This window comes from Maylandia zebra, linkage group LG8 (assembly GCF_041146795.1).
Source record: "Maylandia zebra isolate NMK-2024a linkage group LG8, Mzebra_GT3a, whole genome shotgun sequence".
Taxonomy (NCBI): Eukaryota; Metazoa; Chordata; class Actinopteri; order Cichliformes; family Cichlidae; genus Maylandia; species Maylandia zebra.
In genome coordinates, this window is record NC_135174.1 from 24,742,425 (window position 1) to 24,997,755 (window position 255,331).

Genomic DNA, 255,331 nt, shown 5'->3' on the forward strand with positions numbered 1-255,331 from the left:
CAGAGCAGCAGTTTGATTTATAACCCTCGTGCTTCTTTGTAATGGCAGTAAATTATCAAAAGTGGTCAAAACTGATGCACATTGTTAAATACCGAACTGTTGACATCAGAATGGCCTGATAACAAGGGGAAGGTGTCCCACTATGAGTTCACACAGGAGTTTCATCCATTATCCTCACATCCCACTTATTGATACAATATATTTCTATTGGCTCCAGTCTGTAAGGATGGTATCAGCCACACAGCTGACATAATAGCTCACAGTGGAAACAGTTATTGTAAGAGAAAGTTTTAATATAGATGTTTATTATTTAGGCTCATAAACATCTGGAAAAAAAATTAATCCAGATTTTCAAACTGTACATTTGTTTTTCTCGTGTATGAACCTGCAAAGTATGCTCAAGTTTATTTCTGAAATCAGATAAATGGATTACAAACACACAAGAATACTGAAATACAATAAGTTTAACACCTCTGATTTAAATATTTTATTGGTGAACAGAGCTGAGATTTTAAGGTTTTTTTTTTTTTTCTTTTCTTTTCTTTTCATTAAATTCAACCAAACACCTGCAGTCCTGTTTTCAGGCTATGTTTAACTCCTCTGTGTTTATATCAGCACTCTCCGAAGTGCTGATGCAAACGTATTATGTCACCAGAAGGTCTTAATGTGCAGATTTTTCACATTCTGGCAAAACCCAAAACTACTTCAGCTCTCAGTTCCTTATTTTTATAATGCTCAACAGATTATGCTCCAAAACTTTTAAGTGAGAGGAATCATGCGCTCATGGGTCCGTGCTGGGGAGAAGAAACCGTCGTGCGCTCCGTTCATCAGCGCTGCCGCGGTTCTTTTCTTCTCTCTGCCACAAAATAATAGTAATCGAGTCTCACTCTGGGAAATGCGCTCAGGAGCGACCAGCGGTGTGGGAACGGGACGTGATTCCGGTACCGAAGTGTCAAAGGTCTGATTTTACCTGCAGCGACTCCTCCGGTTTCACTGCAGGACGCCACACTGCGCCAGCAACAGCCGCCTTGCAGCCCCGCGCTGGAAGGAGAAGAATTGCGTTCTCAGTGTAAGACTTGAAAGAAGACACTGTTTTATTTTTCTATTTTCTTGGATTCTGTGGAAATATTTCTGTTCCCGTGCAAGGTAACGCACCACCTGTATTCTGTTGCCTTCCATGAGCCTGGAGGTGGCTCCTGCATTAAGTTAAGACTCGGAAAAAGTTGCCTGTCTGGCTGCAGTTTCGGGAGGGGTTTGATGATTATTTGGCGCTGTTTGGTGTCTTCATTGGTTGTGAGTTTGCTATATTTGCTCCCTTACTTGAAATTAAACGGACAAGTTTGGTATCTTCCAGATTTTAAGATGAGGGCAGTTAAGCTATTCTTTAGAATCACTTGATTTTATGCTCTTCTTATTTGGACTGGGGTGAAACCTTCACAGTTTTCTGTGGCTGGGTACTGCGTACTTCCGCGCCAATCAAAAAAAATAAATAAATGAAAAGCTTTTTGATAAGAGAGGCTTTGGATTTGTTCCAGAAATACACTGTAATTGAGCCAGACAGATTTATGGCTTCACAAAAGCTTATTAAATATGTTTATGAGGAAGCATGTGGTTGTTTGTGTGCATACATAAGCTGTGACAAATTATTTCATTGCAAATGTTATGCAATAGTAACGCAGGGAAAGCGTATGTGAACATCACAACAGGGCCGTTTCTACACCTGCGAGGTGAAACTCCCATGTGGCACGTAGCTGTAATGTCCAGTGTGGACACTGCAACCTTCTCAAAACCCCCACTACGCTTCCTCTTGCAGAGACAGAGTTGTATTTTTAGCTCATGTCTTCATAGCAGATGGGCAAGATCCTGTGATGCTGTGGATGCTCCTACCCAGCCGTTTCCATTAATCCATGCTGCCAAAATCAGAGGTCCAGGACTATGCATACAGCCTGGCTCCATGCAGGCAAAGCGGCGTCAAAAACCCGGAGGCTGGTGTTCCTGTTAGAGGCTGCCAACAATGCACCTGCAGATCTTATGTAACAGCTGGACTTACACAATGGAGGCCAAGCAGTAGGATCAGTGCAACTTCCAACATGGGTTGGGACCTCAGGGGGCATTTTTAAACATTTTTAAATTTTATTTTCACAATTTTAGTTCATATTTAAATTTAAAAATACAAAGTTGTAGTTTCTGTTCTGCATTCTTCCCTAACCTTCTTACTTGTGACCTGACATATCTGGTGTAAATACATATGTGTGTTTTTTCATATGCACAAAATGGAAATTTTATGGAGAGATCTGTTGGCTTCTTCTCCAGGAGTGTGTTTGTGTGTCTTGTATCAGATGTTCTTGGATGCAGAAGGTGTCGGTTTTGAGTTACTTTCACCAAGTAAGACCATGTGACTGCCTGGCCGGGGCTCTGTATTTTCCACAGTATTCAAAAGGTGAAATAAGGTTAAAGATAAGTAAAGATTTTTTCTAAAAAACATGATCTAATTTATTCAGCTACCTGATGCAGTGTATTTGTCTTTAAAATATTGTTTGTCTTTGAAATATTATTTAGTGAGATGGTTCAAACATTGGCAGCCCCTCATATAGATGTCTGTTTTTTAAGGTCTCTGTTGGTGTTATGGTTATGATAATAGCTCCCCCTGGTCCCACACAAGCTGGATGGAATATTCTCCATATCACTTCCACATGTAATCTACTCAGATTTCCGCTCACTGAGTGCAAAGGCCAAATGGGTCAGTTTGAGACCACAGAAATCTGTTTAGAAAGTTGTATCAGACCAGAGGACAATTTTACAGGAAGAGAGCTTTCATACCACCACCAATGCTGAGAATTCCCTCTTCACAATGCATGAATTGCGCCTCTATCTCTGGATTTTTTTGTGATATTTCCTTTGTGGCGTCAAAATGATGTCTCACAGTTTTTCTTATTTCATTTTCATGTGTTGCTGTAAGGTGAGGTGATATGAAATGTCTAAATTTGCCTTATCACCTTATGATAAAAAAAAAAAATCCATCAGAAAGTTTCTATATCCACAATCAGATAGAATCATGCAGTGCCATCAATAAGATTTTGAGTAATCCTGCGTGACAAAAATAAATAAATTAATACATACAAAAATAAAATACACAAACGAATCATCCGTAATGATGGAAATAACTGTAACTCTTTTTAAAACAAGCTTGCTTCAGTGGTGATCTCCTGCTGTCACAGCTGCGATGGCAGGCTGTGTGGAGTGTGGAAATTAGGACCCAAGATGCAGGCACAGCCTCTGATGTGAGTGAGCATTATTTTGACAGTGACGGTACAAATAGCAGTGATGATGGCAAGTGCAGAACCTAAACTGGAAAAAACTAACAAAAGCAAACTTGAACCCTTTAAATGGCAACACATGGAGACAGGGCAAAACACAAACAAACCATCAAAAAGCAGGTAAAAACACAGGGCTTATATACACACAGAAACAATCAGGGAATGAGAAAAAGGAGGGAGAAACAGCTGGGGTAATTAGACAAGAGCACAGAGAACACTAGACACTGGGAATAATCACAAACAACCCAAAATAAACAAAACCACAGAATATTAATCAACTTAAAACATAAACACGGAATCCACAGACTCCAGACCGTGACATCTGCGTTAGCTCTAAGGCTGACTTTCCCCACTTGAAATCTCATATTCTATTAGTATCATGATGTTTTGAAGTCGTCACCCTCCAGGAGCTCAAACATTTATGTAAGCAGTCGCTGTAGTCAGCCAGAAGCACATTATTAGGCAGTTTTCTTTAATGAAAGTCTGGATTAAAAATCTATAGCTATTCAAGATCTCTGTCTAAATAAATAAATGAATCTGGGTAAATTCCCAGATGATTAAATATGCAACTATTTTGCTGGTAATAACTGAAATGAGTAAAGAAAATGAACAGCCTATTTATGCAAAATAATTCATAACTTTATTGGGGGGTTATATTGGTTGGGTCTGATTATTATTTTTTTTTTTTTTGGGGGGGGGGGGGGGGGGGGGGGGTCCATAACCCCCCTACACCCCCTGGAAATTACGCCCCTGCTATGATTTGTCTGTTGGTATCCATGCACTTTGGTTTGGTTTGAGCATTGCGAGAGCCACTTTAGATGTGGTATTTGGGCCAATTTGCACTTGTTTCTGCCTTTTCTACATCAACTTGTATTGGAAATAACTTCTTGTAAAGGAAAAGTAAAAATCTTGGTACCGGTTGATGATTACAAATATAAACTTATTTAATGCTACAGTCACACAAGGGAAAATAGACTGTAGACCTTAGCATGGCTAAAAGTACTGTGACCATGTGCATTGAACTTGTGATCTAATTTCATCTGAAAGAGTTACTTTGTAGACAGGGACCAGATTTGATACCACTCTCGTCTATGTAGCCAGTGCATTAACCAGGTGGCAATCAGTTAAGTCTACCATTGCAAAGAGATGCAGTGCAGACAAGTTGTGCTCATTGGCACAGACTGACTAAGATTCATTGAGCTATATGTTGGCAAGCTGTCTTTACAAATTAGATGGCAGTTATTTGCCAATCTGCCCAGAGTGATTGCATTTAGTCCAAGTCGAGTTGTGATTGTTTGGAAACAGGCTGGCTTCCAGTAAGCAACCTGTGATTGAAAGAAGTCACCTAGAGGTTGAGGGTGTAGCATGCTTAGACCCATTACTGAAGAATAAAGACTGAACAATATAGGAGGCATTTATCTCTGAGTAATGCTGTTGCACTTTTTCCCCTTTGTAGTGCTTCTTAAACATTTCTATACCTTGCATCCCCCCTGAAATCTATGCCTATGGTAGTAGCATACAGTAACACCACAGGGAGAAGCAACAGGTGCAGTTTCTGTTAGTGTGGCTTCCTGTGAGAGTATGAAATATATGGGTAATTGGTGGATGACAATGTGAGAGCAAACTACAGTGTTGTAAGTTGACCCCGTGAGAAAAAAGGGAACAGGAGGATGGCAAATGCCAAAGGATGTGTGAATAAAGGTCCTTGTTTGCTCTGTGGTGCTGTCATTTATAATTACACAGCACTCAATTATGTGCATTGAAGGGACTGAGATGTCTGCTGTGTGACCACAAGATTTGTCTTTGAACTCCAAGCTGCTGTCATGCTTGTTTGATGTGACATTTTTTTCCCCTCAAGATCTCATTGCTCTTCTGATTATGTTAGCAACTTGAGGATTTGGTGTTTGATTAACCCTCTCAAGGCAGGCATTGCCGATTTGGAAGTTAAAAACTAACAACCTGATTACCCCACATACATATTTTATGAGTTTTTTTTACTCAGAAGTACCACTGCAGGACTTGGTTGTGCATTAGCAACAAAAGGTTTAATTTGAGCCTGAGAGGGTTAATGGTGGTTAAATGAAATGTATTTACTGTCTCTGAGTATACAGCACACTCTGTATCACCATCTGAACTCAACCTGCCCTTGTGATAAAAGCCAAAAGCCAGCTGAGTTGGTTTCCAGAGGCGAATATTGGCAATTGCATTCCCCAGCCATATAATGTAACGAAGAGGTATCTACATTACCCCGTCTATATCCTCAGCTGGAATGTCTCAGGTCACACGGTGTCCACTGACATGCAAGGTGATATATATATTACTGTCGGGGAAGGCTTCTGAAATCCGACATTCCCTCCTCTGTTTCCAACTGTGTCTGACAGCATGGAGGCATGGCCGTGATGATGTGTCTTAAGTTTTACTCTCAAGATAAAACCAGTGGAGGAAAGGACCTTTCAAGAACTATACTTAATGAAATAATAAAGAACTTATAAAGTATGATAAATATTAATGCAACTATATTTTAAAGGCGAGATTGTACTTTATATTCTATTGGATTAATTTTATTTCTTTCTTCTTCTTCTTCCTTTTTTTTTTTTTTTTTTTTTTTACAAATACCATACTAGGTTTTTACTCTGGTCAATTTTAATAGCTAATACTTTCAAGAATGCATTTCAATAAATCCCCTTTTACTCTCCACTCTTTTTTTTTTTTTTTTTTTTTTGCCTGTCCCGTTTGGCTCTTTTGCCATCAGAATTGTTGTCTAAAGGCAAAGAAAGATGCCCAACGGATTTACTTTACCAAATTGACCATCCCAGCCTTGCCGTAATGGTCCATTTGATTCACCTTTTATTGTTTATTTTATTTTCACTTACTGAATACGGGACAGACTTGACTGGGGGAAAGAAGGGGAGAAAGAAAGAGGGGAAGAGAAACAGCTGAGAAGAGGGACGGGGGAGAAGGGCAAAAAACAAAAACCAACAGAATGAGCAGAAAAAAAAGAAGGAGAAAAAATGCATATATCAATCACCTGGATCACCTGCTGAGAAAGAAAAAAGAAAACAAGCAGAAGAGAACAAGAGTAATAGAATAAACAACATCACAATGATATATGGGAATATGACAGTAAATACTAAATATTAAACATTGTGCAGCACATAAGATCAACAGAACACAGTGTGCTTTGAGGTAGGAGCCAAAAAGGGTGTAGTTTGTGGGTGTGATCACCCGTGTGTACACCTGTGAGCATGGATGCGCTTGTTTTTTTAAAAGGTTCCTTCATGTAATGATCTAAGATAAGATAAGATAGAACTTTATTAATCCCTCGGGTGGGTTCCTCTGGGAAATTCGACTTCCAAAAAAAGCACAGCAACGACCAAAGTTACAGTTACAGAACTGTTATATACACACACACACACACACACACACACGCACACACACACACACACACACACACACACACACACACACACACACACACACACACACACACATATATAAATACAGAGACAAATATAAATAAAATATACAAAGGGGATAAATAGAATAAATAGGAATAAAAAATAAAAATACAAGTGAATTGCACATTTCAAGTATTGAGTCTATTGCACTGTTGACTATTTACAAAAAGTATTGCACAAGGTATTGTACAGTGAGGTGCAGAGGCACTACAGCTTAGTTGTTCCCCCCTCCTTTGTCCTCCTGTTTCCCCTCCCTCTCCCCTCCCTCTCCCCTCCTGCTAGAGGGTGTGGGGGGGCCACAGCCCCGTCCTCCAGGGCATGAAGCAGGTATGGAGGAGATCAAAACTCCAGACATCCAGAGGCCCCCAGAACACAAGAGACCAAGGAAGACCAACAGAGGGGCAGCCGCGCCACTGTCCCAGAAAGAGCTGAGGAGAGTCCCAGATGAGGGCTCACTCAGCAGCCGCGGAGCAGAAGCCAGGGGGAGTTGCAGTGACGCGCCCGTGAGCTCCGCCGGCAGCCAGCCGTGCCTGAGTGACCGAGCCCCAGGCCGAGAGGCCGGGGGCACCCCACCTCCGAAGTGGCCCGAGCGAGCCCCAGGCTCCAGGCCCCGATATGCGGCCGCCAAGGAGTGAGCCGGTGTGTACCTGGACGCCCATCCCCGGACACAAAGAACCACCAACGAACCGATGTCTGAGGGAGTCCGCCACTGGCAGGGGAAGTGGTGGTAGGGGGAGATAGGCCTCCAAACCTTGGAGGGCCTGAGATGTCCCCAGAGAGGTGGCGCCTGACACCCAACCTGACATATAGACACAGAAATACAGACACACACATATACAAACATCCATTCCCACCCTCATGCTCTCATATGCACTTACTCCACACTCAACCAACGTGGAGACAGACATAAAGAGACGCTGTACACATGATCACACTCCCCAAGCGTACTCTACAAACCGGGTCTAGGTACCCTTGCCCCTGGAGGGGGAACTGCACCCAGACCCAGGTGGTATTACCCTTTTCCCTGCGGTGGGGGGAGGCAGACCGCCCCGACTCCGCAGCAGCAGGGAGGCCCCACACTCCAGACCGCAGTCGGACGGCCAACTCCTCCTCCTAGCCCCCCCGCTCCAGCAGGTTGCAGAGAACGGGGGTGAGAGAAGACTCCAAACCTCCCTCCACCCGCTCATTGTAGTGTTGATGCATGTGTGTTCTAAGGTGCATTTAAAACCCAGGAGGGCATGGAGCTACCTGCCAGAGAGCAGCAGGTAAACACATGGTCCCTCCTGCTAGCCCTCAATGTCTACGTGTATTTAAAATTGAGAGGTGGGCAACGACGCCAGGGGTGGGGTGTACACCCTGATGGTACTTTGGATTCCGTGTATTGTGCCCACCCCCAAGATCCTATATGTATGTGTAATGAGAGTGAGAGTAATGTGAATGTCTAAGTTGTGGGATAAAATTGAGGCAGAGGCAGCCAGAAGGGGACGGGGGGGGGGGTAGCCTCCTCTGCACCCTGGTGACATACCCCTACTCCAAGGTCCTGCATGTGTGGGTGGTTGTGGTGGAGCGGGAAGAGGGAGGCAGCTGGAGATGGGGAGGGAAGGAAGGGAGGGGCAGGTGACCCCTCCCTGGGGCCAGCTCCCCCGCTGACCCCAGTAGGCACCCCCATACTCCGCGACCCGCCAGGGAAAGGGGGCCCAGGCCCATCCAGACCGGTGCCCAGTGCAGCAGCGCCTCCCGGCCCCACAGAGCCCGGGACAGTCCACCCAACCCCACCACAGAAAAAACTGCACCCACCCCACCATCCACTCATCTTCCAGACTACATAAGACAATAAACACCCAGGCTGAGATCTTCCTCCACCTCTCCTGTATCTCCCCCTCCTGCAGAGAGAGCTCCCGAGGAGAGGAAAGCTCCTGCAAGATGTGACCATCTCCCCCACCAGTTGAAGAGCCCCCCAGGTGGCTCGATGCACCGGCGGCACCCTGCTCCAGGGGTGGGCCCCCATGCACCCACCCGCCCACAGCCCCGGCAACACACCAACCAGGACCCAAGCCCCCGAGGCCCGGCCCGGGCCCCAGCCCAGAGACGGAGCGCCCCCAGAACCTCACGCCCATCCCGAACCCACCCAGGGGCAGCCAGGCTACCAGGTCAGTAACCCACGTCCGTCAGCACAGACCCTCCCCTAGCCCCGCTGCACGCAGCCGCGAGGAAACAGTCACCTGAGAGCCAACAGAGCCCCTAACCGGACATGACCGCTACCCCGGGTCTTTTTTTTTTTTTTTCAATTAAACCAAAACCTCACAAAACATGTCAATAGTCCAACAACACCAGTTCCCAAAATGTAAGATAGGATAACCTTTATTAGTCCCATACGTGGGAAATTTGTTGTGTCACAGCAGGAAGTGGACAGTGCAAAAGTTATGTAGCAAAAATTAGAATATAATAAGAATAAATACAGTACACAACTGTACAGAATAGAATAAAATAAAATACTATATACAGTAGAATAAAATAGAATAAAATACACAATAGGATAAAAATAGAATACAAATTCTATATTCAACTGAGTAAAAATACAACCATGTTAGAAAAGAGTATTGCACTTAGTGTTATTGCATCTGTGTGGATGTGTGTGTTTGGAGTCTTTGTTGTACAGTCTGACAGCAGTGGGGAGGAAAGACCTGCGAAATCTCTCCGTCCCACACCATGGGTGCTGCAGCCACTGAAGGAGCTGCTCAGTGCTGTCAGAGTTTCCTGCATGGGGTGGGAGATGTTGTCCAACAGGGATGACAGCTTAGCCACCATTCTCCTGTCACTCACCACCTCCACTGGGTCCAGAGGGCATCCTAGAACAGAGCTGGCCCTTCTGATCAGCCTGTTCAGTCTCTTCCTGTCCCCAGCAGAGATGCTGCCACCCCAGCAGACCAAACCGTAAAAGATAGCTGAGGCCACCACAGAGTCATAGAAGGTCTTCAGGAGTGGGCCCTCCACTCCAAACGACCTGAGTCTCCACAGCAGGTACAGCCTGCTCTGCCCTTTTCTGTAGAGGGCTTCTGAATTATGAGTCCATGTGAGGAGCCTTTGTAAAATGTAATGATTTGCAAATCTCAGGAACCAATATTCACAATAGAACATAGGATAAATGTCTCAAATGTTTATATTGAGACATTTTTCTGTTTCATGAAAACAAATTTAATGACAGCAACACATCTCAAAAAAGTTGCAATGGGGGCAACAAAAGACAGGAAAAATAAGTGGTGGTAAAAAGAAGCTGCTGGAGGAACATTTGGCAACTAATTAGGTTAACTGGCAATGGGTCAGTAACATGACTGAGTATAAAATATAGAGAGACTGTTTTTCAGAAGTGAAAATAGACGATGGTCAAGGGTTTTGACAAATCAAAACTTGAAATTCTTTTTGGAAAACATGGATACCATGTCCTCTGGACTAAAGAGCAGAGGAAACATTCGGCTTCTTATCAGCTCTGTATCCTAAAGCCTGCATCTCTGACAGTATGGGGGTGTTTGTGGAACTGGCAGCTTGCACATCTGGAAAGGCACCATCAATTCTGAAAGATATTTTAGAGCAACATACGCAGTCTTCTTCAGGGAAGGCCTTGCATATTTCAGCAAAATAATGTTAAACTCTGTACTGTACCTATTCAAACAGAACAGCTTCCTTGTAGAAAAGTCCAACTACATGTGTATTTTTTAAAGATGTCGTGTTTTCAATTTGCTACACTGAATAAAATGTGAAAAAATTACATTTTACACACTGTCCCAACCATTTCAATATTTGTTTGACTCAAAATGTCTCCAGTATTTTTCAAAACAAAAAAGAAAAAAAGTGTTTCAAATGTCTGTATGGCTTCTGTCTCTAATTAATCATCTCAAGACCTCTTTTACTTATCAGGTTGCCCTCAGAAGGTAACCAAACCTTCTATTAGTAACCACCAATTAAAACATTTGGACAGTTATCAAGACGGCTCCTCGTTCTGGGGCTTATTTTACTGCAGCAACTTTGATGTTAAAGACCTACTGAAAACTAAGTGATTTTAGATTATTACTTTTACTTAAGTACAGGACCTGATTATTTAAAACAGTGAACCAAATGCTTTCTTGGTGCTTATACTCAAAATTAGACAGGATTTTATTTACGGTTTGTAAATGGTTTATTGAGGAGTAAGATATCGAGAATCTCCTTTGGCTGACACAGAATATCGCAGGCTCTTTCAGTGCTGGCTCTTTCCTGTGGGGAAACACACACTGATATTTGCAGTTTAAAAAAATGGTGACGAAACGTATTACTTACCTAACTTATGAGGGAACAACCAACTCATGAAGACTTTTTTTTTTGATACTGAAGGACCTAGCTCTTTTTTTTTTCTTTAAAGGACATTTGCTGGCTTCAGCAGTTATGGAGTGATGTAACGCCATCAGGAAATTTCCCCCATAAGCCACGTAGAAACACATCCAATCTCACGATGTGTATTTTAGGGTCGCGAGCAGCGAGGCCCTTGGGGTCCAAAATGGGGGTTTTGAAACGGGATGATGAGAGAGGAAACTGGCGCTAAGAAGGGGGTGTGAAGGGATTACTGGGTAGGTGCAGATCTGCCCAACTGAAATAGCCTGGTTTTATAGGTGAATGGTCATAAATAAAGGACATGCAGACCAATTTATTGGTATTATTTCAGGGGACCACAGAGTTAGTCTGGTTTGTGTTTTGTTGTGATTAGGAGAAAAGATGGTGATAGGGTAATGAGTTTGATGAGTGATAGGGTAAAGATGGTAATGACTGAATGAAAGAACGAGAGTCTCAAATGCCATGTGGCGGAATAGTGGGTGGGTTTGGTAAGGGTGCAGACGTGGAAGCTTACTGTATATTTGGGGGCCTTGGGTTTAATAGAAGGTAAAGAGAAGAAGCGTGGTAAGATAAGTTGGCATGCTGTCCTGTTTATCGGAGGGATGTAAGGCACAGGGCAAAGACTCAGCCAGGAAGGAATGAGCAGAGTCATCGGGCTTCTGTAACACGACGCTCCGTCTTGATTGCCTGTAGCAGCTGGGCAGCCACCGTATCTGTGCGAGCGTGTGCGTGTCTTCACATGTGTGTGAATGCAGAATTTTATGTTCGAGTGAAGTGGTTCGAGCAAGTATAACTGCACGTTCACGTCTTTGATCAGTGCATCAGTCTGTTTATGCCATCATGTTGACTTATGTATGTGAACTCAAGAACCTTTTTCTTTGTACAGTCTTCGTTGCCTGTTTTGGTGATTTGGTGTTATGTAATTCCTTCTTGTGCAGCCTTATTTAAGAAAATCCAAACTTTTGGTACTTGACTTGTAGACAGTGTGTTTCTTAGATTGTATTAATTATTCTTTTCAGTTTAAGGCTCCAGTTATGCTTTGTTTTCCTCCTTGAAATTAGCATATAACTGTATATTAATATTGTTGTTCTTGGGCAAATTCCTAAGGGGAAATGTTTATTTATTCTGTAGGATGCTGATGTTATTCGTCTTATTCATTAGTCATATAGAGACATATATTTGATTTAATAAATGATCATGTCCAGCACAGTGGGAGCTAACTTTAGCTCCTGCAGACAAAAGTGATCTCCTCTGGCTGCTAAACACATCAAAGGATGTAAGAAAATGCTGCTTGGACCTGATGTGAAGCGCCTGCTAAGGTAATAAGTAATCCGATGTAGACAACTAATGTCACGGTATCTTTAGAGTGGTGGGAAAGTCCAGGACCCTGTCCTAAGTCTGTCTAATCATTTTGCTACCATATGGTCACTTTTAACTGCTTGTGGTGCAGTGGTGGGCGAGGAGGGTGAGGTGAGGGGGCAGTGCTGGGCTGAAGATGTAAAGCAGAAGGTAGAAGGCAGAAATGAGAGATGGTGAGGTGTTTGGACACACATTAGAGCAACTAAGACCTATAATTAATTCTTTGTATTTAGGACATATGTAGAGAAATGCAGGGTGTGTTTACATTTGGCTTCAGATCATCATAGGTTTATGTGCTTTTGCAAAGGTCCAGCCATTTCCTATCTTTGTCAGTAAAATGTACACAGCCTAGATATACCTTTGCTAGTTCTGGGTTGAATCCTCTTTTTGCCTTCAGAACCACCTCAGTTCTTTATGCCATGGATCCAAAGGCATGCTGAAAACCTTTCTCAGTGATTGTGGTCCAAATTGAGGCAACCACATCACACAGTTGTTGCAGATTTGTTGGCTGCTCATGCATGAATGAATCTCCTGTTTCACCATATCCCAAAGGTGCTCTGTTGGATTGAGATCTAGAGACTGAGGACGCTTTTTAGAACTCATTGTCATGTTCAAGAAACTAGTTTGAAATGATTTGAGCTCTGTGACATGGCACACTCTCCTGCTGTAAGTAGGCATCAGAGGGTGGGCAAACAGCTGGGGCAACTGTGGCTAGGGCTCAGGTGGAAGAGTTGTTTATCTACCAATTAGAAGGTTGGTGGATTGATCCCCTCTGATCCCTGAGTTGCATCCATTGGCTTGTGAGTGAGTGAATGTTAGGTAAAAGTGCTTAGGTGTAGATAAAAGCACTGTGTACTAATGGGTGAATGAGGCACGTAATACAAAACTCCTTGAGGTCTTATTCTGAGAAGAAAGCTGCTATATAAGTACCAGTCCATCCATTTACTGTTGCTGTAAAAGATTGGACTTAGACAGCAACAATACTTTAAACAATGCTTTCCTGCCATTGAAGGGCCCAAAGTGGACCAAGAAAATATCCCCCACACTATTACACCACCACCACCACCACCACCAGCCTGAATCATTGATACAAGCCAGGATGGATCCATGCTTTCATGTCCATTGCAGCACAAATCAAGAATGCTTAGACCAGGCATCATATTTCCAGTCTTTTATTATGCAGTTTTTTTGTGTGTGAATTATAGCCTTAAGTTTTCTGTTCTTAGCTGACAGGAGTGCCACCACTGTAGCCCATCTGCTTGAAGGTTTGATATGCTATGTGTTTGGAGGTGGTGTTCTGCATGCCTTGGTTATAATGAGTTATTTGAGTTACATTTGGCACTGAGTGTATCAGCAAATGTACAACAACTCCTAATGTTTACTGGTGTATTTGGTCCATAATTGGTTTGTAAACCATCATTTTGAAGGTTATCGTAAAGTTGCAACAAGTGTTCATAAATCTTTTTTTTAAGGTTATTACATTTATAACATGTATAACATGTTTGTAAAGTAGCAGGCAGAGAAGCAGTTTTATAAATCACAAGACTGTTAAACTACACACTGAGGTTTCAGTCAACCTTTAACCTTTAGTTATTGTTTACATCTGCATCACATTGTGGATCTGATGAGGCTGCTTGAGCTGATTGCAACCATTCAAAACTGCTTTTTAAGTTCCACCTGAATGAGTTTTAGAAGCATCCTTAAAGTGGCTCTCTGCTCAGTGACACTTAAAATAGCACTGCACAAGCTGCACAGAGCAGCCGAGGAGGACAAGAAGTCAGACCCAAGAACCCAAGATGCACAACAGTCAAGACAAACAAGAGTTCACCTGGGCATCTGATGCATATTGTTAGTTAGAAAAGGCAATGTTATACGGGTTATGTAAATTTGTAAAGCTCATGTTTTGATTTGCTTTGTGTTGAAGGTTTTTGTATGTCCTATCTGCATGTGACACCTGGACCTATTTAAAAATCTATGGTTGTTTTATATTCTCTCTGTTCATTCACTGTCCTCCCACCAGCTCCTTCTAGGGAAACCCCGGCAAGGCGGTATCCCTTCGCAATGCAAAGATGGTGCTGCTGCTTCCTCCCCCAGGCACCGATGCGTTTCGCCCCTTTACTCTGGAATCACTGGCGAAGATCAAGAGGCTCGAGGAGGAAAGGAAAAAGGCAGCAGAAGTAAAGGCTGATGACGAGGAACCAGCAACCCCGAATGCTGATCTGGAGGCAGGCAAGGGTCTGCCCATGATCTTTGGGGACCCTCCACCAGAGCTGCTCAACACACCCCTGGAGGACATAGACCCCTTCTATGAAACACAGAAAGTCAGTATGAGCACACATGGAAGAAAAAGCTCTGCTGAAGCACACAAACACATTGCACACTCAGGCTCTAATAAACTCGACTGTATCTTAAAATGTGTCATTGCAGCTCCATGCAGGGTCTCTTAGAGAATTAATTGAAATGTTGTTTTTTGTGCAAAAAATTACAAACTTCATAGATAATTTTGTGTTTTTCAGACATTCATTGTGATCACCAAAGGAAACACGATCTTCAGGTTCAACGCAGAACCGGCGTGCTACATTCTGAGCCCCTTTAGTTTGGTTAGGAGAGGAGCCATCAAAATTCTCATACATTCATATCCTTTTGATTTATTGAGTGTATTTTAGTTTGAATGGTGTGACAGTATTCTTGTACGCTTCCTTAATCCTGACTTAAATTATTTAGCATGTTCATCATGATTACAATTCTATCGAATTGCGTGTTCATGACAATGAGCAACCCACCAGCATGGAGTAAAACTGTTGAGTAAGTAGCTCATCACTGATTATTCACACGTCACACCTCACACAGTAGTTTGGATAATTAATTCTGATTATTTTCTTTGTAGGTATGTCTTTACTGGTATTTATACCTTTGAGGCAACAGTTAAAGTGTTGTCTCGAGGTTTCTGTGTTGGATCTTTTACATTCCTTCGAGATCCATGGAATTGGCTGGATTTCATGGTGATCAGCATGGCGTAAGTATCTGCTTGTGTGTTTATTTAAACTATGTAGATGCATTTGGTAAATAGTTGTTAGTACTTAAATGACAGTAGGAACTCCACCCTTTTTGCTGGTGCAATATAACCACTGAAGGTTATCCAACAAAGACATTTGGTTTTAGTAAAAGATTGACTAAAACCAAATGTTTTTCCATTTGCTTCATTACATCAGAACAGTGTACCTGTCTTATTAGCTGCTAGTGTGGTTCCCTTTTTACACCTCGGCTGTAAAATTCTGATGGGGTATTGTCGTCACCTTGCCGGGAGGGTGGGCAACATAGACACCCAAGTTTGTGAATGTGATAATTCAAGAAGGAAGTCACCTAGGATTTTCAAATTACCACAGGTGTATCTATTAAAAATCGGAAACACACAAACACAGAGTACCGCTGGCCGCTGCCAATGTTTTTGTTTTATTTTTATGTTTTATGATGAGACCTCTGCTTACATCGGGTGGCACGGAAACCATTTCCTTGATATGTTTGTGCCTTTTCCCAGTTACGTCACTGAATTCGTTGACCTCGGCAATGTGTCTGCTCTGAGGACATTTCGTGTGCTTCGAGCCCTTAAAACAATTACTGTGATTCCTGGTATGCGTTCTGTTTTAATATAACACTAATAGTTTAACTCCACTCAGTACACATTATTTTTACTGGTTTTTGAGACTTCCAAATATAGACCACTCATGTATCAATTGTGTTTTGTCAGGTTTGAAAACAATTGTGGCTGCTTTGATCCAGTCAGTGAAGAAAATGGGGGACGTGATGATTCTGACAGTCTTCGCCCTTGCGGTTTTTGCACTCGTTGGTCTTCAGCTTTTTATGGGAAACCTGCGACAGAAATGTGTGCGATGGCCCATCCAAACAAATGACACCATGTTTGAAATCTTTAACGGCACCTCTTCATCCAATAACACAGTGGACTTCAACGACACCATTGGCTTAAATGATACATATACCAACAGCACCTTCAATTTCACTGAATATATTGAAAACTCAGGTATTTTTCATCTAATCTCTAAGTTTTTCATCTGTAATTTTAAATCAATATTGTCCACAGTGGTGTAAAGGTGTAGCTTTTCCAATTTCTTTTTTTGGTTGATTATAGAGAATCACTACTTTCTGGAAGGCAGCCAAGATGCTCTGATTTGTGGAAACAGCTCCGATGCTGGGTGCGTATCACCACAAAGATGCTACAGTGCTAATTTTGTCTTTTATTTGGGGTACTGGAGTTTCAGTCCAGACATGAGCCTTAACTGAAGTTTTAGAAAGGTTGCAAGTGTGATTTGGAGGCTGGGAGTCCAGATGTAGTTGGATAACTTTTCTTCTCTGCTGACAGGAAGTGCCCCGAAGGATACACATGCATGAAGGCTGGGAGGAACCCAAACTTTGGCTACACCAGCTTTGATTCTTTTGGCTGGGCCTTCCTTGCCCTCTTCAGGCTCATGACCCAGGACTACTGGGAGAACCTTTTCCAGCTGGTTGGCTCTTCTTTCATTTGCTTCATTACAGTTTATGCTTTAATTTTAAAAATGTATTGTGAAGAAATTTGTCCTTAGTCCTCGTAGCTTCTTTTCTGTTCTTAAAACAGATCATGAGGGCAGCTGGTAGGACATACATGATGTTCTTTGTAGTCGTTATCTTTCTGGGCTCCTTCTACCTCATCAATCTTATCCTGGCTGTGGTAGCCATGGCTTATGACGAACAGAATCAGGCAACTCGGCAAGAGGCCATCGAAAAAGAGGAGGAGTTCCAGCGACTACTAGAGCAAGTCAAGAATCAAGAGCAGGTAACTTGCACCGGCCTGTTACACTGAAATCAGAATTAGTTCAAAAACTGATTAAAACAAATGGCAAACAAATTTGTGTTCCATTTGCTTGATTTATTATTTTTTCCAAAAACAATCAAAAGCATTTTTGATGCAAGTTTCAAAGACTATTATTGGCAAATAAATCAAACTTATACACAGAGACAGTATTTACAGTGTTGAACCTCCTTCTTTATATGCAGTTCTTTCTGGCACCGGATGCTTTTCAAGGGATGTGATCTAGGGAGACTCTTGGTCATAGATTCAAACTATTATTTACTTTGCCTTGTGACGTGGTGCTTTTTCCTTCCTGAAAAATGCACTGATTAACACTAAATTCCTCCTGGATGACTGGAAGAGATTGGTCTTTGCCTGGATCAAATTCAAAATAAAACTGAATATGCAAAGTGTATAAGACACAAATATGTGCCACAACAACCACTTTTAACCACAACTATTTGGATTTAGTGTCCCAGCAATCCCTGACTCATTGCCAAATTTATATTACTTTACAATAACTTCCCATGCTGTCCACGTGTTCAAACGTTTAGAGTATTATTACAGGTCAAAACTAGTCTCACCTTCAAGCCTTTTAGCCAAAATCCCAGTACTGGTTTTTGCCATCCTATGGCTCATAGTAAAAACTTTGTTTTCTTCTTTTTATTCAGTATTATCCATCCATCCTTCCACCTTCTTCTGCTTAACCGGGGCTGGGTTGCGGGGGCAGCAGCCTAAGCAGAGAAGCCCAGACCTCCCTCTCCCCAGCCACCTCCTCCAGCTTGTCCGGGGGAACACCAAGGCGTTCCCAGGCCAGCCGAGAGATATAATCTCTCCAGTGTTTCCTGGGTCTGCCCCAGGGCCTCCTCCCTGTGGGACATGCCTGGAACTCCTCAACCAGGAGGGCCCAGTAGGCATCCTTGTCAGATGCCCGAACCACCTCAGCTGGCTCCTTTCGATGTGGAAGAGCAGCGGCTTTACTCTGATCTCCTCCCTGAACTTCTCACCTTGAACTTCTCACCCTATTTCAAAGGGAGATGCCATCCACCCTTCGGAGGAAGCCCATTTCTGCCACTTGTATCCGCGATCTTGTTCTTTCGGTCACTACCCACAGTAGTGTAGCTTTTCCAATTTCTTTTTTTGGTTGACCATAGGTGAGAGTAGGGAATCGCTACCTTATCATGGTGTAGGGAGTTTTGTGTTCCAGGGCTCCCAGGGGCTATGTTGTCCAGGGGCTTCTGCCCCCTGGTAGGGTCTCTTATAGCAAATTGGTCCTGGGTGAGGGACCAGACAAAGAGCAATTCAGAAGACCCCTATGAGAAGAACACCTAGGGAACAGTTCACCCTGCTCAGGATAGGGTTACGAGGGCCCCACTCTAGAGCCAGGTCCGGAGAGTTTGCCCGAGGGCAAGCGTCTGGTGGCCATCTTCCTAACCCATCCTGCAGGAAGACCCATCTTTCTGCAGGACCATCTCCTGCAGGAGGCACCGTTGGGGTCGGGTGCATTGTGAGCCGGATGGTGGCCAGGAGCGGTGTCCCTGATGGACCGATCCCTGGCTACCAAGACTAGCAGATGGGACATGGAATGTCACCTATTCAGTACTAAATTATAATAAAGTAATATTTTATACTGTAAAATTACAGCCGAGCCATCTTTTAAAGGGTTTTATAAACTGTCCAATGCAATAACAAAGACTTCTTACTGAATGACTTATCTTCTGCCAATCAGGCTAAGATGCTTGGTAGCCAAGGCACTCTAACCAGCAAGAACTCGCTCAGCCATCACACTGGGTCTGATTTGGCAGATGACGAACAGAGCCTTGACCGTGATGAAATTGTCAAAGATTGCAATGGGAGAATTATTCCACGTCTGATGATCAGAGCGCCTACCATGAACGAGGTAAGTTATAGTTAGTGGTGCCTGTATGAGTGTTTTTAAAAACCTTTGCCTTGTCCATCTGCAATTACATACCTTGACTTATGTGTTTTGAGAAATTCTCAAACTATATTTGTAGCACTTTGGTCAACATTGTTGGATATAAAGTGCGTTTAAATAAAGACTCTATGCTATGCTATGCTATTTTACAGTCTGCCATGGATTATGAATGCAGAGAGAAGTCACTGGGCTCCGTTCACAGCATGCTTCAACTGGATGAACCATGCATGGCAGAGAGAACTGCTAGTGCTCTGACTGTGCTCACTGCAGCTGCCATGGAAGGTACAGCACCAAACACACACAATATTGATATCACACTAACAAAATTAGGATATGTTGTTTAGCTTTGATTAATGTAAGCTGAGGGCACAACAACATAACCTCTATTTCGGGGTAATGTTTTTTTTTTATACTGCGTGGAGAAATCTGGCATCTGGAAGTGTCGGGTGCCACTGGGGGTGAAGAAGAAATACACAAGGCTTAGCATTAGGTGCTCTGGTGTGAGCAATAATTCCTAAGATTATCAAGCAGTTGTTAACATTGTTCATTAATTTATCCAAGGCCGATACAGTGGAGTTGTCTTGAGCTTATCATAACGAGGCTAAATATATTGTGTGTAGCAGAGATTCCTGTCAAACATGGTGTTAAGCTAGATCTATTTCAGCACAGCTATAACCTGAAGCAACAAGACTTGGACTTTAGGTTGAAAGTTTAGGTTTAAGTGAGGTTTAATATTACCTTTTGTTTTCTGCCTCTTTCTCTAGAGTTGGAGGAGGCTCAGAGGCCATGCCCACCTGGCTGGTACAAATTTGCTGACCTTTTCCTGAAGTGGGACTGCTGTACCCCCTGGGTGGTCTTTAAAAAGCGAGTATACTTTGTTGTGATGGACCCTTTTGTTGACCTGGCTATCACTATCTGCATTGTGCTCAACACCCTCTTCATGGCCATGGAGCACTACCCCATGACCCCGGAGTTTGACTATATGCTGTCAGTGGGGAATCTGGTATGTGCTGCCTAACATTTTAAAATACTTTAAAGACATTGCTCAGATTTAAGGGGTGAAAAAAACATTTATCTTTTTTTAAAAGGTTTTTACAGGTATTTTCACAGCAGAAATGGTCTTCAAGCTTATTGCTATGGATCCCTACTACTACTTTCAAGTTGGCTGGAACATATTCGACAGCATCATTGTTACACTCAGTCTGGTGGAGTTGGGGCTGGCAAATGTTCAGGGTCTGTCAGTCCTCAGATCATTCCGTCTGGTGAGACACACTGATTAAATTTCTTTGCATCAGTTTAACACAGTGGAATTACCTGCTCTGCTATTACTAAATGTTTTTATTTATTTTTGTCCCATGTTTGGTGACAGCTTCGAGTTTTCAAACTGGCAAAGTCCTGGCCCACTCTCAACATGCTCATCAAGATCATCGGTAACTCAGTAGGGGCTTTAGGAAACCTGACTTTGGTGCTGGCCATCATCGTCTTCATTTTTGCCGTCGTGGGCATGCAGCTCTTTGGCAAGAACTACAACGACTGCGTGTGCAAGATCTCCTTGGACTGTGAATTGCCGCGCTGGCACATGAACGACTTCTTCCACTCATTTCTTATCGTGTTTCGCATCCTGTGTGGGGAGTGGATCGAGACTATGTGGGACTGCATGGAGGTTGCCGGAACTGGGATGTGTTTAGTTGTCTTCATGTTGGTCATGGTCATTGGAAACCTAGTGGTGAGTCCAACAACTGCATGCTATCTTCAGACTGAAGATTGAAGAAAGAAAGTCTTAGTTATTTCAGTGATCCATCTAGGAGATTGTGAAGTAAATATTTGAGTATGTTAAGGAAAAACTTGTGAAACTTTTTTTTGTTGGAGCTGGAGGAAAGAACTGTTTATGCGGATCAGCCAAAAGATTAAAACAACCTCTCTTATACCGTGCATGCCCCAGTCGTGCAGCCAAGAAAATTTTGACCCATCAGTGCAGGATCACCTGACCTCCTCACCCCTGTGGTTCGAGACTTCAGATCCTCTGTGTTCTGTGGGTTGTTGCATAGTATCCATGGATCAGGCTTGTTATGGCACCTCTCACGGGTGTTTTGAGATTTTTCATGTTCCTCAAGCTGCTCCTGAGCAGTTTTTGTTGTTTGATTGGACTCATTGCCCAACTGGGGATCTAGATGAATGACATGTGTCAGAGTGACATTTATTTCCCAGGAGATTGTTTCAGTCCAACATATACAATTTAACAGAACAGCCTTTGAACTGATTGAGAGTGATGAGGCTTCAGGGTTTGTAATGCTTTCTGAAGAATTCTGAGTGTCTGTAGCATGAAAACGCTGCCCCCTGACCTTTTTATCTTGGCCTCACGAAACAAGGCCATACAGACCATCACTGTCAGACATCATTTCAGCATCATATTTAATGACTAGAGCCAAATCCATTTCCTATCAGGTTATTCATAGAAATGAAAAGGAAATGGCTCATCATCAAGGTTTGAAGTATTGTGTTAGGCACGCTGTGCCAAAATTGTTGAGGCTTCTTGGATCTTAAAGTTACTTACCCACTGTTAAACCTGAGCATGCTTACTTAACACATGAATGTACACTTTTTTCTCTAATAATGAGGCAAATAATATACTTACAAGGTTCATGGGAGGGGGTTTCTATTTAAATCTAATGACTTAAGCTACCAAACAGTGGTTTTGACCTTGAGTATGCGCTAAGATCCGGCTCAAGTAAGCATGCTGCCACTGATGGAACAAACGCGGACAGCTGAGCGAGCACAGCTCAGGTGGCAGTGCGTCTGGGTGTAAAAGAGAAGTCATTTGATAGCAGATTGAACTCTAATCGATGTAGAGGTAATCATATTGAGCCATCAACACCACAGCATATGGAGCAGAGAAGATTTAAAGGGGACTTATTATGTTTTTATTTATTTTATGTCATACATTACTGTTAGAATGGTGGATGATCATTCTGTGTGAGATGGGCAGCCAATTAGAATAAACTTGGCTCAGAGGGAGGGGCTTATTTTGAACTGAGAATCACGCAGAGTATTTTCTTTAGTTGAATGAGCATGAAATCACCACTAGCTTTTATGCATCGTTTTTATTAAACAAATGATAATATAACATCAGCTCAAGCTGCTGGCTGTGCCTTCAGATAAAACCAAAAGTAATGAGTTTTAAATGTTTAGATTTTTTTTTTTAATTTTAATCTATTTTGCAGCAAGAAATTGACTGGGTACATTTCCTATAGGCCACACTGTTCCTCTAAGACAAGGAAGAAATGTCTCACTTCATCAGGTTACCGGAACTGTACAAAGCTAATGGAATTAGCTGACAAATCACCTGAATTATATTCCAGGAGACTAGGAACATGACCCTGAAAAACACTATAACCTCTACCACAGTTATTTTTTCCACTCATCAAAGATCATCAAATCCATTTCCGATCTTTCATTGTCGCGTTTGGTTTTTGTGCAGCTCATATTGTCCATCAGCTTTATTTTCTTATTGACATCTCTGACACTGGAATAAACGAGATGAGCATTCCCACTAGTCCATGTAACCATGATCTCCTGCTAAACCTGGGAAATAGAAGCCGCGAAATCAAATAACATGTTTGAGTAACTAAAGATAGCTGCATCTGAGACAGGAGGCAGACAACATAATATTTACTGATGTGACGTCACAGGAACAATATGGTATATGATGTCTGCTTGAGCTATTCCAAACTTGTGTTTGGTTCAGCAAAGTTAGTACAGTTTTACTCACTAATCACTGGATATAAACTTGATCACTGTTTTGCAGTCGAGTAATGATTCCTAATTCTCACTTCTTTAGGCATCACTTTGACTGTCAAATATTTATTTTCACTAAACAAAATGAACAATAAGAAGCTGTTAATTACCTTCATTACTCTTTGAACTCAGGTGCTGAACCTCTTTTTGGCCTTACTGCTCAGCTCGTTCAGTGGAGACAACCTTTCTGCAGGAGAAGATGACGGAGAGATGAACAATCTCCAGATTGCCATCGGCAGGATCACACGGTTCATCGACTGGTTTAAAGCGTTCATCATTCAAACTATCTTGCGGACTCTTGGCAGAAAGCCCAAGGAGCCTGACGAGGGCCCTGCTGATGACGTCGACCCTAAAACGGAAGGAATTGAAATGAACCATTTGGACACCAGTCAGACTTTCAAACTGGCAGATGGGATATCAGATTGCCTAGTTGAAGGCCGGCCTTCTGGATTTATTGTGGATGGAGAGTTTAGTCTTAGTGTGCCAATTGCCCAGGGAGAGTCAGACTTTGAAAATCTGGGAGAGGACGATGAGGATGATGAAGATGAAACCAGTGATTCCAATGATGATAATCACTCTGAGAGTTTAGATGAGGGACATAGCCAGCAGAATACCGTAAGAAAACTTCTTATCCAAAGTCTTATACAGTTCATTTCAAATAATTGCCATCTTGTGATCTATTATTCATCTCAAAATAAGATTTTAACAGCTCTTGACCACCAACGATAAATTGTATTGGTTAATTCATTCATTCATTCATTCATTCACGAGTCCAACTTGACTTTTTTGTTTTCAAATTTGCAGCTAAAATTCAATTAATCAGGAAATATATATCCAGCATAAGTAAAATTCGACTTTGGTTAACAAACTGGCAACATAGCTTAAACATGTATTGGAACTTTGTATTAGGAAATTTACCAAACATTAAAATAAATCCTAACTATCATCAGAATATATATATTTTTGTAACTGTTGGAAATAAGGCAGCAAAGAAAATAATTATTCTCAAAATAAATAATACCGGATGTTGTTCCTGACGTAACCTCAAAGGGATTTGTCTGTGCTCCCAGGATCCCCATAATGTATTTTTGGGACAATAAACTTGTGTGCTGGATGTTTCTCAAACTCCTATGAACGCTTAATAAAGTTTGTTTTCTGTTCGTCTGCTGTTTCAGGAAAATGTGAAAGATCAAATTAGTATCCCAGGAAATATCAAAGTGAGTTAACAGTATTTTCATCTGTGTGATTGCATAAGGCATTTGCATCTGAACTTTAACTGTGATTCTTGTCTAGCTGATGGGTGCTCGGAATAGTGAAGATTCTTCAGTATGCAGCACAGCAGACTATCGACCACCTGAGCCTGAACCGGAAATAGAAGAGCCAGAGCCACTGGAGCCAGAGGCGTGCTTCACTGACAGTATGAACAACAATTTTATTAAATAAGCAAAACTAAAAAGTCACAGAAGTCTTTTTCAGTAGCCATTCTGTAATCTGACATTATGAGGTAATCGCAAACCTTTCCACTTTTCTCAGACTGTGTGAGGCGCTGGCCATGTCTGATGGTGGACATCACCCAAGACAAAGGCAAAAAATGGTGGAACCTCCGCAAGACCTGCTTTACTATTGTGGAGCATGATTGGTTTGAAACCTTCATAATCTTTATGATCCTCCTCAGCAGTGGAGCTCTTGTGAGTGTTGTCATAACAGCAACAAATTTAGAAACGATGACCTTTTTATGATAGCGTTAAGACACTGATCCTGTCATGACACATATCTAGGTAGATAATGTTTTCTTTTGGCAGGCTTTTGAAGATATATACATAGAAAAGCGCCGAACGATCAAGATAATTCTGGAGTATGCTGACAAGATTTTCACCTACATATTTGTCATCGAGATGCTCCTTAAATGGGTTGCATATGGCTTCAAGACCTATTTCACCAATGCCTGGTGTTGGCTAGACTTTTTCATTGTAGATGTAAGTTTCACTGCTTGCCTGTATGTGATAATACATCTCCTATGCCAGAAAGGTTTTGTGATAGCACTTGAATGGGAAATGTTTTGATTCTGCTACAGATTTCCCTGATTAGTTTAGTTGCCAACTGGATGGGCTACTCTGACCTTGGGCCAATCAAATCCCTCAGAACCCTCAGAGCACTAAGGCCTCTTCGCGCACTATCAAGATTTGAAGGGATGAGGGTAAGTTATTGGCTGCTAATGCTTGTTTCATATGGAATTTGTAATACTTAATGTTAACATTATAATATTTTGAATGGTTAACACTGATTTAGAAGATGCAAACCTGTCATGTTTGATGCAGTCTTGTACTAATTTGCCTGGCTTTGTCCAACTGTGTTTGTTGAATGCATGCTTAAACCACAGCTGCTGTAACAGAGGTGACTGAGGTGAGTTTCCCGGAGTCAGTTGACTAACTAATCAATGCATTCACTTAAGTAAGATTATTGTTGTAGCCCTGTGCAAAAGTCTTGAACCACCACTCATTTCTTTCTTTTCTTTTTTCCTTTCCAAGGAGTCAGACATTCTTGTTATTTTAAAGTGTTTTTGAGCAAGTTTTCCTTTGTTTCTGAAGATCTTTCAAAGCTTTTCTTTGGACATTAGCTGCTTTTTCACTCATTTTCAGTCAGGTTCTTGTACCCGACCTTATCTTTCCTTTTATTTTTGTTTATTTGTTTGTTAAGTCACCTAAGATTGACCTATAAATCATTCAAGTATAAAAGATGTATCCAACTCAAAGGATCAGTATTGTGTGTCAGCAAATAACAGTTTAGCCAAGAACCAATTTGAATTGTATCTTTAAGCACTTTGTTTCTAGCAGCCTGTTGCAAAAGCACATAATGTTCTCTTTTCTTTAGCTGAGTCTATAAAACATGACATGCAGTCTGGGATCATTTTGGTAGAGAACGAAACAAAAGTCAAGAAGCCTGGAGAACTAGACCAGAGGACTCCTTTTAGGAAACAGAATAAAACTTGCCTAAGAAAGCTCAGACTACAATATAGAAAATAGGTGGCAATGCCAAATATTGACTTGAAATCTTGTTAGGGTTCTAAAAACTCTGTTTGTGACTTACATACTGTGCTCTCATGAATATTTGCACCTTTCAATAAATTGCTCCACCTATTTCCCATCTTGCTAACAAATTATAGAGAAATGTGGGGTGCTTTTGCACAGTACTTCAGGTCTTACAGCTGAATAAATTATTGAATAAATCTGAATATCTATTGCAAAGTTCTAAACAGAGTCTTGTCTTGTGGGGCAGGTGGTGGTAAACGCTCTCGTTGGAGCAATTCCCTCCATCTTCAACGTGCTACTGGTGTGTCTGATTTTTTGGCTCATCTTCAGCATCATGGGAGTTAATTTGTTTGCTGGGAAGTTCTACCGCTGCATCAACACCACATCGGAGGAGCTTTTCCCCATCACTGAAGTCAATAACCGGAGCGACTGCATGGCCATCAAAGAAGCGACACAGGAGGCCCGCTGGGTCAACATGAAAGTCAACTATGACAATGTTGGACAAGGCTACCTGTCCCTACTTCAAGTGGTGAGGTGTTTTGTTTGAGTTAAAGAAAATTAGTAGTCATATTTACTGATACATATTTTAAATAAATGTTTTCACTGACTGCAGGCAACTTTTAAAGGTTGGATGGACATCATGTATGCTGCTGTCGACTCAAGAGAGGTAATGATTTTGTGTCTTTGAAGTTCTGGTGAGCTGCATAAAGGAATCCTCATCTGGGGCAATAAATTGCGACTATGAGTCCAATTACAATTATTTCCTTAGAAGAGCATGTATGCATTGCAATCCGACATTATAAAATATCCGATGAATCAAATGAAGAAAATCTTCCAACCTGTAACTGAGCAAATGATGATGATTAGGCATTTATTCACCTGTATTTTTTCTACTTAGGTGGAAGAGCAACCATCCTACGAAATCAACCTCTACATGTACATGTACTTTGTCATATTCATTATCTTTGGCTCTTTCTTCACACTTAACCTCTTCATTGGGGTCATTATTGATAACTTTAGTCAGCAAAAGAAAAAGATAAGTATAAGACTTTGTTCATCTGAAATAGTGCCTGTGCAAAAGCATTGAGTGTTTTCTTTCCTATTTTCAAGTGTACAATTTTATAACTTTAAACCACATAGACTTGTGACATTATTTAAATTCCTATAATTACGTTTGAATTCTGCTTTTTCCGCACTTTGGAGATGAAGACATCTTTATGACTGATGAACAGAAAAAGTACTATGAAGCCATGAAGAAACTTGGTTCCAAGAAGCCACAGAAGCCAATTCCTCGTCCAACGGTAAGACATTATGATTATTTTAGTTTTCTGTATTAGCAATGCTTTATGTTGATCAGTCCAAGACTGGAAAACTTGCATGTATGAATGACATCATCAGAAGTAATGATGCTTCACGTTGGCATGCATAACGTGGCTATGTTCACCTTTTCTGCACACTACTTGTGTTAACAGGCCAAATGACTTTCCTGGATTTGTATTTCTGTTCCTCACTGCTCTCGATTTGCTTCCTCTCCTTTACAGAACCTAATCCAGGGCATAGTGTTTGACTTCATCAGTCAGCAATTCTTTGACATCTTCATTATGGTCCTCATTTGCCTCAATATGGTGTCCATGATGGTGGAAACAGATGACCAAAGTGCAGAGAAAGAGGATTTCCTCTTTAAGTTAAACGTGGCTTTCATTGTGGTCTTCACTGGAGAGTGTGTGTTGAAGGTCTTTGCCCTGCGGCAGTACTACTTCACCAATGGATGGAACATTTTTGATTTTGTCGTGGTCATCTTGTCAATAGCTGGTGGGTAATTAATGAATTAAAAGTACAGCTGTGAATTGCTAATTTGGTCCAGCAGATATATTGATACATTGTTGCTTTTCTGTGTGTTTTCTTTCAGGTACAATGCTCTCAGACCTAATTGAGAAGTACTTTGTGTCACCAACTCTTTTCAGGGTGATCAGACTGGCCAGGATAGGCAGGATTCTACGTCTTATTAAAGGAGCTAAGGGCATTCGGACGCTTCTATTTGCCCTGATGATGTCCCTACCTGCTCTATTCAATATTGGTCTCCTGCTCTTCCTCAATATGTTCATCTTCTCTATATTTGGGATGTCAAATTTTGCCTATGTCAAAAAGGAGGCTGGGATTGATGATATATTTAATTTTGAAACATTTGGAGGAAGCATTATCTGCTTGTTCCAGATTACAACATCTGCAGGCTGGGATGGACTTCTACTTCCAATGCTGAACCGGGAGCCTCCAGACTGTGATCCAGACTTTGAGCATCCTGGCACGAATGTAAAGGGCAACTGTGGAAGCCCTGGCATGGGCATGGTGTTCTTCTGCAGTTACATCATCATCTCATTCTTGGTGGTGGTCAACATGTATATTGCGATCATCTTAGAGAACTTCAATGTGGCTCAGGAGGAAAGCAGCGATCCACTCAGTGAGGACGACTTTGAGATGTTCAATGAGACATGGGAGAAATTTGACGTTGATGGAACTCAGTTTATTGAGTATAGCCAGCTCTCAGATTTTTGTGATACCTTGCAGGAGCCACTGAAGGTTGCCAAACCCAACCTGTTCCAGCTGATCGAAATGGATCTCCCCTTGGTTGCTGGAGATAAGATCCACTACTTGGATGTGTTGATGGCTGTCACTCAGTTGATCTTGGGAAACACAGTGGAGATGGAAGCAATACGGAATAGCACTGAGGAAAAATTTAAGGATAGCAAAGACACCTTTGCACCAGTTATCACAACGGTGCGCCACAAAGAAGAGCAGAGGGCCGCTGTGGTTATTCAGAGGGCTTACCGCAGCCATCTTCTGAGGCGCTGCTTATGCCATGCAGCTTTTATGCATCGATCTAAGAAGATGGGGAGAAAGAAAGAAGGTGACGATCCACCAGAAAAAAAAGGGTTGATTGCACGAAGGTTAGGGGTTCTCTATGGGAGTAATGCAGAGCTTGCTGAGGAAATGGAGCAAGCAGCTTTAGAAACTTTGGCAAGACAACAGCCCTCTAATCCTGAGGCAATGTCACATTACAGAGAGGCACGGTGCTGTCCAGAAACCCCCGTGCAAAATATTGTCGTTGTTCCTGTAGAAGTCACTAATGAGGTTTTATTGCATTCTGCCCCCAACCAACACCTCTTGACTCTACAAGAAAACCTGACAGAGTCAGTTGTATAGTAAACTGCACAATATAATTATTTGTCTCTTCCCTCTATTCTTTTTTTTTTTTTTTTTAACAGTGATGGAAACTGTTCTTGTTAATGTATAAGTGTTGCTGATATGCTTTTTAACTCTAGATACAGAAGAGTCTAACTGATGTTTCGAATGCAGTTTTTATCCCTAAACTTAAGAATCTATTCCTCTTTTTTTTCATGCTACATTTAATTTTCTTGGGTATTGAAAGTGAAACTGAAGTGTGTACTGCCAAGCAGGTTCAAAATAACAGGGTTTTTGTGTGCAAAAGTGCGCGTTAACTGCCTTGACAAAACCTACAGGTTCAGTTTTAAGGTTCAGTTCAGTTTTAATGAGTTCAGTTGGTGGTGGTGGTTCACAAGTTAACAGAGAAAGTTGGTAACCAACTTTCTCTGTTAACCCCAGTTTTCTGTTTCAGGCTCAGGGAAATTTGATGCTTTCTTCTACACAAAATAAACAAATTGCCTTGCATCAGTAGGGAGGAAAAGGAGGCAAAATCAAACAAAAATAAAAAAAATATGATGAGAAGAACACACCAGAAAACTGCTAATGTTGTAAATCCACATGAATATATGTGTTTTACCATTCTCGTCAGTTACACATAGGAGGTCTGAAACTTCAAACTATATTTCATCATGATATTGATGAACGATAATGATGGAATAAACATGAAATCGTACATATACATTTCATGCATCATCAAATTAACGTGTGCTAATTCTCGTGGCAATGCGAAGCTTGGAGTTTGCGCTGTTGCAATTAGACTGGGGTATTACGCTAATAATAGTCTGTGGCTCAGCTGGTATTAAAATAATATTCTCTCAGCTCAGAATCATATTTCATTAAAAGAACTTTTGAAAACACAACACTTACAGCTAATTATACCTAACCTATCCGGGTTAAAAGAGGTTTTAGTGACACTAAAATCTCTGGTTTAAGTCTGAACATACCTTGTCGTACACCCCTCAATGTTTCCTTCATAGAAACATAAAACTTAACAAAATTAGTCAAGGAAAATTGTGATTTAATGCACAATTCAAAAATAATGAAACAGTAAGATATGATTTCTTTCAGTTTAACAGAAATACAAGATCTAATATTTATTTTAACCTTTTTTATCCAATAAAAATATGCTAGACTTTACTGTAGGCTGAAACATTATTGTGGACTAGAATCTGTTTTATGGTAAATTTCTAGTGGGAAGAAAACAAACAAACAAACAAACAAAAAAAACAAAGAAAAACAAAGGCAAAACCTAAATTGAGATAAGCTAACAATAGCTGATTCACATGAACGTGAATCAGAACAGATGGATTGCAAAAACTATGATGAAAAACATGAACATAAACCAAAGCTTGAAAATAATCCTGTGACTTGAAGTCCATGATGCTAGACAAACAGATAACCCGACACTGAACAGAGAACGACAGAGGACCTAAATACACAGGATAATGATAATGAGGGAAGTGAAAACACCTGGGGATAATGAGCTGACACAATTGAATCTGAATGCAACAGGGGAAGTACAACTAAACACACTGAACATGGAACACCAGACCCTTCAAAGTAAAACAGGAAACAACAGAACGTAGACAAGACAAGACAAGCTTGACAACGTGAACACAAAGACATTACAAATGACAGACTTCACAGGGGACAGGATAAGACTCATATCAGGAGACATAGACGAAACATAAACTAAAACTCAACTAAGACAAATTAATAATACTGGAACAAGTATTATCTCAATATATAAGAAGCAAAGGAAATACAAAATAAAACAAAAAAATCATAATTCATGTTATCAAAAGGTAAAGAGTATAAAAGACTAATATTAGTGTTTTATTATTAATTAGGTACCAGATGACTTTCTATGGGGAATCTGTTTTGTACACAGGTAAATAAATTGCTATAAAATAGAGTCTCTGGATCTCATTGTCCCTCTCTTTCTGTGAAACTACTTATTAGTTAACAATGGGGTTAACTAAACCCACATGGTGTGGCTAATATAGTTAGCATCTGTTCCTAACAGGCTCATTCAGGCAGGCCCAGTTTATATTGCACTATTTATGTCCCTCCAAGTCAAATAAGAGCAGTTCACTGCACTCCACTGAATGATTTCAAAGGTTATTTCCCACTTACATACTGTATGCATGTTTATATTTATATTTTTTGGTCCCTTCAGATATCAGATGTTCTCAAAACCTAAATCAGCCATGTTTGGCCATTTCATAGCTGGATTTCCCTTTCAGCATTCAGGTTTGAACGCTGTCTGTAAACTTACAATGTGATGTTTTTATGTTAATGTGGCTGTATTAGAGAACTGCTAAGCACATACTTACTCGCTGTGCATTAAAAGGAAGTTTCGTCTCAGGTTAGATCACAAGATGCAAGGCACACACATTGAATGGTTGAATAAAAAAAAAAAAACATGTGCCACTTTCCAAAATGTAGTTAATCAGATCTTTTTACAAATTTACAAGAAAACCTGCAGTGGATCTAGTCATATAAACATGTTAATTCTCTTGCTTTTGTCTAAGTCTTAATAGAAATTATGATGTCTTACTTTAAATATATGGTACTGTGTAAAACTTGCAGGCAGTTTTAAAAGTAATTTCATATAAACATATTTTTTTTAAATTTAGCAATAAACTTCATTTAAAGTGCAGTAAACACAGAAAGAAATCAAATAAAATCACTCTTTGTGAATATAATTTATTTCGAGAACGGTACCACTCCTCTTTGGTACTTCGTCATGCAGTATTATTATTATTATTATTATTATTATTATTATTATTATTATTATTATTTCATTTTAATTTGCACAGGTAGGTTGTCCCAAGCATCCTAAAGACTTTCCTTGACTGTTTTGTGGATTTATTTTTTCTCTTCATGCAGTTCTCGACTCACAAAATGATGTTGATATCTGATCAGATGCCCCTTTACATTCTGCACAGTACTGTATATACATGAATAACATATGCACTTTTACAGTTTTCTAGCTTGTTTTTTTTAACAATAAGCAATAACATGTCTATTTTCATTGAGTTTGACACTGTTCCAATTTCATCTTTGGAGAAGGTACATAAATTATGAATGTTTCCTCCACAAGGGGTCTCTCTTGTCATATCCTGCTGCTACAGCATGGCAGTTTTTCCTGTCAGGAGACTGTAACGTGACCATCCGAACTCCTATGTGAGACTGAGACACCGCTGCACCACTCAGCTATAGTGTCCTCTCATGGGACAGTCATATTCACAAGACAGTGTCCTCTTTTTGTTTACATTTCTACTGGAGGAAAAGACACATGGGGAGCTTTGCTGGTACAACCTACAATCACCTACAATGTTGCTTGTACATACTTTTTTCTTTTTTTCTTCTGAAATGTACATTTATATCATTTTGTTATTTTAAAACTATGTTGTTAGAATAAAACAGTTATTGTAAAGAAAAGTAGGCTGTGCGATCACTTGTCAGTTACTACTTTGTCTTGTCTGTGAAATTGCATTGATGCACTGTAGCCCTCTGCTGGTGGAGAGGTTGACAGCAACACTAAAAACTGAAGATGGAAAACAACCAAGAGAACATAATGTAGTGACTTTTTACTCTTTAAAAAAGCCACTATAGTCAGACTTTTTAATGAACTATGCTTTACATTAATCTCTATGTCTATGAGTGTCCATCTTTTTGCATAATTATAAGAAATGTAGGTTAATGAGTAAGAAAAAGCACATTAAAAAAGCCTCATCACTAAGGAGCAACACTTCGAGAGCTCTACTTTAACCTCCTCAAAAACAACTTACAACTGTTAAACATGTGCAGTGTGTTTTTTTTGTTTTTTTTTTACAGTCAAACCATTTTTATTAACAGGGGATTAATTGAGGCCTTAACTTAATAGCAGGTTCTATGTTGAAAAATATGCATTCACTGACTTTTTCAAGCATGAGTGTCAGTAGATTAAAAAGCACCCTGTTTCTGTCATGGAGTGGGACGATGGGATTTTTGATTTATTTGCATTTTATGTCATTTCATTCTGCATCACCCAGCTAGAGATCACCTCTGCAAATGCATGTTTCTAGTGACTGTTTTCTTGCCACCTGGTTTTCAATGCTACTCTTTTTTTGGTTTTTTTCTTCAGGCCCTAATGTCTAGTAAACCAAATTGGTTGAGGTTGGCAACATTTTTTTAACAAGTAGGATTAATCCAGAATTTTTACATCAAATAATTAGAAAACTGTAAATAGATCTGTCACAATTAAGAGCCAAACACCAAATGACATTTAATTTTGTAGATTTTGTGCTTGCATTTTACTTTTGATTGATTAAATAAATCAGCTTTGCAAACAATTGCAGCCACCATTTCTTATAAAAATGTAAAGGTTCGACATCCTAAACATTGCAAATCTTTTTGGAAATATTTCTTTTCTTTTAGGAGAGGTACAGCATTTCTAGTTATTACATATTTCTTGAAAGAAGCTTTTTATCTCTTCCTTACAGACTGTGATAGGTGATGAAAATCCACACTGTACGCAAAAATCGAGGACTCTGCTGTGCGGAGTTTATCAGCTTTAAAAATTAGGGAAATGAGATCAGCTTGACTGACCTGAAAACTTCACTCTTGACTGCAGCTTTATGTTGCATAACAAGATTGAGAGTCCACAGCAAAGCTAAAAGCTCTTTGGGGGATGTACCGAGCCACATAATGGCATTGTATGTTGTGTTCGTACAATTCTCATTCTCAAATATATTTATTATTTATAGGTTTATATTTTTCTTAGTTTGTTTATTTATTTTACTGTATATTCCATTTTTTATTTTCAGTTCACTTTAGTTTCAGTTAGTTTCCAGAGCTGATTTGGTCGTTTCAGTTTAGTTTTTTATTAGTTTCAGTCTTAGTTTTAGTTTTATACCATTATAACATGGGTGGCATTCAGAAGTTTAGAACATTTATTGCTATGCACATCATTTTAATATCATTTAGCCAAGCACTCATTTAGCCAAACACTCCCAAAACACGCCTGTGTTAAAGCTTCCTGATGCTTGTCGGGTTGACAAATTTGTGTGTAGTAAGAAGGACTAAAATGAACAAAGACTGAGATGATCAGGTGTTTTGAGCTGAGTTTAATTCAACAGTACCTTTATTTTTTTGTTCTTTTTCATAAGTTCATAACTTATAAAAGAGTAAACAATCCTCCAACTCTTACCCATTAGTTGAGCTTGTGTGACTCGAGGCACAGAGAGGGGACTGGCATGGCCTTTATTGGCAGAAGTTTGTGTGTCTTTGCAATTCAATCCCCCCAAAACAACAACATTGTGTTTTTTAAAATCTCCATCTAGTTTTAAGAACCACCACTGCATGTATTAGTGCAACTAACCAAACCATCCTGTAACAAATGACAGTCACACAGACGGTTTTCTGTCTAACACCACTGGGTATTTATGCCCAAAAGGAGGCTTTGGTTTACAATTAGACTTTAGGCTAACTAAAGTCTAAAAAAGCCTGCTATTTTCACTTGAACTCACAAAATTTGGCAAGTTAGATGTGAGTCAACGTTCATTCATAATTAAAAATTCAGACATTAGACAAACTACTTATAAAATACCTGATTTTTGCAAGACAGACAGCAGAAACAGATTAAACATGAGGAGAATGCTATAATACTACAAGCCTGGTTAGAATGATGAGCATATAAAAGTTCCCTGTAATCGGTTAAATATAAATGATTACAGGTAGTTAGTTACTGATACCTGATAGTCATTTCTTCACACTTTTCTGCTATACAAAATTATGAACTACTATCTTATGGCAGCTATTTCAAATAAATGTAATGAAGGCTAAATGAGCATATCATAGCTACCATGCTTTTGTAATGTGTCACTAATTTCTCTGGTCATATATACTTTTATTTCTCTGGTGCTAATTTATTATACAAAATAACTACCAAAAGGCAATGATAGCTACTTTAATAGCCATTATTTCCCTTTCGGACAAATTTGGATTTGTCACTTGATTTGTCACCTCTTGCCACTGATTTTCAGAGCATTTCTGAGGAAGCTTTGGCAAATTGTGTATATATGGATCAACTTAAGGGCCAGGTTTATCTCTCAGGCCCTGTTTCAGGTAATTGGTAGGGTTTTTTTCTGTTATTTTTCATACATAACTTTCAGTTACTGCTAATTTACCACAGATATATATTGCTATATATCGCCACTTCTTCTTCTGTCCTTCACTTTTCCAGTTACCTCATTTCTTTAAGGATACACTGCACACCATGCCAAAATATGCTAGCTTTCTGGTAAAAGCTCTCTATAAATTGGGGTTTTCGTTCTGAAGAGACCATTTAAAATTGGTTCTTTGCCAATTTGCTTGTGAACTAGTTCATCAATTTCAATAGGTGCCATTTTTATGCTGGAATGATTCATAGTTGAGTGTTGAGTGGTTTAAAAACTGTAGAAACTTTAGTCCAAGCCTGGAGAATTGTTGCTAAAGACCACTGCTAAAGACATATTTGACTCATTGGAAACAAAACAAACAAACAAATAAAAAGGGTTGAAAAGTCTCAACGACTTTTGCAGAGTATAGTATCTTCTTTTGCATACTGTGTCTTGTAAATGGTCTTTTTAAAAAGGAATTACATGTTTAAAAACGATCTGCTTTGGTTTCTTGACCATAAAAGCTTTCTATAGAAATCTAAGTTATCTAAAACCATCATCTTGGCATCAATATTGAAACTATGATATTATATTGGCTGTAGTATCACTAATCATAACCTTAATGTTTAGCTTAATAATGCTGTTTCATCTGTCCCTAAAAATGGAACATTTAATCACACGGGTTACCGACAGTAAAAGTGTGGGCTGTTATTTTGGTTCAACGATAGAGCCCTCTTCCTCTTATTTGCCTGCCTGCATGGTGACAGAAGACAGACTGCACACCCACTGATGTGGATACTTCATCTTCGTTCACAACACTTTTAGACCTGCAGAGAAACTCAGATACAGCCGTGGAGTCAGCATCTGAAGCGTATTTCTCTTCTTTTTGAGGACATCATGCGCTGGATGTTAGCTGGATGGTGGGGGCTTGTTTTAATCAGTCTGTCAGGTAAATGGAAACTTTTGGAATATAATCAACACGGTTTTGTGACTGAAAAATGAAACCAATACAGGAAAAATACCAGTTTGAGTGCTACATATATTAACTCACAGTGCCAGTACACCAAAATAATTCAGTAAAGTACAGTACTGGTAATTTATAACACCTCACGCAGTCTTTTTAATTGTATTTTTTATAACTGTTAAACCACAACTACACTGCGTACTAGTGTTTTGCATGTTATTTTTGACTCTGCAGCACCATTACTTCCTGCCCATCTGGGGAAAAGAGGAAGTTTTCTTCTGAAACAAAGACTATAAGATTATTGTCATGTTGATGAATTGAAGTCCTTTATAATTTTATAGTAAATAAATATCACACCTGCACCTCCAAGTTATTCAGTTCCTAGTTTCCATTGCTTTATTTTACATATAACTTGTAATCTAATTTAAAGAATGAATATAGAAATAGCAAATAAAAGAAAAAAGCATCTGATATTTATGTGTTGTAAACATTAAAAACAAACAAATATGATATCCTCATACATGCATGTATACATGTCTTGGGCCATAAATAAGAATTATTTTCAATATCAGTGGATGATAAGGCTTTTATTTACATTAATTGATTTATCATTACTCCATAGTATTAGAGAAAATAGTGCAATTTATCATTTCATTGGCATTACCATTTCAAAAAGGAAATTCATTATTCACTTTGTTTTCTAAACTTTGTGGATTACTATAGGTTATCAATTAAACTTTAGCTTATCTGCAATGATTGCTTTTGTAGCAACATTCATAAAATCTTCCTATTTTTGATGCTTGTGGTTTGTGTAATTTATACTGTAGGTTAGATGAAACCTGGAAATCTGGCAACATCTTTTTATTATGTTTTTTAGACTGAATAAACTGAATAATGGAGACAAAGAATAATGTCTCTTACAACAATGGCACTTTTCTCCACCATGTGTACCATTTGGTTCCATCATCATCTTGAAGTTTGTCTCTTTTTATGTAGTAATTTTTCATAATTAGTGTTACAGGGCATTTATCTTTTGTTTCCACATGCATTAGCCTCTTGTATGGAAGCCCGTTTCCGCCACTAAATAAAAACAAAACAGCTAGTATCCATAACTCGAAATTTCGAGTTATTTTCTCGAAATTTCGAGTTAATAACTCGAAATTTCAAGAAATATAACTCACATTTTTGAGTTACTTTTCTCAAAATTTTGAGTTAGCTCTGCCAATAAAAAATATACGTGAATGAGGTCGCTTTCTTGTTACCCGGAAGCATATGGCGCAGAGGAACGCGCACTCAAAAACGGATCCCAACAAATTGGCGCTTTCGCGAGTACGTTTGCTGATAGTAACACCATGTGATTCAGCTAATAACACAGGGATTTCATCATTTGTGAAGCCAGGCTGAAAACACTCAGCAATCTGTGCATTCACGACTGGATGTAATACCGGTAGCTTAGCTGTAGCATTTGTAGCCTAGGGCTTCAGCTTTCGGGTAACATGGAAATGACGTCATTCACGTAGATTACTGATTGGCAGCGCTAACTTGAAATTTCGAGTTGCTTTTCTCAAAATTTTGAGTTAATAAATCGAAATTTCGAGTTATTGTGTCGAAATTTCGAGAAACTAACTTGAAATTTCGAGAAAATAACTCGAAATTTTGAGAAAATAACTCGAAATTTTGAGAAACTAACTTGAAATTTCGAGAAAATAACTCGAAATTTTGAGAAAATAACTCGAAATTTTGAGAAAATAACTCGAAATTTTGAGTTATGGATCCTTTTTTTTTTTTTAGTGGCGGAAACGGGCTTCCATACTCTTGAGACCTGAGCTCTTGTTTAGTACGCATTTTTAACTTCTCCTAGCTAGCTCCTTCGTGATACAAACTAAGCTTCCTCTTTCAACAGGAAGCCCTTATGATTTCACAGAAAAACATGTCCTCATCCTGGGACAATGGGTTTATTTCACAGGATAAAACAAGAAAGTTAACATTATTTGAAAAAGTACAAAATCTCAGCCCCCCCAGGTGTGGGTTAGGGTTAGGGGTTACCCTGCTGGTGGCTGATGCCCGCAGACGTCAGTGCATTGGTGGTTCTCGGTGTCCGGGGCTGCACTCAGGTATGCACCGACTCAATCTTGGTGGGGCATGGCACCTGTGGCTCAGTTGGGCTCCTTCTGGGGGGGTGGGGGGACCTCGGCCCTCTGGGCCTGGGGCTCGTCCCGCGGCTGGCTGCCGACAGGGCCTGTGGGCATGTCACCGCAGTCTCCTGTAGCTTCTTCACCGTGGCTGCTGGGTGACCCTCAGTCTGGGGCTCTCCTCAGCTCTTTCCAGGAGGATGGCACTGCTGCCCCTCCGGTGGTCCTCCTTGGGCTATCGCGCTCTGGAGGGCCTCTAGATGTTTGGGACCTGGATCTCCTCCATGTCTGCTTCATGCCCTGGGGGACAAGGCTATGGCTCCCCACACCCTCTATCAGATAGTTAAATGGAGAAACCTTTTACATACAAGCGCGCTCACGCAGACAAGTCTGCACACAGGTGTACACATGGGTGCTCATAGACACACTCTATATCTTCCTTTGTTGCTGCCTCAAAGCATACTGTGCATTGACGGTCTTGTGTTCTGCTTGGTAACATTCAACATTTATTATTTACTGTTATTTATAGTTACCAAGGTTGTTGCTGTGGTCTCCCTACTGTGTTGTTCTCTTTTTTTTCTTCCAGCAGGTGAACCAGTGGACTTTTTAAGGTCTTTTCTCACTGTCCTTCTGCCTGTTTTTCTTTCCCCTCTCCTTTTCTTGAACTCTTGTCTTTGTCTTCCCCTTTCCTATCCCCCAGTCATGTCTGTTCTGTTTGTAATAACTTAAAAGTTAAAAATAAATGAAAAAATAATACCAATCAATCTAGTGGGCCAATAATGATCTACTTGATTAAAAAAAAATCTGTTGGGTTTTTGGCCTTCAGACAATAATTCTGATTGCTACAGTGCCGAACGGGACAGGCACAAAAAACCACAAACAAACAAACAAACAAACAAACAAACAAACAAACAAACAAACAAACAAAAAACTAAGAAACATGATTCATTAGAATGAAATATATATGGTGAAGAAAAGTCTTAATGCAATGTCCCTGTATGAGAACACGGGGTCCCAGGAGGTTACGTACATCACTGTTCTCTGTAAAGCAAGCATCTCATAAGTGGCATACACATTATTTATCCTCAACCACAATGACAAAATCCTTTTAATGTATATTTTGTCCATTTGAAATGTGTGATAATTGCTGGTATAACTGTGTCACAGTCTCTTTCAACCTTTCTTTGTCTGCTTAGTTGCTGATAACAAGATACTGCAGATCAAACAGAAACCCCGCTTCTATGGTGTGGCAGTTAAAAGCAATGTGCCCATTTACTGTTCATCCTCACGACAACATAATTCTACTGTGAAGTGGTTCAAGGCCAACAAGATCGGAGACGAGCAAACACCGCTATCGACATTGATAGATGACAACATTCGTTTCCAAATGGCCTATCTTTACATCAACAACATACAAATGAGGCACAGTGGCGTGTACTACTGCAAGATAAATGAAACACAGGGACCCGGAACCGAAGTAAAAGTTTTCAGTAAGTAGCTGGAACAGCATGTCATCAGCAGATCTTTAAAAATACAGTGAACTTTTACCATATTTTTTATTTTTTAAGTATGTACCAACTCACTCATGAAAATGCGCAGCTGACATACATCTTTTCACTGTGCAGGACCCGTTGTGATGGAAAAGGCACTCTACAGGAGCAATCTGAAGGACGGTCTTATTGTGTTCCAGGGTTTTCTTTTAGCTGTGTTCATTGCTGCTCTGTTGCTACGTAAACAAAAACTGGTAAGGCACATGATGAACAAAACTCGAGGCAAATGTGTGCTCCAAAAAAGGATTTTGTGCAGAACTTGCATAACAAATCTTCAGCAAAAAGCAGGGTTTTTTGGATCAAGAATTTTTTTAAAATATGGTTTATTTCAGGAAAACTTAGAGGTTTTTCTTTAGAAGCAGGGAAATGAAATGACAAGGCTGTGGAGAAAAATATATGCATTTACTATGATTAAACTCACAACAGAAAGGCTTTCTAACTGATCATTTCGCATTGCTTAATGTGTATGCAACGTGGTGCACTGAGTAAAATGCTTTGTATCCCAGTGGCAAAGGCAAAAGCTTTACATTGACTTTTCTGTAAACATACTAACAGTCCAAAGTAAAGCAAAAGAAAGGCAGAAAATCATCTAATTAAGAAGACAGTCGATCAACAGTAGCTCAAATATCATAGCTGCTGCCTGATCATTTTCTAAATTGTATCATATTTATAGAACATGCTTTGTTATCTCATCTTGTGATTTGCTCAATAAAATGCACATATAAATGTTGCTGTTGCAAAACAGAAGCTGGCTTTTTGTCAAGATGCTAGCTTAGTTTTTACTTAAAAAGAAGCTAGCTGTTAAGATTTCTGACATGTTGAAATGACAAGTACCCGATTACTAAGGCGCCAGCCAGATACCAATCAGTGCCAATCTAGGTTAGGCATTCCCACTATACTGTAAATGGCTGCATTTCATCCAGGTGCTCATGAGATAGCTATTGAGCTACACAGCTAAAATAACTATTTACACCTGCTTCATATATGTCTGAAATTAAATTAAAACAATACCTATGTCCTTAAATTTTTCTGAAAAGTAAGCCAGTTTTACCTATACAACACTTTTTCAGAATCTGAATTGCCTGAAATCAAAGTTGTCAATGCCATAAAGTGTCTTAGAATGTTTCGACATCCTTAATACACACATGAATCCATTTTACTTTAAATAAAACCTGTAATAAATCTAAAAAAAGATGATCAGTATTGCCAGAGGGAACATGTGCACCCCAAGATATAACTGTTTTTGAGCTAAAGCTCCGTAGGCCTTCATTCATTCTATGTTGTAACCAGCACCTACGAAACTGGAAGTGGAGATAATAGCAGGTTTCAAATAGACGTATTAGATAAGAGGTTCTCTAACATACCAAAAATTACCAAAGGTGTGTTGATATTAATAACTGACAGTGATTTCCACCGATAGTTAAAAAAGAAAATCCATACATTTTATTAAAATAGTTCTTACTCGGTTTAATTCTATATATGAAGTTAAATCTAGTTTTTGAGTTATCACAGTGTTAGCTACAATTATGTTGCCATTTAATAGGTTAATCATTTTCTACAAACATTTATTTAGCTTTTGTCTTTATAACACAGGAAAGCAACTGCAACTGTATTTTTTTTTTAATATAACCTACAACAAAACTCGCTTTAGTGATTTTCACTACAGTTATTTGAGTTGACCGATGCTTACAACACCTACTTCCACATTACTGCAAAAAGACAAATTTTGAAAAAAAAGAAAACAAAACTTTAAATATCATTTTAATTTATTTTATTGTGTGTTATGTGCGATGTGTCTCTAAATAAGATGGTACCCGCTCTTTAACTGCATTCATTCTCCCCACCCACACCCCCATTTCCTTTTTTAACAGTGGGAACGAAGGGACAGCGAATACGAGGAGCCGGAAACAGATCACATCTATGAGGTTTGTCAGCTCTTTGTTTTACAATAAAAAGTGAAAAAAAGAAAGACACTGGCTTTCTTTAAGAAAAAAAATATTACAGTGATGCTTCACTGTGTGGTCTCATTTGTGTAAACATGTCACAGTGAATACACACCACAGCTGTGTGACTTTACATAAAAATGCAGGCGCACAATAGACAGCGAAAAAACAGGAATCGCAATCTCCGTGCACCACTGCGCTCCTAACCACAAATTTACCGTCAGGTTTATTGTTGAATGTATGAATACACATCCTATATTTGAGTTAATAAATAAAGTACATCTAGCTGGCTGAATTTGTATTTCATTTGTTTATTGCATTAATAATAACACATTTGAAGGATTTTTATAGATCTTGTTGCTGCTGTTCTCTTGCACAACAAACAGAACTGTTTGTAAATCAATTATACCAAAAGTGTAGATAGTAGTCTTACTGTGATTGCTTGACTTTTCATATAGTGAAGAGTCATTTAAAGCAACATAGCAAAAACATAGTCATAAATTATAATCTTACTAAGGCTCCAGAATAGTGTACATAAGTGTAAGTTAATAAATAATAATAATAACAATAGCAAGATCAACTTCAATTATCGTACTCAATGCATGAGTCTTTGTGTTTTTTCTTGAGACTTTTTCATCATCAGTGTGAGTTTTCCCCTGAAAATCCTTTTAAAAAAAAGTAAATATATTTTACACAAAAATTGCCAAAAAAAGAGAAAGAAAATAACATAAAATGCTGGATGCAGCATATGTGATACAAATTAAAGCTCATATATGCAAAATAATATTTAAGGTCCATTTAAAAAAAGGTTATTTCATTATTTCATATTTCAGGCTTTACAGGGTTAAGTGGGAGAAATGATAACTTTTATTTTGAGCATGCACGTCTCATGTAAATCAGTCAAACCCACAAATTAACCAAATGAACATGGCTGTAATTCAGAATTTCTAAGTTTTACTAATATCAACACTTTGAGTCACCCTTTTAGGAACTACTAGGAAGGTAAGACTGCACCTGTTTTAAAAGTCAGTGAGCTCACTTTTTCTTGCAGTCCTGTGACTCATACATCACTTAGTTACAATATATTTTATTAAGATTTGAACAACCCTGAATATGTACACTGCACTATAGGACTGTCAGTCGCAATGGCTAAACCTAATAACCTAAACACTGCCAAACTAAGGATTTGAAGTTAAATATGAACAACTATTGGTACAAATTATTAAGTAAAACTAATAAAAAATAAAAGAATACCCAATTACACTTCTTAGTATGCAGACAGCAATTACAGATACATTAATAATATAATTAAGTAAAATTCAAAAATAAATACAAACGAAGTAAAATCCATGAACTCAAATGAAGTAAGGATGTTGGGCTGAGCTCCAATTTGCATTATGAATGAAGAACAGTAGCGTTTGAGGTTCATGCAAACATTGTTATGTTTTGTTACTTTTTCAGTTAATGTCATTCTGCAGTGACATTAAGCAGGAGCCCATTTTTAACTCTGAGTCATGTCTGAAACACCAACTATGCAAATAAAAACTGTAGCTGCCAGTATGCCCAGACATATACAGTAACTATGTAATGGATTTTCAGAATTTTTTTAATCAATCTAGACACATGTATAAGTAAAACAAATTAAGTTAGTAAAACTGACTTATTTCCGTCTTTTAGGGCTTGGCAATCGAGACATGTGGTGGAGGTCTGTATGAGGAACTCTCCGTGTATGCTCAGGCTGAGGGAGCTGAGGCCCCGTGGGAGTGAGACTCACACAAGTACTTTTCACCTGCTAAAGCCTCTGAATAAGGACAGATTATATGTTCTTAATTGCAAGTTGTAAAGTAAGTCCTTAAATAGTTTACTGAGAATGGAGACGTGCATTTTTCTCACAACACAATACATGGTTTGTTTGTAGATGTGCAGCAGCATGCTTGCCCCCCCCCCCCCCCCCCCCCCTTTTTTTTAATGTGATGTTTAGTAACACTGTTTTGAATTAATCTGTTGTCATAAAGTGTAAATAAGCCCTTCTGAAATTTAGACCCAAAAGCTGATATTTCAGCGGATCTTTTTGGTGCTTCTGGTGATGTTTATTTAAACTGTATTGTGTATCAGTTGGTCCTATAAATGTCCAGTCTATCAGTCTCACAGGCTCTGGGTTGTACCCCTGCTCTTGATCAGTGTGAGCTGGGACAGAATTCACGCCCCTTATGACTCCTAACAAAATAAGTCTTAAGTAAGTAGATGGATAATGTCATACTGACTGTGCTAACATGAAATTTTGAAGCCTGAGGGTGGTGCAAAAACAAAGACTAACTTGTGTCAAAGAACAAAAACAACATCTACTTGTTTTTTTTATTTTTCAGTTGTTTGTTAAGATTAAGTGTATACATATGTATTTGGTTTGTTTGACATGAATAAAAACAATAAATACATCTTTCTTTGCTGAAGAAATTTATTTTTTTTCCATAACTAAGGAAAACATTTTTCTTTTTTTAAAATCACCAACATGTTTGATTAAAAAGACAATGGTAAATAGAAATACTGTAAATTAATAAGTAAATAGATAAATAAATAAAAAGAAGCAAATAAATTAACACATCCTTCCTGTAACAGACATGTTTTAGTTGGCAGTGTGCAGAGATGAAACCAGCTGTTCTGCTCTCATGAGATGGGCTTTGGTTTCCTTCCTGATCACCTCCCAGGCTTCAGCACTGTGACCCTACAGACACAACAATATTATCATTAGTAAAATATTCCAGAGGTGTTTAATAAAAGAATTGGTTAAAAAATAAATAAAGACCTACCTTTTTCTTTAGGATATCATCTGAAAGTCTTTTGAAATACATTTTTGTCTTGAAATACAGCTGTGAGTTCTTCTTCTTGTGACTGTGGCTCCCAATCTAAATCAGGAAAAATAGTCATTTAAATATATGTTTTAGCAGTATAATTGATCTCAGTTATCTCAATAGTGGTGTTACTGAAAGTGAACTTACACAGGTGTGAAGCTCTTCAGCCTGTTTGTTGACAATATTGAGCAAGTTCCTCACTGTGCTGTCCTCCCATGATGCAGAGCTGTGATCCTCCTCAAACAGGGCAGCCACCTCCTCCAGAACCTGAACTGTGAAAGCCAGTTTATCCTCAGCCTGGAAGAAGAAGAAGAATCATAGGTTTTTGTAATTCAAAAAACTTGAAAAATGAGAACAAATATCAGAACACTCAGACCTGGGTTTGCATAATAGGAACTTAAAGTTATGACGGTTATGAATTTTAGTTTTTGATTGTATGTCATACCCATGGTAAAATTTGAAAACCTTTACATTATTTTACTTTAAGGAGAAATTAGTCTGGGATTTTATGCGATACAATGAGAAAAGCTGAGGTTGACTTACTGATGCTTTTGATGCCTGGTGGTACAGATGATTAGGGAAGGCCACGGTGTCCTCCACCTCAGTGGTGTTAGTTGAGTTGTTACCCTGGATCACACACAGAACCAGACTTAGAGTTGAAGTGCAGACACTAAGTCTGAATAATTTAATTTAATAAAAATTTGACAAAATTTTAAGCCTATTAAAAGAAACACACTCACCATGGTTTCAAGTAGATTCAGAGTCTCTTCGTTGTGCTGTTTGAATTTATGATCCATCCATTTGCAGCTCAGCGAGGAGCCTGCAGTGAACAGACCAAGAAACAGGCAAGCAAAGAGAATCCTGCTGATCATTTTTTAAGGATGACAATTGTCGTTGTATGAAGCAGACTCAGATATCTCCTGTGCTGATGGAGCTGACATGCCCAGCAGCACTTATAGCAGAGCACACCTGTTTCATTTTCCATATTCACCTCTGTGGCTTTCACCTCAACAAAGGTGGGTTCTGATGTCACACATTTCAGACTTGGTTTCTATGGGAGCAAAAAAATCCCACATTAATTTTTTTGTCCGGTTCAGCTGTTGTATAAAGCAGAATAATGGTCTGCTTTGTTGTGACACATATATTTGCTTTCTAAAGAGGAGCACTTGACCAGGTCATTTTCAAGTGTCTTTCATGACAAAAGTGCATACACAGACACTCACACTCACAGACACACACTGGTTTTCATATTTTAGTGAGGACACCTGATTGTGACATAATGCTTTCCCCAGCTGCTTACCCTAACCCTAACAAACAAAAATGAATGCTTAACTGCAACCCTTAGCCTAAACTTAGCCATAACCTAATTGCAACCCTGACACTAAAACCACATTTTAAACCTCAAAAATGCCTTCAAACTGGTGGGGACGGGCACTTTGTCCCTACAAGTGACTGTTGGTCCCCACAAGTATAGCAGCATGCTAATTTTCTGTCCTTACAAAGATATCTGAACGTACAAGAACACACACTGCAAAGTCGTATATTTGTTTGTGATCCAGCATGTCTGTTTGCTTTATCGTCGACTTTTCCTCCTACCCCCTTCTTTTCTCTCTTTTTCTGTTGTTTTCTTCTTATATTCCTCCGTTTTCTTCTATCTTTCTCCAGTTTGGCCTTCACCCCCGTCTGCTCAAGCATAATATCCATAACAATATGGATAATGAAATACTAACAGTATAATCCACAATGTGCAAAATATCCCCATAAATGCACAAATATAGAATAGTAAAGTGTAAAAGAAAAACATTTAAAAAGTATAGAAACGTTAGTGTTATAGGTATTTTACTGTGAGTATACATATAAATGTTTTTAAAGCCTAAACATTTTACTTATATGTCCTTACTTAAATGCACGTTGCATGGATGAAATTTCCGCAATTCATGATGATTAAAAAACAAACAAACAAACAAAAAATGTTTACATTTACGCACTCTCTCCAGTGTGGTGGTTGTAAGTGTATATTAAAGCTTTTGAATGGAGTCACATTTCACAGTTACTTCTAGTTGTGATTGTGCCATAAAAGGGAAGTTCTTACACGGAGAAAAAAAAAGTGGCTTCGTGACTCTTTGGCCTACAGTGACGCTCATTCATACGAACCAGTCAGCGAAATTTCACCTTGTTTTATCGAGAATATCTGCTTCACCGTGGGAACCAGGTGAAGGGGATTGTCCTTCACGATCAGTGGGGAAATTAGAGCATATTTTCAGCCTTATATAAATCAAAAATGTGCCAATATGTGCTTTTGCTAATGCTTTTGTTATATTCTTCTTCCCTTATTTTGGTCTAACTTGTTTTACAACTTTTTGTTTTATTGCATTTGTCTGTTTTGCCAAAGGACAAGACATGTGAAACAAATTATTAGTGCATGTCTAATCACTAAAAATTCCAACGCAGCGCGGTACTGAATTATAATATGATATCCCCGATGCAACAAGTGTATTTGTAAAATGTATTTCCTCCTATTCCACAATCATCCGTAAGTGGTATTATTGTAACTTGAAATGAAGGGGAAGAGCGCGTAAAGTTACGGGGTTGCCAAATGGTCAGGCGCAAAGTGCGCACAAGTCTTCAACGCTTCGCTGTCTCAGTAACTACAGATACATAAACCTCCTCTGGCATTAACATCAGTATCAATCACATTACGACCCTCCTCATATGCTGGCACTGATACAAGTGTTTGGTGCTGAATTATCGTCACGTTAATTCACATCGTTTGAATGTGTGGTGAGAGGTGAGTCCAGAAGAAGGGGGATGAGGCGGTACTGACCCCGACTGAAATATGACTTGCCCTCCACGAATGCCATAGGGTAAATTAGTGGCATCAAGGAAAATAATCCAAAGGTGTACACGCCAGCGAACTCAATATGTGGGTATAAATGGGGAGAGTTGCTTCATGAAGGGAATATAACATGATTTGCTGCTAAATCTTTGTGCGAATCAGAACAATTTCATACTACATTGGTTACTCGGATGGAAGTAGGTGTTGAACTTGGCCCGCTTAAAGTCAGCTGCCAAAAGAAGAAGTTGAACTCAAATACTTTACTGGAGTACTGTTTTAATGTACGTGTACTTTAAGTACATTTTTATTATTTTTACTTCTTCTCCACTATAAATCATCTTACCTTACCTTATTTTACCTATTGGGGACAATATTTTTGCACTATACTATTCGTGTTAAGGCTTTATTTACTGTTTACTAGTATTCAGAAATATTGATATCCAACCTAAGGAATTAAAATCTCCAGCAACAAAAGTGAACAGGTGAATGAAGCACGCATCATCAGATCGTGCTTTTGCTGTAGCAGCTCCAAAACTGTGAAACGATCTGCCTTTAGAGATTAGACAGGCCTATTCTCTGCCTGTGTTTAAATCACTTCTGAAAACCCATCTCATGGCCTTTGACACCTCGGTTTTTTGTTTTAGTTGATTCTATGATGTTTTATCTTGTTTTTTAAATATAAGGCTGTTTTCATTTTTATGTATTATGTGTTTTATTTTCTCTGTTTTGTTTTATTGTATTGTTCTTAACTGAATTACTGCACAGCACTTTGGTCCTGTGGTGGGTATTTTAAAGTGCTTTGTTGCAAAAAGTTGGATTGAATTTTAAACTATTACTAAGGTATGATTATGCTGTTTTGTTAAGGAAAAGGTCTAACTGTTTCTTTTGTCACATTTTTCAGTTTAAGAATGTGTTTATGTACGTGACCATGCAGATAGACAGTAAGATAGTTAGATAGACAGATCAAGCACTCTTGCGCCCCCTGCTGAAAAGGAAGAACGGGCCTCACACAGTATTATACCGCATTAAAATGATTGATCGTGTTTATTGTTTGTTGCTTAATTTGAAATCAAGTCTAAATTTCACTATACTGTACTTTGTGTCTGTGAGGTATAACTGTACTTAATACATAAACTGACTCAAATTAAAATAGATAACTACATTCTTCCTCAATTTTAATTTTAGAAATAATAATAACAGCAATAAATACCTTTCTGATTCCAAGAGGAGGTGATCCTTTTATGCTATAAAATAATGCAAAAATATCTAATTTTGCTCAATGAACATTTTAAAGAATACAGAACAGACATAACATTTCATTTTCATTTAGATTTATATAAGATATATATATATAATTATTATTATTATTTTAAAATAATATATATGTATGTATCTCTGGTATTTCACAATTATATAGTTACTTAATTTATTTCATTTCCACGGATATTTGTCATGGTTTTGTTTCCCCAGTTGTTCTTTCCATGTAGGCACAGTGTTTTCGGCCTGTTTTTTTTTTTTTTCTGTTGTTCAAATTACCTAATTGCGCCTGTTTGAATAATAACCCTTTATGCAATACGTAAAACTGCAGATCTGCTTGTTCAGTATCCAGTGTGCCGTAAAAGGGAAGAAACTGTGTCGAGAAAGTGAAAGCGTCCTGGTGACTGGGCGCCTGAGCTGTGACGCTCATTCTTACGAATCGGTCAGTGATATTTCGCCTTGTTTTATCAGCGTGTGAACCAGATAACCTGGAGAAGGGGATTGTCCTTCACATTTTTATTAGGAAGATTAGAGTGGACTTTCATCCTAGTAGAAAAACGAAAGTCATGCAATATTATATTCAGCCTAAGACTGATAAGAGAGGGTGTCTTCGCTTAGACTTTTATTGTTCCTCTGCCAAAAATAATATTTAAATAAATAAAAAAAATAAATCTTATAGGCAATGATGGGTGATCATGGCTTGGTGTTTGCAACCTACTTGTATTAGCAGCTAAAATCCCAATAGTCATTATTACCATTTATAGTTTTCAATATCAAATATCAAAGATCAAACATTTCAAATTGCCGCATCGGTCGTGAGCTGTGTCTGTTTTCACTTGCTCCGTGTTATGGCCGGTGTTTGTAGGCTGCTGTTTTACCAGGAGCCCTTTTATTTTATTATATAACTTCTTCCTACTTGAGCCGATATTCTTACTTTTTGTACCCCAGTGATTGTTTCACACGATTTGGGATCTAATTAAATATGTTCGACTCTACCTGAATGCTGCGGTGAAAGCCACAGTTTACGTTCAGGTCCCGCAGGTAGAAAACGAAATATGTTGCTCTACCATAAATGCGGCGTTACAGGTCTGCTCCATCAGAACACCAGGAGACATCCGAGTTTGCTTCATACAAGAGCAGTTAATACGTTTTGAAAATGATGATGAGCAGGATTCTCTTTGCTTGCCTGTTTCTCGGTCTGGTCACTGCAGGCTCCTCGCTGAGCTGCAAATGGATGGATCAAAAAATTCAGACAGCACAACGAAGAAACTCTGAATCTACTTGATACCATGGTGAGTGCGCTCTTTTTAAGAAAACTGTAACAACATTTAGTGGTTTGAACTTGATGTTTGATTATTTTAACACACAAGCTGTGTGTTTCTGGTTGTTATACAGGTTTATAACTCCACCAACACCACTGAAGATGCTGAAGGGGAGGTCACTCTGGCTTTCCCTAATCATCTGTACCGCCAAGCGTCCAAAGCATCAGTAAGTTAATCTTAGCGTTTATTTATAAACTAATTATCTCTTAGTTCACAATGAGAGCACAGAACAATATCTCCTTATACATAAAACAGTCCAAATGGGCCACATGGCGCATATTTCTATGTGTTTTTCTTTAAACGTTAGCCCATAGTATCAATAATCTACAATGTTATGTAAATATTATATTGGTAATTTATGTGAGCCAAACAATATATTTCTGGCTACTGAATGTCTCTCTAATAGAGGAGGGAATTATGGTAATCTGTTCTTCTTCTTCCAGGCTGAGGATAAACTGGCTTTCACAGTTCAGATTCTGGAGGAGGTGGCTGCCCTGTTTGAGGAGGATCACAGCTCTGCATCATGGGAGGACAGCACAGTGAGGAACTTGCTCAATATTGTCAGCAAACAGGCTGAAGAGCTTCACTCCTGTGTAAGTTCACTTTCAGTTAGGTTTTTATTACATTCGAATATGATACTTTACATGACATGACATATTCTTAATTGTCATTTTGCTTGTAATTAAATTAGATTGGGAGCCACAGTCACAAGAAGAAGAACTCACAGCTGTATTTCAGGACAAAAATGTATTTCAAAAGACTTTCAGATGATGTCCTAAAGAAAAAGGTAGGTCTTTATTATTTTTTTAAAACCAATTCTTTAATTAAACACCTCTGGCATATTTTACTAATGTTAATGTTGTTGTGTCTGTAGGATCACAGCGCTGAAGCCTGGGAGGTGATCAGGAAGGAAACCAAAGCCCATCTAATGAGAGCAGAACAGCTGGCTTCATCTCTGCACACTGCCAACTAAAATCTGTCTGTTACATGAAAATGTATTCATTTATCTGCTTGCCTGTTACTTTTTGTATTTATTTATTTATCTATCTATTGACTTCTATTTATCGGTTGACTGCATCAGTATTTTCAGTGCTTACAAACTAAATCTAATATTTTCTATAACTTTTTTTGTCTTGACGTAATAAAAAGAACACTTATTGCAAATGGATATTGTCAATCTTTTGATTCATAGGAAACAAAATAAGAAACAGAAAAATAAGAAATTTAAACTTGTTTGTAATTATTACAAATAAGCGGTTTGGTCAGTTCAGTAAGGTTCAGTAAACAGGAGCATGAAAGCCTTACCTTTAGTCTGGAGCAGTTTATTTGTAGCTATAAATGCTTCACACTGGTTTAAGTCTTCTCTAACTGACTGATCTGTTTCTATTAACACTGATGGTCATTTTGCGTTGTTAGCCCCTCACACCTGTAGTGTTCAGATTTACCTCTTGGTTATATTTTAATGAATTTTATGATGATGATCAGTAGATAATGAAAGCTGACAATTATTTGTCTGTCATTTCTTTACAAAGTTAATCTTATGTTAAATCTCAGGTCTCTCTGTCTCTCTACACTTTGCCATTTTAAATGAAAGTTTATTGATTAATCCTTCTCTCCTGCCAGAGGTGTCACAGACCTTGCTTCAATGCCTCCCTTATGTAATAGGCTCATCCTTGTACAACATTCATCAATCCATCATGGAGCCTATGTCAGCTCTCATAAGGCTAAAGGAGGGACGTACTCTGAACAGGTCGCACAATGACACTCACAATACGACCAACTTTGAATCGCCTGTTGACTTAACCCATGTATACTTGTCTGTTCTGTGGGAAGATGCCACAAGAACAGAAAGAGCATCCAAACCCCACAACAATAAAGGACCCCTGTGACTACGGATTAAAACCTGTGACTGTGTCACTGCAGTCAACAAAACTAAACACATCACAGCACTGTTCTGTTTTATTTGAGTCTTCTGTTTAATTAGACATTTCAAATTTGTTCTTAAAGTTGTATCCTTCCCATTATGCCCTCGTTTAAATTGAACTATCGTGCTTTTCTTAGTTCTGCATTTATATATAAATTTACTATTGCAATGGTCGATGGCTTATTAAATATGTCCAAAGTTTCAGGTATTGTCAGAGTATGTACTTTGAAACAAACATGCATCTTAGGTTTTTCACCTGTCTTGGCTATATATGATGTCAGTGAGATGGGATATATTTAATATGGTCATTTCAGCAAGACAGATAGGAGATTTATGTAGAAGGCTGAGTATCCAATCAGAGGAAAGCTGGCTTCAAAAAGTGGAAAGGGCAAAAATGATTTGGTGCAAATAACATTTTCTTTTCTTCTTAAGAATCAAGAAATGTAAACAAAGCATAGTTTACTATACTCCAGGTCTACTGAGAACATAAACTCTGGTTCTTTAGAAAGACTCCAACAGCTGATATTTTTAAAATGAAACAAAACATTATAAGTAGTAGTAGTTATAATGACTTCTCCAAAAGATTCTTGGATTATACGTGCTTTGCTTTGAAACTTGCTTATCTTGTTTAATGATTTTTATTAATGTTTTCATTTGTAGTTTTCAGTAATCCATCACAGTGACACTGCACAATGTCAGCAGCATAGTGTATGAAGAAATTTGAATCAGGTTTTTTTTCGTCCCCTTTAGCTAAATGTTGTGATATCTTATGATATCAATCTTATGATAAAGTGAGAGGGAAAAAATAGACTAATCTGTTTTTGTAATTTCTATGTTATACGTGCAGATCTGTCTTTGTGAACGATCAAAGAGATTTTTCTTTGGCTCGGCAGGTTTCTGATATTTGATTCTACCTATTAAAAAGCATCATCTGTGAAAATGCAACATCTGTTTACTTCGTTTTGCAGGAAAAAAAACATGTCCACTTTCTTTTTTAAATGGGAAATATTTATTGATTTCAACATATAAAATTATACAGAAAATGTTCTGTTTAATTTAAAGTAAATTCACAAATAAATAAAGACATGCTGTTTAACACTTAGAAATATTCACTTATACAAGCAATGTAAAAATCAGTAAATAAATTAGTAGATAAATAAGTTAAAAAATGACTAAATTAATAAATCCTTCCTGTAACAGACAGATTTTAGTTGGCAGTGTGCAGAGATGAAGCCAGCTGTTCTGCTCTCATTAGATGGGCTTTGGCTTCTTTCCTGATCACCTCCCAGGCTTCAGCACTGTGACCCTACAGAAATACCAATATTAATATTCTTATTGTTATTGAAACAAGTTATTATATCTATTTATCTTAAGGATGATCTAAACCCCAAATTAATGAGAATGATGTGATCTTACCATTTCCTTTAGGATATGATGTGAGAGTCTCTTAAAGTACATGTGCAGCTTTGTGGTTTTCTTCTTGTGACTGTGGCTCCCAATCTAATTTAATTACAAGCAAAACGACAATTAAGAATATGTCATGTCATATAAAGTATTTGAATGTAATAAAAACCTAACTGAAAGTGAACTTACACAGGAGTGAAGCTCTTCAGCCTGTTTGTTGACAATATTGAGAAAGTTCCTCACTGTGCTGTCCTCCCATGATGCAGCGCTGTGATCCTCCTCAAACAGGGCAGCCACCTCCTCCAGAATCTGAACTGTGAAAGCCAGTTTATCCTCAGCCTAGCAGGAGAGTAATCAAATATAATTTACTCACAGGACTGTCTCTGAAAAGAAAATTACGTTTCTAAGTTAAAACTGAAGTTGGCTTACTTTAAAGAGTTGTCTGGGATATTACGGGATTAAATCAGAAAAACAGAGATTTACTTACTGATGATTTGGACACCTGGTGGTACAGGTGATTAGGGAAGGCCACGGTGACCTCCACTTCAGTGATGTTAGTGGAATTATTAGCCTGCATCACACACAGAAGCACATGGAGTGTTTCAGTAAACAGGCACTAAATTTACGCACATTTAAATTTTTTTTTAGCATAAATATTAAAAGACGTGCACTCACCATGGTATCAAGTAGATTCAGAGTCTCTTCGTTGTGCTGTTTGAATTTATGATCCATCCATCTGCAGCTCAACGAGGAGCCTGCAGTGACCAGACCGAGAAACAGGCAAGCAAAGAAAACCCTGCTGATCATTTTCCAAAAGGTATTAACTGCTCTTGTATGAAGCAAACTCAAATGTCTCCTGATGTTCTGATGTAGACCAGTAACGCCGGATTTATAGCAGAAAAAACGGAAAAAGGAAAACACCTGTGGCTTTCATTACATCATGCAGGTAAGTGACACATTTCAGAATTTGTATTTATATTGTAATTTATACATTTCAAACATCCTAAACTATTAATAAAGATTCATTTACTTATAATTACTATTAATTTAGTTATAACGCCTACTGTTAAGAAATGCATTTTATTTATAATCACTGAAATGCTTTACCTTCTCTCTGTTTATATCGAGACCTAACATGTAACAAATCAAATTTTTAAACTTATTGTTGGATACTTGACTTACATATATTTAACACAAAATATATTAAGCATTTAAGCTCATTTATATTTTACTCTATTTATTTAATATTTACTCTGTTTATTTAATAATAAATTATTTCATTGACTTTTATGTAATGATTTTTTTCCCCAAGGAATTCTTTCCATACAGACACGATGTTTTCGGTAGTAATGCGGATTTTCTTCATTTTCGAATTATCTAATTAACTACCTAAACACGTAAAACTGTTAATTACGCAGTACGTGAAGCTGTAGATCTAATTGCACCATATCCACAGTGCCACAAAGTTCCTGTATAAAGAAACTGAAAGTGATTTCGTGACCCAGCGCCTGCGCTATGTCGCGCATTCTGAGTAATATTTAACCTTCTGGGAATTTAGAGTGAGAAGCAGGTAACCTGGAGAAGAGGATTCACCCTTACATTTTAATGTGGCAACCTGAGCAGATTTGAATCCTGATTTTTTTTTTTAAATCACTGTTTAAACTATGAAGGAATGCGACTTTTTTTTAGATTTTTATTCTTCCAAGCCAAAACCCTATACGTCATCACTGCTTGGTGTTGTAATTGACTGTATCTAATTTTACAGAAATAATCTTTTTAGCTTTGTATTGGCAGCTAATTTCCCAATAATACATGTGAGAGTTTAAACAATTCAAATTATGCCATCATGCATGAGTTGTGTTTGTCGTCATGCTTTTTTAAGGTATTTGGTTACCTGTGTTCCTGCTTGAAGCCATTATAATGATGTAAAATAATCTTTATCAATGGTTTTTTTTTTTTTTAGCAAATTCTAAATATTTTTAGATCATTTTATTAAATCACTAGGAGACGTTCAGTTTACTTATATAAAGGCAATTTATACATTTTCAAAAATTCATAAACAGGATTTTCTTTGTTTGTCTGTTTCTCAGTCTCTTTACTGGGGCCTACATGAGCTCTCATAGAGCCACAGACAGGGTATAGGTAGCAAATCTATCACAGGGCAGACAACCATTAACACATGCATTCACAACTATAGCCAATAATTGGCAGTCAGCCTAAAGAATGCATTTCTTTGTGGAAGGAAACCTCAAGCATTGGAAGAACAGAAAAACCCAACACAGAAAGCCCCCAGCCTTTTTGCTGTGACTCAGTAACAATAACCACAACACCACCACGCTGCCCTTTTTAATTTGCTTCTCTTTTTTCATATTTAAATGCAAATTTCTGTCAGATAAAATCACTTCAATAAACCTGGATACAGAATGGTAGGTGTGTGGCAAGAAAAGCCCCCTGCTGCAGAGGGATGCAGGTTTAAAGACTTTCGTTTTGGAGCTTTTATAAACAGGTGCACACTTAAGTGCATCAAATGGACCTCGGAAAATTCTCCAAAAACAAGGCACTGAAGTGTCTTGTATCGCCTTGCAAACTTTAAATACAAAAATGAAATTATACAAATGTCTCTTTTAAGTCAAACTGCCTCTTTCTGTCATCTGTCCTGATATAAAAACAATTTTTATGCCATTTTTACCATCTCCGATCCATCCTGGCTACCTGCAGCAAGTCACATCAAGATGCAGAATACTGTCAGCTTCAACACTGTCTGCATTTTTGATAAACCTGCATAGATTAGCTAAGCTGACAGAATTTAATCTTAACTTTAATTATTGTTGCCAGGCTGGAGTCACTTCCTTTTACCATTTGAGGGACTCACAGTCAAAAGTCTAAAATGCAGTTGCATGCACAAATAACAGTGGATGACCTTATTACATTATACAAACTAGAGGATTATATACAAAACAATAGAAAGACAACATTGGAGAGCAAAGTGCTTGGACGGAGTGCGAAGCAGTTCAGTGTTTAAATATTAAACATGTTAGTTTTACTGTAACGAACAGGTACAAGTGTAATCAAAATATTAAAGTTCTGATAAGATGATAAGCTTCGACTTTTAAGTTCATCAGCTTTTTCGGGTTTACAGTAGTTGGCATTAAGAGTAAAAATGTTGAAACTGAACTGCAAACGAGCATAAAAACTCCTATTTAAAGACCTTGAGTAAATCATTTATTACTTGTAGACTTGACTATGTATTGACATAGTATATTGGAATGAGCAACACTGATATCCCAAGACGCTTCTAGATGCTGGCAGCGTGTGTTTAGAATATAGAAAGAATATCATAAAAATATTTGCTCAGTATAAATTAAAAGAAAAATGAATATGTTGATCAGCATTAATAAATCAAAAATCAACATAGCAATAATACATACATACACAAACAATTTAAAAAAAAAAAATAATAACTATAGATATAAATAGAGAATCGAATAAATTAAAACAGCGTTCATGTCACAGACATGATAACAGACAGATTTTAGTTGGCACTGTGCAGAGATGAAACCAGCTTGTCTGCTCTTACTAGATGGCCTTTGGTTTCATTCCTGATCACCTCCAAGGTTTCAGCACTGTGACCCTACAGACACAACAATATGATCGTAGTTATTATTAACATATTCTGGAATACTTAATACCTAAATATTAATTCTAAGTAAACATAAATCATAAGGTCTAAAAAACTTGGAAAGAAAAGCGTCTGGACTTCTTTAAGTTGCTTGAAGACGTTTCACCTCTCATCCAAGAAGCTTCTTCAGTTCTAGGGTCAATTGGTGGAGAGTCCCAGATTTAAACCCTGTGGGAGTTTACCCCCCAAAAGGGAAAAAAGGACCCCCTAATGATCCACTACCTAATCACATGAGCCAAGGTGTGAAAACGGGTGTAGGTCACAATCAGCCAAGGTTTCAGGGGAGCTCATTGTAAAACCTAGCCCCACCCTATCATGTGATTTCCTAAGGTCAAATGGCCCAGGATGTGAGTGAGCGTTAAGGCGTCTGGGAAGGGATCTCAAAACTGGATTATAGATGGCAGACAGTTGGTGTCGTAAACCACCGCCTCTGTTCAAAGATGGTCACTCACAGTGGACATAGATGCCCTCTTTTACTCCTCTTTCAAACCATCTACATTCCAAAATGTGAACATTGGCAACCTCCACTGGACAAAGGTCTAAAGGACAAAGGTCACTCTTTCGAGGATGCCAGTGTTCACATATAACTGAAGCAGGTGCACGGCCAGAATTTTTTTTTTTTTTTTAGAGGTGGCCGTATGGGGGCCACGAAAAATATATGAGTGGTACACCAAAAACAGAACAGCGTAGGGGCACAGCAGAGGGGAGGGGGTGACGACGGGAAATTGTGAGAGACATACAAAGTGACACAATATGGTTGATAAAAAATGCATATCAAAGAATAAACAAGTTAATGTTTCTACTTATTGTCAAGTGTTGTCCTGTCTTGTGCTCACGTTTATTAAAATTATTACCGACATAGCTACATGGGACAGTCTTACCAAGGGAACCAGCCATGGAATTTTTGAAATTTTTGGCTACTTGATTTAATTCTATCTAAGGCAGGATATTTGTGCTATTGCCCATTTATATATTTACTTAATTTCTTTCATACTAATTTATTTCTGTGATTGTCAGTGATGGTCTTGTTTTCCCAGGAATTCTCTGCGTACAAGCAACGTTTTCGATCTGCACACTGACCAACGCGGTATTTTTCTACTGTCCAAATGAGCGATTTAATTACTTAAACGGAAAATCACCCAATACGTAAAGCTGCAGGTCTAATTGCACAGTAGGTATCTGTTGTGCCAGAAATGGGAAGTTCAAACATAAAGAAACTGAAAGTTAGTGAATGTGCGCGTGCACTGTTGCTATCATTCTTAAGAATCGACCTTTGATATTTCACCTTCTGAGGATTTAGAGTGATGAGTAGGTAACCTAGGAGTTCACCTTTACATTATAATGGGAAAATCTGAGCAGATTTTAACCCTGAAATGGAAACAAAACTTGCGCATTGTTCAAAGTTTACATCAGGGCTGCCCAATCCCGGTCCTCGAGAGCTACTATCCTGCAGCTTTTAGATGCATCCCTACTCCAACACAGCTGAATCAAATGGTTTGATTACCTCTTCAGCATGCCATCGTGTTTGGCAAAGGCCTGATAACAAGCCATTCATTTGATTCGGGTGTGTGGGAACAAGGATGCATCTAAAAGCTGCAGGACGGTAGCTCTCGAGGACCGGGATTGGGCACCCCTGGTTTACATTATAAAGGAATGCGTCTTTGTTTAGAGTCTTATTCTTCGTCTTCCAAGAAAAAAACCTATATGTGTGCATTGCTTGGTGTTTGTAATTTAGCACTCATTTAAGGTATCTAATTTGTCAGAAATTATCTTCTGAGCTTTGTGCTGGAAACTCAGCCCAGTAATACACGTTTTCAATATCGAACATCAAATAACTCAAATTACACCATCAGTTGTGAGTTTTAATTGTGATTTTTTTTTTTTTTTTTAGGTATTCAGTTACACATGTCGATTGCCTGTAACCATTATAATGATGGCAATTAATCCTCAGTGTTTAAATTTTTGTTTGTCCTAACATTTGGGATATTTTATTTCCTTATGATACAAATTAAAATCCGTAATGTTCTCTGCATAGTGAAAGCCGTCATTCACCTTCGGGATTCACACAGCAGGTTATTTTGATTTGATTTGATTTTTATTGATTAGCATTCAAATATCTCAGTGAAAACAGAACAAAGATCTACCACAAAGCAAGAAAGCATGAGACAAGGCTAATCAAAAGGTATTGGCTGAAGCATTTGCTTATTACGCCAACCCTTTTCACAAAATATCTTTTTGCATGCAGCTCGAAGCAAATAATAAAACAAAGCAAAAACCAAACAAACAAACAAACAAACAAACAAACAAACAAACAAACAAACAAACAAACAAACAAACAAACAAACAAACAAACAAACAAACAAACTTTCCACCTTAGATAAGTAACTACATCAAAGCAAAAGAATCAAGAGGGGTTTTTTTTGGGGGGGGGGGGGGGGGGGTTGGAAAAAAATGGAAATGGAAAGCTATAAACGCGGCATTTCAGGTATTCTCCATCAGAACAAGAGGAAGCTCTTGCTTCATGCAAAAGCAATTAATACCTTTTGAAAAAATGATGATGTGGATATTTCCTTTGCTTGCCTGTTTCTCGCTTTGTTCACTGCAGGCTCCTCGTTGAGCTGCAAATGGATGGATCATAAATTCAGACAGCACAACGAAGAGACTCTGAATCTACTTGATACCATGGTGAGTGCACATCTTTTAATATTCAGTCTAAATATTTAAAAGTGTACTGACTGTAATTTAGTTATTTAAACGTAGTGCCTGTTAACTCAAACATGATATGTCTCTGTATGTGATGCAGGCTAATAACTACACTAACACCACTGAAGTGGAGGTCACTGGTCTTCCCTAATCACCTGTACCGCCAGGTGTCCATATCATCAGTAAGTGAACCTCAGCTTTGACTTAATTAATTAATCAACGTATTTATTTATTTTCAGAGACAGTCATGTGAATACATAATCTGTGATTGCTCTCCTTCCAGGCTGAGGATAAACTGGCTTTCACAGTTCAGGTTCTGGAGGAGGTGGCTGCCCTGTTTGAGGAGGATAACAGCTCTGCATCATGGGAGGACAGCACAGTGAGGAACTTTCTCAATATTGTCAACAAACAGGCCGAAGAGCTTCACTCCTGTTTAAGTTCACTTTCAGTAACACCACTACTGAGATAACTGAGATCAATTATACTGCTTACATGGCTAAAACATATATTTAAATGACCATTTTTCCTTATTTAGATTGGGAGCCACAGTCACAAGAAGAAGAACTCACAGCTGTATTTCAAAAGACTTTCAGATGATGTCCTAAAGAAGAAGGTACGTCTTTAATGTTTTGACCAATTCTTTAATTAAACACCTCTGGCATGTTTTAATAGTGATAATGTTGTTGTGTCTGTAGGGTCACAGTGCAGAACCATGGGAGGTGATCAGGAGGTGATCATTAGCCCATCTATTAAGAGCAGAACCGCTGGCTTCATCTCTGCACACTGCCAACTAAAATCTCTGTCACATAAAGAATGTAAAATTTATTGCCTTTATTTATTTATTTATTTATCCATTGATTTTATGTATTAGTTGATTGGATTTGTATCTATTTTCAAATATGACCAACTGAAACTAACATTTTCTATAAATGTTTTGTCTGGAATTCAATAAAAAATAACTCTTATTTCCAATTAAATGTTTTCATTATTTTGATTCTTGGAAAACAAAATAACACAAAAGAATTAAAAATGTGTTTTTAATTTATATAGGTAAGTGTCCTTTGTAAGGAAGAGAGGAACCTGAGAGTCTTACTTCTAGTCTAGAGCAGTTTCTTTGTAGCTTCACACTGGTTTCAGTCTTCTCTGACTGACTGATCCTTTTCTATTGGCACTGATGGTTATTTTGCTTTGTTAGCCCCTCACACCTGTTGTGTACCTCAATTTCAAGAGGTTCACTATATACTCTACCTTTTGGGTATATTTTTAATTAATTTTATGGTGATGATGATGATAATAAAATGAAACCTAACCCATGCATTCCTTTACTGTAAGATGAAATCACAAGCATGGGAAGAACACCAAACCTTACTCAGAAGGACCATAGCTGGCCAGTGGATTCAAATTGGCCATCATTGTTGTGAGTCAACACATCTGCTTTGGATTTTGTTGGTCCAGTCAATAGGCATTATGAATAACTACAGAACCATGCTGCCCTTTTCCCCCCCTTTAAATTAGAATTCAAATTCAAGGTTCAAATCAAATCTGTTCTTCTTATTGTTTTCAAAAGTTGTCTTTTTTTGTTTTGTTTTATGGAATTATTGCTATTGGTTGCTGGAAAGCAAGTGTAAAAAAGAAAAGCCTTGAACTACTTGCAATATGAGAAAATGTGGCTCAATCACTTACAATTCATTGCTAATGACCTTTCCAAAAACATCTTGGAGTGAGGTTTTCCAGTTAAGCAGACAATATTCACAGCCACATCTTTAGCATAAAGGCATTTCTAAAGGCCCAAGTGTACTGTTGCTGCTGTCCTTGCAAACATCACAGAAGGAAGTCATGAAAGGCTCATTATTCCGCATTTCTATTAAGAAGCTACACCGAATGTCTGATGGAGTTTGCTACTACTAAAGTTGGTTCTTGAAGTTACTTCATTCATGCAATTATTCACTTTTTCAATCCCATTTGTCACTGAATTATTAGATTTTCAACCAGACATAATTCAATATAAGGTTACACAATATATATCAGAAAAACAACAACATAAAAATGTATTTTTTTTCATGTAAAAAAGTCAAAGTTATGGTTAATATTTAATAAGCCTTCAATTTATGAAAGCGATGACAAACAGCTTGAAATATCTAAACTATTGCATTTCAACAGTTTGTCTGCATGATTGCAGAGGATCTTCAAAGGCATTAAACCTTCAACATAAATAAAAAAAATTTGGTTAAATGTTGCACAGCATTCATAAAATCTGTATTAAAATAGCTGTGGCTGGGTGTGGTTTGTGGCGCGGCTGCAGGGGAGGCTGACACACATTGGAGCTCATCACGCCTGCCCCGGAAAAAACGTGCTGGCACCTGAGGTTGTTGTGGTGTGTGTGGGGTTGTAGCTGAAAAGCTGCAACTGAGTGTCGTAATAACCAGCAACCAAATAAAACTGTTAAAAGAGTGAACTGTGTAGTCAGGTCCGGGTCCAACTATTTTTGTAGTTTCTGTATTAAAAGAGCAGATCTGTCTTGGTGAATGATCAAATAGATATTTCTACACTAAACACTCACCATGTTTTAGACATTTTTTTCTACTCATTATAAATAACGGCAACACCTTTTTGCTTCCTTTTGCAGCAATCTTCCCAAATCTTCCCATTAAAATGTGAAGGAGAATCCCCTTCTTTGGCTTACCTACTTCTAAAACTACATCCTAGAGAGGCAAATATCACTGATCGATTCCTATGAATGATCGTGACAGTGCAGTTACTCAGTCACTAACTCACTTTCAGTTTCTTCATACAGAAACTTCCTGTTTATGGCTCTATGGATACTATGCTTTTAGACCTCCAGGTTTTTCTATTTTACACGCCTGGTAATTAAGTTGGTGATTTGAACAATAGGAAAATACCACATTGCTTATTGTACATATCAAATCACCTGTACCCCCACAGAGTATGGAAAGAATTCCTATAAAGCCATGCCAAAAAAATAATAATACTGAAATAAATGAAATTTAATAATAAATATATAAATGCCCAATACTACAAATGTTCTGTAATATTAAATCAAGCAGTCAATAATTGTTTTTGATTTGATTGTTTTAATTTGTTTGATGTAAAGTCACCATATAAACACTTTATTTCTTTTATCCAGCTAACAAAATAGTCAGTTATGAGTTGTATTTTTTGTCATGCTTTTTTTTGGTCTTTTCTAGATCTTCAGGTACATATGTTTCTTTTTTATCATTCTGATATTTTACCATGTTCTCCGTTCTTTTGTGTAATTATAGATTTAAAGCCAACATTTAACAATCTGCTCCATCAGAACACTAGGACACCTGAGGGTTTGCTTCATACAAAAGCAGTTTATAGCTTCTGAAAAAGCGATCAGCAGGATTCTCTTTGCTTGCCTGTTTCTCGCTCTGTCCACTGAAGGCTGCTCGCTAAGCTGCAGATGGATGGATCATAAATTCAGACAGAACAATGAAGAAACTCTAATTCTACTTGATACCATGGTGACTGTTTTACTATTGTTGTGTTTTACGTTTCAGTTTTGCTAAAGACTTTTTCAAAAGCCTCTTGGAGTTGTTGTCAGAACAGACTTGTGTGAACCATGCTATGATCATGTCTTTTACTGCTCTATAGAAAAACAAAAAGCTGGAAACGGCCGCAAAGTTGCTGAAACATCACAGTGGGAAATCATGAAAGAAGTTAAAAGCAACCAAAGGGCAAACAGAAAGAAAAGGTTCTATTGATTAAAAGGTCAAAGCAGGTCAAAATTTTCCCCTTTTTGTGCAGCTTTGATAAGAGCCTACAGAAAATGTCTGATGGCATTTACTGGTTCTTGAAGTCACTTGGTTCTCAAGTTTTTTTTTTCACGTTTTCCAGCATGTTTGCTGTTGGATTATTACAGTCTTGACCAGACATAATTTAATGAATAATTATAATAAATAAAAAATTACACACAACGTACTTTAGAAACAAAAAAACAAAGAAGAACCAAAGTTTAATATTTAATAACCCTTCAGAAAGCTTAAATATTAAGTATTAAATAATTATATCAACTGTTAAGTTTAATACATATTTATAATTATGTATATCTGTTAGCCCACACAGAGGAAAAAAAGAATCACTTATCCAAGCAGCTTGTAAATGAAAAAAAAGAAGAATATATTACAAAATTATAAGCTAAATGAAAAAATCCTTCTTGTAAGAATTAGAATAATGTAGATTTTTTTTCTTCAGATCATCATCTGCGAGTTTCTTGAAATGCATTTCTTTCTTCAAACACAGCTGTGTTATTATTCTCTGGCTCTCTTCCTCACCATGCCTTTTATTTTGTAATTTTGTAAAGTCTCAAGGGATGTTAATCTTCCCATGTTGCCACAAGTTTCACATATTCTAGGTAAAAGAAGGTGAAATATCACTGGCCGGTTCCTTTGAATGAATGCTGAATGGCAACAGTTGCAGAACCACAAAGCCACTTTTTATCGCTTCCTTTTTATGTCTCGTGTGGATACTGTGCAGTTTCATTTATTTATGAAGTATTAGTTTTCCACACAAGCAACTGAGTAATCATAAAAAAAATCACATAGGTCAGCGTACAGTAAAGGGTTGTGCCCTAGTGGAAAAGTACCCAGGAATAAGAAAACAATTAACCAAACCAAACCATTAACAATCTGTGGAAATAATTCATGTGTAAATGCACAATACCCAAATTCAGCAGCTAACAAATCATTTTAATTGTATAATAGTCTAAATGTAATAAAGTTGGAATGATATTGTTGTAACACATTATATTTTTTTTTTATACCAAAACACAAGCTATTCCAGTGATAAAATCTGAAACTTTGAATTTATAATAAAAAGCTACTAAAGCTACTCAATGCCATCTAATAAGTTGGATTTTTGTTTAGTTTAAATATTTCAATATTGTGTTTGATGCTTTAAACACTTGATGAGTTTAATGCAGGATAACTGAACCAACACCACTGAAGTGGAGGAAAATATACCCTTCCCCAATCATCTGTACCGTCAGGCGTCCCCAGCTTTTACTTCTAAACCTACTTCTCTTCTTCTTCTTCTTCTTCTTCTTCTTCTTCTTCTTCTTCTTCTTCTTCTTCTTCTTCTTCTTCTTCTTCTTCTTCTTTTAAACAAAATCACTGGATGTAATAAATACATTGACCTTTCCTTTTAAAAATTTCCTGAGCAGTGGTGTAAAAGTATCTGTTAGGTAGTCTGTGATTGTTCTTCCAGGTTGCAGGATTAACTGGATTTCGAATGCAATTCTCGAACTCACAAACTAATTTCTCATCATTGCTTAGCACACAAACTGACACAGGTTAACGTGACCACACAAGCAGAAGTTTAGATCGACTTTATTTTAAATCAGTATATAATAAAAGGAATAAAAAATGAGTTAATTAAAGAAACTAAAAACGACGCTTTAAGTAATATAGGATCATAATGTAGTGGAAACGGTAAATAGACCTAACCTGAAATTTCGAGATCTGCTCCAGTGATCTAGACGAGTGTGATCTGGCATATTGGTGCAATAAGTCCGTCAGATAAAGAAGAGTTACTCTTCTTAAGGGTTACTTAAGTGTTTAAAAATGAGCTACAAAATTCACAAATGCTAATATTTTATTAATTCGTTAATATATGTACCAGTGAATATATGCTCACATTTGCATGACATCAGAACCACCTGCACTGGGGTATTAGTGTTGTTCATTCCAATATACAGTGAATTGCTTAATCAAATCTACAGGCGATAAATTACTCAGGGTCTTCAAAATGAGAGTTTTTATGCTTTTTTATAGTGGTCACAATTCAAGCTAGGCCGTATTTGTCCTGTACCGGTCCAGAAAATTTTGAAAATTGAAATTGTGGGTTTCAGTCAGGGTTACTGATCTCGTGTCTGCCTATACAATAGTAGTGTCTTTATTCATTATTTCTCAATTGAGATGAAAACATGGGCTAATCTTCCGATTAAGACGTGAAGCAGTTTTCCGTAGGTTACCTGGTTCACACAGGGAAGCCACAGGTTCAAGATAAAACAAGGCGAAATGTCACTCATCGGTTCGCGTTACGACACATTCCGCACAGTCATCAAGCCACTTTCAGTTTCTGAAAGTAAGAACTTCCCTTTTATAGCACACATGGACACTGTGCAATAGACCTGGAGCGTTAGGTAAAAGAAGCAACTGAGTAATTCCAACTGTGAAAAAAATACATTGTTCGTTGTTCAAACCGAAAACATTGTGTGCTGTGTGAAAAAAGATGCCGAAAAAAGGAAAAAAAAAAAACAAACAAGTAATGCAAATTGATGAAATGTGCAGTACCAGCTTTTATTATAAATTACACAGATTTAAGTAAGGTGGCCGTTAATGAAATCTCATTGTATTTAATTATTTTTATTTTCGGGGTGTAAACTGGCGCTAAAATCGAGATAAATATTCAAGGAAGACGTAATTTTTTTCATATCACAACTTAACTATTTCAGAAACATGTAGAGGTAGCCTAATGGGGAAAAAATCAGCTGTGAGATGTGTTTCTTGTTTTGTGTTTCACGTATTTAAGTTCATGTATTTATGTTTGGCAGGTAACTCGTAGTGACGTAAATTACTAAATTAACGAGGGTGATACCTTAGCTTGTTTAAAAACGCTGCCTATCCTCCACTGTGGAATATTTTCTTTGATTTGGATACAAATTCTAATCTGAGATTTCCGACATTACAGCCTGTTGTACGTTGAGGCCTCAACCCGCTCACCTGCGGGTTTCCCAGGTATGGAAAATGAAATATGTTCGCTCTGCTATAAATGCAGCGCTGCAGGTCTGCTCCATCAGACATCCGAGAGTTTGCTTCATACAAAGGAAGTTTATACCTTTAAAAAATGATGAACAGGATTCTCTTTGCTTGCCTGTTTCTCGCTCTGTCCACTGAAAGCTCCTCGCTAAGCTGCAGATGGATGGATCATAAATTCAGACAGCACAACGAAGAAACTCTGAATCTAATTGATACCATGGTGAGTGTTTAATGCTTTAATATTAGTTAATTTGTTATTTTTCGTGAAAGAATTATTTCACTTGAGCATCTGATGACTAAAACATTCAATGTGTTTCAGGCTAAAAACTCCACTAACACCACTGAAGTGGAGGTCACTGTGGCCTTCCCTAATCACCTGTACCACCAGGTGTCCAAATCATCAGTAAGTGAACCTCAGCTTTTGCCTATTTATAGAAAAAAACATAATTTTCCCTTAGGACAGATTAATTTTGTCTTTTAAATCCACTCTTATTATTATTGAAGCATTTCTAAAGTGGTCTGTATTTGATCTTCTTCTTCTTCCAGGCTGAGGATAAACTGGCTTTCACAGTTCAGATTCTGGAGGAGGTGGCTGCCCTGTTTGAGGAGGATCACAGCTCTGCATCATGGGAGGACAGCACAGTGAGGAACTTGCTCAATATTGTCAACAAACAGGCTGAAGAGCTTCACTCCTGTGTAAGTTCACTTTCAGTTAGGTTTTTATTACATTCGAATATGATACTTTACATGACATGACATATTCTTAATTGTCATTTTGCTTGTAATTAAATTAGATTGGGAGCCACAGTCACAAGAAGAAAACCACAAAGCTGCACATGTACTTTAAGAGACTCTCACATCATATCCTAAAGGAAATGGTAAGATCACATCATTCTCATTAATTTGGGTTTTAGATCAACCTTAAAGTAAATAGATATAATAACTTGTTTCAATAACAATAAGAATATTAATATTGGTATTTCTGTAGGGTCACAGTGCTGAAGCCTGGGAGGTGATCAGGAAAGAAGCCAAAGCCCATCTAATGAGAGCAGAACAGCTGGCTTCATCTCTGCACACGGCCCAATAAAACCTGTCTCTTGTCATGTCTGTAATGACGGCTGTGTTCATTTAATTGCTTGTCTATTTATTTTATTTATTTATTTATTTATTTAGTTACTTGGTTATTTGTATATTTTTGTTTTGATTGTTTTTCTATGCTGATGAAGATTTAGGAATATTTTTTTATCTTTATAATGAGCAAAATGAAAATTTTGTAAAATATATTTTGCCAAATAAAAGAATCTATCTTCTTACAAAGTGAATTTATTGTTTATATTACTTTTTAATATCAAAATGGTGAACTTGTAAGTTCCTTTAACCAGATTTCGATTGCAATTAAACTAAAAAATGAAAAACAAAACTCCACAGTGCTTGGAAGTTCACGAAAGTGGAATGAAAGTGTTCTTTAATGGGTTAAAAGGAAAGCCCATAATATAAGATGTAACTCTTCTGTCACTTAATCAATAAATTGACACGATTAAGACAGTTATTTCATGATGAAATAAAAAAAAACGTGGGTAATGTTTTTCCAGCCTTTCTGTTTTACATTGATCCAGTTTGGGCCAAATTTTAACTGATGGCCTCACATTTGGAATATTTTGACATAGAGAGGAGTTCATGGTCTCCTCAGGGACTACAAGTTGTTCACGTCTTATGGCTGCAAAACAAGTCCTCTTGTATCTGTGCTAAAATACTTAATTTCAGATGTGGTGCTGTGAAGTTTACTTTTTGTTAAATAATTATAAATACTGTCGTCTAAGCTTCCACTTAAATTATTTTACAACCTGAAAATGACCAAATTATTTATTTATTCTTTTATTTATTTTTAATGCTCGAATATGGAAAAACTTAGAATTGAAGAAGTATGTACCATTTTTCAGTTCTTTTATGCATGATATAGGTATATTTGTATAGGCATTGTGCTCATGTACTGCATCAGTCTAACTTTTACTTTGTGTGGGGTGGCTGAGGCTCAGGTGGTAGAACAGATCAGCTACTGATCGGAAGGTTGGTGGTTCGATCCTTGGCTTCCCCAGTCTGGATGCCTTGGGCAAGTTGCATTCATCGGAGTATGAATGTGTGTGAATGTAGTTTAGGTTGCACTTGAAGTGCTTGTATGAGTGGGTGTGAATGGGTGAATGAGGCATGTTGTATAGAGCGCTTTGAGTACCCCGGGAGAGTAGAAAAGTGCTATATAAGAATCAGTCCATTTACCAGATCAGGGGTGGTACCTCTGAGGTGGCAGTTAGTCGAACCTTGGACAATGCAGTTTACATCCTGATGGTGGAACACTGGACCAGCTCTTTATCCTCTTGAGGATACTTGAGGGTGCATGGGAGTTTGTCCAACCAGTCTACATGGGCTTTGTGGACCCGGAGAAGGCACTCGACCATGTCCGTCAGAGTGTCTTGTGGAAGGTACTTCAGGAGTATGGGCTGTTTGGCCCATTGCTATGGACCACTCAATTCTCATACAACCATTTCAGGAGCTTGGTCCGCATAGCCAGCAATGAGCAATAAGTCAGACTGGTTTCCGGTGGGTGATGGATTCCACCAGGGCCGCCCTTGTCACCGGTTCTGTTCATAATTTGTATTTAGAGAATTTCTAGGTGTAGCCAAGTGGCAGAAGGCTCAGATGTTCTCTGAATCTCAGCTCTGCATTTCGTATATGATGTTGTTCTATTGCCTTCATCGGCTGATGACCTCCAGCTCGCACTGGAATGCTGCACAGCCAAATGTAATGAAGTGAATGAGAATAGCACCTCCAAATCTAAGGCCATGGTGCTCAGCCAGAAAAGGGTGGACTGTCCACTCGTGATCAGGGATGAGTTTGTGCCCCGAGTGGAGGAGTTTAAGTATCTTGGGGCCCTGTTCACGAGTGATGGGAGAAGGGAGAAGGACATTGACAGACAGATCAGTGCTGCGGCTGCTGTACTGGTCCATCAGGGTGAAGAGAGAGCTGAGTGTAAAGGCAAAGCTCTCAGTTTACTCGTCATACTTTATAAACCAAAAGAAACCAAACCAAAGAAAGTCTCTAAAGTGGTCTTGGTGCTCATACTCACTCCACATGAGGTATCAGTACTTCTACTTTCTATGTTGTAAGAGCTTTTGTGAAGAATCAAAACAATCTTTCTATATAAATCTGGACAATGTGTCTAATGTTTGATTGCACTCATTAAAAATAAGTGCATAACCCTTATTCTTAATATTTCAGGAACAGAAAAGTCAACAATTTCAATTTGTGTGATAAGAAAATATTTATTGACTTTAACATATCAAATAATATGTCTAGTTTACTTTATGGAAAATTTTCAGAAATCTAATAAATAAATGAATAAATAATACAAAAATAAATACTAGTGTCAATATTATGAATACAATAAATAAATTAAACCAATTAAGAAATACAAATACATTTTAAAAATTTATCCGAAAGACGAGTTTTAGTGGGCATTTCCCAGAGACTTAACCAGGGATGCGCATTGACTCAGATGGTCTTCTGTAAATATATTTTACAAAATTTTCATTTTGCTCATTATAAAGATAAAAAATATTCCTAAATCTTCATCAGCATAGAAAAACAATCAAAACAAAAATATACAAATAACCAAGTAACTAAATAAATAAATAAATAAATAAATAAATAAAATAAATAGACAAGCAATTAAATTAACACAGCCGTCATTACAGACATGACAAGAGACAGGTTTTATTGGGCCGTGTGCAGAGATGAAGCCAGCTGTTCTGCTCTCATTAGATGGGCTTTGGCTTCTTTCCTGATCGTCTCCCAGGCTTCAGCACTGTAACCCTACAGACAAAACAATATTATCATTATTAAAATACCAGCGGTGTAAAATCTGTCATATTGAAATACAGGTTTAGTAAAAATAATGCAGACTTACATTGGCCTTTAGGATTTCATTTGAGAGACTCGTGAAATGCGTCAGCTGTGTCGTGTTGCTGTGGCTTCCAACCTAAATAACCCACAAGGAAAGAACAAAATATATTTGAATACATCATTCACCACTTTAACTTATTCACATTTGTCAGAGACTGATAAAATATATATAATAGAGACTGAATTCATTGTAAAATTTAAAAAAAAAATGCAATATCATTGTTCATTGTAATGAAAGTGAGCTTACACAGGAGTTAAGCTCTTCAGCCATTTTGTCGACAATACTGAGAAAGTTCTCCACTGTGTTCTTCTCCCATGGTGCAGAACTGCGATCCTTCTCAACCAGGGCAAACAGCTCCTTCAGAATCTGAACTATGAAAGCCAGTTTATCCTCATCCTAGAAGAAGAAGAAGATGAAGATGAAGAAGAAGAGATCACTATAGGAATACTTCTTTAAAACTTCAAGATGAATAGTCAAAGAACAAGAATTCACACAGCTATGAGAAATTTCCCAGGGACCGAAAATCTTTGTTTGCACAGGAACAAATGTTTGAAAATAACATTGTTGTGTTTTGTCTTTGAATTATACATTTTTATGGACAGGAGTTATGACAGAGTCGTGATAAGAGACAACTCCCTTGGCTCTGTGGGAGAGAATCCCTTTGACCCTTTCATAGCTGAACAGTCTATATATAGGTAAAGACAAACTTTTGTGGATTTGCAATCACTCCATTCTTTCATTAAAAAAGAAACAACTTTATGTAAAAAGCTGGGGATGACTTACTGTTGCTTTGGACTTCTGGTGATACAGTTGATTAGGGAAAGCCACTGTGTGCTCAATTTCAGCATCCTTAGTGGTGTTAGTAATCTGCATCACACACAAAACACGCACACACATCATATCCATGGAACTAATCAAACTATTTAAATCAATACCATGTTAAACATTATGCAAAGAAGTGCACTCACCATCATATCAAGGAAACCCAAAGCTCTCTTGTTGTACACATGGAATTGATGTTTTATGTCGTCTCGATCATTTACAATCCATTTGCAACCTAGCAAAGAGCCCGTACTGTACATCCCGAGAAACAGGCAAGCGATGAAAATCCTGCTGATCATTTTTGAAAAATGTAGAAATTTCCTTAGTGTGAAGCAAATTCTCAGGTCTCCTGGTGTTCTGATGGAGCAAACCTCAGGCGCTTCATTTATAGCAAAGCCCAAGGACACACCTATTTCATTTTCTAATCAGCTGGATAATCGTCTCAAAAGTAAAAACATAGCAGATTTATGTCATCCTTTTAAGATTTAATATCTGTTCTTTCATTTATAGAGAGTGCAAGATTTCGTTTTCTAACTCTATCAAGTAGAAACTAGAAAAACGTGAACCAGAAAAAAGATTTGTCATTATTTTTTTTAGCTTGTGTTTGTGTTTTTTTTTTGTTGTTGTTGTTGTTTTATGATAATTGTGTCATATAAAGACAGTGTTGTACAAAAATTGGCTATGATATAACAAAAACTGAGGCAGCAGCACCATGAGATGACGTCAAGTTACCACATAAAAGCATAAAAACACAAATCTCCACCTCTATGTCAATCTCTTAATACTTGCGATTAACATGAAACCTTTAGGCGATTTTAAAGTAAACGTAGAACAACAGTCGTTTAATTAGTTTAATTAGTTTAATTAGTTCAATTAGTTTAAATGTAATTTAATTACTGTCAAGTAAAAGTTTATTTATCCAAAATCTGTTTTTACTTCTTGATTTTAATCTTGGAAAATTGAAGATAGGAGATTTACAGCAATGTTTTTCAGGGAGTCTTTACTTTCTTGGCAGTTTGCAAGACATTAAGGTAGCTAAAATTTAAAAAAAAAAATAGTTTTAGTTTTTTAACCTTCAGCTGGTTTCAAGTAAACCTCGGATAATGGTCGTTTAATATATGTGTATTTTAATTACCGTCATGTAAAAGTATATTCATCTCAATTCTTTCTTACATTATTTTATCTTGGAAAATTGAAGGTTGGAGATTTACAGTAATTATTTTCAGGCAGTAGTATTCACCTTCTTTGCGGGTTGCAAGCAGTAGCGGTTTTTGATATCAGCATCGTGGTGGGGGGCGGATTCACGGGCATCGGCAAATATAAATAAATAAATAAATTGCTCGTACTCATGCTGCCCAGACATCAGCCAGCGCGTATTGGGAATGGCATAGGCACCATCGGTTTTCTATCGCCCATTTGCTGGGAGTAAGGGCGCCCTCCGTTTGCGAGGTGCGCCTGCTTCTTGTGGCACAGGGAGGAGAGGGCGGGGCGGCGGGGGATTCTTTGGCTGGTTGGATAGCATCTAATAATCAACTCGCAAAATAAAACAATAAAAAAACCAACAAACACCAAACACGAGACATCATGATACTGACTTAGAATTTGCACCGATGTTTTTTCGAAATTCTATACGCGAAAAGTGAGCGCGAGAGCCCTCGGTGCGCCTGCTTGCTGCTGAAGTCAAAGTAAACTTTATTGTCATCTCCGCTATATACAGTCCAGTATATAGGGAGACGAAACGCCGAGCCTCCAGTTACAGCAGTGCAAGTAAACGAACAACAAATATAAGAAGAGTAAGAAAATAAATACACACTTTAGGACTCGGGGTAAAGGGATCAATAACAACTTAAAATTTATAATTTACAGTTTGATGATCTGTCTGTGAAGGTTCTCAGTCATCCAGGTCATCGTAGTCAAAGGAGCTTGCAAAGAAAAGCGTCTGGACTTCTTTAAGTTACTTGAAGACGTTTCACCTCTCATCCGAGAAGCTTCTTCAGTTCTAAGGTCAAATGGTGGAGAGTCCCAGATATAAACCCCCCACAGAGGGACAAAAGGACCCCCTGATGATCCTCTAATCGCCTGAGCCAAGGTGGGAAACTGGGTGTGGGTCCCAATCAGCCAGAGTTTCGGGTGAGTTCATTGTGAAACCTGGCCCCACCTTATCATGCGAATTCCTGAGGTCAGATGGCCCAGGATGTGAGTGGGCGTTAAGGCGTCTGGGAAGGGATCTCAAAACTGGATTATAGATGGCAGAGAGTTGGTGTCGTAAACCACCGCCTCTGTTCAAAGATGGTCGCTCACAGTGGACATAGATGGCTTCTTTCACTCCTCTTTCAAACCATCTGTCTTCTCTGTCCAAAATGTGAACATTGGCATCCTCGAAAGAGTGTCCTTTATCCCTAAGATGCAGATGGACTGCTGAGTCTTGTCCTGTGGAGGTGGCTCTTCTGTGTTGTACCATGCGCTTGTGAAGTGGCTGTTTGGTCTCTCCAATGTAGAGGTCTGGGCATTCCTCGCTGCACTGTACAGCATACACCACATTGTTAAGTCTGTGTTTTGGCGTTTTGTCTTTCGGGTGAACCAGTTTTTGTCTGAGCGTGTTGCTGGGTCTGAAATACACTGGGATGTCGTGCTTGGAGAAAACTCTCCTGAGTTTTTCTGATACACCGGCTACATAGGGGATGACAATGTTGTTGCGTCTGTCTTTCTTATCCTCCCTCGCTGGTGTCTGATCTTCTTTTCTGTGCCTCTTTGCTGACTTTAAGAACGCCCAGTTAGGATAGCCGCACGTTTTGAGTGCTTCCTTTACATGTGTGTGTTCCTTCTTTTTTCCTTCAGGCTTAGAGGGAACATGTTCTGCCCGGTGGTGTAGGGTCCTAATTACTCCAAGTTTGTGTTCCAGAGGGTGATGGGAGTCGAACAGGAGGTACTGGTCCGTGTGTGTGGGCTTCTGGTAAACTTCGATGTTGAGGTTGCCATTCTCTTCAATGTGCACAGCGCAGTCCAGGAAAGGCAAACAGTTATCCTTTGTGTCTTCCCTGGTGAACTTTGAAGTTTGATGATCTCACACACAGCCTGTCGACAGGGGAGGGGGGCCGGCTGCTTCCAAATAGAGCACATTTCATTCATAAAGATGTAAATCCAAGCCCATATGTATTCATGATTTGAATCCTGGGTTGTGTGAAATCCCAGAAATACACCTTAGACAAAGTGAATCTGTGAACTAGGTGTAGGTCTATTAGGTTATATTGTGGCGATCGTTGAGTTGGGGAATTTGTGTTCATACTGGAGTGCAAAATTAAAACCAATGGAAGATGGACAAGAACAGTTCAAAGCCATCAGGTGCTCGGTTTAGAAAAAATAGAAAAGAAGAGGAGGAGAAACGAGCAAAAGATACAGGTAAGCAGATGTGTCATTGGATAATGGCAGGTCATCCTGAAACAATCAGAATCAGAATACTTCATTCCCTAAGGAAATAATGTGGGTTACAGTTGCTCCAAAGAGAAATGGTAAAAATAGTCCTGTTCTCATTGTATGACGAATTATGATGGCTGTTTGGTCGCCGTTTGCATACAATGCATACTCTCTCTCTCTTCATATGTATGTGTGTGTGTGTGTGTGTGTGTGTGTGTGTGTGTGTGTGTGTGTGTTTCTCTGGCGAAATTCAGTATGGTTCCGTCCAACAGTTTTATGTTACTGTACAATTCCTAATATGTTTTGTGTGTGTGTGTGTGTGTGTGGGGGGGGGGGGGGGGGGGGGGGGGGGGGGGGGGCGCTCCAGAGGGAGTGTTCGCCCGGGGCGCCAAACAGGCTAGGACCGCCACTGGTTGCAAGACATTAATGGCAGTTTAAAAAAAAATGTTAAAAAATGAAAACAGTCAACGTCGAACACATTTCGTTACTTATGATGAAATAATATGAAAGCGGATGTGCGCCAAACGTCAGTGACGCACCTTACGCACGTTTGTTTTCATTTTCAAGTAGGGTTGATTACAGGAGAGAAGAAAAGAGTATAGAGTAATTTAAGTTTATGTTTTTTCAGGTTCTGAAATATATAAAAAGCCAAATATACAGGTCATATAAGTTGCAGAGTGTGTTATGAAAAGTCTTTAGCAGGGCAGGAGCTGTGAACGGAGAACAGAAAGTCTGTGGCGTCTACAACAATATGTAACAGAGCACTAAGGTGTCAAATAAAATGTCAAAGAGATAAATGTATAATTTATTTATTTATTCCATCAATTAAACATACATTTCCCATTCATTCCCAAACAGGACTCAAAACATATTTTACTAATATTCCAGCTGCACATTAAACCTATCAAACCAAAGGTGCGAGCAAATAACACTACACTGCACTACACTAAACCCAGTTTAGAGACACTGCAATCAATTTATCACTGGGCACGCACTGCAAACAGTTCTGGTCTCAGCACAGCTGGGAATATGCGGTATGCGTAACCTGCAGTCTGGATTTATAAAAGGGAAGTGGCACAAATTAATAAACGAAAAGATAAAAACGAGAGAGGTTAGTCCGCCCTTCATTCATAACAGTCTTTACGGCTGGACGGACTAACCAAAGGAAATTACAAATCAACCAAAAAGAAACATTAACTGCAGAGGCATCACAACAACAGAATATTGATCGCGCGCTGTCGATCTACAGCTTGAACACCATTAAAACGTCACACGAACAACATACCCACTCGCACCAGAGTGAGTTAATTGTCTCTGGAACTTCCTCACCGAGGAGCGCTGACCTCACCTCACACACCTATTAACTTTCAAAGTTCCTCTGCCAATCACACAGCAGAAAGCAGCAAACTGCCAGGTGACACTTGTTCCAAGTAGAAACTCTACGCCGCCTATAGGTGATACTCGTAAACTACAGCTTCCACTTTGGGTATTTTTTTTCTCTTTACCGAGGAAAATGAAAGCGGCTGCCACGTGAGTGAAGAATGGGCGTAGGTATGAATGAGCAGGTGTATTTACCTTGGTTCATTGCATCATTGCGTCATTTCATGTGGCCTGCATTTAGCTTTTTTAGCAGTTTCTTCATTATTAAACAGCTTGCACTTCTGCTGTAAATCAGTTGTGATGTATTTGTGTTAACCTCATGTAACCGGTAGTGGAGGTCAAACCAGGAGTATTTATCTGCTCCGATTCTGAATGAGTCTGAAATAATAATAACTGAAAAAAGCCCCCCTCAGCAAAACAAAACAAACAAACAAGAAAAGCAATCCAGCACATGTAGTACTTGCAATGACGTTATCGTTAACATATATCTGACCTGTGATCTGATCACTTTTGTTTCATCACCTGTTCATGCATGTGGGTCCACCGTCTGCCTGCCACATGCCCGTTTCTTGACAATAATAGATGAAAATGTCCTCAAAGCAGCATTAATATCCCTGTAACACGTTACCTGTTTAGTATCAAAACGTAAGCCTATACACGATTTGGTTACAAATGAAATCATCAGTCGTGAGTTGAGTTTGTCGTCATGTTTCTTAGGTGTTCAAATGGATGTGTATGTCCACGAATCCTCATAATGAGGTCAAACCCTCATACATCATGATATCTTATCTTCTTTAAGATATATTGTTAAGTGTGGGATATTTTTTTTATAGACGGAAATTTAAATCCCACGTGTACGACATTACAGCTTGTTGTACCTGCGGGTTTCCCAGGTATATAGAAAATGAAATATTTTCGCTCTGCTATAAATGCGGCGCTGCAGGTCTGCTCCATCAGAACACCGGGAGACATCCGAGTTTGCTTCATACAAAGGAAGTTTATACCTTTAAAAAAATGATGAACAGGATTCTCTTTGCTTGCCTGTTTCTCACTCTGTCCACTGAAAGCTCCTCGCTAAGCTGCAGATGGATGGATCATAAATTCAGACAGCACAACGAAGAAACTCTGAATCTGCTTGATACCATGGTGAGTGTTTTAATGTTTTAATATTAGTTGATTCGTTATTTAAATAGTTTTAGAATTATTTCACTTGAGCATCTGATGACTAAAACATTCAATGTGTTGCAGGCTAAAAACGCCAGTAACACCACTGAAGTGGAGGTCACTGTGGCCTTCCCTAATCACCTGTACCACCAGGTGTCCAAATCATCAGTAAGTGGACCTCAGCTTTTGCCTATTTATAGAAAAAAACATAATTTTCCCTTAGGACAGATTAATTTTGTCTTTTAAATCCACTCTTATTATTATTGAAGCATTTCTAAAGTGGTCTGTATTTGATCTTCTTCTTCTTCCAGGCTGAGGATAAACTGGCTTTCACAGTTCAGATTCTGGAGGAGGTGGCTGCCCTGTTTGAGGAGGATCACAGCTCTGCATCATGGGAGGACAGCACAGTGAGGAACTTGCTCAATATTGTCAACAAACAGGCTGAAGAGCTTCACTCCTGTGTAAGTTCACTTTCAGTTAGGTTTTTATTACATTCGAATATGATACTTTACATGACATGACATATTCTTAATTGTCATTTTGCTTGTAATTAAATTAGATTGGGAGCCACAGTCACAAGAAGAAAACCACAAAGCTGCACATGTACTTTAAGAGACTCTCACATCATATCCTAAAGGAAATGGTAAGATCACATCATTCTCATTAATTTGGGGTTTAGATCATCCTTAAGATAAATAGATATAATAACTTGTTTCAATAACAATAAGAATACTAATATTGGTATTTCTGTAGGGTCACAGTGCTGAAGCCTGGGAGGTGATCAGGAAAGAAACCAAAGCCCATCTAATGAGAGCAGAACAGCTGGCTTCATCTCTGCACACGGCCCAATAAAACCTGTCTCTTGTCATGTCTGTAATGACGGCTGTGTTAATTTAATTGCTTGTCTATTTATTTTATTTATTTATTTATTTATTTAGTTACTTGGTTATTTGTATATTTTTGTTTTGATTGTTTTTCTATGCTGATGAAGATTTAGGAATATTTTTTTATCTTTATAATGAGCAAAATGAAAATTTTGTAAAATATATTTTACCAAATAAAAGAGTCTATCTTCTTACAAAGTGAATTTATTGTTTATATTACTTTTTAATATCAAAATGGTGAACTTGTAAGTTCCTTTAACCAGATTTCGATTGCAATTAAACTAAAAAATGAAAAACAAAACTCCACAGTGCTTGGAAGTTCACGAAAGTGGAATGAAAGTGTTCTTTAATGGGTTAAAAGGAAAGCCCATAATATAAGATGTAACTCTTCTGTCACTTAATCAATAAATTGACACGATTAAGACAGTTATTTCATGATGAAATAAACAAAAACGTGGGTAATGTTTTTCCAGCCTTTCTGTTTTACATTGATCCAGTTTGGGCCAAATTTTAACTGATGGCCTCACATTTGGAATATTTTGACATAGAGAGGAGTTCATGGTCTACTCAGGGACTACAAGTTGTTCACGTCTTATGGCTGCAAAACAAGTCCTCTTGTATCTGTGCTAAAATACTTAATTTCAGATGTGGTGTTGTGAAGTTTACTTTTTGTTAAATAATTATAAATACTGTCGTCTAAGCTTCCACTTAAATTATTTTACAACCTGAAAATGACCAAATTATTTATTTATTCTTTTATTTATTTTTAATGCTCGAATATGGAAAAACTTAGAATTGAAGAAGTATGTACCATTTTTCAGTTCTTTTATGCATGATATAGGTATATTTGTATAGGCATTGTGCTCATGTACTGCATCATCACCCCACTTTGTGTGGGGTGGCTGAGGCTCAGGTGGTAGAACAGATCAGCTACTGATCGGAAGGTTGGTGGTTCGATCCTTGGCTTCCCCAGTCTGGATGCCTTGGGCAAGATACTAACCCTGAGTTGCATTCATCGGAGTATGAATGTGTGTGAATGTAGTTTAGGTTGCACTTGAAGTGCTTGTATGAGTGGGTGTGAATGGGTGAATGAGGCATGTTGTATAGAGCGCTTTGAGTACCCCGGGAGAGTAGAAAAGTGCTATATAAGAATCAGTCCATTTACCAGATCAGGGGTGGTACCTCTGAGGTGGCAGTTAGTCGAACCTTGGACAATGCAGTTTACATCCTGATGGTGGAACACTGGACCAGCTCTTTATCCTCTTGAGGATACTTGAGGGTGCTTGGGAGTTTGTCCAGCCAGTCTACATGGGCTTTGTGGACCCGGAGAAGGCACTCGACCATGTCCGTCAGAGTGTCTTGTGGAAGGTACTTCAGGAGTATGGGCTGTTTGGCCCATTGCTATGGACCACTCAATTCTCATACAACCATTTCAGGAGCTTGGTCCGCATAGCCAGCAATGAGCAATAAGTCAGACTGGTTTCCGGTGGGTGATGGTTTCCACCAGGGCCGCCCTTGTCACCGGTTCTGTTCATAATTTGTATTTAGAGAATTTCTAGGTGTAGCCAAGTGGCAGAAGGCTCAGATGTTCTCTGAATCTCAGCTCTGCATTTCGTATATGATGTTGTTCTATTGCCTTCATCGGCTGATGACCTCCAGCTCGCACTGGAATGCTGCACAGCCAAATGTAATGAAGTAAATAAGAATAGCACCTCCAAATCTAAGGCCATGGTGCTCAGCCAGAAAAGGGTGGACTGTCCACTCGTGATCAGGGATGAGTTTGTGCCCCGAGTGGAGGAGTTTAAGTATCTTGGGGTCCTGTTCACGAGTGATGGGAGAAGGGGGAAGGACATTGACAGACAGATCAGTGCTGCGGCTGCTGTACTGGTCCATCAGGGTGAAGAGAGAGCTGAGTGTAAAGGCAAAGCTCTCAGTTTACTCGTCATACTTTATAAACCAAAAGAAACCAAACCAAAGAAAGTCTCTAAAGTGGTCTTGGTGCTCATACTCACTCCACATGAGGTATCAGTACTTCTACTTTCTATGTTATAAGAGCTTTTGTGAAGAATCAAAACAATCTTTCTATATAAATCTGGACAATGTGTCTAATGTTTGATTGCACTCATTAAAAATAAGTGCATAACCCTTATTCTTAATATTTCAGGAACAGAAAAGTCAACAATTTCAATTTGTGTGATAAGAAAATATTTATTGACTTTAACATATCAAATAATATGTCTAGTTTATTTTATGGAAAATGTTCAGAAATCTAATAAATAAATGAATAAATAATACACAAATACTAAAAATAAATAATAGTGTCAATATTATGAATACAATAAATAAATTAAACCAATTAAGAAATACAAATACATTTTAAAAATTTATCCGAAAGACGAGTTTTAGTGGGCATTTCCCAGAGAGTTAACCAGGAATGCGCATTGACTCAGATGATCTTCTGTTATGTTCCTGATCGTCTCCCAGGCTTCAGCACTGTAACCCTACAGACAAAACAATATTATCATTATTAAAATACCAGCGGTGTAAAATCTGTCATAGCTAAATACTAAATACAGGCTCAGTAAAAAAAAATAATGCCGGCTTACATTTTTCTTTAGGATTTCATTTGAGAGTCTCTTGAAATACATTTCTGTCCGCCGTTGCACCTTCTGTGTCGTGTAACTGTGGCTTCCAATCTAAATAAATCAAGAGAAATAAAACAAAATATATTTAAATAAATCATTCACCACTTTAACTTATTCACAGTTGTCAGGTCTTTTACACAAGAGAGACTGAATTCATTGTAAAATTACAAAAACAAATGAAAGTGAACTTACACAAGAGCGAAGCTCTTCAGCCTGTTTGTTCACAATATTGAGAAAGTTCTCCACTGTGTTCTCCTCCCATGAGGCAGAGCTGTGATCCTCCTCAAACAGGGCAGCCACCTCCTCCAGAATCTGAACTATGAAAGCCAGTTTATCCTCATCCTAGAAGAAGAAGAAGACGAAGATGAAGAAGAAGAGATCATACTTCTTTAAAACTTCAAGATGGCTGAATAGTCAAAGAACAAGAATCCACACAGCTATGAGAAATTTCCCAGGGACCGAAAATCTTTGTTTGCACAGGAACAAATGTTTGAAAATAACATTGTTGTGTTTTGTCTTTGAATTATACATTTTTATGCACAGGAGTTATGACAGAGTCGTGATAAGAGACAACTCCCTTGGCTCTGTGGGAGAGAATCCCTTTGACCCTTTCATAGCTGAACAGTCTATATATAGGTAAAGACAAACTTTTGTGGATTTGCAATCACGACACTTTCCATTCTTTCATTAAAAAAGAAACAACTTTATGTAAAAAGCTGGGGATGACTTACTGTTGCTTTGGACTTCTGGTGATACAGTTGATTAGGGAAAGCCACTGTGTGCTCAATTTCAGCATCCTTAGTGGTGTTAGTAATCTGCATCACACACAAAACACGCACACACATCATATCCATGGAACTAATCAAACTATATAAATCAATACCATGTTAAACATTATGCAAAGAAGTGCACTCACCATCATATCAAGGAAACCCAAAGCTCTGTTGTTGTACACATGGAATTGATGTTTTATGTCGTCTTGATCTTTTACAATCCATTTGCAACCTAGCAAAGAGCCCGTACTGTACATCCCGAGAAACAGGCAAGCGATGAAAATCCTGCTGATCATTTTTGAAAAATGTAGAAATTTCCTTAGTGTGAAGCAAATTCTCAGGTCTCCTGGTGTTCTGATGGAGCAAACCTCAGGCGCTTCATTTATAGCAAAGCCCAAGGACACACCTATTTCATTTTCTAATCAGCTGGATAATCGTCTCAAAAGTAAAAACATAGCAGATTTATGTCATCCTTTTAAGATTTAATATCTGTTCTTTCATTTATAGAGAGTGCAAGATTTCGTTTTCTAACTCTATCAAGTAGAAACTAGAAAAACGTGAACCAGAAAAAAGATTTATGTCATTATTTTTTTTAGCTTGTGTTTGTGGGTTTTTTGTTGTTGTTGTTGTTTTATGATAATTGTGTCATATAAAGACAGTGTTGTACAAAAATTGGCTATGATATAACAAAAACTGAGGCAGCAGCACCATGAGATGACGTCAAGTTACCACATAAAAGCATAAAAACACAAATCTCCACCTCTATGTCAATCTCTTAATACTTGCGATTAACATGAAACCTTTAGGCGATTTTAAAGTAAACGTAGAACAACAGTCGTTTAATTAGTTTAATTAGTTTAAATGTAATTTAATTACCGTCAAGTAAAAGTTTATTTATCCAAAATCTGTTTTTACTTCTTGATTTTAATCTTGGAAAATTGAAGATAGGAGATTTACAGCAATGTTTTTCAGGGAGTCTTTACTTTCTTGGCAGTTTGCAAGACATTAATGTAGCTAAAATAAAAAAAATAAAAATTAGTTTTAGTTTTTTAACCTTCAGCTGGTTTCAAGTAAACCTCGGATAATGGTCGTTTAATATATGTGTATTTTAATTACCGTCATGTAAAAGTATATTCATCTCAATTCTTTCTTACATTATTTTATCTTGGAAAATTGAAGGTTGGAGATTTACAGTAATTATTTTCAGGCAGTAGTATTCACCTTCTTTGCGGGTTGCAAGCAGTAGCGGTTTTTGATATCAGCATCGTGGTGGGGGGCGGATTGCTGGGAGTAAGGGCGCCCTCCGTTTGCGAGGTGCGCCTGCTTCTTGTGGCACAGGGAGGAGAGGGCGGGGCGGCGGGGGATTCTTTGGCTGGTTGGATAGCATCTAATAACCAACTCGCAAAAATAAAACAATAAAAAAACCAACAAACACCAAACACGAGACATCATGATACTGACTTAGAATTTGCACCGATGTTTTTTCGAAATTCTATACGCGAAAAGTGAGCGCGAGAGCCCTCGGTGCGCCTGCTTGCTGCTGAAGTCAAAGTAAACTTTATTGTCATCTCCGCTATATACAGTCCAGTATATAGGGAGACGAAACGCCGAGCCTCCAGTTACAGCAGTGCAAGTAAACGAACAACAAATATAAGAAGAGTAAGAAAATAAATACACACTTTAGGACTCGGGGTAAAGGGATCAATAACAATTTAAAATTTATAATTTACAGTTTGATGATCTGTCTGTGAAGGTTCTCAGTCATCCAGGTCATCGTAGTCAAAGGAGCTTGCAAAGAAAAGCGTCTGGACTTCTTTAAGTTACTTGAAGACGTTTCACCTCTCATCCGAGAAGCTTCTTCAGTTCTAAGGTCAAATGGTGGAGAGTCCCAGATATTAGTGGGAGTATCCGCCCACAGAGGGACAAAAGGACCCCCTGATGATCCTCTAATCGTCTGAGCCAAGGTGTGAAACTGGGTGTGGGTCCCAATCAGCCAGAGTTTCGGGTGAGTTCATTGTGAAACCTGGCCGTAAACCACCGCCTCTGTTCAAAGATGGTCGCTCACAGTGAACATATATGGCTTCTTTCACTCCTCTTTCAAACCATCTGTCCTCTCTGTCCAAAATGTGAACATTGGCATCCTCGAAAGAGTGTCCTTTATCCTTAAGATGCAGATGGACTGCTGAGTCTTGTCCTGTGGAGGTGGCTCTTCTGTGTTGTGCCATGCGCTTGTGAAGTGGCTGTTTGGTCTCTCTTCGATAATCTTTAATCCTACAACTTGCATAGTTCCCATTTCTGTATAACTGTATATCTCAGATTCTGTAAAGTTATTTATTTCATATTCTGTATAGTTTTTCATATTTATATCCTGTTCATAGCCTGTACATAGCTTGTACTCACTACAGCCTGTACACACAGCCTGTCGACAGGGGAGGGGGGCCGGCTGCTTCCAAATAGAGCACATTTCATTCATAAAGATGTAAATCCAAGCCCATATGTATTCATGATTTGAATCCTGGGTTGTGTGAAATCCCAGAAATACACCTTAGACAAAGTGAATCTGTGAACTAGGTGTAGGTCTATTAGGTTATATTGTGGCGATCGTTGAGTTGGGGAATTTGTGTTCATACTGGAGTGCAAAATTAAAACCAATGGAAGATGGACAAGAACAGTTCAAAGCCATCAGGTGCTCAGTTTAGAAAAAATAGAAAAGAAGAGGAGGAGAAACGAGCAAAAGATACAGGTAAGCAGATGTGTCATTGGATAATGGCAGGTCATCCTGAAACAATCAGAATCAGAATACTTCATTAATCCCTAAGGAAATAATGTGGGTTACAGTTGCTCCAAAGAGAAATGGTAAAAATAGTAACAGTAACAGACTAAACTCCAAACAATACATTATGTTACAGATTTTAATATTAATTAGTCATTGTCAATTGTTGATTCGTCCTGTTCTCATTGTATGACGAATTATGATGGCTGTTTGGTAGCCGTTTGCATACAATGCATACACTCTCTCTCTTCATATGTGTGTATGTGTGTTTCTCTGGTGAAATTCAGTATGGTTCCGTCCAACAGTTTTATGTTAATGTACAATTCTTAATATTTTTTTTTGTGTGTGTGTGTGTGTGTGTGGGGGGGGGGGGCTCCAGAGGGAGTGTTCGCCCGGGGCGCCAAACAGGCTAGGACCGCCACTGGTTGCAAGACATTAATGGCAGTTTAAAAAAGAATGTTAAAAAATGAAAACAGTCAACGTCGAACACATTTCGTTACTTATGATGAAATAAAATGAAAGCGGATGTGCGCCAAACGTCAGTGACGCTCCTTACGCACGTTTGCTTTCATTTAGGGTTGTAGGGTTGATTACAGGAATGAAGAAAAGAGTATAGAGTGATTTAAGTTTATGTTTTTTCAGGTTCTGAAATATATAAAAAGCCAAATATACAGGTCATATAAGTTGCAGAGTGTGTTATGAAAAGTCTTTAGCAGGGCAGGAGCTGTGAACGGAGAACAGAAAGTCTGTGGCGTCTACAACAATATGTAACAGAGCACTAAGGTGTCAAATAAAATGTCAAAGAGATAAATGTATAATTTATTTATTTATTCCATCAATTAAACATACATTTCCCATTCATTCCCAAACAGGACTCAAAACATATTTTACTAATATTCCAGCTGCACATTAAACCTATCAAACCAAAGGTGCGAGCAAATAACACTACACTGCACTACACTAAACCCAGTTTAGAGACACTGCAATCAATTTATCACTGGGCACGCACTGCAAACAGTTCTGGTCTCAGCACAGCTGGGAATATGCGGTATGCGTAACCTGCAGTCTGGATTTATAAAAGGGAAGTGGCACAAATTAATAAACGAAAAGATAAAAACGAGAGAGGTTAGTCCGCCCTTCATTCATAACAGTCTTTACGGCTGGACGGACTAACCAAAGGAAATTACAAATCAACCAAAAGAACAACTAAAAATTAACTGCAGAGGAATCACAACAACAGAATATTGATCGCGCGCTGTCGATCTACAGCTTGAACACCATTAAAACTTGTCGTCACACGAACAACATACCCACTCGCACCAGAGTGAGTTAATTGTCTCTGGAACTTCCTCACCGAGGAGCGCTGACCTCACCTCACACACCTATTAACTTTCAAAGTTCCTCTGCCAATCACACGGCAGAAAGCAGCAAACTGCCAGGTGACACTTGTTCCAAGTAGAAACTCTACGCCGCCTATAGGTGATACTCGTAAACTACAGCTTCCACTTTGGGTATTTTTTTTCTCTTTACCGAGGAAAATGAAAGCGGCTGCCACGTGAGTGAAGAATGGGCGCAGGTATGAATGAGCAGGTGTATTTACCTTGGTTCATTGCATCATTGCGTCATTTCATGTGGCCTGCATTTAGCTTTTTTAGCAGTTTCTTCATTATTAAACAGCTTGCACTTCTGCTGTAAATCAGTTGTGATGTATTTGTGTTAACCTCATGTAACCGGTAGTGGAGGTCAAACCAGGAGTATTTATCTGCTCCGATTCTGAATGAGTCTGAAATAATAATAACTGAAAAAAGCCCCCCTCAGCAAAACAAAACAAACAAACAAGAAAAGCAATCCAGCACATGTAGTACTTGCAATGACGTTATCGTTAACATATATCTGACCTGTGATCTGATCACTTTTGTTTCATCACCTGTTCATGCATGTGGGTCCACCGTCTGCCTGCCACATGCCCGTTTCTTGACAATAATAGATGAAAATGTCCTCAAAGCAGCATTAATATCCCTGTAACACGTTACCTGTTTAGTATCAAAACGTAAGCCTATACACGATTTGGTTACAAATGAAATCATCAGTCGTGAGTTGAGTTTGTCGTCATGTTTCTTAGGTGTTCAAATGGATGTGTATGTCCACGAATCCTCATAATGAGGTCAAACCCTCATACATCATGATATCTTATCTTCTTTAAGATATATTGTTAAGTGTGGGATTTTTTTTTCTATAGACGGAAATTTAAATCCCACGTGTATGACATTACAGCTTGTTGTACCTGCGGGTTTCCCAGGTATATAGAAAATGAAATATTTTCGCTCTGCTATAAATGCGGCGCTGCAGGTCTGCTCCATCAGAACACCGGGAGACATCCGAGTTTGCTTCATACAAAGGAAGTTTATACCTTTAAAAAAATGATGAACAGGATTCTCTTTGCTTGCCTGTTTCTCACTCTGTCCACTGAAAGCTCCTCGCTAAGCTGCAGATGGATGGATCATAAATTCAGACAGCACAACGAAGAAACTCTGAATCTGCTTGATACCATGGTGAGTGTTTTAATGTTTTAATATTAGTTGATTCGTTATTTAAATAGTTTTAGAATTATTTCACTTGAGCATCTGATGACTAAAACATTCAATGTGTTGCAGGCTAAAAACGCCAGTAACACCACTGAAGTGGAGGTCACTGTGGCCTTCCCTAATCACCTGTACCACCAGGTGTCCAAATCATCAGTAAGTGAACCTCAGCTTTTGCCTATTTATAGAAAAAAACATAATTTTCCCTTAGGACAGATTAATTTTGTCTTTTAAATCCACTCTTATTATTATTGAAGCATTTCTAAAGTGGTCTGTATTTGATCTTCTTCTTCTTCCAGGCTGAGGATAAACTGGCTTTCACAGTTCAGATTCTGGAGGAGGTGGCTGCCCTGTTTGAGGAGGATCACAGCTCTGCATCATGGGAGGACAGCGCAGTGAGGAACTTGCTCAATATTGTCAACAAACAGGCTGAAGAGCTTCACTCCTGTGTAAGTTCACTTTCAGTTAGGTTTTTATTACATTTGAATATGATACTTTACATGACATGACATATTCTTAATTGTCATTTTGCTTGTAATTAAATTAGATTGGGAGCCACAGTCACAAGAAGAAAACCACAAAGCTGCACATGTACTTTAAGAGACTCTCACATCATATCCTAAAGGAAATGGTAAGATCACATCATTCTCATTAATTTGGGGTTTAGATCATCCTTAAGATAAATAGATATAATAACTTGTTTCAATAACAATAAGAATACTAATATTGGTATTTCTGTAGGGTCACAGTGCTGAAGCCTGGGAGGTGATCAGGAAAGAAACCAAAGCCCATCTAATGAGAGCAGAACAGCTGGCTTCATCTCTGCACACGGCCCAATAAAACCTGTCTCTTGTCATGTCTGTAATGACGGCTGTGTTAATTTAATTGCTTGTCTATTTATTTTATTTATTTATTTATTCACTTGGTTGTTTGTATATTTATTTTTGTTTTGTTTTGATTGTTTTTCTGTGCTGATGAAGATTTAGGAATATTTTTTATCTTTATAATGAGCAAAATGAACATTTTGTAAAATATATTTTACCAAATAAAAGAGTCTATCTTCTTACAAAGTGAATTTATTGTTTATATTACTTTTTAATATCAAAATGGTGAACTTGTAAGTTCCTTTAACCAGATTTCGATTGCAATTAAACTAAAAAATGAAAAACAAAACTCCACAGTGCTTGGAAGTTCACGAAAGTGGAATGAAAGTGTTCTTTAATGGGTTAAAAGGAAAGCCCATAATATAAGATGTAACTCTTCTGTCACTTAATCAATAAATTGACACGATTAAGACAGTTATTTCATGATGAAATAAACAAAAACGTGGATAATGTTTTTCCAGCCTTTCTGTTTTACATTGATCCAGTTTGGGCCAAATTTTAACTGATGGCCTCACATTTGGAATATTTTGACATAGAGAGGAGTTCATGGTCTACTCAGGGACTACAAGTTGTTCACATCTTATGGCTGCAAAACAAGTCCTCTTGTATCTGTGGCAGAAAGCTTTTACTTAGGTGTTCTCTGAATCTCAGCTCTGCATTTCGTATATGATGTTGTTCAAGTTCAAGTTCAAGTTCAAGTTCAACTTTATTGTCACTTCAACCATATACAGTTTAAAAATACACAGTGAGGCGAAACAACGTTCCTCCAGGAACCAAGGTGCTACAAGACAAGTTAGTGCAAAAAAAAAAAATATATATATAATATATCTAGTAATAATATTGTGCAAAAGAGCATTTACAGGTTGGTGTGTGCGATGGGTTGGTGGTGTAGGTCAGTGTGTTTGCGCTTGTGTTGGTTAGTCAGTCCAGTCTCAATGTTTTGAGGTATTTGAGTTAAGCTGAGTGATAATGTTAGTGTATGTGTGTGTGTGCGTGTTTATCAGTCAGTCCCTTTTTGCTGAGGAGACGGATGGCTTGTGGAAAAAAGCTGTTGCACAGTCTGGATGTGCGTGCCCGAATGCTTCGGTACCTTTTTCCAGATGGCAGGAGTGTAAAGAGTGTGTGAGAGGGGTGTGTCCGATCAGCCACAATGCTGGTGGCTTTGCGAATGCAGCGTGTGGTGTAGATGTCCTCAATAGAGGGTAGAGAGACCCCGATGATCTTCTCTGCTGTTCCCACTATCCGCTGTAGGGTCTTGCGGTCTGATATGGCACAGCTCCCAAACCAGACAGTGATGCAGCCGCTCAGGATGCTCTCAATATTGCCTTCATCGGCTGATGCCCTCCAGCTCGCACTGGAATGCTGCACAGCCAAATGTAATGAAGTGAATGAGAATAGCACCTCCAAATCTAAGGCCATGGTGCTCAGCCAGAAAAGGGTGGACTGTCCACTCGTGATCAGGGATGAGTTCCTGCCCCAAGTGGAGGAGTTTAAGTATCTTGGGGTCCTGTTCACGAGTGATGGGAGAAGGGAGAAGGACATTGACAGACAGATCAGTGCTGCGGCTGCTGTACTGGTCCATCAGGGTGAAGAGAGCGCTGAGTGTAAAGGCAAAGCTCTCAGTTTACTCGTCATACTTTATAAATCAAAAGAAACCAAACCAAAGAAAGTCTCTAAAGTGGTCTTGGTGCTCATACTCACTCCACATGAGGTATCAGTACTTCTACTTTCTATGTTATAAGAGCTTTTGTGAAGAATCAAAACAATCTTTCTATATAAATCTGGACAATGTGTCTAATGTTTGATTGCACTCATTAAAAATAAGTGCATAACCATTATTCTTGATATTTCAGGAACAGAAAAGTCAACATATTTCAATCTGTGTGATAAGAAAATATTTATTGACTTTGACATGTAGAATAATATGAAATAGTTTATTTTAATAAAAATTACAAAATAAATAAATAAATAAATAATATATAAATATTAAAAATAGTGCAAATATCATAAATACAATAAATAAATGAAACCAACTAAGATATAATTTAAAAAATAAATTAACTAACATATTTTAAAAAAAATGTATCCAAGAGATAAGTTTTAGTGGGCATTTCCCAGAGAGTTAACCAGGAATCCGCATTGACTCAGATGATCTTTTGTTATGTTCCTGATCGTCTCCCAGGCTTCAGCACTGTAACCCTACAGACAAAACAATATTATCATTATTAAAATACCAGCGGTGTAAAATCTGTCATAGCTAAATACTAAATACAGGCTCAGTAAAAAAAAATAATGCAGGCTTACATTTTTCTTTAGGATTTTATTTAAGAGTCGCTTGAAATGAATTTCTGTCCGCCGTTGCACCTTCTGTGTCGTGTAACTGTGGCTTCCAATCTAAATAAATCAAGAGAAATAAAACAAAATATATTTAAATAAATCATTCACCACTTTAACTTATTCACAGTTGTCAGGTCTTTTACACAAGAGAGACTGAATTCATTGTAAAATTACAAAAACAAATGAAAGTGAGCTTACACAGGAGCGAAGCTCTTCAGCCTGTTTGTTGACAATATTGAGAAAGTTCTCCACTGTGTTCTCCTCCCATGAGGCAGAGCTGTGATCCTCCTCAAACAGGGCAAACAGCTTCTCCAGAATCTGAACTATGAAAGCCAGTTTATCCTCGAAGAAGAAGAAGAAGAAGAAGAAGAAGAAGAAGAAGAAGAAGAAGAAGAAGAATGTTAAGAAATATATTCTAAAACACTTCTTCAGTAAAGACTCAGAGAAGAGAAACACACAGAACTTCTTGCTAGCAAGGGCAGTCTCCAGAAACTGAGACTCGCGCTGAGAAACTGCCCCGGTCTTTATTTATACTTCAGTGAGCGTTTGTTCCTTACATTGCAATGTGGAGGTGTGTGTGTGTGTGTGTGTGTGTGTGTGTGTGTGTGTGTGTGTGTGTGTGTGTGTGTGTGTGTGTGTGTGTGTGTGGTCAGAGTGTGGCCCCATAAACAACTTCCCTTAACCTGCTGGTCTGGAAAATCCAACAGTTCATCTATATGTAAAGAAGCACTTAAACTAAAACTGACATAGCTACGTTAATCCTACCGTAAAACAATAAGACAAGGTACGACCTCTCTCATGCTCCTAGGATGTGGGGGTGAATACCCTAGAATGTTACAGACCTCCTAGGATGAGACATTCTTTCAATATGCCACCAACTATATACTTCTACACACAAATAATTACATGCAGCATTCTACCATATGCAAACTTATATCATTAAAAGATTATACTGACTACTAAGTACAATTTTCCATTGACAAAGAAGAAGAAGAAGAAATAATTACTATAGGAATACTTCTGTGACACTTGAAGATGGACGGCTTAGAAAGTCAAAGAACAAGAATTCACACAGCAATGAAAATTTTCCCAGATATATCTTAGATTGCACAGGAATAAATGGTTGAAAATGAGTTCTTTGTATTTCGTCCTTGAATTATGCACAGTTATGACAGAGTCGTGATAAGAGACAACTCCCTTGGCTCCGTGGGAGAGAATCCTTACGACCCTTTAATAGCCGAACAGTCTATATATAGGTAAAGACAAACTTTTGTAGATTTGCCATCCTGACACTTTCCATTCTTCCATTAAAAAAAGAAACAACTTTATGTAAAAAGTTGGGGGTGACTTACTGTTGCTTTGGACGTCTTGCGATACAGTCGATTAGGGAAAGCCACGTTGTGCTCAATTTCAGCAACCTTAGTGGTGTTAGTAATCTGCATCACACACAAAACACGCACACACATCATATCCATGGAACTAATCAAACTATTTAAATCAATACCATGTTAAACATTATGCAAAGAAGTGCACTCACCATCATATCAAGTAGACCTAAAGCTTGTTTGTTGTGCAGACTGAATTGACACATTTTGTCGCCTGGATCTTTTACAATCCATTTGCAACTTAACGAGGAGCCCGTACTGTACATCCCGAGAAACAGGCTAGCGAAGAAAATCCTGCTGATCATTTTTGAAAAATGTAGAAATTTCTTTTATGTGAAGCAAACGCTCATGTGTCCTGGTGTTCTGATGGAGCAAACCTCCAGCGCTTCATTTATAGCAGAGCCCAAGGACACACCTATTTCACTTTCTAATCAGCTGGAAAATCCTCACAGGCACACGTCTCAAAAGTAAAAACATGGCAGATTTATGTCATCGTCATAGTCGTTTAATTAGTTCAGTTGATTTAAATGTAATTTAATTACCGTCAAGAAAAAGTTTATTTATCCGAAATCTGTTTTTACTTCTTGATTTTAATCTTGGAAAATTGAAGAGCGGAGATTTACAGCAATGTTTTTCAGGGAGTCTTTACCTTTTTGGCAGTTTGCAAGACATTAAGGTAGGTAATTTAAAAAAAAAAAAGTAAAAAAAAAAAAAAGATCAAACAGCCAGTTAAAATCCAGTTTGGACACACACACATCAGTGTTGTGTCTGTAGACACACACACACATCAGTGTTGTGTCTGTAGACACACACACATCAGTGCTGTGTCTTGACTGTAGACACAAAGGAAAATGAAAGTACGAAACTTCCGTACGCACGTTTGCTTTCATTTTCAAGTATGCTACGATTACAGAGGATAAGAAAGGAGTATAGAGTGATTGAAGTTTATGTTTTTTGAGTTTCTGAAACCAATAAAAAGCCAACTATACTGGAAATATATTGTTTCGGTGGTGAGGCTATGCGGTGGAGTAGTTTATAAGTTGCAGAGTGTGTTATGAAAAGTCTTTAGCAGAGCAGGAGCTGAGAACGGAGAACAGAAAGTCTGTGGTGTCAACAACAATGGAACCACTATGTCGTCTTTAAGTGTTACTCGTAAACTACAGCTTCTACTTTGGGTTTGTTTTTTTGTTTGTTTTGTTTTTATTACCGCTTCTGTTTACCTTTAGTTAAGGTTAGTAGTTAACCTACTTTCTGCATGTTGATTTTGTTCGTTTTTAATGTGTTGTCTTAAATAAAAAAATAACCCGGAAACCATAAGACACAAAAAATATGTCGACAGTAAAAATGAAATCCCGCCAGAGGATTGGAAATCAACTTGAGTTGGAGCTCGTTTAGATGGTGAAATGCAAACACGCTCTATGTAACTCCTGCCACATTAAATCCTTATATAAATAAGCTAAAAGCATACATAACAGATAAAACAATTTTATTCTATTTACTTTTTTCTATTTAATTGAGCTTTTTACTTTCGTGTATTTTTGTTATTTTCATGTTATTAAGCTATTTGGGTTTAACCCTTTACAAATACCATGATAGAATGGTTTATCTTCTGGGTGATAAACCATTTTATCATCCAGAAGGGCAAAATAGCCATTTTTGTCTTTTGTTTTTTGTTTTAATGTAAAAGTCATAAAGCTAATAGCTATAATTTGTCACTTCTAAGTCAGATTAAATAACATAGGAGGTCACTTTTACAATTCATGAAGAATAATTTTAATGTCAGTGGCAGGGTAGGCATGCAAGTGACACAAATAATGTCAATAAATTATGTTTTTTGTTTGTTTGTTTTGTTTTTGTCATGTAGACTGAGGAATAAGTTCAGGCAAGAGTTTCCATTGGCTGTGATGCTCGCAGATGACCTTGCGATCTGCAGATCGCAAGGTCATCTGCAGTGAGAGTAGGTAGCAGGTGGAAAAGGACCTAGAGGTACGAGCCATGAGGGAAGGTTTACAAGACAGGAAAGAGACCTGCTATGATTTATGGTTTGGAGGTGGTGACATCGACAAAAAGACAGGAAATTGAGCTGGAGATGTTAAGGTTTTCTGTGCAAATAATCAGACTGGAAATGAGCATGTCAGAGACAAAGCTCAGATCAAGTACATTAGAGATAAAGTTAGAGAGGTAAGGCTGAGATGGTTTGGACAAGAGATACTGCATATACTGGGCAGAGGATGTTTAAGATGGAGCTCCGTGGAAAAAGGGAAGACCACGGAGGACGTTCTTGGGTGTAGCGAAGAAGAACATGCAGAGGGTTGGTGTGTCAGAAGAGGATGCTTAAGATAGGGTGAGATAGATGATCCACTGTGTCCTTGAAGAGGATGAGAATGAGAAGAAGATCAAGAAAATCATAAAGAAGCTCACGAAGAAGAAAAAGATCGACAAGAAGAGAATCCATGAGAACAAGCTCAGTTTCACAGCATTTGTGATGGAGCCTGAACGCATCACTAGTCTGAGTTCCCATGATGCACTTCGTTTTCAGTTGGATGGTGACAGTCGAGCGTCTAAAGTCGAGCTGACTTCTGCTCTATTTTTAGGTGTTTTGGAAGCGATGGAGAGTGACTGCACGGATTTTTGTGCCTCTAACGTGCAGCTCCCGTGTTTACGTTAGTTTAAGGAGGACACGCGCTTGTTTTTCGACCTGTTAGCCAGGCTGTTTGTTTCGGTAAGCAAAACTTAGCTAGTAAAAGCCGCCGACAACGTCTGGGTTTAATATTATTACATAGCTGATAGACATTTCGTTATTTACACAGCTTTTTTATTTTATTTGTTTAATTTACAGTGTTTCGGTCGTGCATTTCTGTCATTAATGCACATACGCCCAGTGCTCGTCACTGCAAAGCGTCTGCAGAGAAAACAAATGCTTCTAAATGTCGCTTTGGGTGTTTAAAACGAAACTATTAACCAGCCACTGTTTGGTAAACAGTACTTTGTTTGCTGATAGCCCAGCACTTGATGTATTTAACGCAATCTTATTTGGATGTGATGATGTCAGGGTGGTTGGATTACATCCTAATTAGTTCTCAGAGTGCCTCTCAGTTTTTATTGGGGAAGTAAGAAGCTACTTCCCTGCAGACGTCTTCTTTAATCTGTGCTTCACGTGACTTGGAGGGCTACTCACAGAAAGGATGAAATGGCAAATAATGTCACAGAGCACAGCCTCGTGATAGGAAATTCTGGAAACTCGATGTGAGGAGGGAAACTCGTTTCCTTCTCGTCACATGTCTGGCTCGAAGGCGTGGCCATATTCAGGATACAAACTCGCATGACTCGTTTGGTCGCTGTTAGTCAAGCCTGCAAGTGCAAAAAGGGCAGGTCTTTTTGTGTGTGTTTCAGTGTGCCATGTTGGAGTAACTTATTCCAGGAGGTGCCATGCTCGCCACGCAGACTGAAGCTCACCACGAGACTAAGGATGTTAAAAAGGTAAGAATCAGCTCGTTTCACGTTGCGGATTTCACTTCTGTCTGGCTCCTTCCTCTGCTGGTGAGACAGCGTGAGAGTTGACTTGTGAGATTTAAGTAGTATTGTAATGCAAAGTACCCCCTTGATGTTTAGGTTGTGGGGGACATGGGGTGCTCCAAAAGAAAAACAAAAACAAAACGACAACAGCACAGCCTGTTTTCAATACGCCACTAATAGTGGATGCAGCAGAGGAAATGCATCATAATCCCGGTACTAAGCTCATCAACAGAGGATTTTCATTATGTTTAATGGTGAAGCTGGTCTTGCATAGGTGTAGTCCCAGGGCTACAGGAGGTCTTCTGGTACAGACAGGAAGGGGGAAAAAGCCCAAATGGACCGCTCTGCTGCTGTTGTGCACACTTCAGGGGACCTGCATTGAAAGACTGAATGAAGGTTAACCTAAGAAACTTGTAACAAGTTCTATCCTTTTAGATCAGTGGTGGACATGTTTTGTCTCAGAGGGTCTTACTTACTTTGATAAATTAACCCAAGAGTCAAATATTGAACAATTAATGTGAAATAGTTTCACATATTTCAGAAGTATTTCAAGATTTTTTTCATAGACATAACTGACGCATCAGTCCTGGGTGATCGTGTCAGGAATCAGGAACTTGCTGTTAGTACTTTTTGTGCTTGTGTGTCTATGGTGAACTGTAATATAAAACCACTGAAGTACAAAGCTGAATTACTTAACAAAGAATAGATCTGGCTAATATTTGCTGTTTACTTTTAATATTTTAACTCACACATTGGCTTTCTTATACTTGATACATGCGACATTAGTTTATTTTCAGTGTGACTATTTTTGAGAATTGATTATAACTCTGAGATTTTAATGAATCACCCCGTGTTTCTTGAATCTAAATAATGACAACAAGTGAGACGGTCACCTCTCACCATCAACGCTGTTATGTTAAACATGTTATTGCTTCAAACGTGTTTGGTTTTTTTTTTAACCACTAACAACAATTAAACCCCTCAACATCATTCATATTCAATCTGTTATGATGGCTTGCAGAGATTTGTTGTGCACTGTATATGATTGTATAACTTAAACTGTGTTCTTAACTGCCAAGGGCTGCCACCAGTCTGTGGGCTACTCTTTGAGAGTCTAACTCTAGCCTGAATGGTAGACTTCAGAACCAGAATACCTTTATAATCCCTAAGTAAATTATGTGTGTTAAAGTTGCTCCAAGACAGTAACAGACCAAACTAAATAAATAATGCAATATGCTACAAAGGTTACAAATTTAAGAAACAGTGCTAACATATACAAATTGCTCAATTATAAATATCAAGAATATTACAGAGGTAAATATATATGATTGACATTTAACTCTAACCTGTGAACTTTGTCATTTGTTATTTTACTGTAGAGAGTGTGTTAAAGGGTGTAACTATTGCAGTGTTTACAGTATATTAGATGGCGGAGTTGTACAGGGAGATGGCCACAGACAGGAATGATTTCCTGTGTGGTGCAGTGTGATTTTTGGTAATCTCGGTCTCTCATTGAACGTGCTCCTGTGACTAGCCTGCATGTAATGGAGTGGTATTATTCAGCATTGTCCTTATCTTGGACACCATCCACCTCTCAGACACGACTAGGGATGGGTACCGGTATCATGGCACCGGTTCTGACATAAACGACCAGACCGAAAAGCAGCGCACATTTCGGTGCTTGTTTTTCCTGAGATGTGATACACTTTGAATTCAATCATTTTACGTTTCCGAGGATAGTAGGCGGGTCCAGGTACGTACGTTCTTTTAGAGCAGAACTACAGATTAAAAATGCCCAAGGCGAAGCGGTCAAAAGTCTGGCTGTACTTCACAGCAAAATATGCAAACTCAGCAGCCTGCAACAAGTGCTTTAAGCTGATACTGTGATACTGTCAAAGGAAGTAACACCTCAAATTTTTTTAAAAGCCGAAAAATGCGCCGTATTTGATAGCTTGCTGCGAGACCTCACACCAAGCGCATCTACTGCGGTTGTTTAAGCACTGCTTCCAGCCAAGAGTGATACCATATATGCCCCATAGCTGCAGAAAAGGTAACATTGTTATCTTTTTACAAAAAAACAGCTAAACATGAGAGGTTTTTGGACCAATTTTGTGTTCTCCATTCTTTAAGCACCAGTTTGAGCACCGGCACCGTTTCAAAAGTACCGGTTTGGCACTGGTATCGGATAAAACCTAAACGATACCCATCCCTAGACACGACCCTTCCTGCAACAGGAACTTGCGGATCAGTTTGAGTCTGTTGGCATCTGCAACCCTCAACCTGCTGCCCCAGCATGCAACAGCATAGAGGATAGCACTGACCACAACAGACTAACAGAAAATCCTGAGCATTGTCCGACAGATGTTGAAAGACCTCAGCCGCCTCAGAAAATAGAGACAACTCTGGCCCTTACTGTAGAGTGCAGTGGTGTTCTTAACCCAGTTCAGTTTATTGTCTTTGTGTACTCCAAGGTATTTATATTCCTCCACAATGTCCAGAGGGTTCAATTAAAGAAGATGGAGAAGTGTTCCAACTAGGCTTTCCTAGGATCATAAAAATGAAGACGTAAATTATCCTTTAAAAGTAGGAAGCCTGAGTCATAGGTGGAGCTACCCACTAAAGAGGTTTTTGACCTTTCACCAAAGAAAAGTAACCAGAACTATGATTACAAATATTTGTAACCAGTATTTTTTTTTTTAAAGTGAGGCTTATTTTACCCAAGTTTAAAATACCTTTTTTTTTTTTTTTTTTTAAATTTGTTTATAAAATAGCTAAAAATAACAGGGAGAAACTTCTGTTAGCTTAGATGCCAAATCTTATTTTCCGTCACTATGGACCAGTCGTGCGTAGTCATCCTCCAGACGCCAGGAAAACCCCAGGGTTATGGCTTTTTTTTTTTTTTTCTCAAATGTGTTTTTCAGATGTTTCAATGAAAGGAAAAAAATGAGTTAAAAAAACATAAATAATTTTTATGTTTTGTTAACAAGGCTTTGAGACCTCAGATCATTAGGTAAGGTGAAACAAAGTCATTGCTTTGAGTATAGTTGGACAAACTGTGCTTGTCTGGCCCATCGTGGACCGTGGAAAAACCCTGTAATTCTAGTTTTGCAGAAAATAACCCCGCTGCATTAATGTACCGTATATGTCCAGGTGCTTGGAACTGGACCTGTAGATGTTTTTCTTTTAACAAGTCAAGCACTGCAAAGGAAGAGTTCTTCAGTGCTCAAGAGCACTAAGTTTCTTGTGTGTTGCGAAAGAAGCTGCCTTTGTCCTCTAACCTTTTACATAATGTAGGTCTGTTTGTAATGTGTTTGTTATTTTTTCCCCATCAGCTGACAGTGGGTGACATGTGACAGGAGGTTATATACAGGTTGAGTGTCATAACATCACAGCTGATCTCAAACTGCTTGTTTGTCATCACACTGTGGAATGAAATGCAGAAAAAAGTGCCAGTTAATGCTTGAAGATGTTTTCTATGTATGTGGTTGAACAGGAATTTTTTTTCTTGTTTGACAGCTGCTTCCCATCAGAACCAGTTGAGGAATGTGTTGTTAGGTTTTGTATTGTTGATTGTCATTTATGCTTAGAAATGTTTAACCATATATGCTTAGAGGTGTATAATCAATTGTGTAGTGATAGGACTGTGATCTTTAGCAGGCTGCAAAGGCTTGGTGTGCATTCTAGAGTGGAATGCACACCCACATCCTAGGAGCATAAGAGAGGTCCTGTCTTCTCTTTGTTGATATAGCAAACACACGTATATCTCTTTAAGTATAAGAGCCTTTTGTTCAGATGGACCCGCTAGACTCCTGGCACCAGCTTTTGGGGAGTCTTCACAGGGTCACATCTTGACCTCACACAAATCACATACACACACACACACACAAAGGCAAGGTACTCTTTGTGTGTGTGTAGATGTCATATGTTAATGAACCTATGCATATTCATGTAACCTCAATAAAAGAGCAGTGTTACGGGAGAACGGACAAGAGCAACTGGGGTCAAGCGAAGGAACGGCGTTTGTCCCGTTCTCTCCTGTGCACGAGAAACATGAAGAACTTTGCCTACTTCGTGTCTTGCTTGCTGTGTAATTATATTGCCTTCAACGTTCCAGCGAATAGGTTTGTAGCTTGAACCTATCATGTGTTTTATTAAAATCCTTTTCCTCTTCCATGTATTGTTTCTTAGATCAAAGAGAAGTTGGCGCAGTCGCTCAAGGCCCTGCAGAAACGATATGTAGCGTCAGACTCGGTAGTCACCAGTGATGATTCCGATGCTAACCTCCTCTGCTGTGCCCTGGAGGCCATCTTCATCCACGGTATCAAGAGCAAGTACATCCGCTCAGAGTCTCGAAGCAGCAGTAGGAAAGGGGACCGTGGACCCCTCCCTCAGCCTTTTTTCTGGAGCCTCCTCAAGAGTGTCACCCACCGGTAAGTCAGAACCAAGGCACAATTATTCCTAAATTTGGGGGGTTTTGGACTTTTTCCCTTTGGAAAAAATACATTTGTAGATTTTATCTTAGACTTCAGGTTCATTTTATTGTAGTGTCTTTACCTTATGCAAAGTGCCTTGAGGCAACTTGAATAATCAAGTATTCTAACAATTATTCCACTGATTAATCGAGTAATCTGATGACAACTACTTTTTTGGGCTAAGACTATCTTCCAGGAGGCAAAAAGAATTCTGACAGTATTGTGTCTCCTGGATGAGGGGGTTTTGGTGTGTGTTCATGTGTATGTGTGTGTGTCTCTTTAAAGCAGCATGTGGTGGCTGCAAAGAAGAAAAGTGAACATACAATGTTCAATCTTCTCAATAACAATGTTATTGAGAAATTCAAATCAGTGATTCCCAAAGTGTGGCCCTCAGCTTCCTTTTGGGTATTGAAGGTATGCAGGTTGTCTGTGTGGTCAGTGAAAAATTTACAATTGTTAAGCTTGAAGTTAAAATGTTCTGAGTTCCCTGAGTAACATTTTCAAGCTTTAATATTTCCATTTACAAAACAAGTACAAGACAAAAGATTTTAAAAATTGACTGATCATTATCACATGGCAAAAAAGAAGGCTGTTAATAGAGAATTACACAGAATAAGAGAGATGATTGATCAAATGAAATGAAGAACAGAAACGTCAGGAGGTCATTAATCCGAGTCTTGTGTTTAAATCAGAGTTTTTAGTAAAGGGTTAGGGCTGCCGTTTTAGAGTACCTGTGAGGAAGACTAAAAGACTCCAGGTCTCTTTTATCCCCACTGCATCTTGTCTCCTCAATGGCAAATAACTGTCCTTGGACTTTCTATCACTATTATTTTCATTATTATTTTATAGTATTGTTCTGTTTATTTATATCCTGCTGCTAAACTAATTTCCCCTTGTGGGACAATAAAGAAATTTAATCGAATTGAATTGAAGTGTCCCTGAAGATTTTCAGAGTTCATATTGAGTGATGCTGTTCTTAAGTTTAAGTATGACTGATTTAAGGTATTATTCTGTGAAAATGCAATATGTTTATCACACTCTTTTTTTTTTTTTTTTCTTTTTTTTTTTACCTAGTGATGTGATCACAGAGCTGGAGAAGATAAGCTTTGTGGGCACTGATGTGGGTCGCTGCCGAGCGTGGCTACGGCTGGCCCTCAACCACGGCCTCCTGGAGTGCTACCTCGTATCGCTGTTCCGTGAAGACTCCAAGCTGCAGGCCCATTATCAGCCCAGTGCCTTGCTCCTGAACCCGGAGGAGCGAGAGGTTCTGCTCAGCTACCTCCAGGGTCTGGCCTCCCTCACATTCAGCCTGTCTTACAAGTCATCTGTCCTCAATGAGTGGACCACCACGCCTCTGGCTCTTGCCGGACTCTGCCCTTTGTCCCAGGCAGACTTACTCGACCTGCCCCTCAATGGTGGAGACCCTCCCACCTCCAAACCGATATGGAAGGAAATTTGGGATACAGTGTCTCAGTCATCGGGTTCTTCGGACGCACTGGATGTACAGAGAGGCTGCCCAGTTTTAGTGGGGAGGGGATCAGATCTTTTACAAGGGAGTCAGACTGCTCTTCGTTCTTCTAATTTAAGCCTGGATACCACAGGCTCCTCTCAGCTGTCCTCCAGCTTGAGCTCTGACAGCCTTCTGCAGGGACAGGACCCCCGCAGCCCGACAGGAGAGCATTGGTCTTCATGTGACTTGGAAGCAGCCATTAATCCCAACATCTGCACCAAGAGGCCACAGAAAGAGTATGTATACATTTTAAACAGTTTTTAATCATTCTGGAGCAAATAGGAGTTAAATAACTGTTCTTAGCACCTGAATGAGCCCCATCTTGTAGTATATTTTTAGTCAGTCCCTCATACACCATCCTGTTGTTCTAATAATCAATAGAGCACCAGATATGTGTTAATCATTGGCAGGAAATAGCCTCCAATAAAACATCCACCCCAATATGGGCTCTGGCACGGGACTGAAAAGCAGCCAATAACCAGTATATAAAATTAGCAGCTTGGATGCAGAGGTTTTTTTGTTTTTTGTTTTTTTTGGTCTTTCGTCAACAAAAGCTTTTCTTTTATTTAACTTGAAGTAGAATACATGTTTTGAGTTATCTGTATCTCTGCAGCTCGCTGACTGATTTCCGGGAGAGCGGACACTGCAGTCAGGACTCGACACAGGAAGACTCATTTGTCTCCAGCATGGGTCCTTCTCAGTTCTCTGAGAAGGGTATTATCAGTGACAGTGAGCCCCAGGCTTCTGAGTACCAGCCTCCAAACTTTGGACAGCTTGATTTAGAGCAACCAGAAACAACCACTGAGCTGCCGTCATCTGATGATGATAAGTGTCCCGCTGAAGTCTGCAAAAGTGCCTCTTCAGAATTGCACTCGGACATATGTCTTGTCTCAGCAGTCAGTGAACCTGCAGAACCTGTGGAGGAAGTAAGTGTCACTGTTGAGCCTGTCCAGGAAGAGAAGCCAACAGAAAGCTCTGAAAAAACCAACGCAGACTCTGCAGTTCATCAGTGCCCACGTCGCTCTACAAGCATCTTGAGCAGAAAGCCATCTTCAGATTCACTATCAGTAAGTGTAACATCTCTGTAGAGGGTAGCCGTTATTTGAGCAAAACCACAAACTTTATCTGGCCTTAATGCAAATTTGTCAAATGCACTCATATCAGTTCATAAATACTGTGGTTGCTGATTACGTAGAATGCAAAAAAACTATTTGATATTTGTTGCATGAAATGTCAAGTAGGATGTTCAACTCTTATTCTTGAATCTTGAATAATGCATAGAGAAAAAAACAACACAATATCTGTAATAAATAATGGAAAAATGTTATTTTGTGTTTATTGTTTTCCATTTTAAAACCCCTCACAAAAATGGTGAGTAGTCGCATTAGTTTTACTAACTTAGTCTGTCCATCCATCCATCGTCCATCCATCGTCCATCCATCGTCTAACTCCTTGTCTAATTAGTAGGGGTGCAACGATACACAAAATTCACGGTTCGGTTCGGTTCGATACTTTGGTGTCACGGTTCAATATTTTTTCGATACAAAAAAATGTTCATGCATTTTTAATTTGTCATTTATTAAAATTATAAATATATATTTTAACTCAAAAGTACAGTTTTTAAATTTAACCCTAACCCTTGTGTGTGTTTTTTATTTTGACAGCGAATGCGCACCTGCGGACCACTTATGTGCAGTCCTGGTTATTTAGCTCATCATATTGCAGCCACAGAAATTCTTTTGTCCATGAAACCATAAAGCTGCACTTTCTTTTTGCCTTATAGTCTGATTTGTCATAACTTTTCCGTTTTGTGGTAAGCTTTTCTTTGGCTGTCACTTCTTCACCCCGACCTGTCTTATTTGGCTCAGCAGAACTCAAATATATATCCTGCTGCTTTTACACACCGACTCACATAAGCTCAGCGATTCTCTGCGCGATCAACCTCTCACATGTTTAAGCTTGCTGCGGGAGATTTCACTTGTCATGTTTGCATAGTAAGCTAACGATTAATAAGACGATGTCAGAGGAATTGGTGCACAAATTATCATCACTCACAGATCAGTGCTGTCGCTCTCTATACACAGTTCGCACGATTGCAAAGTGAAAGCAAAAAAACAAGCGCAAATTCAAACGCGACTTCAATATGTCACATATTGACAGTGGCTCACCGATGCCAATGACATAATTACCCAGCTACATTTCTGAAAGAATGCAAAAGCATTGACATATATTTTTCCTACAATAGCCCGACGGGCAGGGCAGAGATAGATTTTGGTAGCCCGACTGAAAAAAATCGCTAGCTCCGGGACGTCGGGCTAGCGATATTGCGAGCCCTGTATCTGATTGAGGAATCACTCATCTTTGGAAAAGAGAGTTTATTACAGAGAAATGGCTCTTTCCAAAATAAAAGCTATACTATCCGCTTCTTCTGGGCTATATTCTCAGCAGCATAAGGAGAATCATGTGCTAACAGCTGTCTAAATGACTCGGCTAAAGTTAGTAGCATGCTTGTTGTTTTTGTCTTTGCACTAGGATGATGTCGGCGTAAATGTGCAGTCATATTCGTTGTGTTCCCACTAGTGCTTTCAGGTTAATCTCGTTGAAATGACCTTAACGCCACAACACGGCAAATCTCCGTTAACGAGCTACCGCCGATCGCTCCGTGCATGGGGCTAGACGGCCAACACGTTAACGAGCTAACTGCGCTAACACACTAGTTCACACCAATGTAATTGAGCATTGCATGGCACATCCAACATACTGTTTTACTTTAGTCCATGACTCGCTTACCTTCAGGGTCATACGTCACATGAAAACCAAAATAATTCCAAACGCCAGATCTGAATGAGGTTCAATTTGCCTGTTGCAAGTAGAGCTTAACTTCTGTCTCGCTAGCTTGCCCTGCGCTCTTCCTTCTGACTATGCTGTCTGTGTTGAGCGCTCAGTGGATCTGCGCTGGACAGTGCAGCCTAGGCGGAGTAGTCGAACACAGATTCACTGAGCGCTCAACACAGACAGCATCGTCAAAAGGAAAATTGATAAAATAAATTACAAATGTTGTATTGTTCGATACATATGCGTACCGAACCGAAAGCACTGTATCGAACGGTTCAATATCGATACGAATATCGTTGCACCCCTACTAATTAGGGCTAACTTTTATCGACTGAGTACTGAGTCTTACTATAGTACTCACATCCACAGCGACATTTTACCTGAAAAACACCTCTCTGATCTGTGGGAAGTAGCTTAAGCACGCAGCAGAAACCCACATGGGCACAGCAAAAACACACCAACCTGCTGTTCTAGTGTTCAGTGTTAATAGACTGTGAGAATACTGCCGGAAGGCAAATTAGTAGTGATATGAAACCAGTCCTGTGGCGAAATGTTAATAAAATGGAGTACAGAAAGTAGCCATACTATACCAGCAAATGCCTAGAGTGAAAACAACTCTTAATTGTGATCTCTGAATGGGGAAAAACTAAAGATATTTCTTAGTGTTTTACATAAATATAGGAAAATCTCTTAACATTAGTCAAGACAGACACATTTGTGCTTAAATTCACGTGACCGTTTAGAGACCACTGTTTATAGCTTCTACACCACTAACACCAATGACACATGATAAAAGGGGAACCCTTTTTTTGCAAACTGCACTCTGCTACTTACCATTAACATACAAATGAAACCCTTTAGTTCCCAATGCTAAATAAAACATCCTTTCCTGCTTTTTGCAGCATTCTTATTCTTGGATCTCAGACGATGACATTTATAAGCCCCACCTGGACAATTTGCCGGACAGCGATGACACACCTGTCTCTCCTCCCGCACCTGAGCCCAGCATCTCGCCGTCACGTCCAAGTGTCGTCCATCGCAGACAAATAGGTACCATCCCCTGTCCCCCAAGCTTTGAGTGTAAAACTTATGATAAACGGTTGTATGAAAAGAGTTTTGGGCGCTGGGCATAATTCACAGCAGTCAGTGCTCAATGTGAGAACATAATAAAGTTTCTTTCTTTCTTTTTATTTTGTAATTGAGCACTACAAGCTTGTGCATGGGGAAAAAAAAAAAGATGTAAGAATTTTATGCAATATAAGAAAAATGCATAAATGAAGGAATAAGTAATTATGGGGAATCTCAGCAATCTCACTGCCCGAGGAAAGAAATCTGAGTTTCAGAATCCTGCCAACTGAGTTTCTCTGAACAAACAGTTTCTATCACAAATAGATCATTGCATTCAAGTGAAAGAGACAGAGCTGTTAACAAACTAAACAGAAGCCCACATATAAAATCGTTGCTCCACAGCACTTCTAGTGGTACCTGCAGTGTGCGCACACCTGGTCAATACAGGTAGCCACTGAGGGATTACAAATGAAGTAACATACTGCACTAAAGTCCAGGAGCACTAGAAAGCGTGGAATGAGATTAAAGCCACGCCCCCAGATTTTCCCAGCAGGTAATTTCCTTCAGGTCTCAAAAGAGAAAACGCCTGCTGTTACATAATGCTTGGCGTGTGGCCACATCACTGTGGAATGTGATTTTACTACATTTGCAGGACGTCACCTGGATGAGTCCCATGGCCTGTTTTAAAAATAGAAATAATGTGAAAGAGTGTAACACAGTAACGTTAACAGCGCAGATAGTGAAGCATGTCATGGGACATTTTGTGACAAAGCATATGGACTATGGTTATTATTTATTTTTAAAATCATTTTGTCAATAATGGGACTGTTCACGAGTAGCTAATCTCAGTCATTCACATGAACAGATTAGATTATTTAACCGTGTTGTGAGTCAATGTTAACTTATCTATTGAAGCAAATAATGGGGAATGTTGGCTGGTGAAATTATCCCACTGGGGATGTCAACTTGAATTCCAAGCCTTCTTTTCATTTTGTTTTCGCGCTGCTAACAGGAACTCTGAAGTCATGTAATAGTTGATTGGAAATCCAATGTCAGTTCACATATCGGCCTGTTCTTTTTCTTGTAACCCCGTTTCCTTCTCCATTTTTTTTCTCTACAATGCATCACTGTGTTGTAGCAAGTTGAGAGGACTTGCCAGGGAAGAATTACTTTCTGGGGAAAGTAATTTGTTAGATTACTTATGTTACATTTGCATTACCATATAACGTGGCCTAAATGTCATAGAATTACCAGACGTTAATGTAATAACACATTAACAAACAATAATATAGTTTCTTACATAGACACAAATCCCTGTCCTAATAAGGATTTTTCTTTTAGTCTTTAAGTTTTAACACACAGTTGACAGCTACATTGAAAACCAGTCCAGCTTTTATTTATTTATTTTTATTTATGACAACCCTGCAACTTTGCTCAAAATAATGCAAAAGGTTCAATTGTGGCTTAATTTTCTGTATGTATTGCTCAGCTAGTAAACATGGATATAAAAGAGGCCTTCTCAGTGTGAAAACACGACAATGTCATCTATGTATGTGTTTTTCCCAGGGCTGTCAAACCCCTTTCGAGGGTTGCTGAAGCTCGGTCACCTAGAACGACGCAGCGCCGTAGGATTATGGCGCGACTACTACTGCGAGCTGTCACCCTTTGAGTTCCGCCTATATGGGAATGCAGATGAACGGACATGCTGCGAAAACTGCTCCCTGGTGCGATGTGAAGACGTTCACATCACCTCAACTGAGGGCCGCTTTGACTTGACCTTTCCTGGAAAACGGCTTTACCTCCGGGCGGCCAATCGTGACGAAGCTGAGGACTGGGTGGACCGGATTATTGAGGCTGTCAACAAAAGCCGACCAGTACCGCATGGCGAGCAGTGGGAGGTGCTGCACACCGGGTGTGAGAATGGTGTGGATGAACGTGCAGTTTCTTCGCCACCCTTGTCCCCTTCCAGCCCTGAGCAAGGCCCGTCTGGTTCTGATGCTTGTGGAGGGCAGGATTCTCCATCTCCTCCTCAGCAGGAATTTGACTGGACATCGACTACAAATTTAGAAACAGATTCCATCAAAGAAGCTGTTTTGTACTTCTCCACAGATCCTGAGGCCCGGACGTGGGAACGTATGGTTTTCTCTCTCTCCTTGGAGACCTTGAAAGGATTTCTCGTAAAAGAAGGAAGGAAGCTACAGCGGCTAAATTACCCTGTTGAGGAAATCCGGGATGTGGTACCCGATGTTTCTCAGGGGGGACCAGCCTTTTTCAAGCTCCTGACAATTCGAGAAACGCTTAGATTTAGAGCGGAGAATGACAAGGAGGCTCGCTTTTGGAGGAAGTTTATCCGAGAGGCTCTTGACTCATACCTGGAGAATGGGGAGTGTGAAGGCTCTGAGGTACCTTTGGAAGCGACTGGAAATCTGTACAGACTGGTGCAGCATAGGCTAAAAGAAGATGGAGCACTTCTTGTTCACCTTTTCAAAGTTCCCTCAGAGAAGGGCCTGGACACTCAGGGCTTCAAATGTGCAGGTAATGTTAGAATTTAAAAAATATCTTTAAACCTTTTGAAGCCTGTTTGATGTAAAATCAAGCAGATTTTGCTTGTTGTGGTAATCCATCCTGTCTGCAGTATCAAAAGTTGAAGCTTTTCATTGCACTTCTAGTGTAAGTGATTGGGTCAAAACCCTTTACTGGGTTTGAGCACACCATTTTTTTAAATTTAAGACTTCAGCAGTCTGAGACGGACAAAATCAACCTTGTTTTAAAATTATCAGCTTAACAGCATTAAAAAGCATGTTTTGGACTCTTGGATAGTTTCGTCCTTCATTAATAACCTTTACAGTAAATGAATGCTTTAATAATGCATTTGTTTGCATTTGACTAAAACTTGAAGTTAAGGGTATGGCCTAATGTTTATAATGTGCATTTTGGAACATTTTAATGGACCTGACTTGCTGTGTGGTACTGATCATTGCAGATGCGTCTGTGTGTGTGTGAGCCTATGGCTTGAGCTTGCTTGTGTTAGCTAATAACTTTGCACTTCAATCTCTTGTTCAAATATTGTTCACTTCTGGCTCTGCAAAACTAATATATTGACAGCCAAAACAATAATGCTGAAACTTTAAAATCCAGGATCCATAAACCAGTAGATAATGTCATTTTATGTACTAAAAAAAAAGAAGAAACTTTTACATTAAGAAAACTGGAGATTATGGAAGATTTGCACTTGTCTGTTCAGTCTGTTCATTTCCTGTTGTTTAGTTTGGTTTTGAGTGTGATGATAAAAATCAGCATGTTGCCTAGGAGTCTAAGACCTGATCTTGTGTTCAGTTGTATTTTTTACGATCCTTTTACCCCAAAACCAATAAAACCCATCTTTAAGATCCACCTATTTTCCCAAAAGAAATTTAAAGTATTATTCCTTTGCTTTTGTCCCACTTTTCTAGCAAGTATCTTAAAACTCGGTCAGGTGTTTCTTTGCGTAATCCCGCTGACAGATCTGTTTTGGGGTTTGGTTTTTTTGTGGGGGGGGGATAAATCTTGGGATGAAAGACATCAACTTCTGACACGTGGAGCAGATCAAGCATAGCCTTGTAAATCATAATGTATCACTGATTGAGTCTACGGGAAGAGGAATCCGACTCATTGTTAGAGTGGATGTGACTCAGACTGAGTTGTGCTTTGCTGTGTCTTGCAGGCTGTCCTCAGAAGATTGGACTGTCACTGGGCAGAGCCAGGTTATGTGAGTTCTCTGGGCTGTACTACTGTGAGTCATGCCACAAAGGTGACACCTCCATCATCCCCTCACGCATGGTACACAACTGGGATGTTGCCCAAAGAGAGGTAGGTGCAACACGTAACTATCTGCAAACAAACTTCTATAAAAAAATTTGTTACAGCAATTAGAAAAAACAAACATATATGACTTCCTACCTGCTAATTTAGATGAAAGCTTAGTGTCATTTGAAGAAACTGGCCTTGGGTATTAACACGAGTGCTGCAGACTGGAAGCATGAAGCACACTGTGTAATGTGTTACACCAAACTCTATGAACTTGCATCTTAAAGGTCTGAGTCTCATTTGAAATATTTTCTAATATTTTTGTTTGTTTGTTTGTTTTTTGTTTGTTTTTTTGCAACTTAACTGTTTTGTGACCTCTGAGGTTAAATAAAAAGACGGCTTTGCTAAAACAATCAAGTCAAAAAGTAAATGCCATTTCAGTATTTAATATCTCAAATTTAATTAAGGAAATATTTATGTTCACATACACTAATTATGAGCATAAATGTGATCACTGTCATGAATATGAATGAGTAACCTTTTTTTCTTTTTTATTTCTTGCAAGTTTTGAGGTTTGATTCAAACATTGATTTATTACAGTGCAAACCTGAATCAGGAATTGAAGAATGGATTAGGCTAATATGTACTAAATGTGCTAACAGTGTTTATATTTTGAGGAGGTCACCTCTTTCTAAGACCAAAAAGTCTGGTTGTTGCTGTTTGTCACAGAAACTGTTCATACAGCGCCATCTGCTGAAATAGAGTTAAATGGCAGTACAGACTATTTGCATTTCCTCCAGGCTAACTGACAGTACAGTCCTCTTACAGTTTTTCTGTGCGGGTTTGTTTTATGTATTCTAACCCACTCATAACTAAATATTCTAGTTTGTCTTTTTTTTTTTTTTTTTTTTTTTTTAAATTGCTGAACATTTTGAAGCAACATGTCAGCCTCATGAGACTGCTTACACTTGTTTGTCTGCACAGGTGTCTAAGAAAGCCCTGTGGCTTCTGAAGCAGGTAGAACAAGAGCCTCTGCTCAACCTGGAGCAGCTGAACCCTGAGTTGGTTGCGCACACAGAGTCCATGGGTCAGGCCCACGAGCAGAGGCAGAAGCTATGCCTTCTGGGTGAATATCTGCATACCTGCCGCAGTGGAGCCTGCAAGAAACTCAAAGCGAGGTGTTTGGCAGAATGCCTTGGCAATAACAATAAATTACTCTAGGCTACATTGTTCCTATTGAATTTCTTTTTAATAGGAACAATCAATTTAAATGCTATAAAACATGTTAAACACCTTTCTTTTCTTTTTTTCATCTCCTTCCATTTCTCTCTCTAGAATGGGGCAGCGAACTTACCTGTTGGAGTCAAACCACCTGTACAGTGTCAAGGACTTGCGACAGGTAACCTTCTGGCCCGCTTTTATTGCATATAGGATCCGCCACCTTAAAATACCTACATATAGGCATCTGTATTTTTTTTATTTCTTTTTTGTCAGGTAGCAGAGGGCCAGTATGTAAACTTTCTGCGCAGGCTGGTGCAACATGCCTCTAATCACGTGTTCAGCTGCGACCTTTGCACCCAGCGTGGCTACATTTGTCAGATATGCCACTCTGATGACACCATCTTCCCCTTCCAGTTTGAGACAACCACAAGGTATGTTTTCCAAAGGCATCTCTCTTCATTCCTCATTCTTTTTATTTATTTGAGCCCTAAAACAAAATAGTTTTAAAAAGAAAGAGGAAAAAGTCTCCACAATGAGGCCAGCCTTTTGTCCAAATATTCTAAATTAAATGCTAAACACCAGCTCCAACTTTTTAAACATCCTGTTCTTCTGTGTGACTTCCTTTCCCTTGTTTGTGTTTTCAGTGTTCTTTTTAGTCGCCACTGTCTGTCGCTTTTTAACGTGGGCTATATAAAGTGTAAACAGGACAAAAATTAACTGAAGCCCTCTTGTTAATATGAATAGCAAGACACAATCTACCAGAGAGACGTAGAAAACACTTTTAATAAAGCACACAGACCAAAATGATCTTATTTTGGCTGCTACTTTTAGGGGTCGCCACAGTGGATCACCTGCCTTCATCTCACCCTATATCTAGCACCCTCCTCTGTCACTCCAACCCGCTGCATGTCCTCCTTCTCTTCTCTGTGGTTTTCCGCTTTTCCTCCTGTCTGGCAGCTCCATGTCCAAACCATCTCGGCTTTGCCTCTCTAACTTTGTATTCAAAACGCTCATCCTGAACAGTCCTTCTGTTACAATAAACTTGTCTGTCCTGCTCACTCGCACTGAAACTCTTAGCATTTTAACTTGTCTACCTGCAACTCTGCCAGTGCCACCATCTCCAAACCATCCATCTTAGTAGGTCTCACTACAATCACTACTTCCAGGCTCATATGGGATTTGTCACCAACCTAATGAACATCTCTTGACATCAGTCACACAAAATCTGTAACAGATGATCATCCGTGTCTTTGTCACCACCCGGCTGGCTTCCTGCAGTGGGGTCCTGTTCGGAAATTCCTGCAAAGCCCTGGACAGAATCCAGTATGTCCAGAACTCATCTGCCAGGCTTCTAACATGCACTAAGCTCGGGGAATATATCACACTCACCCTCATAAATCTCCACTGGCTCCCAGTCAAGTAACGCATTACTTACGAGATCCATCTTCTCATCTACAAATCCCTCAATGCCCTGTTTTCATGTGCTGTTTTTGAAGTGGAACTGAAGTCTTTGCACTCTTGTCAAACCAGCCAGATTCCACTAACAAAAATAGTAATTATACCTGAGAACACACTTTAGATTTAGATTAGCAACTGCTGTCTGGTGGCTTTGAAAATTACAGTGTACTCATTAGTGTGGAGAAAGTCCAAGGGGGCTTTGAGCTTCTGAGTGAGAGTGGGTGTGAGGCGGAAGGAGCCTAAGGTATAGTGTGACAACTGCAACCACTCGCTCAGCTTTACCAAAGAAGCGCTTTATAGAACGTGAATTCAAACTGTTCTAATATAAATGACTGTCTTGTCCTGTACCTCATTTTAAAATATTGATAAGATCTTAAAATCTGTGTCTCCAAAGCTATAAAAATAACACCTATATGTGTGGAAATTATTGGGGAAACACATTTTCTCTATCGGAGGATTTAAGGCTGACACCGTCAACTGACTGAGAAATTCTTTTGTGAAAATCATACTTTAAGTTTGTGGAAAAGCAAAACAAAACCTTTAACATATGCTAAATTTGGTCATTAGTATTTTTACTAGAAGTGGTGTGGAAATTGTGTCCACAGTGCCTTTAATTTGGTTTGTTTTTTCTCTTGCCCAGGTGTGAAGATTGCAAAGCTTTGTTTCATATAAGCTGCAAGGCTGATGAGCAGTCCTGTCCTCGCTGTCAGCGGATGAGGAAATACATGGAGAGGGATCTGCAGGACTGAGCACGGTCAGTAGGGACAGTGCTGAGCTGTGAGCCACGGGGCCAGACTGTTAAACGTAAGCTGGTGGAGAGTAAAGAAAACAAAATTTAGCTTTCACATGATGTAACCTCAAGTGCAATTATGAGTTTGCCTGCCCTAACTGACTTAAAGCAAGCATGAAGATGAAGGTTTTGAAGTCACAGTGCTACAGTAGCTAGACTCTCTTGCACTAATGTAGAGGCATTCAGAGCCTCGTGCTGCTCACATGATGCAGCCAAATGTTACTGACCAGTGATTTAAATACCTCTCTGATTTCTGATTCAGCCACGACATCAAAAAAGGCCTGGTCAGACGTCGAGGGTGCTGCCAATCTATTGTATCCAAACATTTTTTACAGTTGGCCGTTTTCCACTGCAGGAACTAATAAGTAGCTTGCACCATTACCTATTCTAAACTCAGGAATCCCCACACCCACTCCTGTAAAACCTCTTGTAGGACTGCTTCTGGATCAGAATCTACTCCAGAATAAGAGCCTGTACTTAGAGGTTCTTAACTACTATCAAACACTACTTTTTTTTTTTTTTTTTTTTTTCTTCTTCTTTAGTTTCAGAACAAGAAAATCTTTGAAAAACCCCCAAACCTATTCGAACAAAGAAGTTTAGGAGTCTTTCAAATTGTAAAATTTAAGTGGATAAAACGAATGACAACCATCATCATCTGGTTTCACAGATTCATAGTTTAACTAGTGGTTTAATAATTTTGAAACTGAGACCGAAATCAAGATGGAAAGTCTCGGAGACTGCGTCAAAGACTTATTTCAGTTTCCTGAACCAAAACATACTAGTCTGGTAAAAGCTGTAATGCACCGATCAGTAGAGAAAAACCAAGGTATGAGCAGAAATCATAGCGTTGTCTTACCCTTCGCCTTTTTTTTTTTTGGTGCATTCAGGATCTCCACAGATTGTAAGAGCTGATCATGGGGGCTTCCTGTAAACTTGGTTCCTGCTACAAGTTTGTGCAGTGGAAAAGTGACCATTCACGCTCTTTACTTTGCTTGTCAATGTCTTCTTAACCATCATGTTTACACAAAAGTGATCCACAGTATGTTTTCTGTTTCTCTCAATGCACAAATTATTCAGACATGATTTCCAGCATTAATATTTAGTACTGTACTTGTAGAATAATGAGAAATGTTTTGATTAACAGATCTTGATTGTGCCTTCTTTTTTTTAATTTAAGCGTTACAGTTTTCCCATGATATCTCACTATTACGGGGCCAAAACTTTTTTTTTTTTATACCCATAATCATGCAATAAAAAAATTAGATTGATCAATAAAAAAATTTAGTGTAAATATGAGCGCTTTGTGGAATGTTTCTCTATATATATATATGTGTGATTAAACAGGCAATTGTTAAGGCTCACAGAGGAGATTTGTTTATGCTGCTTATTCATGCATTTAATGAAATAATTTAATAATAACTGTGTGGCAAAAACATTAAAAATGAAGATTTGAGATGAGTGTTTATAAAGTTTAAAACGTAATTTGCATATTTGCACTCGGAAATGACTGTTAAATGGATATTTCAGCTGAGTTATTTGAGCTCTGATATCTTCAGCCACATTAAATTATCCCTAAACTAAAAACCCAGCTGTGTTTATGAGCTTTTTTTTTTTTCCCTTTTCTTTCATTTTTGACTTTGAACTGAGAATCATCAGACTTCTCTGGGGTCTGCAAAGAACAAAAATAAGTTGAAGATGTACTGAACTCCATTTTGTGATATGCAGAACATATCATATGCAAAGGGAAAATTGCATATACTGCAGTACTGTTATTTCCGGATTTGTATTTATTTTGTCTCATTATGTATGAATGACTGTATTGAAATAAATGTCAGTGTATTTGATTCGGTTGTCTTTTATTTTAAGCCTTTCACACCAGATAATGTTCATTTTACTCACAAAGCCATGTATGGAAGAGGATTAGGGCCACTGGGGAAAAAAAGTGGACACGTCTTTTTTTCTTCTTTTCCTGAATTCTGAGAAAAAAGTCAGAATTCTGACTTTAATCTCAGAATTCAGATTTTTTTTTCCCAGTGGCCCTAATCTTCTTCCGTAGCCATGTCACACACAGACATACGGGCTAATTTTCATCATCAGTCCCTGGAAGGCTGATGAAGACCAGATGCTTATTTTGCAGTACACACACCCCGGCACCTCACAGTCAGTTATCTCCTCAGTAAAACAATATTAATTCCTAATAAAGTCAATAATATATAAACAATTAAATACAACTGCCAATAACATGCAAACCTGGATCGAATATTATTGTGCATTACAGTCTTATAGCAGCTTGCACTGTGGTGCACTGAGTCTTTGGCTGAAGATGCTACTGTTGATAACCTCCAGGGCATGGCGTGGGTGTGCAGGGTTGATCATAATTGACTTCACTTTCAAGAGGATTATTCTTCCACCACCTGATGGACTACCTCCGTTTTGAGACTGTAACACAGAGCTAGTCTTCTTGATATGTTTGTCTCCATTGTGGACACACAAAAAACAGGCCGTGCAGTGCCTACCATATAGAGATGATGTTTGCTAATGCACATACTGTGGTCTAAGGAAGCAAGCTGTAATAAGGTTTGATTTGACACAAAAACTCTGATATACGAGAGGACCAGCCCCTCAAGCGTCATAATGACATGTGGTGAGCACTACGGGTCTTATAGTCTTGGTATTTGGTGTGATGACTCTCCTTTGCAACAGGGACTAAGCAAGAGGTGTTTCACAGGCTTAGGACCTTTTGCAAATGCAGGTGTGCTGGAGGACCACATATTTCTGCAGAACATGTTTTTAACAGCCTTGGGCTCATGTCACATGACCCTGTCAAATGTGAGGCCATATTGTCCAACGCTAAAGCTTGGTCCAAATTTGGTCATGCAATGGGACTCCATCAAGTCCTGTGGAAACTTTGTTTTTGTGCAGTCATGTTAAAAACAATAACACTGTGTTTAAAAAGTTCCTCTGTGAAATAAGGAAGTCAGGAAGTTAGTTTCATCGCCATCTGTCACACTGAAATCATTGTAGGAATTTGGGTGTGTCTTTACATGTAGAAAAGATAGAAGGGAAATTCCTGTTTTCAACATCTTTTAAGATGGACATTTTGTGCTTTTCTTCATTTTCTGTCATATTTATACGGATACATCAGGGGATCCTTATATTAAGATAAAAACATACCAAAATTGCGAATAGTGAAATCAATATTTATAAATGACGAAAGCTGATGCTTCAAAGTGTTCTAAACAGATAGTTTGATCCTCACTCTGGACTCTGTTTTAGTTCATTGAGTGTGGATATCCCTTATATGGTCACATGTGGCACATGGCAGTCCCACAGACCTTATGTTTACCAATCAGAAGAAGGATGGCTTAAAGCGAGAGGCCCTAAAACAGTCTATGGGGCTGTAACAAAGACCAGTATGAGAAAAACAAGTATTATTTTAAAGTGAATAATGCAAAGCTACTCTACTTGAGTCCAAGTTTAACATGAACCTTGAAATGTGCTTTTAGAGACAAAGAGCTCCTGCAGAAGGAAGTGGATGACCATTAATATGTAGTGAAAATACACAGATTAAATGTGATTTACAGTATTATGGGAAAAAACAGGATCAATGAAACTAATGTTTTGACCTTCATTTCACTAGAATTCAACTAGAATTTTGGAAGCTCCTGAAGAGGGGAGGAGGGAGAAGTCTTGGCTGTATAACAGGTTGACAAGAAAAGGAACAGATGTATCACTCGGAGCAGATTCCTTAATACCAAACCTACCTGCCATACTTGGCACTTCTATGTTCTGATTTCATCTGTGTTTGGGGTGTTAAAATATCCACTTCACTGCTTCTAACCTGCCTGTTTATTGTTGAGTATACTAGCATGATTATATTTCACTCTATCACAGAGAAATTACGCGCAATGTGTTAAATTTTCATGCGGCCCATTCTAAACAAATGATTCTTAATCACTTAGGTATTCTAAACACGCAATACCTGGTGTGCCGAACTTGCATGAAGGGCTCATGCTTATGGGAGGAGTAAACAAAGGCAGCAAGCCTGAAAAACACGTTCCGCAAAGCCTCCAATTCAGATGGCACTTTTCTCTGAGCCAGAGCGACACGATCAGGTCCTCTGAGCCGCCACAGCATTCACCTTAAGCTTTGTTAAGCACTTTTCGGCGGTTTTTATTTGGGCGACGTGGCGCTGCTCATCAGGCAGGAGAGTCAGAGCGCAGAGCTGGGATGGATGCTGCTCAGAGAGACGCGCCGGTCAGCCCGCTGGAGAGGAGCAGCCACACCGCGTTCATACACAACAATACGCTGTATGTGTGGGGAGGTTACCAGGTAAGAAGAGCCGAGGTGTAATTATAACCTCGCTACCTGTGCAGGTCCCCAAAACTTGATTCTGTTTATCTGAACGTCATCAGTGGGGGAAAACGTTTCGATGAAGAGAATGAACTTTCTAGAATTTCCTTTCTTTACCTGGATGATTAGGTGCAGGTGTTTCTACGCGGAGCCAAGTCATGACAATAAATTTAAAGAAAAAGTCACTGGTGACTGCTTCTATGGTAACTCAGTGCGTCCTCGCTGTGTTTACTTTGAGGAAATTGAATCCTAAAGGAATAAATCACCGGAGTATATCAGTGTTCGTATTTATGAGTACGACAAATAACACGCATCCAGCATGTGTCGTTGAAAGGTATTACAGCTTGAGCTGCTACTGAACTAAGCACCTTTGTGTAACTGTTCACTTTAACTGTTCACTTTAATTAAAAGTGAACAGTTGTTTTGGTTCAATGCGTTTGTGACTGTATATGTATATGTAGACTTAAAAAAAAAACACTGCGGAAACCAACTTGGCAAATGAACTGGAGATTTCAAATATCCTTCTAGGAAATCCTTCTAGCATGTTTCAACAAGAAACATTTTTTTTAAACTGCATCTTGCTGCATCCAGGTTGTTGCTATGTCCATCAGCCATCTAAGGTCACCACAGCTTTTCAGCAATGTGCAGCTTTAGTGAACAAAAGAGGACATTCACAGCTTTATCTTGTCTTTGTTCCTTCACAGGTAGTTGCCGGACAGGATGTCGTGTTGCCCAGTGATGAGATATGGCTCTGTGATTTAGACAGTGGGATGTGGTAAGATCAAATGAGGGCTGTTTATCAGCTGAGATAAACGGTGTGTCACACTGACATGTATCAGAGGATAGGACAAACTAGATAAAAGTGACTTAGCATTCAAAAAACAGCCTTTTCTTTTATGGTTATTTGAGTCAGGTCAACTAAAACCAAAGCCAACCTTTCTTAGTGTTTACTTTATATGTGTGTTTAAGATTTCTAAGGCTTTACCTTCTTATCTTTTACAGGCGTTTTTTAACGTTTTTGTCTTTGCAGGGAGCGGAGAGAGATGACTGGAGACATCCCACCAGACCTGTCGGGCTTCTGCGGTGCTAATATTAACACTAAACTCTACATCTTTGGAGGATATGAAACAGCTGGGTACTCCAGCCAGGTGAGATGCTGGGCCACACATTCTGTTCCAACTCAGACCTGAGCGTCACGTTTGATAAAGATAAATGCTTAAACAAACTTCTACAGTCATACAAAAACTTTCTATCAATTTTATGGTTTTATGTATCAGGACATAATAAAATAAATCAGCTGGTACTTACCACGTTCATCCATCAAAATGCAAAGGTAGTGTCTGAAAAACTTCAGCAGAGGAAATAATTATGCAGAAGGTTGTGTGACAGCGTTTCAGCTTGGTTGAGGTGTGGACCTTGATATATATATTTTTTGTCTTGTTCAGCCAATTTAAATAGTCTTTAACCTGAATACAGCCATTACTTCCTCTTGAAAACATAACACTAAACTTTTTAGTGTAAACATATTCCACATATTCCAGTATTCATTATCTCAACTCATCTTATTTTAAATGATCATATCTTTCATTAAAATACTTCTGGTATTGCCAGATGTTGACACTTAGACATCTTGGCACTATTCTATGGATGCTGGAGAATCTGGATTTTCATTTTCTTCTTTACGTTGATTTTCTTATCTTGGACTTGCAAATCATGCGCTCCATGGCGTTCACTTGCTTGGTTCCTTTTCTTGTAGTCTTTTTTTATTTATTGAGCTTTCACTCAAGCTGTAGTGAGTGTCTGACAGCAGATTGCATAGCCCTGTTGGTTCAGAATAATTCAGCTCTACCAACAAATGCACGGTGGTAAGTTAAAAATGGGCCAGTGTACGTACATGTTTCACTAATGAGACACTAATTGTACAATTTTCTGCAGGGTAAGAACTTTTCCATGCAGATATTAGTACTTAAGGTAAATGCCCTCTTGTATGGCTCAATTTCAAGGAAGTTTTAACTTGTCGCAGAGATGTCCTCACATCTAGAGGAGGTCATGCTCCTGTGGCTGCAAACTAAGCCCCATAATCATTACCCATCCACCACTGTACTTGACAACTGTACTGCCATGAACTTCTACATTTAACATGTTAACAGAGGCCTATAGAGTTTGAGCTCTTGGGTTTTTTGCAGTTTCTCAGAGCATGCTGTTAACAGCACTCCAGCTACTTCCATCCATCCATTTTCTTCAGCTTATCCAATTTAGGGTCGTTAAGGGGGTGGAGACTATCCCAACTGTTATAGAACAAGAGGTGGGGGTATATCCAAAATGGGTCGCTAGTCTGTTGCAGGGCAATCATTCACACTCACATTCACACATATGACCAGTATAAGTTCACTATTTCACTTAACTAACTTCATGGTAACATGTGAAACTGTTGGAAAATTATTTTAGCCTTTCTATTTGACTGGGTGTAGATGTATCAGTGACAATTTGCCTACCAGTTTGCTCCTGTCAGATAGTTTACTGTGAAATTTGGTAAATGAGCTGTACAAACATGTAATCGTGGTTTAGAAGAATGGACAAGAAAGTGTACCTTCCCACCTACCCCCATCCTCTCCTCCAAACTGTCACCATGGCAGCTCTTTTATTTATATATATATATATATATATATATATATATATATATATATATATATATATATATATATATATATATATATATATATATATAAATATATATATATATATATATATATATATATAAATAAATAAATATCCCCTGCACCATTACCACCTGAACCATGGATACAAGGTAGCTCTTCTGGACAGAGATCTGCTGGATATATATATTAAAATGTCTCATTCACATTGGAAAATTGCATTTATACACTGGCTGTTCTTTGTCTTTGATATAATGAGCAAATATTAGCATACACAAAGTCAAAAAGTTAGCTAGTGACTTGAGCTGGTGTACATGTTAGACCTGAGAGGCATCAGCATCTTGGCACTTTTGTTCTTGTGAAGATCAAGTTATCGTTCTGAACTTTGCTAGACTTGCTCACAGTGGGAGTACATACTTCAGCAGAACTGTTTGAAGGATAGTTGAATATATTTGGAAAACTACACCCAGCTACCCGCCCGTCAACTTTTGATATCAGACTTTACATTTTTTGGTAACTTGCAAAAAAGCAAACATGTTTTTTTTTTTTTAAAGTCAGTTTCAGCACAATATTACTAAGATGCACGATAGTAAGAAAGCAGATAAGGCTCTCTTTCTAGGGGTTTCTAAAAAACAACAGACAAAACAAAATTCCTTGCATAACTGCTTGACACTTTACATGTATGTACATGTATGCATGCCTCCTTCCCCAGGAGCAACACATTTGAAGTTATGTATTTTTTTTTTTTTAAAGTGTAATATTGTTCATCATGTTTCAGATGTACTATTTGAGTAAGTCTTCTGAGCTTTTTTTTTTTTTTTTTTTTTTTAAAGAAAGCTGTAAAAGTTGTTTGACTTTTTCAGAGGTCATCAAATATTTGTCTCTTCTGAAAACGGGCTCAGCTGTGTGACGTCATTGTTGTGATAATGTTTAATTAGAAGTCACTCAGAGCCTGACCTGTTCTTTATGCTTTCTGGTGGCTATCACTGATATGGAAGATTGGACAATGTGATCGGACGTGCATAAAGATAGTCGCAGGGGCTTGTCTGCACATCAGTGTTTAGAGAGGCATAAAGGAGATTCATCTATTTCATGTTTTGATTCAGGGTATGAAGACGGTCTCCAAATGGTGTGTGTGTGTGTGTGTGTGTGTGTGTGTGTGTGTGTGTGTGTGTGTGTGTGTGTGTGTGTGTGTGTTTCACAAATGCTGTTTTGTCAGGCTCATACCAGACTCTGTAGAGACTGGATGGAGATTATCCAGCTCGATCATCTGTTCTGATAGCTATTTGAAGCGTGTGAAAGCTCTCTGTAGAGGCAGACTAGAAGTTCACAAAGAATGGCTTTTAAAATGAAAAGGTGCATAAGCAGTGTGGATTTACCATCCATATAATATGCAAAATTAAGAGTCAAGAATTTGTGGTTCATTTTTGACAATAAAATACAAACACAAGCAGCCAGGAGCTCCTTTAAAAAAAGGTTTGAATTAAAAATTGGCTAGATGGCTAGACTGTGTGCTGAAAAAATGTCCCCTGCACCATTACCACCTGAACCATGGATACAAGGTAGCATGGATCCTTGCTTTCATGCTGTTTATGGCAAATTTGCTCCTACCAGTTTGGTTTCTCCTCTGATGTGTGACATCAACAAGGCATTTTTTCCCCCAGAGAACTGACACTCGCTTGATATTTTCTCTTTTTTCTGACCATTCTCTCTAAACCCAAGTCATGGTTGTGCGGAAAAAATCAGTAGATCGGCAATTTGTGAAGTACTCGGATCAACCCATCTGCCACCATAATCATGCCACATTAAAAGTCTTAAATCACCTTTCCTCCTCATTCTGATCCACAGTTTGATCTTGGCCATGTCTAACATGCCTAAATGCATTTGACCATATGATTGGCTAATTTGATATTTGCATTAAGGAGCAACTGATCAGGTGTACCTACCAAAGTAGCCAGCGAGTGTATTTTTCTTATTTTGTCTAATAAATTGAACGGTGTTTGTAGATGTTCAGCGTTGACCTCTCTGAGCCGTGCTGCTCATGGAAGAGAGTGACTGACACGAAGGGAACGACCCCCTCACCTCGTAACAAACACTCCTGCTGGGTACACAGAGGCAGGTCAGTTACTACAATACACAAGCTGTCAATGAATAGCAGCCCCAGTTTTACAAATACAAATAGCAGGGGTTTATGTTGCACCTTTACCTCATTTTTTTTGTTTAATTGAAGGATGTTTGTTTGTATTGGTTTTTTTTTTTTTTTCTTTTTTTCACAAATTCTTCCAGGTTTCAGTAATTTCATTTGTAAATGAAAGTTAAAAGAGCAGTATTCTCTCCTATGTTGTCTCTGTGCAGATTGATCTACTTTGGTGGATATGGATGCAAGACCTTGAGGGAGTTACGAAACACATCGTCATCAAACTTCACTTTAGAAGAGATGTCCTGGGTAGATATTACTCTGATATAGAACTTTGGTTGCCAATTTATTGGTTAATCGTTGTTTTACTAATGATGATCGATATGTTTTTCTTTTTAGTCAAGAGCTGTAAATGAAGTAACTCTGTGCAAGGGATGGAACAGTGAGGTGAATGTGTTTGACACACTCACAGCTACATGGAGCATGCCAGAGACTCAAGTGAGTAAAACGATAAGATGGTCTTACTTTTGAACTATTAGGCTATCCATGCTAGCAGTTCTCAGAGGCTGTATTCAGACACAGCTGTACCAGAAGCTACACTAAAACTTTGATGTTTTATGATTTTTTTTTTTATTACAACGTGCTGACATCAGCCTGCTTTCTAACAACACGCTGATGTCTGACCTTTGAACTATGACCTTGAAGCATTACACACTAAAATGGTATTTTTTATTATCTTTAACCAAATGACTGGAGCAGAAGTTGATCCCAGCTGAAAAATTCCACACTTTTAAACAATTCTGTAATTTACTAAATTAATACCTTGAAATAATTAATAAATCATTAAAATAGCAACTGAGATAATACACTCACAAATAAAGTGTTTACTGAGATCATAATTAAGGGAGCTGAGGGCTGTTTTTCCACAGACTTGTACACAATTAGACACCTTTTTGCAACTAGAGGAGTCGCCCCCTGCTGGCCATTAGAAGGAATTAAGGTTTTAGCTACATCCTAAATTGTGTTTACAATGCTCATATAATAGAATACCATATGACAGCATGGTGGGTATATAATAGGTTTTTCATGTATGTAGAAAAATTAGGGTCTAACTGAAAGCGAAGAGATGGTTGCAGTGGTAAAATCACTGTATTGAAATGCTGGTGGTGCTCCAGGAAAAGCTGTGGGTCTAAGCTTCATCATCTGAGGACCATTTTGTGGGGAATGGGTTTGATGGTTGTGGGGAAAGATCACCAGCCTCATCAGTTCTTGTCAAGCTTATCAGACCAGCAAGGATGATGCTCTGGGTGGGCCTATAATAAATAAAAAAACATTTAAAAAAAGGAGAAGGATGATGTCACAAAACTATAATTTGTGTTTTGCTGATTTTTATAATAAAATGGTGTGTTTTCTTTTGTTCAGGGTTCTGCTCCATCCCCCAGAGGCTGCCATGCCAGTGCCTTGCTGGGGAACAAAGGTTACATCAGTGGTGGTGTGGTGAGTTCACTTTTCTGAGCTGCTTAACGACACCATAAACAGCCAAAAATATGCAGACACTCTTGCACGCAACCTATTTTGTATCGGTTGATCTGCATTTTTGTCGTCCTCAAAGGGAAACTTTAATGCTGAAGTATACTGCAACTATTTTGGACAATACTCTTCCTCCAACTTTGTGGTAACAGTTTGGGGAAGGCCCTTTCCTGTTTCAACATCCCTTTCCTGTTGTGACGTGAAGCCGCTCTCATGCACAAAGCCAGATCCTTTATAAAAATGGTTTTCTTTTTTGGTGTGAAAGAATTTGACTGACCTGCACAGAGTCACGACTTCAATCCCATCCACCCTCTCTGGGATGAGGTGGAAGTCAAGGCTTATCACCTAAAAACAGTGTTCCACCTTACAAATGCAGCTACAGTCTGGTGGGAAAATCTCAGAAAAGTGGAGCAGAAATACGGCAGATTAATGGACATAGCTTTATATTGAGATGCTCAACAATAATATATATTCTGTGGGCCATGTAGTGTATGGCAGATTAACAGTCACTCTCTTAAAACTTTATTTCTCCAAAAATATGATTTTAAATGCCAAAAAGTTCCAGGATTTATAAATCACGTTAAGTTTCCCAGCTGCCCCTTTTAGGTTTATCTCCTTCCACACCTCCAGTCCTCTCCCAGCATGCCAATATTATTAGTTTGCTCCATAAAAATTCTGTTCTGACCTCAGACTGACTCGACTGTCATACAGTAAAAAATATGACAAAGTCCATGTTCAAATGCTAAAGGTCGTAATAAAACGCCTATATTTCTGAGCTCTACACACACTGAAAAAATACACCAACTCATATCAGCTTGCAGCTTCTCTATATGGAGACACAAAGAGGCAAATATATTTTCACTCACCACAGGTGTGAGTGAAAGTGTAACGTAAGCACCCATGGGATCACACAATGAACATAAACCTCAAGGCGCTCTAAAAGGCTGATAACACCTTTCTTGCCCAGAATGGTGTAGACAAAGAAGAAAAAAATAACTTTGCATGTAACTAGTCCTGTAAGAAAGATGAGAGAGCAAAGTAGGCATTGAGACCAGCATAACTGGTGGCCTTAAAGGCATATTAAATGTATGCCTTTATCTTTGTGTGAAGCTTCCGATTTTGTTGTTCACATTTTGGACAGAGAGGACAGATGGTTTGAAAGAGGAGTGAAAGAAGCCATCTATGTCCATTGTGAGCGACCATCTTTGAACAGAGACGGTGTTTTATGACACCAACTGTCTGCCATCTATAATCCAGTTTTGAGATCCCTCCCCAGACGCCTTAACGCCCACTCACATCCTGGGCCATCTGACCTCAGGAATTTGCATGATAAGGTGGGGCCAGGTTTCACAATGAGCTCACCCGAAACTCTGGCTGATTGGGACCCACACCCAGTTTCACACCTTGGCTCAGGCGATTGGAGGATCATCAGGGGGTCCTTTTGTCCCTCTGTGGGGGGTTACTCCCACTAGGTTTATATCTGGGACTCTCCACCATTTGACCTTAGAACTGAAGAAGCTTCTCAGATGAGAGGTGAAACGTCTTCAAGTAACTCAAAGAAGTCCAGACGCTTTTCTTTGCAAGCTCCTTTGACTACGATGACCTGGATGACTGAGAACCTTCACAGACATATTCCAATTTTGTTTCATCATCTTCCTTTTAATTCGACTTTAATATTGAGGATCGACACTGCAGCATTCACAAGATTGTGTGGAGCTGAACCTGAAATTATCTGTTTTTTACCCCTCACCTGCAAAAGGGTGATGGGGTGTTGTTGTCACGCCACTGATCGGGCGGCGTGGAGACCTAAGTTTGTGAATGCAATAGCTTGAGAACAGGGTGATTTTGAAATTGATACCATAGGTGTGTCTACTAGGAGGCTGAGGGGTTGTAGATTTTTGTGAAAACAAGAGCATATTACTAACTCACCACCTGCCCTACTTGGCAGACTGTAACTTCCTGTAACTTTGTCCTCCTTCTCCTCAAAATAAAAATGTGTTGTTGTTTTGACAGACTGGTGGAAGAGCCAGTAAGTAGTCAAACAGGATTTCCAGACTGTACATAAAAGATGGACATAGCTTCCAGGTCTGAAAAGTGCAGCAAATATGGAAGTGCTTTGAACTTTCCTTAAATGGCCATCAGGGGGTGATTATGTCGGGCCCTCTTTTACATACAGTCTAAAAATAGCAGCTGCAAAATAACCGGTCCAGATGTGCACAAATTTATAAAGTTGTTGTACTTCATATTTTTCTTTTAATGCTGAGTGCTGCAGTCATTTACAGCCAAGTGTAGTGCCTCAGGCAAGAGCAATGCCTAACATCTGAGTTTACATTTGCAGGAAGCAGCAGAGTTGGACATGTTCTGCTTAGACCTGGACACCTGGACCTGGACCAAACTGTAAATTTTCTTTCACTCTTGCACACATACAAAAGCAATGACCTAACAGGATTTGTCCTTAGTGGCTTACTGACCACTGCTCTGTATTTTATTTTATTTTTTTATTTATCTTTTTTGAACAGTGACATCTCCTCAGCTTTTGCACCTCTTGGTCGCTCTTGGCATACCATGACGCCCACGTCAGATCACACGCTGTTCATGTACGGAGGTTTTGGCACAAATGGAGATACTTTAAGTAAGTCTAAGAACCCAGAATAAGCACCGATCTGTTATGGGATGAGACAAAATACTCCAAGAATGAAAGTAATTATAAAGAGGCAGAAAATGAAGTGGTTCTTTGTGGTCCGATTTCCAAAAAAACTCCCAAATATTTAAGCAAATCCCCACTTGTTTTTCCTGATGCCATTTATAAAACAGATAACCATTCTGATTGCATATAATCATTCTTTTGGTTCAAGGAAGTGAATGGTTTGTGAAAGTGAAGCTTCGTTATTTTATCATGAGCCTCTTTCTTTTAGATGATGCCTGGCAGTTTAACACACAAACAAGAGAGTGGACCAAGATGATAAACCCCCACAAAGACAAGCCCAGGTAATTAAAATCATTCTGTAAATGTTAAAATTAAGTGTTTCAGCTTCATAGTTTTATCATAATTTGTTCTCACAGAAATGTCTATTTTATCCATAAAATCTTGTTATTTATTCCTCAGAACACTTCAAAATGCACAAAATTTAAGCCTTGCTGCAGTAAACCTTTATTTACTTGTCAGAGTTTTCCATACGGCGTGCCTGGGGAGGGATAGTGACGTTGTGGTGTTTGGGGGAAGCAGGAACCTCCGCATCGTCATGGATTCGGTATGTGATTAACATCGGTCATATTGTTTTGTTACACTGTAAGGTCTTACTGAATAAATCCATTGTGGTATAATCCTTTCCCGTTGCAGACATCATCAAAAGGCTGCTGCATTAAACAGCAACTTTCCTTAAATACTTTTAAACCCCATTACTCTTAAGGTAACTTGTTGAGTCAACCAATTACAGCGTCGTCTTTAACCAGGAGTGTTACATAAATGAAGCATAAGTAGTTTAAGGGCTCAAAGTATTAAATGCACCTGCAATGTGTTGCAGAGTCATGTGAAAAATAACCTCTTTCAGTTCTAAGGCTTTACATATCAAGGCAACAGAAACAGTAATTTGTTCCTTAACGGGTCTTAAAATGAGGTAAATGGGCCTCAGATGAACCACAACAACATGGCTCTTTACAAATTGCCATTATTTATTTAACAAATACTAAGCCAAAGTGAAGTTTATTATCTGTTTATCAGATCATCAGCAAGTGTGGAGAGCTCTATAAAAACATACATTTTGGCAGTTTGCTGGTCTGGAGCCTCCAGCTATGTGTTAGCACAGTGTGAAGGAGGAGAGACACCAGCAATGATCTCAGAGAAGCCATTATTGCTGCTAATTGATCTGGGAAGGGTTATTGGGTCATTTCCATTTTATTTGAAGTCCATCATTCTACAGTCAGAAAGTTTATTTACGAGAGGGAAGCTGACGATGTCTCCCAATGTGTTTCCCTCAAGTTCAGATCATGTAATGCTCAAAGAAACTGCAAAAAAAAAAACAACAACAACCCTAAAAGCCACATCTCAGACTCAGATGTAGAACGTTTAGCATTATGCTTCATTCACAAACAGAAAACTAACTCAAATAAGATGACTGGGATCACCGGTGCTGATGTTGCACAGAAAAAATGAACCTAGGACCGTTTGTGGGAGAGAAATCATGAGCTTTAAAGATGGGAAAAAAAGCATTTTGACATTTCATTCTTAATGTTAAATGTAGCAGTACTTTAGAAAATATCAGGGATTTGAAGAAAGTCTTTATGATTTATTATCTGCAAGAAGTCCGTGCAAACGTTGATATGACCGTACAGTAGGACATACAGAGTGTTCACTAAGTGTGGCAACCATAAACCGATTCAATTTTTGTGCCCAAAAACGTTCAAGTAGGGAAAAAAGGTATAATGATTCTTGCATGTATCATCCATCCTCATGGGATTATTTTGAATCCTGTCATCAGATGGTTATTTTGAGGCTTCCATCACCACATCACTGCAGAGACGTACTCATCTTTCAGACTCAGCCTTACTCCCTCTCCAGGTATGCCTAACTAAAATTTTAGGATTCATTTAACAAAGATGCAGCATGGGTTTCATACTTTCTGTTGTGTTAATCATTTCATACTTTAACACATGTATTTCTTGTCATCACTGAAACCTCCATTCACAACCTCCATTTACACAGAATTAATCAGTTTTAATAAAGTCTGCAAACACAGCTGTGCAACTCCTTGTAGTTGTGCTGCCTCACATGCAGCAAGGCGTTAGATTAATAAGCTTTATCTTGGTATTATACGAACACAGGTCACTTTATTAGGTACACATGTTTAACGGCTTATTAACACAAATATCTAATCGTCTGGTTACATGACAAACTCAGCTCATGACCAAGACAACCTGCTAAACTTCAAACCGAGCTGAGTATTTTAGAAACTGCTGATCTTCTAGGATTTTCCTGCACAACCATCTGTAGTTTTTAGAGAGAATTCTCTGAAAAATACAAAACATCCCGTGAGCAGCAGGAATAGAGATGCTTTCAACACTTTGTCTGTATCATAAATAATTAAGGCAGTTTTCAAGGCAAAAGAGGGCCCCAAGCTGGTACTAGCAAGGTCTACCTAATAAAGTGGTTGGTGAGAGTGTAGGTGACAGAAAACATAATGGTTCCCTTGAATAAATAAAACTGCACGCTGAGGTATTTTCCTGTGTTCTGCTCTTCTTCAGGTTATGTGAGGATGTCATTGGACAAAACTCAGAGCTGCTCAGGTTGCAGCTCAGCTGGCTGCCATCGAAGCTACAGAGGACACTTGAGAAGAGAATGAGCTTTTTTTCTGCCAGTTCTTAAAACTTAGAGAGGACTATGTTTAGACTAGACACCAAGATTCTGAGCAAGTCTTCACTGAAATGTCTTCATTTATAAGTTGGGAATATGTATTTATACTTTGAAAAATGGTGCTAGATAAGATACTTTTTAACTTAATTTGTAAATGAAGCCTTTTTAATTTTGGGTAAAATTATTCCGTTTTGTGGTTTCATGTTGTGCTGTCTGTTTAACGTTTAAAAATTGTCTGTGAAATAGTAATAAAAGGTATTGATGTAACATATTAGTGTAGCTTTTTTTTTATCACTTTAAGAGTGGAAAATGTTGCAAAATAAAAGCATAAGCAATTGTAAAAATATAAGTAATTGTAGCTTTAAAAATACACTGGATAACATTCTACTCTAAGAGTGGGTTCTGTGCTAGTAAATGTTACCCTTCAAAAATATAAATAATTAGTAAATCTGAAGATGAATGGGTTTTATTGTGAATTTGTTTCCTTTCCTCCTTTCTCCTTTGACCTTACAAACATAAAAGCTTTATTATCAATATTTATTCTTCATGGAAGTCAAAGAAACCATAAGCAGAGCCCCATCATACGATTTGAAAATTACATTTATGGAAAAAATGCAAAGCAGAACCAGGCAGGGATGCTTTTTAAATGCAATATTTCATTTGCAAAAAGGTGATTTTTAAAGCCTGATTGCAGGTGCGGGCAGCAGATCCACAGGGCAGGAGGTGGATCTCTGAATATCTGCTGGGCAGAACTGTTTGTTTCACACAGGTCGTACATAGTTAGCAGGAAGCATGCCCCGCTGCCCAGTGCGCTGGTTAAAGCCGAACACCCATCCCTCATCTATCGGCTCCACATCTAAGATCAGATCACCTTCCTGCAGAGAAAGCTCATCCGCTTCAGCTGCCATGTAGCTGTACATGGCCTGGTAGCGCTTCTGAATGAGCGGAAACACACACAGAGAAGAGATGAATGAACAGAACCAGTCAGACATGCAGACACACTGATATAGCAGATAAGAACATAAAGAGCACACAGTCTACCAGGATACATTTGAATTTAATTTCCCTACAGGAAAAATAAACAGAAGCAAATGTAATACATGGCAAGAAGTTTTAATATTAATTCACTAGAGCTTGCTGTGTTTATAGTTAATCAAATCTAAAGTCTAAAACTGTGAGCATTCACACCTATGGTGAAAGATTAAAAACTACAGCTGTGTTTTATGAATTGATAGTATCCGGGATCTGTGTTATTGCTGCAGGAGACAAGAGAAAATTTAAAAAAGCTTGAAAAACATTTCACACAAATACAGGGTATGAGCCAAAGTGTGTAGACACCTTTCTTTACTATTAAAATGTGGGAGCACACTTGAAATGACGTGTATAGAAAATATAATTTTGTGCAACAGCTTGTGTTTCTTCTTGTGGCTTTTTTGGTCAACATATTACCCAGTCTACACAGTCACGTCCATAAAAACCTGGTTTTCTATTCTGGTATAAAATAGATTTGGTTGAACTGGAAGCCAGGCCTTATCAATCAACATTCATAGTGAATCCCTGCAGATTCAACCTCTGGAGGAATCTCTCCAGATGATTGATGTACCCACAGAATGAGGCCCATCTTAAAAGAGAGCATGCACACAGGTGTAATGTATGTGTCCACATACTTTTGGGCATACGTTTGCTTATGTATTGTTCTTACCCCTCCACTGTGTGGTGCTACAGCAGCAGTACGCATTTGTCCAGCAGACTGACCAAAGTCACTGACAGGGTTGGATGGCTGGTCCTCATAGTCTAAACACACACACAGTTCATACACACATTTAAAGGGAAAACTGTTATAAAGTCCCTGTGTAAGGATCTGTCTCACCTTGCCTATTTTCCGGAGGAGGCGCGTCACTTCGAATCTTGCTCTTCTCAAATTCTTCATGGTACTTTATCTGCACACACATGCACACATGTTAAATCCACACGGGGGTGCTAAGCTTTCACATTTGACGGTTCAGCCTCAGCAAACCCTCCCACTGTGAGAAGCAGCTCACCATTTTAGGAGGTGCTGAGAGATGACGAGTGGATATTGCAGCCACAGACGCAGAGAGAGAAAGACCCACATCTATTTAGTGTCTGCTTTTATTTGTCTATTTTCAGTAGTTGCAGCCCACTTGCTCCTTTCTGAAGGTCAACCACTGTCACATTAGTTTCACTTGAGAGTGGCTCAAAAAGCCCCCACAGGCTCCCATGTTAAAAATGCTGACCTTTATATCATTAAATACCATGTTTATAGCCCAATACAGAGAACTGTTTTTTCCTTCATTAAATAAACAGCAAATTATTTTTAATTCATTCATTTGGATATAACAGGGAATCACTTTGATGTGCAGGTGTGCTTGTAGCCAAAAGCTGTCTTCAAGGTTTCACTTCCAATAACAGGGTTAGGGTTATAGTTAGGGTCCTCTGAACTGGACCGCTTTGCCATGTTTGTGCGTTTTGAAGCTTTTTTTAATGGCATTATCAAACTTGCTGCGCAGTTACCTGTACTAACAGCATGTCCTAGAAGCTTCTTTTGGTGCGTCTTACACTTATCAATAATTATGTTTCTCTCCACTGGTTGCAAAAGGAAGTTGCAAATGCAGTCGTACACTTCAGTTTATCTTTGTGGTTAGTAAAGACGTGTGACGACCCCTGACTCTTGTTTTCAACCTTTTCACATTTGTCTTGATGCACGTTCAATCATCTAGTTAAGGAAATCTCAAAAAATGTTGATTATGTTCATCTGGATGTAGCGTTTTCAGTGGGAGAAACGTTTTAGATGAACAGAATCAACTATTTTAGGTTTTCTCATTTGTTTTGATGTCGCTGGTGGGCAGAGGAGGGTTTGTTAGTGCCAGCTGTTCCCAGGCTATAAATCTAGAGCTGGCAATCTCTTTTTCCCTCCTGCTCCTTGTGACCATCACACCCTAGATAGCACTTGTTTTTGCACACACACATACATTCACTTGCTTACATGTCCTCACTCATCTACACCCTACGTCACTGAGGCCATTGATTTGCAAATGTCAATAGTTTCTATTTCAGTTGTTTAATTAGGTTTAATAAATAATGTTTATATTGGCAAGCGGTGTGTCAACCTTTTTGCCATGGCCTTATGAGCCAAGTTGTGACACTTGTCTAATATGTTTATAGTCTCAATCGCTAATTTAACATATTATTTAATAAAACAATGTGTTTACGCTGTCAATTATGTTGGCATTCAGACTAATACTGATGACAGATCACTGTCATATGTCATGGAGATCTACCCCTCACTGATTAAAAAAATAAATAAACCAACATAGCTACGCCAAAAATATTCAAGTTGAGGCTTTAAAACAGAATTTCACTAATGACCTAGTGACATCACTGGCTGAGCTTTTATATGCAGTAAATTGTATTTGCCTTTTTTGGTCTAACTGTCTGAAAGCAACTTATTTTTAAAAACTGCTTTTTTCAGCGTTTTCCAACAGAAGCTGCTGGTGATGGGGTATTCAGTGACACAAAGCAACTCAAAGATTCTTGAACTTTATATGTGTTGAACTTATTCTGTTGTTAGTTTGGTATGTTGCTTGTGCAACATACAGTATGTCCCCCAAGAATAAAAACAACTCTGGGTCTAGTACTTAGAGGAAACTGGATGTTGCTTAAGGAAGAGAAGGAGCAGCCTCCTGTGACCTCAAGAAACCTCGAGAGGAGTAAACAGAAACAGGAATTTGTGGGAATAAAACTGGAGGAAAGGGATTGTTTTTAAAGTGGGAAGTGAGGGTGGAGAAATGAGAAAAAGACTCATACTAATACCAGTGGACAAAAATAATAGATTGCCCCTTTGACACACAGCTTATCACCCATGATTCCTTTCTACAACTAGTGCTCTCATGAGAGAGGAAGAGAAAGTTTGTGTGTATGTGTGTGTGGATAGCAGTTCCCTTTGTGTCCACAGCTGAGAGACTTTGACCATATAGGGCAGCTGTTCCTCAGTGGATGGAGAGAAATGCCTGAAATGTGCCTGTGTGTCTCTGCAGGGTTGTACTCTTGACATCTTTTGCTGCTCTTTGCAGCAACATGTTCTCTGCTTTGTATGAAGCCATCAGCAAATCTACAATCCTGATCTGGACTTTCTCCTTTTCTTCTTTGAAAACTAAAATGCCTTTTTTAACATCTGCAGACTTGCTGCTTGCATCTGTCTATGACATCCTTCTGGAACTGAAAAATGTTGCCATAGTGAGATGCATACCAGATGTTTGACAGTCAAGGCCAAACATCCAGCAGTTTTCCCTTATTTTTGCAAGTGAAGAGCAAACTGAAGATACAAAAGTTCTATTAGAAGATATTGAAGGAGTCTGACAACATGACTGCACTTACGTTACTGATCTGATCCTGTGTCTTCTTCACTCTCTGCATCTCTGGAGTATCGACCACCACACTGAAACCTTTCCCCTTGTTCTTCTCAAACTCCTCCTTGTAAAGGGCCTGCAAATTTCAGAGTTATTTTAGAAGAATAACTTGAAGTTTAAAGAAAAAACTGCTTTCTTGGTAAAAATTATTCTAAAAAAATTAACTCCACTCTCTTTGTGTATCAGGACTGAGCTGTATCTGTTATTAAAATCCAACCGAATGCCTTTTTTTTTTTTTTTTGAAAAGATGGAGATACCACTTGAAATTACTATGACTAAAAAATATGTAGCAATGCTGTGCTTCCTTTCTTTTGCATCAATCTTGGTTGCATTGTAGCCCAGGTACAATAACATCTGTGTGTACTGACTTTCCTTATTGCTATAAGGTTTAACTGCAAAGGTCTATATCTTTCCTTTTGGCCTTACAGACTTAGAGCTGTTATTGACTAGATTTTATGAGGACGGTTTAAAGCAGTTAATATGAAGCCGCTAACAGTCGTTAACTGTTGGGTCTGTCCCCCAAATTCCTCTTCAAGCATGTATAAGGTTGACTAGTGAACACTTTCTCTGTGAAAACAGTGGAAAAACGAATCTGCAGCTCTTAGGGGGTAATGTTATTGATATTAAGAGGCCTAATGGTTAAACTAAGCCAACTGGCTGGTGGTTCATTATTAGCATACGGACATGAGAGTGTTGTCAATCTTTTTATCTGCCTCTGACCAAGAAAGTGAATGGTCACATTCCCAACAATGATCCAATATTTCTTTAAACATTAAACAAGTTAAATGACACAAGTGGAAGGAAACAGTTAGCTTTGTTACATATCGAATGCATGCATTGTTTTATCTTTGACATCAGCTAAAGCCACGGAAGTCGAGTTTTAAAATGAAGCCGCATTCAGTTACACTGTGCATCGTTTTACTGTTACAACGATCTGTTATTACAGCAACAAAAAATCCAATCCTGCAGCCCGTCTACCATGCACACTAAAAGAAAATAGTTCTTTTCATGGCTTCTTTGCAGCCTGAAGTGGAAAATCTAAGACATTTTGCAAATGCTTACATTTTAGTGAAGCTTGTAAACTAAGCAGATATCTCTTTAGAACTTTTCATCTATGCTTTTATTATTTTGCAAGGCACACCTGCCTAACTTCCTGGGATTATTATTATTTTTCATTTCATCTCAAATGTAGCACAACCTGAATGCAGCACTGAATCAAAGCCAACAAAGGATGATTAACAAAGACTTTTACATGTAAAGAATAAGATGGTATGGAAGCCCATGCAGACATGCAGACATGCAGATAGCAAAGCCGCATCACAACCTTCAATAATGTTTTAAAGAAGGAGGGAAAAAAAGAAGGAAGATCATTTGTTATAATTGGAGAGGTAATCGGAGAATTCGATTCTTGGTGGTCTTTAAGGTGGACCGAGCATACGTTACTGATCTGGTCCTGTGTCTTCTTCACTCTCTGCATCTCTGGAGTGTCAGCCACGGCGCTGAAACCTTTCCCCTTGTTCTTTTCAAACTCCTCCTTATAGAGCGCCTGTAAATTTTCATTCATCAGTCTTTATTGTTCATTTTAATGTTTTTAACTTAGACAAAGGAGCTTAGGGCAATGCTTTGGCTTAAATTCTCAATTCTAAAGGGTTATACTTGCTAAAATGATCATGTTAAACACTTTTACTGCATTTTAATCAAAAATATACAAAAACTGATTCATGCAGGGCTTTAAATGGCCTTTTGGTGAGAGTTTTTGAAGCTTAAAACCTCAAGGAAACACTTGCAAACTTATTCCATGCCTGCATGTTTATTTGAAAGTAAATCTGAGATCCCCGCGAACTCACGCAGACATGCAAACATAAGTGAGTCATGATGTTGCTATGAGGAATATGCCTCCTCGGTAAGAGAGCTTGACTGCAGAGACTTTTATGGTTATAAACAATGAACTGGGCTGGTTTGATGAGTAAAGCGCAGAACGGGAGGGGTGGTGGTGTAAATTTGATCATGCTGTTATAACAGCCGTGTTGAAATGAAACGACAGATTAAATTGCTAACCAAAAATACAGCCGCTCTTGGCGTGTTTGTCCTGTTTCATCAGGTGCTTGTTTATTTAGAGACTAACTGTTCAAAGAGACAGCTTAAAAGGAATCTAGTGGAATAAAAAATAAAAGACAGTCACATTTTTTATAGGACTCAATCCTTTGAAAAAATAGAAAACCAGAAAAACTCAGTACAGCCTTACTGTGTCCATATGAATTAAGAGTGTAAGTTGCAGCCAAGTGCTGCTAATCAAATACACTTAATTAACTGATCGTCAAAAAGTTTCAGCACTTCCCGGGGGTGGATTTCCCAGCAAATTCCCCCCAAATTAGACTGTGCTCAGAGAAATAAAAAAAGAAAACAAGAGTTATATATCAGAGCCTACACACCTCAGTAAACATGTTAAATAATAAAATTCATAACAGCAAAATTAGAAAAAAGGTGAAACATTTTTTTGCTTGTTTGGAAGAGTTGGTTAGACAAAGCCTCTACATGGCAGTAGACGATATACCAAATAAACTTAATGTATCGCAAATTTTTCCCACTATGATGGTTAAAATGGCTTTATCACAACCATCCAGTATAAACAGCCATGGCAATATTAAGCTGTCTGCACGTAATTCAGTTTTTTCTCCCACACGCTGCGACTGCATCATTAATCTCCCCTCCCAACAGGTACATTTCCTCTTATCACTCAGCCCTACTTGGCATTATGGTTTAGGTTTGCAAAGCTGCATCTGAACGAACTGCAAGACTTTTGTAACAATGTGCTTTTGACAGAGGAGAACAAAGTGGAAATGGAGCCATAAAGAACAGCAAACCAAACAAGCACCACATATACCTTACACATCATGAGGTTTTGCAACCACAGGACCTGGGCAGTCACTGAGTCGACCATGAACTCTGTATACCAGAGTATTCTAGAGTCAAAAGTGAGGCCATGTGGCTGACAGCTAAAGCTTAGTCAACATTTGGTCATGCAATAGGACAATGATTGCAAGCACAGCAGCAAATCTACAAAAGAAGGGAATGACCCAGTCAAGGTTACACTTCAGCCCAGGTGAATTGTTGTGATGGGGACCTTAAAAGAGCTGTGCATAAGTGAATGCTCACAAACCTCAGTGAACTGGGCAGATGTAGGTCACAGTGCCTCTCATCAAACAGATGTGCTAATATTTACCATGAATGTTTTTGATTTATTACCACATGTTGACACAGAAACACTTGAAAATAGCAAGGCGATGACAAAGGAAACAGAATAGCAGCACTGAAAGTCAATACTGTTTGATGCATTTATAGATGACATCAATGAAGCTACAAAAATATCAAATGGTTTCATGTACCTTAATACACGTGTAATGGTTTCTGCTGTGTTACTGCAACCTTTAAGATTTTTTCAGCCATTATAAGACCTTTGCATTGTTTATTGCATTGTAAAAGTTACATTTAAAACTGTGTCCTCTCTTTTCAGAAACAGTTTATGTATTAAATAATTCACAAAATTCACATTTTTCACTTGGATGATTTTTCTTGGCAATGCAGATTAGCGTTCTGCATACCTACGCAATTGGTTTAGCTTAACTGCTGACATTATGAATGGGGGTAGGGGTCGAGGACCATCCAAAAAGCTAACTGTGCCCCCTCAGCTATATTCATTTTACATATTTATATGTAAAATCCAGTCATACAGTTCGGTAATTAAGAAGTGAAACACCCACATTGCTGTTAATTTATTGTAATAACAACCAAGCTCATGTTAATGATTCTGTGAATAGCACCTTAGTGCATCTGCAGTAAACACTTTAGTATGACCAAGGAGGACACTGATTTTGGAGCATATGGGCCTATGCAAGTCAGACTTTGACAAGTACCCCTCACTTTTCTTAAGAACTGAAAAAATACCATTCACCAGCTTATGCATTTTTTTTTAAAGTACTTGAAAATTTCAAAACAAATGTGCAAGTGTGCATGAATACTTTGCTATAGAAACCATTTCCTGATAAACAGGAAACGTGAACTGATAAAAGGTTATGCTGTGTTCAGTTAACTAAATTTAACTATTCTCTGCAAATTTCGATATTCTGTCTAACAAATACAGGTCTGCACGGGTCTTGCAGAAATGCAGTCGTGAGTGGATTGCCTAACTTTTTTTCATCCTTTTAAAAGGGAAGAGAAGCTTCACCTCAAAATGCTGAGTGGCAAGATGATCCCTAAAGTTTAATCTGTGAAGGAATCTCTTTAATTTTGCGTGACTTGCAGGACTTATCTCTTTGATCAGGTTAGAACATGTTGGCATGAACAGTGTGATTAGATTAGAGCTTAAGAACAGGGATGGCAGGGAAAAGGAGGCCGGTACCACATCAGAGGCTAAAAGGAGACTGGATCTGAGAGTATTTTTAAAAATGCTCTCAAACCTCTGATCATTTACAAGAGTTCCTGACGAAACGCATTTGAACTTCACGAATGTCAGATTGGCTCATGTTGTAAAAGTAGAGTCTCAAAATGAAGCTACCATGTCCTTACTTAAGTAACTCATCAAAGGGTACCTTTGATTTAATCAAAGGAATCCAATTGTCATGAGAGCAGAGCCAAGATCTGCGTCCTGATCTCCTGCTCTGATACCGAGCTGAGTGAAGGAGATATATATATAGAACTTTTCCACCAATGGGTTGCTGTTGCCAGTGCTTAACCTAGAAAAAGCTCCACTTATTTCCACCTTTAAAAAGACTGATGCTGGTGCCAAAAAAGCTGACATCAGCACAGCTCCAAACAATTGCTGCCACCAAAGTTGGAATCACTGCTCTCAGTGACAGTGTGAGGGCCATGGCGGAAAATTCAGGGCTAATTTTAATAAAACATGAGCCAAAGCAACTTCTGTTAAAATGCCCAGCTTTTACAGTGTAACATTTAGTTCCCTGGCATATCTGGTTATCAAAGACACCAAAGCAGAACTGTTATTTCTCGCACCACCTTCAACACTGTGATGACGGAAAAGAGGCAATCAGGACTGACAGATATGTAACACCAAGCGATGTTGCTGCAGTGAGCTTGCAAACAGTATCTCCTTTCTCTGCTGGTCAAGACCAAGATGTAAATGATGGCAGAGATAGGCCTGAACTGCTAAAGTCTCACCTGACTATTAAGCATGCTCTGTTGTTTGAGACGCAGATTCTCGGGGGTGTCGGTCACTATGGTGAAGGAGGTTTTGGGGTAATGCCTGAAAAAAAAAAACCAGAAGGGAAGAAATTAGATAAATGAAGATTCACATCATGCATTCATCCACCCATCTATCCAGTTAAGCAGCAAGACCATGATTAGATTGATTGGTGTTAACCAAAGTCCTACAACATAACAGCAATCTTCTATGAAATCCAGCCCAACAATATGATTGGCTGATAGAGTTTTTCCGTACATTTTAGTTCAGGTTTTGCTGAATGTCTTCTTCCTATGGATGTTCAATGGCTTTATGCTTGGCTGCTTTGTTTTTTGCAATATTTGATTTTCAGGAGAAGCAAACTGTTGTCAAACTGAATTGAATGAACTGATTAATTTGTTCATTCTGCAAATAATTTGTGCCTTATAATATTATGTAAAGAGCACAATAGATGAACCCGGGTTGCTGTTTAATAACAGTCGGACAGCAAATTTCTAATCTCACGTCAATCTTTAGGAATGACTGGAATCACATGATTCAATCTGTCTGCTCACACTTCTCTTTTCCATCACTTCCACATGCTGCCTGCAGCTTCTCCTGCTCAACTGCTTCAGAATTTAACTTCTGCTCATGTGGTAGATTTGTTAATGATGAAACAACCAAACCTGTTCAATCACCTTGCACAGATAATAGAAAAAAAGGCCGTAGTAAATAATTCCTATAATGCTACGTATTATAATTTTGTGGCTATAGTTGCGTAATGAACTGATTTTGATTGACGCTAATGTTACTTAATAACAAGCAGTAACCTAAAGGAGCTGAAAAAGTGAAACGTCAAAAACTAGTGTCTCTAAAGGCCATTTTATTCTGGCTCCAAAAGTGACTCCCATGTTAAAATGTCCAAATTCAGCAATAAACTTACAATATTCGCCTTTTATGATTACTGTACAGTGGATTTTTTTCCCCAAGAAATCACTCATTTGGATTTTGTTGAGGCCTAAAGTAGTTGAGCCCTTTGACTGACAGGTGTGCCAACACCTAGCCCATAGCTGATACTGTAGGCCTCACCTCCAGTAATCGGCATTACTGAACTGTACTTCTGGACCTCGTGTGTTAATGCAAACTCATAATATCTGACTTATAATATGGCATGCTGCAAAGCACAGCCTGTCCAAGAAATCTGTGCTTCAAATTCAGTGAATGAAATTCTATAATTTATTAGTCAGTTACTTGGCACTAGTTAGCACACACAGTGTCTGTGTGGATCACCTCTACAGTGTAAGGATGCAGCTTTCTTCCTTGGTCTCTTGTGTTCTGGGGGCCTCTGGATGTCTGGAGTTTTGATCTCCTCCACACCTGCTTCATGCCCTGGAGGACGGGGCTGTGCCCCCCCCACACCCTCTAGCAGATCATTACATGAAGGAACCTTTTAAAAAAACAAGCGCGTCCATGCTCACAGGTGTACACACGGGTGATCACACCCACAAACTACACTCTTTTTGGCTCCTACCTCAAAGCACACTGTGTTCTGTTGATCTTATGTGCTGCACAATAATGTTTAATATTTAGTATTTACTGTCATATTCCCATATATCATTGTGATGTTGTTTATTCTATTACTCTTGTTCTCTTCTGCTTGTTTTCTTTTTTCTTTCTCAGCAGGTGATCCAGGTGATTGATATATGCATTTTCTTTCTCTGCCCGTTCTGTTGGTTTTTGTCTTTTGCCCTTCTCCCCCGTCCCTCTTCTCAGCTGTTTCTCTTTCCCTCTTTCTTTCTCCCCTTCTTTCCCCCAGTCAAGTCTGTCCCGTATTCAGTAAGTGAAAATAAAATGAACAATAAAAGGTGAATCAAATGGACCATTACGGCAAGGCTGGGATGGTCAATTTGGTAAAGTAAATCCGTTGGGCATCTTTCTTTGCCTTTAGACAACAATTCTGATGGCAAAAGAGCCAAACGGGACAGGCGCAAAAAAAAAAAAAAAGGATGCAGCTTTCTGAACAAGCTTGCTAGCGTTTCCTCATAACTTAGCACTTGACTCTTTCATCCAAATAAGGCTGGCTCAAAAAAAAGCAAGCAAACAAACAAAAAAACCACCACGTCTACGTCTGAAATGCTAATGCTGAGGCTTCAGAGGAAAGGTAACCACATCTTTTATATTTTAGATATGGTTTTGTTTCTTTCAAATATACTGCAAGCTCTTAACAAAGAGTCAGATGCTATCCAGCTATTTTAAGTGTTTGTTTTAGTCATCATGGTGGTGCATGCTGTGAACGCTCACATAGTGCAGTAAGGTTTCTTCTCAAAGCCTTTGTAGTTCGTCATGCTCAAGGCCATCTTGCAGACCTCACAGCTGAAACAACCTTTGTGCCAATACTAGGAAAAAAGAGAAGAAATAAAGTCTGAAGTATTAAACTTAGAAGAAAATGCATTTCCATCGACACAAATTTAGATCTGTATTAACCTTTTTTGACAGAACACTGTGGAAATCTTGTTCACTCTTACTGGCTGATTGAATTAAATGGTTTTTCATTTGAAAAAATAAAACTTTTTTCTCTCTCTTTCTCTCTCTGAGCGGGGAAATCCCTTGACTCCTCTACATAAGGCCACAGCTGTCCTACTAATCTGTTTCTATTTCTCCCATCGCTTCACTAAAAGATTTCCAATAAGAAATGGTTCAAATGGAAAATGACTGTGAGAAATAATGCTGTGAAATTAGGTGCATTTTTAAACCTATGCACTATGCATATAAACTTTCCCATAAATATATTTTTTGCATTATTAAATAAAAGTCCTGCAGGAAGCCATTTTTCCCAAAAGAAATCAGGAATTGATAACATCTCTGTAACTCAGGTCACTTTGCTTTGATTAAGTCCTTAAATTGATTAGATCATCTTGATTATAAATAATATTCATCTGATTCCACTAAAATGATCAGAGTACATCTATTTGAGAAACCACAGATACATAGATTATTATTGATTATGTAAGATATAAATTTTTTAACATTTGGATCAATTTCTAGTTGATTTTTATGTGTATTATCTAGACTTCCATTTTGCATGTTTTTTTTGGCTTGGTTGTGACTGTACAAAATATGCACCCAGTTAAAGCATCACATGAGATATGACTGCATAAAAATATTTTTAAAACTGTAGAATAAAAAAGAACTTTTGCAAGTGGACAAAACTATTTTAAATTTAAAATATCTATAATAAAATTGAAAGTATAAGTTAGTCTTGAAACTCACCTGATAAATCTTTGCATACATTAGAGTAAATCACATTAAGGTCAGTGGATGGGCTTAAACTTGTTTCACCTTACCTTATCAAGGCAGTTTATTTTTTCTGTTGGGTAAACTGGTTTATTGCATCTCCCACAGGGCGGATTCATGATTGCAGAAAAAACAAAAACAAGTTTACTAGTCCAAAAGTTCAGGAGTAAAGGACCTGTAATGGGCAGCTGGTACTCGAACCGTCCTCCCGCTTTCTCGCAGGCATTTCAGTTAATATGACCCCAAGGCGAGGAGGAGTCAACTGTGCAGCACGGAGACCTCATGTTGCCTTTACGGGTCGTCGGACATAGCAATTTTACTTCTGGTGTTTAAGTAATTAATACGAGATGGTCGTCAAATGTGATTCTATATGATATTTTTAGTAACTTAAAATGAATTAACAACAAAACAAACGAAACCATTGCGCATCATTCAGCGGCCTCTTTAGCTTGTCCAAATATGTTTTGTAAATTACAGGGTTTTCGCATGCCTTGAAGGCAGCATCAGCAGCGTTGAGGAGAAGTGAGGTTGATAACCTTAAAAGGAGTAACAACATAGACTAATCCAAATGTACTGTAATAACGCTTTTAAATAAATAAGGTCGACTCTAAACATAAATTTATCGCGGTAAGCTCTAAATATCTACATTTATACAACAACAGGGTTACAACTTTTTATTTAAAAAAAAAAACCCATACACAGCACTAACACAAAAATTTAACCAGTAAAGAAAACAAAGAATTTTCCATGCTATTGATGACGTGAATGATAAATAGATATCACCAACTGCTACGTGGGGACATGATAATATACTGTACTGCGGTTCGACTTTGTTTATTTGACGCCCTCTGCTGGAAACAAGCTCGATTACAACCAGGTCTGCCATTTTGTTTACATTGTTAAGTTAGCGGAAAGCTTCGGACTAAACAAACCTGTGTATTATAATATATGTTGGGATTTATGAGTAAATGCAAGAAACAACTATATAGTATATTCAGCGTGTCAGTACTGAACATGTGGTATATTCATATAGCCAAAACTGGCCTATTTCGTGCATCGGGGGTATAGCTCAGTGGTAGAGCATTTGACTGCAGATCAAGAGGTCCCCGGTTCAAATCCGGGTGCCCCCTCTTTTCTTTCCTTGGTGACTTTTTGTCGTTGCGTTCGTATAAATAAATGTAATAGAAAACTTCACCGATTGCCTAGCGATATATGAAGTTTATTCCTTACTTAACGAACATAATCTCTACGAGTAGCCGTATGTCTTTTTGTCGCTTTTATGTTTCCCACCGCGTCTTAAAATACTATATTCCACCTTATCTAAAAGAAATTCTTCAGAGGGTTTTACCACTAAATTAATTACATGTCCCAATGTGTACTTTTACTTTACTTTTTGATTTTGTCACCATTAGTTGTGTGGAAAATCTCTTTTCTTATTAATCTGCAAAGTTTACAAGTATTTATAGACGTTGCAAGCGGTTAATATGCCTGTATGTTAGCAAAACTATCGGAATATCTGTCTCTGCTCGGTACACACCTTGATCTTTAAGCTCAATATAACAAATGATCACCGTGGCTGCGCTTGTCATGTGGAATTTCGTGTTGTGTTATGGCGCCATCCTGTGGCAATGCTGTGCACAGCCCTAAATACCTTACATTTTTGCAATTTTTAACCTATCATGGGACTTCAGCAAGGAAGGAGATAAATTTCCATCCATCCTAGCTGTCTCAGGGCGAGACAGATGCATTTGCTGTCAAATAAATTTGCATAAAAAATGAATTCCATACATGCAGTCATTTTGAGTTGTTATCACAGCAGTGCTTAAGCTATAATGTAAATTTATTTTTAAAAATTAGATGCACATGAAGTATTAATGCCCACATAAGGTATTTCTCTAATAGTATCTTTAATGCTGTTTCCTTATATTTTAAGGCTCATTCATTTAGTTATAAAAATTGAAAACCATCTAAATAGATGTTAGTCACTCACCAGACTATGACCTTGAGATCAAAATCCAGACTCGTCACCAGCTTTTATTAGAAGACATTTAAACAGAAAGGTTCAAAGAAAACCCTCATAACACGTCTCTAAAATTCATCCAAACAACATACGTCCTTATAATCACTATCAGCTATAAAGCTAAATATCCACATAGATATAACATTTTATGAACTCATCGTTGCTCGCGTAGAAGTTTCATGAAACAAAAGTGACTCCATAAAATGGATAAAAACAAAAAACACAGAGTAAAGTTGAGTGGTACATTGATTTGCAGTATGAAGGCTAGTTTAATTCATTCCCTGACAGGCCCTTGCATCATTGGCTTTTGGACATTTGCATCTCATCATTTCTGTACTGCCATCTTCCTCTCAAACCCTCCAACCCTTAGATAATATGGCTAATCCTCTGTGTGATGGCAAACAGCAAAAGACACAGAGAAAGCTGGCAAGAGCTACAAGAGCAGTTACAGTAAACACTGTCCAGCCTCAAAGGTTGGAGTAAGGACATCTTGTGTTGATGGTCAGCCTGAATGTCCATATTCATCCTCCTGTAGTACCGCAGTTTTCCTCAAGATGGTGTCCTCTCTTCCACTGATTGAGTCCTGCAAGTCCTAGACCCTTAGCAGCAGTGCTCAGCTTCAATGAAGCCTTCCTTTTCATGGCCCCCGAGCTCGACTTCAGCATAACTGGAGTGACAGCCCTGATTGCGGAACTTCATAGAGGGCCAGTAGTTATTGGTGCGTCGCTGCAGACAGAGAAACAGTAGTAGGTAAAGACCACCTAGCAGGCAAATGGGAAGATGCAGGCTTCAACCATAGACGGCATAAAAGATGAATGTAGCCACTGGGATGTGCCTATTGCACATCCATAAATCCCCTAAACTTTACTGCAAGTGCTTTTATGAATTTTAAAGGTGAGTGTTTTCAAGTCAAGAGTGGGTTTTAAATGGTAAATATATGGTAAATGGCCTGTATTTATATAGCGCTTTACTAGTCCCTAAGGACCCCAAAACGCTTTACATATCCAGTCATCCACCCATTCACACACTGGTGATGGCAAGCTACATTGTAGCCACAGCCACCCTGGGGCGCACTGACAGAGGCGAGGCTGCCGGACACTGGCGCCACCGGGCCCTCTGACCACCACCAGTAGGCAACGGGTGAAGTGTCTTGCCCAAGGACACAACGACCGAGACTGTCCAAGCCGGGGCTCGAACCGGCAACCTTCCGATTACAAGTTACGTTTTACTGTGAAGCCACAAGCTCATTGGCCCATTGGAGCTTAAAGATCATCAGGAGAGTGTTTCCAGTGTTCAGGGCTGTTTTGTCACAGACTTCTGCAAGTCTTTTTGCAGACACATGAACATCACCCACTTCTCATTCATCAGGTGAATCTGTCATTTCATTGACCTGTGAAATAAACTGGTCACCCAGTGACAGAGTATGCATGCTTACACGTTTCACCTGTCTGAAGTCTGGTAGTTATGTAGACATTATAAAAGATGGACATAACTTCCAGGTTTAAAAGGGAAGCCAATGCAGAAGTGCCTTAAATCTACATTCCTTTTAATACCAGCATCAATGATGTATTTCAACAGTGGCTTAAAACAACTTTACCACCACCATCTGACCATAGCAGTATATTACAGCCCACCAGGTCAAAGTGAAATTAAGGGAAAACATATATTTTAAGACAAGAAAAGGTCCTCTATATTTTAAAAGAAAATTAAAGTCTGTGACCATCCCTACTGCAGAGGGAATGAGAGCTGGATGTTGTTTTTCTGACCTGCATGAGGTAGAATGGTGGAGCCACTGTGGGATGTGTGTTGATGTAGTAAACAGCCAGTAAGGTGAGAGCTACAAGCAGAACTAGAGCAGCCACAACGCCTGCGATGATGGCCGTGTTCTCTGTCATCCCGTTGTTTGGAGGGCTCGTCTGTATATCTGAAAGGAAGGAAGATTGTTGCTCCTGTTAAAGCATTTCTAAATATAGAAATGCCTAGGTAGCTAACTATGGACTTTACTTTGGAAAACTCTGTGGCCAACTTCCTAAAACTAAGTGGGGACAATTTTCGTTTTCAAATTAAAAAAAAAAAAAAAGAAATTCATGTTCACTTGTTTGTATTTACAGTAAATCTCCCCAAAATCTGTATACACAGAAAATCAACAGAAAAACATTAAAAAACAATCATCAGTCTCTTCCCAAAGTCCACATGGAAAAACAAATATTTGACTACTTTACTGTTGGACTTTATTAAAGTTGAGTTTGACACTTACATAATCTTTATTTAACTATGATAATAGAACACATGAGATTTAAAATCAGTGGGTTCTTAATTAGCAGAATTTATACAAATAAATAAGTAGAAACATATAGATGAACTTAAAATTTTTGAACATATTGAATGAATAAATTGTGGACCTAGGATTGATCCCTGGGGCCTACCCCTGGTTAGATTACAAGCTTTGGAAATCATAGCTTCTGCTCACACACTTCTAATGGTTTCTTCTGATTATTACTGTCAAAAGTGAAAATTTAGTTATTCATAAAAAGTGTCCCTGCCAATGCAACAGAAGGCACTCCTATTTGCTTAGGTACATTTGATTTTACATAAACATGTCTTTGAAAAGATCTACACAAAATCTCATATATAAATACATAGATAAGTTCAGCAATTATTAGTCATAATTTTATAGTGAGACTAGCTTTATGATAAGCTTTCTGTTATTGTTATTTTTTACATTCTGAAAATGTTTGCAAAGATGTACAAGTTTAAATCTGACACAGATTTAGGGGCTATCTACTGTTTATATTGAGTCGTGCAGCTGGTACCTGAATGCTTATGCTCTCTATGGAAATTCAGCTTTAATTCTGTAATGCTCAGAAGTCAGAGAGCTACTAGTAATTCTGCTTCTCCTTAATCTATTCACAAAGGGTCACATTTTGCATGATCCCCCAAAAAATAAACAATTAAATATTCCTTCATTAATCCTTCACCAGTTGTGGGACTGAGTTTTTGCTGAAATACCAGCACTGTATTTTCCAACTCACCCCTAGTAACAGGCTGTTCTTCAAGCACTGAAACGGTTGGACCTGGAGAGGAGTGATTAAAGGAGCTCATAGTTGCTTCAGGTAGAACTGTGTTGTAGTCCTCACACATGCCTTTAGCCTGAGTGAATGCCGAAAAGAATGACTCAGGAATCAGTAACAAAGCTGCTCATCTCTCTCTTGTGTAATATGGTAATGAGTCTCACCTCTTCAGGGCAGTTGTAATCCAGCCACTCTTGTCTATGTCGGTCTATACCATCAGAACATCTAGAAATGAAAAGCAAAGTGAGAAAAGGCGAGAGTCTCATAACATCACGAATTGAACTTTGTCTTACCGTTGAAGTGTGTTGCACCAGCCACAGCTGCTTGTCAAGTTGGATGTTAGGCAGAGATCACAGGATGTGTGTTGAAGACAAGCTGGGGAACGGGAATCGCATCATTACGCAGTTACGGGGTGAGTAATGAGGCTAGGCTGTCGAACAAAAACTAGTTTGAAACAGAACTTACTGGGCAGAGGTGTGAACTCAAAAGCTGATCCGCTCACAATCTTTGTGGTGTCAATGGCAACACGATGATACTCATAGATAGTACGCCGCTTTGCTTCTATCAAGACAAAAATTGAATGTCAGCCTTTCTTCTGTATTAAGTCTCATGTGAAAACTTAAAATGAAGTCTGTTCTCCATGTTTCTGAGAGGGGACTAACTCCTGTTCAAATTGAACTACTTGTAATGGAAAGTATTTAATTTCTGCTTTTACTCCTCTGCCTTAACTGGCTTAATAATTTACTAAAATATGAATAATTACTTTAAATTAACAGTAGAGGAAGCATCTCTTTTTTATTTTAAAGGAGCTGACCTGACAGCAGTGATGTAGGGAGGTGTCCCATGAAAGCGTCAGATAGTCCAACTTTCAGCGGATGCTCAGTAGAATTTATTTCCTCCACTGGCAATGGGATCTCAAAAAAGAACAGAAGTTTGTTTTGACACTGGTAAACCTGACATTCAAGCTGAGCTGTGTTTTTTACAAAATATTGAAGTGGTGGAATTATATTTTTTGCTACATCTGATTAAAAATACATAACTTACATCTTTGTAGTTGAAAACAATTGTTCCATTTTTGTGGAGCGCTGCCTGGAAAGTAAAAGGCCCCGCTGCCTCTCGGTCCTTTAACCGCACTTTGTCCCACTGCACGACAAATAAATTTCCTGGGCAAAGCAGTATACAAAGGCCAGTCAGAGATACCCAGGAGCTCCCAAACTCTAGAGACTTCATAGAGGAACCTTTACCTACCATTATCCGAGTACCTCACTGTTGAATTTTTAGTAAAGCTAGGGTCAAAATTGGCCATGAGGGGAGCGACATACTGGGTGGCGGTTAGCATTCTGTGAGTTATTTCACCCATGTAGATGAAACCTGAAGAGAAACATTAAGAGAAGTGAACTGTTAAAGATTTTAAAAACACCTCTACCTCATGGTCGAACAGCACATCTTTAAACTGAAGCATGTGACCTACCTCCAGTTGCTATAATAATTTGTCTCAAGTAGTGCCCATAGAAGGGGAAATCAAAGGAGAGTGCCACTCTCTGTGAATAAGAAGACATGTCAGATGTGGTTAAATCTGTCTGTAAATCAGACATTAGTGCTTGAATGTGCGAACGCTCATCTCACCGCTGCCTGTCGATGCGCGTTGGACAGTATGCCGTGAATTCTGACTTGGTTTTTGTGCAGGTTGTCCATATCCACCCACAAGCTTGCAGTCTGTGTGTCTGTTGGACCAAAACTCTGCCATCTGTAGTACTTCTGGGAGTCCTCCTGAGAGAAAGAGGTCACTCATTAGACAAGTTTCCTGAATACATTAATCATGGTGAGGTAGTTTAGAGTAGGTCTCTGTATGAAATAGACTGATTTATATTGAAATCAATGACTTACTACAGGACTGGATAATTCAAAATGTATACATTTTGGGTAGCTCTAGCCACTCCAAAATAAAGATGCATAGTTTTCAATCTTGTTTTATGTACATCTTAAACTAGTAGTCTAAAGGATTGCTACGTGCATTTCCATATAATAATAACAAATGAAAAAAATAGAACATCTTACCCTTTTACATATCTCTGAGAAGAAATCTTATCAAAGAGAACTCATCTTTATGAACATTTGGGGGATTTTTGCATCCTATTGTACCAGTTTCTAATAGCTAATCAAAACATTTATCATCGTTCTAAACAGATTTCTTACATTTGTGTTTGTACAAGGTACTTTTTTTTAAATTACCTTCTTCAGAACTTGACTTTCACCAACAGGAGGCAGCATTTTGTGAGTTGGTTTGTTGAGATTTTCCAGTGTTTACATTTTGATATATATGTTTTAAGCTACTCTATTTCCTCTGCTCTTAATGGCTTACTTAGTTAAATAAAGCTTATAATTATTCGCTGCACCATATTGTAGTACAGGTATTACAGGTATTATTACTGGTATTAGATGAAAGTACAGTCTTACCTTTTTTCCTCTTTTTTGTGAAAAATATTTAGGTTAGTGTAAGTGTGAAGTGAAAAAAAAAACACTATTTAGTCGATCAGCTCAAAAATAATGTGAAAAAAGCAAAAATGTCTTATTTTGAAAAAACAACTGGGATAAAACTCAGTGAGTCATGCAGGGATTTTTCCCTTCAGTCCTTCTCACATAGTGCCACTTGATGGAGCTGTTTACACATTGGCTTTGACAACAAGCACTTGTGTCTTCATACAGATCTCCAGTCTTGATGGCATTATTAATGTATAGCATAGTTGAAGGTGACAGAGAGCAATGGTTCTGGGGTTTAGTATGGGCTCAGAAAGTGGAGCAGTTAAATGCAGCTCCGGCTGCTCCACTTACAGCAAGTGACCCACTTTTTTCTTCCATCTCCACTGCCTGACACCAGCCTGTATTTTCTAGGGGGATTCTAGGTGAGGAGAATAATCATTTATTTTCCCTCACAGCTGACTGACTTATTGAAGTGACTCTGATTGGACAGGAGATGGAGGGTTTTGGAAATTGGGATCAGGCCTCCCCCTAAAAAAGCAGCAGCAGCAGCAACAGCATTATAACAAGGTTACTTGTGATCCAATCCAAGTGAGTCACACACACATGCACATACTCGTGCGCAGCCATGCTTAAACAAACACTGTAAGCTGGCAACACAAGTATGTGGTCTGTTTTCAATTTGAATTGTAGGGAGAGGAAGAAAAAAACGTAGAACACAATTTATTTGGGCTAATTTTTACTGAGGCTGATTGAAGTGAAAGATGAGTCTAGGAGGTAAGACACTCATAAAACCTCATCCCATGCACTAAAAACACACACACGCAGACACACACTTCTAAAATAATGACTGGAAAATGGCACAGGACAGTGATGTGCTACAGGCTTTACCTTTGACTAAACTTTATTTTTTCTGGCTTGGCAGTAGCTACTTGACTTGTCAGCACAATATCATTACCAAAGCCATTTACAGTTAGAGTTTGCCTCACATTTATCTCTTCATATTGTCATACACAGATAACAATGAGCTATATTAAAGGTTAAAATGTTGTTAGGGGTCAGCATACCAACCTGTGATACCCCAGCCTATGGTTAGGTTAATTCTGCAGCGTTCGTGAAAGTAACTTGTTTCTTGGTTTAAAGATTATAATAACCATGTAAACATCACTATATTGATTGACACTAAAGATTCTTTGGCTTTGGTGTAATGGATGGTTTAGTTTTCCTAAAATAAGTAGGGGATATTTATCCCTCAGGCTAATGTCATTTTAAGTTGGCAGCTATTAATGCCCTTTTTCTTGCAGAACCAATAAATATAAGAATTCTCATTTCTGTAATTCAGCTGACAATGACTTGCACAGCTGTGTTGACCTCATTCTCACTGGTCACAGTTTTTGGGGCAGTTTTTCTCATGCTCTTACTGGTTGTAGCTCTGTGGCTGTACAGTTTTCTACAACAATGAGCCCTCCATAAGGAAGTATTATGCAGTTTAGGCTAATTTTAGCATAATTTTAGCAGAGTTAGATAATACAATACAAACAGCACATTCTGAAGCCACATGCAGTCTCAACATACAAACTTAGCAACAAAACTGACTCTGTAGACAGTTCCTCTGTAGAACTTTTAAAGTTCAAGACAGTACAGTTAGAAAATGGCTGAATAATATGGGTTGTTTGGACTGCTCTTCTCTCTAGAAAGAACATAACAGCATGCTAAGGTTTGCACAGTTGCAATCCTAAGTGCCCGTTGGAAACATAAAACCAAATTGAAGATGTTTGGTTATTATGCACAGTGCCATGTTTGCAAAAAACCAAACACAGCATATCTGCTCAACAGGAAACCTCATACCAACTTAGAGTTATGACAGCTGAAAGTGGCTCTATAAGAAACTGTTGGCGGTTTTGGCCATCGCAGTCTTACAAAAGGTTTGCCAACACAAAAACATCTGTTTTATTCTAAATAGGACCATAATTTTCTAAATGAACATTATTCTCAATTGAAAAAGAGTTGGCCATCTAAGAAAAGATAAGATAACCTTTATTAGTCCCAGACGGGGGAAATTTGTTTTGTTACAGCAGAAAGTGGACAGTGCAAAGTTAGAGAACACTGGAATACAATAAGAATAAGATAAACAATTAAGACAGTAAAGACATTAGGAAAGTGTTTACTTTGGTATGAAATCGACTGATATGAAGCTCACTTTCTCATGGCCATCTAGCTGGACCACAACCAGAGCAGATGCCCCCTGCTGGCCATTAGAGAGATTGAAAGCTTAAGGAACAGCTATACACTGTGTAGCTTTAGCTTCAAGCATAGGCATGATGTCATTATTTTAGAGCTTACATTAAACTTGATATTTACTGTATGTGTTGTAAGTAAAAGAGCAATGGGAGCGTCATTTCTATGAACAGAATTTAGGCCATATTAAAATAGTTGATTTTCCTACTGTCACTATTGTAATCTAAGGTCTTAGCCATGAATCAGTCATTGCATCTCACCACTATGCGAGTCATGTTGTCAGGCAGGGGACTGATATCAACTCCTCCTCCTCCTTCAGCCTGTGAGCTGCGGGCTTCCCTGTGTTTGTGTGGGGTCTGCTGGTCTCTCCTGGTTCTGTGAAAACTGGACAGATCTTCCAAAGCAGTTCCACTCCATGCATCTAGAACAACACAAGCAGCAGCACACACATACATGCAGATTCATTCACGATGATGTACTTCTTGAGGATTTAATCCATGAATAAATACTCTCACCACATAATCTCTCACCTGTTGTTAACCATCAATTTGAGACATAAGAGTTCAACAAACAAAAAGCCACAGACTTGCTTACTAAATCACAATTACTTTGAGGAAAAACAAGATAATGTAATTATCTCTCAAAATGTGTGAAAACTGTCTTGTAAAATGTAGTTTTTATAGACATTATAATGACTTTGACTTTAAACTCTGTGGTCACATCTGTTCTTTATTGGTTACCATAATCTGGATCATTAACAGGCATACATATCTAAAGAAAATTAAATCCATGTTTAGAGGTCACGGAGCAATAACTCACACAGAGACAGAAATAAGATCAGCACAAACAACACCGTAGATTTTGTATACATCTGTCATGCAGAAATAGGGGCATGATTCCTTTTTAATCATGTGGTGCCAACATTGTTCTTTGTTCAAATAATCCCTGTGTATGTACAAAAGGATTGTGGGGGTTTGTCTGTGTGTGCATCTTTTTAGAGCACTCACATCTCTACTGACCACCTACATTTGTGTGGGCTTTCGTGACATCTGCTTAACAGATCATAGATGGCTGTTTATGTTTTTTTCAACCGATCTATGACTCACTGTCCACATTTTTAGTTGGCAGTTGCAAAATCAGCAGAACTCACTGATAGTTCAACAGGGTTAAGAGCTCATTATTCCCTCTGAAACAGAGGGATTAAATTCCCTTTGCTGTCTGGTTCTGAGCTGTTAGTTCACTGAACTGAGCTATTAATTAACAGCATGTTATGAACATTCCCTTCAGTGTGAGAAAGATGAACCCCGTCTCGAAGTTATGGCCAAAATTATGTGGATAACCCCCCCCCCCCCCCCTTCAGTCTGGAGCTGTTTTATTGGATTGACAGTTTGTTATGATTAAAATGTTAATGCCAGATTATAAATTTAGCAGTAGTTTGTATTCCTCCCCTGTCTCATCTAACATGAAAGGCCTGTGTACAAAAAAATAGGCCTGTAGAAAATGTTTTTCACCGTTTGTTGTTGAAGAACTGCACAAACCCCCAACCATGACCCCATCCTGCAGCTCTGGTATGAACTGAAAACTTTGACTGTGATCCTAAGATGACCTAAGATCAAAGGCTGGACTTGCTAACGTGCTTGAAAGTGAGATTGGCAGGAAAGCAAATCGCTGCTGCATAGGCATAGCTTTGTAACCTTCCAGTTTCTTAACACAGGCGGTAAATTAACTATTAGTAGTTTTACTAGTAATTTTTTCACAGTCATCTATACAATCAGACTTCGTGTTGTGACCAGTGGAGTCAATCTCTGCTGGGGGAGAGGGGAGCTGCTTTAAGGCACTTCTGCGTTGACATTGCTTTCCATCTTTTATATAGACATATAGACTATATATTAATACAAAAACTACAATGAATATTTATGACTAACTCACACCTAATCATAAAGACTGAAAAAGATGGATGTAGTTCCTGGGTCTTAATGTATCTTAAAACTGCATTCTTTTTAACGATCACCAGGGGGAAATACATGTGGTTGCAAAAGAAGAGAAAGTGGCCCTCGTCCCAGGCCTCTGTAAACACTTTGCTGATGAGTTTATGGGCTCAGTCGCTCATTTTGTGTCATACTGAATAAAATAAAATAAAATAAAATAAAATAAAATAAAATAAAATAAAATAAAATTTGTCAGAAAGAAGGATTATCTAGCGCCTTGGCGTACAACTCAGGTTGAGGCTTCATAATGGGACTTCACAAGCCAACGTGTCACGGTGGCTATGACCTTATAGTTTTTGTGCACCTAATATAGTTAAACTTAGTTTTATAAAAATAAAATAAAATTAGAAATTTGTGGCTTCAACATCAAAAGGTTCCTGTCCGGTTTTAAAGCCCAACATTAACTGCCTGTATTTTGATTGTTTCGCTGATTCAAAAAACATGCACTCCGCAAAGTTATACCTGATACCACACAAACAGAGAGTGCATAAAATAAATATATATAAAATGTTAATTTTTCTAAAGTAAGAATGATATTAAATTAAAAAGTCTTAAGGGACAAAATAGGACAAGTGAAAAAGAGAGGTTATTACACACTCGGGGGAGATTGTGCTAATGAGGAATCTTGTTTGATTATGGTGCGGTGGAAGCTAATTTCACTGCTGCAGAACAAAAAGCTTCTAACTGGGTCAGATTGGCACTTATCATCATCATCACTAAACAGCGGAGGAGGCTTCAAACAGCAGAGTTAAACAATGAGGAGGAGCTTTGAGGAGCAGGAAAACTGAAAAGGGGAGTTCAGGGGCTGCACACAAGTTAGCGCAGTTTAGGCTACAGTCTAATAGACCATGACTATACTTAGATTTTTCCTGCCACCCTTACAATAGGTCACTTTGAGATTTGCTTTACAGATCTTCCAAGTGTTCACATTTTCTTTCCTGAAACATCATTAACCTTATCTAACTGTCTGCATGTGGGGCTGGATGAACTTCAACATCAAAAGTGTGCTGGGCTTTGCATAAGGACCTGGACTTAAGACAGGCCTCAGTAGCATCATGTCTGGCAGACACATGTGCGTGTGGACCCTGCACTGGGAATGTGCAAACTGGTGCAAAAAAAAAAACCCAAAACCTATGCTGATGAATGGTCTAATTGTTGACGCGACAGATATGATGTGTGACAGATGTACGGGTGAATAGTCAGTGGCTTCACTGCAAAAATGCCCTCTGATGTTGCTGCTAAATAAAATCAAAGGCATGAAACACATTCTGACAGTCCTTTGAATTTACATCTATGCATCTGCAGGATGTCAGATTTTCTGCTTTTTTTTAGCCAACCTCACATATCCAACAGCAGAAAATCCTTATTTCTGTGCCAAGTCTGTTGACTTGATTAAGAAACATTAAATCCCTTAACAAATGCTCGCTATTTTGAGGAGATGGCACCTGCATGGCAGCGGTGTCCACTGTACCTTCACATGTGTCTGCATTGCAGCAACCACCACAAATCTAGTGGGTGTTGTCAAACTAGGACACAGCCTGATGAACCATATACATTGCTCTGTTGATACATGGATTGTATTCATTCATGCCAGTACCATGTTACACACTCCTATTTCCATTTCTCTCATTTTTTGCTCTATTTTTTTCCTTTATAAGTATGAAAATGCAAAGCTGTAATATAATAACAATATAAACACACAAACCTTTTACTTATCCTTATAATTTACCTCATTATCTGTTGTCAAAGACAGATATCTAAGAAACACAACAGGGTATATTTTCTTCTGTATGAAAGTATTTTTTGAAGGCTCTACAAAAACCAGAGCCACGTTCCTAAACTGAGACAAAAGCTAAATGGCCTTTCAGTCTGCTCAGATGGATCAAGTCCATGGGCGAAAAATACATTTCTTCTGAAAACAATATTTTCCTGGGTAAATGTGCAACACTTTGAAGTTTGAGTACAGGCGGGAATACATCGAGGGCATGTACTTGGTCAATGAAGGGGAAAGAGAATTATCTGCAGGCCCATCAACAGAGAACAAAAGGCCAACATCTTTGCTCCAGAGGCAGACACACTGAAGAGAGTGAACTATTGTGCACTGTCCAAACACAGCACACGAGAGCAGATTAAATCTCAAGATACAATCAAAGTCTTGACCCTATCACTCTTTTCTAGTGGTGGAAATGAGACACAGTATTACGTGCTTTGTCAGGACAGGGATTAGGGAACAATAATCACAAGACGAGGTCATCGCTTGTCGACTCAGTATAGTTCAGTGCAGTGGTTTTATTATTTTGGATTTTAAAAGGGTGATCTGTGTTAAAACCAGCCTGGAGCTAGTAGCGTGGGAGGACCTATTTGGCACCTTATCCTCAGAACAGCAGTAACCATAACACACAATCGCAAACACTAGCAGCTGGAATGATAAAGACCTGAAAATAAATAGAAAAATGTGGTGTTTAGATTAATGTGCACAAATTGACAAGGATCAGTTGTTTATGTTTTTGAACAGATCTTTCATTTTCAGTCCAGATGACATATGATTTGAGTTTGCAGATGTGCTTGGCCAGTTGTAGTTAACTGTTTATTTAGTGCTTTAATATTTATTGTCATAAATCTGAGATTACCTTAGTAAGAAATGTGCAGTAGCAACCAAGAAATGACTTCAGAGGAAAATAATGTTCTGCCCCTTGAAATGATAAGTGCAGCCGATCAGATTAAAATCAAAATAGTCTTGTATAGATGCCACATTGTTTAAAAAACTCTTAATAGTGCAAATCCATCTACATGAGGCAAATGTTAACCACATGGGGCTAGAGGTAGTCTCACGTTTTAACGTCTAACTTAATAAATACACAAAAGTTTAAATTAATGATTTAGCAATGACCATCTATTGGAAAATGCTGTTTTGTATTTGAAAGCAATTTTCCACAACTTATTATTAATATAAATGAAAGCCACAATGTATATTTATAGTCTTTATATATCTGTGCATTCCCTTTTTCTGTTGTAAATACTGTTAAAAACTTTAAATATTATTTCAGCTGCTCTTCTCCCGCCTACTGATCTTTGGGTTGCAGTAGGTCAGCGAATCTCTTTTTGAACCATGTGTTTCTTGTGAGACCCACATGTGTTCACTTTTGTAAACTAGTTCCAATCAAAATGCGAGACATCATCTCAGTATGTGGAACGGCGGAACAAGGGACAAATATGCTGTGCATTCCCATATAAAGTGGAACATCTGGTAACCCTCGCTTCTGGAGTCCATTGCCAATTTTTGGAGGTTTCCGGAGTGTTCAGGCGATGTCCAGGCCAAGACTTTGTCCTCCGTCTTCTATTCACTGTTTGTTATGCAGAAAAGCTTTTTCAGCTAAGAAAAAGCTAAAAAATCGTCAGGTTTAAAAAAACTACCCTTTGGCTAATGTCTGTTTGGCTCTTCGTGCAGATTGTCTGCCTGTACACAACCAGAATCTGCTCAAACATGATTGGTCATTAGGAACTTGGACTACAAATGGAAACTATAGAGGTAACACAGATCCAGTCCCTTATAGTGGTTACTTGTACATACATATAAATTAAAGCTACTTTGTCATTAAAGATCCTTGTGATTATAGTTTAGATTTCAAGCCAAGGTGGTTATCGCACAACTTTAGAAGTGCACGACTGTGCATACGAAACATAGGTTGCTGTCATTTGTTGACCAACAGAGGTCTTGCAGCAAAGGCATTTTTAAGCAAAAAACTCCCTGTTGCCTTAAGACTTTTAAGCTCTGACACTGCATTATTGTTTGACTGACGTGTTTTAGCTTTTGACCTTTATCAGCATCATCAAAGCCATCAAGACCATAAAGTCAGACCTTTTCCTCTCCACCTTGAACGTAGGTGGTTGTGCCAGAAACCTATACTGTGCTTCTTCCATTAGGTTCTAGTTGGATTGGTTGTTGTGGAAATTTGGTTCAGCTAACATGAAGATGATTAGTGAATAAACTTGGGCTTCTCATCTAGTGCTTTTAGCCCAGATACCTGGGCCACATGTTGTTTGTATTTAAGATTAAATGGCAAAAGTTAGCATGCTAACATGCTAAGGATACTGACTGCTAAATACTGTTAGCACTGTTACTGCACGTTAGCAACTAGCATCTTTATAGACTCATAGTTACAGTGTTGCCTGCTTTTGCACAAACTCATTAGCACAGGTATTTTCCTGGTATTTTTCAGACAGATTTGATATAATATGATGATATCCTGCTTATAAAAGCAACACGTACATGGATATATCAGCATTAATAAAATCCACACATATCTTTTATGTGGTGTTTAACTTCTGTGAAATTTACACTGAAATTTGCAGATGTGTAAACAGTCTTGATGGTCCTGACCTTTGAGAAAGTTGGGACAGCCATGTAGTCTTTTTACCTAACTCTGCTGTATTATTATCTGCTCTGTAAAAGAGATCAGAATCAGAATCAGAATACTTTATTGATCCCTGGGGGATCAATAAAGATTTGGCATCATCTGCAGTCAGGCGTTCCTTTGGATAAGTCATTGAGCGTGTAGTCATTTAATTACCAAGCTTCCAGCACTTCCTTTTTAGTATAGAGCTGTTCTACTTTCTGTTGAAACAGAACACTAATCTAAAAACGTCTGAGTTTACAGGGCCCAAATATGAATCCATCTTTACGAGGGAGACTCTAATAAATTGATCTGGATCACTGGTTTTGGAGTGCTAGTAGGAAAGATGAGCCTGGACATTATGCTGGACTTCGTGTGACCGTATATTTGAGGAGATCTGTCTCTCTGTATGTCTGGTTGTCCTCTGCAGAGCTAGGCCCCTGATCAGAGGAACTGGGACCACAGGAGAGGCCAGAGAAACTAGAGCACTGCTGATTGTCGGAGGAGGAGGAGGAACAGCGGAAGAACGGGGGCTGGCTAAAAATAATATATCTCCAAGGAGAACAAAAATACATACATGCACACACGCACCAACACACACCTACAGATAGGATGGCAGAGGATCCATATACAGGAAATGCACAGAGCAGGTGATGAGACACAGTCTGAGACTGTGAAACTTTCCAAATTTAAGAAATCCTAGCTCAGATGCTGTTCTCACTGACTGACTTTCATCTTTTACTTTGGAAATGAATCTTAAACCCTCAAATATTTATTTGTTAAAATCCAAAATTCTCATTCACAGGATCAGTATTATTAAAGCAAATGAACCCCAGACATTTATTTTCCCCCCTCCAAACTGGAAATACAGAAGTTTTGGAATAGCATCATGAAAAGAGAGAGAAAATAAAAATCCAGACTCGCACACCATCTTTTATGTGCTTCCTGTGACTGACAGTGAGAACTACCACGAGACCAGTTAACTTCACGCATGCACGTATCCATAGACATGCCATAAAAAGTGCCAAAAAGCATTTTAAGCCTTCCATAGTTAGTGACAACAAATTCAGGTGTGTGTGTGTGTGATATTAACTTTAACTGAGATTTTTAGAAGCTGTTTTGTGTGGCACTTGACAGTCTGTTGTGCAAAAAGGTAGTCGTAATGGTGCTGTTGTTTGTAGATCTGTATTGGGTGTTGACGTTAAAGAAAGGGGGCTTACCTTCATGCTCTTGAGCCCAGACTCTGCCTAGCTCAGCCTGGGAGAGACAGATGAGGAGAACAGCATAAAGCCCCATGTCCGGCTGACTCTTCTCCCTCCTTCCCCTTCTCTTGATCACTCCTTGTCTTCTTCTTCTTCTTTTCCCCAGTTTCCCCTCTCACTTTGTGTAAAGGAATAGGGCACCTCACTCCACCACTCCCCCACCTTTCGTCTCTGTCTCTTCGCCTCTGCTCACCCACACAATTGCTGTTTCCTCACTTCAGCCAAGTTTTACTGCTTTTCTCCCTCCTCCTTTTTTGCCCTTGTTTGGCCCTCAGAATACTGTCTCAGATGATCGGTCCATAACGCAGGAGAGATGATAAACAGCTGAAGTGAAGAGATGTGTTTTCTCTGTGCTCTTCCTTTGCTTCAGTCACATTTCTATCTTTGAATTAGCTCTTCACTCGGTTGTCTCACCTCCTCCCCTCTGGATGTCTGTCTGTCTCGCTTGTGTTTTTCTGTTTTCTCCAAAACAGAGCTCTGGATTTTTAGAAGACTTCCCAAAATGAGGAAATATTTATGTATTTCTACATTTTTTTTCCTTTCCTTACACAGTAGAAAAAAAGGGGGTGTTGAAGATGGGAGGAGCATGTCTCCCCCATGTGGAAGCAAGCTGAACCAAAACAAATGTGGTAGTTAAATGGTTGGCGTTTTGAGAAGAACTTCCTCTGTAGTCTGTTACAGAGATAATGCACATTTTTAATTGAAAGGTTTGAAAAGAACTGTTTTTCTACTCTTGGTAGTAGAAGATTATTTGATGAGGTAAATATGTTTTGTGTCCAACACTTGAAAAAGAAGAACCTGGAATTATTTAGGTGCTGTTGATAGTGGCGCTATGGTGACCATTTTTATTTCCCAGTTTCTTTTCCCTCTAGGAGTGCTATATAAGTCTCTGACAATTTCATTAGGTACAGATTGGTAGTTTGGTCTTCAGGACTATATGAATTTTTCGTGGAAAGAATTAAACAAGGAGCTGGAAAAATTCCTCAGACATTTTGGTCCATGATAGCATCACACAGTTGCTGTAGACTTCTTGGCTACAGCTCCATGATGAAAACTCCCATCTTATCTATTGGATTGCTGGATTTTATCAGAGCTTTTCCTGTGTTCACACTAGATGCCTGATATGTCTCTCAGAAAACCCTCTCAGAACTATGGGCCACTTCAGGAGGGAAAGACTGGTGTCGGTGCTTTAAGTAAGTAATTAATTAAGCAAATATTGCAAATAAAAACTAACAAGCACAAAACTTCGGTGTTAGCCTTGTGTGTAGTTTAGTAACTTCTTTATTTGTAGAAGAATTGCTGTTATGATACGTGCTGCACAGAGTCAGGCACGGAGAATTGATGATATGACTCAAACCTAGGGTTGGGCTGTCCTAAAATTTTGGATTTTGAATCTAACTGGTGCATGGATTTGGATGTGTATGTGTGTATGTGCTACTAATTTTGGACTGCTGTCCTTCGCGAACATAAAAGGAACTTTAATCTTTGTTGTCTTACTTTTCCTGGTTAATTAAATAAGAAAAACAATAATTAAATCATCTACTCTGACCACTAGCAGTTTATAAAGACATAAAATTAAGATTATCTCTTTATAAACTGAACTATATTCATCTTATTCACGAGGCTCTGAACAATAGCCCGTTTTGGCCCATTGGTAAATTGGTAATTGCCCACCCCTGCCCTTACTCACACAAAGTAATTATGTTTAGGCACAAGAAACATCATCTGAACGCACCTCACAAGTTTCTCCATCTGTCCCAATAGCATGTTACAGACAGCTGTCCACATAAAAAAAATCTCTAAAACTGAAGTTTTTTGCTTTTAGAGAGCTTACATCTTTTTCTTTTTAGTTTGTTTTTATTATTGGTCTTATATAAAGATCACACAAGTATAAAACTAAAGAATAATTAAACTGAAATAACAGGTTTTGTGGCTGGCCTTATTTTATATATCAATTAAAAAAAACCCTAAATCATCGTCCTCACCTTTTCTAAAACGCACAGCAAATTTATGGAAGATTAATACACATTTGGTGCTCCAATGAGCATTTCTGTTAACAGGATTGGAAGTCAAGGTGTGTGTGCTTGTTGTAATAAGGGAACATGTCACACACTGAATTTGTGACATGTTTGTGTGTGTGTGTGTGTGTGACTGTGTGTGACTGTGTGTAGGTTGTAGCTGCATAACAATATTTTTTTTTTATATGAATCTCTTTATTGTTTTGGTCTTTTCGTAGGATTTGTTAACAATAAGGAAACCACCAGCATATATTTGCAATTGGTGCTGCTCTACTTTCAGCGATGAATGTCCCAGTGTAGTGGGATGACGAAATGTTAGTAGGTGTATTAAGATATTCATAGTTCTTCTGAAATGATCAGTTAATGCCCCCCAATATTTTTCTCCTATATCCTCCTGTGTTTTTATGAACTGGTAGGAGGACATCATGTGGTTCTGTGTAGAGTAGGCCTTGTTAAATTCTTGCATTTATATTATAAATGTTGAAACGTGCAAATTCCCAGAATATGCACATTATATTTTGGTGCATAAACCAAACAGAGCAGATGTACACAAAACTAGTCCTAAATTAAACAGGCAGTGTGGTCGGCTTACTTTAAGCATATTCTTCTTTTTGTATTGTATAGGATATTTTCATTTTTTTTCTTTTATCTTTTCTATGTGTCTACCTTGGGTTTCTCCTCATGTGACTTCTTGCTTGTTCACAAGGTACCATAATTAGGGCAAAACTCTGGATGAAACGTGAAAGAGGTTTAACTTGACTAAACCAAAAAGGCCAACTCAAAATGTGTTTCACGCCTGTCAAAATGTTAAATGAGCGCATTTGTCATCAATTGGAACAAGATGTTGGATGGAGATGAGCTGCTAGATCTGGCTGAAAATGATCCAACACACTCTGATCCTTTAGCGGGGAGAATTATGCTTAAAATATGACCTGCCTTGTGATTCCCCATAAACTTACACAATGTTTTATCTTCCCCTGTTTTAATACGCAAACACAGTGACTGTAGAGCAGAAGGTTTTACTGTTTTTATAGATCCAGTAAGCCGGTAAATTTGTACCACATGATTATTTAGGAGACTGTTTATTTTGCCGATTGATGTGAGAAGTTCATTAAAGATAAGATAAGATAAGATAACCCTTATTAGTCCCACATGTGGGAAATTTGTTTTGTCACAGCAGGAAGTGGACAGTGCAAAAGTTATGACGCAAAAATTAGAATACAATAAGAATAAATACAGTACACAGCTGTACAGAATAGAATAAAATAATATACTATATACAGTAGAATAAAATAGAATAAAAATATACAATAAGATAAAAATAGAATACGAATGCTATATACAACTGAGTAAAAATACAACGATGCCAGAAAAGATTATTGCACTTAGTGTTATTGCACATGTGTGGATGTGTGTGTTTGTTCAGTTAAAGTCTTTGTTGTGGAGTCTGACAGCAGTGGGAGTATGTCGGCCCGACTGATCAACCAAGGTAACGCGGTCTATTTCCACATTGCGCTACGGCTAATATCCTGCCAAGAGTCGCGCCACAGCAGTGTGTAAAGCAGCTAACCCTAACCCCCTCTAACCCTAACTGGACTCTAAAGGGTTGAGCCACGTGTTATCTGGAGTAACAAATCATGCTTCTCCGTCTTGGTTTGGTGATTGCCATGAGAACAGTACTTGTCTGACTGCATTGTGCAGTCACAACAATTTCAGGCTCCCACCTTCATGGGAACAGTTTAGAGATGTCGCCTTCCAGTTCCAACGTGACTGCACACCAGTGCAAAAAACAAGGTCCATAAAGACATAGATGAGAGAGTTTGGTGTGGAAGAACTTGACTGACCTGCATAGAGTCCCGACCTTAACCTGAGAGAACACCTTTGGGATTAATTAGAACTGAGACTGCGAGGCCTTCTCGTACAAAATCACTGTCTGACCTCACAACTGCGCTTCTAGAAGAAAAGGCAGGCGCCACACCTGGCAGACAAGGAGAGCAATGACACAGAGTTTTAAGATCTTAATTCTTTTAAAGTGATGTGTTAGGCAGCTCTACACCAAATTAGGGGAACGTTTTTTACAAGATAGACCAGCAAAGTTTAAGACACTTAAAAATATATACCAAAATACACTGAAGATGTTCCAAAGGTGCCTATTTTGACACAATTTACACCAGTTTTTTTGTGGGGTCCAGTTATATGCTTTAAACTAATATTAATAACAGTTTTAACTATTGGGCACCAATGACCCTTGTTCTACATTCTTGTCCTTTGCTTCTTTTCCCATCTTAATGATAAAAACCCCTAAACCTGGCACAAAGAAAGCATGCCTGTTTCCCATTATAGAAGGAATCACACTCTTAGGTCTTGTTCCAATTGAAAACAGGTTATAGAGACCATTATTTAAACCTGGATAGGAGTGTACTCAAAGATCTAACGACAAAATAAACACACGTTTGGTTCATTTGAGGTTATTTTTAGTGTTAAGATGGGGGTTTATTTTGTTTTATGGATACAAAACACAGCTGACATAATACTATCATGAGGTTTAGAACAACATGTCCCTGTCAAATATGTGTCTTTGCAGGATTACTGTCACCCTATATTAGTAATCATAACGGACAGATGTGGAACTGGTTGAGTCACAGAGGCAGACATATGGTGTTTTTGTGAATCCTTCAGCTCGCCATATATTGTGTTAGTCGATTTCAAGATGAGTCAAATTCAAGACTTATATTTTCTCACGTCACCCTTTTAAGTTCTTTTTTCTGTATTAAATTAAAGCATAAAAGTTCAGTTCAATTCAAGAACAAGTCATCTTATTTACAGAAAACCTGACACTAAACATAGGAGCCATTCCCTTAGAAATAACATCTGTTTTACCAATAATAAAGTTACCTCATTTTTTAAAGAATACAGTTAATGACTGGACATTATTTAATTAATTGTCTATCAACTACTTTTGTATTACTGTAACTTTACTTTAGATTTTTTTTAACATGTACGTGTATTTGTATTTGTGTACTGATGTGAGTACAGCTTTAATCCTATCTTAGTCCCAGCAGCAGTCTTCTACCTGCTAACATCTACTGGCTTCATTTCACTGCTCACTTCACTTCATGCAAAGCACCATAAAACCTCTGCCCTGCTTGCTCAAGGTGTGAATTGCCTGCCCACAAACACAGAGAAAAGGCTTTAAGGCATTTCTAGCACCTCATTTTAAATTGTAACCTCAATTTGGAAGAACACTATGATACGAACACATCGTGCTACAGGGATACAGCCAGATTCACAGCATGGGGGTGACACCTGTACAAATTCTGCTCACACTTCTTGAATTGTTCTCGGAGGACAAATTGTATGAATATCATTGCATTTATCAATGTGTTCAGACACTTGGATGGAAGTTGATTATTTGGAAATCAAAGTCCAAAAAGTCAATTTATCCTTTAAGGGTTACAGGATGTTGGCCAAATACAGAAAAAACATGTCTGTAGCTTTAAAATTACAAAATAGTGAAGCTGATAAGAAAAACATGGATGCCCCTTTCCCCCCCAACAGTCCAACAAAAAGAACAATGTTAAGCTTTGTAACTCTACACAAAACAGGGAAATTAAGTAAGTAAAAAAGAATGGCAGCGAACCCCTACGAAGCTCTTAAACTCATCAAATCTAGTTATAGAAACCACTTCTGACAATGAGTAAGAAAGACAAAGTGTGTGTGTGTGTGTGTGTGTGTGTGGGGGGGGGGGGGGGGGGGGGGGGGGGTAAACAGAGCTGCAACAGCATGCTGGTTTAAACAAACATAACGAACATCAGCAACCACTCAACACGCAGGTTTGCTGCATGGCTTGCAGCTTTAGCTTCTAACATCTTGAAACTTCCACAGCAAACAGAGTACTGCTGATATTCATTTGAGTGTTAATTTTGATAAATGGAAGTCAATTTAAATCTGGTCTCCAACGATCACCGAAAGAAAAACATTTGTCTCTTTAATGGCTAATTTTTCCTGTGTTTAGTGGCTATGTGCTAATTTTTATTCAGTGCACAGCTAAGTTGTTTCCCGTTGTATCAAAATGAGCTTTAAGAAAACAAGTTTGCCAATACTGGGTTCACTGTTACCACTGCCTCCTTCTAGAGTGGATACAAGATTTGATCCATGCTAGCGGATCAAAGTGTTACACATAAGTGACATAGCAAAGGAAAAGCTAACCATAAAAACAGAGAGAGAATCCCAAAGACAAACGTGCAAATGCAATGACAAAATCATTTTTCAATATTTCCAATTTTGCCTTAACTTTACCGTCTGCAGATCTTTTAAAATTAGGTCTGAATAATGTAGTCATTGAATATTTTCTGATGCATAAACTGCAAATAAACGATGCGCTATCTTTCGCAGATACTTGTGCAGCAAACATCTGATCTATGAGGTGAAACTCCCACTTAGCATAGCCATTCACTGGCCATTCAGCCAGTTGAATTGGGCTTTTCTGTCTTTAGCCTGTGGCAATAATGTATGAATGTGCAACATGTGCCTGTTTTTGTCATTGTGTCATTACTAAAGCACATCTACATTACTTTCGATTTACAAATCTTTCCCAAAACATCTAAACCCTTTTTAAAAAAATCATAACTACTGGTGAACAACGCAAAATCAATGCTGACAGTTTTCAATCGTACACCAACCACTAACTGATTTTATTGTCCATAAAGTTTCCACTCTCCAGTTGTCATGAAACATTCAAGCAGCTAACAGAAGAACAAACAACACAGCTGATGTAGCACAACTTGCTTTTGCCTTTCCCGGACTATAAATATTTATTACCATGGCCTGGTATCATCTGACACTGCACACTGTAATTTCAGTAATGCTGAAACGAATTCTTTTCCACTGACCTGAATAAACATACACTCTAAGGGACTTTTCCAAATTTTCCATCCGTCTTGCACTGAGTGTTTTCTTGGAAGTGGGAATGAGGACTCGTCATAACCTCCACCATTCACAGCTCCCCATGGTGGTGGTGGAGGTGGTGGTCTTGGGGGGTGGGGTGGGGGGTCAAGGTCCATTACAATGGGCAGACATCAGCTTGTCTATTGTCTCTCTTAATCCCTAATTGCACGACCATCAGCGATGTTGATTCTTTACATGCATTACAAGCGTCATTAGCAGAGTCATTAACACAGGGAAAACATGTTGAGGACCGTAGAGACACAGTTATCTGTCACTGCATTGGGTAAATAGTCAGGGTGATATCTTACTGTAAGTACAGATGTATAACAATAGCGTTTTTGTAAAAGAATGATAAGGGGAGGGAGTGGGTGTAGTTTAAACTGTAATCCCTATGATGCAAAATGCAGTGCTGTAAATCTTATTAGGAATGATGAATATGTGTATGTGTGACTCGCTTTAAAAGTTCTGTTTATGAGTTACAGAACAGAAAAATTGATGATGCAATGATGAGTCTGCAAGCTCTAAAACTTTTCCAAAAAAGACATTGAAAAGATGACTGTGCCAGACACGTACCTAATATTCAGATTCGGCTAAAAAGTAAAAAAAAAAAAGAAACAAGAAAATATATTACGTTAATAGCATATTTAGTGAAAATGTATCCTTTTACCACAGGTTTTATTTGTAAGGCAAAACAACATCATTACTTCTGAAAACTCATTCAAATCTAACCCCTTTTTTATTATTAACAATTTTCATTTCTGCTTAAAACCAAAGCAAACAGAGAAACAAATCAGCTTAAAGACTAATAATAACCATTACGCTTACCTCAGTTCTGCTCAATATTAATTGTGTCTCTTTGTAAGCTTATTGGTGCAGCCCATCACAAGAATCCTAGTTTCTCATGTGGTCCCTGGAAGAAATGAATTGCCCCTCCTCTAAGTATCACCCTTCTCATGTTTTTATCGGCAACAAGTTGGTATATCTTTTCACCCAAGTCTACACAATCACCGTGGTGACAAAAATAATGGATGCAAGAAGTTGTACCCTTGCATCCTTTGACATGATTTTAATGTTCCAAAACGTACTTGCCCCTTCTTTACCATCTGACCCAGCACCTTCATCCCAAGAGGCAACACTGCTTCCCAGTTCCCCTGCCTCTGTGGGAATAATACGTTTTCATTATCCAGAGGTCCATATAAATATCCTTACCATGAAACACATATCGAGACGTAACCCCACGAGAAACAGAATTTAAGGTCAAATGCTGTTTAACATAAATGCATACATGGAATGGACATTGTGTAGCTTTGTGGTTGCAATCAAGTCACAGCAAAATAATAAGTGAGTTGGGTGTATTTTAAAAAAAAAAAAAAACCACATACATAACACGTTATCATTTTTGAAACAACAGCTAGGCATCACCTAGATATCCACTAAACTTAACCAAATATAACCCAATTTTAGCTTTGATGTAGCCTACAATTTAGAAACATTGTAATATTTTTACCAATAATGAATAGAAAACTGATGAGTACGATAAAACTATCTGTCATTTATTTGAATGGATTGGAATAGATTATATTTTCTTTCTCTCATTAATGCATCCCTTGCATTACTTCTTATAACTCAATAATCCAGTCAAAATGATTAGACTGCTCCAAAGGCTGCATAACACTGACACAGTACTTATTTACACATTGCTAATTGCTACTATTGTGCCCACTAACTGTGCCATTAGTCTGTGTTACTCTGTTCTGATAAGGATAAGGAGCTAAGACAGTCCCAGACTGCAATATCTGTGTATCTGATCTGGGCTGTCTGCCACTTAGAAAATGTAAATTAGTGACAATTATTCAGGCACCTCAGGCTGAGTAAGAAATACCTGGTAATGTTAGATAAAGCTCTCCATACAAGGTGCATTAATTACAATTATAGACAAGACAAGATGTTGTCTTAGTTGGAGAGACATTAAGTGGTGGGTTTTATAGTGGCCTGGAGGCTCGTGAGTGAGACAGAGGGTCTGTGTGGGTTTAGCGAGGTGTAAGCTATGACTACATTCATCCAAGCAAAACAAAGAACCAAATCCAATTTCCCAAAAAAAAAGAAGATTGGATGCTGTGTACATTGCAAATTTTAAAAAGCGTGAAACCTTTATAACAAATGTTAAAAATATGAAATTGTATGTTTTTGAAAATATATACATGCTTATTTTGTTTTTGATACAAGAAAATGTTTTACAAAGGTCTGCACAGGGGAAACAAAGACTGAAAAAGCTTTAAAATGCCTATAAAACATCTTGTGGAATCCAAATGGAAATAAAAGAGAATCCCAGAAAGAAGAAGATGACTGTTTCTGAATCTAAAATTACATTCCATCATGGATGGTTCATATAATTAAGATTTAAAGGAACTGGAGAAAACTCTGGATGCATGGGACAAAGCCCTCAATCATTACTGAGTAGTCTTTGAAGCTCTCAGTCAGCTTTTCATTAAAAACAGACTGTCTTGGACATCACCGCATGGACTCAAAAACACTTCAGTAAACCATGCTGTAGATGTGGAGTGTCATTTGAAATCATGGACACGTGGTCATTTGAATCAGAAGTCACCATTGCTGATGGTATGGCCTGTATTTATGTACATGGGAAACCTTTACATCTGTGAGGACACTACTGAAGATATTGCTATATTTTTAAGGGAAGGCCTTGCTCATTTCTGCAAGAATGACCACATTTCTGCATGATTGCTGACGCCATAAAGGAGACTCAATATCATCTGAATTTTAATAACTACCTAGAATTATCTATATCTATATGTGTAAAAACCACAACCAGTATAGTCTATGTCTCACAAATGTTTATTCCTGAAGTCAGAGCAGTACGGAAGGAGCTGAAATTGTCATAACTGGTCATTGTGGGGGAGTTTAAACTCTTTTAGTCAGTGTGACTGCTTTTAATTTTACTTTTGTAATGATCTGTTATATGACTAAATCATATGGGAGACTTTTACCTGGATAAATAAAGCATAACGAAATGATTTCAAACACACACTTTGTGTATATTAAAAACTTAAAACTAGCTGATTGTTGGACATTTCAGTTATTATCATAACTGTATTTATAGAGAATTGCTTGTCCTGCTTGTCATGTGTAAAGATTCCAGGACAAAAATGTGAAAAAAAATTTCTTTTTGTTCCCCTACAGCACCTTGTCTCCCTTCTCCTCCTGATGGTAATTACATTTAATGAGTTCAGGGTTCATCCGCAGGGTGCACTTCTCCAAATTGCTCACAGCATGGGGTCTGAAGTGGGATAGGGTAGGGGGTATCAGGACAGTCGAGGTCGGGGCCAGGAGTGTTTACCCAGTGTTTGGGGTCAAGACTTGCAGTGGCTCTACTTGTCAGAGAGCAGTGAAACATGTCATTAATTTGTCTGCTTTTGTCCTGCTTGTTTGTTTTTCTGGTAGAGATAATCACGTGAAGGTGGTGCTTGTCTTGGCTCTATTGTGTGAAACTGTTGTCAGTCCATCACCACCCTCAGTGCCCCATCTCTCCCCATTCCCTTTCTCCCCACTTCATGAATGGCCATTTTGCCACTATTTTCTGACTGCAGGGGGTGACCCCAACAATTTAGTTAATCCATTAACAACTAATTGTCTCCTCCTACTCTGTTGTTTGGACAAACAGCCTGGTGGGGGGAGGTCAAGTCCTTCTGACCTATAAAAGTCAAACCAGAAGAGCAGTGAGCCAGTGTCACTGCATGGATACCTTCAGTACTGACTGTTTACACTTTGACTTGCACTTTTAAGCGCTGGATTTTTGTTTCGAGCTTTTCTTGCTTTCTCTTTGACTCACCTCTTTTTAAGTTAATCATTGTTCATTTTTTATTCATCCTTTTTTGTGCATTTTGGAAATGTTTGGAAATCTGTGGTTGGTTTGTTTGTGTCTGTCCTTTTATGGGACAGAAGCACGTATATGGGCCTGGATGCTGAACATGCCCCACAGTCCTCCCAAAGAAGGAGCAAAAGCACTTCGACAGAGCACTCCTGTTGCCAAACCAGTCACGGTAAGATGCTTGAAAGTGGCCATGATTATTTTGTTTGAATTAACGAAATCATTTGACATCTGTAGAAAAGGTATGAGAGCAACATGGCCCTTCTGTCTTAAACTGGGCTTAGAATTTCAGGCAAAGTTTGCAATGATTTCCTTCTTTTCTTCAGGCTGCATGTGACCACGACAGAGCTTGTGGAAGGGGTTTCTCATGTGATCGCCACTTTGGCCTTTGTGTGCCTCTAAGAGGGGAGGGTCATTACTGTCGGAGAGATGCACAATGTGTTCGTGGACTTAGCTGCATGTTCGGGAAGTGCCACCGCAGTATCCCCGATGGACAAGAGGGTAAGGGTGGACCAACAAATGTAACCAAATCTTTTAAATTTCCAAATTTTTCTTCATACGAAACCAGAAGTGACCACTGTTTCCTTAATCCAGGTGCCAGGTGTAAAGTTGACAGAGACTGTGGAGCATCGATGTGTTGTGCCCGGCATCATGGTGAGCAGGTGTGCAAAAGAAGACTGACGTTAGATGAGAGCTGTTATGTGCCTGATGGTGGCCTGGCATTCAGCATCAACCAGATTTGTCCGTGTGATGAGGGTTTACTTTGTCGTGAAAGCAGTGGAAAGCTACAGAGAGAGTAAGTACTACAAACACTGGTTTTCATCATCAGATATTTTACTCAACAAACAAAGGGTTTGCTAAAGTGACTGATATCAATATTCACTCCAAAGCTTTTAGTTTCATTGACAAATCAGTTCTGGGGTCTTTGTTATCTAGATTTTATTGCAAAAAATTAGGCAAATGACAATCACATTTATACCATTTTGTGGGTGTTAATTCAAATTCTTCCTGGACTTCTACACAATTGAACGGACATACTGGGTTTTCTGGACTTTTAGGCCCTTTGAAAGGGCAGGTCGAGGACTAACTTCCCAGAAAACCTTTAAAGCTTTTAAGCCTCTCTGTTTGTACAACTGTTAGAAAAGTTTATCTTTTTATGTTACTTTTTAATTTTTATGTTGTATTGTGTATTTTTAAGACTTTTACAAACTAAGTAGGTTTAGAGTCGTTTTTAATTTATACTGGAAATGTACATGTCTTTTGGCATAAAACAGGTTCCACAATACAATTTACAGATGAAATTTAAGAAGTGTTCCAAGATGGAAAAATGAAAAAGCCTTTAGCTAAGACAGTAAAAGAAACAGCTCAGAAAAGTTGCTCTACATTGCAATGCAAATTTGTATGTTTGCACTATGTACTATGATTGTCTACTAATCTACAGCCTTAGTAACAGCAAGCTTTAAGAGCTTTTTTCTTTCATTCAATATGACAGTAACTGAAAGCAAGTAATATGTTTTAAACATGGTTCAGTTTATCTAAAATAATTGCTTCTTGCAAAGACTAACTTGGGTTTGTTTGTCTTTCAGGAGGGAGTTTATATACCAGCCAGAACGAACAAGCTGGACCTGTCAAGTGCCCAACCTTTGATACATTATCAACAGAAGTTCTATTTTCTGTGTAACTATACTGTATATATTTAAATGTATATGTTTCTAAATATGCTGTATTGTTATTTGCTCTTATTAGAGGCTTAAAGAAAAGTTGTTTTTAATATTTCATTTTGTAAATTTTGACAAAAAGCACTACTGTATGTAGCTGGGCTCAACAAAGCTAGTGTCTTATCCAAAATCTTCATCATGATCATTTGCTGATCTTTCTTTCTCTAAATGTCTGAAATGCTTCAAGTTTTAAGCATAAATTAAAGAAAAGGTTTTCCAAAACTAATGAGTATAATTTGTGTTTCACAAAAAATGTATTACAGTTTCTTAATTTTAAAGCTTCCAAGATCATTCCCAATTACTAATCAAAACATTTGGGTAATGAGTAAAGTACCTGTGCATACAGAAACATTATATACACACACAAATGTAAAACATTTATATAATCCAGACTTTACAGACAAAGAATGTTTTGAAATCAAAATATGTTTTTTGGAGAATTTTGCCAAATAACATCAAGATAACAAAGGTAATTAAATATAGCAAAAATAAGAAGTAGAATCAGAATTATACATTTTTAAAAGTAATGACAGTAAAGTCACTATTATTCTTTAAAATAAAATTATTTTAGATTTTAAGGTTTTTTTGTTTTTTTTTAGATAATTTGTATATATTCATTTAGCATACAATCAATTAAAATGTAGAGACATTTTGAGAAAAGTTCATCTTCTTGGATGTTTTGTTGTCTTCCTTACCACAAAGCTCACCTTATAGTAAATTTCAAATTACATGTTTATATAGTTAACTGTTTAAAGACTGAATTATGAAATAATTGCCAAAAATTCTTTATTAAACCTTCTGACAAGTTGTTAAAAAAAACCCTAAATGAAATATTAATTGGAAATATAGGAGTTTTAATTTGTTTTACATTTGCTACATCTGGGTTTTTTTTGGTTTTTTGGTTTTTTTTGCAATTCATTGATTAAAACTGTATTGTGCAATTTTGTTTAGATTTGATTATGTAGAATTCTCAGAAAACCCATGTTTCAAATATGATGAAACTGAAATGATTTTAGGTGCTGTATTCCTTTAAAGCACCAAGTCGACTGTGCAATCTTATGAAAACAGAGTCTGTCTCCCTCTGAGCACGTTTCTTGGACTACAGGAAGGAGTTACATAATATAAAGGAATCTTGCAACTCCTAATTGTTAGCATCACCAGATGCTGTAATGCTAGCTGTCCCCTGACCCATTCTTAGATCAGTATCTTCCTCGGACTACGTCGGGCATAGTCTGAGGGCCATTCACATGCTAATCGTCCAGTTTGCCCCTTCAATTTCACGGTGACTTGAATTGTTCTGTGAAGGACATTAGTGTCTAACCTCTTTGCTATCGTGTTACAGAGCTTATCATTAAGTCTTTGCAAGGAGGTATTTGGTGCTGTGAATAGAGCCTCATGACAAGAAAGATTGGAAAGTCTTAGGATGTTTTATTAAGGTATTGATGTGTTTTTTCTGACAAACCTTTTGATTTTATGAACAAACAGGATGTAAAAGGCAAAGAAGAATTTATGCCAGAAATAATGCACAGTAACTAATCACAACTAGAGTTATTAAGGCTTCAGGAGAAGCCAGTGTGACTGTTCTAAACCTGCCAGCGAGAACACACGTTTCACACACATAAGAAAGGCAAACGAGACAAAAGCGATATCTAATAGCACAAGACTTTGAGAAACCTTATATTGCCGAATGCTGCAAAACAGTGGCCTATCATCTCCACTTAAGAACAGAAGTTACCATTGTAGGCAGCACGTATCACAGTCAACAATCGCATTTTGGAGGTATCTATACATGTCTGTTTGCACTATTTAGCTTCTTAAACGGTTTTCTATTCCTGAATGCTTTGTCCTCTAGCATAAAAGGAAATAAAACCAGTGTAGAATTTGAAGACATTTTAAGAAGCTGCCTATTTCTCTTTTTACTCCAGATTTCTGTAAATATTCGCCTGATGTATATATACAAAACCGATCTATCTATAACTATAAAAAGTGATTGTTTTTTGTGAAGTTAGTTTTTATTCTATTATTTCATATTTATCTATTTTTATACCCTTTATTTAACTATAAAAGCCTCAGTGAAATATAAAATCCTTTTTACAATAGTTACCTGCCCATGTAAGCTGCAATATATTATGTTACCAGGTATGGAGTTAAGGGCGTGGCCACCATTATTAACAGAGGTACCAATCATAGATCGTACAAAAGGTGGATGTAGCCACTGTGATGTCACCCATTGGTTTGTGAAGTCCTATTTGCAGGCTCAAGATTGGTGTTTTCGGACAACTTTATTTAAAAACAAATTATGCGACAAAGATAAGGCTTCCTGCAAAGTACAACCAACCAAGCAAGTGAAATTTTAGCATTTTATAAGTTACTTAGTGCTAATTAGTAGATATGTGTTTCTTGAGTCCTAACATTTTAAGAATGCAGCTTGCTAGTCTAGCTTAGCTAAGATTTACCCTCCCCCCTACAGGTGATATCTTTTGGCTAAAGAAAACCTCAATAAACTCCAAAAAGTAGTGTCCACAACCAGTGGTCTTCAAGCAGTGTATAGTTTTAGCCCTCAAAACCACATGAAGGTCAAACCAAAAATCAAATAACCCAATGACGACTCTACTGCTTATCATGTTGTTTTGGTCAGATGGGCTTAATTTGATAAAACTTGCATCCTTCTGGCTAACATTAGCTTTCTTGCTAACACGGATCTATGTGCATGATATTAATATTAGTTTTGCAACAATAGCAACACTGATCACACATAAAGAGATCACACATAGAGAGACTCGCTTTAAATTTTGTACTAGTCAAAAACTAATAGTTTTAATTGTATAAATTTAAGAATTCTCTGTTAGCTGTCTTGAACACACTCTACAACCCTGAGAGCTAATCCTTTGAGAGACTTTGGTCATTTGAAAGTCAATGTCTGAGCAGTACAGAGAGCTTTTGTGAGAAGCTGACAATAGAGCTCTTAAACCCATCCTGCCAAGGGAAAAAGTGGAGATAGGAGAATGGGTGAAAGTCGATTAGCCTTACCTGTGATAGTATAAAATCCCTCCCTAAGTTATCAAGAGTTGTTAGCTCTTGAATCACCACTCCAGGTAAACTGCTAAAGAGCCATGAGGAACCTCTGACCTCAAGGTGGTTGAAGACATTACTTCTGTCAGGTAAGTGTCATATGTGTTATATTTTCTCAGACTTATTTTACACATTATCCTGTTATTGATAATTCTTGAATTTCTCTGCAGCACCACACTATGGCTTTTGTCAGTGCACTGTTAATGCTGCTGCCTGTTGCATGGTCATGCATTCCCCAAAAAGCAGGTAAAAACACTTTGACACAAAGATGAGTATGTATTTAACATGCTTCTGCCTCATGACCTGTATAGCATTTATATGTAGATTTTTTTGGTCATTGCTTTTTAATGCAAAAATCACCATGCATCCTAAAACTATGACTTATATGAGTTATTTTTATACATATATGAAAATTATCCCTAAATGTGAATAAAGCTCAAGAGGAAAAACAAAGAAGGAATTGATAACCACTACTGTCACAGTATGATTAAATAAACTGTAAGGTACAGTGTATAATATTCCCTTTTTATTTTAATTTTTACTTCAGATTACGTTATGGTGTCATGTTTCCCTAATGCCATAATTGCCAACGTCCCAGAATGTCCTTACGGCTGGGAGATTGAACACTTGTCTCTCGGTGGAGTCTGTTACAATGGAATACACAGCCCAGGTTACTACCGCTTCATCATCCCAGATCTCACACCCAAAAATCACTCATACTGTGGGACTCAGTCTGAGGTGAGAAGCCAAGTAGGCCATAATAACTGGTACTGTGCCGCCATGCTTAGAGATTAATTTTGTCAGTTTTTATTGAGACAATACCTGAGATTATTGTTGCCTCTTTACCTTACAATACAAAGCACCTTGAGGCAGCTGTTGTTGTGGTTTGGCACCATATAAATAAAACTGAATTGAAAGGTGAAATACTGACTTTTTATTTTGCAGACATAGGACAGGGGCTGGAAATGTAATGAAGGCATTGCATTGCAGTGCATTGCATTGAGAATAACAGACAATCAACAAAATACAGGGTCACTAAAATGCAATCATGCTGAGGTTATCCCAAGGTCTTGGCATATAAAATTAAAATGATCTATGTAGGTATGAACACTACTGCATTATTTTTTGCAATTTGGTCTTACTGTCCCTTGAGGATAGTACTATTTAAATACAGAGAAGTCTCTCTCAGTTTATTTAAAAGTATTAATAACATTATTTTATACTTTTCATGCCACAGTACATTCCCGGCAAAGACCCCAAATACATCTTCTACAACTCCATTGTGTCCAACGATACTTCACTGACAGTCAGAAACCAGCCTGTGAACTACACCTTCAGCTGCACGTACCGAGCAGCCTATCTGGTTAATAATGCAGTCTTTAGCCAAAGGTAAGCACCAGTTCAGGATACGAGATGACCACAGCTGCTGTCTGGATGATATGTGCCTTCTGACCCAATGACTTGCAGCGTTTTTACTAAACCCTCTGCTTTTTCCAGAGTGGCTACAGTTTATGTCAACAATGGGAGTTTAGGCACTTTTAGATCACAGTTGTCTATGAATGTGTTCACGGTGAGTAGCTGCTCAAAGATTCGCCCGGTGGAATCGACATGTTTAACGTAATAAATGCTTTTTATCAGTGTGTTTTTGTTATAAATACTGTCTTTAATAAATGAAGGTATTATCGTGTACACACCACGATCATTGAATGCAAACGAGAACTGCAGACATCTTGAAAAACACAAAATGTCCCATATTTCATAGAATTCAAAGTTCCTGTATGCCAAGGACGCTCCCTATGTGATTGATACCTCTGAGATCGGCTCTGAAGTATTCATTGGCATCGAGGCAAAAGGTCTAAGTAACAGGTAGACTTTAGATGTTTGTATGTTTATTTTTGTAGTTTTAAAGGTAAGATTCTCCCAGACTTCTAAAGCGCATTTGTCCTTTACATCTCAAAGATTCAAAGTTGTGATAAACAACTGCTGGGCAACTCCTTCACCTTACTCCACAGACAGGAAAAGGTGGAGCCTCATCATTAAGAGGTACTAAAACACAAAAGGCTAAAACAACTTAAGGAACATTTTGTTCCCACTTCTTTATGTTTTATAGGATGTTTAATTGCTGTTTTCCAACAGCTGCTCCTCTGACAACACTGTGACTATTTTTGAGAACGCCAAAGACAGCCGCTCCATGTTCAAGTTCAACTCTTTCCGCTTCCAGCGGCAGGAGAAGGTGTCCACTGTTTGGCTTCACTGTGAGGTCCAGGTCTGTGATGGGGAAAGGATCACCTGTCAGCCAGTGAGTGTTTTGTTATTTAATGATACCAAAAACATTATAGCAGTCGTTCCCATCTACATGTTGCTGTTTTGCAACTGCTCTTTTTAAATGTCATAGTAGAAAAAGCACAGATGTTACTAATAACATTAACTGTGGCTCTGTTGTTAATTTCCAAAGTTTGACATGCACTAGATACAAAACCTGAAACATCTAAATGGAATTCGGCTATTACAGTTTTCTCAGAGTTTAGGTCTCTTAGTCAATCTTCTTTAGCTCATCATCTCTGAGAGCTGATTTTCTTCCAGGCTTACCTGATTTCTTCCCTGGCAGCAGATCACTTAATAGATGCATTTACAATCCTGCAGGTTAATCTGGGCTGACCAAACCATTTTAGATTAAACTCATTAAACTCACTATCAATGGACTGATGCAGACTGCAAGGCTAGCAGCATTAACCAATACATTTTAAGTCTAGCTTCCACATAGCTGGTAAGTTGCCTTTACTGGCCAGTCCATGTTTTGGCCTTTGACACCATGCAATTATAAACTGAATAACAGATCACTATAACATTGAATTCTGTGTCTTTATACAGTTAGGTACTTTTTCTGCAATAACATTTACAAATTAGTGATTTTCCTCTATTAACAAAAAAGCTAATTTCACATTCTGACTGGTTGTTTTTCAAGTTCTTCTACTGGCCTTTAACATCAAAGTTGAGTACAGTGTAAAAAACAGACAAACATACTAAACAGGAGACCATGGTTGCTTTTTCTTGAAGAGCCCCTGCTCTGTGAGGAGTTTGCCATCAGACGTAGACCCAAATGGGGGGATCCTTACTGCTGAATTTCACATTAAAGGTAGAGTAAACCGTGGCATATTTATGACTGAGATCAATAAAGAGTAACTCATGCAGTCGATTGTATAGTATGAACAGTACTGGTTTTTTTTTAACAGGTAATCAGTCTTCTAATAATGGACACATAACAGGTAAAAAACAATGCGATGATAATTTTGGTTGATTGAAATCATAATCGAAACAAAAATAATCTGAACAATTAAAATTTTTTGATAACTAAAGTCTTTTATGCTTTAAATAAGTAGAGTTTAACTGAAATGTTTAAATCTGTGTATTGCTTTGTACATGAGCTGCAAAACCACTCAAGTTTAACATGAACTCATCCTCTCAAGGCTTACGCTCAGCTAATCGTGTTCAAACTTGGTTCTCATTCACTGAGGTTTGATCTGTTAATTTTTTTCTCCCTCCTTTAACAGGCGTCTCAGTGCTCATCCTGCTTGTGGTCCTGATAAACACATGTTATGATTTCATCAATGGATCAAGAATTTTATAAAACAAAATCATCAGTTTCCATTAACACACAAACACAGAGGGGAGTGCCACCCAGGACTCAGGGAGCGTATGAATACATTCCTCCCCACGCGATCATTATCTCACAATATGATTTTTATTTAGCATGTTTATTGATGCTTTGAACCTTGTGTGATATTTCACTCCTTCCTCCAATAAAGATTCATTACATTTTGAAAGAAAAGGAATTTTTTTCCATTTGTTCCAAACCATAAAAAACAAAAAAAACAAAAAAATTTCATTCAGTCCTTAAATTAAAACCAAATTTTCGGTCTGACAGCACTACAACAAACAGAGCACATGACTAAACATAATATTACATTTTTTCTATTTCCATGACACAATCTAGAACAACTATAAAATGTCTTCTTCATTTCATGTTACACTGAAAATAAAAACTCTGATATGGGATTTATTTATTCAGAGGAAAAATGAAAACAGATTTTAAATCTCGTTGTTTGCTTGTCATGTTTTTATGGAGTGTTTTATAATGGGAAGAGGTGTTTTTCTCAGTGATCAATCACAGCTCAATCACAGGTATTTGATTATTATTATAATAAGCATTATCAAACTTCTGATTTACATGATCTAACCAAACCCCACAGTGATTGAGTTTAGTTATTTGTGAAATAGTCATATGAGAATAATAGAAAAATACTCAATTACTGATTTATTTATTCTCTCCAGGTCTCAGTGACCAAACTGTGCACAGCTGAATGACAGATGTTGATACAACAACCAGCTCTGCAGCTGTAAGAATAAATTAGAAATGCTTGATTAGCTTACAAAATATTTTCTTATGAGATAACTTTAGGCACGTCAGAGCTGACTACATGTGCCACAACAAACAGTTTGAATGGAACGCTAAGCATTTTGAAATAATTTACAGCCTTGTGTGCAAAAGTGGATCCACTAAATACTTAAATCCCAAAGAATAAAGAATTAGAACTGCAATTAGTTGCAATCCAAACTGCAGTCTCTGTTCATGCATTGTGTTCTGCATTTTCACTTTGGCCTCCATCCACATTTTGTCTCTAGTCCTTCTTTTTATACATGGATGACTCAAACTCATCTTGCATGGAATTTTTTAAAAGCTGTTAAAAACTGATATCTTAAAATAAATTTCTGCAGTATTCCCTGCTAATTAATATGCGTCTTTTCTCTTTAGATGTGTACTGGAGGCATCGTGGGTTCAGTTATAGGAGGTACAGTCAGGTTTTTTGGGGCTCTTTTGTCTTCACCTCTGGTCACTCCTGGTTTCTTCAATGGGAGAAAATACAGTAAAACAATAAAAAATACAAGTCATTATACAATACAACATATATACATATAAATAAATATTTGTGAGTATACCTCTGTTTTTACTGGTGAAGAACCACGGTCAGTGAAGACAGGATTAAATCCAGCTCTGTTCAGCAGCCAGTACGTCTTTTGAGTCCCTTTACCCTGTCACAAAGAGAAAGACATTCTGGTCAACCTAACATCTTTGTTATTTCATTTCGAGGGAAAAAATATTACAGACTGTTCACCTTCATTTGAATTTCTCCTCTTTCTTCCAGTTCAAATGATCCAGCCTGGAAAAGAATGTCTGCCGTGGACTGAGATACATGAATCTTCAAGGCTGTATGTGACATACACATATACTTCTAAAGAGAGATTTTAAGCAAGACAAACTCCTAGGTTTGCATGTGAGTTCAACAGCTCTGCATGTTTAATCATGCAAACATGTTAATATAGACCATCACATCAAGTTAATTTTTAAGGCATAATACAACTACTGTAGACTGTTAGCCTGAAGAAGCACAAAATACAGAAGGAGAATGCCATAAATATTTGTAGGTATAAACCAACCAAGAACTGGACTAAATGAAATGGATATTATGAAATTATGAAAAATTAAGGGATTGTCAACATAATTAGAATTCATCCTCAAGGCACCATTAGCATCTAGAGAAAATTTCATTTCATTCTCATACACTGTACCCAACATAAACTCGTATGAGTGATGGATATATCTAACAAACCAAGGACACTGCATGCTAGCCACTGGTCTCTCTGTTGCCAATGGGGTCAGCTCTGGCTGGTCATGTGAAAGAATGCAGTCTTGTGGAACTTGGACACTGACTTTACTTTCAGGCCTTCAGACCCAGAGAGTGCATCTATCATTTATAAACAATGCCACAATGATTCATTCAAAAGTAGCCAAACTGACTGAAATCTAAAATTGTCAAACTTATAGTGAAGCAAGAAATCAATAGTCATGAATGTTTTGATTTATCTGAAAAATGCACTGTCATTTCTGCCCTATTAAAAAATGAAAGTGACAATAGTCACTTCAAATCATACCACAACTACATAAATCTTATTTTTTTAGGGTTATTCAGAGTTTAAATTTTGAAATTTCAACTGCTTACTCACGTAAGCTGTTGCTTTCCATGCGAGAAGCTGTGTTCACCGTGTCACCAAATAGGCAGTATCGAGGCATGGTGGTCCCTACCACTCCAGCAACTACTGGACCTACAACATTTTTAAAAGTCAGAATGGATTTTGTTTAAATTGCTCAAATGTTCAGTGCACAAACTATTTTTCCCACTACAAAGTCGTTCATACTTCTTGTCACTTGTACTTAGGTCTCAGTAATAGAGCTCTAGGAGCTTGTCAGTGACCATATGCTAGCCAAGTGGTGACAAAGGAAAAATGTGTATTCCATGACCGTGTTTGCTGGAAATTGCAGGGTAGTGACTAGTGTGAAATTGGTCCAAAAAGTATATAGTCCTGGACCAAAAGCCCCCGTCCAATGGCTTTGGTCACGATTTCCATGGTTGCCAATAGTTTGTAACTTAAATATTTGCAAATAACTGAGAAGTGCAACACAAGCCAAAAAGAGAAGTTTTGCCTTCAGCGTAAAAGTTGTGTCTTATTGGTGAAACCAACACATTTTAAAAGATGCAACTTTTACACTGAAGGCAAATAATGTCAATTTCCAGTTTTGTCAAGGTTACTATGGGTAACCTTGACAATCTGCTAGTGACCAAAATAATCAGAAGGATTTTTCTTTGTGCAGCATTCTCTTTGTGACTAATTTTACCCAGCAACAGCCACCAACCTCCAGCAATCACTCACTAACCAGTTGGGGTACTTTTCAAGACCTTCAAATTCTGTAATGCCATGGTCTCCATTGCTACTGTATCTTACCAGAGTGTATCCCAGTGCGAATTGCAAGGCTCTCATTTGGCATGTGACGGATTCTGAACACCTTTATGCCTCTCAAGAAATGTAGCGCCATTGTGGATATCTCCAAAGCATGCAAGTTTCCATTGCTGATAGGCAGACCACTTGCCACCATGTATGCATCACCAATTGTTTCCACCTTGTAATGTAGAGATGTAAATTACATTTTTAAAATAAAATAAAGCTGGAAGAAAATAAAACATAGCACAAACAAAAAAAAAAGATCCCTGAAATTTCAAGGAAATTAAAATTTTCATTAAACAATTGTAAATTGTTTTTTTTTTTATTTCGTGTAATAGCAAATAAATTTTCTAAAGTTTTAACTGTTAAGATTTTGCTTTTAATCAGATATGTTTTCTCTGCATTGCTGGTTAAATTTCTTTAATTGTTTTTTTCTTAATAAGATAATGTAACTGGATGCTGAGTTAGTAAATATGGAAGGAAATGGTAAAGCTATTCTCATGTCTTGGTAAGAAAGTCAATATTTATCAAAATATCTATCGTATGATAGATATTTTGCTTTTTATGATCACAGTATGTTCACTGTCACTTACTTTGTAGACATCGTACATCTTGATGATGTCATCAAAGAGACTGTAGAGGTCGTTGAGGAATGTTACCACTTCCATCGCAGAGCTGACTGAGCACATGGAAGTGAAGCCGACAATGTCAGAAAAGAAGATGGTGACCAAGTCATAGCTTTGTGGCTCCACTGACTTCCCTGACATCAGCTGTTCAGCAATATATCTAAAATCATTGCAAAAAACAACAACAACACAAGATAAGGTTGACTGAGTATAGCAATACAAAATATATAGTTCCTTTGTTATCAAGTACCTTGGCAACATGCTGGCGAGGAGCTTGTCTGCACGAGTTTTCTCCACTGTAAGCTGATTGGTCCTCTCCTCCACCACGTCCTCCAGGTGATTTGCATACTTTTCCAACTTGTCCACCATATTATCTAGAATGTTTGCATGGCTACAAGATAGAAATTCATCATTAACTCTTTTGCAATGAGGATTTAGTTAGGTTAAATCTTACTTAGATTTGAGTAAGACTGAAGACAGTTGGAAGTTTTAGCTTGTGAACTTTAACATTTATGGGCATTATGGTAAATTTGTGTCTCACTTAAATAAAAATGTGGAATATGACTTTACACAAAAACTTTATAAAATAAAAATTTAGGGGTATGATATTACCTGTCTGGACTAATGTCTTTCAGCCGCCTCCGTATAGAACCAAATGGCGGTCGGTGGTCAGGGTTTTCACTCCAGCAGGCTTTTAGCAGTGCATTGATGTTCTCTTCAACCAGCTGTTCAGACAGCACTGGTCGGAGGGGTTCCCCTTGAAAAGGTGTCCTCAACTGCATAATAATCTCTGTAAGAACATCTAGCATTAGAATTTAATGGGCTATATCTTTCAACTTTGGTTCAGACTAAAATATAATACCGGAAAAATTGCCATAAAATTTTGTACTTCAATCCAATGCTACATTATTTCACATATACTCAGTAATCCACAAAGATACTTAAGAACTTGGTTGAAACCATCACATTTTAAAGTTATTACAAAACTGGGATAGACTGATAATTACAGCGCAAAAGAAAATGGAAGTAGAAATGCTTCTAATGGTGCCAAATTGCCAGAAGGTAAATAAAGCTGGAGATTGTAGCTAACTAACAGTAACTGATTTTGGGCGTTGACAAAAAATTTGTAGGTTAAGACAGTTAAGAAATCATGCCAACCTTTAGGGTCCAGATTGATGTCCTGATACGGACCAGCTTTGGAGTTGTACATTAGTTCCCACATTATGATGGCAAAGCTGTAGACATCACCTTTGGGTGTTCCATTGATCGGGGAACCGACCTGTCTGAGAAGCTCAGGGGCAATCCAGTACATCTCTACAACATGTTCTCGTGTGTTACTTCTCCATCATGTGAATTTATTTAGGATAACAGTGATTATTACAACAAATTCTGATTTCACTGACCTTTGTAATTGGGGTTTTCCAGTGAGTTCATCTTGCCTTTGTTTCCATATTTAAACTCCCACAATCCAAAGCCAGAGAGTTTGATTTGTAGTCGGCTATCCACCAAACATGTGCTAGGTTTCAGGTTCCCATGAAATTTTAGGCTACTTTTGTGAATAAACTCCATTCCCTGGACAACAATTTAATTATTTTAAGATTTAAATAGTAAAACATTTCAGAGTACAAAATACATATTCAGAATTTTAACATATAAAAGTTAAAAAAAAAAAAAAAAGGTATACGTACAGTTTGATGTCTATTTTAAAAATGTGAAAATACATTTCCAATTGATTTTTTAATTGGAATTAATTAGATTAATTAAAAAATTCATTCATTCTTTCTTTTCAATCTGTTTCTTTTTGTAGATATGTTTTAATTATTTTATTTATTTATTTTTACAATTTTTTAGTCACTTTATGACTTAAGTTCCTGCTATGGACCTGAGTACATTTTTTTAAATTGTTATTAGAATAAGAAATTTACTCATTAAATAAATAGACTTACATTGACAATGTCATATGCAAAAGACAGCTTGAACATCCCATCTAAGTCAACGTCTGAAGCCTTAAGAATATCCTGCAGAAATATGCCAACATGGTTCACTTTTAAGTTAAAGGTTTATTTATGGTTAATGCAATCCATTTTGAAAAAAGAACCTTCAGACTTCACTGACCTTCAAACTACCTTTCTTGCAGTACTGGAAGACCAAGCAAATGTTTGGTGGTTCGATGCATGCGCCAAAAATTTGCACCAAGTTCTCATGTTTCATCTCTTTCATCTGTCTTGAAGAGTTTAAGAAGGTTAGGTACAACATAAATAAAAAGTGAAGTAAAACATAATAATACGTTGTATTAGATACAGTCCACCTGGATTTTTGGCTGTTAGAGTTTTCAGAGTAAATAAAAAGTAAATTATGTTTTATCTTGAAAAAAATGAGGAACTTTACCATATTGAACTCTGCAGTGATCGAAGGCTTCTGGAAATTACAGCTAACAGGGTTCTCAGTGTACTTGATAGCCACTTGATTTCCCTATGTGAAAAATTAAAATAACAAAATATACATCTCTTAAAGTCATAGTAAAGAAGAGTATGTAAAGTACTATGTAAAGAAAAAAACACCTCTTTATATTACATAAGCATTAAAAGCTTTCTTTATAATTCTTAGATAAACAATAATTCATATTTGTATATGTGTTGATACATTTTCTTTTGCATTTACATTAAATAATATTTGAAACTAGCCATTCAGACAATAAGCTTGTTTACTGAATTCATAAAAGCCCATATGATACTCAAACTTTGACTGGAGTCACTGCAATTCACATTAATTCAAGTCAATTTTGAATTGAATGTTGAATTTGAATTGAATTGAATGTAATTTGAATTACACATATATTCTGTGTTTGTCTAAAACCTGCCCTATGTTATTATTATGTTTAACATGTTCATGTAATGGATCAGGTATTCTGTCCTCAATATAGGTGAACTGAGACTGCCAGAAACAAAATAAAGAGCAGAAGCCAAAAAGACTGCTTTAGCTTCGGTTTTGTGGCTTTAAGTTTTGTGTTGGAAAAAAGAGATACCATCCTTCTCTACCTTTAACCTTAATATAGTCCCAAAAGTTACACAGGCTCACTGTAAACTCGAAATAAAACTAGTACCTGGTAGAGACCTATGGTGGTGTAGATATGTTCTTTGCCTGCTTTGTCCATCAGGTCGTAGCTGTTGGTGGATAAACTGGCCTGAGAGCTACCACTCCAAGTATGAGTACCTGAATTGCTTAGAGACATACCCTGATTTCCCTGAAGGAAAAAAAAACACATGTGAAACCTTGTACACTTATCATTGTTCGACTTCACAACACCTGTCGAATGCTCATACTGTAGGTTCCCTGATGATGGTGATGTCATTGTAGTTGATCATCCACCAGTAGGAGTCATCCAGCCTCGTCTGGAGTCTTAACTTCTGCAGCACCAGCACCCCAATGCTCAGAACTGCCAGTACCCCAATAACAGGGAAGGTCGCAAGAAGAGCCAGCAGGGCAATGTCTGTGTCCAGAGAGAGCAGTAAGTTATTATGACAGTTAGACATCAAAGTTTCTTCAAAAAGAATACACACAAAATAAAGGTTTAGTGTTTTGAAACAAAAAATGTAGGTAAGGCATGAAGTCAAGCTGAGCTGCAATCTAGCAGACTGGTTGATACTGTGGCAGACCTAAATAATTTGTGTTTTTAAGCTGTGCTTTTAAGCTGCTTCTCTCACCCCAACTCCTGCTCTCACCCCAACCGGTCGTCCCTCCCTGAGCCTGGTTCTGCCGGAGGTTTCTTCCTGTTAAAAGGGAGTTTTTCCTTCCCACTGTCGCCAAAGTGCTTGCTCATAGGGGGTCATATGATTGTTGGGTTTTTCTCTGTATCTATTATTGTACGATCTAATGTGCAATATAAAGCGCCTTGAGGCAACTGTTGTTGTGATTTGGCGCTATATAAGTAAAATTGAATTGAATTGAATCTCCACATCTGCTTCACATCTGCAAGCCACTTTGCAACCTAGTAAGTCCACTCTGTATTTTGTATCAGCTCTGCTCTGTGCTTGGACGTTGCTGCTGCTTTCTCTACCTGTGCCTTTCCTGACATGGGTGTGGAAGTCCCAATAGGCATACGAAAAACAAAAACTGAAATCTAATTCCATAAGGAATAGGTTTTACCATTAGTCACCCATTCACATATTTCATTGTTGAAGCCACATACTGGCACATCGGGTGGAGGTCTTCCTTTCGGCCACACCACAGACGCAAACATTGAAGTTTGTCTGAAATAAAACATTTTCTGATAACTATCATGTCTCTGTTGTGTTTTTTGTGTTATCATTGAGATGTGACTGAAGATTGTTGTCATACAGATGTGATACAAAACAATTTGGTACCTGATATTTTTGGTGTGACTGTCAAAATGGAGGATTGGGACAAACTTGGTGATGTCACCTGTGTGCTGGAGGTCATAAATTGAGTAGTCTAGATTTCGCTCTCCCTCTCTATCAAAATGGACCAGTCCAGAGGCTCCTGCAATGACAATCTGTTAGTGAATCAAAGTGTCATAGAACATTATGTGTCACCCTTGAGTTTGATTGTTTTAGCAAAGTGTTTGTGGGTGTAACTACAACCGATTAAAAGTCAGTTCACCCAAAACATACAGTATCACCTACCCTCTGCCCATGGATCTGATTTCAGTATCAATCTGTGTTACATCCACAGATGAAACTACTTTTAACTACAGCAGGTTTAAAAATACCAGCAGCTAGATTGTCTAACTTTTGTAAAGATGAGGAATTCCCCAATTTCTAGATGTAAAATTTGAACTTGGATGCCAAACTCTATAACACGAGGTATCTGATAAAAATACAATTAAGGTAAATTTAATTCATTTTTTAAAAGGTTTTTTCAAAGTCAAACTTTATTGTGATTATTATTTTGTGATTATGCTTTGTAGACATGTTGATTTACTGTAACAGGCCCAGAAATATCCTCTTTATTATTGCTGCCATTCCTCTTCCTTGTCAAAGTTTTGGTGCCTTGACTATACTGATGAATGGTTTGGACAGGCTTGGCACCTGGGACAGTTTATTAGATTTCCCATTCATGGGCTGAATTGGTTCAGTTTACATGTTTACCTAATGCAGCTGTGCCGTGACCGCGTTACAGAGAGTGAATGTGGCGTGTTGAGGTAGTTGGCATGGTTAAAAAAATAATAATAACATAAAAGTTACTCATGCTTTAAGAGCTGATGGTCAGCTGACCTCAGCAGACCATAAGCATTATCCAAATTTATATCAACAAAACAAACTGTTAGCACTAAACTGATTATTTCCTTCACTAAAGAATATAGAAGCCTTTCAAGAACCAAGTAAAAAAAACAATATTTGCACTTTACACTGAGGCAAAATCAAAATACAGGTATTGAATTGTGTAGCTACCATAAAATTGAAAGTTGTTTCTTTTTTTCAGGATCTGTAATAACTCCCGACCATCATGAGGGTCTTTGCCACCTTTCAGGACTTCCTTCAGTGCCATGGCGTACAAAAGCACAGCGTCATGCAGATAGGCAGAGTATGGGCTAACCTGAAATACATTAAATCAGTAAAATAAATATGTGAAAGTTCAGTATTTTCCATGATTCAAATTCATGCTTTCTGTTCCCTGTGCCTACTTGCCTGTTTTTCAGATGTTAGGTTGCTCCGAAATGGATGTCCGCTCAGTCTTTCAAAAACTTGTTCAAAGAAATCATAATACTCGTAGCCTTCGTAGGATTTCTGAGCAATAATGAACGCCATGTCAAAAGCTCTTACGGCAACCTCGTCTATCGTGCTGTTCAGGGCATTTTTCCACAAGTTATCCTGCTCAGGAAAAAAGAAAGTTTAACATGAATAATACACGAGTCAGTAGATGCAACAGCACTTTGAGTACTCCAGGAGAGTAGAAAAGCGCTATATAAAAATCAGTCCATTTACTATTTACCACAAACAGCTTTGATCAATTTTGATGGCTCATAAAGATTTAACTCAGTCTGGAAGACGGATGCTATGATGCTATTTTATTTAAAAACAAACAGTCATATTCCTAATCATACATGAAATCATGTATAAGCTCACTAACCCTGAACCACTCTGCAGATATAACACAGCAGTAACAAAGTTTTCTTTTATAGCACAGCTCATGCAACACTACATGCTTTACATGCAGATTATTGACACAAAGGAGCAAATATTCAAATCCATGAATTAAGTTATATCCAGCATGTAGGCACTAAAACTGTATTTGAGCCTTTAATTTTAGATAATGTGTGCCTTAAAGTTTTATTTAGTTTCCTGATGAGCACGGTTCTAAAAGACAACATATCCAACTCAAGAGTCAATCGAAAAGTAAAATATTGGACTTTCTGGGTCTAATTTTAAAAAAAAAAATCAGGAGGCTGTACGTTATTAATGTTGTTGAATTTTGTTTGATAAGAATAGCCTCAGGATATAACGAATTTAATTGAAGCTTACCTCTCCTGTGTCTTTTCAGGCTTTGTTGTCTTGGTGTCCCCGTTTGTTGGTGATTTACACAGCTGAATATTTGTCTTACTGTGTTGTGAAAGTTTTACTCACCACAGTGCCACTGACCTCAAAATGTTGTACCAGTAAGAAAATGTAGTCGCCATTCATCAGACCCTGACTCTCAGCCTCCAACAACAGAGCCATAGTATCCTCTTTGTTCGATAGCACCACAATAACTGAAGAAGGGTGGATGAAGAAATTAGAATTCAATTAAATTTTATTTATACAACACATAAGAAGTTCATAAAAACAAGGTGCTTCTATTGTAAGGTAAAACCCCTTCAATAATAGAGGTAGAATCACAGAGGTCCTCAAGGCGACAGTGGGGAGGAAGAGCTCCCTTTTAAGCGTTTAAGCGAAAGAGACCTTGAGCAAAAACCAATCTCAGATTATGGGATGAAGAGAACAAGACAACAGAAAAGAACAGCCAAACAAAAAGCAGACAGAGGACAAACTATTGCAGAGACTAAAAAAAGGGAAAAATTAAAACAGGAACAAATGACAGACAAAAAAGTGGTTTCATAGTTTGCTACAAAGTGCTCATAGACATTTCTCTTACCTCTAGCAACCTTGGAAATGTACCTAACATTCTGTTGAACTAACTGGGGATTGCTGGTGTCAAATTTAACCACTGCAGTGAGCTTGAATTTGGCTCGCAGAGGATCCTCAATCGTTTTCCACAAAGCATCAACCTTGTCCCAAGTATTCGAGTCCAATCCCCCACCGATCAAAGCTACATGACTCCACCCAAAGAACTCCAAGGTCTTCACCAGGACCTCGGCGCTTCTTTTAAGAGGGGGCATTACAGTGATGTAGGAATCGTAGTTGTCACTGTCGTCCATTTTGGTTGATTGTCCCACAAAGCCAAACATTGGGATGTTCCATTTTGACGCAATGAGACCAGTCACCTGGAAAGCAGTTTTAGTAAGTAAAATTTAAAGGGTAAGATTATTTTTTTTACAAACACTCTTTTAAAAGACAAAAAGGCTTATCAGAAAATGGGAAAGCAAGTTTTGAATTAATATTAACTTCAAAAGGAAAACATCAAAGCCTTACAACAACAGACTGTTTTTATTTAACTAAAATGTCTTTTTTTAGAAACACCGAGAGATTTATAACATAAACTCATCCTTGATGAGGGGAACAACAACTTAATAACCTGTAAAATCAACCACCTTCTTTGGGTGTATGGATGCACAATTAATTTCTAAAAATGGTCAAATTTCATGACCCATCCTTATACTAAACTGATGAATTGCCTGATTTGTTTTAGGAAATATAATATAAGCAATATTTCTCCAGTTTTCCATGTTCAGTCAATATCTTGTCAGTAATGTAAATTTGTCCTGATTAGTTTACTATTGTGTGATATGGCAGGTTATTGTTGTATTAAGAAGGCTTTAAAACTGACTATAATTAGACCTTGGACTTCAATCAATTCAACAAATTGTTTTGATGGTTTGATCCAAACTTCGAGCTGCAAAATAAATCTAAAACTCAGAATCTTATCCTCTCCTCTATTGTCATTTTCAGTCTTTGCAGAGACTTCCCATAGCCGATTCTGGACCACTTGAGGAGCCAATTTGGCCCATTAGCCATATGTTTGATGCTCCTGCAATAAATGAGTCTAGCATACAATAACAAAAAGTTAGAGTAAATACAAGTAAAGTCATTTAAAATCCATCAAATGCTCTTTATTTACAGACTTTTATAAACTTTTAGGATGATTTACAATACATCAAAAAGAACCATACTTTCTGCTTATGCAGGATATGTATTTCACATAAACAAAAACATTAATTTCACATGAATTATACCTCAGCTTCTTCAGGACATGCTGGACCGAAGAGCGCAGACACATTTTCTTTCCACACCTGGTGAATAAATGCTCCTAGGGACTCTTTGGGACTACACTCAGTGTCCTTGAACACAAAATCCAGATTAATGTTTCCCAGTAAGGCGGGGTTAGCGTTCACCTTCTCCACAGCTATCTGTATGGCTGAGCCCAGTCGCAGGGCGCTGAAAGGGAAGGTTATGTTCCAGGGAGCCTGGAAGGCAATGAGCAGCTTGTGAGGCTGAGATCCATTGGTGCCATTGCTGATGCTAGCAGCAGCAGTTAACAGAAGTGTGAAGTGAAGCACCAGCATGGGACTCGTGCCACGGCAATATACCCCCCTCAGCATCACTCTCATCCTGTTAGTGGCTTCGTGTTACAGAGCTTAAATACGCAACTTCACTGGTGATGCTGGACATTTGGTTAGGGAGGGGAAAATGTAGGAGGAGGGAGGTGGTATAGAGAGGGAAAGTTTATTATTGTTTTTGTGGTTTGATCCTCTATTCAAAATAACTTTTAGTTGATACACAAATCAAATAGTAGAATTTGTGCTCTTTACTTTACTTTTCTTCTGTGTAGCTCATATTTTTATCCAGAAAACATTCAGCAATCCAAATAAGAATTAATAATTATCCAAAGATTAACTTTTGATTTTATTGATTAACAAAATAAGATCTTGATTAGGATTCAACTACAATAGACCAATAAATCCAACTTGTGTCACATTTATGTGCACATGTAGTCACTGCTTGCAATCATAAATCCAGTGTCAAAGTTCAACCCGATCTGTTTTACCTTTAACAGTGTCATGCGTCCACTTCAAACAAACACATAGAAGAGAGGAAAGAGGGAGAGGAAAAGAGGACAGGTTTATTTAAAGAATGTGGGCTAAATTCATAAAGATTTTTTAGGGGAGAAATGAAAAGTGAAAACTGTTGTAACTCTCCCGGGTGTGTTGTCTGCTTATGCAGGGCTGCAAGAGCCAGATAAGGCAGGTCGAGCCTTGCTCTGTGCAGAGGAGTTCTCACACCTGTGTGCAGTTTAAGGTGCTAATGACTGCAGGTGGGCAGGCTGTACATTAGTGGTGTTGCTTGCTTCAGCTGTTTTTTCTCCAGGGGATGAGTCGGCTCAGCCTGGTCCCCAACTACTGCCGCTAATCCCACCAGGTAACTTTTAATGAACCTATTCCCTTCATCTCACTGCCTGACAAAATTAACTCATTCGCACAAGAAAACCTGTTAGAAGATCAGCACTGTGTTCCTTGCTTTAAGTGAATTGACAAAGCTAGGTGTGGTGATTGTTTGTCAGACATGTGTTCTGTACATACAGATAAAAGTTTCACAAGTGAGAAAATGCACAGATAATTCAGTGAATTCATTGGTATCCTTCAGTATTGCTGTTTGATGTTTCATTTCACCATTACTGACTGTAACCTGATGATAAGATGAGCAAATGTGAGGTGGCGTTTCCTTTTATCTAATCTCTTTCCAGTGATTTCAACACAATGCAATACACCTTGCACTGTCTGACAATATCCATGGTTAACTTATGGGATTTAAACACATGAAAGAATCAAAATTGAGCTTGATAAACGGGAGATAAGAATAGTGCCCTTTTCACCAAGTGCAACCTCTTGGATTTCCCAGTGTACACACAAGTTTTATTGATTTGGACAGAAATCAAAGAAATTTTGTGGTTGTAAGAGCTGATGGTTGAAAGGTAGTTTAATAAATTGCACAATGTACACTTTAATACAAGACAGGTTTTGATCTCTGTGATCATGTTCTTTTTTTTATCAGCGGAGGTGATGGTGGTCAAGGTTCAAAGGTTTTGAAGTCTCATGCTCATTCATTTTTATGGGTTCTTATTCTGTGTTGCCCTTCAGAGCAGAGGAAGAAGATCTGCTGTGAGCACATGCCACGCACCTCTAAGGACCAGCAGCAGGTAGGAGAACCTGTCGCTATTTCTAATTGTGTTGGTTAATTTCTAAACTATCATTAATTTTAGGACCTGTTCTTAAAAATCTCATTATAAATGTGTCAATAGATTTGTTGCACAAAAGGTAAAATATTTTTAAATGCACCTGCTTGACTGTTCAGTTGTCTTAATTAACATCTTTACCTAAGTGCAGTTCAGCAGTTTGTCACAACGGTCAAGAAACCTTCCTATGCTTAAAGTAAAATGGCCATTAAAGCATGGATTTATGTTCTTCTCATTTTAGGTGTTTATAAATATTCTGCAGCACTTACTGTCTTTACACTGTACGGGCTGTAATTCTCTCTTGACCTTTTTATGGGTTGGGCTCTAACTTGAGTGACTAGAATAACTTGCACAATTCATGTTGACTTTGAACTTTATTTATGGGCACAATATCGAGAGCAGTGTGAAGGAGCCCAGATGCATCACAATGATGTATAGTTTAGCTTAGCTTTTAAAGAAACTTGACTTACATTTGATCAAATAGTAAAGACCTGGAGGTCTAAATCTTTATAAATCCACAACATTGTTCTGTATCCCTGCAGACTCTCCACCATGGACTTCATCTTCCACTTCCTGTTCTCTCCACTCCCAACCCCTATAATTGTCTCCTTGTTCGCTTTGGCCGCTGCCACCCTATTTTACCTGAACACTCGACCAAGTCCCATCCGGTCCCCCACTGACCTCAGCTGCCAAACTATGGGTATCAAGGTAAAAGTCAGAAAACTGTCAGATCTTGTCAAATATGACTGTTAAATTGGTGCATAATCTGCTACAGAATGTCACAGTGTCTCTGTTTGAAATCCTTAGGATGGTGCAAGAAAGTCTGCTTTGTTGGAGGATAACAACAACCTGATATCATATTACTGCAAAGATGCAAAGACACTCTATGAGGTTTTTCAGAGGGGTCTGAAGGTTTCAGGTAATATCACTGAATTTGTTATATGCATCTTTTACAAAACAAATCCCAATGTTGCCTAGCTTTCTTTTGAGGTTTAATGAGCATGTTTTCAGTCTGCCTTGATAAAGCTGGGTGGTAGAAATGGCAAAGGTTACAATGTTATCAGTTCATGTTATCCACGGTTCTGGTTATCTTATTTTGGATATGGATTAAAACCTGATAACATACAAAATGATTTAATTAACCGAAGACCTAAGAAAGTTCTCCAGTCTTAAAGTTGGCATCTACCTGTCCCTTATACTTGGTGGTTAGTTTATTCTGAATTTAACTCCTCTGTACAATTTCTTCAGATAGGAACAGTAATTCCACTTGGGCGTGACCCTTTTGTGGGTGTGGTCTTAGTCCAAATCCAAAAAGAACTCAAAGTTCTTTAAAAAAATAAAAAAGATCAAACCTCGATCTGACTTAACTTCCATATGTATGCTGCAGGTTTAAGCTAAACACTCTTCTGGTAGTAATGAATATGCAGAGTATGTGTGATGTAGTGATGTGTGTGGATGGTGAAAATGTGCCATTTATAAGGAATAAATGTAACAAACAGTTGTATAGGCTTTGCTGTTCATACTTCAACTGTATAAATCCAAACATGTTAATTTCAAACACCGATACCCTTTATAAACATTAATAGGCATAACTGTTTAAAATGTGTACAACTATAAATAAATAAATAAAATAAAAGTCAAAAATTGGTACCTAAAAACAAAAAGGTATGTAAAAGGTGCATGTAAATTTAAGCGTTCATGTGAAGTTCACTGGAATAAAAGGGGTCGGCAGCCCTATGCTTTTGGCCACGCCCTCTTCTCAACGCTGACAGGCGTCTTAATTGCGCAAGAATGACGTAGAGCGAGGCCTTGCTAAAGAAGAAATCACAATAAACCAAATTACTAGTCGGGCTCATAAGTGGGATAACTCTTGTGCTGAACACGGCATAAAATATGTAGCATAAAGCATTTATGCTCTGTTTAACAAGACAGTTTTTCCAGGCAGGAAAATGCTTCTAAAGGGAAAACTCAGAAACTAGATGCTGCTTCTCCCAGCTGAGAAATGGAAAAACTTGAGTATATACATAAACTAGTTAACTCTCATATTGATTGCATTCCTTTAAGCACCTTGACAGTGTTGTGAAGCTCACGTTAAATCTCTTGTTGTTCCAGGTAATGGACCATGTTTAGGCTACAGAAAACCAGGAAGACCATACCAGTGGCTGAAGTACCGACAGGTAAAAGGATCAGCATCTGGGGGAAAACATTAACACCAGCTGTGAATTTCAGTTCATACTCACCACCCCCCCCCCCCCCCCCCACCCCCCCCCCCTCTCGCTCTCTCCAAAAGGTGACTGACAGAGCAGAGCACCTGGGATCTGGGCTTATTCATAGGGGTTTGAAGCCAAACTCTAACACCTTTGTTGGTATCTTTGCCCAGAACAGACCTGAGGTCAGTGAAGTTTAGATTTATTTATTTATTTATTTATTTATTGTCTTTTCAATGTGATCAACATGCTGCAAATGTCTTACTGTTTCATTGGTCACTTGCAGTGGGTTATTGGTGAACTGGCATGTTACACCTATTCAATGGTAGTTGTTCCCCTGTACGACACGCTGGGTCCGGAGGCTCTTGTGTTTATTATCGACCGAGGTAATTGAGTTTCTCTTTGAATCCAATTCTGCTAATTAGAGCTGGGTGGAAGTCCGGTATCTCCCTGATCCCTACAGGGATCTGTGACTTTCCATTAATCTTTTCTTTTCCAATGTGCTCCTTCAAACATATTTTGCTTTTGATTTTCTGATTTAGCTCTGGAAAATTTATAAGTGGCATTAGATTGAGGCATTTGTCTCAAATTGTACTGGTTTCAATTTGAACAATAGCCTTCTAATTTAATAAGAGTCCAGCTGATGTTTTGCTCTGTTTCAGCTGAGCTTTCCACAGTGCTTTGTGACAATCAAAAGAAAGCAGAAACACTCCTGCAGAATCGGGAGAAAGGCCAGACTCCAGTCCTCAAAACCATCATCATTATGGACTCTTTCAACTCCGAGTTGGTCGAGCGAGGAGCAAAGTGTGGTGTGAACATTGCATCCTTGGAGGAAATGGAGGTAATGCACGCTGAGCACAAATAGTGGTTTACAGATGAGTCATTGCTTTTGTTTTCTCCTCGCTTGGGAACTAACATTTAAGATCTGTACTAAAACTGCTAGAAGACATTCAGCATTATTGAAAACATGCTTTGTTTTTATTCTCCAGGCACTGGGGAAAAGTAATCCTCAAAAGCCAATCGTAAGTTTCTGATACAGCCATGTAATGAAATTCATTTGAGTCTTAAAAACACTGCACACTGTTCTGATGAACTGATTTCATGTTCCAACAGCCACCAAAGCCAGAGGACCTCAGCATTGTTTGTTTCACCAGCGGCACAACAGGTAATGGTTTTACTTAAGAATATCAAAGTCATTTCCTGCAGGAATTAAATCATTTAGGAAACTTGAACTTGATGAAAGTTAAATCCAAATTTAATATAACAAGACAAAGTGGCAATGATGAAGGTGATAATTAACCACAATATGGAAAGGATGGCAAACTTGGTCTCAGTGAGGGTGGGAACCCTTTGGAAGGATTGCTATAAAATTATTTTGCACTAATTTTGGTGACTCACTGGACTTCCCCGTGAGTACAAACACGAAGTTAACACTTGTGGTTTGAAGCAAAATATGTTGACAGATGGAACCTTTTAACCCCTTTTTATGAATATTATGTCTTTACCAGGAAGAAATGAGGTGTTTATTATCCTGACTGATCAACAATTTGCAACAAATGTTTTTTAAATGTACATATCTCCTTAGCCTGCAGCCAACCTGTATATTTGACACATAATTATTTGGAATAGAATTCAACTTTATTGTCATTGCACATGCACAGGTACATGGCAACGAAATGCAGTTTGCTGGGGGGGGGGGGGGGGTTGTTGGTTTTTTTTTTTTTTTTTTTTTTTTTTTTTTTTTTTTTTTCAGGGGGACCTGCACCTAATGAATTGCCCATTAAAATGAATCAAATCCTTAGAAATGTTTTGTCAAACTGTCTTTAGGAAATGTGTCTTGGTATCATGATGGAAGCATGTAAGGAAAATATGTTCTTCCTGGCCTATTATTCAAAGCAGTTGTGAAGGAAATGGTGTGAAAACATTTTGGGAGAAGTGGATAGCACTACGTTTGATGTTTAGGCTTTTAAGGGTAAATCATTGTACTCATTTGTCAGGAAATCCCAAGGGAGCAATGCTGACCCATGAGAACGTGGTCGCCGATGCTGCAGGTGTACTCAAAACCATTGAGGTACATGAAAAGTGGAGTGGTTTTTGATGTTTTTTTTTTTTTTTTTTTTTTTTTTTTTTTTTTTTTCTTTCCCCATTCTAAATGTTGGGGTGGAAAAAAAACTCGTGTAATGAGCGAAAATTTGTGCTAACAGAGCTTCTGTGTAAATGCAGGTATCGATGATTCCAAACACCCAGGATGTCACAATTTCATTCCTGCCATTGGCACACATGTTTGAGAGAGTCGTGCAGGTAAGGTCCATACTTGATCATCCTTCAAAGTTCTCTTTAGGTGTGCTAACTTTATTTTGTATTTTGCAGACGGTGATGTTTGGTGCTGGAGCTAAGGTGGGATTCTTCCAGGGTGACATCAGACTGCTGCCAGATGACATGAAGACACTGCAGCCCACCCTCTTTCCAGTTGTGCCTCGACTTCTCAACCGTATCTATGACAAGGTGGGTGTATGTGTGTGTAAGCTAAACAGCTCACATTCCTTTTAAATATACTACAAAGAATTAACACAACACAACTCCAGTTTCATTGATATCAAGTGCACAAATTTTCTTTGACTCTTAGGTTCAGAGCGGAGCCACTACACCTTTCAAGAAATGGTTATTGAACTTTGCAGTGGAGAGGAAATATGCAGAGGTGAAGGATGGCATCATCAGGAAGAACAGCGTATGGGACAAGCTCATCTTCAACAAAGTCCAGGTACTGCTTCTGTTTGAATAGCTGTAGTTCTCAAGGGACACACACCTAATAAAAACACAAGCATCAGAGTAAATTGTGTGCACTCATGGCCACTTAATTAAGTACAGCTGAACAGCTGCACTTAATTTAAGTCAAGCATCTGGTGAGCCAGTCACATGGCAGCAGCCATGCATTTATGTTCAGAGTTCAAACTGATGATCTTTAAAGGGAAGGAAGGTGTTTTTAAAAATTCTATGAACGTGGCATAATTCTTAGTGTCAGACAAGACTGCTTAGTATTTCAGAAACTGCAGAAATGCTGGGGGCTTTTTTTTTCCCCCCTCCCCACACACTGCCATCTTTGGGATGTAAATGACCCCAAAGCGCTTTACAGTACATTCAGACACACACACACTGGTGATGGCAAGCTACCTTGTAGCCACAGCTGCCCTGCCCACAGATTAGTGGCTGACCTGCTCTGCTACCTGAGCTACAGCCACCCCATTGTACACATTTTCCAGCAGAATAACACACAATGTCATAAAGCACAAATCATCTCAAACTGAACATGACAGTGGATTCACTGATGTCAAATATCCTCCAGTCATTAGATCCCAATCCATACACCTTTGGGATGTGGAAGAGGATATCATGGATGTGCGACTGAATCTGCAGCAAGCCTGTGACAGTTATGCCAATATTGACCATAATCTTGACTAGACTGTATGGCAAAAAGAATTAAGCAGAAGGGGATCCAACCCAGCACTAGCAAGGTCAAGTCACTGACTGCATGTTGAATTGTCAGTGGGTAATTGACTGTGCAAAAAGGGTACACGGTTCATGAGGAAATGGAGACGTTTTGGGACTTTGCATTCACAGGGAGGACCCCCTGATCTTCTAGTTAATGTAACCTTCCCCTTAAATATTCAAAAGCTGCAATGCATTCACTAAAAGTATATGTGCTCAACCTTTCTTTTAGGAGTCTCTAGGGGGGCGTGTGAGGGTCATGGTGACTGGCGCAGCACCCATATCTCCCTCTGTTCTCAAATTTCTCAGAGCTGCTCTGGGTTGCCAGGTAATAAACACTTTAATCCTGTGTGTGTGTGTGTGTGTGTGTGTGTGTGTAGTTCAGATTTCTATGACTCAGGTAGTCTCTTGATATTGAAATGTACTATAAGATGGTGGTAGACTTTCAAGGGCTTTGGTACATGTTGTTTTCCTGTAAACATGCACATCTTGTTAAAATAACAACATTAAAAGTGAATTAGGTCCAAGAACAGGAGGTTCCACAATGGTATCTTACAGATTTAAGATTGTAATCACAATGTTCACTTGTTTTATTGGTCCCCTTAGATCTTTGAGGGGTATGGTCAGACCGAGTGCACAGCCAGCTGCACGATCACCATGCCATGTGATGCCACTGCAGGTACATGGCACAGAAGCATGCTGAGTTTATCATCACTTCCCACTTCTCACTGACATTTTGTGTTTAATGTTATTTTCATCTTAAACATTTGGTTTTGTTTTTTGTTGCTCCTCCTATAGGTCATGTTGGGGTGCCGTTGCCTTGCAATTTTGTGAAGTTGGTGGATGTTGAAGATATGAACTACTTTGCTTCAAATGGTGAAGGAGAGGTAGGCTTTTTGCAATTCAGACAGTGAGGCTTTGGGATATTTAAACCTGCAGCAAGAGCAGTTTAATCTGAAGTACTGAGGTAAGTTCAGTAATTTATCCAAGCATATTCTTAAAGAGTAAATAAGAGTAAGTTTTTAAACATCATCACTTGTCTCAAAAGTAAATAGACTAAGTTGTAGCCTATAGTTAACCGTATAGTTCTGCATCTGTTTTCGCCATGAATTAAAACAGGTGGGTGGGCAATAGTTTACTTCTGGTTTGACTGGTTGTTTGTTTTTTTTAAAGGGAAAAGTGGATAAATGCATGGATGGGTTAAATAAAAAAAAAAGAATGTTCTACTCATCCTGTAATTTCATTACTTTTTTTCTTCTTCTTCCCAGGTCTGTATCAAGGGCAACAATGTGTTCAAGGGGTACTTAAAAGATCCAGAGAGGACTGCAGAGGCCTTGGATGAAGAGGGTTGGCTCCATACTGGAGACGTTGGGAAATGGCTTCCGGTAAATAGTCCAGCCATTTTTAAGTCTGACTAAAAGTACGACCACATGCTTTCCTTCCATGTACCCATCATATAGAACACAAAGTTTAGTAGAAAATGAGGTGGAATCAGAGTTTAAGAGCTCAAAGGCTCTTATAAGTGAGCTACTAAATTTGTTTTTTTTTTTTTTCTTTTCACTGCTTGCCCTGGAAGACATGATGGTTACACTGCCTGACAAGAATGTAGGGGCTTTCTTGAGGTTCTGCCATTTAAAAGGATCAGACTGACCTTGAGGTGCTTGTTCTCTTGCATGTTAAGTTTAGTGAAGACATCAGCAACTCATTTATCTGTCAACTAAATGTAAATCTTCAGCAAGAGATGACTGGCTCTTGAAAGTACTGGGGATTCAAGGGGAAAGTTGGATCTGTTTTAATATGGGGAGGGGGAAATTGTTTTTTTGGTAAAATTAAATATAACAACATACAAGCTCCATCACTTTAGAAGTACTGGTGAACAGAATGGGGGTTTTTGCTTTTCCTGCAGGCTGTAGCTTTTGGAGTGTTATTGGTTTTCAAGGAACTCTTACCAAGAAACCAACATGACTTCCATTTAAAAATGTTTACTTGAAGCTCAGGAACAATGCTTTCCCAGATGTGGACCATTATTTTAATGAGATGTAGGGACACACAACTGTTCAAATCACGCTCCCATTCTCTGATCTGGCCTGGTTTTTGTTTGTGGCAGAATGGAGTTCTCAAGATTATTGACCGGAAGAAGAACATCTTCAAGCTGGCTCAAGGAGAGTACATCGCACCAGAGAAGATTGAGAATGTGTATGTACGCAGTGCACCAGTGGCACAAGTGTTTGTGCATGGAGACAGTCTACAGGTAAATCTTTGGGCACCTTTGCTATGTATACACAGTGGATAAAATTCACCTAGACTACACTGTCTTCTTTGTCTCTAGTCTTGCCTGGTTGCCGTTGTGGTCCCTGATCCTGAAGTCCTGCCAGGTTTTGCTAAAAATCTTGGCTTTCATGGTTCCATTGAAGAACTCTGCAAGATCCCTGTAATGTTTTTCTCTTGCAAGTTTTGTAACACAATCGTATAAACTTGAAATGACTTGCTGAAAAAAAAAAAAAAAAAAAATTATTTGTCTTTGTCTGCAGGAAGTTAAGAGGGCAATTATTTCAGACCTGACCAAACTAGGAAAAGAAGCAGGACTCAAGTCCTTTGAGCAGGTGATGACTCATCCTTTATTGCAAAAATGAAACTGCTGTGTAATGTCTTGGGAAGTTGGCTGTTATCCACATTATCAACACCTTTTTGGAGGTTTTCTGCACTTCTCAGTAACCTGGCTTTTATCACCCTCTAATGGTTAAAATGTGCAAAATCAGCTAATTCTTGTCATGTGCCCCAAAATGTCAATTTTCTTAATAATTATTAGCCTGTTAATCTTTAGTTTACAATATATGCCATAACTTGAGAAATGTAACATTAATTTGCTTTCTATCATGGCTAACATTTTCCATTTTACTAACTCATGCAGGTTAAAGATGTGCACCTCCATCCTGAGCAATTCACCATTGAGAACGGCCTGTTAACCCCCACCCTTAAAGCAAAGCGGGCTGAGCTCAAAAACCTCTTCCAGTTTCAGATTGACCAACTTTATGCTAAAATCCAGTAACCTGAATAAACAACTTAAGACAAAAGACAAGCAGTTATTTTCCATCATCTGTCAAACTTTATAGAATGGTGACTTAAACATTGGTTTTAATGCGTTGGTTTTTTCCCCTGGTTTTTTTTTGTTTTTTTTTGTTTTTTGTTTTTTTTTTAATAACATTGAAGAGCACTGAAATGATGCGGTTTTGTTGGCACCAATTCACTTACGTTATAGCTCAAGTGAATTATCGAGTTCCAGTTAAAGGTTGAAAGGTCACCTAAGTTGAGGAAATGGGTTTGGTGAACTTGGTACAATCTAATAAGAATAAACTGGGGGGAGGGATGCATTATGGAAAGTGAACTGAAAACAAAAGCAAAACAAGCAGTGTATACATTTTGATGCTGCTGCTGCTGCCTGACTCTGAGGCCTGTTTGTATGTGGTCCCCAGGACTTCATATCAAGTTTGATTACAGATGAACATTTCTGCTGTGGCTCAACACCGCCCTCATGTGTTGCTTTCAAACATAGCAGGAACAAACAATAGAGCTGTTTTAGCACAAAACTTAAAGGGCAATCAAGTGAATAATTTCCAGTCTATACATCACAGCTTTCAAGTGTTCAGCACTAAGACACACTGATTTCAGCATTTAAAGGTAAGGTAGGCAGAACACTGACACTTTAAGTTCACAGCTAACTTGGATCTAATTTCTTGTAGGAGTTGAAGCTGTGCTTTTGCATTTCAATTAATTTTTATTGAACCCCTTTGTGGATTTATGCCAAGATAAAATCTGAATTTGTGTATATTTTGACTGACTTGTAAACATGCTTGTCAGAAAAGCTTAGCACAGAAAGGGGAGAACAGGAAGTAAGAAGGCTCTTGGAACCCTTTATTTGTTTTAAGATGTTCAGTAGTTAAAAAACAGTATATTTTCCTGCTCCAGTAATACTTTCCACACTCTCCTACCCAAACTATCATCCTCTCCACTCTTTTAACTCTCTCCTTTGTGTACAATTCTCTTCCTCATTGACTCCCTCCTACCTTCTCTTCTCTCATTTTCCCCCTCCTCTTCTACGCCCTTCTATTCTGTACCTCTTTCATACTTAGTTTAAAAAAAATAAATAAATAAAAAAATAAAAAAAAAAAAATTTCACCTCCATCTCCCTCTTGTCTTCCTTCATTTTTTTTTTTTCACTTCAGACTGTTTCTTTACTCTTGAGGACAAAGGGCGAGGATGTACCCCTCTCTACCTACCACCAAAGAGGTGTTTTCAAGTTGTAGGTGGGTTTCAACCTGAAAGCAGAAATATTACATTTCTAATGTGATCAAATGTTAAACACTGACCTAATTGTGACCCAAGATGCCTTTATTGGTCTGCTCCATATAAAAAGGTTATGTTGTGAGGAAGTATTTACCTGCAGGAATATGGAAATTACACAGAAGGAATGAGAGGCTTGAAAAATGAATTTTGTTAAACATCAGTCGAGAGGTTTGAGGCAACGGGCACCAATGTTTAAATAAAGAATTATTGAATTTACTTTGCATATTTTTTTCTTTTTGTTCAAAGTCAATTTAATCATTTGCTTTTATTTTATTCTGAAATGCAATAATAGACTAATCCTTTCTCAGGCGAATATAAAAGAATGAAAACAAAGCGCAGCGTGTGTCTGCAGGTATTTATCGTACGTCTCAATCAGTGATTGACACATTGTTTTCAAAACAGCCTTTGCAGTGCTAATGTAGGTGTGCAGGTCCAAAAAAGCTTGAATAGTTTTCTTTGTTGTTCTTTAAGCAAACTGTTACACTATGCAGAACCATCAGGATGAAACTGTATTAATGTAGCTTCCACACGTTATGTAAAAACTTCTGTTTTTATTCTAATGACTTGGCAGCAGTTACATGTTTGCATTCACACTACTATTAATCCTTCTGTGTCTAAATCTTTGATCCATGCATTAGCTTATGATGTGAACTTTTTGATGAGCAGGGTCTCAACACATTATGAAATTCTCACATAAAACTGGTATGTCAGGAGTGCTGATGTGCTTTTACAAACCTTGGTGGTAGAAATGCCAGCAAATCTATTCTGACTGAAAGTTTCAGTTCCTGAAAAAACATGATCGCATTAATTTGGATCATACTGATCTCTTATCTTTTCAAGCCCGGAGTTTATTTGCACTAATTCCTCTTCCTGGTGCAAGAAACTTCCCCATAAGGAGTTATGTTGAGACAAAGAGTCTGGTTCTTTTAAGGTTTTTATAATATATTTTATATTTTTATGCAGTCATATGTTTAATTGTTTCAGCAGTTTGCTTGTTTGTCCTTTTAAAACCATTAATTTGAAAAATTCTATTATAGCAACACAAATTTTGAAATGGTCACTAATTTAGAAGATGGCCCATCATATTCACCTATTTTTTTTCCCTATCCATGAAAGAACTTGATCACTGGCTCCATATTTCTATTTTTCAATAAGAAAGGGAGATTGACTTTAGTTATTTGTAATTTAGCTCCTTATTTTGTGTGTGTGGCTGTGTGATTTCCTTCATAGATCTTTAGAAAATATTTGGCTGATTGAAAAATAATGAACACTTTAAACATAAAACACCAGAATTTATTAATATAATGTACAACAATGTGCACCTACTAAAATAAAATAGAATGATTGAACAACCCAATGGGCTTTGAATGGGCTTTCCTATGTTTTATACAAATACATTTGATAAATATCATCCATTATTTGATTTCAAGTTGCCACATAGGAAATCTGGGGGGGGGAATCACATTAACTTAATCATTTATTTCCAAATTTCTGGCATCTCTGAATACATATACTGAATATTAGTCCTAAAATAATATATATGCGAGTTTTCCAAACGTGTATTCACTGATATTATCGCCTGCGCCATATTTTACCAGACATAATACAGCAAGCTAAGATACTACAAATGATTATGGTGGTAATGCTGCCCCCTTGTGTCGGGACTCCTGCGTCGTCTGAGCGTAACTGCAGGCTGCATCTGCATACCGCTCCACCGCCGCACCTGGACTTTTTACCGTTTCCGAAGAACTTACACCGCCCCCTTCCTGCTCCCTGACCACTTTAGAGACTCCTTGGGGCTGCACGTTTAGTGAGAAAGTGAATCTGTAAGCAAATGTCACCTCTTTTTAAGCGACTATTTGGATTCAGGGTGATTTTGTTGTAAATAAACTTACCTGTGAACCGGATCAGCTGCGCTACACACCTTCTTCAATATGGCTTCTTCCGCTACAGGTGATCACGAAGATCAGGTAAGTGAACTTTTAAGTTGCCCCGCTGCTTAAACCAAATTCACAGCACAATGGAGGAGGATTTAGCACCTTGTTGGACCTGTTGCCGTTTGTTTAGACTGTATTTGCAAATGCAAAGAACGTGTTGCTTACTCAAAAAGCACAGCTTCTTCACTGTTGATTTAAAGTTTTATTTTCCTCAAAAGGAAAGTGGGGGGAAAAAAACAACAGCCATAAATCAAGCGAGGTGTTGCATCACGTATCTAAGAATTCCTTTGATATCCAAATAGTTGGTTAAACTCCTGGTTTAAGAGTTAATCCGTATCGGTAACACATGCAGGACATTCCTTGTGTTGACAGTGCTGATACGATTCCATGAAATTATTACTAATGCTTAGTCATCACTTTTGTCCTGCTGTCCTCTCACATTTCATGTTAGATATGCAAAGGAGCTGCAAATATTGCAAAAAAGGTAAACGGAAACCCGTTACTACTTGAAACGATAGTGTGAATTAATCCCTATTTCGAAAATATGACGTGACTTGCAAAGTATTTTCTTGTGAAGCTCAGGGAAGTGCAGTTTGCACAGATACCGTGACCTTTTTCATGGCTTTATACACTTGGTGTTTCACCCCAAGAAACGATAAGGACTGAATTAAAACTATGTTAAATATATTATATAGTATATGTTTTTTATTATTTTATTATTTTATTTTTATGTAGAGTATCGCCGATACTGCACATTTTAGTGGTTCATGCAGACTATGGTGTAAAAATATTCTCATATTCTTTATCTATAATTACTAGAGATGCACTGATACATCGACCTATGGCATTGGCAGCAGCCAATATTTATCTGTTATGTAATGTAAGTTTTGCACAAATATACATTAAAATGTGTAATTGAGGTGTAAAAATAATTTAAATAACATTGGATATTTATTCAAAATAAGGGTTTTACACACATTATTTTTAGTTGCTCGATACAACTATGTTGTTAGGGCGAGAAAATGTGTATGTTGGGATAGTGAAATGATGGGTTCTGTAGAGCAGTGGCAAAACTTGCCACACAAACTGGAAATTGAGACTCTTTGCAACCAGTGGTTGCCAAGGTTGCTAGACCCATCTGTCAACCACTTGCCAGTCCACTGGGAAATAAACAGTTTTTCTTGCTTTTTGAGGGGCAGTCAACAACCACCTGTGCTACTGGAGTCTTATCTACTTGACCCTAAAATGTCACCATGATTAACAAAATGGGCAAATTGGCAGACAAGTTAAAACCAAGTCTGGAGGTTAGTGGTCACGTGACAGCAAAAAGGCCACATTGTTATTCTAAACCCCACTGCTGCTGCAGAATTTCACTGTTGGTGCATCACATATTACAGACAGATGACAAGCTGAAGAGAAGAGCAAACATAGTGTCTTTCTATGGTAATTTGCGCTTTGCAACGTGTGCCGCAGACAGTGCTGAGAGTTTTGTAAACAGCAGACATCAAACTACTCTGCTAGACAACCTATGTTATACATAATCTCTGAATTACTCCAAACATTGTTTTCTGTATTAGGTTCATTGTCAGATCGTAGAGGACAACATAGCTGCTGATGAAGTTGCATAAGTGCACACTTGAGGTGACAGTGTCTGCAAATACGTTCTGCCTCAGACTGTGTGAGGTTCCAAACCCTGACCCAGGGGAGGAATGTGTTTTGCATCAGACAGAGTAATTAACAGGCTTCTACATGTCCCTCTTATCAGTACTGACATAGTTACTAACCCGGCACAACTGATCTGCAAATATCATAAATATGTCTGTTAGTGCAAGAGTCTGAGCTTTACTTTGACTTGCGTGTGCTCGATTGAGACTCTTTTAGTCTCTCTTCATATACACGTTAGGTGTCTTTCCCATCTCAGGGCTAAAGGTGCCACATTCGAAAGGTGACCACTGAGGAGCTACATACTACTAAAGTATCAACACTATACTGATGCTTATGGTCAATTTTGGCAGATGGCATACACAACCTTAATGGACTGCATTGTTTTGTTATCGAAGAAAATTATGCTGGCTCCCTAGAAAGATGCTACTTTTATCAGACTTGAATATTTCATTATAAGGAAGTGAGATATGCAAATTTAAATGCTGACACTGTTGTAAAGCATGACCTCAAACTGGATTTTCGTAACATTTTGAACACTGTTAAAGAACAACAACATAAAAAGACTTTAATAATCTAGTTGCATTAGTTGCACCTTGCTAATAATGGGTTCGACCTCGTTTTGCCTTCACAACTTCCCTAATTTATCTTAACTCATCTACCAGCCTCTCTCCTGATGCTTGCTCTATGATGATTTTGGTTCTGGATTTTTTTCCGTCTTACCCTTCTAGTTGTCTTGTAACCTGAAGGCTATCGACCTGTCTTGTTTGAGCAGTCTTTGGTGGCATGCAGGCTAACAGTCAACATTGTGGGATGGCATAACAAAAGGATATCGTCTAATAACAGTTAAACCATTATTTAAAATAAATAAATAAATGTATCTAAACTGATGAAATCTGACCTGCTGACAGAAACAGAAATCAACCTTGGTTCAAACACCTTTTCAGAAACAGGATTTTACAAAGTTAAAACATGAATAAAATCTTACATGTTTTAAAATGATCATAGTATTATGGAGTGGTATATTCATGAATGCTTTTTAAAGGAATTCACTGAGATTTGACCTTAACTCCTACTGAAAATATGTGCATGGCCTTTTATTTACATTATATGTATTATTGAGTTCTACTCATGTCCTTTGTACATTTTCAAATATTTGCCAACATTTCTGTGAAATACTGGAAATAGTAAAGCCTTTTTTTTTTTTTTAGCTCTACCAGCTCTCTTCTTTCCATTGATTTCTTTGTGCATCTGTCTGTTTGCGGTGCCACCTATCTGTCCATTAATGTTGGACCACAGATTGTGATGGGAAATAGAAGGCTGTTCAGTTTTGTGAGTGGTGCTAGTAATAACTGCCTGTTGCCAAGGGGCAGGAGGTTTATTGTGGCAGAACAAACAATGTGCGACTACACCTATGTCCTGCTCAATAGCAAATGGACAACGTGGTGATTACTCTGCAGCTGCAGCCTGCAGAGCTGTGTGTGTACTGGGCGGTCTGATGAGATGAAAAGACTGGCAGTAGTGATATTACTGTCATCTGTCTCACAATCGGCTTTATCAGCTAATGCTAGATTTTTTAGTCCAATGACACCAATGAGACTTGATTAAATTTCTGATTGCTGTGTTTGAGTTATTTCTGTTTGAAAAATAGTAGTTAGAATTTCCTGCAGCTTGTGGAGGGAAAAAAAATCTGATTGAAGAAGCTAGAGGAGGTGGCTAGGAAGAGGTCAGTCTTGGCTTCTCTGCTTAGGCTGCTGCTCTCGTGATCCGACCCCAAATAATCTCAAGAAAATGGATGGATGGAATTAAAATAATAAAAATTATTTGGTATTTTAATGTTAATATTGACAACAAATTGGAGCAACAGTGAAGTGACAGAAGCTTGTGTAAAATGTTTCTTTGGCTACATACAGCAATTACTTCCTCAGACATAAACCTGTAAAATTAATATATTTTTTGTCAAAGCCACAGAGATGTGCAAAAGAGCCACATGCCACTGTGGAGGTTTGAGGTTCCTGGACTTTTCATTTAAACAATAAGCCTTAAATCATCCTCACTGTTCTTGTGTGAATCTGAATAGGTCCTTGTTTAATAAAGGCATTTAGTTTGTTGACCGGATTTTCAGCAGTCCTCTGAAAGCCTAAGTTAGAAGAAGGTAATGCTTAAAATTAGTGAAGTGGTAAGACATTAAAGCACATTAATGTTTTACCACTCCACTAATATTAAGGATTATTAGTCTCTATTAGAAGCTTATTAACATCAAATTATTTTTACATTAATAAAGAGACAATATTAATATTTTTACGAAGGAATCCAAGTGCTAGTAAATGTATATTTTAAGCTTAAAGCAACCATGTAACAATCATGTAAAACTTTATTTTAGATGTATTAATGCAGGGGTGTCCAACTCCAGGTTTCGAGATCTGGTGTCCTGCAGGTTTTAGATGTGTCCTTGATCCATCACAGCTGATTTAAATGGCTAAATAACCTCCTCAACGTTTCTTGAAGTTCTTCAGAGGCCTGGTAATGAACTAATCATGTGATTCAGGTGTGTTGACCCAGGGTGATATCTAAAACCATCAGGACACCAGCACTTGACGCCTGGAGTTGGAAACCCCTGTATTAATACATACGCAATGCAACATTCAAGTTGCATATACATCTTCTTATCCATTAAGTGATACATATTGAGAACCATAATACAAAGTCATACCAAAAATGATTTAATTATGATGCTTGTTACTTTTTACATTGGCTCAGGCCAACACACCTTTGGGTGCCTCCAAAAATGATAAAAAACACGCCCCTAAACTAAGAAATCTCAGAGGATATACGAAATTCCTCTGAAATAATTTCCCTAAATCGACTAATCTGTTGACTGAATAGGCAGTTATCCTCATCCCAAGACCACAGCTTTCAATAGTCTTTCAGTCTTTCAATAACGTTCCCACGTTCATGTGAAATTGATCAACAGCAAAGCGCAAATTCTTCACTGAGCAAACTGCTAACCATTAACAGACTCAACCTCGGTATATGAAAGGATAAATTGAAGTTAGTTTTGTATTGTTGTCAAAAAAACAGGAAATTTTAAAATGTTACTCTGAATTTTATAAAATGATTCCTGTCTTTTCTTTTAAATAAACCCCATACATGCACATAATCAGTCTTGGAATTAATGATTAATAGCACCAGTGAAAGGTCATGAGACCAGTAAAGGTTAACTTAGTCATTGTACACATTTTCGTTTTTGTTCAATTTATTCTGCATGAGTCCTTTCGTATGTCTGATTATAATGAGAAACTTAAGCTGACTCAGCTTGCTACAGGGGAGGGAGTGAGCTTACCGAATCACTTTCTCTGGCTTTCAGAGCTGGGTATTGTAATGAAACAAGTAAACATGACCTCAGTTGTGGTGAGGTAATGTCAAGTCATTGAATAAGTGTGTGTTTATCTATTAGTAGTTTGTGTTACCACAGTGCAGTTATGTTTAAATACTTGCTTCAAACACAAGCTTCAAACATATCGATGGATTTATGTCGATTTAGCGGCAAGTTTTATTTACACTTCAATGTGAATGACTAATGGATAATCTTTGTGCGTACATATGAATTCTGAGCTTGCTTTTATGTATGTGTGTGTTTGTGTGCAAATCTGTGACTAGCTGAGCCAGATACATAGCAGGCCACAAAGAAACAAACCAGAGACTGTGAAACCTGAATAGTAGTCATTCAGAATGACAGATGGAAGGAAAGATGCCAGTGTATAAATTCCTGGTGGGTTTGTCAAGCCGCATTTGTCCCTAACTTTGAAGGGACTGAGGGGTTGTATGAAAAATGAAAGTAAATGCACAATAATTTTGAAGTGGTTCTTGCCAAAAACACAAAACATGAGGAGAGGAAACAAAAATTATTGAAATTCACTATTCTTACCTGTGTCTCTTTCCTAAAAATACCAATTAAGAGCAAAAAGGTGTAAACAAAAAAAAATCAAAAAATTCAATATTCATATAAGAAGAAAAGTCAAACTTTTGCTCTTCCTTTATTATTACCAATCTTTTTTCCCCTCAGCACACCAAAACCAAATAAACTGCAGCAGTTGTGTCTTACAGCAACCTGATAAAATAAAATTATGTTAAAAAATCCCCAAATTTGCTATAGGTACTATTATACTCCTGTGCTATTCATCCACTAGGAGACAGATTAAAATGTAATCATTCCTGCATGTAAACAGATGCTTAAACAAATCTTCCTTCTTACCTGCTTTTGCACACTAAGCAGGCACCATGGTGACGCTCATGAAGGTTACAATATTTGATTGTTCACTGACCTTTTCGGCTGCTGCTTAGCTCTGTGTTTATTTCTAAAGGTGTTCCAGAAAAGCACCCGTCTGATTGGTTTGTTGAAAAGAGAATTAATAGTAATGACTGAGGCTTCTGGTGATGTAAAGTGTGTGTGGAAATAAAATAAAAATAAAAAAGCTATGTAAATATACTATATTTTATGTACCAACACTGTAACATGTGCATGACTAAATGCAATAAATAGATACGGGTATGATCCTGATCCACAAAGTCCTGCCCAACTTTGGCCGTGTGGGTGAAAAGTGCAAGTTGGAGCAGCTCATGTTGGTGCCTCTCTACAGTCTCATTTCCAGCAATGAGATCAAAGATGTTGCTGTCATGGACATGCAAGGCTGCGTCAACAGCTCAAAACTGGTATGCTGTCAGCATCATGCTTGCCAGTAACCCGGCTTCTGTCAACTTCAGTCAGACACGGCACGGCGGTACTGATGAGACTTCTGGCTTGGGAATGCAGTAAACTGAAGCAATTTTTCGGTCTACAAGTGAGTTAATTTGTGAGCGGGAAGCAAATTATTAGTTCCTCTATTCACTAAAGCATCCAACCAGAGCTGAAAACTACTCACAGGAGACATTTGGGTATTGTAGTAGATGAAAATGATCTATTGAAAAATTGATTTAAGTTCATCTCTTAAAAAAATGTTCTAATTTGTTTTGATGTACACAAATCTTTCTCTAAGGAAAGAAACTATATTGATGTCCTCACTGTTATTTTTCTAATTCAGAATCCTGTGAGAGATCATTGCATTAAAAAAGATTTGTCTCTAGATTACCCGAGGAAGTGCATGGGTAATTTGATATCATGAAAACTTTCCCTGTTTGGAAAGTGACTCATGAATCACAATCATTCAAGATTTCCAAGAATACTTTTTTGTTCTATCAATATCATGTATGACAATTTTTACAGCAGCATTTTCAAACTGTTTTACAAAAACTGTCACATGGTTCTGGTATACAGTAAAATTAATGTTATAACACTGTACATTAAATCACTGGCCTTCCTGGAGCCTAAAATTAAAAATCTATTACAATCGATAGCAGAACAGAAAGTTTCATTTTCTACAGCATGGATATGGACATTATTCACTTATTTCACAAAATTGTAAGAGTGCGATGGTAAAGTGCAAACTCCATCCAGGACAGAAAAAACTGCATTTTGCTTCTAACAGAACTTTGGCTCTTTGCAAGCATCTGCACAGACAGTGCGCTGCTTTTCATCTTTGCTTTGTGTTTATACGTAGACAATAAGAAAAAGATTTTATGTGTGTCTTTATTAGAGATAACAATTTGTGTAGCCTCTAGGTTTGTATTGTTAAATCATAATTATGAGACAGTGGATCCTGGGTCTCCTGACCCAGCGTTTTTAGCTCTTTGTGATTCTTGTATTTTGTACTCGTGTGATTTATTCTATGGTTTCTAGTTTTGATCCTTTGCCCTTCATGTTTCTCTGTGCCTCCTCTGTTCTGTGTATGTCTGTGTCTTTGCGTGTTTGAGTTTCTTGTTTTCTGTCACTCTGTATTGTGAATTATATTCTCATGGTTGGTCTTTTGTTACTCCCTCGAGTCTAGTTTCTTGTGTTCCATGCTTAGTATTTCCCTCTGTGTATTTTGGTTCTTAGAGTCCTCAGCTTTATGGTTTATGTCTCTGTGTTTCTTAGTTGCTGTCTCCACCGTGTCAAGTTCGTGTCTCTGTGTTATACTTCCTGTTTTACTTTGAAGGTCCGGGTCTTATGTGAATGTGTCCTGCTTTGCTTCCTTGTCTCTGATTTCTCCCAGCTGTGCCCTCCTTCTGTGTCTCCTTCCCCTCGTTACTTCCCAGTGTATTTAAACTCTGTGTTTCTCTGAGTCAGTGTCACGTCGTCCCTCTTGCTGTGTGGATCTCCTTGTGTCTCCCTGTATGTTTAGTTTGTTATTTCCCAGTTTAGGTTAGTTTGCTTCGTATACTCGTTTTTCCCGTGCCAGCAATTAAAGCTGTGGTTTTGAGTCCATCCCTTGTGTCTGAGTCCTGCCTTTTGAGTCCTCATCTCCTGCCTGCCACACAGCGCTTCCTGACAGTATTAGATTTGATCACAACTAGAAGGGAAATACCTCCAATGTGCAGAAACATTTGACCACACAGCATGCAATGAATTTGCACAAATGTAATGCCTTTAATATGCTGCGATGGTGGTGACTCTCAAAGCAGAGCCAATGACAACCTAATGAAATCTGATAAGGGAACTGATAAGGAATCAACTAATAAAGATATCAAAACTGGAATTGAAATCACTAAATTCTTATCAATTCCCATCCATAGTCTTAATCTGTAGCATTCAGCATTACAAACAAAGCTTGTATTCTGCTGGCACCTATAAAATGCGGACACGAGGTTATAAAAGTGCAATACACATTAACCTGGTTTATTCCGTTCGGTTCACTCCAAAGCACAAAGAACTTTAAATGTTAAACATTGACAAAATTAAAAGAAAAAGCGTTCTCATTTTAAACAGATGTGTTTTAAGCATGTTGTGCATGCTTAAAATGCAGAGTTTCAAAAGTTCTCTGCTCTGTTTTGATTTTATGGTGCTAAAGATGAAAAAACAACCCACAATAAAACAGACAAACAACTATTATCGGTTTGTAACTAACAGCATCAGAATCGGTTTGCTGTGGGAGAGAAAAGATCGGTTACTGTCTGAACATCTGCACATAGAAAGGGTGAATGAATGAATGAATGCATACCAGTGTAGTAGCAGTAAATACTAACAGACAGATTTCTCAAACACTCACTCACTCAGAGACACTGCATGCAGGGTCATTGCACTGACTGACACCAGAGTCTTATGCAGCAGAGACTGAGTGCTTCTGTTATATGTATCTGAATTGGCGAACATGTGACAGCTGCCCCTCTGTCACATGTGTCTGAACAGAACGTGGGTGCTTGGTCACTGAATGTCAGTGATTTCCATCCAGGAATTGTGATGTGAGGTATGATGTAATCGTTTGTACAAATATAGGTGGATGGAAGTATTTGGGATAGCATTCATGTAAAAAATCATTTGATTGAACTGATTAGAATTTATTTTACATTTACACTTATTTATCTATACATCCATCCATTTTCTGGCTCTTATGCATCTTATTGCAGGTCTTGGGGCAGCAAGTGTAAGCACAGAATGTCATGCTGGTAATAATTTACAGGGGGGCACACACAACAGCCTAATTTCCAATAGTACCTATTCAGCATGACTTAAAAGATCCAAATTCGTACGCTACTAGAGGCTTCAAAATTCTCCGTACCATCCAGAAGAGTTTCAGCTTGATGAAAGAATAATGATGAAATAATATTTGTCATTGGATGTACATTAAAAACTGAAGTATGGGCCAGGGGAAAGCAGCTGAGTGGTCAGGATCCAGCTCTGCTCTTGTCCCTGTGCCGCTCGCTGGTCTTGGCGATGAGACCATTTTAGGCGTGGAACCATGTCCTTTTCTCTGCCATCGGTATTGTGTGAGAGCGCCGAGTCTCGAGACAAAGACGAATTGTAAATCAGGGGAGGATGGAAAGTCTCTCTTTGTGGCTTGTGTTTGTGTGTCTGCTCTTTCTCAATAGTTGTGTCTATTTGTGTGTGTGAGAGAGAAGGATTCCTTCTCTTCTGTAAATGAGGCTCTTTTACTTTACAGTTGTTCATTGACCTTTTTTTATGTGATGCTTAACTTAGTTTTTTCAAGCATCTTCCAGAAAAGCACATGTCTGATTGGTTGATAAAACAGAAAGAATAACACCTTGAATAAACAATTCCTATATTCTCTGTAGCCTTTAGTGTTGTAATATGTGGCAGCTTGTAAGGGTGTTAAAAACTGGCTGAAGAAGTTGTGTAAATATTTGAACATGAGGGAGAAGTTTAGCCACTGCTGACTCCTCTATAAAAAGTTCCCATCACTCTTGGAAAATTATAGAAATTGCACAACTCAGTCCCCTTATTTTTGATGTAGTCATTTTATGCTCATGCTGTGAGGTTTTAGTAATATTACACTTCTCCTTATTGGTCCCTGCCAGGGTTGCTTCTAGGATGATTGGTTGCTACCAGACTCAGACCATATTCCACTGCTCTGCCATAACCGAGGTGACTTGTCAACTTGAGATATTGTATTTTATCCCCCCCCCCCGGAAATCTGACTACCTAACACAGCAATGTATACAACAAGTACTTTGATTGGTCCACAGAATAGAAGCATCAACATGCAAATCATACACCAGGCACACTGAAGGAAAGCGATTTCTTCTAGAAAGAATATGTAAGACTCTGGCTTGTTTTGGCCTTCTTATAGTGCTAATCATGCCCTGCAAGCTGTGTCCCTTCAGTCACATTAATTATTAGTTATTGTTAATCCCTGGCTTTCTTCCACCCTGTGTCTTTTTACCCGTCTTCCTCCAATCACCCCAACCGGTCATGGAAGATGGCCTCCCCTCCGTGAGCCTGGTTCTGCTGGAGGTTTCTTCCTGTTTATTAAAGGGAGGTTTTCCTTTGCACTGTCGTCTAAGCGCTTTCTGTTAGCAGGGTCATATGATTGTTGGGTTTTTCTGTTTTCTTTGTATTATTGTAGGGTCTTTACCTTACAATATAAAGTGCCTTGAGGCAACTGTGGTTGCAATTTGATGCCATATAAATGAAATTGAATTGAACTGAATTGGAAAGTTGTTTGTTTTTGTTTTGTTTAGTTTTTTCAGAAAAGCCCTACTCAGTAGGGCTTTTTACTGTAACCTGGTGGAGAATAAAGAAAATGCGAAAGTTACTAAATGAGGAACTGTGTTTTATAATGAGCTGAATATTAGTTTAATGAAAAATTATTTTGTGTATGCTGTCAATTTTAGTAAAAAAATGCATTTGGGGTAGACTGAGCTCTTCTTTACTATCTCCAGCTCAAACCACAAGGATTGATGACTCAGAGAAAGGGGCTCAAATCTTTTGTGTTTGTATGATAAAAGTGAATTGAGACAGCAACAGATACGATGATGGTCGTACCAAAATGTATTTTCAAAGCCCAGAGAGGTTCACCTGATAAAAGTCTTAGAGTTTTATGGTGTTGTCATTGGGAACTCCTTACACATTGGTGTTGTTGCCATGGGGATCTATCTTTTGCTGTGGCATTGCCTTGGCAACCATGTGTGAACCAGGACTAATTTCCTCCTTGCTGGTCATCATCAAGATTCCCTTCAAAGCTATAATTAATATGCAGCATGTGTCACTGATAGTTTGTATGGGAGACAGCCGAAATAAAGTCAGCCTATTTATTCCGTTCTTAATTTGAACATTAAAGGGGTCTGTATGGTCCAAAGTGTAGTGTTAAGCTACTGTTTTCTTTGTAGATACACAAAAGTGAGGAGAAGAAGTTAAATGTAAAGATTATAGTTGCAAAAATAGATGGTAGAGGAGGTAAGAGAGATGGAACAATGGAGATGAAAGACAAGAAAAGCAGATACAGGAACAGCTCTTAAGCTTACAGGAAAGACAGGTACTTGATATGAGAGAGGTAAAAGAATGGAGGAGGATTTTTTTTTTCATTGGAACTGTTTACATGAAACATTGATCGTTATCAGGTTGCTGTGGTTGGGCTGACATTCCTAACTGTCAAGCAAACGAAACCGGTGAAAGCACAAAGGCAAGTTGTGCCTGTGTGAGGTTGTTCCTTACATTTAATATCTCTGCTTGGAAGAATTTCTGTCTATGGAGGCCACAGTAACTGGAGCAAAACCTCTATGTGCTGTACATTGTTGCGCTTTGTAAGCTAAGACATTAACTACAAATTGAGTTTTGTTCTTTTAAAATTACTTGAGCTCTCTTTTTAAAAAAAATGGATTTCACAATCTACAATTCACAGTTGCAACAAGTTTCCACCTGTGCTTTTGGCATTCATTTTTTTTTTTAAACTTTGGGCTGAGGGTGAAACAGCATATGAATCAGGTACTAGTGTGTACAGTAAGTACATGTGGCGGGAAAAGTGTGTGCATACATTTTATCACAATTCCACAATATCTTTAGAAATACTGTATTATAATTTTTAATGTATTAAGCCACAAGAGGACATTCTTTGCTGAGCTCAGTGATCAGTGAAAAAATTGCAATTGGAAGTTTTACATTTTAATTAGTAAACTGTTTGTTATAAGGTGAAAATGACTTGTTGACAGACAAAGCTAGCACTAGCCAGACTCCAATTTGTTTTTAGCAAGTTTGACTCATAATTCACTGTGATAGATAAATTTAGTAGCAAATACACTTAAAAACAAACCGTAGTTGCAGGAGACACTGCACAGTTGACTCCTTTGCATGAATTTGTGTACAGCTGAACACTAAGCAAACCAAAATGTCATGTTACTCAAATTGTTCATGCCTCTAAAATGGATAATTGAAAGACAAATTGATAAAACGATGTAGTGAACTGGAAAACCAGAACTATTTTTGTGTACCCAGCTGCAAAAATCTTAAACATTCTAGTGTATGAGTATTGTGGGCAACTTAGGACTTGTGTTGACTTCTGTTCTGCCCTCGCACTTAACTAGGCAGACAGACAACCATCATCCCATGTAGAAAAACCACACCGTTGTTCCTTTCTGGTGGATTTATTTGATTGGATGCATAGCATGGCTTTGTCGAAATACATGAATGGATGAATGGTAAAACTGTAAACAAACACAAAATATCCCATGTGAGCTAATATAAGCAAACATTCTTACAATTAGAAGATGCTATGACCTGTTACTATGCAAAGCAAAGCAGAACGAAACAAGCTAACAAGCTAACGTTAGCGGTTAGCTAGCGCTAATTAGCGTTTAGGCTAATGACTAATAAAGCACATCATTGAGTCAATTTGCTTTCTCAAAATATCACAAACAACACACGGCAGTTAGTGCTAACATAAAACACAACAATACTGCCAACTTACAGACTGTGCTGGCTTAAGAGGTAGCATAGGCAGGCACAGGAGTAGCAAACTGTCCTTCTCCCGTTAGACAGGAAGTAATGAGAAGTAGCACTTCCGGTAGAATGTCAAAATAAAATGAACAGTGTGCCAGAAACGAATAAAGATTGCATGAACTTGTATAACACTACATAACATGAGTGGTGACTCTTAAGGAGCCAGAACACTCCCCGCCTGACATCGGTAAGATGTCACACTTGTACCCAAACTAAACTTGTTGCACAGCAGCTGATACAAGAAGAACAACGTCTGTGACTGGCCTAAAGTAAACTTTGGCTTTACCATCTTTCACCACCTTGACTTCTACCTTCCTGACAAGTCCGTCACTACTAGGATGAACCTTTGCAATCACCCCCATGGGCCACTGATTTCTCTTCATGAGAGGATCTTTCAGGAGGACCACATCCCCCTGCTGCAGGTTTGGTCTGGTGGAATGCCACTTGCGGCGGCATTGCAGTGTTGATAAGTACTCCTTACGCCAGCGATGCCAGAAAGAGTTGGCCAGACTCTGAACTCTTTTCCACTGTTGCCTGTAGAGGTCCTTCTCCCCGAAGTCACCTAAGGGTGTTGGAGGTGCACCAACTTTTTGCGTGAGGAGTGTGGCGGGAGTAAGGATGCACGGAACATCGGGATCACTTGACACTGGAACCAGCGGCCGTGCGTTGATGATGGCGGCCACCTCTGCCATGAAGGTGATCAGGACGTCGTGCGTGAGGGGCCTGGAACCAAGTTGAGCGAGCTGGGAGTCTAATATCTTACGTGCCACTCCTATCATCCGCTCCCAACTGCCCCCCATGTGAGAAGAGTAGGGAGGGTTGAAGACCCAACTACATCCATGATCATTTAGGAAGGATTTAACACGTGGGTCACAAGGAATCCTTTTGTCAAACCCTAGCTCCCTGGAGGCTCCTGTGAAGTTAGTTCCACAATCCGATCTCAATTGCTTTGCAGGTCCTCTGACTGAAAAGAACCTGCGGAGAGCGTTAATGAAGCTAGACGTGTCCATCCCCTCTATGATCTCAAGGTGAACTGCCCTTGTGCTCATGCAGGTGAACATCACTGCCCATCGTTTGCTGCTGGCAAGTCCGCCCCGAGTACGACGAGAGGCAACAGACCATGGCCCGAACACATCTATGCCTACGTAAGAGAATGGAGGCTCAGCACTAAGGCGTTCTGCAGGAAGATCTGACATTTTTTGGAACTGTGTTACTCCCCTTAGCTTACGACAAACTACGCATGAGTAAATGAGGCTGCTGATCTGGCGTTTACCTCCTAAGACCCAGTAACCTGCGGATCTTAAAGCACCCTCTGTAAGATGACGCCCCTGGTGCCTGACCCTTTCATGGTAATAGCGGACTAACAGGTTAGTTACATGGTGTTTGTGCGGCATAATCAAGGGGTGTTTTTCTGCGGACTCAAGGTCAGAATGAAGAAGGCGTCCGCCAAGCCTCAGGAGGCCTGATTTGTCAAGGTAGGGAGAAAGCTTTAAGAGAGGGCTTTTCTTTGGGATGTCCTTCCTTGACTCTATTTGTTTGAGCTCCTCTGGGAAGCTTTCTTGTTGGACTGCTTTTATAACCGTCTCTCTTGCTTGCTCAAAATCTGAGGTAGTGAGTTCATGACATATATGCCATCCCTTACATTGTCCGCCTGATTGCTTTACCTTAAAGGTGCGTGCAATGTGTGCCAAACGTGCAACTGCCCTGGTAAGGGACTGCCAGCTGGAGAAAGATTCTAAGTTTGCAGTCTTTAAACAGGGGTATGATGTTTGAATGGTGGCAGTGATCAAGGGACGAACTTCAATGTCTGAGTCGGGGTTTTGAAGTTGGAATGTACCTGATGAGTTGCTCTGTAAGGGCTTTAAGGGAAACTCCGGCCCTTTCAACCATGTGCTGGACAACAGTTTTTCGGCAGGTAGAGATCTGGATCCGTGATCGGCCGGGTTGTGCACCGAGGGTACATAGCCCCACTGAGTTGGTACTGTTGCTCGTCTGATGCGTTGCACCCGGTTGTTCACGAAAACGTGAAATCTTCTTGCCTCATTGTAGATATAGCCAAGAACGACTTTGCTGTCGGAGAAGAAGCGCATGTTACTAATCTGAATGTCCATTTCATCTCTGATTAGTTCCCCAACTTCCACCGCTAACACCGATGCACACAGCTCGAGCCTGGGAATGGTAAGATCGGGCTTGGGGGCAAGTTTGGCTTTCCCGAATATGAACGCAAACTCTGTCTCACCATTTTTGTTCGTTAACTTCAGGTAAGCCACGGCTGCAATAGCCTGGGTTGATGCATCACAGAAGACACAGATTTCTCTGTGCTTCGCACCAAGAAAGGAGAAGGAGCAGTATGGCCTTGGGATACGGATTTGCTCGAGTTGTTTGAGAGCATTCTTCCATTCTGACCACTCCTTAAACATGCCCTCTGGAAGAGTCTCATCCCACCCACAAGTCTCTTTTGTCAGCTCCCGCAACAGTGCCCTCCCCTTGATGCTCACTGGCACTGCAAACCCCAGCGGGTCAAAAAGGCTGTTGATAGTGGACAGAACACCTCTTTTCGTGTAAGGCTTTTCGGCTTGAGAGACTCTGAAGGCGACACCTTCACATTCAATGTCTCAACATACTCCTAAGCTTCTCTGCATTGGAGGAAACTCTGTGTTGAAATCTATGTCCTTGAGCCCGCTTGCCAAGTCTACAGTAGAGAATGCTTTCATGACATTTGGGCTGTTTGAAGCTATTTTGTGGAGCCTCAGGTTGGACGCAGCGAGCAGCTCCTGTGTGTCTTTGAGGAGCTTAATTGCCTCTGACTCAGTAGGGAGGGATTTGAGTCCATCGTCGACATAGAAATGTCTTTGAACAAACTGTTTGGCCTCAGAATAGTGCTGTGTGTCGAACAGGTGTGCTGCCTTTCTCAGACCGAAAATTGCCACCGCTGGAGAGGGGCTGTTGCCGAACACGTGCACTTTCATTCTGTACTCGACAACTGGCTCTCTTGGGTCATTGTTGCGGTACCAAAGGAACCGGAGGAAGTTCCTGTGGTCTTCTCGCACCTGAAAGCAGTGGAACATTTGTTGTATGTCCGCTGTGACAGCCACCGTTTCTTCTCTGAAACGGATGAGCACCCCAATCAGACTGTTATTCATATTTGGACCTTTGAGCAGCACATCATTTAAGGACACTCCCTGAAACTTAGCACTTGAGTCAAATACCACCCTGATGTTCCCGGGCTTCTGCGGGTGATAAATGCCAAAGAAGGGCAGATACCAGCATTCTTCTCCTTCTTCGAGAGCTGGTGCTGGTTCGGCGTGATCCCTGTCAAACAACCCCTGCATAAAATCCATAAAATGTCTCTCCATCTCAGGGCGTTTATTTAATGTGCGGCGCAACGACTCTAAGCGGCTGAGTGCTTGGTTTCTGTTGTTTGGGAGGTGGGTTCTCGGTGTACGGAAAGGAAGTGGAGCTGTCCAGCTATTTGCATCGTCTTGGTAAAAGTCTCTTTCCATAATTTCTAGAAAGGCTTGGTCCTCAAAGGAAGGGGCTAGCTCCTCGTCCTTTTCACTTTGCTGGAATATGTGTTTCCCTATTTGACATGAACTGTGAGTGTTCCAGGATTTGTTGTGTGACTGCTCTTTGACATGAAAGCTGTTTTGACAGGGTGTTAGGAGACTTGGACGCCCGTTCTCTAGAACACTCGTTCTGTATGTGCCTATGATGGCTGGCTTATGGGCTCCTCCTAGGCATACATCACCTACAATAACCCACCCAAGTGCAAGTCTCTGGGCAAATGGAGCATTGACTGGTCCATTCACTCGTTCATACACTTTGTGCACTTGTATTATGTCTCGGCCTAACAGCAACATAATGTCAGCCTCAGGGTCTAGGGGCTGCATATGATCTGCTAGGTGTTTGAGGTGTTGATGGGCTAGGGCAATCTCTTGCGTTGGTATTTCATTCTTGTTATCTGGGAGTGAGTCACACTCGAGCAAAGAAGGCAGAGGAGAGCTGAACTGGCCATCAACAGACTGTATAAAGAGGTTCTCAGCTAAGCGGCCATTTGTAGTGGAAACCCCTGTACATGTCTTAAGTGTGTATGGCGCTAGGTTGCTCATTGGGATGCCAAAGGTGTCGAAAAGATTTGACTTCGCTAATGACCTATTGCTCTGGTCATCTATGATAGCGTAAACCTTGACCTTTTTGTCTGGATGCCCCTTTGGATAAATGTAGGCTTGACATATTTTGGAGCAGGAACGCCCCCCACCTAAGTCCCCACAAACTTGAGCGCATGCTGAGCTAGTCTCCAAGTCTAGGCTACTCTCCCCGCCATGCTCCTCCCTGTCCTGGTCTGGGGCAATGTTTTGAGCTTTTGTGTTTTGTGTCCATGGAGCTGGACCTGCATGCAGCGCTGCAACGTGTTTGTTGCTGTTGCACTCTAGGCAAGTAATCTCTTCCTTACAGTCTTTAGCTTGGTGAGCTGAGGAATTGCAGCACCTAAAACAGATGTTGTGTTCCCTGAGGTATGCCTTACGCTCATCTAGTGTCTTTTCCCTGAAACCTCTACACTTCTTTAACGGGTGCGGTTTCTTGTGGATGGGACACAGTTTGTTTGTGAACTCACTCGTGCTGCCTAAGTTTGGTTTGTGAGTTTTGTTTACCTCTGTTTTGTGGACGGCAACAGGCGGTCTTGACTTGGCAAATCTTGTATAGTGGTTGTCGTGAGTTGTTGGATAGGATGTGGGACCTGATACAGTAGACTTAAAACTGGGGTCGTTTCTCATTTTCGCTTCATCTTGTATGAAGCAACAGAAGAATGAGAATGGAGGGAAATATACATCATGTCTCTGCTTGTATTTAGTCCCCTCTGACATCCACCTGTCTTGAAGATTTGTTGGCAACTTATCAACTATCGGGGCAATGCCACGTGATGTGTCCAAATACACTAGCCCAGGTAAAGAGCCGTCTGATTTGGCTGCATCAATTTCAGAAAGTAGGTCGCCAAGTTCTCTGAGATTCTGGGGGTCTTTGTTTGACACTCTAGGAAAGCGTTCAAGTCTGTCAAGGAGCGACTTCTCAATAGCCTCTGGGGTGCCATAACATTCTTGTAGCCGTGTCCAAACTCGACGTAGGCCCTCTGCTGGATTGTTGAGATGGACAGAGCGTATACGTTTGGCATGCTTAGACGACTCTTCTCCAAGCCACCGGGTGAGCAAATCTAACTGTTCGCTAGGCTTTAAGCTTAACCCTTCAATAGCGTTACAGAAAGAAGCTCTCCATGCCCAGTAGTCCTCTGCTCTGTCCGTAAACTTTGTCAGACCGTCTGCCACCAATTCTCTTTTTGCCAGAAACTTAGCGAGATTAGCAAAGTCACTGTTCCCGTTGTTGATTTGCGTTGGCTGGAAAGGTGGAGTGTAAGGGGAAAAGCTCATAGGTTGCGGTGTGGTACTTACATACCTTTGGCCACATTTTTCTTGGGTATCAGCAGCTGGTGTCAGATGGCTGCCAATCTCATATTTGATGTCCTGTTAATTTACCTGTGGGACATTGAGGTGAAGTGGCTGGATCGGGGATGGGACTGATGTCACATTGTTTTATCGGCGTAAAGTGTTTGGGGTCCGGCAAGTCTTCTCTGCGATGCTCTGGTGAAGAATATCCAAGATAACTCTGTAGTCTGTATGACTGGGTTGAAGCTGGAAGCTGGAGTAGAGCGTGAGAGTTCAGCGCTGGTTGTGAGTTCTCTTGACCCTGTCGTGATTCCCCATATTGTTTTTCTGACACACGAGATGACCACATTTCCCCGCTTACCTCCTCTGCTATTGCTGCTTCAAATACATTGGCTTCAGCGAGCGCAGCTTCTGCTTCCTTTTCTTCTTTTAGTGCTTCTAATGTAGCACTTAACTCTGCTTGCCTCATTTTCACCTCAATCTCCCGTCGTGTAAACTCTGCTCTGGCGCGTGCTGCTTCGGCCTTTGCCCGTGCTTCGACTGCTGCTTTGGCGAGTGAGCTGCGGGATCTGGATGTAGATCCAGAGCAGGTGGACCGTACCTCCAGCTGCTCCTCCTCTGCTGACAGCATAGTGGCGTCTGGGTCAGATGTCTGGAAGACTGCCTCCTGAAGTAGCCGTTTCGCCAGTCTTTTTACTGTTCTGCCCTCGCACTTAACTAGGCAGACAGACAACCATCATCCCATGTAGAAAAACCACACCGTTGTTCCTTTCTGGTGGATTTATTTGATTGGATGCATAGCATGGCTTTGTCGAAATACATGAATGGATGAATGGTAAAACTGTAAACAAACACAAAATATCCCATGTGAGCTAATATAAGCAAACATTCTTACAATTAGAAGATGCTATGACCTGTTACTATGCAAAGCAAAGCAGAACGAAACAAGCTAACAAGCTAACGTTAGCGGTTAGCTAGCGCTAATTAGCGTTTAGGCTAATGACTAATAAAGCACATCATTGAGTCAATTTGCTTTCTCAAAATATCACAAACAACACACGGCAGTTAGTGCTAACATAAAACACAACAATACTGCCAACTTACAGACTGTGCTGGCTTAAGAGGTAGCATAGGCAGGCACAGGAGTAGCAAACTGTCCTTCTCCCGTTAGACAGGAAGTAATGAGAAGTAGCACTTCCGGTAGAATGTCAAAATAAAATGAACAGTGTGCCAGAAACGAATAAAGATTGCATGAACTTGTATAACACTACATAACATGAGTGGTGACTCTTAAGGAGCCAGAACAACTTCCTTTTTTTAAAAGGTCTGGGGATTGCTGCTTAAACGTTAGAATGGTAAATGGCCTGCATTTATATAGCGCTTTACTCAGTCCTTAAGGACCCCAAAGCGCTTTATACTACATTCAGTCATTCACCCATTCACACACTGGCAATGGCAAGCTACATTGTAGCCACAGCTGCCCTGGGGCGCACTGACAGAGGCGAGGCTGCCGAACACTGGCGCCACCGGGCCCTCTGACCACCACCAGTAGGCAGACATGGGGTTAGTATCTTGCATGAAGCTAGGAGGCAGCCTGGGATCGAACCACCGACCTTTTGATTAGTGGCTGACCTGCTCTGCCACCTGAGCTACAACCACCCCAAAAAGAAGGAGACATGGAGCTGAAACAGCCTGAATTTAAAGCTGAGCCAGAATTCTGCAGCAGCTAACATGATGGTAGAAGTATAGTTTCCATTTTAAAAAAAACAAAAAAAACAACCTTTTTAAAACTACACTTTCATTTAAACTGACATGCAGTTTAAATGTACAGATAACAACTGAACTTTATGTTAATGTAGACAATGCTTTGGGTCAAGAGACTTTCTCTTGGAAGGACTTTAGTTGCTCAATAATTCACTTTAGCTAAACTTGTTGAGGTTTTCTTTGCCTGTTGCCATATAAATAAAATTCAAATGAAAATCAAATTAAAGCCATTGTTCACAGAAAATGGAGCGCTTGTCTGTAGCTTAGTGTCATGTGTGATAGTAGATTTTCTTGCAACAATAAAGCTTATCTATACAGAAAATTCAAAGAAGGAAAAGTGCTTAGAACCAATAAAGTAACTGCCATCAAACTTTACAGCATCACTTTTGCATGTGGTTTAGGGAGATGTTTGCTTTAGTTTCCATGCTGATGAACATGCAGTGTGGCAATCTTATATTTGTATATTTGTATTTCATGTCACTGTTATCTGCTGTCACCTCCACCTGCCTGAATCTAGTGCACACACGTAGCCAGATCATTTCAGTGGTATCAAGGTCTTTTGTTGTTTTTGTGATGAAAGTAGCATCTCAAGTTTCTGAGGAATGTGTCAACATTTGCTTTGTTTATTGTTGCCTACTTTTGAAACAGAAAAAGGGGATTTTCTCATTAAGTTATTATGACAGTTGAGAATCAAACCCACGGATGCTGCCAATGCCACAGGTACAGTTTATACCTATCTAAAGGACTTTTATCCTCTATCAAGATTTATGATTTACTTGTTGTGATAAAGGAGTGTTATGCGTTAACACCCACTCAGACAAGCAAACACAAGCCCGCCATATGCTTTTGAATCATTTGGTACTGTCAGGTATTTTAGGCACAGCGTGAAACATTTTAGATTATGAGAAAAGTTTTTATCACCATGCAGGGCACAGGGCTGCAAACATGAGAATCCTGTAAACGCAAGTTGCAGCATGATGAATAAAAGTGTTATTGTAATCTTGTCAGTATGACAGTAACAGGAATGTTTCCCCTTCCACCTAAACATTTCCTTTGCTTATTGTTACCTAATTTTGATGTTTCCATATTAATGCATGGGAAAGGTTGTATGTGGCAAGCTTGGCACCGAAAATCTTTGCTCTCACTGGATAATTGTCTTAACTGGACATTGTGCAAAAATGAGTTCAGAGAAATGACAGGCAGTAAAACTTTGGGTGGCCGGGAGTTGAATTGAGCTGCTGGGGGTGTTTTTGCTCATGAGGTATGCGTCCTGAACACTTGGCTGCCCGATTCCTGCAAACAGCCTGAATTTCCAACTAAATGGAAACTTGAATCTTCTGCTTCATATACACTTTGAATGGTCTTTGCAATGAAACAGGGACGTCTTGCAACTAGTTGTTTTCTTGTTTAATTATTATATTTAAAAGAAATCCAATAAGGGAGAGGGAGTAAATGCAATTCCAGGAACTTGTAACAAACTTTTTTTTATTGTTCTGATAAGTTTTCTGAGATTTTTAAACCAATATAACTAAATAAGCAATTGTGTTGTTTGAATCCTGTTTTTTATTTTATTTTATTTGAATGAATAGATATAATATCTCATAAGTAAATGCTGGGTAGCAGAATGAATCAAATGCAGAGATTACAGAGTGCAGAGAAAAACATAGTAAAACACAATATAACTCTTTATCAAGTGCTACTACCACATTGGATCTATTTTTGCCTTCAGAACTGCAATAATTCTTTGAGGTATAGATTCAACAAGGTGCTGAAAATGTTCCTCAAAGGTTTTGGCACATATTAACATGATAGCATCACACAGTTGAGGCAGCTTTATCAGGAGCACAATCATGATATCCATCTCCTGTTTCGCCACATACCAAAGTTGACCTATTAGATTGAGATCTGGCACCTGCAGAGGTCATTTGAGTACACTGAACTCACTCTTAAGTTCAGGAAACCAGTTCGAGATGATTTGAGCTTTCTGACATGGTGTGATATCCTGCTGGAAGCAGCCGTTCAAAGTTGAGTACTCAACTTAGTCATAGTAGTCATCACATCGTTACACCAGCAACAGCCTGAACCATTAAGCAAGGCAGGATGGAGCCGTGCTTTTTCATTGTGATTCAACTATCCAAATGTCACAAAACATGGTCTTACTTTCCTGTTCTTAGCTGAGATTGGTGATGCATCTGCAGCTGTAGCCAATCTGCTTCAACCTTTGATGCGTTGTGTCTAAACCTTGCACCTCACCTTCGTTTTAACGAGTGATTACTTGAGTTGCTGTTCCTTTCCAGTCAGCTCAAAGCAGACTGGCCTTTCTCCTCTCACCTCTGACATCAACATGACATTTTTTGCTTTGAGAGCAGCAGCTCACTGGAAATTCTATAACTTTTTGGGCCTGCTTTCATTAAAAATCAACCGCTTGAGAACGTCTTCTGTGCTGCAGAAATCCACATGATGGCTGTCACCGCATTGAGGAATGTAACATACAAACCTCAAAGAGTAGACAAATATAGAAAGGTGGTGTCTCTCTTCTCTGATCCTTCCCATGTCTCTCTTCTCTTGCTCAGAATAAAAACTCTTCTGTTTCAGCCTCTCAAGCACTCGTTTTCTGTCCCATGTCTGAGATTTTCATATTCTTTAAAATACGTACCTGTGAGTGCTTCTCGTCTCAAGTCTGACTGTTTTGGTGCCAGTAGCAATCTACTGGTGCTTGCCAGCCTCTGTCTCCTGTAACCATGAGTTCTCTTTGCCTGTTATTAATCAGGGTTATGGAGCACTTATTGTGCAGTTATAAAAACCACTCCCTTTTCCAGTAGACCTTTTAGTGGCTAACTGAAAGAGAATATTAGCTGTAAGCGTATCATCTTACCTCTGGGTGCATGGATGTAAGCCTTTGAAGACATATTATTTGGTGTGTGTGTGTGTGTGTGTGTGTGTGTGTGTGTGTGTGTGTGTGTGTGTGTGTGTGTGTGTGTGTGTGTGTGTGTGTGTGTTTGAGCTGCCATGTTTAATTCAGGATATGAGATGAGGAGACACATCAGAGACTGGACTAGGCAAAATGAAAGGAATAGAAGTGGACGTAAGCAAAAGGTGGTGTTTGGTGACGTGACGCGCTAAAATGAAAGTCATACAAAGCTGGATTGCATCTTTTTTTTTTAGCTGTCATCATTTTAAGTCACAACACAATGACAAATATCAGTTGTTGTGTTTGATATCACAATTCCTATTGATGTAGAATTTAAATTTATGCCAGTGGAAAAACTTATAAGAGAAAGCCTTTTCATTCAGTACAACATGCATAAGGGCAACACTTGTTTTATATATGCAAGGGCTTTATTGCCTTATTTTTATGCTCACTTCTATTGTGGAGGAGGAAGTCATTGTTCAAGATTAATTTCCAGGAACTTGAAGCTTCGACTGGTCCCAGAGTTCAATAAACAGACTCTGCAACATCTTCACCACAGACTGTAAGTAAAAGATGGAGGTAAGCTTTGGGTCTGAAGGAAGGGAGGAAGTCCAAGGTTAACTGCCTTAAACATGCCATCATAATTTTATAAATTTATTATACGTGCTGTATTAAGGCTTCCCTGGCAGCAGAGAGTTCTACATAGTCTGGTAATTTTGGGATGGAGACTTCAGGTTGAAAAAGTAGCGTTGAAAAGAAGTGAGCTCACAGACGTCTTTATCCTCATTTCTGCTTGAGGCCAAAATTGCCACTAGCATCTGAGTAACTGATCAAACTGCTGGTAGGTTGTATAATGTATCTTTTGTATGGAATAAATATGTTTTGAATATAAGACGTTATCTCTGATCCTCCTGTACTGATATTTTTTATGTCCTTTTCAAGCTCACGAGTAATTTAAGCACTCTGATGTAAGCATTAATCTTGGGAAAATGTAAAGCTTTACTGACATGGTCTAAATTTCCTTTTATAGATCATTGTGAAAAAGTAGGAAGCATGCCAATCACTATAAAGTAAATATTGTGTACTTTTAGGTTATCTCTTATGTAATTTGATTAGAGGATCCATGCTATTGTTATGAGGCTTTCTTAATGAAGAACTACAGATACAGGAGATACATTGTTGTTGTTGTTGTTGTAATGACAAACTGTGGCCACCAGATGTCAGACAGGATTCTTGAGTTAAACCAGGAAGTGTTACAGTAAAACTTCAAAGCTTGTTGGTCTCCACATAGATAACATCAAAGCAATAATTAACCTTGACTCGCCCAGAGCCAAAGTGAAATATGGCAGATTATTAAACCTTGTATTGTACCTTATTTCAGTGCATTGTATTCAAGAACTACATACACTGATGGCAAAAGACAGTTGGGGTCAGAAGCTGCATGTGTGCGTAAGTCTGCAGAGTGTGTGTCTCCATAAGAGAAAAAAAAATTAATGAATAGCCCTGAATACAAATACTTGAATGCCTCTGCTTCTCAATGGACAATACAGTTATAATTGTACTGGGCAAACTGACTCACATTGGTATAATCCACTCACAACACACACACACACATAAAGGGCAATAATCCACAGTGATCCACCACCAGGGGCTTCCTGTCTTTGTTAATTATTGATAAGGAGGAGGCAGTGAGGGGTGTAATGGGGGTGGTTGTTGAAGAATTTTTGTCATGCTTTTCCAGTAGCAATCCATCACTTCTTTATTTTGTCCTCTTTCTCTTTTGAACCTGTTACATGAGCGTCTAATTGTAAAGATTAATAAGTTGGTATGAAATGTCCTCGAAAACCTGTCCCTTTGTGTTGTTTACATTCCATATATATATATATATATATATATATATATATAATCATGATTGATTGAACTAATTTGCATTGCTCATTAAATTCTAAAAGAATAATCTATTTATATCTGTATCTATAACTATATTTATATATATGTTGTAAGTGGGTGTGTCTCAAGAAGTAGAAGCTTCTAATCAAGAAGGTTGGTGTTTTCATTCTTGGTTATAACAGTATGCATACCAAAACATCCTTAGACAAAATACTAAATCCTAAGTTGCTTTCCAATGAATTCATACACTAAATAAAATACAGCATATAAAAGATTGTTCTGAAAAGTGAAGTCAAGACTGAATTCAAGAATTAGAATAACTTTATTGTCAGAAATCAGTTCATAATAAAAATGCTCATAGTAATCAGTATATACTCATACGTGTACATAGATAACACCTAAAAAATATAGAAATACATCACAGGATCATATTAATCAGTAAACTAAGTACATTTGGCACAAATAACCCCTTATACACTTTTTTTTAACTAAATAGGAGCGTGTTCTAAAGTCATCCTAGTTCAAAGTTGTTGTCATCATATCTTTAGCAAGCTGACAGGGACAAAGAGCAGTAGAGTAAAGCAAAGAAAGCATCAATTATGTTGATTAGCACTGTCGTAGCTGAAACCAATCCACTGGTTCAGCTGAGTCCTTTATTTTTGTTCCTTGGCCACCTCACAAAGCTAACATTAATTAGCAGTAACAGAAAGAGTCATTTTATACGTCTCTGAACCAAAATCTGGTTTCTATTTTTTTCCATCTTTTTTTTAAAGAAGAAATTATCTCTTGCCCTTTAAACTGTGACAAGCACATCCACACACAAAAACTCAAGCAACCGCTGATGAGCTGGTATTGATCCCTATTAATACTCAAGTCTTCGTACTGTAGCTTGTTGCTGCTCTGCTTTCACTTGTGGAGCGTGTGGGAGGCGACGGCATCCAAAGACAGGTACAAGTGAAGTATGTGAGCAAGAAAGGGAGACAAAAACACACACAGGGACGGAGAAAGAGCGAGAATGTGCGTCTCCCCCCCCCCCCCCACCATCACTCCTGCTGAGCTGCCTTTTTGGCTTCTCTTCTTGTGGACAGAGTGTGTGTGTGTAACTCTGTGTGCGTGTGTGTTTTTGTGGAAGTGGGTGTGAGCAGCTGAGCGAGTTGGCCGCTGCGCGTGCTGAGAGTGGCCACCGCTCCACTCTTCACCGCTCATCCATGCTGGATTAAAAAAACCTTTTTTGGAGTCATACAAACAGCTGTTGGGGACACGTACAGCTGCTGCCATGAGTGAGGAGGCTAAAAACAAATCTGCGGGGAAGTCGGCTCATCACAAGAAGAAAGGGAAGAAGGTAAAAGAAACACTGAGCTCTACTTGGCTTTGTAAACAACATGGTGTAGCTGCTTCAGGTGAAGCCAAATTAATTGTTAGTAATTCAGATTAGAAATGAGCGCTGCTTGTATTTTTATAACAGAAGTTGTAGCATACTTTTCCAAAAATGATTTTTTTTAAAATTTCCATTATTTTGTCTTTGTGTGTGGATTTGATGCTGGAGAGCAGCTCTTTTGTTGTGGTTGCTATCAGCCTTTGTTAGGTGATTTGTTGATAGAGCCCTATCTTGGATTGCCGAGCTCTCTTAACATTTTTAATTACCTTTATCGGTCATATTAATATGGTAATTAATTCAGTATGGATGCAATATTATTTGATGTGATGTTCATTGTGTACAGTTCACTTACTGAAGTGACTCATACAGAGCGAAAGGATTCGTGATGTGGCAGTAATCCTGTGATACTTGAATATTTGTTTGGCTCACACAGTAATCAGCCACATATACAGGAATCCTGTCTCTTCAACAAAATATTTTAAATCTGATATTTTTTATTCCCTTTTAATCTGAATACAGTAAACCACAAAGTGTGATCGTAGGCATTAAGCACCTGTTAACCTGTAAAGATGCTCAGTGAGAGCTTAGAATAAGAAGTGGAAGAGATCAACAATGAAATGGAGGGGAGGGTACTCCAGGGGAAGCTGAGACAAAAGGATGACAAAGCAAGGAAAGGCTATGGAGGACAAAGAGGGAGAATAGGTGTAAAAAAAAAAAAAAAAAAAAAAACTGAGGTGAAGAAGAAAAGTAGGACAGGGCTGGAAGTGAAAAGTGAACTGAAAGGTCAACATAGGGGGGGAAATGGCGTGTCTTTGACCAGCAACTGTATTGAAGCCATCCAGGGTCACATCATGCATCATTTCATCAAGACCGAGCAAATGTGGTAATGATTTGTTTGGATGGTAACGCAGAAAATGCTTTCTCACTGCTTATTGTGTGATCAAAATGGATTTGCCTTAGCTTAGCAGAACCATTAAGATTTATAGTTCTACATTAGCTGGCTGTCTGGCTGAGTGGGTGGAGTTCTGTGTGTGTGCGTGTGCGCGTGTGTGTGTGTGTGTGTGTGTGTGTGTGTGTGTGTGTGTGTGTGTGTGTGCAGCTCTTGCTTGTAACAAAAAATGCACACCCTTTTAAAGAAGAATCTCTGAAACTATGGTAACAGTTAAGCCATTTTTGATTAAATGTAATTAATCAAATCACATTTGCTTACACTTACTAGTCACTTTGTTAGGTACACCTGTTCAATCACTTACTAATGGAAATATCTAATCAGCCAATCATATTGCAGCAGCTCAGTGCAGACATGGACAAGGAAAGCTGCAAACCACGTATCACAATGGGGAATAGAAATGATTTAAGACTTGGAACTCGCATGGTTATTGGTACCAGATGGGCTGGTCTGAGTATTTTAGAAACTGCTGATCTACTGGGATTTTCCTGCACAACCATCTCTAGGGTTTACAGAGAATCATCGGAAAAAGATAAAATATCGAGTGAGATCTGGTTACCCCCCCCCCCCCCCCCCCCCCCCCCCCCCCCCCCCCCTACAGTCACCAGATCTCAATCCAGTAGAGCCCCTTTGAGATATGATGGAATGGGATATTTACTTCATGCATGTGCAGTCAACAAATCTACAGCGATTGTGGTGTTTCATGTAAATATGGACCAAAATATCTGAGGGTTGTTTCCAGCACTGTGTTAAATCTATACCATGAAAAATTAAGGCATCCGAATTAAGGGAGTCCAACCCAGTTCTAGTTTTTATTAAGGAGGATAGTTTAGACAACAGAAACCCTTCCCTGTCTTTAGCCAGGGGCTGCCATTAACCTGCCATTAAGTATAGAGTGACTCTATCACTGTCTGGCACGAATTAATGTGTGAATAACTGAATGAGAGCAGATTGAAACACAAGGTTAAGAACGGATAGTCCTGTCAAAGTGTCTATGAGAGCTCAGTGAAGTTCAACTGATGTCATTGTAGTGTGCAAAAAGGCTTTACTTCAGTGCAGCACTACTTTATATTATTATTTGCATAAATGTTTTTAAGAAATGTTAAAAAGATCTTGCCTACCATCTTGGTTTGAAGGCTTGACATTGCCCTGACTCTCAGCAATGATTTTCACGCTTCAGTTCATCTTATTGTTGCTAATTAGCAACTTTGTAGTGAGATTTGGTGACTCTTCATACCTCTTTAGCAACTTTTATTCAAGTAGGCACCTAGTGAAAAAAGGGTGGGAGCTCTATCTGTGGAGTGAGGAATGCTTCCCTCTGCACTGTTTGTGTGCTGTGTTTGCTTCTAATTCTTCTGGATAATTGTACCCCAAACATTATGTACAACTAACACTGCTACATCTTTAACCGGAAGCTTTGGAGATCTGCTGTTGATTACCATCAAATATCCAAAGCTTGCTAGCCATTTTAAAAACCATAAATTACTTTGTTCTTCTTGCTGAAGTGGAGGTGGATGTGTTTTACTGTCTATACAATTTGTGGGTTCTTTGTGGCCCTACTGCCGCAGACTAAAAACTGCAAGCTAAGCATCATTATTCTGTAAGATTCAGCTTTATGTTTAGTCAGCTATTCCTAATAGCCTCTCTGCACAGATACACCATAGTCTTCTTTATGAATTCTATGTAACAGGTGTTTCTTGTCGTCCCAGAAAGCAACATCCCATACATTTACTGCGCCTTCTAATATTGATGTCCTTTGGAAGCAACATTATATCAGTACATGTTGGGCTATCATACTGGTGCTAAGATTAATGGTTCCTATTGTGTTTCAGGAATGCAAGTAGGCAGTCAAGAGAGGACAGAGGGAAATGAGGCTGGAGAGAAATGACCAGAAAAGTAGTGGGTAAAAAGACAAAGGAGGAAAAGGCGACCAAGTTAAACAAAAAAGCCAAAGGAAGAAAGAAAGAGAGGGAATGTGATTAATAAAGTGCAGAGAGTGAAAAGAGAGGAGCGATTGGACTGATAACCTCACGATTCAGTTGTGGGACGGCGTCTCAGCTGATGAGAGATGACTGCTGTGTCGCTGTGATCCTGTGAGGATGAGACAGTCAGGGAGAAATGTGAAGGAAGGGGAGAAGTAGCAGCAAAAGCAGATGAAAGAGTGCAGACTGAAGTGGAAGAAGAGGAGCTTGATGGCTCTATTTTAGTAAAGAAGCAAGAAGGCAGATGAAGAGATGGGTAGGCAGAGAGTGAAGAGGAGGGTTATAAAGAGGAATCCAAAGACAGGATAAGTAGAGAGATCAGGAGGATAATCTTGAAAAAAGGAGGGGTCATGTCTCCACTTTGAGATGAATGTTGCCTCCACTTTTTGCCTGTTGCTATCTTCGGTGGAAAAACCAGAGTGGAACAGGAGCACAGTTGTTGATGACAACATGCTGGATGAGTAACGCAGGAAGATCCAAGAACCATCACACACCTCTAAAAGGAACAATTGAATGCTTGCATGTGGGTGTGTTTAAAGTGAAAATTATGTGAACCTCAGATGAAGCTCAATAAACGTACTGTTGTCTCAGCTGGGTTAATTCCAGTTTATTTCCTTTTACTTTTTCTGTTGGTCATAAATTGGACAGCCCAATTCTGCCCCCAACAGTTAGCTGTGATAACATGTATGTTCTCCAGCACTCACCTGGGAAAAACTTTCAAGCTTATGATGCTTACTTCTACATACGCAATTGCTGAATTTGTGTTTTGGGGAGAGTTTCAGGCCCACATTGGTGTCCATGTGATTAGCTCTTAACCTGAACTTTTTTGACACTACTTCCTGGTGACAATAGCTGTGTGCAATGGGTCTGCATGATCAAGAGGCGGACTTAGCCTGGAACTGAAAAATAAAGCCAATATAGAATGGGCAGAAACTGCAACTTCCCCTAACAGCCACCTGAGGCTGACTCCTAAAGTGAATCAGTCCCTATACTCTAATTTTAAAATCCTCATCTTTACATAACCCAAAAGCATATTTATAGCCACAGAAATATGGTTTTGGCCTCTGTGGATAGTTTACTCCTTTATAACAGAGTTGGGTTATTTTGACTCAGCTGGACCTGGGTCACTGGATTTGGCCTCGAGACATATGGATTGTTGTGTGGTACTGATCATATGAGGTTTTTTGGTTCACTTTTGCTGAGCGGACTTCTAGTGTTTAATTGTGTGTTCCTTGGCAGTAAGAAAAGTTGTGTATTAGGGCTGCCACGATTAGTCGACTAGTCACAATTACGTCGACTATCAAAATCGTCGATGATTGATTTAATAGTCGAAGCGTTTTTTGAACCTTTGTAAGATTCCCAAAGACGCAGGAATAAGTAGTAGGATTTAAGAGTGTAATAACGGACTGAAACAGAAGATGGCAGCACTGCATGTACAAGGATGCCAGCTGCGGTTAAACCCCGAAGAAGAAGAAACTGTATCACAGAATTCATAGCGCGGCCCTGCTCAGTTTCCAACAATGGCGGCAGCTAGTTAGTTTTAATGTTACTCTTATCATTCTTTCTGGGTCACAAAATAAACGTTTAACACATTTTCAGGCGAGACTGTAGCTGTATAAACCTCAAATATCTGCTCAGTTTATCAAGACACCACATATTTTCAAAAGCGCTCTGACGTTTTCGGGGACGTCTGTTACCCACTACCTCGATATCTAAGCGGGGTTCAAGGCTCACTAGAGCCCGTGAGAACACCGGACTCCCGGCAAATCGTTTTCAAACCCACCGCCGTCTTTTGCTACTCAGGTTAAACATGATATATAAGTCACTTAGATAACTTAAAAATTTTATTGTTTGGCTTTTTTCAGTATTTTATTTGTTCCTGAGTAAATCGGTTTGGCTGAGATTAAAGTTATAGTTTTTACACAGCTGAATAAACGTCAAGCAGACAACTGATTATCAGAAGTGTGAGATGCTCGAGAATATACTCCGGTGTCCTGTTATATTTTAGATAGCAAGGAGCAGACGGCTGAGTTTATTAAACTCCACCGAAACAATCTGCAAATTTCATTTAAATTTAATAAACTATCATCTTGTCTTTATTTTTAGTTAGCACATACCTTAAACACTTAAAGCTGTAAGCTAATGATAGTTATATAAGAGCAGATGCTGCTGGTGCAATAAGCTGTACATTTTACGTCCAATGGATGATGATCTGATTAGTCGACTAATCGCAAAAATAATCGGTGACTAGTTGACTATCAAAATAATCGTTTGTGGCAGCCCTATTGTGTATGATAACAAAGTTAACTAATGTTAGCTGATAACTTTTTCATCCAAATACAGTATATTCTGGCTCTTAAAACAAACGTTGAGGTAATTAAAACACCAGTGTTAAAGCTTCAAAATGCATAGTCCAGAAGCAATAGGTGACATCATGGTGGCTTTGTCTATCTTTTATGTTGTCCAATGCTATGGACTGTTAATGAACTTGCACAGGCTATTCTAGGGTAAATACTACATTTCCCATCCTGCAATTCAATAACCTGCTAAACTTCTTTTGTTAAACCTCTCAGCTGTGTTTGTAATCACCATCACACATTCACTGCACTCAGAAACTGCTACTTTCACCCTGCGTCATTATGAGCTGTAGAGTCATCCAACCGTCATTGTGCCGTCTGTAAAGTGTGATGCATTGTATAGTGGGAGTTGTTAGCAAACATTGTTGTACATGTCATAAACCCTTAGCCTTTTTTACTTCCATTGTGCAGCTTTTGAAAGCATCATAAAGTGGGCAAAAGTACTTAATCAAAATTTCAACAATCAAGTAAATCTATAAAAGTGCTAATGAGTGCAGTTATGCTGTTTTATTTTTATAACTCGGCGCCTGGTAATTAACCTGGGTGAACTGGCAAAGTCATGTTGTCATTATACTGCCTACAGATAAAATATTTTTAGAGTAGCCAACAAAAGGTGATCCTATTTTTTCTTGTCTTTATTACATCATGTTTTGGTCTAGGTTATTACATATCAGCGGTTTTCTTAAACGCAAAGTCTCTGAATGTTGCAGAAATGGAAGCAAGAAAAGGTGAGAGGCGGAGACCCTGTGGGACCAGAGAGCTTAGCAGGTGTGTTAATGGATGTAACTATGACAACTAAAGACCTGCTGGGAGAGGGAGGAAGTGAGAGCATCAGAGTGGAGCTGTGGAAGTTAGTCATCAGGTGCAGAGAACGCATAAAGGCTCACGCACTATGTGAAGTTGTTTCATAAGTGGAAATCGTTCAATTGGGCACTAGAATGCACTTAAGTTTGCCCAGAGTAAAAGTGTCTCTGAATAAACTGGATGAACTCGGGGTTTGGAGGATGAACACATCTATATCAGCTGTTACACCCTGTGTGGGTCCACTATACACACATATACACTTGGTTTGTATGTCCAGAATGGACTCATGCAAGTAGGGAAGACAGGAGACGGCATGCACGTGTACCAAAGAAATACCTCAGCAGAGTGTGGAGGTGGAGGTGCCAAATTCTAAGAAATCTCTTCAGTCTGCTCAGAAGTGATGCTGGTTTATCTAAATACTTAATAAAATATGACCAAATCCAATCACAATGCGTGATAATACATTCATGTGAGGTATCAGCTCAGCTCTGCAGGTTCAGATTGACTTCAGGAAAAAAACATCCCATCTGTCAGAGGTAGGTGAGCGGCACATGTATGCCCGGTGTATCAGTGTTTTTGTGCTGTTTTAGTAAGAGAAGTGGACTATTGCTTATGTAACATGACTGCCCACGTTCAGTCATTTTCAGCCCACACCCTCTCCAGTGTCAATACTGTCAATGCTTTCAATAGGCACGAACTGGTAGTTTCAGCACACTGGCAAACTGCTTTATCTGCAGTAAAGAGCAAGAAAATAGAGTTGTTTGCTGAAATTTTACTTTGGCATTTACAAGAAATGTATAAATGTTGATCTAAAGCTTTTACTGCTTACATGACTGCTTTGTTTAATTAATAAATAATAAGGTCTTATCTTTTGAGTATCCTTCCCACTCAGAAGGGTTTATAGTGACGATGCTTTAGTCAGAGGTTCATGCAAAATACAGCGGATGGCAATAGTCCTCACATCAGAATAAATGTAATCAAATTACTCAGAAGCTTTATTAATATTACACTCCCATAACATTGTTTTATATAAATCTAAAAGGTTCAAAACTGACACAGACAAGAAATTTCTATTTATTATAAATTCTTTATTTTTTCATTGGTGCCTATATCGCCTGCAGTGCAACTCGACTTGATTTCAGCTGCATTTTCAGGTGTATTACGCTATAATATAGCTTGTAACTATAACTCTACAAAAAAATACAAAAAGAATAATTACTTGGTTATTTTCATATACACTCACTGGCCTCTTCATTAGGTACACCGTGCTTTGTACTGGGTTGGAGCCCTTTTTGTATTCAGCTCTGTCTTATTACTTCGTGTCACAGAGTCAACAAGGTGCTGGAAACTTTCCTGAGAGATTTTGTCCAGTTGATGCAATAACATCACACAGATGTTACTGCAGATTTGTTGGATGCACATCCATGACGCCAATCTCCCATTCCACTACATCTTAAAGGTGCTCCATTTGATTGGGATATGGATTGCAGAGGCCGTTTGAGAACAGAGAACTCATTGTTACGTTGAATAAACCAGTTTGAGATGATTTGAGCTTTGTGATATGACACACTATATTGCTGCAAGCAGTCATCAGATGGCTACACTGTGGTCATAAAGGAATAGACATGACATAATCAGTAATCAATTGGCATTTGAATAATGCTCACTTGGTACTGAGGGGGCAAAGTGTGCCAAGAAAATAACCCCCACAGCATTATACCACCAGCAGCATGAACTATTGGTACTAGGCAGAATGGATCCATGCTTTCATGTTGTTTACCCTATGTTGTTTGTGAACCTACTATCTAAATGTTGCAGCAAATATTCAGACTCTTCAGGTCAGGAAGTTTTTTTCAAGTCGTCTGGTGTCCAGTTTTAGTGACCTGTAGCCTCAGCTTCCTGTGCTAAGCTGACAGGAATGGCACCCAGGCTGGTCTTCTGCTGCTGTAGCCCATCTGCCTCCAGAGACGTTTGTCTGGATACCTTGGTTGTAAGGAATGGTCATTTCATTTACTGTTGCCTTTCATTCAGCACAATGCTGTCAACGAAACATTTCACATTGTATTTCTATTTTTGAAGTTATTCTGATAAAACCTTAGAGGTGGTCGTATGGGAAAATCCCAGTAGATCAACAGTTTCTGAAATATTCAAACCAGCCCGTCTGGCATAAACAACCACGTTCAAAGTCTTTTAAGTAAGATTATAGGTATTATATGTGGATTATTGACCTAGTATTAATTTAATTTTTAAATGGTGTGGTTATTGGCAATACATGCACAGTGCGACACCTCCGTACAGAAATTCGGAAAAATGCGGTATTAGAAAAATAAAATCAACTTTTCAAGTAGGCTGTCGGCTAAGCTGTATGTGTTTTTATAAATTATTATGGTTCTAAGCAACGTGAGAGTATTTACACATTGGCTTGAGTTTCCTTCTCTTCCAGAGGGCGGTGCTGGGTGGAGTCAGACAGGTTACCCTACACCGGGGTTTAATCCCAGTTGGAATGCCGGCATAGCATTTTGCAAGCACAGAGCTGGCTGTCCTCCCGTACAGTTCACCATTCCTGTTGAGACGGACATTGCCGGGGATATCTGATAAGTCTTCAGACAGTGTTATGAGCCATTGGTAGAGTTTGGCCAGGTTGTACTATGAGTGCCATATTGCAAGCCATTCCCTGAGAGCAGGAAGTGCTGACTGCACAGCGTGACATTAACTGACGAGATGGCCCATTCTGAAATTCTGCTGGCTTGCTCAGAAAGTCTGCAACGTTATACTCAAGTCACACCCATGGCATCATGTACCAATGGGGTGGAAACAGCATTAGAGGAAACCAGTAAAGTGAAGAGATTTTTAAAAGTTGCTAATAATAACAAACTCCACTTTAAAAACGATAAGATGTGAAACTTATAAGTGGACTGGTGCTGATTTTGCCCCAAGAAATTGTTTATGCATCTTTTAATGCAATCTTACACTTCCAATTACAAAAATAAGCATCTGATTTATAGTAAAGACTTCAATTATTTTTCTTTAGGAGCAAGACCTCCTGAACAGCTGTTGGAAGTATTTGACATGACGAAGGGACGGCCGGGGGTATTCGCATTGTGCCGCTAGAGGTGAAATTCTTGGACCGGCACAAGACGGACGAAAGCGAAAGCATTTGCAAAGAACTTTTTCATTAATCAACACAATAATTTTATAACGAATCTTCATTGTTACAACTTTCCTTTTTAAAAAAAAAAAAAAAGCATATTACAACATCTTTATTTGGCTTTCAGTCTATGAAAAGAAAACAATAATGGAGTGCTGTCAAAATGGCCATTCAGTCACTATTTAGCTACGTTTTCAGATTACATCTGTGGTGAAGGACTCTTTCTTGTTGGAAAGGTTAAAGTAGCTGCAATAATACAGATTAAAAGGTCTAGAGTCTCATTCAAGCATGCTGCATTGTGAATGTATGTGATGTAGTCGAGCATGCTGAGTCAACCAAGTGTCCTTGAATCCCACACACACGGCTATAAAAATTATTAAAAGAATTTGAGGGTGAATACAGAAAAAGATAATGATATTAAATCAAGCATTTAGCAACAAGATGCTTTTGATGAAGTGATGATAAGAAATGTGTGGATTTAGAGGAGCAGACTTTAATACTTGGTGTTAATACATAGTATATTGATGCACTATTCATCATGCACTGATTTTCAGTCCCTCCCCAATTTATTGTTTGTATAGATATTCTAGCCAAATAAGCAGCACACGGTATAATGAAGCTGGTGTAATTCTTTGGGGTGAGAGTTCCTGCCAGCAGGGTCCTTTAGAGCCAACATATTGTGTTTTTGCTGAGGCAGCCGTGGAGCAGAATGCTGCACTTGGCTCCATTTTTCACACTTCACAGGAACAGAATGAAGCCCTGTGCTTTTATCATGGCTGCTTCATTTGAAAGGTTTTCACTCTTTACCCCCTCTTGCTTACTCACACACCCACATGCATGTAGAGACAAAGACAAGTTACTTGGAAGTGATACGGTGAAAGAGAAAAGCAAAATAAGTTGGTTCCACTTCTTGGCCTGCACTCAACGAATCTGTTCCAAAAGTACATTGCTGTGTTTGCCGTACTCAGCAGTTGACTAGCACCCAGGATTGCAGATCTTTTTTTTTCTCTCCCAGATCTGTGCTTTAATCAGCTCTTAATCATCAGAAAATAGAATATCTGTACAGCATCCGTTTGTCTTTATTTAGATCTTCCGTTTTTTATTCCTATAGACTCATTAACAGCTGAATGAAAGGTTAATTAACAGTGAATTAACAGTAAATTATTTACATTTTAACTGAACCCCTTATTGAGCTTTGTGACATGGAGAGTTATCCTGTTAGAAGTAGTCAATGGAAAGATGGATACACTGTGGTCATAAAGGGAGGGACATGTCAGCAACACTATGTGACATGGTCAGCAGGTGGTATTTAAACAATGTTCAGTTCCTACTAAGGGACGCAAAGCGTGCCAAGAAATGATTCCTCACATCATTACACCACCAGCAGCCCTAACTACTGATTCAAGGCAGGATGAATCCATGCTTTCATATTCTGAACCTACCATCTGAATGTCACAGTAGTTAATCGAGACTCAGCAGACCCGGCTTTTGTCCAATTTAGGTGAACTTGTAAGAATTGTGGCCTCAGTTTCCTGTTCTTCTTGACAGGAGAGGCACCCAGTGTGGGCTTTTGCTGCTGTAGTCCATCTGCTTCAAGGTTCTACAGGTTTTTATCACCTTCCTTTCAGCACAAAGCAGTCTAACAATTCTGCTCTGGTATTTTGCCCAGAGAACTCCTGCTTACTGGAACTGGATCAGTTTTTTCGGACCATTCTCTTTAAACTCTGAGGATGGCTGTGTAGGGAAAATCCCACTTTTTTGACAGGGTGATTTTATCTGCCATGGTCTCAGTACACAGTGGCACACTCCTAAAATGAGTCACATTAAAACATTAAATGTGTATATGTGCATAGAGGAATATTTTTCAAGCAGTGAAGTAAGAGCTTAGGGTTAGCAAAACAGTTATCTGCTCATTTGTGTTGCATCTTTAGAAAAGGTTGCCCTGCAGGAACTGCTCTTCAAGTATTGGTGAAATATTTATCTGAGAAAACCAGACACTTTAAAGACACTTCAAATTGAAATACACAGGCTTGAAAGTTCTGGAAAAGGTTTCATGAATTGCTTTGGGACCGGGTTGTTATAGAAGAGTTGTGGTCATTTTAAAAACCAGTAAATGCTCTTCTGTGTTGACTCATTAATTAACCACAGTGTTGCTCCTCTGCCAGCTCTCTAGCCCTGCTATATTCACTCTCCTTCTTCTTTCACTGTGATGGACAAGAGGCATAATTCTTCGATCAATTGAGAACTTTCTCAGTTAAGTGAGCAGTACATTATCTTGATTTGGGGTATTGGCTGAAACAACTGATGCTCATGTTTCTTGTGAGGACAGTATACAAAGAACTTGTTTTTCCTTTTTTGTCAAATTACTATATTTGAGGTCTCTTTTAATCAGTTTTTAATAAATAGTGAAAAAAGGAAGGTAAATGCTTAAAGGCAATATTTTGTGGTCAGTCTTTTTAGTTATGAGTGGACAAGTTATCAGCTAATGATGGAAAGGGAAGAGAAAGTCTTCTGTTTGTGAGCTTTGGTTAACATAAGAAGCTAGTGGTCATTTTCATAGCTTGTCCCCAAGATATTTTCGTCATATTAAAACAAACACACACCTTCAATTTTGGTCTATTTGATGTGTGGAGCCAATGTAGCAGGTGTAAAAGTAATAAATCCCATCGGTGAATACCGTTGTTGCTGAGAGGGGACTTCTTCTAGTATCACTTTATGCCAAAGACTGTAAAAAAATGTAAAATGTGCACACACACCATATAGCTAGTGAATTAGCTTAATGTTGGAGTGACTGACTAAGCAGCAGCACTCTCAGAAGGAGCCATAGTTTGCAGAAAAGCTTGCAGCGTGTCAGCTCTAGATCACTGTTCAGTACCTACACCAGCAGTGCAGTAGCTCTACTCGAAAACATCCAGATTTCAGCTGTGCTATACAATTTCCAACCCACAGAGCACAAGATAAGATGAGATCTCAGGGGCTGTGACATGATGGGCCAAACCTTAAAGAAAAAGTACAAAATCTTGAAGCATGTTTTGTATTTTTCATCAGACCTTTTTATGTTGTCATCCAACAGTTGACGAAACTGCTATTAAGTGAGGCTGGTTTAATAAATAGGTTCCTTAGAGGGTTTTTCATGTGCATGCTTGCTTTTACTTTGTTGTACATTATATGTATATTCTATTTAATATATTTGTGTTCACTTTAGGCAGAAAATAAAAAGTGTAAATTGTTTCTCACATCAACAAGTTGTCCATATGGATGTGTTTAATAGGTTTAAGTAGGATAGAAAAGTTCATCATCAAATCTGTGTGGACTAACATAGAAATGGATATGTGGGCAGTTTCAGTTTTTAAAAAACAGTTTAATTAGCAGTAACCTAAAAGAATAAGGTATAAAATACTCTTTCTTCTGCCACCATTAGGGCTGGAAGTTCATCAAATTGCATGTGATTTTGGATTCCTAAAACACGATAATCAAAGCATAATGATTGGTGTATTGCCTCGATTTTCACATTTGCTTTGTTTGTTCTGCGACAGTGCACCTCCACACGCCCCACAGGACCATCCCCAAAAATAAAAAAAGACAAAACTCACTGGTAGTGTTGACCTAAATGCATACACAAAAGACTTGATGAGAAAACCAAAAGTCAATCTTATTTAAAAAGTCAACAATACAGTGCATGAAGGAGGGGAAGTACTATATCAAAAAATGCTAAACTTAAAAAAGTGCAGGAAATTACAAACACGGAAAGGAAATGCACTATACATACACAGAGCAGCAGCAAGGAAACAACTAGCAGGAGATTAAGAAAGACGAAGACACAAACACGTAGAGACAGACAGGCAAGCACTGGGAAGCTAAACTAATTAAACCAAGACAGAGACTAAAACCCAGCAATATCCAAAAAGTGAAACTAATCTTTTGACCAACCAAAGACAGAGGGAGACACACAACTCAACATTTAACAAGCTGACCATGCTGACTCATCCATCACCCCCAGTGTTCCTCTGCCAGCTCTCTGGTTCTGTTATATTCAACTTCCTTCGTCTTCACTTGTGATGGACAAGAGTCATAGTTCCTCGATCGATTGAGTACTTTCTTAACTGACTGTGCACACAGTATTGCCGGTTTTCAGGGAATTGCTGAAATAATTCATGCTGTCCTTCTTATGTGAGCATTATCTCCTCATTCAACCTTTTTTTTTTACTAGCACTTAATTTAGATGTGTTTTATTCGTTTTTACCGCTGTTCTTTCAGGTTTTTGTTTTTCTGAAATCAACATATTTCAGATATAAATTTAATCCCTGCCAAGTTCACATAAATGAGGTTATACTGGAAATAATCACAACTCAAAATATGACTAAACCTTGGCTTTAGTCAAGATGATAGAGAGAGAGAAGAGGCTCTGATCAATAAGAATCTGTCTAAAAACCATAAAGATCACAATGTTCCTGTAGTTCAGAAAATGCATGCTGATTGTTAAACTGTGAATAGTTATGTTAAATAAGAATTTTTAATACTGACAAGAATAATCATCATGATGGCTCTTGGTATAATAGAGCAGGCCTAACCACTGAGGATATTTGTCACATTCATGAGAGTCCCTGCTGATTTTATGTAAACAGAAAGGAGACCTGTTGGCAAGTGGGCAATCTGTGCATTACCACATTGGCCTCCAACCAAATTATGTGCTTGCACTGAAGCTTGCCCAGCAGAACTAACTGACTACCAACTCCACCTCCAGAGTGCAATCAAATCTTCTGCTTGAAACAGTCTAACAAAGCCCTTTGGGGGGTGGTCTATTTCTGTAGTCAGAAAGCAAAGTAGCCACCTTTTATCCAAACCAACTAACAGGAAGTGGCAGACGAGACACAGTCAAACGTAGAGAGCCTGGAGCTCATGGATGGAGCTAGCAAGGCAAAGATAGTGAAGGTGTTACAGTGTTATGATTAGTCTAATGTGACTCTGTAGCCATGGCAACAGGAGCATAAGAGGGTGATGTAATCGTTTTAGAGGAAACGTGCACATCTCTTTTCTTTCATGTCTGTCACTTTAAATCATCCAGTCTTTTCCTTACTTTCTCCTTTCGTTTCTCCCTTTCTTCCCATGAATGACAACTCATCCTCACTTACAGTCTCTCATTTATAAATGCTCTTCCTTTGTCTCACTCTGTCTTCCCACTTTCACCCTCAGTGCTTCTCTGCCTCTTCTGTTTTTTTTTTGTTTTGTTTTGTTTTTTGCTCTGCTTGCTGTACCCTTGCTACTAAAATAAAGGTAAAAAGATCCAGCAATCAACTTCTCAACAACCTCAAAATTCACATAGATGGAATCCAGTGATAACAGACAGGTATAGAAGGGAAAAGTGCAGAGGGTTAGACCACACACAGGCTTTTAAAGGCTGTATGATATTTTAATGAAATAAATTAAAGAAACCCAAACAAATTTAAATGGTACAACAACCATGACTGAATGCACCAATCAGAACATATTCAAGGGAGCATAATGAGCCATAGGCAAAGAGCCGGAGGTTCAGTTAAAGTAGCTTTATAATGCACTGAGTCTGGCCTTCTCAGGTGTGCTGCATCCATAATTGGGTCAGCTGCACCTGCTGGATACCTGAAAGAGACAGAAAACAAGAAAACAAGGCCAGCCCACTGGCTGTCACAGTACCAAAATAAAACAGGAAGTAACAATGGCAAACTGAGACAAAGCTTTAACAAGAAACAAAATTTGGGAACCTCTACCACACTGAAACACAAAGAAGTAAATACGGCTCACTACTCAAGATGTAAACAGAAAAGTGATTACAAAAGTAACTGCAACTAAAGACTAAAACCCCCAAATAAAAAACTCCAAGAGCCATAAACTTTACAGAAATCGATGCACTGGGTCTGTATCTGTATTTTAAATCACTAAGGAGAGACTATTGGTATCTTTAAGTCCCATACAAGATGGCAACAGCTAAAAAGCCAAGGTTTCGCAAGTAGGTCATGTCACTGTTACTACATCCATCTCATATAAAGTCTATAGTTTGACTTTTAGCAGCAAGTGCCAAAATAAACCTCATTCAAAGGGTTACCTGTTTCCACACGATAACAATAGATGGGGGAGTATAATTAACATAAAATGACAAATATGAGGGTAAAAGGATCAATTGCAGTAATGATGTGAGTAGAATGAGGAAAGGCAGAAGGCAGAGGGGTTTCTGGATGAGAACACTTGAGAGTACTGGCAGGTCGCCTGCTGGAAATACCCAGACTGTTCCTCACACACTGAGACACACGTCATCATCGTCTGCATGTGTGTGCGTGACTGTTTGTGTGTGAAAACCATGTATGTTTACAGCGAATGGTGCCATCATCAATCATGTCATAATTCACCATCACAGCTAACTTTGCAGTTAGGAGGAAATATGATCTGATTGTGTTGTGTACAATATGAACAGCATCCTACAAACAGAACCCTTACAGAACATCATCAAAGAGGCAGGCACACCCTCTGTGCGTCTCTCTTACTGTTTCAGTCTATTTGTCTCTGTCATTCAGGCATGCACACACCAGTGTTCACAGTAATATCAGCATAAAAACAGCACTCATATACAATAAAATAATTGATTAGATTGTGCGGTTCTAGCACAAATAGGTGCAAACACCAAATTTCTACAGTCTAAATATGACCTTGTCATGCAATTACAATGACTTTTATCCCTTATGTTGTCTGGGAGATTTTCGATTTTCATTACTTAATTTTAAAAAAGGAAAAAGAAAGAACCACGGTCTCTTGATTTCCAGATTTTTTGTTTCTCGGCTTGTATATGAGTCACATCTTCACACTTTCCTTGACAGATTGCCTTTTTTTCATTCTTCTTCCTTGTAGCTTACAGATGATTTGGACTTTGGTGTATTTCTGCAGGCAACCTCGGGATATATCTTTATGTGCCACAAATATGTCTCCTCAAACAAGTGTCACATGAAAAATTCTTGTAAGTGAAAGTAGATTTTCAAGTTTTAAGTTTTATAGAGTTTTGCAGTAAATGCAGGTGAAGATAAAGCTGAAAAAGAAAACAACCCAGCCAACTCTTTCCATCCAAAGAGGATGTGAACACGCAAAGCTGTAGTCCTTGAATGTAACAGCTACATTTTTTTCTATTACAGTTTCCAGAGAAAAATATTGTTTCATTAGGTCATATTAGCTCATTAACTGGCATTTGTACTCTTGTTTTAGTCCTGTACTTCTGTAGGGCCAGGGGCTCCAACAGAATGATAAATATCTTAGTATTTAAAAGATGGATGTAGACCCTGTGACATCACCCTTTAGTAATGATTTCTTTTTTCACCCTTTTCGATGTTGCTGCCTTTGTTTTTTGAAAATGTAGCACACAAGGTGTAGATCTCACAGCTCCTACTCAATTTTTACTGTCATCCTACCCTGATTTCTTGTTTTCTAATGACATCTATAATTGAATAATGTGTTGTAGATGTATATGCTTTGAAACTGACTGACGGTGAATAAGATCCACCTGCGAAGTTTAAAGGGATCAAAGATTGAGGGAGAAGTAGGCTAGTTTTCTTATAGACTGTGGAAACTGCCTTATTTTTCAACTAATCTTGTTACCCCCTGGTGGCCATTAGAAAGAATACACGTTTAAAGCCGGCTTTACTAACTGTGATTAGATTTCTCTGCTTGCTTGCATATCACATCAATAAATTTGTAGTTTTAAATGGGAACCTTCCGTATTTAGTCTCAAATTTATAAGGCTCATACCTATGTACTCTTTGTTAGATATATGTTAAATTCAATAATAGAATCAGACTCAGTATTGGCAGACAGACAATATTAAGCACTTATCTGATCTGATACCCCTTAGGGATGTTTAGGATTAGGTATCTAAAACATGGAGGCTCAAAACCCGTTCATTTCCCTTTTTCCATTTCTTCATTCGCTGACCGTTTCACCTCACTCACCTGATAATTTCCAGGGTCTTTAATCTTTTATTCTCATCTCTGCTTCTTCCTTTTTTTTATTCACACCCCTATTACCCATTGCTTTTGGTTGTCTTTACCCCGTTATTGTTCCTCTTTCCTTCATTCTGTACTCTTCTTCCCTCATCGTCAGCCAGTGGCCACATGACTGCTACTTGATGTGTTGCCATGACAGCCTGCCAAAGTGTTGTTGCCTGGGTCATTTTTCTACATCTTTACTGAGCATGCTTACTAGAGTGGGGTCAGGATCCCGGTACTGAAGTAACTGCGTCGTTCAAGTATGCATTTTGCCTGTCTTTGTGTGTGTGTGTATATGTGTGCGTGTGTGTGCTTGTGTGTCTGTGTGTGTGTGTGTTAGGGACCTCGGAGACTACATTTGCAGTGTGTGAATACATGGATTAGGATGAGCTATCAGTATCCATAATGGAAAGTTCATGTCTAATTAACCTTTATAATGTCAGGCAGGGTTATCATTCCACATGGATTAGAGTAAATACACACTAGCTTCCAGAGTTTGTTGGATATACAGTATTAGCGTTTGATCTCCAAAGACGACCAGATGAAAGTGTAATGTAATATTCAAATCCAGTGTAATTTCAGTTGATCCTTAAGGAGGTTTTTTGGCGGTTTAGTCATCACACAGGCGACGAGCAACTTCTACAAGCGTTAGAGAGCGTGCAAAATTTATCGAGTCTTGTAACCAGGCTAAAAAAAAGAAAGCATGCTAACTTCTAATTTTGATGTGAGGGGACCCAGAAACACTCTCTGAAAATGAGAAGAAGTAATAAAACTTCATCATCATCTCCTATTAGTGGAGGAGCTATGGCTGTAATGGGTGACGTTAGTGCTTGTACGGCCATCTACCCAAAAGTGCGCCAGCCCAGCGGGAAAATGCACGGTATGTTAGATTACCAGTCCAGCCCTGATAATAAGACAACTTTAAAGGAAGTGGGGAAAAACATAAACCTGCATTATTATGGGAAAAAGGGTCAACTCCACTGGTTGCAAGAAGAAGTTTCACTTGATTTATCACCCCAGTAAATATTTCCCTGATGACTTTATCATCTCAGTTGGTAATCTTAGGTCTTTTAAAGATTTTTTTTCCTCAATAACCAAAAATTACATTTCAGCTTCCTAAAACTGCTTAGATTACATTTAGATTTGAGTTGAATATGCCAATAAAAAGATCTGAAAAAATACTTGGTGTGTTCTGTGGTGTTTTATAAGTAACTGAAATGATTAATCAGTCATTCAATGTGACCTTTTGAGCTAATTTTCAGCTCCAGATATTTCATTTTGGATTTTGTGTGACTAATAGTTAAAAATAAACCACATTGATCTCATACTGGGCCTTAGTGCAACCAATCAGATCATCCACTGTCTGACACAGTCTTTTATATAAATACAAGTCTTTTATATAAATACATACATAATATGAAATAACTCAAATCATAGTTTCGCATTTTCTTTAATGAGATCTATCTGTTGCTGTGGAGGGATGTGAAATGTGAAGGAGTGTGATGAGGTTTCATATGGCCCTGGCGCGGCGAATGAATACTCTGCTCGCAGTGCTATTTGTGGCTCGTGTATCTGGTTGCCTAGGAAACAGCTGGCAGAGCGCCAGCAGGAGACTGAAGTTGACCCCAGACAGACAGACAGAAAGTCCCAGATAAAAAAGAAAAACTATAACTGAATACACAGATGTATACATTCAGTCATATATTATAGTTAGTTTCACAGTGAAGGTGAACTCTGATTGACTTGTATCTCTCTGTCTCTTCTAGGTAAGTGGCTGTAATCGTGCCTGTGGACTCAGCCCCTCATTTGAACCCTTCATACTTGTCCTGCGAGCTCTATCCTTCTTTCTTTTGGCTTGAGAAGTCAGGAGGTAAAAAGCAGATTTGACATATAGTTTAACACATGCTGACCATTAACGCCAGGGATTAGATGGCACTTTTGTGGAAATCACCACAGGGTTTAGTCACTTTAATTCAAACTAAAGCGTTGTTATGATAGGGCTGACCTTTCCATTGTGTAGTGAGAACGCTCTGCTCTCATTAACAGAAGACTTGGTGGATGTGTTGCACAGGTGAAATGCACGACTTAGGGCTGTATTGAAATTATATCGAGTTAAACTCCTCCGTCCTTTTATTACATTTCTCTCAGGCTCATTTGTAGAGCTGTGGTTAGCCTCATCAGTCTCCATAGTGATAGCACGCTAATCTTCTCAAGCCCCTTGTGGTTTTTCTATCCTCAGTAGTGCCTCCTTGATTGGTCCTGATGATTTCGAAACATCTTTCTGGATCTCAGTGTGAGAGGGAGTTTGCTGATGTTGGCAGGTTGTAATCAGGTCATTGAAATAGCTCACTGCTTAGACTGATACTCATAGGATGTTTTGACCAATGGGGGCAGCAAAATCAAACTGTGACCCATTTTTTCCTACCCATGGCTCTGCATGATGCCCTAACATGGTCATCTAAAACACACAGAAGTCCGTCCACCCAGCTTCTTTTTGCCATGTTTTCTTACGGTCACCTCTTCAACCTCACGGGGGGGCTGGATCCTATCTCAATTGTTTTAAGCCAAGAAGCAAGTGCACCGTCAGCACGTCACCAGTCTGTCTGGGTAGCATATAAAGACAGAAACCAATTTAAATTCACATTCACACCTACAGCAATTAACCTAACCCCATGCATGTCTTTGGGTTGTGGAAGCAAGCCGAGATAACCCACCCACATGTGGATAGAAAATCCAAACTCCACAAAGAAATCAAATCCAGGACCTTGCTGTGAGCCAACAGTGCTAACTGTGCTGCGCTTGTTTATTTAAAATTTTTATTTGGATTTACTCAATTAGACCCCTTTTGAAGTTGGTGGCTCTGGGAGCATTTTTATCGCAGTTGCATGCCACTTAGCATGTCTTGGCATAGCAAACTCTTAAGAAGTCTGTAATATTTTATTTGTTCTGATTGCACCAATTAGTAGGTGTCTGTGTGATGCAACCAGTCTACAGTCTATGGATGCGCTTTTCTAATCAAACTTGATTGCATTGGCTGAAGTTGTCATCTGTTGTTCAAATAAGGCCACTTCTGGCTCCTTAACGCCAACATAGTGGCTTCCAAAATGTTAAAATTGAGGCTTTGAAATGAGACTCAACAAACCAGTGGGTGGTGGCTATGTCCATCTATTCTATTCAGTCTATGGTTGATGCAACATTTACGGAGCAATATTCTTCACCGATTCTCAGTCTAGTTCCATTCTTGAAGCTCTCTTCCATGTCCTGGCTCTTTAACTTGTAAATGTTTAATATGTTTTTAGTTGCCTTCTGGTTTGAGTTAAAAAACAAAACAGCAGTCAGAGATTCAGGTGACAGCTCTTAGTGGGGTCATTTATGTTTTCATTCAGTATCTGTTATATGCAAATACTATATTTAACTGTTAAGAAATTTATGGTTAAGTACAAATAAAGTGCATAGTACAGTATGTAATACTATTAATAAACAATTAAAAAAACAATGACTTGTTATAGTGCTGCAAACATTTATAAGAAACTCAAGGCTTTTATTAAAGTCTTTAAGTTTTAGTTTTTTTATAACTAGTTATAGATTTTCAAGAATATTAATATAGCAATAAATTGTATTATAAGGGCTTTCTTATGATAACAAACACTTTGTAAATACATACCTTTTAATTAAGTTCTATCTAAAGCTTTACCAAAACTGATGCAATGCAGTTGCTGGCCTCACCACATGTAAAACAAGTCAACTGGTCAGTTGGTTGCACTGTCTCCTCAAACATGAGGGCTCACATAACAAACAAAGCATCTGCGCCAAAGGTCATTCGAGAAGCAGGAGATCTGGGTTCAAATGTGAATTTTTGGTCTGCTTTGACATTTAAAAAGAGGTTTTGCTACAGTGGTAATGGAGGTCCGAGAAAAGGTGGATGTATGATGGCTACTATTACATGCATCTTCCTTTATGAACTCAACTGTGCTGCTAATGGATGTTTTTTTTTTTATGGGCTGTCTGGACCAGCCACACCCAAAACCCCCTTGCCTCCAAATGTGATCTAATCTGCCTGACTGCTGCTGCAGACTCCAAGCATCATCCAACAGCTACTTTAACATTGCAGAGCGTATTATGTTGTTATATGTATCCTTATCTAGTTTAGGTCCATTTGCAATGTACTGTGTCGGATATCTGCGTTGTCAGTGTGGAGAGGGTGGAAGGAATAAAGCGTGTGTGTGTGCGTGAGGAAGAGAGAGATTTGCAGAGAGTATCAGACAGAGTGAAGAAACAGCCGGGGGAGACAGAGGCCATGTGACGTCAAAACAATAAGTGTACTTCTTAGACATGACAGTTGAGAGTCACTGCAAGAGCTATGATGTGTCATTTATTTGTGTATTTAGTAGAGACCAACAACTGCTTGGATTTGCAATATTAACAGCCGTATTTACAAATTTTTATATATCGGTGCAAACCAGAAATTTATCGGTCTTTAAATGTAATATAGTAATATTTATTATTGCATGATAAAAGTAGATCAGAGTATAATAATTACTGCACAATAAACCAGATTTTTGGCCGTGAATTTACTCACACAGACTTAAATATTCCCAGCAGTTTACAGATTATGAAGGCAGCACTTGCTGTTTAAAGTCACCTAAAGACTGCCAGGGAAAAATCTCCACAGGATTTCTGACTCCAGCTTCACTATCTCCAACTTTGACTGATGTTTGATGTTATTCTTGTGTTTGTACTGCAACTGTGTCATTGAAAGATGTTTCATGCCTAAGTCACAGAGCCTTAGAAACCATTCAGTAACATCCTGGCAACCACAGGTTGCTAGATAAAAATGTGTATTCTCCAACTGGTCTGAGAGTGACTGCTGGGGGTTGCTGGCTGTCGCAAAGAGAGTGCTTTACCAAAACCCTCTTATCGTAGCTTTGGTCAATAGCAGATTGTTGTAGTTTGCACGAAAAATGCCCTCTTGTCTGCAAACACTGGCCAACTTCTTGCTAAGCAGTAGTCAAACCTGGAAAAAGCGCAAACTTTTGGTTCTTGTTTATGCTTTGTATGTATGGTGTACAGCAAACAACAATTCTGAATGACTTTCCATTAGGACCACATCCCCTCCACAAAAGTTACAGAAAGAAAGTTCCTACAGAAGGTTCTTGTATTTTATTTAAAATAAAGAATTGGATAGCTTACAGTATGAAGACTTTGTCTAAAATAAGTGTGGCCGAGCAGTTATCTGAGATGTCACGTGCATCTAAATGATGTTATTTTTTATAAAACCCTGACTTCACGCCTAAATCCACTCAGATGTCGATGATGTGCCAAGTAAGATGGTCTCTTACCTTTGACCTCTGCATTTTGTTTTTTAAATTCTTTTTTTTTTTTTTTTTTTTTTTTTTTTTTTTTCTTCTAAATGACATCAGAAACAGCAGTATGCGACATTACGTGATGGCAGAGCTTCAGTTCATCCTTTGTCATTTTTTTTTAAATTTTTTTTTAAATTTTTTTTTTTTTATAATAAATAGGACAGGGGGAATGAATGAGAGAAAGAGGGGGAGAGAAAGAAAGAAAACCAAAGGGGAGAAGAGACGGTGAGAAGGGGGGGGAAGAGAGAGAGAAAAAAAAAAAAAAGAACTCCTGGGTCACCTGTATGGAGAAAAAAAACAAACAAACAAAAAAAACAAACAGAGGAGACAGCAAACAACAAAGAGCAACATAATAATAGAGAAAACAAAGCACCATCACAATAAACTAGCTAGTCATAGATATCAATATTTACTAAATAATAAACGATATTGTGCAGCACGCAAGATAGACAGCGCACAGTGTGCTTTGAGGCAGCAGCCAAGAAAGCTTTAGTCCGCGTCTGTGAATACCCATGTGTGCATACCTGTGTGGATCAGCATGCTTGCATTCCAAAGGTTTCTCCATGTAATGATCTGCTAGGGAGTGTGGGGGGGCCACAGCCCCGTCCTCCAGGGTGTGAAGCGGGTATGGAGGAGATCAAAACTCCAGACATCCAGAGGCCCCCAGAACACAAGAGACCATGGAAGACCAACAGAGGGGCAGCCGCGCCACTGTTCCAGTAAGAGCTGAGGAGAGTCCCAGATGAGGGCTCGCCCAGCAGCCGCGGAGCAGAAGTCAGGGGGAGTTGCAGTGACGCGCCCGTGAGCTCCGCCGGCCCCCAGCTGTGCCTGAGTGACCCAGCCCCAGGCCGAGAGGCCGGGGGCACCCCACCTCCAAAGGGGCCCGAGCGAGCCCCAGGCCCCAGGCCCCGACAAGCGGCCGCCAAGGAGTGAGCCGGTGTGTACCCGGACGCCCACCCCCAGACACAAAGAACCACCAACACACCGACACCTGAGGGAGTCCGCCACCGGCAGGGGAAGTGGTGGTGGGTGGAGATAGGCCTCCAAACCTTGGAGGGCCTGAGGTGTCCCCAGAGAGGTGGCGTCTGATACCCAACCTGACATATAGACACAGACATACAGGCACACACAGACACAAACATCCATTCCCACCCTCATGCTCTCATATGCACTCACTCCACACTCAACCAACGTGGAGACAGACATAAAGAGACGCTGTACACACAATCACACTCCCCAAGCGTACTCTACAAACCGGGTCTAGGTACCCTTGCCCCTGGAGGGGGGAATTGCACCCAGACCCAGGTGGTGTTACCCTTTTCCCTGCGGTGGGGAGAGGCAGACCACCCCGACTCCGCAGCAGCAGGGAGGCCCCACACCCCACACCCCAGACCGCAGTCGTTTTTTAAATTCATTAAATGCCATGCAATATTTAAGTCAGGATTCAGCAGCAGCAGCTCAAGGCCTCATAGTCTTCTCTGATTGGTCAAGGTTTCCATTTATACCTTTTTTCATGTCCCTTGGTGTGTGAATTTTCAGTGTTTTCTGCATCTTTGACAAACTCAGATGCAGGCAGATACTGGTTGGACCAGTGCAGGAGTGCCACTTATTAACAATAGGACATCCGGCTCTCCTGTTGTTAGCGATGAGGCTTGTCAGTCAGCAGATATCCTGGCTTTTAACACAAGTGGAGTTCAGTATTGTTTACAAGATATAAATCACTATAATTCTAAGACTGGAGTACCTGAACTAATAAAAAAAAAAAGAAAAGAAAAAAGAAAAAACTGTGAAGAAAATATGCTACTGCGGCGGGACATTCTTGTTTTATTGAGGCTCAAATTGGTATATTTGCTTTATCCTGCACTGGTAACATACATTTTTCACATTGGCAGCTTATATTTGTGGCTGTGGTATTGTGGTTTGGGGAATTCAGTAATCTGCTTATGGTGTTGTTTGTGTTATATGCTTGCTTTCTTCTGCAAACTAGGATTAAGAGTTAAGAAGTGCATGAATCAGCGATATTAAACTTGAAATATCATTGTTACTGGAGTTGTAATGATTCCTGTTTCTGGCAAGTGGAATTT

The 255,331-nt window shown here is 38.8% G+C and overlaps 18 protein-coding genes, 2 non-coding genes and 2 pseudogenes across 34 annotated transcripts; 14 read left to right on the forward strand and 8 right to left on the reverse strand.

The window, feature by feature from the left end:
• The first annotated feature begins 606 nt into the window (after positions 1-606).
• On the forward strand, positions 607-32,774 carry scn4aa (sodium channel, voltage-gated, type IV, alpha, a). Of its 5 annotated transcripts, none has more exons than XM_023152576.3 (27): positions 608-1,293; positions 14,520-14,820; positions 15,016-15,134; positions 15,215-15,304; positions 15,387-15,515; positions 16,038-16,129; positions 16,248-16,538; positions 16,647-16,710; positions 16,878-17,019; positions 17,130-17,327; positions 19,072-19,242; positions 19,431-19,560; positions 20,043-20,281; positions 20,367-20,540; positions 20,648-21,004; positions 23,206-23,688; positions 24,249-24,290; positions 24,367-24,490; positions 24,607-24,761; positions 24,876-25,049; positions 25,148-25,270; positions 26,350-26,631; positions 26,716-26,769; positions 27,001-27,138; positions 27,299-27,403; positions 27,644-27,914; positions 28,012-32,774. In XM_023152576.3, the coding sequence occupies exons 2-27, from the start codon at positions 14,569-14,571 to the stop codon at positions 29,301-29,303; spliced, it is 5,691 nt and encodes a 1,896-aa protein (XP_023008344.2). In that variant the 5' UTR covers positions 608-1,293; positions 14,520-14,568; the 3' UTR covers positions 29,304-32,774. The 5 variants fall into 5 exon arrangements, with proteins under 5 accessions (XP_012776095.2, XP_023008344.2, XP_012776092.2 ...); XM_012920638.4 differs by having other exon boundaries at positions 608-1,146; XM_012920639.3 differs by having other exon boundaries at positions 608-1,069.
• A 3,480-nt stretch (positions 32,775-36,254) lies between these two features.
• Positions 36,255-44,005, forward strand: cd79b (CD79b molecule, immunoglobulin-associated beta). The gene is made up of 5 exons (XM_004556754.2): positions 36,255-36,419; positions 39,763-40,056; positions 40,192-40,310; positions 41,988-42,041; positions 43,737-44,005. Exons 1-5 carry the CDS (start codon positions 36,368-36,370, stop codon positions 43,824-43,826), a joined length of 609 nt encoding a protein of 202 aa, XP_004556811.1. The 5' UTR covers positions 36,255-36,367; the 3' UTR covers positions 43,827-44,005.
• A 677-nt stretch (positions 44,006-44,682) lies between these two features.
• LOC101477485 (interferon a3-like) lies at positions 44,683-45,780 on the reverse strand. Its single transcript, XM_004556814.1, has 5 exons — positions 45,649-45,780; positions 45,452-45,535; positions 45,056-45,205; positions 44,867-44,962; positions 44,683-44,781 (listed from the first exon to the last, which is right to left on the reverse strand). Exons 1-5 carry the CDS (start codon positions 45,778-45,780, stop codon positions 44,683-44,685), a joined length of 561 nt encoding a protein of 186 aa, XP_004556871.1.
• A 4,380-nt stretch (positions 45,781-50,160) lies between these two features.
• On the forward strand, positions 50,161-51,296 carry LOC101477763 (interferon a3-like; annotated as a pseudogene).
• A 2,158-nt stretch (positions 51,297-53,454) lies between these two features.
• Positions 53,455-54,458, reverse strand: LOC101478048 (interferon a3-like). Its single transcript, XM_004556815.2, has 5 exons — positions 54,327-54,458; positions 54,139-54,222; positions 53,841-53,990; positions 53,664-53,747; positions 53,455-53,553 (listed from the first exon to the last, which is right to left on the reverse strand). The coding sequence occupies exons 1-5, from the start codon at positions 54,456-54,458 to the stop codon at positions 53,455-53,457; spliced, it is 549 nt and encodes a 182-aa protein (XP_004556872.2).
• Positions 54,459-55,571: 1,113 nt separating this feature from the next.
• LOC112435266 (interferon a3-like) lies at positions 55,572-60,767 on the forward strand (annotated as a pseudogene).
• A 6,154-nt stretch (positions 60,768-66,921) lies between these two features.
• On the forward strand, positions 66,922-67,920 carry LOC106674844 (interferon a3-like). Its single transcript, XM_023152698.2, has 5 exons — positions 66,922-67,053; positions 67,153-67,236; positions 67,380-67,549; positions 67,642-67,711; positions 67,822-67,920. Exons 1-5 carry the CDS (start codon positions 66,922-66,924, stop codon positions 67,918-67,920), a joined length of 555 nt encoding a protein of 184 aa, XP_023008466.2.
• A 2,681-nt stretch (positions 67,921-70,601) lies between these two features.
• Positions 70,602-71,912, reverse strand: LOC106674849 (interferon a3-like). Its single transcript, XM_024803572.2, has 5 exons — positions 71,760-71,912; positions 71,575-71,658; positions 71,038-71,187; positions 70,795-70,866; positions 70,602-70,700 (listed from the first exon to the last, which is right to left on the reverse strand). The coding sequence occupies exons 1-5, from the start codon at positions 71,910-71,912 to the stop codon at positions 70,602-70,604; spliced, it is 558 nt and encodes a 185-aa protein (XP_024659340.2).
• A 4,533-nt stretch (positions 71,913-76,445) lies between these two features.
• Positions 76,446-78,906, forward strand: LOC106674847 (interferon a3-like). Of its 3 annotated transcripts, none has more exons than XM_076887840.1 (6): positions 76,446-76,578; positions 77,475-77,553; positions 77,656-77,739; positions 77,883-78,032; positions 78,131-78,214; positions 78,325-78,733. In XM_076887840.1, the coding sequence occupies exons 2-6, from the start codon at positions 77,497-77,499 to the stop codon at positions 78,421-78,423; spliced, it is 474 nt and encodes a 157-aa protein (XP_076743955.1). In that variant the 5' UTR covers positions 76,446-76,578; positions 77,475-77,496; the 3' UTR covers positions 78,424-78,733. The 3 variants fall into 3 exon arrangements, with proteins under 3 accessions (XP_076743955.1, XP_076743956.1, XP_076743954.1); XM_076887841.1 differs by lacking the exon at positions 76,446-76,578 and adding an exon at positions 76,936-77,052 and having other exon boundaries at positions 78,325-78,906; XM_076887839.1 differs by lacking the exon at positions 76,446-76,578 and having other exon boundaries at positions 77,422-77,553; positions 78,325-78,906.
• Positions 78,907-80,857: 1,951 nt separating this feature from the next.
• Positions 80,858-82,169, reverse strand: LOC112429765 (interferon a3). The gene is made up of 5 exons (XM_024803573.2): positions 82,017-82,169; positions 81,832-81,915; positions 81,293-81,442; positions 81,062-81,151; positions 80,858-80,956 (listed from the first exon to the last, which is right to left on the reverse strand). Exons 1-5 carry the CDS (start codon positions 82,167-82,169, stop codon positions 80,858-80,860), a joined length of 576 nt encoding a protein of 191 aa, XP_024659341.2.
• A 3,929-nt stretch (positions 82,170-86,098) lies between these two features.
• Positions 86,099-88,295, forward strand: LOC112435237 (interferon a3-like). 3 transcript variants are annotated; one of them, XM_076887679.1, is made up of 6 exons: positions 86,099-86,222; positions 87,120-87,198; positions 87,301-87,384; positions 87,528-87,677; positions 87,776-87,859; positions 87,970-88,295. In XM_076887679.1, exons 2-6 carry the CDS (start codon positions 87,142-87,144, stop codon positions 88,066-88,068), a joined length of 474 nt encoding a protein of 157 aa, XP_076743794.1. In that variant the 5' UTR covers positions 86,099-86,222; positions 87,120-87,141; the 3' UTR covers positions 88,069-88,295. The 3 variants fall into 3 exon arrangements, with proteins under 3 accessions (XP_076743794.1, XP_076743795.1, XP_076743793.1); XM_076887680.1 differs by lacking the exon at positions 86,099-86,222 and adding an exon at positions 86,580-86,696; XM_076887678.1 differs by lacking the exon at positions 86,099-86,222 and having other exon boundaries at positions 86,987-87,198.
• A 1,917-nt stretch (positions 88,296-90,212) lies between these two features.
• On the reverse strand, positions 90,213-92,139 carry LOC106674853 (interferon a3). The gene is made up of 5 exons (XM_014408190.3): positions 91,987-92,139; positions 91,802-91,885; positions 90,648-90,791; positions 90,417-90,506; positions 90,213-90,311 (listed from the first exon to the last, which is right to left on the reverse strand). The coding sequence occupies exons 1-5, from the start codon at positions 92,137-92,139 to the stop codon at positions 90,213-90,215; spliced, it is 570 nt and encodes a 189-aa protein (XP_014263676.3).
• Positions 92,140-94,351: 2,212 nt separating this feature from the next.
• On the forward strand, positions 94,352-114,334 carry plekhm1 (pleckstrin homology domain containing, family M (with RUN domain) member 1). 3 transcript variants are annotated; one of them, XM_012920644.3, is made up of 13 exons: positions 94,352-94,556; positions 95,228-95,314; positions 99,539-99,780; positions 100,897-101,568; positions 101,946-102,399; positions 105,070-105,217; positions 106,802-107,770; positions 108,939-109,084; positions 110,006-110,199; positions 110,357-110,420; positions 110,516-110,673; positions 112,341-112,454; positions 113,378-114,334. In XM_012920644.3, exons 2-12 carry the CDS (start codon positions 95,264-95,266, stop codon positions 112,447-112,449), a joined length of 3,207 nt encoding a protein of 1,068 aa, XP_012776098.2. In that variant the 5' UTR covers positions 94,352-94,556; positions 95,228-95,263; the 3' UTR covers positions 112,450-112,454; positions 113,378-114,334. The 3 variants fall into 3 exon arrangements, with proteins under 3 accessions (XP_012776098.2, XP_004556813.2, XP_004556812.2); XM_004556756.3 differs by having other exon boundaries at positions 112,341-114,334; XM_004556755.4 differs by lacking the exon at positions 94,352-94,556 and having other exon boundaries at positions 94,568-95,314; positions 112,341-114,334.
• A 2,140-nt stretch (positions 114,335-116,474) lies between these two features.
• On the forward strand, positions 116,475-128,757 carry LOC101486895 (kelch domain-containing protein 1). Of its 2 annotated transcripts, none has more exons than XM_004556759.4 (13): positions 116,475-116,822; positions 117,548-117,618; positions 117,874-117,991; positions 121,507-121,619; positions 121,856-121,946; positions 122,037-122,135; positions 123,060-123,134; positions 125,506-125,564; positions 125,687-125,799; positions 126,083-126,155; positions 126,334-126,418; positions 127,646-127,725; positions 128,409-128,757. In XM_004556759.4, the coding sequence occupies exons 1-13, from the start codon at positions 116,721-116,723 to the stop codon at positions 128,527-128,529; spliced, it is 1,200 nt and encodes a 399-aa protein (XP_004556816.2). In that variant the 5' UTR covers positions 116,475-116,720; the 3' UTR covers positions 128,530-128,757. The 2 variants fall into 2 exon arrangements, with proteins under 2 accessions (XP_004556816.2, XP_004556817.2); XM_004556760.3 differs by lacking the exon at positions 116,475-116,822 and adding an exon at positions 117,032-117,177.
• A 210-nt stretch (positions 128,758-128,967) lies between these two features.
• Positions 128,968-141,650, reverse strand: LOC101487384 (LIM and SH3 domain protein 1). 2 transcript variants are annotated; one of them, XM_012920651.2, is made up of 8 exons: positions 141,465-141,650; positions 140,422-140,516; positions 138,120-138,204; positions 134,383-134,490; positions 132,913-133,020; positions 130,388-130,457; positions 130,220-130,311; positions 128,968-129,452 (listed from the first exon to the last, which is right to left on the reverse strand). In XM_012920651.2, exons 1-8 carry the CDS (start codon positions 141,531-141,533, stop codon positions 129,279-129,281), a joined length of 801 nt encoding a protein of 266 aa, XP_012776105.1. In that variant the 5' UTR covers positions 141,534-141,650; the 3' UTR covers positions 128,968-129,278. The 2 variants fall into 2 exon arrangements, with proteins under 2 accessions (XP_012776105.1, XP_004556818.1); XM_004556761.2 differs by lacking the exon at positions 134,383-134,490 and having other exon boundaries at positions 141,465-141,649.
• Positions 141,651-142,472: 822 nt separating this feature from the next.
• Positions 142,473-142,544, forward strand: trnac-gca (transfer RNA cysteine (anticodon GCA)). The gene has a single exon. It is a non-coding gene; the product is annotated as a tRNA-Cys (tRNA).
• An 884-nt stretch (positions 142,545-143,428) lies between these two features.
• Positions 143,429-159,378, reverse strand: LOC101487856 (plexin domain-containing protein 1). 2 transcript variants are annotated; one of them, XM_076887681.1, is made up of 13 exons: positions 158,824-159,378; positions 151,482-151,642; positions 148,132-148,275; positions 147,977-148,046; positions 147,754-147,876; positions 147,550-147,668; positions 147,320-147,419; positions 146,971-147,063; positions 146,799-146,880; positions 146,670-146,730; positions 146,467-146,584; positions 145,201-145,358; positions 143,429-144,160 (listed from the first exon to the last, which is right to left on the reverse strand). In XM_076887681.1, exons 1-13 carry the CDS (start codon positions 158,897-158,899, stop codon positions 144,035-144,037), a joined length of 1,431 nt encoding a protein of 476 aa, XP_076743796.1. In that variant the 5' UTR covers positions 158,900-159,378; the 3' UTR covers positions 143,429-144,034. The 2 variants fall into 2 exon arrangements, with proteins under 2 accessions (XP_076743796.1, XP_004556820.2); XM_004556763.2 differs by having other exon boundaries at positions 146,971-147,066; positions 158,824-159,377.
• A 9,931-nt stretch (positions 159,379-169,309) lies between these two features.
• On the forward strand, positions 169,310-171,649 carry LOC101488129 (dickkopf-related protein 3-like). The gene is made up of 4 exons (XM_023152624.2): positions 169,310-169,891; positions 170,046-170,220; positions 170,314-170,515; positions 171,306-171,649. The coding sequence occupies exons 1-4, from the start codon at positions 169,739-169,741 to the stop codon at positions 171,364-171,366; spliced, it is 591 nt and encodes a 196-aa protein (XP_023008392.2). The 5' UTR covers positions 169,310-169,738; the 3' UTR covers positions 171,367-171,649.
• A 2,870-nt stretch (positions 171,650-174,519) lies between these two features.
• On the forward strand, positions 174,520-178,430 carry tectb (tectorin beta). Of its 2 annotated transcripts, XM_004556765.2 has the most exons (11): positions 174,520-174,598; positions 174,680-174,755; positions 175,057-175,247; positions 175,747-175,898; positions 176,007-176,079; positions 176,272-176,375; positions 176,469-176,552; positions 176,646-176,808; positions 177,567-177,645; positions 177,743-177,775; positions 178,061-178,429. In XM_004556765.2, the coding sequence occupies exons 2-11, from the start codon at positions 174,689-174,691 to the stop codon at positions 178,135-178,137; spliced, it is 1,023 nt and encodes a 340-aa protein (XP_004556822.1). In that variant the 5' UTR covers positions 174,520-174,598; positions 174,680-174,688; the 3' UTR covers positions 178,138-178,429. The 2 variants fall into 2 exon arrangements, with proteins under 2 accessions (XP_004556822.1, XP_076743957.1); XM_076887842.1 differs by lacking the exon at positions 177,743-177,775 and having other exon boundaries at positions 178,061-178,430.
• gucy2g (guanylate cyclase 2g) lies at positions 178,430-190,697 on the reverse strand. Its single transcript, XM_004556816.3, has 22 exons — positions 190,323-190,697; positions 189,065-189,413; positions 188,572-188,681; positions 187,621-187,803; positions 187,384-187,528; positions 186,337-186,472; positions 186,119-186,222; positions 185,296-185,462; positions 185,076-185,216; positions 184,361-184,444; positions 184,088-184,192; positions 183,919-183,990; positions 183,376-183,544; positions 183,131-183,286; positions 182,585-182,762; positions 182,223-182,363; positions 181,940-182,132; positions 181,350-181,524; positions 180,573-180,671; positions 179,684-179,775; positions 179,508-179,600; positions 178,430-179,414 (listed from the first exon to the last, which is right to left on the reverse strand). The coding sequence occupies exons 1-22, from the start codon at positions 190,695-190,697 to the stop codon at positions 179,319-179,321; spliced, it is 3,363 nt and encodes a 1,120-aa protein (XP_004556873.3). The 3' UTR covers positions 178,430-179,318.
• Positions 190,698-191,348: 651 nt separating this feature from the next.
• Positions 191,349-201,091, forward strand: acsl5 (acyl-CoA synthetase long chain family member 5). Its single transcript, XM_004556768.4, has 22 exons — positions 191,349-191,505; positions 192,225-192,283; positions 192,862-193,027; positions 193,127-193,238; positions 194,432-194,496; positions 194,610-194,711; positions 194,813-194,912; positions 195,189-195,367; positions 195,516-195,548; positions 195,640-195,691; positions 196,524-196,597; positions 196,750-196,827; positions 196,897-197,031; positions 197,153-197,287; positions 198,245-198,340; positions 198,619-198,691; positions 198,811-198,899; positions 199,281-199,397; positions 200,120-200,263; positions 200,342-200,443; positions 200,544-200,615; positions 200,924-201,091. Exons 3-22 carry the CDS (start codon positions 192,872-192,874, stop codon positions 201,059-201,061), a joined length of 2,052 nt encoding a protein of 683 aa, XP_004556825.2. The 5' UTR covers positions 191,349-191,505; positions 192,225-192,283; positions 192,862-192,871; the 3' UTR covers positions 201,062-201,091.
• Positions 201,092-239,751: 38,660 nt separating this feature from the next.
• LOC143420008 (18S ribosomal RNA) lies at positions 239,752-239,919 on the forward strand. Its single transcript, XR_013100016.1, has one exon. It is a non-coding gene; the product is annotated as an 18S ribosomal RNA (ribosomal RNA).
• Positions 239,920-255,331: the final 15,412 nt, after the last annotated feature.

Excerpts from the sequence above, each read along its gene's own strand:
- scn4aa (XM_023152576.3), top strand. The coding sequence starts at position 14,569 with ATGGTGCTGCTGCTTCCTCCCCCAGGCACCGATGCGTTTCGCCCCTTT. Across the intron at positions 16,711-16,877 it reads GGAAACAGCTCCGATGCTGG|GAAGTGCCCCGAAGGATACA; the intron begins GTGCGTATCACC and ends CTCTGCTGACAG. Across the intron at positions 24,291-24,366 it reads GTATCCCAGGAAATATCAAA|CTGATGGGTGCTCGGAATAG; the intron begins GTGAGTTAACAG and ends ATTCTTGTCTAG.
- cd79b (XM_004556754.2), top strand. The coding sequence starts at position 36,368 with ATGCGCTGGATGTTAGCTGGATGGTGGGGGCTTGTTTTAATCAGTCTG. Across the intron at positions 40,057-40,191 it reads AACCGAAGTAAAAGTTTTCA|GACCCGTTGTGATGGAAAAG; the intron begins GTAAGTAGCTGG and ends TTCACTGTGCAG. Across the intron at positions 42,042-43,736 it reads AAACAGATCACATCTATGAG|GGCTTGGCAATCGAGACATG; the intron begins GTTTGTCAGCTC and ends TCCGTCTTTTAG.
- LOC101477485 (XM_004556814.1), bottom strand. The coding sequence starts at position 45,780 with ATGATCAGCAGGATTCTCTTTGCTTGCCTGTTTCTTGGTCTGTTCACT. Across the intron at positions 45,536-45,648 it reads TGAATCTACTTGAAACCATG|GGTAACAACTCAACTAACAC; the intron begins GTGAGTGTGTTT and ends TGTGTGATCCAG. Across the intron at positions 44,782-44,866 it reads ATGATATCCTAAAGAAAAAG|GGTCACAGTGCTGAAGCCTG; the intron begins GTAGGTCTTTAT and ends TTGTGTCTGTAG.
- LOC101478048 (XM_004556815.2), bottom strand. The coding sequence starts at position 54,458 with ATGATCAGCAGGGTTTTCTTTGCTTGCCTGTTTCTCGGTCTGGTCACT. Across the intron at positions 54,223-54,326 it reads TGAATCTACTTGATACCATG|GCTAATAATTCCACTAACAT; the intron begins GTGAGTGCACGT and ends TGTGTGATGCAG. Across the intron at positions 53,554-53,663 it reads ATCATATCCTAAAGGAAATG|GGTCACAGTGCTGAAGCCTG; the intron begins GTAAGATCACAT and ends GTATTTCTGTAG.
- LOC106674844 (XM_023152698.2), top strand. The coding sequence starts at position 66,922 with ATGATGAACAGGATTCTCTTTGCTTGCCTGTTTCTCGCTCTGTCCACT. Across the intron at positions 67,054-67,152 it reads TGAATCTAATTGATACCATG|GCTAAAAACTCCACTAACAC; the intron begins GTGAGTGTTTAA and ends AATGTGTTTCAG. Across the intron at positions 67,550-67,641 it reads GTAAGTTCACTTTCAGTTAG|TCACAAGAAGAAAACCACAA; the intron begins GTTTTTATTACA and ends TGGGAGCCACAG.
- LOC106674849 (XM_024803572.2), bottom strand. The coding sequence starts at position 71,912 with ATGATCAGCAGGATTTTCATCGCTTGCCTGTTTCTCGGGATGTACAGT. Across the intron at positions 71,188-71,574 it reads ACCAGAAGTCCAAAGCAACA|GATGAGGATAAACTGGCTTT; the intron begins GTAAGTCATCCC and ends TTCTTCTTCTAG. Across the intron at positions 70,701-70,794 it reads ATGAAATCCTAAAGGCCAAT|GGTTACAGTGCTGAAGCCTG; the intron begins GTAAGTCTGCAT and ends TTTTGTCTGTAG.
- LOC106674847 (XM_076887839.1), top strand. The coding sequence starts at position 77,422 with ATGATGAACAGGATTCTCTTTGCTTGCCTGTTTCTCACTCTGTCCACT. Across the intron at positions 77,740-77,882 it reads ACCAGGTGTCCAAATCATCA|GCTGAGGATAAACTGGCTTT; the intron begins GTAAGTGGACCT and ends TTCTTCTTCCAG. Across the intron at positions 78,215-78,324 it reads ATCATATCCTAAAGGAAATG|GGTCACAGTGCTGAAGCCTG; the intron begins GTAAGATCACAT and ends GTATTTCTGTAG.
- LOC112429765 (XM_024803573.2), bottom strand. The coding sequence starts at position 82,169 with ATGATCAGCAGGATTTTCATCGCTTGCCTGTTTCTCGGGATGTACAGT. Across the intron at positions 81,916-82,016 it reads TGGGTTTCCTTGATATGATG|ATTACTAACACCACTAAGGA; the intron begins GTGAGTGCACTT and ends TGTGTGATGCAG. Across the intron at positions 81,152-81,292 it reads CTGAAGAGCTTCGCTCTTGT|ATTGGAAGCCACAGTTACAC; the intron begins GTAAGTTCACTT and ends TGATTTATTTAG.
- LOC112435237 (XM_076887678.1), top strand. The coding sequence starts at position 87,067 with ATGATGAACAGGATTCTCTTTGCTTGCCTGTTTCTCACTCTGTCCACT. Across the intron at positions 87,199-87,300 it reads TGAATCTGCTTGATACCATG|GCTAAAAACGCCAGTAACAC; the intron begins GTGAGTGTTTTA and ends AATGTGTTGCAG. Across the intron at positions 87,860-87,969 it reads ATCATATCCTAAAGGAAATG|GGTCACAGTGCTGAAGCCTG; the intron begins GTAAGATCACAT and ends GTATTTCTGTAG.
- LOC106674853 (XM_014408190.3), bottom strand. The coding sequence starts at position 92,139 with ATGATCAGCAGGATTTTCTTCGCTAGCCTGTTTCTCGGGATGTACAGT. Across the intron at positions 91,886-91,986 it reads TAGGTCTACTTGATATGATG|ATTACTAACACCACTAAGGT; the intron begins GTGAGTGCACTT and ends TGTGTGATGCAG. Across the intron at positions 90,792-91,801 it reads GCAAGACGTCCAAAGCAACA|GATAAACTGGCTTTCATAGT; the intron begins GTAAGTCACCCC and ends TTCTTCTTCGAG.
- plekhm1 (XM_004556756.3), top strand. The coding sequence starts at position 95,264 with ATGCTCGCCACGCAGACTGAAGCTCACCACGAGACTAAGGATGTTAAA. Across the intron at positions 99,781-100,896 it reads CTCAAGAGTGTCACCCACCG|TGATGTGATCACAGAGCTGG; the intron begins GTAAGTCAGAAC and ends TTTTTTACCTAG. Across the intron at positions 110,200-110,356 it reads TGCAAGAAACTCAAAGCGAG|AATGGGGCAGCGAACTTACC; the intron begins GTGTTTGGCAGA and ends TTCTCTCTCTAG.
- LOC101486895 (XM_004556759.4), top strand. The coding sequence starts at position 116,721 with ATGGATGCTGCTCAGAGAGACGCGCCGGTCAGCCCGCTGGAGAGGAGC. Across the intron at positions 117,619-117,873 it reads GATTTAGACAGTGGGATGTG|GGAGCGGAGAGAGATGACTG; the intron begins GTAAGATCAAAT and ends TTGTCTTTGCAG. Across the intron at positions 126,156-126,333 it reads CCCCACAAAGACAAGCCCAG|AGTTTTCCATACGGCGTGCC; the intron begins GTAATTAAAATC and ends TTTACTTGTCAG.
- LOC101487384 (XM_012920651.2), bottom strand. The coding sequence starts at position 141,533 with ATGAATCCGCCCTGTGGGAGATGCAATAAACCAGTTTACCCAACAGAA. Across the intron at positions 130,458-132,912 it reads CACAGGATCAGATCAGTAAC|ATAAAGTACCATGAAGAATT; the intron begins GTAAGTGCAGTC and ends ATGTGTGTGCAG. Across the intron at positions 130,312-130,387 it reads TCCTCCGGAAAATAGGCAAG|ACTATGAGGACCAGCCATCC; the intron begins GTGAGACAGATC and ends GTGTGTGTTTAG.
- LOC101487856 (XM_004556763.2), bottom strand. The coding sequence starts at position 158,899 with ATGGGGCTTTATGCTGTTCTCCTCATCTGTCTCTCCCAGGCTGAGCTA. Across the intron at positions 148,047-148,131 it reads ACGCGCATCGACAGGCAGCG|AGAGTGGCACTCTCCTTTGA; the intron begins GTGAGATGAGCG and ends TCTTATTCACAG. Across the intron at positions 146,881-146,970 it reads TGAGTTCACACCTCTGCCCA|CTTGTCTTCAACACACATCC; the intron begins GTAAGTTCTGTT and ends CCCGTTCCCCAG.
- LOC101488129 (XM_023152624.2), top strand. The coding sequence starts at position 169,739 with ATGTTTGGAAATCTGTGGTTGGTTTGTTTGTGTCTGTCCTTTTATGGG. Across the intron at positions 169,892-170,045 it reads CTGTTGCCAAACCAGTCACG|GCTGCATGTGACCACGACAG; the intron begins GTAAGATGCTTG and ends TCTTTTCTTCAG. Across the intron at positions 170,221-170,313 it reads TATCCCCGATGGACAAGAGG|GTGCCAGGTGTAAAGTTGAC; the intron begins GTAAGGGTGGAC and ends TCCTTAATCCAG.
- tectb (XM_004556765.2), top strand. The coding sequence starts at position 174,689 with ATGGCTTTTGTCAGTGCACTGTTAATGCTGCTGCCTGTTGCATGGTCA. Across the intron at positions 175,899-176,006 it reads AATGCAGTCTTTAGCCAAAG|AGTGGCTACAGTTTATGTCA; the intron begins GTAAGCACCAGT and ends TGCTTTTTCCAG. Across the intron at positions 176,376-176,468 it reads GCAAAAGGTCTAAGTAACAG|ATTCAAAGTTGTGATAAACA; the intron begins GTAGACTTTAGA and ends TACATCTCAAAG.
- gucy2g (XM_004556816.3), bottom strand. The coding sequence starts at position 190,697 with ATGAGAGTGATGCTGAGGGGGGTATATTGCCGTGGCACGAGTCCCATG. Across the intron at positions 187,529-187,620 it reads ACCTAACATCTGAAAAACAG|GTTAGCCCATACTCTGCCTA; the intron begins GCAAGTAGGCAC and ends AATGTATTTCAG. Across the intron at positions 185,217-185,295 it reads CCATCATCAGGGAACCTACA|GGAAATCAGGGTATGTCTCT; the intron begins GTATGAGCATTC and ends TTTTTCCTTCAG.
- acsl5 (XM_004556768.4), top strand. The coding sequence starts at position 192,872 with ATGGACTTCATCTTCCACTTCCTGTTCTCTCCACTCCCAACCCCTATA. Across the intron at positions 193,028-193,126 it reads GCCAAACTATGGGTATCAAG|GATGGTGCAAGAAAGTCTGC; the intron begins GTAAAAGTCAGA and ends TGAAATCCTTAG. Across the intron at positions 197,288-198,244 it reads TCATCTTCAACAAAGTCCAG|GAGTCTCTAGGGGGGCGTGT; the intron begins GTACTGCTTCTG and ends CCTTTCTTTTAG.